The 230370-nt window shown below is 44.5% G+C and overlaps 5 protein-coding genes across 9 annotated transcripts; 3 read left to right on the top strand and 2 right to left on the bottom strand.

Moving 5' to 3' along the window:
* The first annotated feature begins 14368 nt into the window (after window positions 1-14368).
* Window positions 14369-113409, top strand: MBNL3 (muscleblind like splicing regulator 3). 3 transcript variants are annotated; one of them, XM_084294043.1, is made up of 9 exons: window positions 14369-14481; window positions 48239-49216; window positions 77135-77299; window positions 86496-86696; window positions 88280-88516; window positions 96601-96751; window positions 101335-101429; window positions 102929-103002; window positions 105132-113409. In XM_084294043.1, the coding sequence occupies exons 2-8, from the start codon at window positions 49043-49045 to the stop codon at window positions 102983-102985; spliced, it is 1080 nt and encodes a 359-aa protein (XP_084150169.1). In that variant the 5' UTR covers window positions 14369-14481; window positions 48239-49042; the 3' UTR covers window positions 102986-103002; window positions 105132-113409. The 3 variants fall into 3 exon arrangements, 2 of the variants coding, with proteins under 2 accessions (XP_084150169.1, XP_084150168.1); XM_084294042.1 differs by lacking the exon at window positions 14369-14481 and adding an exon at window positions 15733-15812; XR_014618796.1 differs by lacking the exons at window positions 14369-14481; window positions 101335-101429 and adding an exon at window positions 15733-15812.
* An 11761-nt stretch (window positions 113410-125170) lies between these two features.
* RAP2C (RAP2C, member of RAS oncogene family) lies at window positions 125171-127831 on the top strand. Its single transcript, XM_084294143.1, has 3 exons — window positions 125171-125257; window positions 125354-125753; window positions 127512-127831. Exons 2-3 carry the CDS (start codon window positions 125481-125483, stop codon window positions 127788-127790), a joined length of 552 nt encoding a protein of 183 aa, XP_084150269.1. The 5' UTR covers window positions 125171-125257; window positions 125354-125480; the 3' UTR covers window positions 127791-127831.
* A 16141-nt stretch (window positions 127832-143972) lies between these two features.
* Window positions 143973-154133, top strand: FRMD7 (FERM domain containing 7; the record flags this gene model as incomplete). Its single annotated transcript, XM_084293947.1, has 12 exons — window positions 143973-144029; window positions 147931-148035; window positions 148407-148449; window positions 149615-149693; window positions 150400-150497; window positions 150598-150712; window positions 150877-151024; window positions 152156-152251; window positions 152369-152532; window positions 152740-152808; window positions 152895-152970; window positions 153102-154133. 12 exons carry the CDS (start codon window positions 143973-143975, stop codon window positions 154131-154133), a joined length of 2082 nt encoding a protein of 693 aa, XP_084150073.1.
* A 4501-nt stretch (window positions 154134-158634) lies between these two features.
* On the bottom strand, window positions 158635-190200 carry STK26 (serine/threonine kinase 26; the record flags this gene model as incomplete). Of its 2 annotated transcripts, XM_084293998.1 has the most annotated exons (12): window positions 189932-190200; window positions 189674-189795; window positions 173861-174091; window positions 167537-167593; window positions 165691-165799; window positions 165445-165602; window positions 163216-163401; window positions 162447-162595; window positions 161776-161869; window positions 161257-161319; window positions 161031-161167; window positions 158635-160571 (listed from the first exon to the last, which is right to left on the bottom strand). In XM_084293998.1, the coding sequence occupies exons 2-12, from the start codon at window positions 189713-189715 to the stop codon at window positions 160547-160549; spliced, it is 1251 nt and encodes a 416-aa protein (XP_084150124.1). In that variant the 5' UTR covers window positions 189716-189795; window positions 189932-190200. The 2 variants fall into 2 exon arrangements, with proteins under 2 accessions (XP_084150124.1, XP_084150125.1); XM_084293999.1 differs by lacking the exon at window positions 158635-160571 and having other exon boundaries at window positions 161027-161167.
* A 20728-nt stretch (window positions 190201-210928) lies between these two features.
* IL13RA1 (interleukin 13 receptor subunit alpha 1) lies at window positions 210929-227264 on the bottom strand. 2 transcript variants are annotated; one of them, XM_084294242.1, is made up of 10 exons: window positions 227175-227264; window positions 223561-223718; window positions 221636-221771; window positions 220319-220439; window positions 217881-218065; window positions 217304-217455; window positions 215968-216100; window positions 215471-215567; window positions 214895-214979; window positions 210929-214088 (listed from the first exon to the last, which is right to left on the bottom strand). In XM_084294242.1, exons 1-10 carry the CDS (start codon window positions 227260-227262, stop codon window positions 213969-213971), a joined length of 1275 nt encoding a protein of 424 aa, XP_084150368.1. In that variant the 5' UTR covers window positions 227263-227264; the 3' UTR covers window positions 210929-213968. The 2 variants fall into 2 exon arrangements, with proteins under 2 accessions (XP_084150368.1, XP_084150369.1); XM_084294243.1 differs by having other exon boundaries at window positions 221636-221768.
* Between the last annotated feature and the right edge of the window lie 3106 nt (window positions 227265-230370).

Genomic DNA, 230370 nt, shown 5'->3' with positions numbered 1-230370 from the left:
CCTCCCATCCCGTGCCCTAGAGCTCGGTCATGGAGAGAGCACGAATTAAAATTAACTCTGGCTGGCTTCCTCGGTGCCCTTCAGAGTGCAGCGGCTGTGCTGGAGGCACGCGCTTGCAGGGCTGGCTCCATGCAGAGCCTGCATCTCGCCGGGCCCGCCGGCCGCTGCTGACTCACGCACCGTGGTGCACGCTTCCCTGCACCGCCCGGTCACGCCATTGCAATGCACTTTTTTTTTTTTTTTTCTTTTTTTTTTTGTGGATGACAGAATGCTGCATCGGCTGCTGTGCGTGCAAAGTGCTGCCTGCAGAATTTTAACTCCCTCCCAAGGCCTTTCAGGATGTCACTGCCCATCTGGAGGAGTTGTGCTGGCTCTTTATCAAGCATCACATTGATTTTAAAATTACTTTGATGGCTCTTTAAGGCAGTGCACTTTTGTGGCCCTCTGCATTTGTCAAAGATGATCTCTCTCTTTCCCCATTGCGGGCAGAGGGGTAGCATTATCTGCTTTTGCTGCATTGATTTTCTGTAAACAGGGGGGTCATATTTTGGATGGGGAGAGGAAAATCTGAAATGAAGCAGCTGACTCTCACATTTCCCCCAGAAACATTCAGCTGTTGAGCAGATGTCACTGCTAAACACACTCTTAGGGCAGTGTGTTCCTTCCCAAGCCATCTGAGAGGTGGAGGAGATGTTGCTACAGTCCTGGTACTGTGCAACCCACAAGCTGTAAAACAGGGGATCAGGGCCCCAAATCACTGCCTTCTCGTTCTTTGCTAAACCTGGCAAAACCGTGCCCTGCGTCCTAACCCCCGGAATGAGCCTGTTTGACCTGGCTGCTTCTCTGTCACTTCTGTACAAAGCTGAAATGCAAACCCAAAACTGCAGAGGCAACATTTGAAATTAAGATCTAAAGGTGACTCATTCTGTCACCTTCTGCAGACTGCAGAACAGCCTTTCCTTAAGGATAAATAAAATCTCTGTATCTGTACACTCAGCTGTTAATACTGTAAATGAAGTACAATGTTTTTCAGATTATTGAATCATTACTGTCAGTAGAACAAGCAGCTCAAGCAGGCTGCCAAGCAGGAAGATGAAAGAAATCATTAATTTCACGTTACTGGTTCATGCACAGATTCCTAAGTGGGGGTGATTAACTACTGGATCAAGCCACCGAGGAGAGCGGGGGCTTCTCACTTTCTTATTGTCTCCAGATGAAGCTTGGCTGCCTTTCTGCAAGAGCTGCTTCTGCCAGACAGAGTTGTTGGACTCAGTGTTAGTGCAACTGGATGAACCATAGCAGGAGCCCACGACGTGCAAGAGGCCAGTGGAAACAACCTAATTGTCTCATCCACCCAGAAGGTTTGTCACAGGCTCTTAAAAAAGGTCTGGATATTTATGCACATTCTGAATGTGCATAGGTCAGTGCATTCAGTTCCCTTTAAAGAAATACCCTTCAGCTGGCACCAGCTGAATGATGGTGATTCCATTCCCTGAAAATGTGGGTGCAGAACCTCTCCTTGGCGTCTGAAAGGCGGGAGGGGGGGCAGCAAGGTGAATCTCCTTTTCTTTAGGGTCAGCTGTTAAAATGAGCTTTCACCCTGCAGCAGTGGGTGGAGGACATGCTGGCACTGCTATTTGCATCCCCAGCACTGCTGATTCCTGCAGGCAGCTGAGAAGGAGCAGCGTTAGCACCTTTCCCATCTCTCTGGAGGGCTTTGTGGGCTGTGTGATGCCGTGGTGAGCCAGTTCACATGATGTCGTGCCATGTCATGCTCTGGGACCTGCTTCAGTGTTGTCAGGGAGGGCTCAGTGAGGTCATCAGCCCCTTTGAGGCTGCCCCTCAAAGGGTCCAGGCACCCACCAGTTACTCCAGTACACTGCTTGTGGCTAATGGGGTGGATTCTCCTTGCACTGGGCCTTTTCCATTCAAGCTGGCTTTCTAATGAGATGAGATATTTCTGCATCCATCACCCTGTGTTATTGTCTCTCCCTGGGAGTCAGCCCTGGGGCAATGGCTCTCACTGTCCTGGGGAGAAAAGCAAGGGTTTTCTCCCTGAACTATCCCTGTAGATGCTTGGCTACGAGTAGTTCCTAGCCAGGGTAGGGGATTGCAGTTGAATCTTCTCCATCACAGCCCTACAGAAAAAGGAATACACAATTCTTTAAAATTAGGTAGGCAGATGCTCTGCACCTCCTGTGGCTCCCATTGCCCCAGTAACAGTGTGTTTCACGCTCCCTTTGGCATGGCCACCCAGAGGGCAGCTAGCCCTGGCTGCCTTTCATCACCTTCTCTCACCCTGGGACGCTCATTTTCCTCGCAGACCTCACACAGGGGCTTGGCCATCCCCTGTGCTTGCATGCTGCTCCAGAGCTCAAAGCCTGGGAAATGTCTCTGATTAATTGATTAATTCTCAGGACTGCTAATTAAGCAGGATGTACCTCGGATTTGCTCAACAAAAGGATTTGGTTGCAAGCTTTTTTTTTTTTTTTTTTCCTTTTTCCTTTTCTGCAAGATTTTGATTTGCTCAGTGGGGGCCTCGCTCATCAGTTGGCAGCCAGCTATGAAACCCTCAAATACGCGGCGGCTGGAGACATGGATCATGCCAGTGGGGTGGCTCTTTCTCAGCTCGGATGCCCGCAGTAAGGTGCTGAGTGGCTCCCTCTGGGTGGGAGGAGGAAGCTGGAAGCAGGACGGAGCAGTCCTTGCCGCAGAGGACTCATGGCAGTCCTGCCTTTGAGAGGGGTGATGGACAAGGTGTTTTTTCCAGAACAAAATGCTGCTGGATGCATTTCTGGATCAAATCCCAGTGGGTTTGATATCATGACATTAAATATAGGTGTTGAGATTCTCCCCTCACATGCCAAGCAGCAGAGACATGCAGACATCTCATCATATCCCACATCGCTCACTGCCCTCAGGGGATGAAATCTGCTCCCCTGCCCCATCTGGTCCCCAGGGAAGCAGGCTGAGCTGGGACGTGCAGAGCACAGGACATGGGGTCCTCCAGCCAATTGCTGGCATGGAGTGCAGAGGGTGAGCTGTTCCTTGCACGTTATTTACCTGAAGCTGTAGTGGATCTGCTCTTTCCAGTATAGTCATGCCTTTGACCTCATAATAAATGCAAAGATTAAAAAAAAAATAGGGGGGGACGGACGGACACATTTATTGAAGGGATATATTGTATGTGCTGTCCAAGATCTGCTTGGTATTCAGAACTGGAGGAAAGTAGGAACCTTAGTGTTTACATTCGTACCAATTTAGGCTTTAATTTAGGCAATATAATGCAATCTATCTTTCTCTGGATTTTAATAGCTTTTCTATTATTTTGCTCCACGGATACTTGGAAATGGGAGCTCCTTTACTACGTGACTACTTAGAGCAATAGAAGAGCTATTTACTTAACACATTAGTTTGCAGGCACCCTTCTATGAGCCTGCTTGTGGAGGCTGCCTGCCGTCCGTGGCTGTGTGTATGAATATGCATAATTAATAAATGTTATGTGCTGGACGTATATCCCTGAGTGTCTCGGCTCTCCTTGACCGAGAAATGCTGTCTCTCTGAGATCTAATGGAAGGTTTAGACTTTTTAATTTATTTTCTTAGATTAGACTCAGAAAATAACCTTATTATTCTAATAGGTAGATTAGTCCCCGAGGAAGATATGAATAAATGAAAAAGTGGTAGGTGAAAAATAGGCCAGAGCTGCTATTACAGAAGAGTCTTTCTGACCTTTTAATTTTTGGTTCAAAACCATGGGAAATCAGACTCTGTGAGCATGCAAAATGCAGCCAGTCAGCCGTGCTGACCCAGTAGCTGTTTTGCAGTGCGAAATGGTAGAGTTTCTACCGGAGCAAACATTTTCTCTGAAAATATACGTTGTTTTAAATCTATTTCAGATTGCATCCAGTCCATCAGTTCGATGCGAGAGTCTCACCACGTTCCGGGCTGTACACGCTAGAGGGAGCCAAGGAAAAACCAATGCCCGGGCTGCCGCGAGTGCTGCCCTGCTCCCCAGCCGTTCCCACGCTCTTCCCTTGGAAAATTGGGGGTCTTTCAGCAGTTTTTCACCCCAGTGTGGCTGTTTGGGGCTGCTGCAGGAGCACTTTTGTTGGAAGCAAAGCGTGCCATTTGACTATGCTGATGTTTGTCAGAGTTTTAGCTGGGAAAAAGCCTTTTGTTTCCTCAGCATCAAAGTGTTGCATTTTGAGCGTGCCCAAGCTCCCCGCTCCTTTTTGTGGTTAGCTGTGCTCCTGCTCCACACCAGCGTGCTGTATGCACTCGGGAAATGCTTTGATACACCATACCACCCTCTGCAAGACAATCTGAAGGCACCCGGAACCCTATTAAAATGTTTGAGTCTGATGTTAAGATGCCGGGACTGATAGGTTCATCCTTCCAACCACCTCCCAGGCCCTGAGTTTCCTTGGCTGGATGGTGCTCGTGTGTAAAGGCCAAGGTATGATGGCAGAAATGCAGTCTCCTTTCCCTACTCACAGGGCAAATGCGAGGAAGTGGTGATAAAATCTCAACGCACTGATGGAGCCTTGGGGAGGTTAAACCCTCAGTGCTCTGTGCCATGTCATATGGCTGCTCCTAGGGCCCTATTTCTGTAATGACTGCTTTCACCAATGGCTTTGTCGGAAAAGAGTGGGGCTACTACTAGAGCAAGGCTGAAATCTGTGCAGAGGTATGAGAATTTAGCCCATTCTGTTATTAATGGTCATTGCAGTGCCGCATATGTGAGGCCTGAATGATAACGTTAGCAGGCTGTTTGCTTAGCTGTGTTACAGTACAACGGCAGCTTTGTTGCAGCTTTGATGAGCTGTCTGTACTGCAGCTCTGTTAAGGGCTGCTTTTTTGTCTGTAAGGAAGCATCACTTCTGTTAAGGCAGAAATATTTCCCTCTGCACGACAGGAAAAGAAAAGCCGAGCAGTGGTCTTGTCAAGTGCTGTTCCACTGATAAAACAAAAAATAGGACAAAAGTTTTCTCCCGTCAAACACAATTATTTTCAGAAAAGAGTAGACATCTCCAATTTATTTATTTCCACTTACCTCCATGCTTTTTTTCTTTTTTTTTTTTTTTGGGCCCCCAGCTGTGTTAATTTTCAGAGGGGCTCCAGGTCTGACAATGCGACCCCCCGGAAGACATGTCACTGGGGATAAGGAGCTCTAGCAACAATCTGTAAGAGCAAAGCTGACACCCTGTGTTTTATTAGTTAAATAGTGGGGAAGGGTTTCCAGCTTTTCAGCTGCAGACACAGCAGCTCATGCAGGGCTCACCTAGCTGGGTAAGCACGAGGCTACCTTTTGAGGCCAGAAGTCTGGAGCCCTGATGGTGTGAGCAGTGGCCCTGCTGGAATGTGTGGCATTTTGCAATCCTCCCCACCTCTCCTGTTCTCCCACAGGCATTTGTACACCTTTTGTTAATCAGAAAAAGAAAATAATAATAGCTGACTAATACTTAAACAAAGCATCTCTGTATTTTGATACGGAGGGGACTACACAGGCTGGACTGACCAGCCTGGCTCAGGATCACATTTAGAGCAGCCTTTAGCTTCTGAGGAAGCCTGATATGTGCTTGTGCTTGGACAGGTGATGCTGGAGGAAGAAACAGAGACCCGTTTGGAAAAAGATTTCCCCTCAGCATCAGCTACATCGTGAGTCCATCAGAGAGCCAGGGAGGTTTATTTAAGTCGGAGATGGAGACTTTATTCCAACAGGAATGGATATGCACACCAACCACAGTGCCTCTCGGTGCCCTGAGCTGCAGGGAGAGGTTTCCAGGGCAGACAGAGCCAGTTGTGTTCAGAGGCTATGCTGTGGTTTGGAGGGGCACACCAGGGCTGGTGTTTGTTAGAGATTCCCCGCACACTGGGCACCATTGGGAAACAATTTTTCTCCTCCTTGGATGTAATTCAGGCTCTCCCAAGCCCCAACTCAGTGCTGAGAGCCAGAGTTGTTTCCTGTGTTTTGTTCCCCACTACTACAGTGAATTTAGTTAGAAAAAAAGGCAGCAGGGCTGGCAGAAGCTGCTTTTTACAGGAAGACACAGCAACTAAAAGTAGAAACTCTGCTTTTTATGGCTCTCGTACCAACGTTTCCTGTTCAGCCTAGGAGTAGCAGCTGTTCTCCCAGTTTACAACACACAAACAGACCACATTGTTTTCTGATTTGCCTTTTTTATTACAGCAGATATTGGATGGGTAGCTATTGAAAAAAAAAAAAAAAAAAAAGGCAGGGAAAAACCAGCCCAGCTGGTTCACTTTCAGGAATCCGGGCACCGTCGGCACTCAGCACATGCTCTGGTAGGCAAACCCCCCGAGGTGCACCTGCGGCCAGCACCACTCTGCGGGTGCATGGGAAGGGGGCTGCACATGGCCGGGCTGGTGGCAGAGCCAGCCTTTGGGACAGGGTGTGCCCACGGGTGGTCCCTGGGGAGCCCAGAGATACCCCCTGAGCCAGGTTCAGGACCAGCTCGATGTGGCTTGATGGGAACACAGCAATCAAGAGGGACTTTTTTTTTTTGCAGTTGTCAGATATGATGGCATTAATGCGAGGGAGCAGACAGCTGAGTAGGCAGGGGCCATTTTAACAAAGTGGTAATGCCTTTGTCTTATTTTTTTATTTTTTTTTTAAGCCAAGATCACACCTGCAAATGGCTGAACTGATTTCTTCTCCTCTGTATCAGGTGCTTAGAGGGCAATTGCTTCTTCAGCTGATCCTCCTGCAGTAAACAGAGGATTTTTTAAGAGCTTTCTCGAGCTCATCTATCCTCTCATCTGCTCTCATGGCATAGCAAAGCAAAGGGGCTTCTGCCACAGCTTGCCAGGTAGGCTGCTCTCCAGGGCTCTCCTCTGCCTTCTGGTGACTTGAGCGCTTGTGAATTCAAGGCAGGTTATTAGTCCTTGCTGGAGGCAGAGGCTGTGTCAACATGCTGGTTCATTCAGCACATAGCTCTGGTGATTACAGCTCAATCCAGCCTTGCAACACTGCTGCTGTTCCCATCCAAACCTCCCCTGGGACCAGGAGGTCACAGCAGGTGCTTCTCAGCTGGAAATTAGCGTCACTTGGGGAGCAGGGATTCAGTCACCACAACTGTCTTGTGTGCACCCAAACTGGCTGCAGACTGTGGCCATGGGGGGAGAGCAGAGAGTGCCAGCAGGCAGTGAGTCATCTCGCTCCCTTGGTATTTGCCAGGCCTGGGTGGGGTTCTTTAGAAATGCCAGTTCACTTCCAGAGGCTCGTAAATCACTGCGTTTATACGAGCTTCAGCTCTGCAGATCCGTGTTTCACAGCCATGATGGGGTTCACAGTTAATTAAAGAAAGAAAGTTTTTTTTAAAAAAAAAAAAAAAAAAAAAAGAAAAAAATAAAAAGAGGGCATGTGAAAGCAAAACCCAAATGTCTGTAGTAATTATCCAAAGAGCAAAAACTTTCACTCGTCCTTCAGACAACAAGGAGCAGAGCAGAGCAGCCGCCCCCGGAAGCTCCTGCCCCTCCTGCCTCCCTCCCTTCAGAGCCTGGTTTCCTTCCCCTCGGCAGCGTGGCGACGTGACTCGGGACAGCATGTTCCTCACGTGCTGGCACTCTCGCTCGGCTGCTTTCACAGCCCATGCCCTCCCTGCAGAGCAGCTCCTCCAGGGCTGGGTAGGAGAGGAGGGAAGATTCAAGGCGGCCTGTATGAAAGCTGAAATATGTGATGCTTGGAGTCCTGTCTGCTGCGTGTGCCTGGTGCTCCCAGACACCCATTGCCTCTCCTGTGAGCCCTCGTTCCCCTCCAGTGTTTCTGCCTTCACCGTTATGTTCCTTCTCTTGCAAGTCCAAAGAAGAAAGCTGTCCTCCCCACGCACTCAGGCATTTCTTCTTTTCCTGAGCTCTGCAGTGCAGAGTTATTAATAAAAAATCACAACGTCATGTACAGCCCGCACCATCACATCTGTCAATGTCACCACAATGCAAGATTGTGTGTTTTTTCCACCTTTTAGTGTCTCTTTGCTGCAGCAGTTGTTTAAAAGGAGGAGGAAGCTCGGAAGTCTGGCCCCACCTGCCAGAAGCGATTTTCGGTTCAGGGTGTGGCACTTTGACATCATTAGTGGTTATTAAAAACTGTTAATTGCCAAAATGCAGCTGCTAAAAATAAAATATTTCCAATACTTTAACAATATGTATCTTAATGAGATGTCAAACTGATCCTGATGTGCAGAGCTTTTAAATAAAATGTCATTTTCTGAGCTGCTCAGAAAACTGGCCTTACCACTTGTATGACCAGGAATATTCAGCAGTGACCACTTAAAACAACACCTGTCTGAGTGGAATTAGGTTTTAAAGAGCTTTGCAATATTGCTCTCGGTCAGTATTGTCACAGAGCGATACAGGAATTCGATGCAGGAACCTCTCACAAGAAAGATGGATTTCATCACCTATGAGTGCTGGGCAGGGTAATGGTGGACGTGGAGCCTCTCTGCCCTGGACAAAACCTTTCCTCAAGAACATTTTCCAGCAAGAAAATGCAACACAAGAGCATGTTAAAGACCAGGGGATAGGGAAGGAGACCGAGCAGGACTTTATGGTGATGTAAGGGTGAATCCTTACACACACTTTCTTTCCCTGTTTTCCTTAGGGCTTATCACGGTAGTGACGGGAGCTGCAATGAATTTCCTCCCAGATGCTTCCCATAGCAGTGTTTGACTCGCACTGTTGTTAGTCTTGCAGCCTTTAACAGCAAGAACAAGAATTGGTTGTAGCTCTCTAGCACCTCAGAGGATTCCCTCTGCCATGAGAATGGTGTCAGGGGAGAGGTTGCAGCATTGTCCCGAAGCACCAGGCGCCTCAGCAGGGGATGCAGAGGAGTCCTGGGTGTGCAAGTGGTGTAAAGGTGAGGCTGGCCCAGAGAATGACTGCAGTGTTAATTATCCCTCTTGGTCCTGGCACTAGAGGCTCAAATGCTTTTGAAATACACTCTCCTTCTGTGCATATATCTCTTGTCACCGGGGCACAGCTCTACAGCCTTGTTTCTGCTCAGCACACAGATTTGCTCCTGCTGCAAAGCTGCGGGCAGTCGCGTGCACGCTGGCAGTGCTTCTACAGGAGGCAGGCAGGGCTGTTGCCATGGCTGGTCCCCAAGGGGATGTTAGGGACCGGCGGGAGCCAGCAGCAGCCTGCATTTCGGGGAGCCCAGCCACCCGCACGAGTGATGTTGCGGGTGCCCTTCTGCGCAGCCGCTGCCGGTGGCAGCTGTGCTGTGGGCACAGGCTCGCGGCACTCCCCAAATGGGACCCAAATGGATTTGCTGGGAGCGAGCCAATGTTGAAATTAGAGCGTGACTGTTGTGTCAATGGTGAGGGTAATGACAGCCCTGGACCAGCTAACTGTTCAGGCAAACAGCTGCTGGGGAAGGTTTGGTGGAGTCGGTGCTGCTGGCGGTAGAGAAGGGGCTGTGGTGGGACTGGAGGCTCCTTTCAGTCCTCGTTCACTGGTACATCAGGCTACCTGGGAAACTCATGGCTTAGAGGGGTTTAAAACCTGATGCTGTTTAGATGGACCCTGGGAAAGAAAGGGAAAATTGGTCTGGACAGGAGGCAGGATTGAAAGGGGCTGAAAGGTCTCTTCTGATTGAGAAAATCTCTGATTTCCTCGTGCTGGCCTCTGTGAGCGGTCATTTACCTCACAGCTGGAGGGCTGCACAATAAGTGCAGCAGCATGAACTCGTGCTCCGTGCTGGATTTGCTCCTGGTCACAGTGTTTGCAGATGCTTTTTTCTCCTGTGGTGGGACAGGTACATCCCCCTGGAGCCACTGGTCCTGCCCTCCTGCACATGTATGGTGGGCAGCCCTGTGCAGCGTGGGCTAGCAGAGATATTTCTTCCTCCATCTTACAACCACCTTGTTCCATGTGGTATTTTCTACTGTTTTATTTAGTTGTAAAGAGCAAAAGGACTCTTACTGTCCCGAGCCTGATGGGATGAGTGTGCTGTGGTGCAGAGTGAGTTTAATAGGAAAGACAACAAATCTACCTGCTCCCTCACAAAAACATATTGATGTCCCTTCCCTCCAGATTTATGCCAAAGACACGAACCTCTCCTGCTCTGTAATTGCTGCCCAGGAGGTTTTGGGACACAGATGAGAAGCTGTAGACTGGGTGGGTGCTGTCTGGTCCTCTCTGCTCCCCTCCCCTTCCCTGGGGCAGCCAGAAGCACGGAGGCCCATTATATTCCTTTCTCTCCTCCCTGCAGCAGGATTTAAGGTGCCCCCAGATGGTCCCCTGCTTGTCCCCAGGATACACAACCCAGTTGCATATCCAGTCTCCAGTACAGGCTCTCCACAACCACCAGCAAAGCAACCTGCTGGAGTGCTGCAGTTTTGTGCAAATCCCAGACCAAGTTACCCAAGAACGGGCACTGCCAGGCTGCCTCAAACGGATGCTCGGAGCAGCTCACACATTTCTAAGGCATGCAAGAAGCTGGGATGTAAAGCAACTACACAGCCACCCACAGAGAGAAGCCTGCCTCTCAGCCTGCTCCGCTCCAAATACGGGCTCCAGCGTGAGTCAAAATGAGGGACACCAGAAAATAATAGACTTCACATGAAGAAGAACAATAATTTGCAGCTGTAAATCACCTTTCATCTACAGATCACAGAGGCGTCTCAGGCACTCATTAAAGCCGCCTTGCAGCATCCCTGCCCCATAACTAGCGCGGGGCGATGGTTATTCCATCCACTGGCATGCAGCCACATGTCCTTGCAGGCACCTGCAAGAGGGAACTGGCTTGCAAGGTTGGTCCTGTTCCACCTCTCACAGCCACACCGGAGGTGCCCGGCATGGGCGTCACCAACCTGTGCCAAGGTGCAGGTGTGTGTCCCCGGCATGCGGAGGGGGCTTAATGTCTGCTTGCACAGCAGGGAGGTGAAGGTGAGCCAGGGTTTTGCACCAGGGAATGGACAACAGGAACAGAGCTCACTCAGGATCTAATCCACCACTGCCTTGTTTGTTTGTTTTTTTTTTTTCTTTGTGGCAATCAATATTTAGCTGGAAGAAAATTTGAGAGAGAAAGGTGAGACCCTCCAGAAACAAGGAGCCGCAGCAGGGTTGCAATAAAGTGTGGCAGAAAAGTTTCAAACCTAAAGTTTTCAGAAACTTATGTGTGTCTACGTATACATAGATATATAATGTATATATATATATAAAAACATATACATATATATTTAGTTATTTTTAAAAAATATTTATTTATTTATTTACAAAATATTTTCAAAAGTGCTAGAGTTCTTTAACCTTACTAGTTATCTACATAAAGGTGGAGAGACACCCGAAGTGCTTGTTAACCAGGGCGTGCATTGGAGTACAGAAGGTTCCCAAAAACCTGTGCGTGGGGCTGTTCACATTCTTTGGGCAGTGCGTGGAGGGCTGAACACAGTCCCAGCCACATTCCCCCACTTCCCTGAGTTGATACATCTTTCCCAGTGAAAATGAAATGTGTTTTTCTGTGAAGAATGTAAGTTCTTGAGAGAGTGATAAGAAGTGGTATCATCAGGAAATCTTGCAGTCAGCTGCAGGTGTACCAGCCTTCCCTCCCCCTGGGCTTGGTATCTACAACAAACACCCTACAGCACTCGGGTGCCTGAAGGATGTAACATGAGACTCTGGGCTACAAAACTTGTATATTTTGAGTTTTCAGGGAGGAAAATGAAGCACAAATCACTGGGCTCCATGTGGGAAATGAAACAGAAGAGCCTGTGAAATATGGGAGGGGGGAATCAGACTGAGCAGTCTCTCTCTGCATTCAAAACGTCTATGAACATTGTTGAAACACCATGTGACTGTGTGATTGTTTTGCATTTCTGGAAATTGCTCTGCAAGGTGCTGGGCGATAGCGAAAGCCAGCCCCTGGCGTTGCATGGCTCCCAGCACCGCTGCACTGTCACACCAGGAGCTTTGTTGTACAAAGAAAGCACAACTGGAGTCTGCTGCTTTGTCCCTTTTATAAGCAGGTAAATTAAAGGTTAGTGGGACTGTAATTTGCTTCAGGATATGGGGAGTATCGGGGCAGGACTGGGACCTGCGAGCCCTAGCTGGCAGTCCCTTGCTCCGACTTCTGCATGCCAGCTTCATTTGCTTTGTTAAAAATAACCTTGTTTATAACCTCTGTTTCATGATTCAGCTTTTCTGCAATCAACAACCGATCACCATCAGAGCAGGGTAGCATCAGATTTCGGGAGGAAGATGCAATGGGATGGTGCAGCTCAGGGATGCTCCTTGCAAAAGGGCAGTTCAGTTAAGGAAATGAGGGATACCTTGTCAAAGGACTGCTCTTTTTGGGGAGGAGTTCCCCTCTCCGAGATCCCTACGCCAAATCTAAAACTGCCTGGAGCTTCTGTTGTGCAAATCCCCACCCATCCTTCTGCCCAGCCAGAAACACCGGTGCCTCATCAATGTGCATGTGGCCCTGTGCAGGCCCAAAGGTACAGGCAAGCTTGGTTTTCCTGGTTTTCCTCACCTCCTTCTTGCCTGTAGGTCAGAACATCAGACATGCATTGCTCTACAGACTGCAACCTGGAGCCCTACCAGCAGCACAGCTACTGGTTTTACATCTAAGGCAAGACTCATTGCCAAGAAAAATCTCCTAGAAAGTCCTGCGTGCCCGCTTTTATTCCTCACACTGCTGGGTGATGTGTCCCGTGAGCAGCTCAGCCCTCCCTGCTTTTAATGACCGTGCTCTCAGGGCTTGCTCCCCACTGTAGTCTCTTGCTGGCAAAAATCTGGCAGGGATTTGTTTTACTACCGCTTGGATGGTGTTGAGGTGAATAAAAGTGTAGCTGCTGGTGCTACCGTGCTCCTCTGGGCACAGAGGTCGGAGCAGTTGCTGTGTGGGGGGAGTCGGGAGGGGATGGCACTGGCTGCCCATGGGGTTGTCCCTGCATCCTGGACTTGGGAATGGCCCGGCTCTGGGCTGAGCAGGCCATGGTAATTTTCACCCCATTTGTCAGGCAGGGAAACTGAAGCACAAAAATGCTCAGGATGGGCTTTTTCCAAAAGCATCTGGTGATTTTGGGCTAGCTATGGATTAACCTGCCATTTTCTCTCAGGTGGGTCACCTCACCGGCTGCTTCAGAAAAAGCTGGCTCCATCAATTTGCCTGCAGCTGCCCAGATAACCGGCAGCAGACATAAACACAAGCCAGACCCCAGAAGCACAGTCCTGTGATGCAAACCTGAAATTGTCCTTCCTTTTTTAGGACCTAATCCTTTGTCCTTGCAGCAAGAGGCATAAATGCAATTTTTTTTTTTTTTACACATCACTGTGTGTTTAATGTTTAACAGTGGGATCATTACGGTTTTATTAGCAGTATGTAATGCTTTTTCATCTTCAACTGACTTTGCAAACATTAACTAATTGATTTCAACTATGAGTTGGCATGGTGGTAACTAAGAGAAGTGATCTGCTCCTGGCCGCAGAGGAAGTCGTCGTGAGAACAGGGTGCAGAAAGCAGGGCTCCCGGTGTGCTGCTCGGACCGCCAACGCCGGCTTTTTTCTTACAGCCATTTCCAGCGGTGCTGTTTTCAGGGAGGGCCGTTCCGCAGGCGATAAGCAAGCCTCGTCTGCCTCTTTCAGCTCCTGGTTGAGCTGGACAAAACGTTGTATGTGTTGCTGAACCCCGTAAAATGCTGATTTAAAAAATAAATAAATAAAAAAATAAAATAAAATAAAATAAAATAAAATAAAATAAAATAAAATAAATAAAAAAGAAAAAAAAAGAAAAAAAAAGAAAAAAAAGAAAGAAAAAAAAAAGAAAAAATTAAAAATAGGCGATTGACTCAGTTTTCTTATGTGATCCATTGGCTGCTGGTTGTTTCCAGCTCGCCCTGACCAAACGCATAATTAAAACGTAAGTATTCGTGGGAATTAGACGCTAAAGTCAGAAATTGCTTGCAATCAGACAGCGCTATCTTAAAGACAGGTCTGCCTTGAAGCATCCTGAAGACGTCCACCCGGACGCGAGCCGCAGGTCTGCAGCACGCAGCGCATGCAGGGCGCCCGCACGCTTTGCCCCCTCCTCTCCCTCACGCTGCGCCCCTTCCCCCTCGCGACGGCGGCTTGGGGGACAGCGGGGGCGCAGCGGGGTGACACAGCCCGCGGCTTCGGGGTCTGCGGGGACAGAGGGGACGGCTCCCGCGGACGGGGAGGAAGGCGACCGGGATGGGGGGGGGGGGGACCCGAGGGGCTGCGCTGCCCCGGTGCGCGGGGCCGCGCGGGGCCGGGGCGGCCGTCGGGTTGCCATGGCAGCAGCCAGGCGGCGCGGCGGCGCGCACGGCCGGCGGGGCGCGGCGCGGCGCGGCCCCGGAGCGTACCATGTGCGCCCGGCGGCGGAGGGGCCGCGACGACGACGACGACGACGGCGGCTGCTGCTGCTGCAGCTGCTGCTGCTGCTGCCCTGCTAGCTCCGCCGCGGCGGGCAACGGCGACCGGGAGCCGCTGCGTCAATGTAACCGCGGTGGTGGTAGTGGTGGTGGTGGTGATGGAGGAGGGAGGGGAGCGCGGGGAGGGGGCGCCGCTGAGTGACATTTCCACGCCGCGCGTGGCCGCTCCGCCGCGGGGAGGGAGGGAAGGAGGGCGGGCGGGGAGGGAGGGAGGGAGGGAGGCGTTAAAATGGCGGCGCGCAGCCGGCCCCCGTGCTAAACCGGCCCCCGTGGCTCGCCCCGCGCCGCCGCCACCCAGCGTGGCACGGAGCGGCCGCCCGCTGCCTGCCCGCTGCCTGCCCGCTTAGCGCCGCCGCTCCCCCCCCCCCCCCTCCCCCCCCGAGGTAAGGCCCCGCAGCGGTGCTCGGGAGCCCCCCGCGGAACGGGGAGGGGGGCGCGGAGGCGGCGCCGGGGGGGGGGGGGGGAGCGGCGGGGCCGGGGGTGCGGGCTCGGTTCGAGGGGGGGGGGGGGGGGGGTTGGGGCGCTCCGGGTCTTTGTCTGAGCCGCGACTCGGCGCTGCCCCCCCCCCCTCACCTCACCCCCCACGAAAGGTCGCCTTGCTGCCGTTCGGGTGTGTGCTTTTATTAAAAAAAATCCAAAAAAATACAGAAATAACACCAAAACGGCCCGGCCAGCAAACTCACGGACTGGGTTCTGCAGTCGTCGTGGCTGCCCAAAGCGTGCCAGGCGGTTTGTCCGTGCTCGCGGCGTAGCGAAATGCCTCCTCGGCCCGAGGCTGGAGCGGAGTTTTAGTCCCGAAAAAGCAGCACAAAGTATTTGCTGGGCTCCCCTCCTGCTGCAGAAACGAGCGGGGGCTTTGGAGGGGGAATTTCTTTTTTTTTTTTTTTTTTCTTTTTTTTTTTTTTTTTTTGGACTCTTATTAAGGCATGCGCATTTGTTCATTCTTGCCACTGCACTGGAGTCTGCCTAGAAACAAAGAACACAGCCTGGCGAAGTTGATGCTGGCTCTGAAAGTGTCTGGCTTTTTTTTATTGTTATTATTATTGTTTTCTTCGTCATTTACTTGTGCCGTGGTTAAAAGGCTCTAGATATTTCCGTGAGTTATCTCCATGTGTCTGCATAGATTTTCTCCCCCCCCCCACCCCTCCCGCCCCTGCCCCCCTCGACCCTGCCAGGCCAGGTCTCTACGCATTTCGGAAAGTGCAGCCATGATAGAGAGAGCAACTTCTCCCATTTTCACCCAGCCCCGTGGTATGACAGTTCGTGGTAGGTGTGCCTTCCGACCGGGAGCCACCCCCTTGCTGAATCATTGTGGAGCGATGGCCGGACAGCTCGTCTGCTCGGGGAGCAAAATATTCCCCCGTGGAGCATGAGGTGATGGCGAGGCGAGAAGAAAGTAAGAGACCTGTGAGCGTTCGGTTCGGGCTCGGCCGCGCGGTTGCAGGGAGCGAAACCGTCCCCTCCCGCGGCAGCAGGAGCAGTGGGTGCAGGTTTGGGCTGAAAGGCGAAACGTGCGGCGCTGCCTTGGAGGTAGTGAAACTCCGAGGGCCTGATCCTGCTGCGGAGGCTCCGGGTGTATCGAGACTCCGTGTGTACCACGTTTTGGGAGCAGCGCGTGAATCGGTGGTACTGTGCAGCGATGGTTGTGAGCGGTAATCCGGGGATGTGTTTGTATAGATAAGCGGTTGAGCGGTGCCGTGTCCGTGCTGTTTGCCTAAAACTGGGTGCTTGTTTATTCTGCGCTGGTGAAAGTCGTCAGCTTCGTTACTGAGAAGAAATAATGACTTTGGGGGGCTTGGGGCGTGTGCGTGTCAATTACTAAAGTGCTGCTTGGTGCTTCTGCCTTTATTCAAAGGATGCCAGAAAGTATGGAAGTGAGAGGTGGGATGAGCAATTTTGAGCTGGGGTGTATCAAGCAAGACTAAATTGCAGTGGTTGTTGGACATGTAATGTGATCCTGTAATTAGAGCGAGGTAATAGTCTATATACCATGTTGAAACTTTTGAGTGTCTGAGTTGGAGCAGTCTGAATTAAGCAAGTTCTGCTGGGATTATGCAGTAGCAGAAGTAATGCAGTTAAAGTTTCCATAAGCAGCTTCAGTGGGGTTGCGGAGATGTTTTCCCCCTATGGGTCCTCCTTGCGGGTATTTTGCTTTTAAGGTAGCGCGCAGAGGCTGCAGCGGTGCTGCTCTCCAGGTTGGAGAAATACCTTATGTGGCACAGTCCTGCTCCTTGGAGCTTTACTTACAAACGAGGGCCTGAATTTCACATCTCAGCCCTAGGGAGAAGAAATAAACTCCCGAAGGAAAGGGCTCGTGGGTTCGGCTTTGTGCGGTTCGCACAACTGAGGGGGATTTAAAGGGCTCTGTAATTTGGTCTTAAAACTTCCCTGCCCCCACCACTCTATACCCTGAAAAGATTTGTGTTACCAAGAGGTCTGGTCTGGAGCCTGCGGGGCCGTGGGCTTTCCAGCGCTCCCTGCCAGCGGGTGGGAGCTCGGGGGGCTGTCAGACAGGGCCTGCCTTGCTCTTGGGCTGTGCGGCTCCCGGGCACGAACCAAGTGTGAGTGCAGAGCTCCCATGTGTGGGCACCAGCCCTCCTGCAAATGCTAATTTCCCTCGGTGTGTGTGTGTGAGCGTATAGACATGGTACATATTTAAATTAAGTCATTTCCAAGTAGCGATGGCCCAGAAAAGTTTGAGAGCTATTTTGGCGTTTGAGTGTTTCTATTTGAAAGACAATGGGCTGTACAGAAGCTTCTAGGTATTATGGGATGCACCTACAGCAAGAGAAGGTGCAGTCTGTTCTCAGACGCAGCCAGTCTTCCCAGAGCAGCTGTGTTTTACACATGTGCCTGTTCAGTCTGGATGCATCTATATATATAATGGGTCTGGTACTATCTTCCAGGAGGTTTGTGATAGACCCACTGGGATCCAGAGCAGCTGTGATGGTTAGGGAGGAAACCAACCCCTCGGTGCTGTGATGCTCAGCCTCCCGCAATGTCTGGCCAAGTCGGGAGGAGCTGGGGTGCTACATCCTCTTCCCCACTAAGGGGGAGTGAGGGCTCTCCAAGGAGGATGAGGAAGTGCATCTGGTGACTGGCCTCTTCCCTTAGCTGCCATGGGGAGGTTACTGAAAAGCAGGGTTGCTGGGGTGTTGATGCTCCAGTTTGGCATCCACATAGATGATTTTCTAATGGTTTTCATGCACAATTCTGCTTCATAAGCAACAGTGGCCTGCTCTGCCTCCTTCTTTGATGAATAATGTCTGGCAAGAGGCTTAAGTGTGTTTCTTACATTTTACAGGTCTAGAAGTTTTGTTCTGTGTGTTTAAGGGAACACCGAAGTGGGACTTAAACTTGTGACCCCAAACTGGGGGGCTCTGGCTTTCGTACCTCTTGCAGTATAGTTTGGAAATTAGTTTTGAAGCTGGTGCTGCAGTGGAAAAAGTGGTTCTGCTTCCAGCTGTTTGCTCTCCTGCCTTTACCATCCTTACTGATTAAAAATAATCTTTCTGAGTAACAACAAAGAAACTGACGCTCTCTAACGGTAACAGTCACTGCTTCCCTGGTTTGTTTTTCCCCGTGGCCACACAAACAGTTGTGCTGGCACAAGGACCTGGGGTGTACAAGCGGGACAGGATGAGGCCAGATTGCCGCTTTTGTTAGTGGCACTGACTTGTGCCTTAGCATAAAAGTTAGTGATGGCAAAACTGCATGGCTGGTGTCTTGCAAAAGGCTCTTTCTTCATGAACAAGTCAAACCACGGCTTTCCTAGGCACCGGTGACTGCAGCTTAGTCAGGAGCCTGAAAGCAAATTAAGATTTTTTTTTTTTTTGGTGTGGATAATGCGGGTACAGGTGATGATTATGAATCTGCAGTCAGAATTTGGTTACTGATGCCTGCAGCAGGCCACCCTTGCCATACCAGTGGTAAGAGCTTGGCTTTGGCAGTGGAGCAAACCATTGTGTGACTCAGACATGTTGGGAAAGAATCTGCAGCCTTTATAGGAGCAGGCTTTTCTGACCATGAGTGTACTCGAAGTCACGTGTGGAAACCGAGTACTAGAAACACGATGCTGCTCATTCAGAGGGAGGCTGTGTGCTGAAAAGCAGAGTTTGCGTAGGTCTCACCTTCCAGATGTAGTTATAGGAGCTGTGGCACTTTCACTGTGCTCTGAAAACCAAGTCCAAATGTCCAACCAAAGATCTGCCATCTCAGACACAGCGTTGCACATCTGGGTTACTCAGGTCTGGCCTCCTGGCTGGACCCAAAGCACAAAATGTGAGAAAAATCTTTTGAGACGTGATAGAAACGTTTGGCTGGAGGATGATCATGGCCTGGAAGGGAGAGGATGTCTTTCTTTACTGAACAGTTTGTATTTGCTCTTAAAATCCCTTAAAAGCTCTGAAGCTCAAACTTGCTTGATTTGCTGTGTTTGCCACATATAATATTTCAGTGAGAAGTTTCAGTTCTGTGTGGGTGAGTTAGTGCAGGAACTGTTCCCTTTTAGGTGACAGGGAACTGTTTTACTCACGTAATGCACTGCTTTGCTTGTTAGATTATTTTCCAACTGTCTTTTCAATCAGTATATTTCAGACCTCTGGGCAGCGTGTGTCCTTCTCTAGGGCACTGCTCAGGTCCCACTTTGGCATATGCTCTAAGCACAGACGCATCTCTTTGCTGAAGTGCAGTCTTTGAGCCAGAGCCTTTATAATACCAAACCATTTTGTAATTCTCTGCTCACCTTTAATGCAGCATCACGGGTACTCCAGACTTTGTACGTGTGTCTTCTCCTGGAACAGACTTCCTCATTGTGTCCACGAAATGTAGAAATGGTATAAACTGTTCCTTTTAGTTTGCTTTCTCTAGGCTCATGTAGGCATGCAAATTGCTGCTCCTGGGTAGATTGTTTGCCTGAATCTGTGCTTGTGACATTTCTGCAGCTGCGTGCCTTTTGCCTGCTAAGCTGTGGTAGTGCGTGCTCTCTTAAAAGGTGTGTATCCTCCCATTTTTCCATGCCATCTTCCAGGAAGGATCGTCTACCCAGAGCGATGTTATCTTCCCCCATTTTAAGTGGTGTCAGCAGATATTTATTTTTTTCCTTTCTCCCGTCCTGATGCTAAGTACCCACCGCTGGGATGAGTCGTCTTGTATTACTCACTTGGAGCAAATCTGTGGCTTGGCCTCCAAATTACATGGCCCTGCTCAGTAAGGGTGAGGTCCTCGGGAGCCCAAGTCAGGGTGCCAGGATCTGCTCATGTGCCGTTTGTAAAAGCACGTATGGTGATAGCAAGCCAGAAAACCAGTGGCCTTCAGAGCTCAGTATTTTATGTCTGAGGGCTTCTGAATGCATAAAATCAGAGAGAATGTGTCTGTGTAATCCGATCTGTTCTTGAAAGCCTTGCAGAGGGCTGCATGCTGCAGACATAAGCTGTGTCAATAAGAACTCTATTCACTCTCTGAAAACAGCCTCGTGATCGGGTTTGACTGGCAGGCTTCCTAAGGGAGGGCCTTTTTTGAGAAAGAGCTTGGATTTTGGCGGCAGTTCTGACTGCCTTTTCGGACTCCCACTTATTGTTCTTTCCTTGGCGTGATAAACTTGGATTTTGCTGGGAGGTTTCTTGGGTACAGTGAGAATTTCATGCAGCGTGATAACAGGAGTGCGGCGAGAGTTTCCTTCCTCATAATGCAACCCCTCTGCCGAAGCAGCATTTAGGAACACGAAAGTGACAGATTTAAAAGAATATGAGGTAGGACTGGAAATTGCTGTGTGGGGGAGATCGTTTTTGCGTGCATGCTCAGGGTACTTTATTGCAAAACAAAGGCACAAAATGCACATCCACGTCAAACTTGTGGATTGTAATGGACAAAATGTGTTTGTGCACATTTACGTGCCTTTTTTCTTCATTTCTGCAGATGCCTGTATTGCCCAGAAGTGTTATAGGGTGAAATTCTGCTTTCACTTACACTGGCATAAATCTGCTGCAAAGCCAGTGTAGTATTAATGACCGTAATTTGGCCGGTTGTGATTATTTAAAAATAAAAAACAAGCAAATACAAAACAATATTCTTATTCTACTTTATGAAGTATTCTAGACCTGTCGTGTAGTCTTCTAAAATCTTGTAGTAAAAATCTGCTTGATAAAAACAATGTATAAAGATTGTATATACAGTGTGTAAACATTGCTTTTATCAAGCAGATTTTTTCGGAAAGCTGAATTTTAATCAAAATACTAGACTGAGCTGCAGTTTAGTATATAATGTATGTCTAAATGGCTTTTTTATTGCATTGCATGAGTGCTATTCAACATTTCTTCTGCTACAGTCTTCAAGTCAATGTCTCTGGCATTTAGTTACCATTTTTAATAAAAGAGGTGCTGGACAATCAGTTTTGTATGTTTTCATTTGTCTTTTTTTTTTTTTTTTGCTGTTGTTTTTTTTTTTTTTTTCTTGATGATCCCTTGGTATATCTGGCATTTCTTTAGAGCTTCAGCTCCTTGACTCAAGTTATGATTTTAAAATTAGCTCATCTGTATGTCTTTCTGGGTTATTCTTGTACCTGCAGAGAAAAACTTGAAAACATAATTAGGATGTAATATACATAAGCTCAAAAAAAAAAAAAAAAAAAAAAGGTAACAGAACTATTGTTTAAAAGAAATGCAATTATCCTTTAAGCCATTTGAGGCCTGACTTAATTTCTCGGGGTTTGCTGGTGACAATGCAGTAAAACTGAAGTTGACTCCTGATAAATGCCTGTACTGAGTCAGGAGTTTCGCTGCCGAAAATTGAGACGGAGCCGAGGAACAGCAGGAGCCCCTCGATGCCTGGAACCAGGCGCTGGCCCTGTGAGGTTCACACCCCCAAATGCTGTTCGATAAAGGCCTGATCTTCTCTGTGAGAGCTGTAGAACAAACTGGTAGAGTGGTTCAGGTGGGATTAGGACCAGGCCCCAGGAAAACAGCGCGCAGACGCGGGCAGTGCTGGGTTGTGACAGGCATTGAGAGGAAACGCTGGGTTTGCTGCTGCTGCTCATGACTCGGGGAGGCCGCAGCTGGGTAATTTGTTTTTACTTCCTGTTCCCAATCTGTTTGGGTCAAAAGTAGCGGTGTTTTTCCACATTACGATGTTTGGCTTCGTTCTGCAAGGCAGCAATAAATTTCACACCGGGCACAACGTGTTTCTTATATTTCGGAGGCTCTTTATTGCTGCCCTGCCTTTTAATTTGGATGGTGAAATCTTTATTAGTACCTCTCTTATTGCATGGACCTGCTTTCTGGGAAAACAGAAAGCTTTTTTTTTTTTTTCTTGCTGCGTTTTGGAAAGCCTTTGCAGGGCCGAGGTGCTTAGTGGGGTGCGTGCGCCTCGCAAAGGGCAGACGGATCTCATTCTTGGGGTGACAGAGGCTGGGGTGCCGAGTTGCTACGTGTGCGTGGCTCCCCGGTGGGGAAACCTGTCCCCAAAAGACAAGCCCTGAGGACCCCTGAGAGCATGAGTGTGGCACGTGCTGTGGCTCTGCTGCTGGGCATTGCGCTCCAGAGCGCTGGGTCCAGGATCACCCCGCAGGGTGCGGGGCGCTGTCACGGGCCTCCGAGCACAAAACTGGTGGAGAAGGGAAGGGAAGGGAAGGGGCATCCTCCTGCACACAAACAAATGAAAATAAGCAGCTCCTGTTGCATCCTTAACAAAGTGTATCTAAAGTTATTTTTGAACAGAAAAGAAACAGTAGCATGGGGCTGTTAGCAGGGTTACATGGTAGCAGTAAGAGGTAACTGTCTGTCCTCTTGCCTCCAAAGCATGCAGATGCTCGCACCATACCCACTGAGGAACCCAGGGCATTCAGGTGCCTTTGTGCCCTCGGACAGGCTTCCTGGGTTATGCCGCTGCCTCCCTGCCTTGTAGTTGCTGCATTTGATTCTGGTGTCTGGAACTGAACACCTCAGTCCTAGGTCCTCGCTTGACCTGGGTTTGTTCCCCAGACCAAGCCCTCCACCTGCAAATTCGGCGTGGCTAATTGCTGAGTAAAGTGCTTTGTGCAAGAGCCCCTGTGCCCTTCCTTGTGCGTGGCCGTGCTAACAGCTCCCATGGGCCCTGATGTGCTCCAGCTGATGCAGCAGCACCTTTCATGTGGGGCTGGAGGAAGCAACGCTGCAGGCCATGTAAATGAAGCTGACCAGCTGGGGACTTTCCAGCTCTGGTGGCTGTGTCATAATATGACATGTTTGATAGCTGACGCTTGGATATCAAGGTTGGAATGCTGCTGCTGAAAGTCAAACTCAATTTGTGTCCTACATTAGGTGGAAGGTTATATTTCTGAAAAAGACCCTGAAATCAATTAATAACATACAGGGAAGTTTCTGGTGTATCTGACAATAGATTTACTTGTTTACTGTATGGTGCCACCATCTTATCCCTATTGTGATAGCAGATTTGTAAATTCAGCACAGCTGTGGAGTCTGTCTCAGATTCCCTTAGGAGGGTGACTACACTATTTTGCATACCAGCTCACATTAGAAGCAGTTTCTCCCCCAGGTCTTGGAGCATCTCCACCTGCTCAGCCAACCTGGGGGATGCAATATCTGACAACAGAGTATTTGGTTGCAAAATGCTATGGGATTTATCCTTATCATAGAGTCTACACCCAGTTTCTCTTGTGTCTCTGATATAGATGACTTCCAGGTGCAGGTAAAGAGAGAATCAAACTTCTGTGGAACTTGTGTATGTGGGGGAATTGTGGAAGCTGCTTGACAGAAGCACTGCCAAGGTAGAGCCTTTGGCTGCTCGAGTACCTGTGGGCTCCACACAGAATGGAACCTGCTGTCTGCTGCCCTTCACAGGGGTTTTGGCACTGAAAGGTACAGACTATTTCCTCTGTTGCTGTCCTCATTCCTCTGCCTTGTGCTTGGTCTCATAAATGTTTGTCCTGGCCAGGAGAGAGGGCAGAAATGAGCCCTGGGCCCTGTGGGAGGGCAGAACTGCCCAGGCTGATGGCAGCCTGTGCTTGGGTCAGCTGGAAGTGGTGGTGAAATCAGAGCTGGAGGCTGCCCAGGCCTGCAGGAGAGCGTCTGCACAGGTGGGGCCGAGCTGCTCAGTGACAGCCTTTTGCAAGGTGCTGTTTTTTTCTTTAATTCAGTAAATTGCTAACTGTTGTAGTTACATACCAGTTATTAAGGGCAGTGCTTAATACAGCTGTTGCACGAGCCTGTGAGCAAAGGCAGGTGCCTTTTACCAGTGGTAACTCCCTTTTTGAAACAAAAGGACTGGACAGTTGAGTTGGACTGCTCGTGGGCTACTGGAATTCACCACAGAAAATAACTGCACGCAGGTCCCTGCACTATAGGCTTGGAAATGTGTTGCCACTGTGGGGACCAGGTGAGCAAATGTGGGGGCTGAATCACTGAGACTGGCCCCACCGAGTGCTCCTGCTTTGGGGCTGGCAGGCAGGGACTGGCAGTGTGGCTGCCATGGGGTTGCCTTTCCTACAGTGAAACAGAGATGTAAGCACATGGGGGAAGCCTTTCATTTAGAGGGGTAGCACAGAGCAGTGTCCTCAGGTTGAATGTGAACATTCATTGAAGCCACCCAAGTTCAGAAAGAAAGGAAAGAAAAGTTCAGAAAGAAAGAGGAAAGGAAGCCGTTAGAACTGCAGAACTTATTTACAGAGTTATGTAGCAATTACCAAAATAAAAAAAAAAGGGGGGGGGAATATAGGATGCTTGTTGAACTAACACTACAATATTTTTTTTTTAAGACTTCTAGTACAGCAAAACTGCTGAGGGGGAGAGGTCCATTGCAGTGATTGTAGTCCAAATATAGTGTCTTTGTGATAGGCAGAAAGCAAAGCTGACTACAGGTAAGAGCAAGACTGGGAGGAAGGTTTTAAAACAAACAAACAAACAAAAACAAAAAACACCACTAATATTCTGAATGGTAGAAGAATGCATTTCAATTCATTTGATGTCAGTAATCTTTGTTATTAGCTGTAATATGCTGGTGAGAAGCACACAGTCTTGACTATCCCCACCCTGCTGCTTCCCCAGAACTGTGTTAATAAGAACAGAGTTTCTCCTGACCTCTGCTTTTAGACTATGAGCTCCCAAGAGCACAAATTACTCTTCTATGTTTTTGGACAGTATCTGCAGGTAGTGAAAGCTGCCACAAAAAAAAAAAAAAAAAGGTAGCAGTGCAGCTAGGAATGTGCTCCTGCAGTCCCAGGTCACTTAGCAAGGGCCTGATTCTGCATGATGCTTACAGGAGGATGGATCTGGGGCTGTGACTGGGTCTCAGGTATGTGGCTGCTTTTAGTATCATCTTAAACCTGTACGTATCCAAAGTGGTTCTCAGCAGGGTGATCTTGGGAGGAGGCTTGCTGAGTTTGGAGAGCAAGAGGGGATACAATCTGCTCTATTTGCTGATGTACACCTTCCTGGGAGATGTACTGAAAGAGAAATATAAATGCAATGCTACTGATGTACTTGATGCAGTAATGCTAGGTAGATTGTGGTGACAAAGAGGTGAGATTAGCTTTAAGATTTTTGTTTGCAAAGATTGAGCTTTTAGTGCTGGGAGAGCAGAGCAGCAACATGTAATACCTTTGGGTGGGAGGTTATCATGCTTGTCTTCATGTGTCTCCCTTTTCTGAGGGAGAGACTGGCAGTCGTCCCTGTGCATGCAAGTTTGCTTAGATTTCTGCAGTAACGTGATGTTGCTCATCTTGGAGATTCAGGCAAGTGAGAGAATTAAAGTGTGAGATCTGCTTGCTCATGACCTGAATCCCCTAATCACAGCCTCATGTAAGTGAAGGTCTTAGGCTGGGTTGAGTAGAGGGCATCTCCATATGAGAAAATGCACATCTGTTCTCAGCCTTCCAGAATTAGAGCTTATTCGTGATGAAATGGAGTTGTCTCCTTGCCTTAAACCAGACCTGCTGTGTGGGCATTGCTTCCCCTGTGGGTAGTGCTCCACAGGAGCCTTGGTGAAGGTGGGTATGTGCCACCGGAGCTTCCTGTAGTGGGAGAGCCTCACCCGGGTGCCAGAAATGCCTCTGGGGTGAGTCTGTGCCTTTTGGAGCTGTGCCTTAATAGGATGGACTCAGATTAGAGCCTTAATTTTGTTTAATTTGAGCTTTGTGCTGCTGGTTTTTGTTCTTTAGCCTGGGAAGGAACATTAGCGTGGTTCATACAATAGTGTGGCCACTTTCACTGACCCTGTAATTTGCTTTTGACTGTCTCTGCTTTCTGTGGATGTTTTTCATAGGGTGCTTCACTAATGCCAAGCCGGTGGTAATCCCACACTTTGAACTTTGTGTTCAGCTAATTCCAGGTTGTAAGACTGCAGCCAGAAGTGTAAGACTAGCTGTTTTTTTTTCAAGTAGATGGCTAAACTGAAAATTCAATTAAAAAAGAAAAGGATTTTATTCCACTTTAGGTAAACTGGTAAAAGAGTCTTTGGCTTCAGTGATGTGCTGAAAAAACAATCCCATTTTCTGGCATAGAGGCATAGGGAAGAGCATTTTTGTTGAGAAATATAGAGTTTGTTTATTTATTAGATGAAAGGTAGAGATACTTGGCCTTGAAGCATAGTTTCAGCTGAGAGGTAGAGGAGAAAAGTAAAACAAGTGAGAGAAAAACCTAATGCTGCTTGCCTTTTGTGAAGAAATGCTCCGGTTTTTCTTTTGAAACGATCTGAAAATTCAGGTTAGTCACGAAAGCTGAATAAATAATTTCTCTGAAAAAAAACACTACCTAGCTTGCAGTCATTGCAGACATAAAGGCAGGGCAAAATATTTTGTGAAAGGACTTAAAAAGCACATTTGGCTCGAATCTGTTGTTGTGTAAACTAGGAGAGCATCTCTGATTCTTGTTTTCTGAGGATCTGGCCTGCATCTTGTTTTTAATCTATTTTTCTCTCCCTCCCCCACCTACTCCCATGATATGAAAGGTGAGTCTGTGTGGAGGCTTTCTTGCAGCACACGTTTGAGGAATGCTGTAGAGCTCAGAATTTGATCGGGAGGCTCCTCCTAGCCTCAGTGGGGTTTTGTTTACAGCTCCTGTGCACCTAGTGCAAGGCTGTGCTCCCATGCACCAAATATTAGCTCAGTATCAGGTCAGACACAAGTACTTGGGGTTTTGATCATCCTCCCACAAACTTTTGTAGAAAACACAGTGCAAATGTCTTTGAGAACGATGAAAAACACCTTTGGTGTTGCATGAAGGTTGGTGTGAGTGGTTTTTTTTTTTTTTTTTTTTTTTTTTTTTTTTTTTTTTTTTAGCTAGCTGCCTTCTCAAATAAGGTGATAACAGATTAGTTGCTAATATCTCATTCACAGGTTGACATTTCCACTGCTGCTGTTGATATGCTGCTGGGGCCGAGGTTTTCTGGTCACGAGGTGGCCGAAGCACAAACCCAGACCAGGCTCAGTGTGGGATAAGAAGGCAGAAGGCTCCTGGGAGCCAGTGCCCAAGGGCTGGGTGTCCAGGCAGAGGCATGGGGGTCCCAGCAGGCTGGGGACTCAGAGCCACGCAGGCTGTCAAGTTTTTGTGGTAATGGAAATTTTGCAGGTCTCTGCAGGTGAAGGCTCGTATTTGATGGCAAACTGAACAAGTAGGGAGATGAGGTCGGTGGGGGTCAGGATTTGGGGGGGGGGATATTTAGCTCTGAGAGTGAAGATGGGGAGCTTGTGTGAAGGAATAGATAGAGGAGAGGGGTAGGAAGGAGAGGCAGGGCTGGGGCCTGAACCAGAAGAAAGGTGTTTGGATGGATGGCAGCATGGCAGAGAGGAGCGTCAGGGGTGTCAGCAGGAGCCTCTGTGTTCTGGGGTTGGAGCATGACTTTGTGCTGTGCAGCTGGGACCGTGCCCGTGTTCCCATTGTTCCCCACAGGATCCGAGGCAAATACCCTGCTTATATGATGTGTCTGGGCAAGACAGGACAAGCTATTGTCCATCTGCCTCTGGCCTGGCCTGCAACTCCTGCGTGTTGGCTGCATGGTGTGGGGACAGAAAGGAACATGCTGAATGTGAGATGGTGTAAGAGCCACGAGCTAGCTCTTAATTTTTAAGTACTATTGCAGCAAGTAGCTGGGCTGGGCTTGGTGAGGTACTGTTACAGGGTGACATGGTAGCTGTCTGAAGTCCTTTGTGCTAAATGAATGCACTGTACTGATGTCTCTTTGCTGAAGGATGAAAACCTTTAGGTGAAGCTGGATGTAGCAGATCCTTCTGTGTGCAGCCAGGGCTGTATTTGAGATAACTTCTGGGACTGTTAATTGAAGGTTCATGTCCTGTCGTGCAAGTGCTAGGATGGGGATTTACCTTGCAGAAGGTAAAGCCAGTGTTTCCCATTTGCTTTCTCTTTCTTGAATGCGTGTGTGCTTTTAAGCAACGTGAGGTTCTAAGGGAGCCTTTTGTCAATAAACATTAGCATTTGTGCAGCATGATCAAAAGAGTCTCATGGCTCTGCAGGCTGAAGGGGAGACTGAGCATAGGCAGGCCCGTGTTGGAGTCCCTGTGTGTTCGCTGTGCCCTTAAGGTAAAGGATTAGGCTTGCAGAAAAGGAACGAGGTCAGGTCTAGACCAAGAAGTAGGCTCTGGAATCCAGCCAAAAGCGTAAGTAAGGTTTTTCCTGTAACAGCATCCTAGATGTGGCAGTTGTGTTGACTTAGCCGAAATGAGGCTGACATCTGTAGGTCAGGCCTGATTAAAAGCAAAGGAGGGTGGAGAATAGCTCCGCAGCGTAAAGAGGATTTGAAGATAATGGCGGGGGGAGATGTGGAGCCCATACTTGCAGAATTTGGCTTGGCCTTGGGACTCTTGCCCTGTCTGAAAGCTCCTGGTCGCCTGGTTTCTCTGTGAGCCTCCGGAGTGCTGTGGCTGCTGCTCCCTTCTTCCTTGGTTCACAAATGTTTTCTGATTCATCCATTCCCTCCAAGTCTGTGACTCTGTGGATAGAAGTCTGACTTGAGCGTTTTCCTTCTCCTGTTCAAGGAAAGCCTTCCTTGCAAGCCTTTGGCTTGCTCTAAAACCCCATGGCAAAGACAGCACCCACCCCTTGCTTTGTTCTGCTAAAGGGTTAAATGTCTGGGCCTTTTGCTGGGTGCAGATGAAAAGTGCTGTATTGCTGAGCATTATGTGCCAGAGGCTGCTTCAGAAAACATTTCTGTGTTCCTTTTGACCTCTGTTGAATCTTCCTGCCCACCCTCAGTTGTGCTGGCTGCTGAGGGTGCTGGAGACTGTTTCTTTGCTCAGAGAGGAGGAAAGAAGGCAATAGCACTTCTGAAGCAATAACCCTTGTGCTTTAATAGGGCATCATCTTGTTTCCAAACTGAGGTTCGCTATCACTAGCTGCTACTGAACTTATATTTTGAACGTGCTGCTTTCCAAAGGGTTTAACGCAGAGGATCGCCATCATTTGGGATAGGTGAACTGAAGCATGGAGAGGTGAAATGACATACTGCAAACTCAATGAAGGAGCTTGGTGCTGCCACCACAGTCAGGAATGCAATTAGTTGGTCTTTTCAGTGCTTTCCTAGGAGGGGACAGTGAGCCAGGAGGGAGCTGGGGCTCAAGCAGGCTTGGAGTGTGTTCAGGGAGGTCTGCAGTCTGCTGCCAGCCTTATGAAAGAGGTGTCCAGCTGCCGTCAGCTTCCCAACTCGAGTGGCTGTGTCTGAGCTGCCTGGGCTGGCCTGTAGCCTGGCTCCATGGAAGGGCTTGGATTTTCTCCCTGGGGACACTGGTACAGTCTGACTGCAGCTCCCCAGGTATTCATGTTTATTTGATTGGAAGTATTCAGGGACTGGTCCACTGTTCTGACTCTTCCACTGAAAGAAATCATCATGGAAAAATGGCTTATTTGATTAGGTGAAAATTCATGTAGTAAGAATCTGAGAGGAAAAGGGTTCTTGGTTTCTCCCTGAAGCGGGAGTCTCTAAAGTTTCTAAATGAAAACCTTTCTTAGCAAGATAAAAATAGAGAATTACTTGATGGGGAAAGTACTGACTTCCCTACCAACTCTGAGTGGCCTTCGGCTGGGAGGAAGTGGGGAAATTAGATCAGACCTGGTGGTTTTCCAGTGAAGTAGCTAGAGTTACACCAGGGCTGTGTTTTGCCCCTCTAAATTTAAGGGGTATATGAATTGGTATGAAAATTTAATTTAAAATCCTGCCAAATGATACTTTCTATAGGATTTGCCATCTGCACAGCACTGTACCATGAAGTGCCCCCAATGTTACGTGGCAATGCTCTTCACATTCAGGTGCTCGGTCCAGCTGAATGGCACTGATAGTTGTGGTAACTGTTCACATCGGTCCGTTAATAACTTTTATACTTGGGGAAATCACAGCACAAGCACTAATACCCTTGCATAGAGTTCTGGGCCTCTCTGTCAGGAGAGTGGCAATTGTTTGATGATTTTGTGGAAAATAAATGATCTCAGCTCTCATTGTAGTCCCTAAATTCATTTTCAGCTGTGACAAGAGCCAGGATTTAAGCCTGGGTCCCCAAAAGTAAAATGCAGTTAATTAGTCCACTCTATCATGTAGCTGTTCTCAGTTTAACAAAGGCAGTACATTCAGCCAGACAGTTCTTGCTCGTAAGCGATGCTAACCTTTTGAGCTGCACGTATGGCAGTGTGCTTGCTCAGAGCCTAAAGTCCATATGTTTGCATCCCTTTTCAGCAGTGCTTCTTAACCCCTCTGTACAGCCTCATTATAATGCTGCTGATCTCCGATTGAGAAACTTCTGGCACCAGTGTGTGTGTGTGTGTGTGTGTGTGTGTTAAGCTTGAGTGATGATTTGTGTTACGGCGGTGGCTGTGGGTTCGTACCAAGATCAGTCTGCTGCAGAATAAAAGGGGAGAGGGTTTCTGCCCTGAGGAGCACGTAGCCCTTGGTGTGAGTATACAGCGCGTGGTTTCTGGGCTGGAGGAAGGATGTGTGAGCACTCATCCTGAGCCCTGGCTTCCTGTTCTTACTGGACCAGATCTCCTCTTGGACTGGAAACCTGTTTGCATCAGGTGCTGATAAGCAAGAGCTCCACACTGAATGCTGCCGTGGGAGATCAGGTGTGGTGAGGTGCAACCTGCAATAAGCCAGCAGAGTGAAGAAGTGCTGTCACTAGGTGCTGTGCTGCACTTCTCCTGGAAGGTCAGGGATGTAGGGGACACTTTTGCTTGCCATCTCCCCATTTTTACGGGTCTAGCCCATAGAGAGGATGGGGCAGGGCAGCATGCTTCCCAACAGCCTGTCTTTTTCGGGAAGTTTTCCTACCCAACCACTGACCTCAGGCAGGGCACTTATCTCTCTTCTGCAAAGGGACTAAAGCTTGGATTAAAGTTTCTTGATGTTCGAGTCCTTCATAATACCACAAGGGTATACAAGCTCAAAATATTATTTTTCTTTGTTGTGTAAATATGAAAGTTTGACTGTTGCCCCTGCAGTGTTACAGCATTTAGTAAACTGGGGCAGGGGGAAGGGTCCTTAGTCTGGGTATAGCTGCTGGTAATTTTCCAGGAAAAAAAAAAAATAGTGCCTGCACTTTAAAAAGTGTAGGGCCTTATTTTCAGACCCTGGCATCTTTTTTGTAGAATCATCATAGGATGGCTTGGCTTGGAAGGGACCTTAAAGTCCACTCAGTTCTGACCCCTCTGCCATGGGCTGGGATGCCACCCACTAGATCAGGTTGCCCAGGACCTCGTCCAACCTTGAACACATCTGAGGATGGAGCATCCACAGCTTCTCTGGGCAGCCTGTGCCAGGGCCTTGCCACCCTCTGAATATTTAGATTCAAGCTGCACAGTAAGTGCACATACTTGGCTGCTTACAAAAATGTACACTCACTGGTATTGTAATCCAGAGCTTGTGTTTGCAGGCAGTGCCTCTTGGTTGAATGCAACCCCTGCACAAAAAATCGTCTGTATGTAGATACTAGAATGCGAACAGTGATGGCTGTGTGACTGGATAACGGGTCAAGACCCCCTGAAAATAGAAGCATATTGATGTTGTTAGCAAAAGCTGTGGAGCATGTTTTCCTTGAAAATTGTTATTCAATATTGTCCTTGGTGTCTTTGAATTAAACATACCGTACAAAATGGCTTGCTGGAATTTTGACTGTACTGGAGGATTGGATATTGGGTAGTCATTAGCAGCAGCCAGAGATGGTAGCATGACCTACTGAACAGACAGCAAGATGCATAGGCACTAGCAGCAGGGAAATCTAAGATGAGAAGGCATGGAAATATATGTACAAGGTAAAACTTGCGCAGCAAGCCCTTATGCAGCAAATAAAGCAAGGTCTTACTGACCTTGGCAGCTGTACAGGGCAGCCTTTGCATAAGAATTACTTGTGCTTAATATGCTGGAGAAATTATTCACGGACAAATATTGTTTCCTGCAGCACTGGGGATGTGATCTTCTTACTCCACCTCCATTTGCAACGTAGAAACACAAATGCATCATGGACAGGGTAAAAGGAGCACCTGACTCTTCGCAAACTCGTTGAGTTCTTTTTTCTGTGATGTGGAGAAGAAATCTGGTACTGTCCTGCCTGAGCTGAACTTTTCCAGTGCCTTGTAGCAGCCACCTTCTCTTGGAGACCTGGCAGTGGCTGGATATAAAGGCAGCATGGTGGGTGTCTTCCTTAATTAGTCCACGCAGTTTGTGTCTTCTAACAAGAGCTCTGCTCTATTGTAGGCACGGGAAGTAGTAACAAGGAAGATTGATAGGAAAACACTAGTGTGGAGGAGGGTGGCATTATTGCTCTGTGAAAATGCGTGTTTTGTTTTTTGTTGGTTTGTTTTTTGTTTTCTTTTACTCACAAACCTAGGCATCTGCTTCTGTGGAGCTGGGTCTGAGCTTGGACTGTCCAGCCCCCTGGTAAACCCCTGCAGAAAGGTTGTGTTCCTGGATCCCCAGGGGCAGAGCTGTGGGGCAGGACGGCACAGCATCTCAGAGTGCCTTGCACTCCACGTTGTGCTGTGGTGAGGCAAGCAGAGGGACCTCGACCTGCAGGCTGGCACGGTGCACGTTACATGCCGGGAGATTCTGAGCTGGCAAAGCTTTGTTTTCCCCGACTTTGCTGTCAGCATCTCCCGTGCTCCAGTTCCTGCGTGCAGCTCTGAACCCAGCCAAGTACAGCTCACCTGCTCTTCCGAGTGGGCAGGAGTTACTACAGAGCCTATAAATGGTGGCTCCCCACATCAGAGCCTGGTCCCTCTCCAGTTGAGACGGGGGTGGGACAGATGGACCTTGAGCTGGCCGGAGCCTCCGCTCGGCATGTCCTGGGGCCTGGCCAGTCCCTGTGCTGCCGCCGGTGTGGGGTCTGTGCCTGCCCAGCTCTGCGTGGGCTGGCAGTTGCTTCCCCTGCTGAAATCAAGTCAGTGTTTCGCCCAGCTCTGCAGCTATCTGCTAGTGCAGGCTCTCACTACTTACTCGGTACCATGGGTTTTTCTTTCTCGCCCTCACCCACTGAAGAGATCAGTGCCATAAATGCCCACGTTCCAGAATCCCTCTTGCAAGTTTTGTCGGGGCAAGGTCTCCCAGGGCTTTTTTGGAGGGATACTGGGAGAGGGTCAGAGATGGTGTTTGTTAATATTGATCATGGGGAGTGTAATTAATGTGGGTATAAAGTGTTAAATGTTAAATTAAAATGGGAGATTTGAAAGCAGTCAATAGATCAATTCTGAGGCTGGGATGAAATGCTCAGACTTTCAAACAATAATCAGATTTCCAATAAAATCTCCATTGTGTATAATTAAAGGGGTTGCAATATTAAATCAGGTGTTAAGGGAATGATATTTAGAGGATGCTGACAGAACAAAGATCCAGACAAAAAGAGGCCTCCTGTCTGCAAGCAGAGCCCCTGACTGGGCAGAAATTGTGCAGAGAGTGGGGAATGCACGAAACTAGCAACTAAAATCACAAAAAGAGGAGAGCGGTGAGAAAGCTGCAAACTCCTGGCTGCAGTGCTCAACATCAGGCTGGCTTTGTCCTGGTAGGTCCCTTGTACTTGATCCATCCATGTGCATGTACATCTATGCCTGAGGTCCTCGTGTTGGCCGGCCAGCCCTCAGAGAAGTGAGGGCAGCATGTCAAAGCCCACCCCAGCAGCGAGTATCCCATGCAAAAGCCTCCCCAGGAGAGAGGGGGGAAAAAATATTACTTACCAACCACCACCATGTTTCAGTGATATCCCAGCTAGTCAATAAGAGCAAAGGCTTTGGGATCAATGCTCAATGGGATCAAAGATCAATGCTTTGGGAGCTCACAGAGTAGCAATTAAGGAGAGGTGAAGTTAGGCTCGGCTCTATATCCAGTGGGATGTATGGGGTGTCCGAGGGCACATAGGATTTCCAGGATGTGTCTTTGAAATTTGTGTATTTTTTTTTCCCTCGCCCTACAATCTGTAAATATGTAGAAAAGGGTGTGGAGTAGCAACTTCATAGTTTAACTGGCCTGTGAGTAATGGTACCAAACAAGTCCTGCTTTGTGGGGCAGCGTCAGGCTTTGCTCTTCCAGTCAGCTTAATTTTCTGATGCCGCAAGCCACGTGGGAGGCTATAGGAAGCACCACAGTACCCATTCCCCAAATATGTATCTTTGCTCTAATCCCTAAAGGGATAATTCAGAACATAGGACAGACGTAGAATTTGCTCTGGGCTCTGTACCTGTCAAGGTAACATTACCATGAGATGGAGGGGGGAAACACTACTGTGCTGGATAAGATGAATGAACTTGCTCATTAGCCCTGGGCATTTATTTCCTAACCTTGTCCTGTACCTGTGATGTGATTATCTGTGAAGACGTAGCTGTAAGGCTCTCCAAAGCCTTGAAAGACGCATGTTTCAAGAGTAGGTTCTCACTTTGTTTTATAATCCTGGTGGCAGCCTGTGCTGTGTAGTTCTTGAGGTTTAAATGCTGATTAGGTTAATGGATTGTAATGTAACCCCACCCAGCCGGTCATCAGTCCCTTGGAAATGCCTTGTGATTGGGATCATTATTGCTTAATTGCAAGCCCTGCCTTACTCGTGGACTTGGCAAGGCTGGAGCTTACCCTGCTCCTTGAAGAGTGGAGGGTGAAGAGTGGGCAGGGAGGTGTCTGCAGGGCAACGCTCTCCTGGTGCCTTTGTGTAAAGGTCCCTAAAATTTCCACTGGCATAACTGGGCAGAGGCGGATCTTTGGAAAAAGTGCCCTTGTGCTGTAGCCCACAGAAGAGCTTCTATATTAACAAATCCTGAAGGAGGGTTAGTTATATTGTAGCCCTTGTTTTCAAGGTCACTCTTAATATTTTTTTTTTAATTGCAAGTTTGCTCCCAGATCTGACATTGCAAATGAGACTTGCTGCAGTGAGCGTCCCCAAATGGTTGGAAATTATGACATTTCATCTCGAGATTGCTCTGTGTCACCCTGACACTCCTCTTTATCTAAGAGAAAAGCAAGCTTTACAGACTGCCGTACATAAACTTTAACTGGGAGTCCCTAAAAAGAGATCTCTCTGAGAAGAGACTGGTGCTCAGCCTGCAGCATATCATAAAAGTCCAGGGGGCAGGGAGATCAAAGCGTGACTGTGGGCGAAGGCTCCAGAGGAGCTTCATCATCCTCCTTCACAGAGGAGCTGTTGAGATCCTTGCTGAGAGAGGCTAGCGATGCACAAAGCTTGCACAAGTGATGGGGAGACCGGACAAGCACTCAGTGGGGAGCTGGTTGGGGAATACCGAGCAGGCCAACCACGGCAGGCTCAGGAAATCCTCCGAGTTAAAAATAGTGGGTGGCTGGGTGAGTGTCACGCTGGGAGATCGCATGTGGCTGCCTCATAACTTTTGGGTGGCTGCTGGGCTCCAGGGGGAAGGAGGGCCAGTCCTCCACCCCTATCTGCCCCCTTCCTCAGGGGTGCTCTGAGCTGCACTGTCCTGTGCTGGCACTGCCATGGTGAGGATTGGAGTTTGGGGGCAAAGGTTCTGCTACAAGGAAAAGAGCAACCCGCTCTGTGGGAGGCTGGCAAGGTGCTGTGCTCCTTGTTGGGGCAGGAAGGTGTGAACCTGGGGTGTTTTTCTGACAGTCTGACCCGTTGCTGTGCCCTGTGCTGCACATACAACGCTGCTGCTCCTATACCTGTCCTGCCCTCAACCTCACCTTTGTAATCTGTAATGCTGGAGAGGCTCCCCAGATTCAGCTGAGCACAGTGTGCTGCTCAGGGGGATGTTCCCTCTCTGCCTGCACCTGCTTGCAGACAGGAGCAGAAGAGACTTGCAGACAACGTACTGCTCAGAAGCATCATGTTGGAGGCCTTGTGTGCTGGGAGGCAAGTGCAGCCTTCCGTGACTGCCCATCAAAGAGCAGTGTCTTGTCTTCCCCGGGTTGTTTCTGTGATTCTGGTTCCAGTCTGCTGGGTTCTTCCACCTACATCTTTCTTCGGTATGAGTAGGAGACCAGCAGCTCTGGGCAGCACAGGAGGGCTGAGGGGGTGCTTTGCCCTTCATCCCGCACACTTTGCCACCCTTTATTCCTTCCGTAGAGAGAATGACAAGGAGCAGAGCACAGATGCCGGCCTCTGGCTGCTTGGAGTCTATTCCTGAAAGCCCCGATTCTCCCAAAACTGTACCCCTACCAGACAACCCCCTGGGCTAGCCCTGGCTGTGCTTACTTGAAGGTGAGGACCCTCAGAGTGCTCCTGCGCTTGGGCTCTGGTGATCCTGGCAGGGCAGCAGCAATTCGTGTGCTGTGCCTGTGTCAAGCCCCAGTCCTGTTTTTCCTGACCTGAACGCATGGAACAGCTTGTTCTCTATTGTCTGTTAACCCTTACAAAGGCGCTTAATCTTGTTCTCCTTTGTTCTGCATTGGTTGTGCTCGGCAGGGTCAGGTCCCTGCTTTTGGTTTAGGGGCAGAGCCTCGCTGAATAACTCTGTGCTCCGTGGGGCAGAGCCTGTGACGGAGTTAATTGCTGAGTGATGACGGCCCTCCCCTGCTGAAGATCTGCTCCCATGAGCTATTTAAGCCTCTGTTTCTTGTATCTCCATGCCAATCAGATTAGCCAGTGCCAGGAAACAGACCGTGGCCTGCTTGCTCTTGAATGCACCCTTTTTCCTCCTTACCTGTTTATCCCAGTCAAGCCACTTCCCGCTCCACCTTGGTTCTTTTATTGAGTTTTGTTTCTTCCTTTTCATTTTCGGTCTCATTCTGGCTGTCTCTCCCTGAGGCTGTCTCGCTGCATTTTGACACCCAGCCTTAACGCTTAACAATAGACCAAATTCCGTTCCCTGCCGTGGTGCGGGATGCTCTGTTTGCAGCGTGTTGGTGAGCTGTGCCCCCCTGCTCTGCCATGTCGTGCTTTCCTTGCTTTTCTCTACAATGCTCGTCCTGCTGTAACCTGGATTCCCCTTACCGTGCAGAAGTAGAGATCTCAGGTTCGCTGGAGCTACTGAAGGTACTCATCTTTGCAGCAAAGCAAAAGGAAACGAGTCCAGGAGGGGAGAGCGTTCTCTGCTCGTGTGGCTAAGAGCTGCTCAGCTGCAATCAATCCCTGTGGCTGTTGCTGCCCAAGCATCTGGGCATCACAGTGCTCTTCTCCACGTTGGACTCTCCTGCTCTCTTGCTGCAGATTTCAGGAAGAGCTTTGCTGTTGCAAAAACAAACAAACTCAACACCCCCCCAGTCTCACAGGACCAAGCGTTCCAGCCTGGCCATGTGCGCTAAAGCAGGCCCATCCCCTGTCTCTTGCAAAGCCCCACCTTTATCCTTATTCTAAAAATAAAATGCAAGGACATTCCTTCCTAGTTACTCTGTTCTGTTGTTGTGACCTCATTAGACTTTCCCAATAGAAAATTTCATTGAACTCCTCCATTAGTGGTGAAAACAAACAAGACCATTAGACTTCCTCTGGAAAAAATGCATCTATATCACAGGGAATTGCAGGGAGCCAAATTTCCACAGCTGAGTTTGTGCTGTATGCATATGTTCCCTTGTATGCCTTTTGTAAACAAAGTTATCTTCACACTTAGAAGAATTTAAAACAATTTTTATCCTTTAGATCGGATTTGCCTCCCCAATTTGAAATAGCTTCTGTAATGTTAAAAGGAGCAAAGTGGCTGCTACCTGGGGTTGCAAGAAAAGAGGCTTTTGTTTCTCCAGACCCCCAAGCTAAATATGTTTTTGAGGCTTATGTATGTGCATGTACGTAGGAATGATAGCCAGGTGATGGATTGCTAAGCCACATCATAAATTCAGTTTGTCGGACACCTTTGATTACCTCCTCTGCACTCTGCCCGTAATCATTCTCCTTCAAACATCCTTCTAATGTTCTTAACAGCAGCCAATTAAAACAAAGACTCCTCTTGCCATCTATCCCCTCTTCCCTCTGCCATCACCCAAGCTCCTTCTCTTAGGGGAAGGAAATAAAAGCACTGATGGAGGTTCTGAGTGTGTGCTCAGGGTCTGGGGGAAAATATCCCTATTTAGTTTTCATCTGCTGCTTTTAAAGTCAGCTGGCAGGCACCAAACAAAGCAGGGGTGGGTGCCTGTGTGTCTACCTTGCTGCTGACCCAAAGTAGCTGGGGGCTGCAGGGTGCTGGCAGGAAGGACAGGGCAGGTAGAAGGCACCACTCATCTGGACATGGACCCTGGCTAGCTGGAGCCCACCTTCTGGTTCTGATTCAGTGGTTTCACATTAAGTCAGATGTTTTCTGGAAGAAAAGAATGCCACAGGTGTTACGTGGGAACTTGGAAGTAATTCAGGTCACCAAGACTTCCATGGGGGAGAAGTTGGAGGCCATCACGGTGTGGATACAGGAAGGTGAGATAATTGAAGATCTGAGGACTCCAGCTGAAGTCCGTGACTCAGGCATCTTAGAGACAACGGAGGATGTTCAGTCATTGGAAAGTTGATTCATCTACCTGGCAGTGAGATGAAGAGCAATGAATAATAGATTTTGGGGTGTGTGGAAGGCAAGAGAGGCCAACACGCTAATTCTAAACAGCTTGGAAAGTGCCTCAAGGGTGACTTTGGCTTCTCCTTGCCTTTTTTCAGGGCTTAGCTCTGTTGGCTCCTCTCTGTGCAGCTCCCCAGCCATTCCCTGTCCCACGAGAACACCAGGCGGGCAGCCCCTGGGCCCAAGCCAAGCAGGTGGCACTGGATGCCAGAAGTACACTTCCAAAACTGGCACCTAAACCTTCCACATGCCTCTCTGCTTGGCTCTTCCCCCACGTGTACTGCAGCAGTGCTTCCCTGCCATGCCAGCAGGGTGTTTATTGCTGTGCAAGCAAGACTGGAGCTGTTGGACATGCCTTTCATCCTGTTGCAGCCTGCTGGATTAATGGGGCAGGTGTGTGTGCATGCTTCCCCTCCTCCCTTTCTATATCCTGTTTCACGCTGTAATGGCCATGGGGTCCGAGCGATCCCTTCATCTAGTGCTTATACAGCCTTTACCATAGGCATTTCTTAATGCCCAGTTGCTGTTCCTGGGTTTCACGGGCCAAACGTAGTGGAGGGGATAAGGAAGTAACAGCCTCCATTTGCAGAGAGGTTGAGCAACTTATCCCACGTCACTTCTGGCACCCATGGCTGAGGTGGGGTTTGAGGCTCTGTCTCCAGAGTCTGGCACTTGCAGGCTAGAGCACCTATCCTGTGGCAACAGCAGGTGTGAAAATAATGCCTCTGGGGCTTGGGATGAGGCTGCTCTGGATTTTCACTAGCACATGGAAGTGGAAAGTAAGCTCTGAGCTGTTTGCTTTTCCTGGTTTCCTATCAGTTGTGTGTATTTTTTTTTTTTTTTAATCCTGAAAGAAATTATCCTAATTATCTTGGATGCTCTTGTTACCTCTCTTTCCATTTCCTTCTGTCATTGCTTATTTGATTTGCTACCTGAAGACGCTGCTACAGGTTTGAGCTGAGGAATAATTCAAGGCTTTCCTTTTCCTGAGTCCTGAATTGTTTCACAAATGGTTCTTCAGTACCTTTGTATGCTCTGTGCCCTTCTGGGTAGCTCAGAAGTGACAGGTACGTTCGTTATTGCGCATGACTCCTCATTTTATAACACATCATGTAATTCAGATGGACTTGAATGTAGTAGCATAAAGACTTTGGAGGCCTGCCCTGTGCAAAGGGGAAAATTACTGTCTGGCCCAGAGCAATGGCTTTGTGATGACTGCATTGTGTTCTGGTGCTCTGTGTTTGTACCAAACTGGTTCACTGCCAGGTTACTTATGGCTTATCCAAGCGCTCAGTACAAAGAATGTTAAAAGAAAAACTATTTTTGTTTTCCACGAATTCCTCCAGCTGCGAGAATTCAAACCGCTGCCCAAGTGGCTGTATCCTCCCTCTGCAGACCTGTTTTCACCAGGTAGGGCAGAACTAACGTGTTACTGTGTGAACCGACGGGGGGGTGTGCGTGTAAGAGCACATTTACTTTGAGGAGATGTGGCATGAGACCTGAAAGGGAAATGCCTCCCTGTTACTCCCCTGGAGGTGATGGCTTGCTTCTTGGAGAAAATCCATCTCCTGGAGCACCAGGCTTTGCATAATTGGCAAGTCCAGAGTGGGCTGGTCATAGCCATAACTGTGCTGACCCTGCAGCGTTTTTCCTTAGCTCTTTCTTGTGAGGAGGCTTCACCTCACTCCTGCAAGACCCGCTGCCCCCTCGGTGCTGCAGGTGTGCAAGTTGTTGTTCCCCGTGGCTGTCCTCTCAGCCTGGGGAGGAGATTTGGTGGCTGTGCTGGGGAGCACAGTGCTGGCGCTCAGCAGGCCATCCCCTAGATTAGAGGGGAGCAGTGAGGATGTTTGAGGTGCAAGGACGTGCACGTGGGCAGAGGCACCCATGGAGCACCAGACCTGCTGAGCCTGCCCCGTGCAGTAAGGCTGCTACCTTCCTGAAGCTCAAGGCCTTCTGTGCAGCGCTGTGAATGACCGAACAGGCCTCAGATTTCAGTACTTCTGCTGTTTGGTGGCATATATCGTCTGTCTCAAGGGCTACGGCCACGCTCGAAGCTTAGGAAAGGCTCGTAGGTCACTGTTGTGCCAGCAGAATCCCACAAAGGGCAATTCAGTGAAGGGATTCCTATTCTTTCCCCTCAGCCATGTCCCTGTCGGCCTGCCCAAACACGCGCGGACACTTAGCTGATTGGCAAGGACCTTGGGGGTTTCTTGAGCACTGAGCAGGATAATCAGATAGATTGTGGGATACATCTGCTTGATCCTATTTCTTATGATTACGTGGTGGGGAACAAGCCTTAATGAGCCTTGGCCTTTCCTGTCTCCTCTGTAAATCTGTTTGACTCAATTGGGCTCTCTTTGTGTGAGACATCTCTCTTTGTGCTTGGAGATGGAAGCATCTACCTCTGAAGCTGGCTGTGCTTTGAGCTGGGGTGTGGATTAGCTGACCTCCAGAGATCCCTGCCAACTTTTTTTTTTCCCTTTCTTTTTTTGTGTTTGCAGATGGTGTAATTGTGGTCCTAACCCCTTCCTAGCAGTGCTGGCAGCGAAGGGGATTTTAGCACCAGTTCACAGCAGCATCACAGCTGTTTCTGTGCAACAGAGGAAATGCTGCTTTTGGGTTAACCACCTTGCTCTAACATACTCCCTGGTCCCGGGAAGCTGCCTCCCATGTGCTGGAACAATGCTTGAGCAATGCTCCTGCTTCACTGCCTGCTCAGCAGAGCATCCCTCGGGAACACCCATACCTCACCTTGGGGTGCAGGCCGTTTCCATCACTCATAGCAGAGAGCACCACAGTCCTGTCCTCCGACTGGTCCCAAATAAGCTGATAGTAGGAAATCAAAAGCCCAAAAGAACAGAGATGACTGTGGCGGTGGGGTTGTTAATTCTAACAATAAATCTGTTCAGCAAGGCAGGGAGAAGTTTCCTTTGAACCACTGTACCACACACTGCCCTGAAACACCCTATGGAAAGGCATTTGTTCTGCTAGGCACACGTGCGGGTCCAGTATAGTAGCTTCTCTCGCTTTGTTCAGAGGTAAACAAATAAAATGGATCCTTAAACCGTAATACGTTTGTAATACCTTTTTGTCTTAGAATTTCCCAGAAGATAGTGGCAAGTAGCTGTAAGCCTTTTGCCCGTGGAAGCATTTAGGAGAAGAGCTAGTCCTGCAGGTGCGAAGGGGAGAGGTGTTCTTTGAACTTGAACTGGACAGGAGGTGGTGGAGGTTGGTGATGAAGAAAAACAGAGTATGAGGATTTCAGGTGGCTGAGGGAGTAGGAGCTCCACAGGGAAGAATGATAGATTTCAGAAACAATTTTTTTCCCAAATGTTTCATTAGATCTGGCAATTATTTTTCCTGTGATTGTTTGCTGCAGGTTTTAAATGTGAAGAATTGCATGTGTGTAATGGGGGATAAAGTTCCCAAAGTTTATTTATATTTTCTCTCTGCACTGAAGCACTTCCCTCCCTCACAGTGCTTTATTTTATCTCGTGGGATTTTTTTTTTTTCCTTCTCCCAGTAAGAGAAGAGCCTAGGTCATGCCAGAGCCATTATGAGCAGCGTGTAGCATCCAGAGGCGAGTGATGGATGATCCATTTTCCGGAGGACACCAGCACAAAGCACTGTTGTCCCTGCAGAGCATCACGTCTGTCTTCTGGGGTGCCATAAATCCTTTAGCAAGGTGCTTCTTGGCAAGCTTTCCAAGACATGGGATGCAATATGTGCAACTGCAGCTGCTGAGGAGTGGAAGGATTTTCCTCATGCTGCTCTTTCCACAGAGGTCATGACTTGGGAACCCACACTTCGTAAAGTTACTCCAAGCCATAGACATGAGTGAGTGTGGGGCAACAGGGCTGAGTCGTTAGTGGCTCTTTGAGTGTGGTATTTACATGCCCAAGCATCCGGCTTTTGTGCACAGCCACTTCTGTCCTTGGTTTGTATCCTGTCAGTGAGGCTTTTGTGTTGCAGCAGCGTTGGGGGTGTTTTATTTGAGTGTGTGGTTTCTGGGTTTGTCTGTCCTTTTCTGAACAGACAGCAATGAGGGCTGAAGCTGACTCTTGGGCACACAGTGTGATCCTTGGTGATTCATGGCCCCCTACATCTGCAATTAGGCCTTGAACAGAAACTTTCCATGCGTGGCCACAGTAGAGAATCTGCTCTTTCTGTTTAACTCGTAGAAGGAAAAATGTCTTTTTTTGTCTTTTTTACTAGCTATGAAGGTCTACCTTAAATTAAGTAAACTGTTCCCTGAGGGAGAAAGTGTCCAGGTACAGACTGTTCACAAAGGAAATATTCAAAGTGTCTACTGAGCTCCTAAAGTGTTTGCTTTAAAGTATAAGAGCCAGAGTGATAATTAGAGTATTTTCTTATTTGAAAGTAAAAAAATACCTCTTGCAGGTGGCAGCAAATACACGGACTTTCTTCAGGCTGTATCCTGCAGCCCGTTAGGTGCAGAGGCAAGGAGCAGAGCTGTCGGGAAGCCGGCCGCTTGCACAGATCCCTCTGTTCCTAGCACATGGAGTGTGCGGGCCCGGGGGTGGCACCCGGCCCACTGCCTACACGCTGCTGGCACTGGCACAGGAATTTGAGTCTACAGCAACTTGAATGCTGCTGATTTTTATGTGATGTAGGGTAAGAGCCCTGCTAATCTGGACTTGAGTAGTGGAGGATCTGTGATCCTTGATCTTACGGGGGTTATTTCTGTGGTACAACCTTGCCAGTTCCACTTGTGAACCACTCCCAAGAGAAGCAGAGCTGCTCTGTGATCTAGTCATGACAGTGCCTCACTTGCCATGGGCTCTTGTGAGGCTCAAACTGAATTTCTCTGATGTCAGAGAACTGAACTAATATCATCGTATTCCTGGCTTGGTAGGTCCTGAATGAAGATACGTGATTTTTTGTTTTTTCCCTCACTGACTATGAAAGCTCCCTACAAATGTGGCTTACCTTTTGTCACGCATGACTGCCAATAAATGTACCAGTGCAGCACTCCCCAGCAAAATCTTGTCTTTGGCTGTGCCTTCTTGGTTCCTCTGAAGATCAAGATGCAGCTTCCCATGTCCTTCTTTATTACTGCTGGCAAAGTGGAGGAGAAAGAAAGAACTGGGGAAGATGCTCAGGCTTGGTTTTCTGTGGGTATGCAAAAAATGCTGGTGGATGATAGCAGTGTTCTGAAGGCCTTTGTTTCTCTTTCAGAACAAAATAGTTCAATGTGCTATTTTTATTGTTCCTGTTTCTCTTTGCCACGCAGTATTTCCAGGAACACAGCGTTTATTTGGAAGATATTTTTTGTCACTGAAATTGTGTCACTTCAGTCTGTGAAGGAGGGGTTTCACCATCCCGGCTTATCCAAGGAGGGAGGAGTGGGTGCACGAAGCTTTTCTGCACCCATCAGAGCGCAGTGAAACGCCGAGGTTACAGAACCATCTATAGGTGCAAGGAATGAAGAGTGATGCTGTCATTTGTGCTGTCAGATGAATTTCGTTCTTTGAGGAAAAAGCCATAGGAAAAAAAAAAGTTTTGCTGGCTGAAGAGCAGAGTTTATTGCTGCAGTGAAACAAGGTATTTACCCATCCAGGCTGGCTTGTCACTGAAAGCTCAAACCAACGACTTGCAAAACTGCATGAAGTGTGCTGCTGTCTGGCAGTACAGAGCTGAGCTCAGACTCATGGGAACGTGTCCTTCATTCCTCTGGGAAGTGCTGGAGGCTCATGTTGGGGAAAGGAGCATGGAGAGTGCTGGCTGCAGCAAAGAAAGAGCATCGCTGGAGCTTGGTTTTGAGAAAGCTCCAGTGCCCCCTCACTGTCTGCCCTGGCTCCCTTCAGCTGAAGGGAGATAGCTGCCGTTCTCCCTCACCAGGACTGTCAGCTTGGATGAAAGCACTTCTGCTTCTCAGCTGAGCAGTCATGACCTGGAAATTGTTGAGGAACCATTAACATGCAACCCCACCTTGCTGCTTTTACTGAGTCATTTTTGTATTTCTGGAGGAGAAGAACAAACAAAAAAAACAAACAAAAAAAAAACACACAGAAAAAAGGGGGGGGACATGACCGACCCAGCTCCTTAAATAGCATCATTTATACATGGAAGCTGCTTGAATCCACCCTGTCACATAAATTACCATCTCCGAACTTGGCTGTCGGGAAGCATGCTCATGAGCTGACATCCATGGGGGGTGGCAGTGGAAGGGGATCGGTTTCATGGAAAGCGGGAGGAATTCAACGGTTCAGTGAATACACTTGTCCTCATGTTACCTCAAGCAGCGAGGGCATCTCGGTCCTGCCACAGGCAAGCTCTGCCGTGACCTTCGCTCATGACACTGCCCTTGTCCTGGTCCCTTTGGTAGCTGCAGGACTGGGTCTGATGTCTGGAGCAAGCCCCTGTCCTGCTTCATTTCAGACAATTAGCGCCTGGCCCAGCAAGAGGCCCTGGAGCAGAGGCTTTAGGGTTATTTTTTCCTTAAAGGGATTAAAAAAACACTGGACTTTCTCTCTTTTGCTGCCTTTTTTTTTTTTTTTTTTTTTTTTTTCAGTTTTGCTGCTGCTGCAGTTGCAACTAGATCAGTCCATCTGGTAGTGGAGGAGCTGAGCCCTGCCAGACAAATCTGGCTTGCTGAGCAGCAGCGCTGGGAAGGGTTCAAAAGGCAGCACCTACCCTTTGTTGTATTTCCTGCAAGCTAACGAAACCAGTGTTTTGTGGAGCTACTTTGTAACCTTGTTATGTTGGTTTTGGCATGGATGCTTTTATTCCTCCTGTTTGAAGTAAGTGGGAGAACAAAGTGACTAAAATGCCAATTCCAAAAACAGGGTAATGCGGAGTTGTAAAGATGTATCGTGGTGAGAATGGTTGCAATTGTTTGCTGCCAGGAGTTGAAACGCAGAGAAGTGAAACTTTAGAGCATCAGGGGTGGGTTTCTGTCAGATGTTTTTATCTTCTGGCAGTCTGCATGGAGTCTCACTGCGGTGTTACGAAGCCTCTGTGTGATGTCAGCCTAGAAAGCACACGTTTTAGGCTTTCCCCGTGGCCACATGGAGAGGGAATTTGCAATAATCCAAACATTGACAGAACTGTATTTGTTGACTTGCAGAAAATCCTAGCTCGTACTCCTCTGGGCTGCAGTCACATAAGCCTGAACACGATGACTTCTGTCTGCGCTTGCTCCTCTCCCGGCCTCAATAAACCTGGGGACCAGATTCATTTATTTAGGCCCCAATTCAGCAAAGCACTTAAGTACAGGCTTCAGCTCTCTCCTTTCCCGTCAGCCTGTCGGTGTGCTCGGAGTGAAGCGTGTGCGCTCTCCTGAGCCCATAACAAGTGAGCGAGCTGGGGCAGCGTGCGCCTCGCCTGTGCTTTGCCCTTTGTCAAGCAGGCAGCAAAACTGATGCCCTGGTATTAACATAATTTATTTAGCTCCCCCAGTACAGGAGCCTTTGTGCTAGGGTCTGAGATGGTAGCCTGCCCGCCTGCAGAGAGGTGGGTGGTTCCCGTGGCACCGAGTATTCCTTGTGTCCTGCTCTGGCCTGTTGAGCACACCACTGTGCTCTTCTGCAGGGCGTGGGGCAGGGGTCCCCTTTCTGTTTCTATCAGTAGAACATCAACAAATGTTTCTTCATAGTTGTTTTTTTTTCATAATGGTTTTAAGAGAAAACATCAGTCGTGTCACGTGTATCTGAGTGTTTTGGTCTCTGTAGCTCAGCGTTTCCTGGGATTCACGTGACTTACCTTCCATTAACGTGCTTCTCTTCGTCGGGAGGATTCTCAGAACAGCTTACTGCATGCGAGTGCCTGTGAAGCCCGTGGGTGCACACGTGTGTTCCTGAGCTACATGGGCAGGCGACAGCAAGACGAACATTTCCTTTGTTGTGGTCTTAGGGATTTCTCAAGGTGAAAGGCTGGGAAGTGGCAGTTGCTCTGCTGCCTGTACACCTGGCTGTGGCTGTGTGAAGTTCAGACCCTCGCTTCCCCAGGAGTGTGAAGGTGCAGAATAGGCAGCTCATCCACAAGATTTCAGTCTGCTCAGAACAGCTCCTGAGAGCATTCCTTCTAATCCCCACCCATATTTGACCTGTTCTAGCTCGTTTTGAAGAGCTGCACCCAGCCTGTCCCTAGCTCTCTGCAGAAAGGTTTCTGCACAGCTTTTCCTGCATACTGAGCTCATTTGAACTGGGAGCCCAGAAATCAGCAAGTGGGATTCATGTATAGATTTGCCCCACTCGCAAAATCAGAATTGATTGAGAGCATCTCTGTTTCTTACGAAACCCAGAAGACATGAGCATGGCTAGATATGTTTTTTTTTTCTTTTGCTTTGAAGTTTAAAACATGCCTAGCAAATCTGGTCTTTGCAGTCTGTTCCCCACCTGATGTGCAAAAATGCAGAGGTCTTTCCAGAAGCATGGGTTCACTGAATCTTTGTGCTGAAGGTGCCATCCTGAACGCAGAAATCTGGGCAGTTTCTGTTATGAACTTGGCTTCAATTAGCCTAGAAAATACTTGTAATGTAGGTTTAGCAAATGTTGTTTTTAATGTGAAATAATTCAATCCATGAATCAAACAGCCTCCCTGCCCCACCCCCTGCAGCTGATGACAGCATCTTCCCACACTCCTTCCTTGGTAGCATTGTTTGACTGTTCCAGCTCCAGTAGGTTTCAGTTACCAATCAGCGTAATTGCAATAACACACCAATAATAAGAGGAATTTAAGCTTCCTTTTCTTGTAGTTGAAGGCTCTTGTGCAGAAGTTTGAAGTCTTAATAGCAGTCACACGAGCAACATGCTGCACCCATTAAGTGTCTGCAAGAGGGAATGGCAGCACTTTAGAATGATAAAGGGCTGGATTTGGGGGACTCAGAAACAGCCCAGTCCTATCAGATGGCGCCGGTACATGAAATATGAGAATGGAAAACTCTAAAGATGGCTTAACATTTTAGTGGATGCCAAGGACACCCTGAACAGGGATGTTCTGGGAATTGCTTGCAAGTTGCTGGGACTGGAGTAATTAGAGTTGTCTTTAGTCTCACAGAAAAGCACGGCTGTGAGCAACGAGTTAATATTTTCCCTTTGCGTGTGGCTCAGGTTTCCCCGTCAGGTTTGCTATGTGTTTTTGCAGGTTCCAAATTTGTGAATCGGTAGTTTGTGCTCAGGTGACATCCCAGACCGCTGCTGCAGCCAGCAACGGGTTAAGCACAACACCTTAGAGCAGTTGGAGGGCTGAGCTGTGGCAGCTCCTTCTGCTTTGTATACAAGAGAGCCACCGGCTGCTCTTCCTGCCAGCACGCTTCCTACAGAAGGGGGAAGGAGGGGGGAAGATTAATGGAAAAAATACACATATCAAGAAAGACCCAACAGCGAAATACCCCTCCTTTGTCTGGAAGGGCTGCCCGCTGGTGCCGCTCCCGGCCGGCTGCCTGCTGGCGGAGGCTCGCAGGCAGTTGTGGGGTCGCAGCCACGGGTGTCGGGGTGTGGGGTGCCCAGTGGGGTCTCTGGGTGGGTGTGTGGGTGTGCGGGTGGTGGCACAGCGGGGCTGGCAGCAGCCGGCGGTGCCCAATGCCCGACGCCGAGCTGCGTCCCCGGTAGTGCCGGAGGCCGGCGGCGTCAGAGCGAGGCATTTTCTGTGCAGTGGGCACAAAAATGAACGTCTGCCAGAAGAGATCGATGTGAAACATTCTCTTTTATTGGGTGGCTGCCCAGCCCTTCTGCTGCAACAGTAAATCCAATTGGTTGCTTCCTCCTACCATGCGCAGCTTCATGTGGGAAATGCCCTTTTTATCTACAATGGCTGACTGCACTGTGCCGCACTGTCAGTGTCTGGGGAGCCCCTCTCCAGCGAGTACGGCTGCTGCTCACAGCTCGAGTTCGGAAAGGGGGCGATTGTCTTGTTGTAGCTGATTCTATTTCTCTTTTTCCTGCAGGTTGCTGAAAAGTGCCTTTCCTGAAGCCACCGCTGCTTGGATTTCTGTCTAGGGCTGCCTCTCTCTTCCCCCTTTGCCCCCCTTTCTTTTTAATTTGGCGTTGCTTGCAGTTCATACCCTGACGGCAACTCATCCATCCTCTTCCTTTTTTTTTTTTTTTTTTTTTTTGCTCCCCATTTACACACAGTTTGCTCAGCCATTTTTCTTCCCCGAGTATGTAGCAAATATTTTAAAAAAGGAAAAAAAAAATCTTAACATCCTTCTGCTTGTTTTGATGCTCGTGAACCGTAATTTTTAGAAGCAAGAAAAAGAAGGAAAAAAAAAAAGTTTTCCCCCTAAGGACCGAGACCATTCCACAAACTGAAGTGCTGCCAGCAGCATATGCTTTTTGCAAGAATAATTGAAACCATTAACTGGAGAGCACAGAATTCTTTTGAAAGTCTGCCAGTTATTTTCAAGTAACTTAGGCAGTGGCACAAAATATAACACTTATATTTTAACTTCTACAATTGCACTTTTAGGAGCTGGCCTCTAATTTGATTTTCAGTTATTCTGATAAGATTTCTATTTTATGATTGGCTTTATGTTTAATTCTTGTTTAAACAAACACGATTTGACTTAAATGAAAACCTAAGTGCTGATGAATAGGAGTTCTACCAAAGCAACAAGTTAGTTATTTCTTCACATTTAACTTGAATTCACTTTTTTACCCTTTTTTTAAAAAAAAAAAGAAAAAAAAGATCAGCAGTAAATATTGCCCTAAAGAAGGGTGTGATTGCTTGCATTTTAATTTTTGTTTTTAATATGGCTGTAAACGTTTCCCTGGTTCGTGATACAAAATGGCTGACATTAGAAGTGTGTCGAGAGTTTCAGAGAGGTACTTGTTCTCGGTCTGATGCAGAGTGCAAGTTCGCCCACCCGTCACGGAGTTGCCATGTGGAAAATGGTCGAGTTATTGCCTGCTTTGACTCCCTAAAGGTGAGGACTGTCTAACACATGCATTACCTAAGCTCACTTGCTTTCCTTCTCTTCTGAATCACTCGGCGTGCTGGGGTATGAGATACACAGAATAACTGGTTTTTGTTCCGTTTCTGCGGAGAGGTTGCTGTTGGTGTGGGATGTAACTCCCAAAATCTAGGTTAGGCAGGAGTCTGCTTTTCCTTTGTTCAGTCTCATTCAAAAATTGAAAGTTTCAGACAGCTTTTTGTTTAGAAATCATAGTGATAGTAGAAATAAGTGATGGGGGGGAGACTCTGCAGCAGTTCTGTTTTGATTGAGTCTGACATCAGGTGCAATTGCATGAAGTGTCAGAGATCACAGGGGGAGAGAGAAAGAAAAAGAGGATTTTATCCAGAGCATTTTCTGATTTCTACCTCAGGTCTGATACAGCTCTCACTAAAATGGAGAATTCATGTGGGCAGCAAATGCAACTGAAATGAGAAAAGTAGAGAACTGAAACCCAGTGCTTTAATTTGTGTCCAGAGCACATTGGCTATGTATTCAGTGCAGGGATCTGAAATGTGCTTTTAATGAGCAGAAATAAAAGCAGCATTTTAAGATAATGAATCAGCTTTATGTGTATTTCCTGGAGACGGAGTTGCAGTTGCACTCTACCACTGTCCTGTAGATGAGGAACAGGCAAAATATTTGGAGAGTGGTGTTCACAGGGAAAAAATGGTTGTTGGGAAAATGCATTCTGCAAGGGATATAAAAACACAATTGTTCCGCTAGTATTGTCTAAGTTAGAGCTGAACCTTTTTGCTAGTGATCATCTTTGTAAAGTAAATTTTGCAGGGAGTAAATGGTTCTTGGTTGCTTGTCGCTGTCAGAGTTCCAGGGGTAACTTTCAAAACTTCTGAAATACTCAGATTCTGAGTTAGGGTGGGTTGACAGGGGACGTGAGCATCTCTGGGTCACTTCACTGGAGGTCTCTGGAAAGGAACTTTTTTTTTTTTCCCTCTCTCCTGAAAGTGGGGCCCCTCAAAGGTGTTTTAACTAGGATGATAAAAACCTTGAGATGTCATGGATAAGTGATTGCTTTTGAGAACTCTTGACGTTGTGTTTAATGTTTTGATTTGAGTAATTAACCTGTTTGAATATCTAAAAGGAATCTGGTAAATTTTATAAGCTGAAAAGTTTTCACTTGAACTTCAACTGTTGCTTGAAAAGCTTTGGGTTTATTTTTATGAGCACAATGACTAACAGAACTGGTGGAATTATGTATGTGCAGGTTCAGACCAGGACTGGATCTGGTCTAACATGGGCTTACCCATTTTATTACTGTTTGTGGCTTCTTCATATTTTCACTTCTGTTCCCTTTTACCAAGAAGTTCAAGCTTCCTATTTGCATTTGGTTTTGCTCTTTTTAATCTGAGCGTATACAATGACTTAGTTGTACAGTGACTTTCAAATGTTCATTTACATTGCTGGCCTGCTGACAGTAAGAGACAGAAATATTCTTTATCAGAGGGGGGGGGAAGTAATGTTCTTTATGCCCTTGAAACTTCTTGAATTGTAGCCAGTGGCAGTGCAGATATTTTGAATGAAGAGATTAATATGTTTATGTTTTATAGCATTCATTTGTGAACTGAAAGGAGTGCTGTAATGCCATGTAAGATTACCATGTCTTTTGCAGCACCTGCCCAATGCTTGCAGCTTTCTGAGGGGGGCATCCACTGCGCAGCCACCCCTCTTGGCACTGAGCTACTCTGACAGCAGTGCCCAGTGCGTGACGATTCCCCGCGTGCCCTGGTTGCAGCACAGTGTTTGTAACGTGCCCAGGCTCTCTGTGCTGGGCCTTCTACTTCCTCTGCACAGCTCAGGCCGTGGGATGTGCAGGACACGTGTATTCACAGCACAGGTTCAAATCCCTGCTGCTGGCAAGAGCATGCACTTCTCCCGCATCAGCACTGAGGAATGTGATGGGGAACACCATGTTGAAAAAGGGGAAAAAGAAAAAAAAAAAAAAAAAAAAAAAGTGTTGGCTCTATTGGTATGGTCTTGGTATGTCTCTACAGCTCAGCTTGTTTCCTCTGTAACTGGCTGTTAATAATGTTCTCATTGCAGTTTTCTCCTGACACAGTAGCAGATGCCCAATATGTGCTAGTTATGTGGCCTGAATTTTCATGGGAACAGGTTTTCCAGATTTTTCAGGCTTCCGATAGCCCTGCGGAGGGCCAGCAGCTCTGCCTCCCAGGAATTACAGCTGGCAGAGAGCAGGCTGTTCAGCACGTGGCCAGGGGTTGGGGGGGGCTAGTTCTGCACCCCTCTCCTCACCTAAGGAGTGAGCCACAGCCCTTCCTTCCCCAGCCCCACAGCTCCTCTGTGTAACCCCGTGGGTCCAGGTGCTCCTGTTGGGCAGATCCTGGTTCTTCCATCCCCTGAAGGGTGCAGCTCCCAACCCTGCTTTCCCAGCCGTTGTGGCAGGCTAACAAGGGTGGGTAGGTGGATGTGTGAGCGCACACCGCACATTTCCCAGCGGAGATAACCGCCCTGGTGACTAACCACCCGAACAATAGCCTTTCTGTTCTTGGGCCTTGCGAGCCCAGCTCCAGCCCTGTTTGCAATGGTATCGAGGGGCTTGTGGTCATAACAGTGGCCTCCCTTACCGGTGGCAAGGGCAGCGTTACGCACGCATCCAGAGCTGTAACCACCTTTGCTGTCTGGGTGCATAACTATTCTCTGTCAGTGGCTGCGATGTGTGAAAGTTCATTTTTGTCTTTCACCATGCTGCTGCTTGCTGGGGAGGAGGTTTTCAGTCCTCCAGCCCACCCTAGGCTTGGCCCAGCGTTGTACTGAGGTCCCCCTGTTAATGCTGTTGCATTCTCAGACCTGTTACAGGGAGGTTTTCCCTGCCTGTCCTGTGCACATCTTTGTGTGCTCAATTGCTCTTCCCCTCTGACAGCTGTTAAACACCAACCCTCTCCTCTCTGGCGGAGGGCTTTATGACTGCTTAGTGCTCTTTTCATCTTTTCACGCCCTGCATTAGCTGAACATCTGTGTTGCTTTATTGGAGACAGGATATAAGATGCTTGCTGCTAATAAGTTTTCCCGTTGTCTTGCAGTCGCCCAGGGCTTTGTTCAGAGGTTGCTTATCTGCATCCATTGTGTAGTGCTGTTGCTTGTTTTTTCTCACAGACCTCTTAAGCCTGAACAATGCGTTCATACAGGAACTTCTGATAACCCAGCATACAATGGTTTCACCTCACTGGTCAGGTCACGCACAGCATCTATGCGCTTGCTGCACCTTTTTTATTTTTTCCTTCCCCAGCCTCGCACAGCAGTTCTGCTTCTGTCACAGTGGTAAGAGCAGCAGTGCTTCCAGAAGTAGTCAGAATGCTTTGGTGTCTGTTGGCTCACATGTGAGGGTGTGCTACCTGTAAGCACGTAAAAAAAAAAAAAAAAAAAAAGGACTCTTGGTGAGGTAATGCAGGGGCTTCATCGATGCTGTGGTGGGATTCACCAGCATACACTCCGTAGGAGTGATGTGTAGTTGTGAAAAGCTTTGGTCACGAAATATTTGGGTCTTGATTAGGTTGTAAGTGCAGGGCTGGATCTTGTCCTGGAACTGTGGTTCTTCGAAGGGGGAGTTTGCACATTTGTAGGCAACAGAAGGAACCTTTCTCAAGCAGATTGATACGAAATTTAAAAATAGTTCCTGTGAGAAAGCTGTTCACAGATTTGAATGAGATGCCAAGAGATCTCTCACTCTCTACTCATGCTTCCCCCCCTCATTAGTCTTTAGGAACAGTGTTATTAATTTGCCTGAATGGAAGGACAAGTCTGCCCTGCTTGGTGAGGGGCAGCTGAGGGGTACCCAGTCCAGCTGCAGCCATGCCACCCCTGTTCCAGAGGGGACCACAGAGGCGGGTGGGCAGTGGCCAAAGCCCTGCAGTACCCCCTGGGCAGGTCTCACGAGGACACTCAGACATCACTTAACAGTGTCACTGAAGAAGAAAGATGTGGTCTTTGTGAGGTGCCCTTCACGTGCAGGGATGTCAGTACAGACAACAGCAGGCTTATTTCAGAACAACGCCATCAGCTCATCCTTTTCCAGAGGGAAGACCTTGCCACCACCTCACCACCCAGCTGCTAGTTGGTGGGGTGGTGTGAAGTCCGTTATGTTTCACTAAGGAACGTTTGTTTAAGAAGCTATAAAGTAGAAAATAACATTTGAGCAAAGGAGAAGACTGTACTGTCATCGCTGTAAACTGAGATGCCCTTTGTGTTCATTCATCAGCTTTTCTCCCAGGCTCAGTATGCCCTGGCCCATGCATAGCTGGTGTTTTTTATAAGGGTCAGGACATGGTTTGCTGGCTCATGGCAATTCCTACAAAGGCTTGTCGTGGCACTGTGGTGGGCTGTCTGCGAGTGCTCATAGAGTCATTAACCTTCCTATTCAGATGGGATCAGGCAGCCGCAGTATGAGTCTGTCTGATTCTTAATTCACTGGCCAGCAAATTGTTAGTTGTATTCTTCAGTTTCTAAGGATGTCAGGAAGAAAAAGAAAAAAAAAAGTTCACTTGAAACACAAATTGATAAGCAGTAAGCTGATAGAGAGAGCATTAGTAGACAGCGAGGAGGTATTTAAAGAATATGTGGGTAATACACGCCAGGTGTTCAAAGAAGCTTTAATTTATATTGCTCATAGTTTGGGTATCTGCATCGTGACCTCATGGTTTAAAAAAATACAAGCCTAACTTTGTGTTGTTTTTCTTTTTTTAATTTTGTTTGAATTTGCTTTATAAATAGGTGTTTCCATATGCAAATTAAAGTTTTGAAGAGCACTTCAAAAGACAAAAGATTGTGAGGTGAAAATTTTAGGGTTATGAATTTTGACTTTAGGAGATCAGATTTAAAAATACTCATAAAGCTACTGGGTGTTTCAATGAAATTCTAAAGAAAAGTTATCTGTGAACATGCATAAAATCAGTAATGTAGTTTTATTTAAATCCTCTGTTCTCTAAAAGAGGTCACTGTCTGGTAATCGTATTCAAAGTCCCACAGCAACCTGAAAAGCTGACTGTGTTTAGGCCTGACACTGGAGTACCTGAGGTTGTTCCTTACAGGTTTCATGCTGATTGGTACTTGTTTTTTGCCGACTTCATCAGAACTATTTCTGATTGTTACTGATTTGCAGTCAAATCTTTTCAACTTAAATAAACTACAAACTGGCAAACAACTGAAAACACCCACTAAACTTAGCATATGGTTGCACTCTTACAGAGGAAGAAAGAAAACAAAGCCATAGAGATATTTTTGGAGAGACCCTGACTATATCTGAGCTCAACATAATGAAGGTGCAAATAAGTCAGGTGAAGAACTTTAAGCCAAGTTACCTGTGTGAGAAACCTTTCCTTCCCATCAGTTAAGTCACTTACCTGTGTAGTGGCAGCTTTTGATGATAAGACATATTTGCAGCAGCACGCTGTTGACAGTCAGTGTCTCGTCTGGATGATTGCAAGTCTTATGGCACGCTTTAAGTTTATTTTTTTTTCTAGTGAATCAAATATCTGGAAAAGGGAGAAATGTATTTAGACTAAGTTTTTATTTATAGGAACTGTTGTTAATGCATTTCTCTCAAAATAGTCACTTCTGTGTGAAGTACCACTCTGGTTTTGACAGCAGAACCTGACAGGTGTATGCTGGTGAATCTGGCTTTGGTGGTTTAAAAGGATGCTGTCTTGAGCTGTCCTCTTGCTGCTCTGTCATAGGTTGAACATCTGAGATGAAATCCCCTTGGTACCAGCTTTTTGTTAAGGTGCTGGATGGGGAACTTAAAGCAACTGGAAACAGACCTGTGTTACCTGCTGACTCTGCAGAACAGTAACAGACAGCAAGGGGCAGGAAGATATTATTCATTGCAGCTATTTGCAAAGATGTAAGGCAGAGCCTTTGGCAGGAATCTCTTTTCTGTGCTTTATAGCAAGCAGGTGATTTTGAGGCATACTGTAGAGGGAGAAGGGGTTAGCCCTGTCCTTATCTCCACTGGGTCCTTCTGCAGCTGAGCAGCCTCAGCAGGGAATGCTTTATCTTGGCCTTTATGTTTCCAAGGATATGTGGCTTGTAAAAACCTGGTGTTGTTCAAGGATAACATGACAAAGACAAGATGTCCATAGATTTCCTTGTGCGTAGTCTAGTTTTGGTGCTACGCTGGAGCAGTGCTCCCTTCTTAGCTCATTGCTAGAAGAGCCAAGAAAATATTGGGAGTACCAAGTAGCTCTGGTGGAAACTGAGAAGTGAGACCCCATCCCAGTGTAGAAGGCTTCTTGGGGATTCCTGGAGATTCATGCTTTCTTAACTGATAAGGTTTGGGTGACTTCTTCCTGAAAGAGTTGGTCCTGGTATGCCAAATTGGCCTGAATGGCCTCAGACTCTTATACCTGTGGAGGGTAGATTTTGGGTGCTTGCTTTCCGAGGAATTCATGTGCTTTGTAGTGGGTGCTTGGCAAGCTTGGTGTTACCCTGGGATTTAACTCGTCAGGGAGATGCTGAGCAGATCTGTGTATGGCAGTGTACAGTTGCCTGAATTTGGGGTGCTGCTCTCACGTGTGGTGTCCTTGGGTCAGGGTCAGAGAGTCTGGCAGAGGTGCGAGTGCAGACTTGCACTTGAGGGCTGGGCCCCTGAGGTGGTCTTGGTGCAAGGAGCCACACAAGACCTCTGTAGTTTTCTTTTAGGTATGTGATTTTATTTTTTTTTCTAACTTTTCCTTGGGAGAGTTTCTCAGATGTGTTTGCATTTTCCCTAGAACGCGTTGGATAGCAGAGCTGTGGCCACAAACTTGTTCTGAGACCACACTTTGGAGGCCAGCCTCTTAGGGGAGACAGGCCAAGCAAATTCAACAGCAGGATTTTCCTGCCAACCTCTCCTCTCCTCATCAGCCAGCCCTGGCAATGCAGGGCCTCTGCTGCTGTCTGCAGTTCAAAATGTCCCGATCTTGTCCCCGTGGCGTGAGCAAACCACTATCCCAAAAGGATAAAGCCAGCAGCATTTACATTATTAATATCAGCCAAGAGTAACCTTGGTTTTCTGGTTGGGAAGATGATGGTAAAGTGCTGACTGCTGCTCACAGTTGCCTAAAAAAGCAGGAGAGAAATTCTTTTGGGATGTGACTCTAAACCCTTCTGAGTTACGGCGTCCGCTTAAGCACATACATTTTGAAACCTTTTATGGGCATATTGCAGTGTTGCATGGGCCATGGCATGCCATCTCCTGCTCCTGAGTCTTACTTCCCTTTTTTAAGGGCAAAGCCCTCCAGACTGACGTTCCAGTTATGTGAAATACTTAAGTCTGACTTTAAGCAGTTTAGAATTACTGTGGAAAGTGAAGAACTCCTTGTGCTGAAGTGAGCTGTTGAATCAGGTTTTGAGAGAGGGAAAGCCCTTATCAGCCCTTATCCAAGGGGAAGAACTGCCTGTAGTTTCCTCTCTTACCTTTGGTTTTCCAGTTCAGGAGAGCTTTCTTCACACATGCTCACAGTCCTGCCAGCTCTGCTCGGATGTGCAAGCACAAGCTCAGTGCCTGTGACCCAGTGCAAATGCAATGCCGTGCTTGGCAAGCCCCAGGGGTTGTCTCTGCATTGAAAGGAGTGAGATGGGGCTCTAAAACCTAGCTGGCAAGTTCTAGCAGCTTTTACATTTACCCTTGTGTGTCTGTGAGTCAGAGCCAGGAGCTGGCCAAGGGAGTGCAGAGGGGTTGGTTGTGCCTAAAGTGAGCTCTGGCATCTCGGTGTCCACTGTAATGTAACCTGCAGCATCGCTGGATCCACATGGGGAAAGAAGTTCAAGCCTTCCTTCGTCTAGCCCTGATCTGTAACAGTAGCTGATGCTGGGATTCACATAGATGTCCCAAACCTGCAAGTCCCTACCCTAGTGGGGGTTGGGGCAAATGGGATCCTTGTAAATGTGGAGCCACGCCTGGGCATGGTGTCCCGCCTTGCTGCTTCGTCAGCAAATCTACCCAGCTATTTCTCTTGATTGCATTAGCCTGATAAAGCTGGCTGCAGGGAAGAGGGTGGAAGATTCCTTCAAGGAGAATGGCACTGAACAAGCACATGGAGTTGGTGGATTTCTTCAGTAGTGTAGCATCAGTTTGATGTAATCCCTTTGCTGACAATTGCATTCTGCTGCTTGGTTCACTCATCTGAAAGAGGGTGCAGTAATGTGCATTTATGTAATTGAGATGTTTGGAAGCTTTCAAACAAATACAAACAAGATGTGCCAGGTTTTCTGGAGAGCCCATAGTCTGACATCTCCCACAGAACATTTAAATAAGTGGTTAGATTTCCAAGCGAGGAGCTGAGCTCTTTGAAAACCTGCCCCTATAAATATTGTTAAGCTGGTATTAAAATAAATGAATTTGAGGCACTTGGGTGAATGTTGCCCCCATACAAGCACAGTTTTCTTTATGGCTTATTAATGTTATTCTTAAAACTGCAGAGAACCATGCAGTGACCACTTGTCCCATTTAGTCTCTCCTACTGTGTCAAACGATGGCCTTTTGATTAAAGGAAAAAACAAGGATTTGGAAAAACAGCCTTCGAAGTCTTGCTATGATGCAGCCTGCCTTAAAAGTGTTGCAATGCCAGTCTCCGTGCCTAATTGCACTTCTTGACCTCTCAGAAGCAGTACAAAGAAAATGCCTTAGACTGAGTGGAGTTGAGCTACTGTAGTAACGAGACCCTGGGTGTCTTAGATGTCCTGACTGAGTAAGCATTTCAAAACCTGACTCTGTCTAAATGAATAGCTATCAAATGTGGTTAGTTCTGCAAACAAGACTGCCTGTTACTGAAAGCCCTCTCTCCTGGAACAGAAGGGGAAACATTCTGCTTAACTCTATCTAACGTGTTAAGGTGGTAAAATATTTTTACTGTCCATGCGACATAAAGTACATGGCACAAAAGGAGTGGTGATCTGTGCTCACGGGAGCCTTGGCACTTCTGACATCTGACTCTCTGAACATCTGCTCAGTGTCTGGCCTTGGTGTTGGCTTTCAGTGACTTGGTTACTCTGTCCCCGCCATCAGAAGAGTTGGAGGCTGTGATTCTGGACTGCTGGATTTTAACCTCTAGGTGTATTTTCGCTTCTGTCTGAAGCCAGCACCTTGGTGTGGCTCTGTGCTGTTTCCTGTGTTATGCTTGAGCTCCAAGCTGGAAAGCTGGGATCCAGAAGTGCCTTTCTATAGCACTAGTTTAAAACTGTGGGGAAGGTACATACTCCTGAAGGAGAAAATGGGCCTGCTGAGAAATGAGCGTACTCAAACCGAGCACACTTGCAATTCCCAAAGTTTGTAGCGAAATGTTATAGCAGATGGCCCGCTTACAACGTGGGATATTATTAGAACCATGATCAGTGCTAATAAGGTCATTGACAGTGGGGGAGGAGGTCGGTGTCTGACCTTGTTTGCAAGGTGGCAGCCTGCGCTCTAGGGGACAAGTTTTTCTCTTGCGGGAGTAGAAAGTGAATGCACGAAACAGGCTACTTCTGCATGCTTTAATGTGGCTGCAGAGGAGACAGAAACACCCACTGCCCAGCCCTGCACAACTGCTGTGGGGACACTGCCTGCTGTGACCCTTGGCTGAGGTGAGCTCGCAAAGAAAGCAACCTTAAAAAGTGGAGACAAATTCTGCTTACAGTAACAGTCCCAAGAATGGGAGCCCAGGATCAGTTTAGCTAGCTGGTCCTAGAGAATTAGTATATCAGAGGCATTGCCTGGTTCCCTGCTAACTGGTTGGTGGTGTGCACTGAGTTTTGTCATGCCTCTGCCCCCAGCACTCCCTCTGGGTGGGCCTGCATGGATCAAGTCTTCCTTTTCTAGGCACAGCCTCTCCATGTCAGCGAGTGCTGCTCCTCAGTGCATGGGGGAATTGGATCATCTCATAGCAGAGAGAAGGGAAAAGTAGCTCAGGTTTAGAAACATTATGACTTGAGCCTCCTGAACCTTCTTTGAGCCCAGCTGGAGAGTTGAATCCCCATTTGGGGTTAGCAAGGCTTAGCTGCCACTGCAATGGCTGGAGAGGGCTGGTGTGCATCACTGCTAGGCAGGAAGGTTTGAGGGAAAAGGCAGCTCTCATCCTCCCGGCTCCTCAGCAAAGCAGTGTCTTTTAAACGGATCAACTTGAGGCAGGCTTACCTGGGCACTACATTAACACAGCGTTTGCTTCTAGCTGGTCTCTTCTAAACTAGGTGTCAAAGTAAACCATGACAGACAGGAGTTTGGGGATCAGCTGGGTTGTGGTAGTGGTGCCCTTGTCCCTGCCCAGCAGTACATACACCAGGCTCTGATGAGGGTTTAAGCCCTTAGCCCAGATGGTGATGCTTTAACTCTGTCTCCTTGCTTCTGCTTTGAATGAGCAGGTAGCTGCTGTGGTCAGATCTGTGTGCTTATGGAGAGAAAACAGCTCTGCCCTGCCTGCATGGCCCCACTGCATCGAGGGGCTGCAGGGAGAGCACGTGAAGTACCCGTCTGCTTTTGCTGGGGTCAGGATTCGGCCAGGGCAGTGCAGCCACAGGAGAGTTGCAGTTAGCCTGCCTGAGAGCGCAGCCTCTATGTGACGGGGGTTCCTAAGTCCTTATTATCCGCAGGGGCACGGCTGGCGCTGGGAACAATCACATGGAGATTAGGTCCTTAAAGAGCCCCTGCCACAACTGAGCAAAGTTTGAAAACAAAACCTCAGCGTGTAATCTCAACTGCACCGGCTGATCCTGCTGACCGGCGTGTCCTCCCATTGCTGGTAGTTACCGCAGGATCAGAGCGTGAGTTGAGCTTGCTTTCTGACCATTAAGTTCAGCCTGATCGTGCATGCTCCGTTTGTGCAGCACCGTGCCACGTGTGGTACTGGGGCTCTGCTCCTGGGGGTCCCTTTTTGTGGCACTGCGGGTACGGAGTGCTGGCTGGGCTCTGAGCTTGGCAGGAGGAAGCAAGAGCCTTGCTGGGGGAGGCATTTCAGCCTATGCAGAAATGCTTGAGTAGCCCAGACAGTAGGGAAGTGAAAGCAGGAAATGGAGATGAACCTTCAAGGAGGGCTTGGAAAGTCACGCAGATATGGCAGAGGTGACTCCCAGAGGTTTGAGGTCAACTGTAGGAAGTAAAGTGCTTTACTCCCTGTGAGGGAATCTTGTTGCATAAAACTGGATTTCTGAGGCACAGGCTTGTCTTCTGATGCAGTGTTGCTTCTTCCCAAACTCTGGAGTGGCAGATGTTAAAAATGCATCTGGCGCTTTTTGCAGGAGTCCTCCCAAATCTCACTCCCATGTCACAAGACTTGCAGCCTTATTCCAATGCCCACTTTCTCCTCCTTTCTGCTCTGTATCCTCCTCCCCACTGGGTTTATTTGTCCCTGAGCCCTCCTGCAGCTCTGCTTCCCTCTGCACCCCTGTTATTAGATGGTGGTGTCAGTGGGGACTGAACGAGGCAACCAGGGCAGTCTCCTCAGCCTCTCCCTCCTCCTGTTGCTTCTGTGGTCACTTTTTAGTTCAGTGCATCTGGTACACTTGCAGATAAGCAGTAATCATCACGGTTACCTCCCTGCAGACTTCGGCTCCCTGCTGTGTCAATCGTGTTGCCTGTAAAGCCCCCGTTGCATTCTGAGGTGTAGGAGCTGGAACAAGGCGAGCAGGCTGAGTGACTCAGAGGTGCTCAGAGCTGGGGAGCTGTCAGCTTGATGAAAGTAGGCCAGAGATGTCTGAAACGTTCATGGGGCCGGGAGAGGTGGATGGCAGGGGAAGGCGGTGGGGGCTGCTGCAGGCAGGGGGGAAATAGCTCCTGGGAGCTCCTGGGGCTGGCACATGGGGTGGAGAGGCTGGGCACAGGCATGCCAGCCTGAGTGGCACGGGCTGGCTGCCCACCGTGCTGTAGCAGGGGGTGGATTATCCAGCACTGCCTCCCCACCAGCTCTGTGTCACGCTTCTGTCACCGGAGCCCACTCGAATGGTTTGTGAGCCACGGTTTGGAGCCTTTAGGAAAAAAAAAGTGCCTTGGGGGCTGAGAGGCAAATGGATGGGGTTGCTTTCAGCTGGCGATGCGGAGGTGGGGAGAGCACCGTGTCTATTGCTGGGAGGTAGGAGCTCAGCACCCAGGGCCACGTGGCTGCAGCTCTGCAGCTGCAGCGAGGAGAGGCTCATCTGGAGGCTCGCTTCCAAGTGAATTGTCTGCCTGAGTTAGCAAGTCTTTGAGGAGGGAGCGCAAAAGTGGTCTCCTGCAGAGCCTGTGCGCACAACTTGCAGGCTGAATTCAATTGCCTGGATGTGAAATGCAACGGAGTCAGTCCTCCTGCGAGTCTCAGCAGAATCGTAACTGGATGCTTTCCCCCCTTGCTGTCACACAGCCTCATGGTTATGGAGGATCAGTAATTTGGAGATGATTCATAAAGAATGGTAGCAAGCAGTTCTATATTGTAGCTTCCTACAGTGCAGAGAGACATGGCAGAGAAGGGGGCTCTTCATGTGGCAGATCTGTGGTGTGACTGAGGCTGCTCCCAGCAATAGTGTTGTTTTTTCCACCAAGTCTTGTGTATTGAGACTGTGAAAACTCTTCAGGCAAAGACCGTCTTGTTCTATGTTTGGGTAGTATTCAGAGCAGGACCCAGAGCTGTCTCATCGATGAGTGTTTGTATTCCTACAGACAAAAATCCCCTGTTGTGGCCTTGTGTGATGTAGCGCAGAGTGGATTAAAAGGATTTTGATTGCTGTTGTTTTTGTGTTTTTCTGTGTGGGTTTTTTGGAGAGCCCAAGGTAATGTAAAATCTTTAGAAGCATTTACACAGAACGGAGCTAACATTAGCTAGGATAAAAACACCAATGTAAATGATTTTTGGTGTCTTGTTTTCTTAGAGTTGGCACAAATCGACTTAAAGCGTCCTCTGAGTGTAACCCTGTCAGGAATAGCCCAGCAAGATAAAAAGTTTTAGTGCTATTCTTTAAATACTCCTCCTTTGTGTCAGAGGTACTTACAGAAAAGTTTGCATGGGATTTCTGCCCAGGCTCTATCATAAGTCCATCTATCAGTTTAAACGAGTGAGAGCGTTTTTTCCAGCCGGGTGTTCACTGACGTAGGCACCGGTTGTGCTGCATTCCAGACTCGCTAATGACACTGGAGCTTCTTTGCAGCAGCTACTCCTCTCACGTGGCCAGCGAGGCTGCAGATGTCCTCAGGAAAGGTCACGCTGCCTTGCAGAAAAATCTTTCCTCACCCCATACGCTATGGGCCCGTCTTGCTTAAACACAAATTAATGTTTGCATCACAGCTGACTCTCATCCTGGCTCTACGTGATCAGGGCAGTGAAAGGTCTTTTTCTTGCTGTCCTTTTAAGAGAGGATTGTGCTGTGTCTGAAGGTCTCTCTTGTCGGTGGCAGCAGCAGAATACATGAGGTCGGGTGTCTGCCAGCTTATGTAAGGAAGTCATATTGTCAAGATAGCTTTTAAAGGCTGTTTTCTATTAGAAAGCGAATCTTTGCATTCCTTTGTGTCTGCAAAAGGCTGAATGGCAGGCAGGCTGTATTGTATGGGTGACTGGGACGAGGATAAGCAGCTCAGAGTGGAAGTTGAGGGCAGGAGTTTGGAAATTAGAGTGGTAATATGGAAAGGACAGAAAAAAGAAAAAAAAAAAAAGTAATTTGATCAGTTTGCTTTTTTCGACTGAAGCCTGAATAAACAAGTGGGTGCACATGGATGTGCTTTAATTCCTTCCACCTCCCTTAGCTTTTATGCTGTTGAACCCAAATACCTGAATCTGGCAGTTACTAAAAACAAACTCCAAAAAACAAAGGGAATGAAATGAAAGCTCTGGTCAGTTCCATTTCTGTTGGTCTGCTGAGACGGACAGACAGACACACATGTCACGTTCCCCTCTTTACTGTTCTGTTACTGAGCAGTGTTATTCTGGGCTTGTACTGGTGCCACTCAGAAGAGAATTTAGGTCAGGATTTCTGGCAGGGCAGAAGTTGCATCCTGCAGGAGAAAGTGGATACATCCCCAGAATAAGGCTGTACAACCTTTTCAGCGTCCTGTCCTACAGCTCTTGTTACATGAGAGGGAACAGATCTAATCAGCAGCTACATGAAATTAACCTTTCAGCGTCTGAAATTGTTTTCTATAAAATGCCTTATGAGTTAATCCCCGTTTCTGGCATTGTTTAGAGAAAAGAGACGTTACTAGGTTTTGGGGGTCTTTGGCTGTATATTGCCATTGCTGCTCTGATTTCCGGGTCGGTAGGTCAGCATTGCAGCCTCCATTTGGCTTCTGTCCTGGGAAGGGTTTATTATTTGACTGTGCTCAGTTAGGAGCAAGGCTGTGGATCTGCTTTGGCTCAGCAGGGTAGGGAGCCTGAATTTGCACAGACCCCCAGGAGACTCTGGATGACAGACTGGGAGGAACAAGGTTCCACAAGGAGCTTTGTAATGAGGACAGATCATTAGAAGTTTTTTCTGTGGCTGAGGCTGCTCTAATAAATCTATCATAAATTAACAGGTTTTTAGATGCTGGAACAGAATTAGGCGTGCTGTCCCTTCAGACTAGCTGCCTGTGTGGTACTTGTGACGGGCACACATGACGTGCAGTTAAAGCTGTCCCATAGTTTGCAGTGTGTTATTGACCAAATTCTCTTTGCCCACAGAGATGGTATTGCATTATCTTAATGTCTGCGGACAAATTACTGTCTGTAAAAGACTCCTCCTGTTGTTGCTGCAGCCCATGTGCTCCACTGCTGCTGTGGGCTGTGCCCTGGACTCTTAACAAATATTTACACTGCCTTTACCTTCCTTTCACTTGAGATTGTGGCTAAGATTGGTGACATATCTGCTTTCTAGTGCTAGACATTTCTTAAAGAACACATCTGAAGGAATTTTCTTAAATGAAAAATCCTCTGTGACTTAAATGTGCATACGTTACTGGCTGTAATAAAGTATAAAGAACACAAATCAATCTCCAAAAGCTAACCAAGGTGAAATATTTGCCTGCGGCAAGGCAGGTTTTATTTTTCTTTTCCTTTATTATTATGTTTTTCCTCACTTCATTTCTTTTCAAGCCTTGCTGCCTCTTAGATAGAGGAGGCCTGTGATTCAATGGCACTTGGCCTGGATGCCCCCCTTGGAAGCTCAGACCTGTTTAAGGTGTGCGATCTTTCCCATTGCGCTTAGCAGGCTGGAGGAGCTCTCTTGAAGGTGCTTTCTTTGCACCAGTCTCAAAGGCCTGTGGGAGGTGGTGGATGGTCTCCAGCTGTAGCTGACACCCGGGAGCGTAGCTGCCAGCAAACCTGAGCTCATCAGCTACGAGGTGAATGCTAAGTGAATATTTAGGAGCAGATCTTACAGTGGCAGCTGAGGACGTCATCCTCTGCTCTGTCTGCCTGTAGTCACCTTCTTCAGTGGGTTAAGGTAATGGACAGAGGGGCCATCCTGTGCTGTTCGGACGTCTGTTGGTGTCACCAGCAGAAGGATGGAAAGCTGGGGTTGGCACTTCTGTGGTGTGCCCCCCTCTGATAGCTGGAGCTATGAGACCCCAGCCAGCATCTTTCCCTGCCCAGAGAGCTGCTGGCACAACGGTGCAGCTGTGTTACTCCATGGCAGCCCCTTCGTAGCTGAGGCTGAAAAACATCCTGCCAAGTTATTTTTCCAGACTGAGGATTCTCCCTGTGAATTGTCAGCCCAGATGGAAATAATTTTTTTTTTTAACTTTTTCATTATTTTTTGAAAAACAGGAATCTGTTTATGCCCATTAAGCTGTTGCTTTCAGAGTGAAGCAACAACACGAACAAAAATTGGGCTAATTCTCAGATGGTAAGATGTTATTTCCTGCCAAGTTCTAAAAATTGGGGGGGAGAAGTTTTTATTTGCAGGTTCATTTTCTGTGTTTTTTGTTTTGTTTTTAATTATCTCCAAAGCACAGGGAGAATGAGGCTTTCTGAGCATCACTTTGCCCTCCATAGGACAGGAGAGAGGGTTTGGGGTTTGGCCTCTTAGTTAACAGTCTGTGCTTCCTTGTTTGTCTTTTCCCTTGTGTAAACTCAAGGAGTGAGGCAGCCAGAGGTGGTCACACGTCTGATATTTGTATTCATGAACACAGTGCTTTAACGTTTATTCTCCTGGGCTTTAATGTACTTTGCTTGGGTCTGTCTACGTGTGGTTTGCCTGCTTCAATTGTAATATTCAACAGACTGTAGGTAGAGGAAGGTCAGAAGCATCAACTTTCCATATGACCTTGACAGATTCAATCAGCCAGTGAAAGTTGTAGAATTGGATTATGGGATTTGCAATGAAAAAGTGGTTTAAGGAGCAAGACAAACTACACCTCGTATTGTCAAAAGCTGGCCTGGTGTAATAGCAATCTGGAGCAACACCGACAAAAGGTGTAAAACATATTAAAGAATTTTTTTTGTGGTTTTTTTTTTTTTTTTTTTTTTGTTATTGTTGATTTTAATACTGTATTTGTGCAATATTGTTTGAGACTGGCATAGTTTTTTTTTTTTAAAATTATTACAGAAAAAAATCAATGACATGCCAGTGTTTCTATCTTCCAGGTAGAATCAATTTCTTTACTTAAGAATATCTCCACACAGAAACATTCACCCCTAGGAATATTAACACTGGAGGATGTCACCTGCTTTATGTCCTACTCTAAATACATGCAGTGATCCTAGGGCTAAACAAGCTTTTAAGCTTGCTCTCTTTACAGGGCACTAAATGCATTCTTTCATAATTGTTATTGATCCGTTGCTTGAACAGTTCTAAGGCTAGGGATGTCTATAAAAGCTTGTTGCACTTGGAGAAAACTTGTATTTGATACTGTATTAAAGAAATATTTCACTATGCTTTTAACATTCCTGAACCTGGGAGCATAGCAGAATACTTTGAAGACATTAGATATGATCAAATGATAAGTTCAGAACTCCAAACTTGATGACACTTCCGTTCTGTTTTAACCTCATTTCAAGTATGTGCTGTTAACGGATTGTGAACAAAACATAACTTGATCAAAATGTATTGCTGGATAAGTGTTTAAAAAAAAAAAAAAAACCCACAACTTTTTTCCTCTTTTGTGAAATGAGATTGCTGTTCAACACAAGTAGTAATCTCTCACATAAATATGTTTTCCTGCTCTTTGGCTCTGCAGTTCATAAAAAAATATGCTTTGACAGTGCTGTACTCTTTCAATATATATGTCTTGGACTTGGTAAACACTGTCCATTGCTTGGAGCAAGCAAAAACGTTCCACAAAACAAAAAACGTAAAATCAATACACGTTTTTCATTGAGCATAGCAGAGCATGCCATTGGCCTGAATGAAGAGAGCTTGGCAGGAGAACAGAGCTGGAAAGAGTTGTCAAGTTGTAAAAATATAATGAAGGAGCTACAGGGCTTTTCCCCAACAAAATAACTGTTCTGAGTTTGTAAGAACTTCAAGTATAACAAACAGCTTGGAATGAAAATCCTACATGAAAGCAGGACAGCCATGACCTCTTTGTGCTGTCCTGGGGAAATTCAGCAGAACATTGCTGTATTCAGCAACGTGCAAAAGTAAATTTCACTCACAGCAGCTCTCGGCTTTCCTAATTGCCAGGTGAATGAGGAGTGGGGAGACTAAGCTGGTGCCTGTGGCTACTTGGAGTCCACCAGAATACAACAGAGACATGTCACCCTTGTTTCTAATTAAAATTTTTAAAAAATTGCCAGGGTGATGGTACTTGTTTAAATACACAAGCTCCATGCTAACAAGCCATCCTGTCTGTGTGGAGCAGGATTTGCCTGCAGAGTTGGTAGCAGTTATGGTTGTCACTGGTTAAGGTGATACCAAAAAGGGTACGCTGATGTAGAAATGTTGCAGTGTTGGCTTTGTTTTTCTCTTGTGTTCTGTTATGAGCTATGTGACAAAATTGGCTTCACAAATGTTTTTAGGCTGCAGACTTTTTAAGAGAGTCCTAGATAAGCATGTTTGTATCCCAGCAGAAAGCCTCTGATGTTGAGAAACCCCTGGCCCAAGTGCTTTATAGCTTTGTGCATTCCATTTGAAAGGACCAGTGTCTGCAATAGTATTTGTCCACACTGTGCATCTGTTTCCAGCATTTTGCTTCTGATGTCTACTTCAACACTATTTCACTCACAAAAAAAAAAAAAAGTTGTGCTTAGCTTCAAAAGTACTGGTGAAATTGTTTAGTAGCTGAGCTGTTCCTGTCCCATGATGGGAAGCATGTCCCCTGTATGAGCAAAGTGCTGCTGTTTGTCACACAAAGCCTGCTGATGAGGGCCTGTCAAGCTGTAGGACAGGTGCACGACCGAAGGCCCATCAGCTTGGGTTTGTGGCAGGTTGGAAGGGCAACTTGCTTCCCTGTCTTGGGATGGAGAAGCGGTCGCGGTATCAGGTCCCCTGAGCTTGCCTGGGGTGCTGTGTGGCCTGAAAAAGCCACAAAGGGGGAAATAATGAGTTTGTTTAGATGAAAACTCCTTCCTAGGTAATCAGTGCAGCTGTTGGTTAGTACCTTGTCTCAGCTTCTGAATACCCTGCTCCTCTGTCTTCAACCCAAGGGCTCCAGCACAGTATCTTCCCCCAAGGCAGGGGTGTGCAGGAACATGGTCTCTTCAGCTTTGGTTTGGGCTTTCATGGGCAAAGGCCTGAATGACAGAGAGATGGAGGTACAGGTCTCCAGCACCGTTAGATGAGCAGTCCCCCTCAGCAGGCTGTTGATGGCTTTTGTCTGGACTCAAATGTACTTGCAAAAATGATGCTGACGTTTTGCTTCCTCCTGGCCTTCCTTCCACCTCCCTGCAAAGCAAAAATATTCTAGCAAAGCAGTCACAAGGGTCAGACAGGGAGACTGATGAATGGTGCCAATGTGCTGGAGCCAGGGATTTTTGTCTCAGCTTCCCATTCCTTCTGCATTTTTCTAATTTACTGGATGTAAAAAGCCTCACTGGACTGAAGTGACTATATTTGCCCCATCTGCCTTTTTAAAGGCTGCAGAGGAACAGAATTTTTTTGAAGCCCAAGTCCTTGCTTACCTCCTGGTTGGCCTCCCAGAGCTCTGCCCACAGCTGTAAGGAGAGAACAAGGTAGAGCAGGACTGGAGAATGTACCAGCATCTCTTCCCTGGGGTGAGCACGATGTGGCTGGCTCCTTGGTTCACTCTGAGAGCTTGCTAGCTGCCCTGTGCTTGCACATACCACTGGGCTTTGCTTTGAGCTTTCAGTTCAAAAAGGCCCAAACTCTTTGGAGCTGCCAGATGTCACCTGCTTTCATTTGAAATCATGCAAAACATCAGAGTTCACTTGCTTCAGTCAAAATCACATCTAGGCTTGCTCAGAGAGGGCTTGACCTGGCGCTCATTGAAGCCAATGGAAATTCCTTTGCTATTTCAGTGACAAGCCTTGGTAGCGCTGGGAGCTTGTGACAGAGGCAGTTTTTCCCCTGAAGTTTATGGATGTCTGAGGCAACTTGAGAGTTTTTACTCCTCTGTAGGAAGCACCTCTTCAAACAGTATGTAGGAAATGGCAGCATGTCTCTTTCTGCCAGGAAATAAGATTGGGGGGAGGGTGAAAGATACGTCTGACTTGCCCTCTGTTCCCTGACAGAAGACCTGACCTTCTTTGTTTGAGCAGCCTGCGTCTGAACTGACAAGCTGCTGCTGCAGCAGAGAGCATCATTTCATCGGAGCAGAAGCTGCAGCGTGGTTAGACGCCTTGGCACCAGCCCTGAGAGGGGGGGATTGCTTCTGTCCCTGACGTGAGGCCAATTAAGTGAATTACATGGTGATGCGTGGAATCATTTTTCTTGTTTGTAGCACTCTTCTGAGCAATATGATAGTAGGAACTTGAAAAGCATTTGGCTTTGCTCTGTTTGCTCCCAACAAAATCTGAAGAGGTTTGTCTAGCTACTGCAGGGGGAGCTGACTTAGGATGAAAGAGCATTTGGGGTATTTTCAGCACTTTTCTTCTCATCTGTCTGCTCAGGCTCAGGGAGGTGGCTCTTTGGATACAGAAGGTGAGAAGTTCAAAGAAGTGAGGCAAAGCTCATCCTACAGACATTGCAAAGCTGTGGTTTTGTGATTTTTATGGGTTGTTTGAAATGTATCTCCAGCAAATCACATATTCATGAACTGTACTCGTTCTTAGCTAGACCATGCATTTCACAAGAGCTGTATTATCTGTGACTGGAAGTTACCAGATCAGCTGTAACTAGCATTTTTATGCGTATACTTTGATACTTCTGAACAGTAGGAAATGTGTGTTGCTCCCCCTCTGTTCAAGGCTGATCAGCCATCTGGTAATTCTCACTAGAAGATAAAGTTATACTTTTTCAGCTATGAACTGTTCTCAGCAGGGATCTACATCTTAACAGTAGTCTGTGGGCTACTGAGAGGTAAGTGGGTCTTACACCTGCATTTGAAAAATGTCAGGTTAAACCAGCACCTGAAGAAAAAAAAAAAAAAGACAACCAAAAAAAAAAAACAACCCACAGATTTGCTGTAGTTTTTTTATTAGACTGTTGCAAGTAACTTCAGACCAACAGTTCCATTGTATGAAACATTATGTACAAATGCATGCTTGATTGCAAATTGTCCTGTCCCAGGACGGGTGCAGACCACTAGCTCTCTAGCATCCTTACAAGGATGGCAAGAGAGGAGTGGAGGAAGCAGTAGAATTTGAAATCCTTTGGGACGGGTTATTTTAGAGACATGGAGATGGAGCACTGGCATTTGATTTGGGAGTCTTTGTGATATGGCACAAATCAGTTTTCAGGCAAGACAGGGAATAAAGCATAGGAGAAACTTCCGTGTGACAACCTGTAACTGTTTGGAAGAATGCTAAGAGTTCAGTAGCAGCCTAGAAGAATGCTTGGCAAGACTGTTCAGTTTATTTGATTTTTTTTTTCTTGATGATTTGAATGATGGAATAGAGATTGTGTTGTTAAAGTTGTAGGGTGTTCTGAGCTGGGAGGAACTACAGGCACTTCAGAGAACCAGGTCTAGAGTTGCAGATAATCTTGACAAGTTGGAAAAATCATCTAGAAAAAACGTATAAGTTCAATAAAAGCAGTATGAAATGAGAAGTAAATAATCTGCTGCTTGATGGAGGCTTTTTGAGAGTCAACCAAAAATGCTATACTGCTACAAGCAAAGAAAATGTCATATTAGGATGTATAAACAGCAACATCATCTGCAGGGCAGGTAGGGGGAAAAAAAAAGTCCAATCTCCACAGCAATGGTAAGGGGTTTTCTGGAGCTCTGTACCCTGTGAATGCACACACATCAGCAGGGGTGCAGGGTGACTGGAGAAAGCTGCTCCTAATGAAAGGTTTAGAGACCATGTTCAGAGTTGAAAGAGTGTGGTTTGCATAGTCTAGAGAAGAGAGGTTTGAGGATGGAGATAGATGTGGCTGCAGTCTTTAAGTATGGCACTTTCTCAAACAGGAAAGGAATAATTGCTGTTCTGGCCCTCTGGGGTGAAACAAGGAGTTTGGGACTTCAGTTACAGGAGGTGCAAAACTGCATTTGGGAATCAGGAGTAGCTTTGTAGCTGCAGGGAGAGTGATGTGTTGGAGTTCCTTGCCTGGGAAATACTAAAAATGGGGAGAATAGGTGGAGTTGATCTGTGTTGGCCTAAGGATGGTCTCTCACTTATCCAGGTCCTTCTAGACCTGCTTGTTAAAATCCTTGTAAGTGGGCCAACAGCCACTGAGAACAATGAGAACACGTTTGTGAGGAGCAGGGCTTTGTACATAATCATATTCTAAAACCTCTTTCTGAAAGTCAGCTGCTCTAACACTACAAGGAAAAAAGCATTGCAATTAAGGAGAAGCTATCTGATGTACTGTGCTTTGGTCAATGTTCAAGGGAGGCTACAAGATTGTACTTCCCACTGACTCAGTCAGCAGCGTAACTTCAACATTTCATTAGTCCATAGAAAGGAATTGCAGATAAGGTATGTAGAGAACTAGTCTTTGAACTGCAGCAAGTGACAGCTTGGCTGCATGAACACCAATCCGTGAGACATAGCACTTGCTAATGATCAGGCTGACTTGTCTGCCCCAGCTTCCTTTGTTTTCCAGTTGCCATTTCCATGCTATTTGATGTTTGCTAGGCATTTTGCTCCAGCGGGGAGATGGACAGCCTTCTTCCTCCAGCACAACCCTGTACTTGTGTGGGAAGAGGAATGTGGCACAGCATCGGAGACAGCAACACGAGCCACACGGTGCAGTAGGCATGCTAGTTGTTCATCCGTGGAACAAACTGCTTAGGGACAAACTGTAGGGAACATGAAACACTTGAGTTAGGGGAGTGGGTGGACAGTGTTCCCAACTCCCTGAACATTTGCATTCCTGGGAAGGCAACTTTGAAGCTGTGAGTCCTTACAGGGTTACCAAAAGACTTGGAGCTTGGACCAGGTGCCAAGTCTGCCGGCCAGTGTCTCTGTCATCTTCAAGAGCAGATAGCAATAGGGTTAGACCTAGGGCAGCACATGCAGCTCCTCACATGCTCATAGCATGGGCATAGGAGACGAAGTCCAGAGCTCCCCTGTTGCTGGCTCCCCCTATCACACGCTAATTCATGCGTTGTGGCTACGTCTGCTGCCTGGTCTGTGTCTGCCCTCCAGATGCAGTTACAAAAACCACGGTGGCCAAGGATGTGGTGCACATCCAGCACGTGAATGCTGTGCTGGGCTCTGGCAGGAGCGAGGATCCCCCCAGCTAGGAGAAGGCCTCTGCATGTGCTGAGTGGGTGAAAGCAGAGCGCTTCGTGCCGCAGAGCTGGAGCAAGAGGCACTGAGTAAGCAGGGCCAACGCATCTATGACTGTGCCTCCCCACAGAGTTCCTCTGAGGGGGGGAAAATCTGCTGTTTCATGCAAGGAAGAGTTATGTAGACAAGCTGTGTTTTGGTGCCTGGTTTTGTGCAAAACATGGAAATCCTTTCCTGCCCGGTCTCTTTTCATTCCTTTTCCTGTCAGTCATTGCACGTGTCACCAGTGTCTGTGGAGAAGACAGCACAGTCAGGGCCCAAGACCACTGCAGCCTCTAGTGTGTGAAAAAGCAACATTAGCTTAAAGATTTTCACATGAGAACTGCTGGTGATTGACAGGACGTACAGCACAGTCATTAAAACCAGAAATGCGTCTGCTCTGGAACCTCTCACTGGCATCCTGAATTAAAGTGTGTAACAAACTTCCTAGCAGTGTGGTGCAAATGTGAGCACAGCCTTTGGTTTATACTGAAAGTTTTGTTTTTGTAGCATGGTTTGGCTCACTTCAGCAGCCCGTAAGGGGAGAATTTGTGCAGCATGCTTGGGGTTGGCTCACCCAGCTAGGATGCAGATGACCAGATGCAGCCCAGCAGAGTCCAATGAGGCAGGTGTAATACAGGTATTCTGACTGGATTTAAGTGTGTTGCCATCAGTGCTACACTCAAAACAGCTGGCTTTGTTACCTACACTGCAAGCTGCTGTCGCGTTAGCTCGTGTCAGATGCCAGCCATTTACAGTATGCACCATCACAGCGTGACTTCAGTTGGCAACACAGAGTCAGTCACATGCCAGCAGCCTACTGTAAGGGTGGGGGAGTATGTGGGAAGAAGGGGGAGAAGATACTCTCATAAAATGCTTTAATGATTTATTTTTAATATCCATTTTTTAAGCCTGGGGAATTGCAGTCCATATGCTTTTCCCTCCTGGCTCTAGTTGGCAAAGAAGCTGATGAATATGGTCCTTCATACTCCTTCCATTTTGTGAGGAGCCAGAAAATATGGCTATATTTAGCACGTTTCCAAGGCCAGCAGCAGAGTCTGTTGCTGGGTGGTGATTCCCTGGCTGGAGGCTTGTGTGCCACCCTGGGAAAGGGTGGGAATGTGTGTTGCCTGGAATCGGTACTCGTGCTGAAATAACAGCACCAAAACAAACTCCACCAATTCTAGCGCAATGGATGCAGTGGTTACAGCAGGCTCAGCACGCTGCTTAGTGGCGTGGGTCAGTCTCTCACCGTGCCTTTCCAAATGCACACAGCCATCTAGTTCAGGTGCTTTCCTGTGTGATGCTCTGTGCTACTGTGTAGGGCTCTGAGACCATCTTGTGCCCTTGTGCTGAACGTCGATACGCTGGAGCCACAGCTGCTCACTGCATCAAAACAATTGGTGCCTTTTAGAGGTAAAAATATTCATCTGAAGCTTAGGAGCCTGACTCCTGTTATATTTTCTCTTCCCATTTTCCTAGGCAAACCCAGGTATAAAATGGAGTTGTCCTTATTTGTCCCCATCTCACTATCCACACAGCAGATTTGCTACCTGTTCCCTGTTGTTTTCCCTGCTGTGTTTCAGCTGGTACTGAGAAGTGAATAATGTCAGTTCCTTCTTCCTTCTGGCTGCTTTCGTAGAGCTCAAATCAGTCTTGAAAAGCTTTTGTGTTGCTGAGAAGCACTGAGAACTGTAGACTTCATGATAGAAGTGTAGAAGAAATTAGCCCTACCAGTATGGATGTTCAGTAGTGCCCATTGCTTTAGAGCAATTTTGAAAGTTTTTTTTTCATAGCTGGATGTCTGAACTGGGGTTGCCAAGAACAGAAATGTTTTGTCTCTCTGTCACACCATCAGTTCCTAACATTCATCGTCAGATGAAGAATCGACAGCAGAGTTGGAGAGTGAAACTCTTCTCAATTGTGGCTTTTAAGCAGTCGTGGTGAAATGCAGCAGTTAATGATGCTTGGGACTAAAATGATGACAAGTGGGAGCTAGGTTGAAGGTGCGATTTTGAATTTGCATGCCATGGTGATTCATTTAGCCTTCCTGGAGCCATAGAAGGCCTGAACGACAGCAGTGCTTGCACTTCACAGCCTCTGCTCTGCAGTAGCATCTCTGCAGCTCTTAATTCCTTGCAAATATGTATCACAAATCCTCACTGAAACCAGTAGCCCTCCTTTTGGGCACTGATTTCTGCTCACAGCTCTGTCTGCAGACAAGACCTCATGCTGTATGTTGTTTTTCTGATAACAGAAACATTTTATTTTCAGAACCCCCCAAATCAAATAAACTCTGTTTTGAAGAGGGGGGGGGGGGGGGAAAGCACAAAGCTTCACACCAAGCAGGGGCTCCTGCTATCAGTGACATGCAAAGTTTCAGTTAGAATAGCAAAGTCCTTTTCCAGCTGAAGTAGGTCCTGTAAGTATTATTTATAAAAATGGAAGCTGTTTTATCTTCTCCATTCCTGCAGTGAGGAAGCAACTTCCCAGATTTATTCCAAATTTGGTAGAAATTTAGTGTTTTCCCAACACGAGGTACTTATGCCAAGTTTCAACCAGGAAGAATTTGTAGGATTAATATGTAAGCCCTTGAAGGCTGTAGCTTAGAATAGAGCAGCTGCCTGGCCGTTGACAGCACGCAGCTCTGAGTGGGTCTGCATCCCTGCAGTAGCTGTGGAGGTGGGATGCTGCAGGCGTGCTCTGAGCCTGAACACTGGGCTCTGGTTCCAGGTGATGGGAAGGGCTGCGGAGGGACCTGATCCTATGGAGCTGGACAGATGCCACCTTCTTTGTGAGCTCTTCAATGCACATGGGTTAGGGAGGGGAAGACCGTGAACAGATCACAGAAACAGCTTGGTTTGGAAAAATAGATTCAAGATGGTGTCTAACGTCACCTTGAAGCAACGTGGTTGCTTTTGCTGTTCCTCCTGTCTGCAGGCAAGGTGAGCAGGATCAGTCTGGGAAGCAGGAAGGACAACCCAGACCACCCTAATTCCAAACGAGTCTCCTCCTCCTGGTTTAATGCAGTTATTTACCTTTTAGTAGTGCTGACTTATCTGGGCACCAAGCTGCGTGGTGCCTTTTTACCCTCACTTCAAGCAGATGTAAGAAAGTGTCTGGCGATGAAGATTCATGTACTCAGGGCCTGTGAGCAATTAACTCACTGCTAGGGATCTGGTGCTGTTGGATTGCAGAGATGCCAAAACAATAGCATTATAAAGCCTCCTCTTTTTTGGTTTGGTTGTCAGGAGACACTTAGCACCTCCTCTAGGAGCAAGGCACACTCAGAAGCCCGCCTTTGCAGAGCGAGAAATTTGCGAGTGTTTTTTTCCTGTCCCAGCAGGTTTAGCCCATCACTTCTTGCATTTAATTATTTGCCTCTAAATAAGAGTGGTGAGCCGGGAGTTGTGTTTAACTGCTTGGTCCCCTCAGAGCAGATAAGAGGAGTCTGTCTCCAGTCTGACACTGCATTGTACAGCCCCTTCCACGCTGCAGACCAACTCTGCAGCCCTCTTCTCCGTGAAGTCCATGTCCCTACCAGGAAAGGGGCAGCAGAAAGCACACCTAGATCTTGCAGCTCCAGCAGCCTGCTTCTCCTGGTGTGCTGAGAGGGTTAAAACCCATAAACCCATCCTCTCCAGGGTGTCAGAGCACTGGCTTTGTGCAGTGATTCCACCTGTACTTTTCTACTGGCAGAGACAGGCCTTAAAAATCCCCGGGGGGGGAGCATCCTCAGTTCAGGCAAGGGACATCACAGGGAGGTTTCCACAAGCCTGAGCCCTGTGTCTGGTGGTGTATAGCAGGGTACACATGTGGATCTGGTTATGGGGTTATGGTTATGCTGTGTGTGATCCTGCCAACAGGCAGGGACAGGAGATCACCTCGTTTGCCCTTTTGTTTTTTTTTTGAAAGCACACTTAATTATATTGAGGCTGAGAACTCAGTGTCCAGCCCTTGGAGAGAATGCCTGGGACACAGGCTGGGTAATGGATGCTCCTATTCCTTTGCTGTCTGCAGCAGCAATTATTAGTTATCTGTCATGTAACAGCTCTGTGTCCCTCAGGTCTGGCCCTGTTCTATTGGGCTCTGAATAGCCACAAGAATTACTGTCCCCTTCCCCCTCCTCAAAAAAAAAAAAAAAAAAAAAAAAGGCACAAAACCCAAAAACACACAAACATTTTTGCATAAAAGTTATTTATAAAACTTGTGCATAAGTTGTGCAAAATGTCTGTATTATTCTGTATGCCTCTTTTGAGGAGGAAAAACATAGAGAAAGGAAAAAAAAAATAAGAATAATTATTTATTCTTAATGTTAAAATTTGTCACTAGTTTTGTGTGGTTAGTGGACTATTGGCATTTATTATTTGTTATTTTATTTAAAAAAATGTTTATTTGAAGATTCATATGACTACTTGCAAACACTATTAAAGCAAGGTACTGTTTACAGATAGTTTTTGAAAGTGATTCTTTCAGTTTATTTCAGGTAATTTGTATTGTTAGTGATACTCTGCTTTTTTGGGAGCCACAGGTTTCACTTGTACTTTTATTGATTTAGGGGAGGAAAGTAATCAGTGACACAAAGTACTGTGGCTTTTAATGAATGAAAGCACAAAGGGGAAATTGTTTTAATTATTACTCCTGTTACTGCTAGTCTCCAGAATCTCAGACTACATGTGTGCTGAAGACCAGAGGTACTTTTTAGGGAGAAGTTGTCTGACGTTTTACCCAAAGCAGCTGGGGAAGCGGTAGAGACAGTTTTGTTTCTCGCTGTCTGGTTGTCAGGGCCAATTAAGTGGCCTGGTGTTGGAAGGGAGGGGAAAAACAAGAATCACAAGAAAATGGGGAATTTTTGATACTGCTTCTATAACTGTTGTTGCTAGCTTCTCAGAATAATGGTGTTTGTGTTTTATTTTTATTTTTTACAACAATCGTGTTAATGTCAGGAAGCTTCATTTTTGGATTTAGCTTGACAGTGTTCAGTAAGTGTTACAGCAGCAGAAGTCATGTTGCTCTTTTCTTCACCTAAGTATTGCATTGCTACAGGAAAATCACAAAAGTAGCACAGTAGGTACCAAAATGCCTCTGCCTGGATGATTGTGTTGTTACAGTAACCCAAACAATCCTTAATTAAATTTCTCTGGCTGCCATGAGTGTTACATGCACTGAGATGCTGTTTCATTGTGTTTTCCAGGGCCGGTGTACCCGAGAGAACTGCAAATATCTCCACCCTCCCCCACACTTAAAAACGCAACTCGAAATAAATGGACGCAACAACCTGATCCAGCAAAAGACAGCCGCAGCCATGTTTGCTCAGCAAATGCAGTTCATGCTACCGGGCGCGCAGCTACAGCCAATTGTAAGTTACAGCAGTGGATTGGGTTCACGTTGGTCCAGATTTGTTGCCTGTTTACTTCTGGAGGCCTCAGCCCTATGCCTGAGCTCAAATAGGCAGATCTTCCTTCTGCTCTGACTCAGGCAGCATCTGGGTGGGTGTTGAGTACTGCCTGAGGGCATCCAAGTGCAGGACTGAAGAGCTACAGCAAGCCTGGCCTTTGGGTTGGTCTCATCCAGTCTCTGTTGTCACATACTGTAAGCACAGGGCTCTGTGATGCTGCCTCTGCATATTCTTGCAAGGTGTGGCTCTCCTTTCCTCTGATAACTAAGTACCTGTGCATCAACTGGAAGCATCTTAGCGCTAGCTGGATTTTTGACCAGTTAATTCATGTACATCACAGAAATTGAGTGTCTTGATTCCAGTGGGTCATGTTTTGGATATCTGATCTGCACAGGGGTGAGGATGCTGGAATTCTTCTTTTCTGTGGCAAGAAGCCAGCTGAGTTCCTTGGACCAGGTACATTGCACTCAAGGGCTAAAAACACGGAAGGCGAATCCCACCCAGACTGTAAGGTATTTATGTCTGGGGGTGAGGTGAATTTCATTGCAGCTGCCCCAGCAGAGAACTGTGTTCATGTCACAGACCTGTCACGGTTTTTCACAGTAATGCTGCTTTATACCTACAGCAGGAAAGTTTTACTTCTCTTCAGGTAGGGAGGGAAGCCTGTGGGAGGTAGGTGTTTGCAGAGCAGGTGGTTTGATGAAGCTTTCGTTAGCTGTCCCTGCTGTGGACTATCAGTTAAAGCAGGTTTTCAGGCTGGAGAACCGTGTTAATGCCAGGGAGAGGATGGCTTGTGCCTGCTGGCTGGTGTATCTGGGAAGAGGCAACAATCGTCTGGTGAGTTTGAGTCTGTCACTGTGTTTATCTTTAAGAAAATGTCAAAGGTCTTGAAGAAGCTCTTCAGTGCTGACATAAATAAGCTGCACATTTTTAACTGTGAGCCTAATTAGGAATTTTCCATTTAAAGTCATGGCTGAATGTCTTTCCTGGGGCAGTGTGCACTTGATGTGCAGTTGCTGGGTGAGGCTCCTTGGGCTGTGCCACCCAGGAGGTCTGACTAGATCCCCAAGACAAACTCTTCTAGCCTGAAGACATATGAGTCTGTAAATCAGCCTGCACTTGGCCTTGTGGTGTCCCATCTACAGTGCCTGGCTTCTCTGCACAGATGGGGCTTCAGACTCAGCATCCATCACCCACTTTTGACAAGTTTGGGCATCACTGGTTTATCTTTATAAGACATTGAGGGAGTGTTTTTCCTTCTTGGAGGCTGTTGTGCTGTTTGCTATAGGAGTTTGATATGATGCTGTGCTTCACTCTGCCTCTGGACTGAGGCGTTTCTGCAACATGGCACATTCCTTCTTTCTTGTGAAAGCTATTCCATGATCATCCTGCATGTGCTAGCAGCTTTATCTTCACCCTGCTATGTAAGATAGGGAAATGCTGTTAATTCTTCCAATTTCAAAGGTGGAAAAGTAAAGCAGAAAAGAAAATGGGCCACAAGAAGAATCATTAGTTTCTCTGGATCTTAAACTCAAATCTGCTGCAGATTTTTGCACCTATTTTTGTGGAGTTCACTTTTCACCAAAGTGCATGTACATGAGGAGGAAATGCTGAATTCCCACAAAATGGTAGCACTGGTTTCCTAGCCCTGTATCGAAAGCAAACCTTTCCTGTTTGGGGTTTTCCTCTGTGGGGAATTCACAGTGGATGCTCTTTGGCTGGCTATTCAAAATATCTTTCGGATTTCCTCTTTGGAAAGTTCCCATCTTCCCACTTTGCAATCTTGCAGGTCCAGTTCACTTCTACCACAATTTCTCTGCTGCCTTTTAAATTGCCTCTGAGACTGAATCTGTTGCTTTGTCTAGTTAGTGCTCTCATTTCAGAGGTAACCTTATTTGATGAGAAAGGTCCCTGCTTTCTAAATTGTGCCATGAGGGAGACATGGGCAAAGAAGAAAAATAAAAATTTGTCCTGCGACGACTGTTCATTTCCTGCTTTCCCACACTTTGCTCAGAGTAAACGAGCTCTTGTTGTAATTCCTGCTGCCCAACTTGTTCCACACCAGTTTCAGGACAAACAAGAGACTGCTCTTTCACCTGCCTTTGATTTCCCAAAGATGCTGCCGGTGGAAGCAGGCTTTGAGATTTTTTTTTCCTCTCTCTCTAAATGAGAAGGGTGGGGCCTCCTTCTGGCTACACATGAAATTCTTCAAAGCAAAAAGCATTATATCAGATGCAGCAGCAGAACAAATCCCATGTGATCAGAAAGCTGATCAACAGTATGCCTGCTTAATTGGGATGCTTGCCAGAGACAAGATTTGAAGCCGTATATTTAATAGCTCCAAACAATAGCTGAATGCCTAGACATTTTAAAGTGCATTTTCCCCCAGAAAAGCTACTATGTAAAAACAGTACTTAATTTAGCAGCTTTGCATCACAGTTCCTGAAATGGCATCAGATGTGTCTGTGTATGAGCTTGCATCTAAACATTCACCATCAGATCTTCTTGCACCACTGCTGATATCCAGCGAGTGCTAATCTTCCTGTTGAACCAACAGTCAGGACCCTCATGATGCCTGTTTAATGAAGGCACTGCTTGGAGAACTGTGTCCCAGGTGGGTTGCCTGCTGCACACTGCTCACAGAAGCCTACTAGGTGTGAATTGATGGTTGCTAGCGTGAGCCTATTTCTCTGAAGTCTCTGGTTGCTCTCTGATGTTGCTGTTAACCATCCATGCAAAGCTGAGAATCACATGAATGTTTGATGCCCATGATGCAGTTTTAAACAGAGTGCTTCATGCAGCACTTAAAAACAAGTCAGGCAAGGACACAGAGGAGAGTGTTTACTCTGTACGTTATACTCCTCTTAGAGGAACCTTGGGGAGATCACATAGGTGGCAAGTAGGAAGGCACCTGTGTTAGCAAGTAGTAAAATTTCAACTTTTAAAAGTCCAAATTCACCTTAAATGTTGGCTTTGGCTGAACGGTGTTGGAAGCTCTCTGGGATGGTTTTGCCTGTGTCTCTGTTGAAGACCAAGTAGAAGTCAGCTTGGAGGTGGATAGAGCTGGGTTCTGGCATTGATGCAAAGAGCCATTTCAGTCAATGCTCAGATTCAGTTACTTTGAGACGTGTGTGCAGAAGTAAGGACATGAAAAGGTGATGCACCCTGGGCCTGATCCACACCCTTTTCATTCTGTTTCAACCCTTTGCAGCAGTATGAAGCAGACTTCTGGAGCTGGCCATGGAGGTGCTTCATCACTGATTGTGTGACTGACCCAGTGGTGCCTGGTTGTGACTTTCAAAGTGCTGTCCTGTTAGTGCTGTCAGAACAGATGGCTGAATAGAGCACTGCAGTGTTGGTACAGCTGCCTCTGCTGCCTTGCAGCTGCTTCTACTGCTGCCCTGGGAAGTTGTTTCCCCTCTCTGCACTCTTTGCTTTCAAGCCCTACATTTTTTCTTCCTGTCACGCTCTTTGTAGACTGAACTGTGACATCAGTCAGTCATGTGCACCCCCAGTGACAACCTGATCCAGGCTTTAACCCAGCCCTCTGTCCCTCTCCTGGTGCAGCAGGTCTCTGCCACTGCCCTGTGGTACTGATCGAGGGGATAAAGCACAGGGTGACCAACTTTCTTGGCAACTAACATGGATAAAGTGCAGCAGATCAGAACTGATATTTTAGGAACATGCTTGCTCCATGCAGCAAAAATCTGGTCCTGTGGACCTGTAGTCAAAGGCATACTACGAATGGATAAGCACAAATACCTTTGCCTGCCTGGGAGCTGGTATCTGCCAGCAGTCGGTGCCATGGGGCATTTACACCAGACTTTTATGCAACTGCAGCCCAGTCTTTGAGCTATGAGTGTGTCTTTGTGGTCTGACTGGGGAAAGAAACATCTGTGGTAACAGGCAGCTGGACACTTTGTCCAGTTGGGTTCACTCCAGCATGCTCAGCCTTCATGCTGAAGCGATTGTCTTGCAGCAAGTCTCATGCAGTTGCATTGCATGGGAACACAAGTTTTCGCTTTTTCTGAACAGTACCACTTGTGTCTTCAATATCAGGGTCTTCAGCCTTGTCAGTACAAGATTCTTATCTTCTATATTTCTATCATCAGACTGTAATAAAAGCTGCCTATTTATTTATTTATTTATTTATTTTTACTGGGTCTCTCATTTTCAGGCTTTCCCTTTTTAGGGGCTGAGGTAACTCAGAATCAACACTTCCCGCCTGAGGCAGCACTTGTGCTGTGCTCAACAAAACACCAACCGCTCCACTGCCTTCCTCTTCACACCCACTCTGTGTTTCTGCTGTAGCTTTAGCACAATTTCTGTTAGGCAAATTGAATGCAACTTCTAGTTTGTTAACAAAATCAGCTGTTCCAGGTCATATGTCATTCTGGTGACACACTCCTCCCTTGGACAGTCCCTTTGTGCTCACGCCTTCAACCAAACACCTCCTGTGCTCTGGATCTGGGAAGAGCTCAGAGCTGGGCAGTCAAACAACGGTTGCTGTGGACAGAGCAGCCTGAGTCTTTGGCAGGTGTTCCTCTGCGAGATAGTCTCTCAACACCCATTTCAGCTCTTTTCTTTCTTGCGAGCATTTTAATGAGTAAACGAGTCTTGTGAGCTGCTACTGGTTTGAGCCCCTCTGCTACTACACTGTAACCTGTTTCCCTCTGCTCAGGAGTTACTGGTAGTGTTTGCATATGCTAAGCTTAATAAAAGGCAGTCTGCAAGGAAACCTGTCCCTGTATTTGCTGAACTTGCGAGAGCTCTAAGGGGGACAACAAGGGAAAGTGGTGATGTTTTCCATTAGGCTTTTTTACCCCAGAGCATACTGGTACTTGTGCAGATAGCAGGCTCCTAAGTCTGACATACATGAAGTTTTCAGGGAAAAGCCAGTTCAGTTTCTTCAGATGACCTGGTAGAGTTGATCCTTAATTCTACTGCAGCTGGGCTGCCTGCTTTCAGCAGCATCCCTCTGTCCTCAGTCGGCATGGGGACCTGCAGGCTGCATGCCCTAGTGTCCTGCAGCTCTGAAGGTGATCATCTTTGCTCCCAGTCATTAAAAGGAGCCTATTATGCAGGTCTGTCATTGAACCTTCTTAATGCTATCCAAGCTGGCTGTTGCCTGTGTCGTAGCAACCTGTGTCAGACCTCACACTGCTCAGGGAGTAGGCAGAGCTGATGGCCGTGCTGATGCCTGGCAGCTCGAGGAGGTGTTGGGACTGTCCCATGGTGTCTCCAGCATCAGCGACTTCACCCAGCACACCAGGCTCTTCCCTTGCACATGTGTTTGTCGCAGTCTGTACTGCCACAGGTGCTCCAGGTGCTCGACTCAATTTATAGTGGCAGTCGTTTGGATTTTTTTTTTATAATCTTTAAGGCAAGCTGAAGCATTTCACCATTCCCACAGAGATGGTGCTTTCAGCCTGCTATTCAAAAGCTTTGTCATGAGATGCTTCATTAGTGTTGTTCCCTCACCAGTGATTTGGAGTTGTATTGTTGGATTTTGCACCGAAATTACCTTAGCAGCCCTCTATCAGGGGCTCACAGCATGTGTGCCTGTCCACTGATTATAAGACATTTTTTTTCTAGTGTGCAGTCAAAATATTGATCTGTCAGGCAAGTCTTTTGCCCAGCTGCAATCACAAGAGATGAATGGGAGGTATGTTAAGGAGAAGACTGCTGTTTGGAGTAGAAATTACAGTCGGGTTCTGGCTGCAAGGAAGAAATTTGCTTCTATTCCCTCGGGACAGGCCTGGCACAGGGGACCTGCACAGACGTAAAGGGAAGAAAGATTTGGCTGGCAGCATCTTTATTACTGGTACTGATGCATAAGCCAGACTGGATTTCCCAATCCAAGACAGGCAGCCGGGGCTGGCAGTGAGCATAGCCCATCTTTTCCCCTCATCAGCCACAATAAATACAGAGCTCCCTGATGCCAGCTTACAAAGGAGCAGTTTTCAGTGCATTTAGCACGCATCAGACTTAGACACCCTGTGTTTTTAGGTTTAATGCATTGAGTGAGGTCTGTTCGTTCTCCAGCTGTGCATCTGGATTTTAATACATCCTTCCCCTAGCTAGGCTTTGCCTCTGCTCTCCTGGGTTTCCTAGAAGGAGGAGCCCTGGGTTGGGTTCAGGCTCTTATTTAAATATGGGATTTTCTGGGAAGATCTGCTGACAGGTGTGGCCTGAGGAGGGCTGGGGAGCTGCATCAGGGCAGGAGGGGAATGTGTGGGTCTCCCAGTGGCAGTGCCTGCATGGCTCCTGAGTTTTAGACCCCTGTCCTCGGGCAGGGTGCGGAGCAGAGCTGTAACTTTCAGTCAGCAGCATCAGGTGCATGGTTCAGGCAGGCAGAATAAACAGCCATGAAACCTTGGGAATGCTGGAGCAGATGCCAGGCAGGGCATGGAAACGGGTAGCAGGAATAAAATAAAAACCATCCTGATCCTTCGTGTACCACTCTGTAGGCCCCAGAACCAGGAATAAATAGCACTCCTTAATTGCTCTTCACGGACGTTTCTTTCACTTGATTCACATCAGGTTCAGGTCTGTTAGCTTGTGTTTTGTGTTGCTTGCTCCCAGTGAAGAAAGGAGATGCCCATGAGAGTACGGCTTCGTAGATTGGGACTGTGTTTCAGGGAGCAGGACCTGCCTCCCAGTTGTAGTGTTTTTTGTGGAGAAGCTGGTATATATAATCTCTTTGGGAACACTTCAAATATCCTGCTACATATTTCTGGTGAATTCATGCACTGTGAGGCATTGCAAGCCCCCAGCCTTACTCCCTGGCTCCACAAATGCCCCAGCATCTTCCCCTTGAGCAGTGGGAGAAGTGCCTCTCCCTCCATCCACACTGCTCTCTCAGGATACCTGGGATTCCTGCTGTATTAGGTGCTGGAAAAACATGGAGTAGATTTGCCCACATGTCTGTGAAAGCCACACGTACTGCAAGGTTCAAGCTACTATGGATGCCTAAAATAAGTGCTGACAATGTGTGTCAGGCCCTAGCATAATCCTGTGCGGACTGGCCAGGCTGAAGAAGCGCCTTAAAATAGAATTAACAACGTGCATTGTGACAGAAGTAGAGCAAATGCCGTTGTAATTACTAGTGCTCATAGGAAAGAAAATAGCCGAATGGATACTGCTTTCTCACGAAAGTGTTCAGGGAGTCACAGTGTTTGAAGATCCTTAAAGAGCTTTTCTAGCAGCAAAAGGTGTAATATGTCTGGGAGCCACTGAGAAGTGAAAGAGAGAAGAAAATGATTTATTAAAGGACTGTGGACTGGAGGATCTCTGGGTTTAATAGTTAGTCTCCCATCAGCTGAAGCAGGGCTTGGATCAGGCTCAAAAGAAGGAACATTGGAAATCCCTCTTAGAACATTATTTGGTTCGCTACATTTAAAACACCAAGGCCCACTGATTCAGGAGGCTGTGTCTTGGCATTGTGGAGAAGAAAGTGGGATGTATGCTGGAGGTGACCTTTCCTATCAGCACAGGGGCTGCTGCTATCACTCTGACCCTAAGAAGAGGGCATCATTAGGCAAAAGATAGGTTAGGTCAGCTTAGCTGGTGTTACTGTGGGTTAATTTATTCCAGACCACAACGAGCAATGTGTTTTCTAGTATGTCAAAGTACTGGGATGAGTGTGCTTTCAGGAAACAAACTGTTCACATACACTTTCTTTTAGAAACCCACAGGACTGGACATACAAATGCAAAGGCAAGGAAGGGGTGATGCGAGTGGCCAAAGCTATGCCTAAGGCTATGTTGTAAGCACACTTGTGTTTATCACTAAGCAGAGGCTCTAGCTACTGAGGACAGTGTCATGTATGCCAGCAAATGTGATCAGGCTTTAACTGTAAGCCAGAGTTTCCAGTGGAACAGGTGACAGAAGGAAAAATAAAAACAGTTGCAAGTCACGGGCTGTTTCCCCTGGGCTTTGTGGAAAATGCTTCCTTGCAGGCATTTGTAGAAATGCTTCCTTGCAGGCTCTTGCCATCTGGGTGGTCGGGGGTTACTTTACATCATCTGGGATTGGTTCCATTCCCAAACACACCTCAGATCTGGTGCTTGAAAGTTTCACAAACTCCCTGACTATAGGGGCTATTCACAGACTTAAACTCCTAAGCAGGTATTGAATTTTAGTATGATCATGCCTACCTAGGAGAATGGAAATTCTTCTAACAGACTGGAATTGCTGGAGAAGTTCAGGCAAGGGAAGCTGGTCTCTGGCCAGCTGCACTCTCCTCTGCTCTTCTTGCAGGACCTGCCTAGGGCAATTAAGGATTCAGGAACAGTCAAGGTCTTTATGACCTGATGTTCTGTCTCCTCATGGGAACATCGCTTCTCGCAGCACAGGTGGGGTCCTGAACCTGCTACTGGCCCACCTGAACGAGCCATCTCACCTGGCATGCTCTGGCCTTGTCGCTTCCAAGCCAGCTACCCATCTGCTCTTGCAAATCTCTGAGGTCTGGCATATTGTGTCGCTAATGATGTTGGTGTCCTCTTGTAGCCATTCCCATGGAGCGTAGGCACGGGATGTTCCTGTAAAATGGCTTTTGCCTGGAGGATGTTGTCAGTCTGAAACCTATCAATGTGCAGAATGGTAGACCTTGAAGGGTATCAGGGCAGAGATGCCTCATGACTCTGAATGATCCAATTTGTCTACCTGAGCCAGACTATCCATGGTAACCTGAAACTCAGTGCGGGTTTATAGTAAATTCAACCATCGAACTAACTGGGTTACCTGCTTCTAGGTCCTGAAGCTTCAGTTTACCTTGAGGTCCCTGTACAGCATTGTGGTGTAGACATACAGAAGCTGAGATATTTATTTGGAAATGAGAAGTCTGTTTTATTTGGGTCTGCCTTAATTGCTGGCATGAAATCCTTAATTGTGTCATTAGACTATAAAGATCATCAATATGCTTTGATCTGACAAATAAAGATGCCTTGTGTTCAGGATGAGTCACAAATTTGTGAGTCAGGAGAAAGGAATAGATCACAAGTAAATGGCGATAAATGAATAGATTGAAGAGCACAGCATTTTGATGTTGTTAATCGAATTGTTTAAAAGGATTGAAGTGCTTCAAGGCTTTGTCTGGATAATCCAAGGGAGAGCTCTTTAACTAACATTTTGTTTTTCCTTTTTCTATACACAGACAACGTTTCCTGTGACTCCATCGCTTGCAACAAGCCCCACGATGGCTTTTAGTCCCTACTTGAGTCATGTCTCTCCTGGGATGGGCTTAGTTCCTGCAGAGCTTTTACCAAATACTCCTGTCCTGGTTTCTGGAAATCCTACTGTTACAGTACCAGGAGGCTCTGCTGGGCAGAAACTGATGCGTACGGATAAACTGGAGGTATTTGGACGTCTGATTTAATACTGCTAAAGGAAATGAACAGGGCATGTGGGTCCAACTGTTGCACTCTGCTAGCATGATCTCATGCAGCGCAGTGCAAAGTTAAACTTAGACCTCTCCTAAAACCGGGCTGCTGCCCTCCGCTTGGGCAGACTTATTTGCAGACCAATCCCAAAATCTTATGAAGTTACTGGAAAACTGGGAGCACTCACTCTTCTGATTTCAGTAGGCATTAGAGCAGGCATGGAAATGTTGTTTACTGTGTGTGATTTGCCACGGTTACAAAAAAAAAATAGGCAAGTAGATAGTCTGCCCTTTAACTGAGTTGAGTGGGAGATGTTTTGGAATGACAACAAGAGGGTGGAAGTAACAGACACTTCCCTTGTCTTGAGACAAGCTTACTAAGTTTTTACAGAAAATATCAAGCATTATGCTGTTGGGATTGCTGAGTACGGGGCATTGGAAAGACATTTCCCCGGCAGGCTTGCCCTGACAGTTGGCTGGGCATGCTGGGACTTAGTGTTGGAGGAGTTGTATATGTCTTTCAGACCCTGAGCAGAGGCTCTGTAGGAAATAAGGGCTGAGGACTTGAATGCAGAGGCTCCCACAGGTGTAAATTATAACACAGGAAGGTAGTGGAAAAGGGTGTCATTTCAAAACATATTGTTTTGTGTTATGTGCTTTGTATTGCATTGCTGATTGCCTCCTTTCTCACGTGACATCTCACTTTTCCCTGCACACAGTCTGATAGCATACTGGTATGTGATTTACACCACTGGCTGTAGGCCTTAGCAGTGTTTCTTAGTTCTTTCATACCTTCAGACAAGGAAGCCTTGAAGATCCATTTTGTGAAACCTTTTTCTCTACCTTTGCTGCTTCAGTGCTCATAACTTAGGAGGAGCTGCACGATCTTTTTAAGGCTAGCACTTTTGGCAACTCCTTATGAACACATTGCAGTGGAATCAAATGCGCTGTCATGTAACCCCAAGGTCAGAGTTTTATTATTGAGGGTAGTGAGACTATATACATGGAAGAGGTTATTCGTATTTAAGAATAAGAACCTGTTGCAAATACCACAGTTTGCAACATTTAGAATTAAAAGTCCTACCCATGAGTATGCTCCATAAAAAGAATATATATATATATATATATATATATATATATATATATATATGTATATGTATATGTATATATGTATAAAATTCACCTGGAACACGAATGGCAGAGTTACTAAAATCTTTTTTTAAAAACTTTAGAGGCTGGGGAGGAATACTGAGCTCCTCAAGTTTTGGCAAAACACCATTGACTTTCCAGGTTCAGGATTCAGGTCACTTTCCGTTTTGTACAAATTCTGTACTTCACTTACATTTGGTAATTGGCATTGGTAACAATGAGTTTTCCGCATCTTGTGAACCAGTTATGAGTAGCACCAGTCGTCCCTGTGACTGTCTAAGTGGTACCCAAGAGCATGGATTTAGAATATACCCATAATTTAATTCAGCCAAAGAACTGATATTCTGTGTTGAAAATACTAAATGAAGAGTAGCGTGATGTCTTTCTCAACAATGTGACTTTCTTTTAAGGTTTGTCGAGAGTTTCAGCGTGGAAATTGCACACGTGGTGAGAATGATTGCCGTTATGCTCACCCTATAGATATTGCAATGATAGACACAAATGAAAATACTGTTACAGTTTGCATGGATTACATCAAAGGTCGATGCTCTAGGGAGAAATGCAAGTACTTTCATCCCCCTGCACACCTGCAAGCCAAAATCAAGGCAGCTCAACACCAGGTGAACCAGACAGCTGCAGCTGCAATGGTAAGTAGAGCTCTTATCAAGCTATATTTCTATTGCTGAGAGATTTCATTTGTGTTATATGTGTCATTTGCGGAAGAGAAGAGTATTTTGTAAATTGCTGAATAGAGAGCTGAGAGCATGTGCAGTGTGAATCCCATCTTTCCATCCTTTGTGTGTGCTTGCTGTAGCATGAAGCACTGAGTGAGGCAGTGCCATCTCACCAGTTAGGGATGCAGTGTTGAACCCTGTGATTTTCTGACAAGACATCATGAGGTGAAGTGCATCAGGCCTGAAAGCAAGTTCAGCAGTACATGGAGCAAACACCTTCCTGCTAAGACGCAGGTGTCAGGTTAGCTTCCTCAGTACACAATGAAAGGAAAAAATATTCATATTATAATATATCCTTTGCAGGGGAATCTTGGCCTGTTGAAGTCAGTAGCAAAATTTCCACTTACTTCAAAGCAGACAAGGTATCAATTGTTCCAGCCTAGCAAACAGGAGGCTTGTGCCTATTACTTTAGCCAAGGCTTAGTGAAATGACAAGTCTCAAATCAAGGATCACTTCCTGATCTGTTTGATACTTAGAGCCTGGTAAGGATGGTCTCACTTGCATTTTAACTTGAATTGTGATTCTAATACCTAGAATTATAAGAAGTCAAAGAAAACTTACCAGCATGGATCAAATTCCTAGGTGGAGTGAATGTTTGCCATTCTGTTGACTTCCCTTTAATGACACCTTCATTCTAGTTGGAAACTTGTCTTCCAACAGTGCATTAGAAAAATCTAGTTGTACTGTTGAAATTGTCCAGAGTGGGGACGACATTGCTGTTATGATTTTTTCTTGTGCCCTCATGGCAAAAAGAGCCAACAGCATCCTGGGCTGCACTAGGAAGAATAATGTCTGCAGATCAAGGGGGGTGATCCTTCTCTTCTCATTCCTGGTGAGGCCATAACTGGAAGGCTGTAGCCAGTGCTGGGCTCCCCAGTGCAAGAGAGACATGGACATACTGGAGTGAGTCCAGCAAAGGATTCACTCAGATGAGTAGATGAGTAGTTCAGATGATGAAGAACTTGGAGCATCTGACACACTGGGAAAGGCTGAGAGGGCTACAACTGCTGGAGAGAGGGATGGGAGAGGGTAAAGAAGACAGAGGCTTACTCTTCTCTGCAATGCTCAGCAAAAGGACAAGAGGCAATGGGCACAAATTGAAATACAGGAAATTCCATGTGAATGTAAGAAAAAAGATTCTTTACTGTGAGGGTTGCCAAACACCAGAACAGGTTGTTCCATCCTTGGAGATACTCAAAACCTGCCTGGTACAGTCCTTAGCAAGGTACTTTAGTTGACGTTGCTTTGAGCAGTAGGTTGGGCCTTTCCAGTCTCATCAGTTTTGTGATTATGTGAATAAGCAACATTAAAAAGGTCCTTGCCTCCTTTTTGATTTAGAAGTAAAGATACTAAAATTTTTCTAAATACCTTTTTTAAAGACAGTTAAGAAGGTTGCTTATCATTCATGGTGAAACATAGTACAAAAAAGGGGAGGATTCACAAATGTTTTTCTGGTAACATCAACATTACCTGGAATGTAATTTGAAGAACCAATTTATAATGGAGTATTTATCTCTCCTGAACAGTTTATTTGTTATGTTTCTTATTGTTTTTATTATTATTGAAACAGCAGCCAAGGTCTGTTGAAAAAGACCCTTCTGAAATTAAACTCTTGTGTTTTTTTACAATTGACACTTTACTTTTTCACTAATAATCTAGGACACTGCTATTTAACTAAAGCCAATGCATGTTTTATTCATGCTGCCGGCTTCTCTTAAAAATGTAATTAACCTTATTTGTATGCTGTTAACTAGAACCTTTAAAATATTTATTGATGGCTTGTTGCATCACCCTTGCCACCAAAACAGCTTACATTATTCATTGACTTTTTAAGTTTTGATGCACTTACTGTACCTGTTGAGGAATAAGACTTTATATTAAAGCGAAGACTGGTGCCCAGTCTTCTTGGATCAAAAATCACGTGCCAGAAAAATGGGTGTAATAAGGCCTTCTAAAATAGATTTGGAATGATTCCAAATATAAATTCAGAAGACATTCTGAGGGACACAATCCTGCAGTTACTTTTCACACACGAGTAGTAGCTCTACTCTCTGCAACTTGGCTCAGGACTGTGCAGCACAGCCAGGTGAATTGGGTCAGGCTCACTCCCTGGTTCAGGATCACACTTAAGCTGTGCTTGAACCTTCCTTCTTTACCAGTGGTCCTTTTCCTGCCATGAGCCCTCCTGCTGACCTCCGCATGTAGCTGCAGAATTAGGGCTGGAGCCCAGTGCGAGTCCACGTGCAGGTGCTAATCCCCAAGCACTCCTCACCCGCTGTGCCAGCTGCAGTGAAAATGCTCTAGGGCACACGCCCATGATGTTATTTCTTTATTTCTGAAATTTACTGAGGCAAAATAGCTGACTAGCCACTGGGCCAGGTAATTACTCAGACATCCCATGTTGTGCATGCCTCGTCTTTTTAATATATTGTATAATGCATTCATTTTTATTTTTTTCTCTTCACCTCCCCAAAATATGGCTCTCTTGACACACCTCTGCTTGCTGTTTTTGTTACTGTGCTTGACCCCCCTCCCTGGCCCATTGCCATCATGTGCTCGCTGCCTGCTAATTAAGACTCAGCCAGCTGTCAGATCACTGAAGCGACCGCTCGAGGCAACCTTTGACCTGGTACTTGGACCTTTCACCTTCTCGCTTTGCACGTAACCATCTGCATGAAAGCCTTCCTCGCTTGGTCTGTTGTGTTAGTGCCTGGGGAGACTGCCCATCCGGGTCAGAAATGTTAGTGTCCTTTCAGACATGCCGATCCTGCACCCACACGCCACCCATTAACCACGTGAGCTTTTCCTTCTAAAGCCCAGATGTGTTTTGGAGGCACAGAATAATCCTGGGGGCCTTTGTGGTGGCAGGCAGTTCAGGATTTTGAGCGACTTTTTCCAAACTACAGCAGCAGAGTTGTGAAACGCAGCGTTTTGGTGAGGATTTAACTCCATTAGGTCTGCACTGTGCTGGATATGCCACAGGATTGGGTGGTGCAGGATAGATCCTGTTCGTGCCACTGAAGGCAGAGAGGCTTTTTGTGGTATGCCCAACAACATGGCCTTGCCCGGCAGTGTCGTGCTGGTACTGCCCTTGGCAGGGTGTTCTGTTTGATGGGCACAGACCAAATTTAGGACTTCTCCAATCCTGGCTGTTTCCACTGTTGAGAGAAGCAGAGAGAGCTAAGCAGCATCACAGAGATTTGTGCTGGGAGCTGAAGCAGGTGTAAGGCAGGACTTTGATCGTGTACTGGGTAAGCTGGGAAGGCCATGGCTACTGCAGCTGGCTCTGGCTCTGGTTCCTCCCCCTATATCAGCAAAAGCACCTGGCTCTGGGTGCCTGTTTGCTTCTGCCTCAGGCATGGGATCTGCTTTGCAGCCTTCTGCTTGCAAATTGCCTTCATGTAAGCTAATTTTGATTATTTTCTGAGCCCCAGATATATTTACCCATCTTTGTGATCCTCACAGTAAGGCAAAAGTCATCCTCCCAGCCTGCTGTCAGTCCTGGCTCTGTAGAAGACAATTCCTTCTCAAATCACCCCAATGTGAGGGATTTAATACACCCTAAAAAAAATCTAGTCCCAGAGCTGTAGGTGGAAAGGGAAGAGTGGACACAGAGGAGTCCTGAAACCTTCGAGCCACTGTTGCTCACCGTTCCCAGCATTGGGAAGCACAGCTGATCTGCTCCCCTTCCCCTCCTTGTATGAGCAAGGGCTCCCCCACCTTTCTCACTCCCTGTGTCTGGTTGTTCCTCACCCCCAGGCTCAGCAGGTCGCCTTCCCAGGGGTCTCAGTGGGATGAATATTCCCTCCAATGCCAGTGAATATTAGCTCAGGCAGGGAGGCTGTTTTTCCCAGAATGGGAATGTTAGCGTGTTTCTTTAAGCTCTGTTTGGGGAAAATTTAAATGAAAAGAGGTTGTGTTGAGTTTGGCCAGAGGCAAAGCCCCTTTGGCAACTTCGCAAGACTTGTGCTGTTTTTGTTGGTGGTTGTGGTGGTTTTTGTGTGTGTGTGGTGTGTTTTTGTGTGTGTGTTTTTATTTTTTTTTAATAATCAGCAGGCTTCCCTGTTGCAGCTTTAGACAGCAGCATGAGGAAATCTTGTTAGGGGCCAGCTTCCGCCAGCAGGCTGGAATTACACTGTGACTGACACAACAGCCTCTCAGTGCTCACTGCTGGCACAGGCACAGCCCCAAAGCCAGCTTAGACAGTGACCTACGCAGTGCCTCGCTGCCCTTGCCGAGAGCCACCTCGCTTAGGAGACAGTCTGGCTGAGAATGGGAAAGCCCAGTAACTCCCCTACCCTTCCGACCTTCCCCGCTGAACAAAACCTGATCAGATAAGGGACTTTTAATAGTCTTCCTGCCTTGGAATATCTGAACATTTTCAGCTATAATGTTGGAATATGTCACCTCCTCTGAACCCTTTGTGAAGGCTGCACCAGAGAATGATTTACGGTGCTGATAAGAACACACATCATCTTCAGAGGAAACTGCTCAGATTGGTTCCCCTGCTTGCCAGGGAATGGGTGCAACCTCTGCCCTCTTTCAAATCATTCTATCTGTTGTGACTTGGACTGAAGCAGCAAGTCAGATACGGAGCCAACCCCTCTAAGCTAAGTGCAAAGGAGTGAAAGTGCGATCTGCTCCCAGGAGATACGGATCTGAGGGGAACTTTGAGGCGCAATTAAATTGTTTGTTGCAAAGATTTAATCCAGTTCCTGTCTTGCAAAAAAATAACAAGAGAGAGTTGTTAACCTGCACATGGGAAATCTTGACTTAGGCATGCATTGCATTTTTGCCTGTCATTCAGGCTGATTTATTTCTATGCCATGCAGAGAAGTGACAAATCTTTTTGTTCAGATACTCATATTCCAGCAGGAATGTGGCTTTCCCAGCCCCAAAATGGGAGACTGCCTGGCATTTTTGTAGTGGGAATTGTTCACTAGGATCAGTTCGGGCTATCAAATAGATACTGAACAGAAAAAAAAATAAAATTAACCCCTTCATGAGTGCAAATGGCCTGATCATGTTACAGAAGTTGCATATCTGTGTGCATGTGGAGACAATAAGAATCAGAAAAGGTTACTGTCAGCTATCAAAGGTTACTGCTACATCTGTTTTGACTGAAGTTTGTCCAGAGGGCAATGACAAGCAGCACTGTGTACCAAACAGCAGGGCAAACTGTCCACTTGCCCCACTCTCAGTAGCTGCAGTGGTGATTAACTCAAGAGTTAGATAGGTTGGCAAAAATAGGAGTTCTGCAGGACATGCTCCAGTACGGATGCTTCCCCAAGAGCTGGCGTGGGAGCAGGACACCCAGAAGGCTGTCAGAACAGGAGCAGACCAAGATGGGCTCCGACTCTTGTGCCCAGGGTGCTCAAGTGGCAGAGCTGGCCTCTGGGCTGCACAGCAGCCACTGCAGTGTGCTTCCTTCTTTAGGAGACTGTAGAAATGTTACGTTTATTTGGGCTTCTTCACCCCAGCTGCTGTGTAGGCATTTCCCAAAGGTGCTGTTCAGGCAACAGAAATGGAATTGCTGTAGCTGCATTCTCTCCCATGCCCCCAAGGGGATGAAGCTGGGTAGGTGGAAGCACAATGTTAGAGAGACAGTAGGGCAGACTGTTGTGCCTTGACATCCCTGTGGCTTGTTCGTGTTTATATGCCACCTCTGACTGCAGTGCTGGGCTCAGGAATTGTCCCATGTGTAAAGAGACAGCACTTCACAGTGAGATCTCAAAGCTTTTGGCACTGACAGTAGGGATAATGAACTTTTTGGGATGGTGACAGCCTTTGGCCAAGAAGCAAGGAGTCAAAAGTCCATTACGTGCCTGGCACAGTTGCTTTGCTATAATTAGTAATTTCTTTTTTCTCAGGCAGATTTTGGAAAAAGCATGTTTTGCAATCAGGCGCAGTAAGGAATATGGATTTAAGCAGCAAGTTCTTCAGTTACTGTAAATCTGTAAAGCACCTCTGATGTCAGTGGAGTTACTACAGTCTCTTACAAGCTGCAAATCTGTTTTGTGCCTGAAGGAACATTCATGGAACCATCATTAAATAGACATGATGTATATAAAGACAGATTTAGTGTAGATATCAGTGGGGGCTCCCCTAAAAATGGAAACGCTTAGATCTTTACGTGGAAAACCTCATCCTAAAATATAGATCTTAAGCAAGAGACTTTGGTTTCTGTCTGAGAATGTTTGCTCATATTTGACTGCTCTCTCTTGATACTAGCCAGAAGAAATCTAGAAAGATATCATTAAGTCGTAATGCTGGCACTGGATGTCTGCTAGCATTAGCAGAGGATGTGTGCATGTCTGAGGACAGTTTTGCAAATGCAATTTCTTCTACTTATTTATTTTTTTAACATTAAAGGTACCCCAAACCACCACGTGAATAGCAATAGGTTGGAGTAATGTTTTGCCTGGAAGTGTCTTACTTAACGTTTCTGAGATGAGCAGTCTCCTATAGCAAATTAACTTTAAAGTGAAACCTGTTTCTAGATGGTGACAAACTGTTGCAAGCTTTTGGTTATATTCTGTTGCGTGTTGAACTTCATGATATTTTAAAATACCTCTTCCCTTGTTGTGTGTTAGTCTTCATGACATTTTAAAACCTCTCTTTCCTTGTGTCCTTTCTTACAAGTACTATGTGTTTGTAGCCTTAGCTCTTCATTAGCTAAACCTCCCCTAATACCCACCCTTCACTGTCATTTATTCAAAAAAAAAAAAAAAAAAAAAGGGGAGCGATAACCCTATGGTTCAGCCATCGCTTTGCTACATGATATAAAACACAACTAGGCAGAAATGACCTGATTCTGCATGACTTCCACGTGCGTAAATCTCATTGACGTCAATGGGAGTGTTATGTGCAAAAGGACTGCAGGGCATAATTAAAAAGGACCCTTTTCTATCACAATGTGGAAAAAATTGTGTTTTTTGCTTGGGTACAATGAGAAGCTGTAAATCATTAGACACGTTTCTGTCTCCTAAGAACCTGACATACTACTTCGCTGTTGAGACATGCTTTTTGAATGATGAGTACCTTACTGAGAGAAGTTCCTGAGTTGGGTTAATGCTTTTTACCAAGTCTGATCATGAAACAGGTTTGACGGGCTGGAAGAAGCACTGTGGTGTGATAGAACAAAAAGAAAGGATTTGCCTGATAGCAAGACCCACCCAAATCTTGTTCGAACAGCAGATTTGTCAATGGCTTTTTCCACTGTTAATAATGAGCAAGCGGTATTTAACTGTTGGAGGCCTTCTTCTAGTGCTGTGCTACTAGAAATTGGGAGCAAGTCCAAATCTACTGTTTGTGAGCTTTGCAGCTGTTGCAGGCAGCAGAGAATCAGGCCTTTTCTTGGCTGTGTTGCTCAGCCTCACTAATAACAAGTGGAAATGCATTTTACTATGAATGTGACATTATATGTGTAATTGGCAACAGCTTTCACTTGACCACCTGAACACATGGGTCAGCTGCATACAAGAGTGCACACTCCCACAAATGTACACATCCATGTAGGCAGGTATTGGAATAAGCAGAGGCAAGCATCCCTAATTTTTCCATGGCACTTATTACTTACGCTGATCTTTTTGCTTTTAAATAGTCATCTACTGTGTTTCTCTTAGCTGGTATGTTTTTTAAATGCTTGTTGCCTGCAATTGTGCTTTGTGGTATCCTGTCCAGATGATCACCTCTTCCCTTCTTCCCCCTCATGCTTTTTTTTCCAAGTCAGTCCTGCTGAAAATCTTCCTTAGTGTTTCCTCATTCTGGACTTTGCCCCTGTCTCCTGGTGCATTTACTAACTGCTTACCTAGTGAAGCTGTGGTTACACCTCCAACTTTTACTGTGATTTAGCTGCTCTTCTATTTCCTGTCTGCTAAGTTGATACAGTTGCAGGTGATTTGCAGCCGAGACCCCCTATTATTTATTGCATGCTCTGTCTGCTTTTGGGTCTCTTTTATATTCCACTTGTCTTTAATGACTCCCTTATCCACAGGCCCTGCCGCCTGGTGCACTTCAACCTTTACCAAAGAGGCCAGCACTTGAAAAAAACAATGGTGCCACCACAGTCTTTAACCCAAGCGTTTTCCACTACCAACAGGCTCTAGCCAACATGCAGTTGCAACAGCCTACGTTCATCCCTACAGGTAAGTGTTTCCTTGCTTTCCCCATCATCATTGCTTTCTTTTTATGGCCTAGACATTGAGCTAATAAGCAGATTTATAAGAGTCCTTCACAAAAGAGTATTAGTTTATAAAGTTTCATGTTAAAAAATCAGTGGAAAGTTAATGTATGTTTGACTTTTTTCCTTCACCTAATACAATTTAGAGCTTTTCACTTGTAAAGATCCCTTCTTAGCCTTCTCTTTTTTTCTTTTTTTTTTTTTTAAAGCAAACTAAGAAAAATGTCTGCATGTTTCTGAATTCACACTTCCTGTTTCTCCTCCTTATGGTTCAACTAGTTAATCCCAAATTAATTCTTTGACTCTTGTGTAGCTATATTATGGACTCATGTTAAAATGTTTGGTGGACCTCTGTGTAGAGCTGTCCACTCACTTCAAGCTGCAGGTATCTTTCTAACATTCTGTCTCAGTGACCTACATATTCCAGCAGCTGTGATGTTTATGGAGGGAATGGCTCATCTTTAGTAAATACAAATTATATAATCCTCTTTAAAGTCATATATTTTCCTCTTGCGTGTCTTTTGACCAGTATGATAACCTAAGATTTTTAAAAGCAATTTAACTCCCAGCTTTTATTGTACCTTTAAGGTCTCAGAGTAAAATTGAAAGATGCAGTTCAGTAATTCATATAGAAACTGAAATATTGGCATGGCAGATGTGATAGCTGACTAGCCAATTAACCTCTTCGCTGCAGCCAAATTAAAACCAAAACCTGCTTAGTACTTAGTAAGTACTGAAAGTGGCTGAAAAAGGAAATATTCCAGAGTTGATAGCTCATTTTTAGTATCATTATTTTCATTGCAGAGCATCATATGAAAATGAATGCCTGAAGTTTTTAATGTCTAATGCTGTATTCATATGCCAAATTTTATATTTACAAAAACATACAAAGTCTTTCTCTGGGCTGTCCATGCAGTGAACATGCAGTGGCCCTGGACCTTGGCCTTGCCATTCCCTGAGGTCAGGGGAAAAGCTTTGAGATATCCCAATATTGACACCAAACTGCATTTCAGGTGTGAGCATGGATCCAGAAAGCTGAGACCTAAACACTGGGTTCATGTGGCCTGTATGTTATGAGAGTACTTGGAAATATTCAGAATTCAGTAGATGCCGGAATGTTTTTCCTGGGGAATTGGGTCTTGTATGAAGAGATGGATGGAGGGACTAAGCTGGCGCCTTGTGCTCTGCAAAGTGCTCTTGGAGTGGATCAGCTATACCAACCTTACCACAACTTTTTCAGATTCCAACTAAAATACAACCTCAGAAAACAGACACTTTCTAGAAAGTGAAATCTGTGAGCTGGCTACATGCTTCCCTCCCTTGAGGTCGGAGTCTTCAAAGCTGATATAAAGACCTACATTTCTGATGCAAGCACTATAAATTAGCTTTTACCCAGAACTCTTGTAGTGCTGTTGTGCCCTGTCTCATGGGAACAGAATTACACACAGGCAGATGTGTAACAGGTCTATTTACTGGCATCTGCTCTCATCTGACGATATTAACACTGGTCAGAGGAGTAAATTTCCAGTCACAGAGTGAATCTCTGATGAATTTACACATCCACATTTTCCCTTCCTGATGCATCAGGCTGAAAATCTGGTCTAAGCCTTTGCAGCACTCTTGAAAGCAAAGCAGAGAGGTGGCATGTAACAACTCACATGGCTGGGAGTGGAAGTGAGTGGTTGTTTTTGTTAATTTCACCTTTTCAGTTATTGAGAGATCAACATCATGGTTTCCCATCGAGCCAGGGGGAGTCAGAGTGAATATTCAAAGTGGTGTCAGAACTGCAACTGTTTCAAATCTAAAAGCAACTGCCTCTTTCAGTTTAAACTAGAGACTTTGAATCCCAATCCTTGCTTTCAGGAGTAAATTGTTTTTAGAAAATTGGTTTTAACATGAGTGTGTTTTTCCTATAAAGCAAACTTGTCTGTTGACATCATCAGAAAAAAATCAACACACTTGATACCAAAAAAACAAAAACCACCAAACAGCCCTGATTTGTCGGATAGATCACATCACCTAATACCAGGGTTGGAGAAGAAATACTTTTTCTACTACCCAAGAATTCAAGAATTAATTTGGTTTGCTATGTTCTCTTAAAACTGAGTTTAAACTATCTATGTATCAACATGCAGAATCTGTTTTGCATGTGCTTAAATATTGAATGCTGCAAAGAGAATACCTGCTTTTTAGTTAAAGTGATTTCTAACACTGAAGCTTCACTAATGAAATATCCCTTTTGTTCATCTTTCCACGCTTCAATGCATGGTGTGCAGGGTCAGTTCTGTGCATGACACCCACTGCAAGCGTTGGTAGGTTTTTCTACACAAACTTCTCAACTTTTCCTAATCTGAAAGAGACAGCAAATTAGTATGCATCAGTGAGAACCTGGGTGGCTGAGTGGTGTGACTGTCTATCCGCTGTCTTCTTTGAGGCTTAAATGGTTGTATCCCTTTTAATTTCTGTGCAGTGCAGTGTTTTGTGTGACTAATATGAGAATCCAAGGCAATGCATTCCCACCCCTATTTAGTTCTGCTGCAGAGACAAAAATCTGTCAACCTAAATGTCTTTATAACCCATTTAAGTCATCCAACAAAAGAAATATCAATGGGAGGTTACTCTTGGTTTATTATTTTTGTATCAGGTGTATTAGCATTCAGATTTTTGGTCGTCCTTCTGAGGACATTTTAAGAGACTGTTTTAATAAAGGCTTTAAGAAGGAATGTATTCAAGGTCAGCCCCTTTACCAGAGCAGGGTGCTGCTTGTACAGTGAGTAAAGAAGAGCTTAAACTGTGGACCAGCTGAAGATTCATCTCTTTTTAGTAAATTGTCAGTTGTGCAGGTACAAGTTGCTGTGAGGAGCTACCAGGGATGCAGTGAGGCTGAGAACATGCTCTCTGCTGCTAACATACAGTCTCAGGATCCGGCATATGCTAGGAACCTGTGTGGGTCTTTGAGGGACCCTCCCCTCTCTCTACGGCTGCTGGGTACAGCAGGATGGGTGAAAGCTGAGGTTTCATCCTCCAGTCAAGGTTATGCAAGACTGCAACCATCCAGGAGCGTAGCTGCTTCAGCCAGAGTGAGAAAGAGGGGAGCAGGAGCTTTGGGAAGAGAATAGAGCAGGGCCTCCAGGGAACCATTTGGGGTAGCCTGAAAGCCAGCAGCTTTGGCAGCAATGGCTGAGCACTCTGCTCTTGAACCTCCCCATCCTTCCAGGCTGCTTTATCCACCTGAGGGTGATCCTGCGGGGCAGGAGGCCCTGTGGGCACAGGGTTATCCCGCTGCTGAACCCTGCGATCGCTCCTGCAGGCCCCAGCTCACAGTCCCGATGAACTTTGCTGAATCCTATGTCTGTGCTGAGATGGGCTGGGTGGGAGCACACACAGACAAGCTATGGCTGTGGATATACCTGGGTGACCGCAGTAGCCTCTGAACTGTCCCCGTGGAAGGCCAGGTGTGTCTCCAGGGTTTTGGTGCCAAAAAGTTCACTGCTATCTGCTGCTCTGCGCCCAGCTCTTTCCTGGCCAGGAGGAGAAATCAGTGGCTGCAGGTTGGAGTGATCCAGGGCAGCATCCTCCCCATCCTCCCGTGGGTTTGGGGGGTGGCTCTGTGCACCCCAAGAGCATCCCCTCCAGCTCCGCGCTCCATGGGAAGTGCAGCTTCGAAAGGCTGCCGAGCTCCCTGCTGCTGCGTTGTCCTTTCAGATGCTCTTCCTGCGAGTTGTGACCGTTTGAATGCATTCGTGAATTTCTCCCACTCGGCCTCCTCCCCTTTCTATTCCCTCCTACCTCGCAAGGAGGGAATTTTGCCAAATCCTCTAGAATTAGAGCGGAAAGGAAGCACGCTGGATTTGTGCGGAGAGAGCTCGGGCTGCTAGCCGCTCGTCTGCAGTGCCTTCACCCCTGTACTGTGCCGAAACGTCCCCGCTAGAGAGAGGCGAGAAAACCCGGTTGAAGAGCCGCTCTGCGGCTGCTGGCCCGGCGAGATCGTAGCCGTGAAATGGGCCCTGCCAGCGGCTCGCTGCAAAGTGCATCATGTACCTCTGGTTCCTGGCGGGGACGGGGAGGGGAGGGAAGGGGATGAGCTTTCCAAGGCGGGTGGGAGGGTGCGCTTGCCAAAATGTCCCCACCCAAAGGAACGTGCACTGGCTGTGTCTAACTCCCCACGGGTGCGAGCTGACGTGGGCTTTTGCTAGCACACCCGCCCTCCCCCCCTTTGGAAATTTGGCCCTCGGAGTCTAATACATCATTGTTCTGCTTATAAATGTACTAAGTGTTGAGAATGTTTTGGTTTTTTCCTTAATTATAATTGTAATTGGCTTTTCCCCTTCTCTCTTGTTTATTTTTTTTCCCAACGCTGTCTTGCTTTGCACTGTGATTGCATGCTGCGCCCCGATGTGTCCTTCATGACGATGTCACATGGCTTGTTGCTGTGATTCCTGCCACGCCCCCAAATCCACCACATGTTGCCATGGTTACATATAAAAAAAAAAAAAAAAAAAACGCTCCACCCTCCCGTATGTCGCTTCCATGGTTCCCTTCCGAAAGTGCCCATGATGCACGGTGCTACGCCCACCACTGTGTCTGCAGCAACAACTCCTGCCACCAGCGTCCCCTTCGCTGCAACAGCTACCGCCAATCAGGTTTGGCCCTTTCAATGGCTTTCTTTCACGTGTTCAGATCTCGAGGACCGGGCGAGGGCCGGATCCTGCGCGGTGCCGAGCGCCTCCGGGTCCCGCTCGGCTCGGCGCAGGCTCGGGCGCGCAGAGGCAGCGTGTGCGTGTGTGTGTGTGCGTGTGTGTGTGTCTGGGGATTGGTGAGGGGGCACCGGTGCTGGTCCTGCTGCGGTGTCTAGCCCAGCCGGAGAGTAGGGATGGGCGATCCTCAGGGGTGTGTGGGCTCCCGGAGGTCTGGGCGCTTCTCTGGCAGCGTGTCCGGCTTCTCCAAAACCCCCGGGTCCTGAAAAAAAAACAGGCTGTAAAACTCCCGACAATGCTGTCGCACTAGACCTGCAGCACTTCTGCTTTCAGTCTCAAGCAGAAATACCACCCCAAGCATCCTTCCCTGTGGTATTTTGGCATGTCCTCTCCTGGCTGGAAAGTGGAAGTGGGAACACAAGGAGGTCTGCCCCAGTGCAAGATTGGGCTCTGAAAACAATCTCCCCACTCCCCCCAAAAAAATGAAAAATGGGAGTGAGGCAATGAAGTCTGAAGCTTATTTCCATCAGTAACATGTCACCCATCCCTACAGAAATTACTCTGGATGTGCAGTACGTGCCATTGTAGCACTGCCATAAGTGTACAGGACTTCATGCATGTCTGCCAAGCCATAATTCTCTCCAAAACTTTCCTCTGAAGATACTGAGTTGTGATGGCTGCTTCCGCACCAGTCCTGAACTGTATATGCACAATCTGTCCTAGTGATGCTTCCTGATAATTTGGTGTGCCACAACTTTTCCCAGTTAGACCAGAGAAATTTCAAGTGCTTTCCCCACCACTCCCCAATACCACTTGTAGCATTTTTTTAGTTCTTTGTCCTGCTCTCAGGTTTAGAGCTGTAGCAAAGAAAATGGGGTATCACTTTATTCAATAGGATGCTATTGGGCATGCTGAACGCCAGCGTTATCTCAGGGGGTATCCTGTAGTCTTTTGCTAGTGCAAGGTCATAAAGCTTTCAGAAGAAGTTTTGCCTGCATAAGTCCTCAGCAGTTTTTTACTGCTTGCAGTAGGTATTGCTATTCTTTTTGTGTGCTTTGTTGTAATTTTCAGGCAGAGAAGGTCTTACTCATACTTGTATCAGTCATGAGAAGAAAGCAGAGATTTCTGTGCAGTGTTGCTCTGTGGCTATATGAGTCTGGACAAAGTTACGCTCCTTATGTTTCAGCCAGCTAGCTTCAGGGCATTTTGTCTTACTTGTAGTCCATGGAGTTAAAATCCCAGTACAATTACCTCCACTCCACGAGGCATCCATAGTGATGCAACTGTGTTGTACTTAATGTGTGGCAAAATAAAGACAGCTTGGGAATGGATCATGTTTTATAAGACACTGATGTACTTACTAATGTGAAACTGAAGACAGAATGAAGAGACTTTTCTCAAGGCAATGTTTTAATGTGTTGTGTTCTTTGTTTGTTTTGCTGTAGATATCCCAGTTATCAGTAGATGAACTGAGTAGCAGCATGTTTGTTTCACAGATGTAGAAGTTCCTGATAGAACAGTAAGTTGCTTTTTGGTATTTCTCTTTACAGTGGAGTACTTTGTGCAAGGGCACTGCATCCCCCAAAAGGGGCTTGTTTGGGCAGAGGGACTGAGCCTGCAGGACCCCGCTGGCTTTGCTCTCTGCCAAGTCGACAAGAAATTCAGCAGCTGAAGCACAGATATGGACCAGCCTTGTAGTTTACAACAAGCCATGTTTTGTTGTGTCTAAAATACCTGTTTCATGGTATTCATAGCCTCCTGTCTTGCATCCCCCTGAGCCTGGCAGTTGTGTTTACACGTTACTCTTGCTCTGCACAGCTCCCAGCTGCCTGTAGGTGCCTCAGGGGGTTGTGCTATGGATGGTAAAGACTGCTCTGGTAATGAGTCAGCTGAAAAGGGGAAACTTCTGTTTTGCTGTTAGTGGCATATTCCTTTTCCTGGGGTAAGCAGGACTGGGTCATCAGCAGCTGCTGTGCCTCAGCAGGACTGGCTTGGTATGGGCACAGATCTGCTGTTAACTGCAGTAGGGGCCTGGCCCATGACAATTTGCTTTAGAGGTTCTCATGCATCTTTAAGATGAATGCCACAAGCAGTATCCTTCACACTACATGGAAATCCTGGGCTTCCCTAGGCTGCTGGGTTTCTCTGAATGTGAATAACAAAGTTGTTTGTCCTTTTCTTTGACTTTGAGTGATTTAAGGCCTTAGCAGCAGTCATTTTTCCATTGCTTTTATTTGTAAACATTAGCTAATGTTCGTAAGAGAAAATCCCTTGGGGCTTTTAGTTCATCGCTGTGTTTTTCACCCCAAGACGCAAAAGAGTAGTTCAGCCACTTCAACAGGAAATCACCAGATTTTCCCAATGCAGGCCATTTAGTGTGCACAGATCGGCAACCTATTTCTTCCATAGGTCACATTTACAGGCAAGTACTTAAATGCTGGAAATTAATTTGGCAAGCAATTCTCTAATTATATCTTTAGCAAATGACAGAAGTTACTCATGTTGGTGGTGGCCCTTATCTCTGGTGACCTAAATAAGCTGTTGTGTGTATAAATGGCCAGCTAACTGTGGCCATCAACCCCTGTTAGTCTAGGGGTGAACACTGAGGTATTCCTGTCAGTTGAAAATGTTCTGCATTATGCAATGTACTGCTCTCCTAAATGACAGACAGATGTGTATGACCATGTGTATGACCCACCAGTTTGCCAGAAGCTCTTGGCCTCTCAACACCTCACAGCTGCAGGGTGTAAACCCCCTTCATAGACTGGTAGAAAAGGGCTATTTCTCCCACTGTCAGGAGCCCTTGTATTTTGATCCCATATCTGTGTTGTTTCCTACCATATCCATGTGTAAACTAAAGGCCAGCAAATCTCCCAAGCACACGTCGTTTCATGCTGCCACCCAAGCATGTGAAGTTGTGCATGTGCTCAAGTTTTTTTTTGCCAGATAAGGATCTTCACTGACATTTCTCAGTGCCAAGGGGTGAATTCCCAAAGCTGCTGTGAGTAGGAGTTTTGTTATAGAAATACTTGCTGCTCTGGCAGATGTTGTTCTTTTTCTTCATGGTTGACAAGGTCCTGGTAGCCAGGCTGACTAGCCTAGCTCTTTACAGGGAGGATTTTCACAAGTGTATCCAAGGAGAGAAGATTTGCTCACAGAAGAGGGTAACCTGGGCACAGGGTGTGTATGTTCATATTTTGTCTCTGAGCCTGATTCATATTTGGCTCCCTAGGATTAGATTTTCATGTGAATATATGTGGCTGCCTTCAAAGGACATAGGAGCCAACAGTGGTCAGGGATTCCTCCGGTCCTCTCATTAGTCACTCTCCACCTGCCTTCTTGTCTCACAAATGGAGCTGTTATTCTCCCACCTCCCTATTTCATAAATTGTTTTTTCAGCATGTGTGAAGCACACTGGAAATGGAAAGCCTTAAGTGCAGACTAAAGAGGATGGCAAGTGTGTTATTAGTGGTTTCATCCTACATCAAAATTGAGAGAAGAAAACATTGTCTCTCCACAACATACAAATAGCAACCTGTTGGGCAATGCAGTGGGGGTGTAGATGTATCTTAGTAGAATGACTTTATTGATGAAAATATATAGCTAGCTTCACATTCTTTCTTTGTTCTTTTTTTCTTTCTCCTGCAGCAGACCATGTTGAAATTCTGAACCGTAAAATTATGGAGCACCAGGACTTCTTGGTGGGAAGCTGCGCATGGCCTTTCTGTATATATTCCCTCTTCCCTTCTATCGTTCTCTACCACCTCTACAGTAAGCCTGTTGCAGCCTACATGTTAACCAAAAACTGATCAATGGGAATGTCAAAAAAAAAAAAAAGGAAAAAAAGAAAAAAAAAGAAAAAAAAAGCACTATAGAAACAATTAACAAACAGCGCTCTGTTATATGAGATATACAAGTAGAAAATTATAATAGACTTTTATAACACATTACTTTAACACACTTAATCATTTTATGACTACCATCCTGATAAGTGCATCTGCACAGCGGACTGTTGGTTTACTGTATACTATCGATGGATAAATGTTTGTCTTGTTTTTAAAGTGTTATCTTACTGTTTTGTTTACATCATAGTCTATTGATTTGTTTTAAAGTGTACATCATTATCAAGTATACTCAATACCATTTTTTCATTATTGTTATGTCTTAAGTTTTCATATACTGTAGGTTTTATGGGGTTTTGTTTGTTTTTTACTAAAAATGTTATTGTGGGAAACAGGAATTATGTGCTTGAAAAACACGACGCAGGAATGTTCTGCCCTTTTCTGGATTTTGCAGTTAATGTCAGCTAGTTGCTTGTGTTAAATGCTCCTTTTATCATGGAAAATTTGCCTTCAAGCAGAGTCTCCAAATTTTTAGTACAAACAATATAAAAGGACAGCTGTCATTTTAGTCCAGTTCAGGGTATTTCTTTAAATACAGTGAGCTCATTTTGGAAACTGAAGAAAAAAGAAAAACACAAAAACCCAATCTCAGTAAGGGGATAAGAAAGATTTGCTCAGATTATGGTAAGCATCAAGGAATTTCTGCAGTTCTGTTGTACGTTGAAGTGCATTCTCAGCTGCAAACGGCGCACAATCTTTCTTGCTGTTTTCATGGTGCAGTGAAAAAGAAACATGTGGATAGGTAAGATGGCTTCAGTTGGGCAAAGATGCATTTGCATTAGAGAGAAACAAATGCCAACTGTTACCTATAAAACATGTAGCTGGAGCAGGCCCATAATCATGACATAGCCCAAGCTGGGTAATACCATGAAGACTGGGCTTGTTTTCTCTAGGCATGCTGAAACATTTCCACCTGAAATCCTCTGTGGCTCTTTGAAATTTTGTCAGCATGCACCAATTCTTTAATCACCATTGTTCATGATTCGGTGACTTTTCCCAAGATTTCTGGCCCTTTAAAGCAAACACAGCAGTAACAAACCAGAAGAAAAAATCAAAGCATAAACATTCTTTTTAATGAGGTTCTTGCAGGTCAGTGGATGTATTTTGGCACCTTCAACTTGATCAAGACCAACGTTTGTCACAACCAAGGGCTAGTTTTCAATACCTCCTCATCAAGCGCATGAATAAAACAGCTTCCAGCTGAGCATGCTGGGCAGCACAGCCTGGTGTCCTGCTGCCTTGCTGAACAATCTGGCTACACAGAATGCATTTTAGTTCAACAATGCAGCTAAATTCATCCCTGTCATAGCTGTGTAGTATCACTGGCATTATGGAAGAAATGGATTTGCTCCTGTAAATCCACGAACTCCATAAACGTATCAAGTGCTAGGAGAAAGACAGTCATTATTAAATACAAGCAAGAGACAAGTTCCTAGTGTCCTGCCTCCCTGGATTCACCGTGGTCTTGTAGAGTGCCAAACTCTGACAAACAGGTTATATTTTCTTTTCCAAGTTCCTTTGCCTTGGTTAGAGAATTTCCTTGCCCCCCTCTCCTCCAGCAGGGGCACAGATACATTGGTAGACACGTACCTACATGGACCACAAGTGATAAAGGGCCGTGTGGAGCACAACAGGTTTGTCCCTGATGAGGCTCTGATCAGCTGCTTGTGGCAATTTATTCATGGCAAGAATCTTTGAAGAGTCCAGCTCAAAAAGGCCTTGAGCCAGAAGGGATCTTTCTATTCATTTCAGCAGGCTTTGAACCAAACCCTGAAAGAGGGGAAAAAAACATACACCCCTAACCCTTAATCATGAACCTCGTGTTTTGACAGTCACTTGTGTCTGTAGATGTTTCCCAGTCATCACCATTCAAAAGCAAGATGGTGTTGCCTGAAATTAGTGACTCTCATTTATATTGGCTACCACATACCTGTTCTTTTAACCACTGAGTTTCTGTTTCCCAAAACCATAACATTGTTAGTGGAAAAAGTGGATTTGAGTACTTCCTGTTTGAAATTATTTGTGTATCAAAATGGGTTTTGCACAACCTGTGCCAGTGCCTCAACAAAGAACAGAGCTGATCTTCTTAAGCCAGAAAGGATGCATTCAAGCTTGTATGGCTTTATGAGTTAAAGGAGGTTGGAACTTTTTCAGTGCTAAATGGATTTTTGTATATCTTGACACTTTGATGTAACCTCCTATTTTATTTATCTACTTAAACATCTGGCATAGATGTGCATAGAATGTAAACCTAGAATACAGCTGTTTTCACGTCACATTTAAAGCACTGAAAAAAAAACGTTTAAGGATTATTTTTTATTAAAGAGGTCCAATGAGGGATGTTCAGGGTAGTTATATTAGGTGCCACAACAGTTTTTATATTGCTGGCAAATTTAGAGTTAATTTGTAAATGAGTTTAAGGAAAGAAAAGCTTGAAGCACTAAACTTCACCAAATTCAAAACAATCTCGGCAAAAAATGCCATTTTGAGGTAGCACTATTTAAACTAGTTGTGCAATGACTTGCTCTAATTTTCTTTGTTCAAGAAAGAAAAAAAAAACAGTCGACAGACTATAAATTTCCTAAATAGACTATTACAAAGTCACCAAGCTAGTTAGTGACTCTAAACAAATGTCATAAAAGCATGAATATCATCCTTTATTTGACAAGAGATGTATGTAAGTTTGTTTAAATCAATATAATTTTAGTGACATTTTTATAAGCTTCCCACTTTCCATGAACCTATATTTTTTATTTATCCAAAGTTATTTCTCTTTGTCCATTTCTCTCAGCCTTATGCAAACAATATGCAAGAAATGCTGAAACTTGGATAAAACGGGTCATGCAGAGGGAAAATGAAAGCTGAGATTGATCATTTTCACGAAAAGGTTGTTAGTAGTTTCAATAATAAGTACTACTACTAAACTGTAACATAAGGAGACAATAAAAGAGGGATTTAAAATAAAATGGATTCATAAAACTATTAAGATTATTTTTGTTAAATACAGTGTTTTTAGTAGTTTGGAACATGATTTCACAATCAGCCGTGTTTTTTAGTTGGAAGTTTCTAGCTGATGATTTTTGACTTTGTATTTTTGCATCGTGATGTTCTAGAAACCATTACCTCCCTGGCCAGCCCGCGCCGGCCCCGTTCCTGAACACTCTGAAGCACTTTTCCTCTCTGCCATACGTGTCATTTCGCACTGCACTCGGAGTGTTCATGAACAGTGGCGCGGGCGGGCTGGCCGCGCGCTCTGCAAACCACAAGCGCCGTGCTCCTGCCACGGCTCCAGCAGCGGCTGCGGAGCTCCAGATTCCTGCGGCGGGGTCCTCCCAGCGTGCAGTCGGCTGCAGACCACGGCGAAAGTCCCGCCCGAGCGGCTGGAGCTGTGCAAACCGTACAGGCAGCGATGGAGATGGGTATGTGTCTCTTGTAAGGTGCATCGGGTCGGATAAGGAGACGTGTGTGTCTGATGAGATGTCTTCTCCACCTTGCAGACTCCTTGCTAACGCAGTAGAGTAGCTCTAGGACATGCTAGTACACAATGATTGAGAAACTGGAGTCCTCATTTTTTTTTTATCCCTTGTACATTTCACATACATGAAAATTGAAAAAGGTGAAATTTATGAGGAAAATCTAATTTCCCATTCCTGTTGAATGGATTTAGTTTGATATTGACCTGATTTTACCATGTGCCTGTTGAAGGCCTTAGAGTATATACTGTATGTTAAAGACTGTAATAACATTAAAAAAAAAAAATAGTTGATAGCCTAATCCAAATGTAAATATAGCTACAACACATTGTTACTAGGCTACAACGCATTAATTCATGTCATATATTTTCATTTCTTTACCATTAGTTTTTAAGGTTTTCATTATTGCTTTTTTGATATCTTTAGTAACTAATGAATTTAATTTTGAAGGAGAGTTAGAGAAAGTTTAAAATTTTTACTACATGTATTCAACCCATTTAGTTATATTCTAAACCAACACTGAAGCATGGTAAGGTATAGAATACAGTCCATAACTAGTTTGTATAGTTTACAGTTTAAGAACAAAATTAACTTTGTATGTAACTCCTACAATGATAGATTCATTGTTAACTAATTATATTAAGTTGTTGTTGCTATGGCAACAAAACTACAACATGGCTACCTTTGTATACATTATTTGTGAAATTTTCACATGTAAATTAAAAGTGATGTGTAACAGTATGAGCTTGTTAAAGGTACAGTTCGATACTGTCAGATAAAGATATGATTGAATATTTTTAAAATCCCAAAGTCCCATGTGAACGCTGAATTTGTGTCTTTATGTCACTTTTTCAGTCAAGAAGTTTACAACACATGGATTTAGAGTCAGGTTTTATAGCTTGTAGAAATTGTTGTGTGGCAAGGGTTATTCCACAGTATTTTAACTTTGAAAACACGACAGCCTGTATTTACGACATAGTGACTGGTCTTTCTTTCATTTCACGTTCACCTGCATTGTGGGAATTCAGAATTAATCCGTTTCAGTACTGTAGCTCTGCTTGCAATTTTGGTTTGTTTTGTTTTCCTGAAATTGAACACTCACATGATTATGTTATGATCAGGGCTAAATAATTAAACGTGTAACTATTTTAATACTAATTTATATTAGCAAAAACTGTACATAAGAAAAAATATTGTGGAATGACCCTGTAACAGTGTTGAAGATACAAATATGCTGCAGTTAAACTGATTCAGTTAGTGTACGAATGTGTGAGACACACCTTTTTTGCACTTATGTACATAGTCCACGAAAGAAATCCTTGGAACTTATTTTGAATATAAAAAGTCTGTAATAATACAGGAAAAGTTTGTAAAAGAGATAGGTATTACTAAGGCTTTGAAAAGGAGGAGTTTTTTGCTATAAAACTTATCTGAAAGCATGATGTTGCTTTGCTGTTGTAAAAGCTTTGTAGTTTGCCATAGCTTATTATACAGCAGACTGATAACAGGTCAGCTCCAACCTGCAGCACAGAGAAATGGGAAACAGTGCTTAATTAATTAGTAAGGTCACTAGCAAAGATTTTTTTAATCAGCCTACATTTTCAAACACACCCTAGGTCATGTTTCTGATGCTTTGTATTCTTGGTGAATCCTATTAGGACTGATAAGTCAGTGACAGCATACACACGTTTTTCCTAGCACCTAATCCTATTTCTAGCTGGAAGTGTTTATCTCTTATAGGTGGCTGTCATTGCAGCAAGTGTTTTAAATCCCAGAGGGAGTTTGAACTGGTGCAACATGCTGGTTTGTTGTTTGTTTTGGTTGTTTTGTTTTTGCTGATTTTTTTTTTCCTTTTTCTAAACCTTTTGGGGCAAGCTAACCAAATTGAAGTGACCAGTGAGCAGTGGAGGAGCTGTTTTGTATTGTCCTGGGATAGTTTTCTCCTGCTGTGCCCCTTCCTTAGTGTTCATCTGAGAGAGCCAAAGGTCCTGGTCAGACAGCAGTGCTGCACAGTGCTGCCTGCCATGAGGAAGCTGTTAGATGGATGCTGGGCAGGGAAGTGAATGCTAATCGTGACAGTGTGGCCAGCTTGGTTCTTCTGGCTGGGGTTAACAGGCCCTATTGTCTTGCCATCAAAAGGGAGTGCAACCATCCCGCCCAGCCTGCTGAGCAGCAGCACAGTGCTCCTCAAGCATCTTCTGGGTAGAAAGGGGCTGCCCGGTGGCTGAGGGCTGCATGGCTCTGGTTCTTATCTCCCTGTAGTCGGTCACAGTTTAACAGAGAGAACTGGCACTTCCAGGAGGACCTGGCTGTGCATTCCCTGTCCAGCCAAGGCTGCCCCTGGTTCTTTGGAGCTGTCAGGCTGCCCTCTGTACAGCACGAAGCAGCCCACAGCCAAGTGTCAGGAATCCCAAGCAAAGACCTGTGCCTTTACTAGCCAGGAGATGCTCTCATATGCGGAGCTGGTTGTCCTTTTGTTCACTGCTAAGCATGTTGCTTTGCCTAATGAAACGTTAGTCGTAACAGAGAAAACAGAAGATGAATGGTGTAAAATATCCTTCCCCTCCAGCAGATTCCTAATTCCCAGCAGCCCTGGGTCCCTGGGCTCTCTTGATTCCCTTCCCACTCCAGCTCTATTGGTTGTACTGGCAACTCTCTGCAGTACTGAGTGTTTTTTGGAAAAGCTAGAGGGCCTGTACTGACCCACTTAGTTTTTGGTTGGAAACAGTTGTGGGTTTTGTTTGTTTGATTGATTTTCAAAATGCAAACCTCAGATTCGCTTTGGTAAGGTTGCTGGTTTTGCCACAAGGCTGGTCCCAGCTCAGCCTGCTGAGCTGAACACCCAGAACAGTGCCAGTGGGTGGTGGCACCCGGTGTCTCTGGCTGCCTTTCCTGCCCATCCCAGGGCTGGGGGCTGTTGTGTTGCTGCCAGGTAACTGCTCTTCAGCCACTGCTGCTGGTGGCTGTCTTAGAGATTGCTCTCTTGACATCGTTGACAAAATGTCCCCTACCCAGACTGTATTTCACCACGTGGTTTGTTTAAACAGGTGGTTTGATGAATCAGAACCTGAGCATCATGTGGTCCCAGTGTCTTTAAAACAGCGGGAAAAAAAAATCAGATGTCTCTGTGGGCGTTACAATAACCTAGATTTTAGTATGAAATAATCAGCAAATTCTAGTCACTGTGCTATTAAGGCTTCCCTTTGCTGTAATCAATTTTATAATCAAGCTCTTACTCATTTCTAAGATTGAGAGAAACATATTTTGCACTATGCGAAATGAATCGTAGCTGGTAAAACTTCCTTGGGATATGAGTATGATCATGACAACACTGCTAAAATCTTTGCTAGTGATCTTTACTGACATCTCTATCATCAAAAATAACTCTATATGCCTCTCAAATGGGATATTTAAACATGCAAAATAACACAACTATTAAATAAAATGAAGTTATTCTTTCCAAACACACAACAGAGAGAATTACCTGACACCGAATTACAAGGTTCCAGTTCTTTATTACTGTACACAGATGCTATTTGATAGTGGTGGAAGCCAAATGATTTTGTTGCCATGGCTTTTGTATCCTAGCAGATGAGGGGATGATAAGACCATTCTTAGATTGGATTATGGGATTTTTTTTCTTTACAATTAGCTTTCTTTCAATTATATTTATATTTTAAATCATGAAAATGAAACTAAACTCCCCATGCTCCTTATTATATCACCTGACAACAGATCACTTTTTTTTTTTTTTAATAGAGAATTGTATTTTAGGCAATCAAATCAAACAGAGAATGTTCTAAATTGTCAATTTTTTAATTTAAATATATAAAAACACTTATACTGTACTGTGTAAAGTAGATATTTGAAGCACATTCTTCTTTTCATAGGCATTTCTGGTAAAACAAAGTAAGGGAAACATTAGGAATCAATTTAATGGTATGGTTTAGAATATATACAAACAATTACAGTTAGCCCTGTGGAATTGTAAGAAATTAAAACATCATCAGATTCAGACAGGCATAGGCTAATGCAATATTTCAGTTCCATAACACAATAGTTCATTCCCTCAACTGCTACCAACAGGGTGTACGCTTTGAATTTATTTTTCTTTTTGCCACGTTATATTGCTGTAGTGCTTGTACGTGCTTTAGAAATGTGCATAATGCTACTCATTTTAGTATGTTACTTCTATATTGTTATTGTTTATTTTTTGATCTTTTAATAAAGTGTATAAAATTCTTGGTTATGTTTTTTATGGATCCATATCTACACATTAATAGGAGTTTACTTTAAGAACTTTTCAAGTTCCAGTTTATTAGTCCCAATCTTTAAAGGTTCTGATGTAAAAATAATAACTAATGAATTTGATTCAATGTTATATCTAAAGTGTAGAAGAACAGAATAAATTTCTTTCCAGAAAATACTTTCAGTATTTTGAATTCTGTAGCCAGTGCCTCCGCTTTATTGGATGCATTAGGCCTATCATATTAAAGTTACTAACACAAGAAAGAAATTTGTATTTTAGAAAAATAAAAGTAAAACTTTCCAGATGCTGCCTTTTGGTTTCTCTTGTGCCTTAGACCTTCTGAGACACATGTGATGTGTTATGTTTGTTTTGTATTTTTCCATGCTTCCTTTCTGACCCTATCTATGATGTGATTAGAGAGGAGATCAGAGCTGTGCATTTGAAGATAACCATGAAGAATAAATTGAATATAATTCAAAGGCCTACAGCTTTTGTAGCACAGTGATGTGTGTATTAATTTTTCTCTTTCAGCATTTGTGTCAGATACTGTTTTGAATGTCCCAGTGCAGTAATACAACAGTAATCTCCCTTTGGCAGAGTCCTGGATTCCCAAACTCTCCTCCAAGTGCCCGACTCTTCCCCTGGGCTGCCTGGCCAAGCTCCACACCCCCGGCTGCACGCAGCCAGCGGGGCTGAGGTGCCTCTCGCTGCACCTGGGGCGACTGCAGCGACGCTTGGTCTGATCTTCCTCATGGGAAACATGCTTCTTGCTGAGACACAGAGGTTTTGTTCCTTCTGTAGCACTGAGTAGATGTAGAGATAAGAACATCGTTCAGCAGCGTCTTCCCTCCTTGGTTGCCACCCGTGTGCCAGCAGCATTGCTGTAAGGGGACTTTTGCCCCTAAACTCTCTTGAGGTCACCACTTACTCCCTAAAAGCATTAGCCTCCATTTTCCTGAGCCCCAGGGGATTCAGGTCTGAAAGTGAAGCAGAAATCATCTTTCCTTGTGATGCTGATCCTGATGTGCCTGGGGTCCCCGCTGTGAGCTTGATGACAGCATCAGGGCCACATCCTCCTACAGCGATCAGAGGGAGCTGCATGGGAATCACTGGAGGTGCCTCTTCCTCAACCACACCGCAATGCAGAATCTGCCTTGGCCAAGGAACGGCCAGGGTTGTCTGTGATGGCACAAGGGAGGGGATGGGGCATGCAGGGGCTCCTGATGTTCACTGCAAGCTCTTCTCTGGTACCAGTTGCTTTCACACTCACGTGTTGGGTCCAGCTGGAGGCACCAAGCCCTGCGGCATGGCTTTGGCAGGAAAGGCTCTCAGCAGCAGGAAAGGACACCTGGAAGCCCCTGAAGATGTGGAAGGCTCTCATCTTTAAGTCTTGAGTCGCATTTTGGCCTTGGCACCCAGGCTGCTGCAACACAGATGATGCAAGATGACAAGCGGGTCAAGACCTGTGCAACAGAAGGTGTTTAATGCCAACACGAGGAAAGGGACTGCAGTATGGGCATTGTTGGCCATTTTCACTACAGGTTCCTTGGTTGATTTAACTAGATCCGAGGCAGGTTCTTTGCAGCTCCTGGGCAGCCTATATGTGTGCATGCCTAGCCAGCATCTGACCTGGAGTCCTGCCTCATAGCCCAGAAAAACAGGGTGGGAGACCAGGTGAACTGTTCTGCATTTCACAGCCAAGGTGCAAGCCACATGGATAGTAAGGATCTTGTTTCCTAAATGTATTCAAGAATCTGATACCAGGGAAAAATAGGAGTTTTAAAATAAATATGTCAGGCTCCTGGTCTACTAGAGCTGCCTGGTGGTGTGCAGAGCAGAAGCAGGAGCAATGCTCCCAGGCACGCACTGTTGTTCCCCATCAGCTTTAGTAGGACACGCTGTTGACTTTGAGAAAAGACAGACCAAGTCTAGGACAAAATTATATAACTGTTTCTTTTTCATCAGCCTGTTTCCCTGTCTTCTCTTTGCAGGTTAATTGACTCTATTTATGTGTCAAGGCCACTTAGATTTTTTTTTCTATAAATGACTCCTGCCTAGTCTGATGGCGTAATTAAGTGTCTGTATTGTTTCTGAAACCAAAAAAGAACAGGGAAAACTGAAACTTTTCTAAGCAATGGATGCTTTGGTGTTCTACTAATGGTGTGGGACCATTCCCGAATGGTTACTCAGTTTTCATTACCTGCTTTCCTCTGCTTCACTTTTACTGCTGCAAACACCATGCCGTGGGTCAGTTGGAGAAACCCAAAGCTTTGGAGCTGAGAAACGTTGATGGGTTTAATTTTATGGCCCTGTGTATCAGAGAGGGTGATGCAGCCATGGCTCTTAATTGAGTTTGTACCAAGCTCATCTTTTGACCAGCAGTAGCAGGAAGGGTTTTACTGGGCTGGCAGCAGGCAGTGCTGGGCTGCAGGCAGGCTCCCAGCCCCGCAGGATGGAGCCACACTGCTGCAAAGCTGAAGCCTGCTCAGGAAAGGCAGAATCCACCTCTCAGCTGACACGAGCCCAAGGCAGCCAGTCCACCGCTGCCAGCTCAGGTATGACCATGCTGAGATTGAGGTTGGGCGTGAGGGAAAATGAGGCCAGAAGAAGAGCTGCCAGTGTTTTTTGCCAGCAAGCCAAGTGCTCCTGATTGCTCGGGTGCAATTACTTGTCTTGAGCCAGGACTAGTGCTTTATAGATGAAGTTGGATTAAAGAACCCGAGCACACCATACATGATGCTGTATTTATGGCAAGTGTCATCTGGAAATATTGCAGCACCCGGCCTATCTATCTTCCTCTCTGCTGGGGCATGTTTGTGCAGGAAAGCCAAGTTTAATAAAAATCTCCATTTAGCTCTTTGGCTATTGAAACTTCAGTGGGAAACCCAGGGAAGACATCTATTTTTCAAGGCTTGCTCCTTATTAAGATGGGCCTCTGTGGTCCAAAGCCAGACAGTTTTTACCCAATCTGGACTCAGTACTGGATAAATAGATCACTTTGATCTATTTATTATAAGGAAAAGGAGGATGGAGAAAGAAATGTTTGGCTAATCCCCTATGAGTTGTGGATTTAAAATATTTTCACCAACAAAAGCAGCCAGTTAACCCTTCCTGGTGGAGGGAGCATGCTCAGAGCAAGCTGCAGCCCATCTACCCAAAAAGCAACACCTGTGAAGGGCCCAGAAAGGTCTTGTGGTGTCTGTGGGTAGAGGGACCTGCCTGGAGGGGGAAAACCACAGCTTAAAGGCCATGCAGAGGCGCTTGGAGGAGCAGACACTCCTCCGGGTTTGGTTTGGCTGGGCTACAAGACCTTTGCTGCAAATGCCTTTGCCCTTTCCTCCCCATTTTGCCTTTTTCAGGGTGTTTCTGCCAGTCAGTGCAGCAGCAGTGTGTTATCCTGTTCCTGCTGTCCTTGCCTTGGATCTGGAGGTGTAAATCCAGCCCAGGGCGACAGGATGTGTGCAGCAGCTGCCACAGCAAGGAGCAACACAGCCAGGCAGGAGGCTGCGGTATGATGCTGCACCATGGATTTCTTTGGAGCTGCACCTGGGTCACACAGAGGTATTTCTGCTTCCCTCCGCAGTGCATGCAAATTATTTGCTTGTAAATGTTATCTGCACCATCCCAAAGGAGCTGCTTCTGCCTTCTTTCCCTCTGTGGCCATCACGTTCCCAAAGCCTGTGTTTATAATCGATGCAGCTTCTGCTTTAACAGGCTGCCACCATAATTCAGCTGATCTCGGTGTGGTTTCTGCTGCAGCTTCTGTGCACAAGCAGCGGCTCCAGACGGTGTGGGCTCTCCAGCATGCACTGTGTCCCTGCTGACAGCCCCATTTCTGCCCCCCCCACCTGCAGTGTGGCTGCTGTCTGGAAGGGCCCTGGCTTGTGAGCAGCTCCTGGCAGAAGCTCCACGGTGCCTGGGATGCAGAGAGGTGTTTTGGGGTGCATGCGTGTGTGTGTGCCACAGTAACAGTGCTCACAGCTACTCTGCGAGGCTTCTGGAAAATGCCTGTCAAAGAAAAAACTGTTTGACTTCCACTGCAGAAACCCAGGCCTGAACAACAGCCGCCGTCCTTCTGTCCCTGCAGTGTGACCCTGCCCGAGGGACGTGGTGGTGAGGAGATGTGTGAGGAGATGTGGGACGTACCACCGGCGCTCGAGGGCACTGCTGAACTGTCAGGCAGGTTACAGCACGAGAGGCCCAGACCGTGCCCCAGTGAGCCCCACGCTGGGCTCGGTGTTTGTCCCCCACTGGGGCAGGGGAAGCAGCAATGGGAATTTAGTGACCTCAGGCTAAAACAATCCCCTGCCCTCTGTGCCAAATGCCAAAGGGACACAGCTCCCTTCAGCTCTCAGTGGGGCAGTCTGGGGGACTTGGAGGGGCGAAGGGATGACAGACTTGGGACCTGGGGCTCATGCCCAGGAGCCTTGGGGCAGGATGGGCCAGCTCTGCCCAGGCTATGTTAGCACATCCCGGCTGCAAAGGGCACTCCCACTCCATGCAGCTACAGAGGCTGCTGTATTTAATTGATTGCATCGTTCAAACGGGGTTGTCTGGCTTATGCTAAAGCCTGGAGCGAGGAATTTAAGAGCCCAGCGCTGCCTAGAGCAGGGCAGCTAATTGCAGGGGGTGACCCCTCGTAAAGTAGTTGTCCTCACTGGCCCTGGGCACATTACTCTGTGTCCCTCACTGCAGTGCTGCTGAGCAGAACAAGAGGAGGCAGCACCCACCTGGCCATGCCCTGGGCTGTCCCTCCCCGTGGGGACACTGCCCTGGAGACACCGCTGGGCTTCATGGAGCCCTGGGGGTGAAATGCTGTGCTAGGGCAGGCATGGGGCAGGTCTTGGGGAGCCCAGCCAGAGTTTTAGAGCAGATGTGGCCCCTCAGTTCAGGGAGCCAGAGGGAGAGCTGGGATGTACCAGGCACTGCCCCTGATGCAGGGTGACGGTGGGAGCCTGAGGTTTAGGACTGGGCAGGATGAGGCCTTGGAAGTCTTCTTAATTCCTAGTCTGAGGGTGGGGCTGTGGCTGGATTTGGACCAGCAGGGACAGGCAGAGCATGGCCCATGCCGGGTGGGGAGGTGGGCTGCAGTTCCCCCTCCCAGGCTCTCACCCCTCTGCCAGCTTTGCTCAATTATGGGAAATCCTTTAAGCTTTTGCATTAGTGCTGTATTTAGGTCTGCGCTGTATTAGGACTTGGCACGGGAAGCGGAGTCAGATTTCTCACTTAATAAAGAACATTTTAAAGGCATTTGTTGCCATGGCCCCGGCACTGCCAGCCTGCTGGCTGGGGCATGACGGGTGCTGCAGGAGGGGAGGGTGCTGGCGGTGCTGGAGGGCTCCTCATCAGCCACGCCTGGCCCTGGCAGAGCCAGCCCTCTTCCCTGCCTCGCTCCCGTGAGGCTGCTGGGCTGGCAGGAGGCCGGTCCTGCTGGCAATAAATGTGTCATCAGGATGCGAGCAGGGATAATGAGTCACAGATGCCCACCGCCAGCCAGCCTGGTCCTGGCACAGGGCTGCAGGGCAGGAGCAGAGAGCAGGGATGCTCCAGCCCACACCGCTGCTCTCCTCCCCTGCCTTTGTGCTGGGGCTATCAGGCAGGGGTTGTCCTGTTTGTGACATTATTGACCTGTATCTTTCACAGGACACAATGAGGGAGCATCTTTCCTGCCCAGTCCTGCTGTAAGGTTTCTGGCAGTGCTGACCTGGGGCTGAGATGGCAGCATGGGGATGCAGCGGTACCCTCGTGTCCCTTCCCGCAGGTGCCTGGAACCTCCACAGCTTTGCCTGCTGCTGATGAACAGCTGGGCAAGGACGGGACCATGTGTGTCCTCCAGCCTGCAAGGGGCTGGGGTGTGCTGGCAGGAGCGGGAGAATCCTCCCAACTCCCATTTTGGGTATGCACACGGCTGTGGTTTTCACAAAGAAGATAGGAGACAAATTGTGGCTGTCGTTTGAGCAATGTCCCCTGGGTGAGCTTGGCACAAGTGTGTGCTTCCCATCCAGCCCTGCAGCACCAAGCCAGCAAATCCAAGGTGAGACGGATCCTCGCAGATCCAGTGCTTGTGGCACCTGTGTCTGGGCCAGCCCCAGCAGCAAAAGCAGCCTCAGCACATATTCCCTCCCCAAACTTCCCCAAACTCCAAGGGGGTGGAACTAACCTAGGGCAGGCATCTGCCTGGTGGAGGAAGCTTCTGTTTTCCATCCACCTATGGGGCATGCAGGGACAAATTCCCTTCACCCCATCCCAGAGACTGTCAGTTTCAGCTGGGCTGCACAAGCCGGGCCACAAGGCGTCAGCAGATACTGGAACAGAACTTAAAAGGCTGCTAATTGCCTTTTATCCACCTCTAATCCTTAACTGAGCTGCTGCGGCTCTTCTTGGTGTGATGTCCGTTCCTATTCATTGTAAAGCACTGGATAATGGAGGATAATTTTCTTTCTAGGGAACATGCAAGAATTTGTGTCAAGCAGGCATAATATGCAAAGAGCTCATGTTTAAATGATCAGAACATAGTGGTGGTGTAAGGTATGAAGTCTAAATGCAGACGGATTCGAAACACTTCACAGTGGGGGGAAAAAAAAAAAAAGAAGTAAGAGACTTGCAGAATTTTAAGAGGATGAGGAAGAATTTGGCATGGGATTACTTATTGGGGAAAATATTAGAAAAGTGAGAATGAGGAGATGAGAAAAGCCCTGGGGATGAGGCAGTGACACCAGATCAAGGAGAGCTGCCAGCCCATGGATGAGGGTGAGACCACAGATGAGCCTCAGCACTCTCCCCCCAGCATCCCAAATCCGCATCCCCCAACTCCCTGGGACACTGAGCCAGGCTGGCAGATGCGTCCCCTGTCCTCCACCACTGGGACAAAGGAATTGCAAGTGGGCTGGGGTGGGAGCGGGGCTCAGCCCAGGCAGGGACAGGGACAGAGTTTTAATATTTACACCAGCCTCTGGGTCTGCTGTGGTACAAGGCAGAGGTGAGAGCATCCTCCCCCTGCTGCTGGGGCAGCTGGGCTTACCCAGAGGCTGCTGATACTGAGGTGCCCGTGGGCCCCTGGCTGCAGCATTTTTTGTGCAGGGCTCTGTCTGTTTGTCCATCTGCAGGGCCGGTGAGGCAGCTGGAGGCCGGGAGGGAGTGCTGGCCCTGCCAGAGCCACCCTCACTTTCATCAGCCCACGGTTTGATCCTCTCCAGACTGAGCGAATTAGGAAATTCTTTGAAACGCCGAAGTGCTGCTCTGCAAAACTGGAAGAGTCAGCAGCCCCTCACTGCTGAGGGCAGGGAGACAGCTGGGGTTTGGATTGCTAGCTTTTGTCCACAAAATGAACTCAAGCAAGTTCATAAACTGCAGAACAAAACACTAACGACTGCGGGCAACTACTGCAGACACCTGGTGAGTCCTCAGCAGCACGGAAAGCCCCGTTGAGCCTGTTGATGGCCCCTGCTGCTCCTGCTCCTGCCTGGCAAATATTATCTCTGTTTTTTGAGTCAAGAAAGAAACCGTTTTGCAACCCTGTCCAATCTGAATGCTCCAATGAGGCCTCGAGGAGTTTCTCCATCCAAGTGCTTCAAGTCCTCTGCTCCTGTGCCGGGCTCCCAGAGTGGTGGGGCTCTGAGCTCTGCTGCTCCAGCTCCCCTGGCGCTGGATGCCACGTGTTCTCCAGGCCGTAGCTTTTGGGGGTGCCATGGAGCTTCTCGCTGTCACCTGGATTGCCTCCAAGCAGCCAGGTGCTGTTTCCAGGGGAGCTGACAGGTTCTGGCAAGGAGGAGGCACAGCTCGGCGCCATCGTCCTCCCTTGCCAGGAAAGCTGATAAAGTGTCTCCTAATGAGATTGCTGTGTTCTCGCTTCGCAGACAGCTTTGTTAGCTTTCACAAATGCAGTCTGGGGAGAATCTCTGGCTGTCTGGACACTACTCACAGCTCTGCCAATACACTTGTCTGGGAAGTCTTTTCCTCTGGCTTCAGGTTGATCCTCTCCAGAAGCATCTCAGCCTGTTACCTGCCTCCTTCCTCCAGCAACAGCTGCATGCAGCGCCATGACCTGGGGACATGCACACGAGTTCTCCACTGGCTTTGCCGTGTATGTGCACCCTCAGCTGCCACAGGAAAAAAGTGATGGACATGAAGGAGAGTGCACAGGGATGGGGCACAGTGCACAGCTTTCCTCAGACCTAGAGCCAGCCCTGGCCACATCTCCCACCCAGGGCTGCACAGAGATCTTAACAGCCTTGGTCAGCGTGCGCTGCACAGGAGCACAGCCTTGCACCCAGCACGTGTTAACGGAGTCCGAATGGAGGAATCAGCATCTAGGAGAAGCACTTGTCACTGTGCTACAAGGAAACTGTCAAGTGAAAAGTAACTTATTATAAAGAATATAGAAATGGTTTTGCCAATTAAGATCAACATAATATTAACGTGTTTTCACAAAACCCCATTTGGGTTGAATTTTACATTTTATCTCTCCCTTCAATGGGAATAAAGCAGAGCATTTCACTTTAATTAATTGTTAGCTGCTTGAGTCTTTTATTCCATTTCATGCACAAGTTTGCACATTTCTTTAGCATTTGAATTGTAAGTGCTGCAGGAATATGATTAAAAAAAAAAATGAAAATCCATGGAATTTAAAAAGAACTCTTCTGTTTGGTGTTAGTTTAAAATTGCTTTATTTCCACAAATCCTAAATACATCCTGATGGTATGTTAAGCTTTCCCCACTTTTCCTTTCAGTTCAGGTTTAAAGCAACAGGTTTGGTTTATTTGTTCACTGCTGCCTTCTGGCTTTTGAGCCTTATGGAGACATTTTCAGCTTCACTCCAGGACAGCATTGTCTGGAAACCTTTCTGTGTATTTGTATGGAGGGAGGCTGTCACACACATTGGTAACCTGCCAAGGTAAAGTTTGAGGCCATCCCTGTGAGGGCATCGCATGGTGTGTGGGATGTAGGAAGGCGAGCGGTGTGGATTATTTCAGCGTGGACCATGAAGGGCTATAAAGAGACAGCAGATCTCTGTGGCTGGGCGCAGGGCTGAGGATGAGCACGTGTTGAAAACCATTGCTGGGGACAGCCCTGCAGAGCTGGGGAGCTGGGAGCAGGCTGGGGTGTCCCTTGGGCTCCCCTAGACCTGGCCAGGGCAGCAGCAGGAAGAGTGGGGGTGTGTCTGTGGCTGCCCCCAGGAGCCAGCTTCAACATCAAGTCAGCAATAACCAGTGCCTGGGCCAAGCTTTTCTAAATTGCTTGTGGTCTGGTACCATGCCTGGGGAACAGAGAGCAATGCTTCTCCTGCCCTGAAATCATGGTCACCTCTTTGTATCAACCGTAATTCAGTGCATCCCCCAAATCACTAATTGCTTTGGAAAAAATCCATAACTTTTTTTTTTACTTGCCAGCATGCCTTTTGGTGCTACTAAAATAATGGCTGAAAGCTGCATGGCAGAAATATGAAATTTCAGAGAAAAGTCCTCAGAATTTGCCTCTGAGTCATCTCTACGTTGGCAGGAGAAGCTGGCAAAGAAGAAAGTATCTCTGCAGGTAATACTGACTGCAGTGGCCCTGGATTAGGAGGCTCGGCCAGATGAATACATCCAGCCCCCAAGACATATCTCACTGTACTCCAAAGGAGCTGGAATAGAAAACCGTCCTTATGGTTTTGTGATCGGTACAAAGGGAACACCTTGAAAAAGCCTTATATGAAATCAAACCCAACACCCCAGCAGCCCTCTGGCCCTGAGGATCCAGTCCCTGCACTGCATGACCACCATAAGGCACAAGTGGATTAGCAAAACCACTGAAAAGAGGTGGAAAAAAAATATGACACAGGGTCTTAAGCTGTTTTTTTGTGTGTATTCATGCAAATTATGTGCTCAGCTAGAGGGTAACAGGTGAAATCCTGGTGTCTGCCCTGCTGCCTTCACTCAGCCGCCTGCTGTATGCCTGCTGGCAGAGCTTGGTGCAGAGCTCGGGCAGCGGCGGTGAGTCACAGCAGCCGGCTGGGCAGTAATTACCGCCTGCAACAGGCTCCAGCAGCAGCCAGGCAGCATTCACGCTTTGTCTGGTGAGGAGGATGCTGCAGTACCCCCGCGAGAAAAAGGCTCCACACCCTCTCCCTCCTTCCAGAGGCCGGGATGCTGCTCTCTGGACTTCAGGGCAGGGCAGGATGCTGCCCTCCGTCCATACCTGCCTCGCTGCAGGACACAGCACTGTGCAGGAGCTGTCTCTCACGTTCGTGAGATGGGGATTGCAATTATTTCTGGCCCTTGCTTGTGCCATCTGTCCATTCCCCGAACATCCCTGCAGGATCTGTGTCTTAGCAGGTTAATTTAATAAGAGCCTGCTTTATTGTTGCTGGCTGTGGGCATGGCACAGAGCAGCTGAGTCCATCAACAGCGCAGAGCAGCTCGGGCAGGAATCAAATCCTGCCCAGATGCTCATTTGGGAGGTTTGTTTTGCTGAGGGAGCACAAGCCCTCCCAAGAACTGAGCTCTGCATTTTTCTCCTTGGCAGGAGCTGGGGAAAGTACAGCAGCAGAGATTAAATCAGGTCTTTGACCCAGGGAGTGCTGCACCTCCACAGGTGTGGCGAGACAGTGCCAGTGAGGGAGCAGCAGAAAGGCATCACTGGCTGGAGGTGGCCGTGTGGCTCACGCAGGGCTTGGCCATTTACAGGAACAGCAGCTATTCCCATCTGGAGTTTCAAAGCCTTTACATCACCAGCAATTTTCATGGCTCCAGTGCGTGGTAGCATACAGCCCGGTGAGATAACCCAGCGAACTGATGAAGGAATTACTTGCTTTAAGGATGATGAGCAATAGTGTGCACTTTGCGCTCTGCCTTTTTTTTTTTTCAGATGTAAGATATGTAGGGGAAAGTATCGAGTGCTGTACGCTGGAAAATAAATGCCAGGAACTCCAAACTGATATTGATTATACACCAAGGACCTGGAGGAAAAATCCAAGCTCCCAATCCCACACCACCCCCTCAGGCTGTCCGCTCTGCCCACAAGCAAGGCGCTGCTGGTTAAGTCAAATTATCTTAAGACAAAAGGGTTTTTTCTTTGGCTTGCCCCACCTTTGTGCTCTGTGCCCCAGTCCCTTTCCCTTAGTCACTCCTCCACCCGTCCCACACATAAAGGACCAGCAGCACCACAAAGACGTGCACACAATGAACCTAAGTGACCGTGTAATCTTATTATTGCAACCCTCATCCTCCCTTTCCCCTTTTCTCCCTCTCTCCCCCCTCTCCCCGTTTGTCACCGTGACTGACTGTGTGATGGTTGACACCAGACAGCAGCACCTCAGGGTGTCGGTGCCTTTCTCCTCTTTACCCCGCGCACCTTGAGCGCAGCAGGTGGTTTGCAACGACTCGCGATTTATGACAGAGCTGAGGCAGGAGGCTTTTAATGTTCACCTTTATACAGTTTCGAGCTGATTCACCAGCCACACGAGGATCTCCCATCCTCGCACATCTACCTCACAGTTCACCTGACAAAACGACGTTGGGGCAGGGCCATGAGAGGAGGAATTCCTTGGGTGTAACAAACAGCGCCTCAAATCATGTCCCCTACCGACACCTACCGGCCCGGCACCCAGCGGCCTGCCCGGCTCCCCCCCCCCCGGGGCTGTGCCCTGAGGAAGGACTCGGATAACGCATAAATAAACAGGACAGGCGTTCTTTTCTCACAGGTTTTATTTTATTAGTGAAATTATTATTTCGGCCCAAGCCGAAAAGCGCACGGCGCTGCCTCCCCCGCTTGCTTTTCTCTGCGGGGGGGTGCAGCTTCACGACGGAACCCCCCAGCCCGGCAGCGATCACCCACAGCCCCGGAGAGGCGTGAGCCCAGCTCAGGGCTCGCCATCACCCCCCGTGAGGGAGCCGGAACCGGCTCCATGCTCCGGACCGGGCCGGGCCGGGCGGCGGCCGCCATCTTGGGGCGGGCCCCGCGGGCAGGGCGGGGCTGGAGGGGAGGGGAGGGGAGGGGAGGGGGGGGCGGTGCCGTCCCCTTGCGCGGCGGTGCCACACGCAACCCCTTCCCCCGCGGCGGAAGCCAGGCGGGGCGGGGCTGCGCCGCGGGTGTCGCAGCGAAAGCCTTCCGGGCGGGGCGGCCGCTGCCGGGCGGGTCCCGCGGCGCGATGGAGTGAGGCGAGGCGAGGCGGTAAGGAGCGGAGCGGGGCCGCGCGGCCCCTCACGGCCCCTAACGGCTCTTAACGGCCCTTTAACGGCTCCCTTAACGGCTGTGTCTCCCCTGCAGGCCGTCGCGGGAGCCAGCGGGGCCTCGCCCTTCTCCGCTAGGCGGGCCGGGGCTATGCGAGGGCCGCGCTGCCGCCTGCCCTAGGCCCGGGCCCGGCTTGGGGAGCGGCGAGAGGCTGCGGGGCCCGATGCGGGAGTACAAGGTGGTGGTGCTGGGCAGCGGGGGGGTGGGGAAGTCCGCCCTGACGGTGCAGTTCGTCACCGGGACCTTCATCGAGAAGTACGACCCCACCATCGAGGACTTCTACCGCAAGGAGATCGAGGTGGACTCGTCGCCCTCGGTGCTGGAGATCCTGGACACGGCGGGCACCGAGCAGTTCGCCTCCATGCGCGACCTCTACATCAAGAACGGGCAGGGCTTCATCCTGGTCTACAGCCTGGTCAATCAGCAGTCCTTCCAGGTAACCCCGCGGGGGGACGGGACGGCAAGGGGAGAGGAGGCGGCTGAAGGCCGAGGAGGAAGTTTTAGGGCTGGCCGGCCGTGCCCGCAGCCTTCCTCCGAAAGGGAGCAAGTTAAAATGTACCCCCCCTCCCCCCCCCCGAAAGTGCCTTTAGGAGCCCGGCTTCCCGCTGGAAAACTGCTTGCCTTGCAGGTACTTATCGGGGTGCCACCATTGTTAAATCCCACGCAGTGCTGGAGAACAATGACCCGCTCCCACTTCCCTAATAGAAATGTTTTGGCAATCCCCTTCTATGAAGAAATCACTCAGTATTAAAATCGAGGCTTCCGCCTTTTTTTTTTTTTCCTCTTCTTGAAAGGCATCTGTCTTCAGTTGCTTTTGAAGAGAGAATTATTGTTCTTCAGTTATGACTTGTTAAATAAGCTGTTATTTTCCGCCCCCTCCCCCCCAAACATATTCCTGTCCAGCATAAGCTCGATGCTTTCACAGCGTAGGTGGTGTACTGAAGAAGAGAAGCAAGCCATATGTGATAATTCGTGGGTCTGGATTTCATGTCTACTGGTAAAACTCTAGAAAAAATTGAAATGTTTTGGCCGGTAACTGGTCTAAGCTGCCTCTAGAAATGAGGCTTTATTTGAGGGGAACACATGGATTTAGCAGCACTGCATACAGCACAGGGATTTGCAACTACTGCGTTGGCTTTGGTTTCTGAGTTGGGTGTATTCCAGCTGCTTGGCACAACCTTGCACACCCCCACTGAAGCAGAATGTTTGCTTCTGCTGAAGGCTAAACTTTATCTTAGCAGAGACCTCGATGTAGCTCAAGTACAAGCTGCAGACATGCTGTCTTTAGAAAGGAACAGCAATGACATTAGGATGCTTCTCCTCTTGTTTTCACACATTTTTGGGACCAATGAGACCTCCTTATTTAAGGAACAGGCATACAGTTAGTAATTCACTCTGTTAATATTTAGTTGTGCTTGTCTGTCTGTCGCATGTTTACTCCAAACCTGTAGGCGTAAACCACTCTCTATGGTTCTTTTCCACAGTAGTAACTTCAAAGCTTAATTGCTTTGTCTCAGGACTATGCCAGAATTTGTAGAACTTAGTGACACTGATAGTAACATAAAACATGCAGGGGGCAGAGGAGGCTGACTCAGAGTTTCAAATGTAAACTCCTAATGTTAGCTTGGGCTTGAATAAATGCGTCTCTAGGTAGTACAGTATTCTTACAGCATCTAATTTGGTTACTTACATGTGATTAAATGTGTTCACAATGAATTATTTTAAGCATTCCAGAAGTGAGAAGTCTCTAGATCACAAACTTTCTCAAGTTGTAAACTAAATACAGGTTTTCTAAATGATCATGTAAGGGTATCATGTTGCTAATGTTACAGGTTTGCTGTCATTAGACTTGAGACAAATTTTTCAGAAAACTGAAATCGATTTTTTCAAAACAGAGGTACCGTGTCTTCCTCTGGCTGAACCAAAAATCTGAGTGCTTTCTGTTTATGTATAATATGTGTACGTTTTATACAAGTTAGTTCTTATTTCATATAAATGTATATAGCTTACTAGAAGTGGGTAATGAACGTGCTCTGATTTCTAGATCTACATGGATATGAATTTAAGAAACCTCCTGGAATATTTTCAATTTTTAGTAGCATGTGAGGGTTGATTAAAATGTGCTTTTGTAGTGTTTGTATGGCAATTTCATGTGATTGCTTGCACATACTAACCGCTTGGATTGTTTGATCAGGACATCAAGCCAATGAGGGACCAGATTGTCCGGGTGAAGAGATACGAGAAAGTTCCTCTGATCCTAGTGGGAAATAAAGTGGATCTGGAGCCGGAGAGGGAGGTCTTGTCTGCAGAAGGCCGAGCTCTGGCTCAGGAGTGGGGCTGTCCCTTCATGGAGACGTCAGCCAAGAGCAAAACAATGGTGGATGAACTGTTTGCTGAGATCGTCAGGCAAATGAACTATGCCTCCCTGCCTGAAAAACAAGATCAGTGTTGTACAACTTGCATCGTCCAGTGAGAGAAATTAAGAAAAACCTCAGTCATGGCCATACAGAGCAGGTTGGTTGAACAGTCATAACTAATTGAGGTGCATAAGCATGCTGTTGAAGTAAGCAGATAAAGTGTGACAAGGAGTCTGAAGTTAAGTAGCCTAACTTGGAGGTAGCTTTCCTCTGGAAGAGCTGGAAGCTTGTGGATTCAGTGGCATATAAGTACTTGAGTCAATGGACTTCTTGCATTACTGCATATGGGTTAGTCAGGGAACACTGCCTTTACTTGTAGCAATTTTGCAGTGAGACAAGTGTATGATCTCATCCTCACCTATTTTGACTGTCACTGCTGTATTTGACATTGCTGTATCCTTAATAATGTTTTGTGATGTTGCAGTGTGATTCTTCGTTGGTTCCACTTGCTATCTGAATTATTTGCAAGTTAATGTGAATTATTTTGGACCTATACAGGAGTATTGTGATCAAGTTTTCCACTAATTATTCTGAGAAACTTTGTGTGTGTTTTTTTGAAAGAGGGTGGGTTTAAAAACAAAGCAAAAAGAACTGTGGTACAGAAACTGAGTGTACTTAGAGCACATTTCTGCCTTATCAGGAGAATAAGTTTAAAAGAAAACTACCCTGAGCTGTAAGGAGTGGCTTGAAGCCCACACATACTAGTCAAGGACATGTGCAAAGTGCTCTTCATCTGAAAACTCCTGAGCAGAGAACACATGATAATGGCTTCCCGATGCGGGACTCTTTCCTTTTCCAGTGACTCATAGAAGATGTTGCAAGAGTGCAGTGTTCAGAGGGGACCCTGAAGTAAAGCTTCACTAGTCTTGGGTATTGCTTTGATTCTTCTGCAAGGATAGCTACTCTTGGCTCTTCACATGCGCGGTCATCTTTCTGTACCATTCCTTGCCTCTCACGTGACTGTGTAAATGGATCAGGTCCTCTCGTGCAAGCAGCAGTGCTGTCATTCCTGTGCGAGATGGTACTGTTACCCCTGCTCTGTTTTCCTTGTAGCCGTTGTGGGTGCAGTTTCACCATCAGCTTGAACCCATGCTGCTGTAAGGGGCTCTTCTGTGTCATTGGCACACTTCTTGCATGGGCTCCCAGTGCAGCCAGGTGGTCCTGTAGACCTGCAGTTGTCTGTTGGATCTGTCTCTGCAAACAACTTGATGTAATCTGTAAGGGCAAGTGCAGGGATGAGGGAGGACATGAAAATTCTGGGGAAAGAACTGCTTGTCTTGACAGCTACACTGATTAAAGCTTAGGCACTGACTGCCCTGTTAGTAACTCGAGTCAAAGGAGCTTTTTGTGTCTGAGTGACAAGAGCGAAAATAGGTTATTACTGGAAGCTTTGGACTATGTATCCTCTTTAATCTTGAGTGTAAGGTCAGAGAGTGAAGTCTCAGAGCTTGTCTCTGAGATTGTTATCAAGTGCTTTGTGAATACAAAATTTTAGGTACTCATGACCCTGGTACTGTCATGCTCAAGATAATAGACAATATTTTTATCTCTAATTCTGTGAAATAAGGAAAGACTGCTGTCAGCATGTAAGAGGTGTGTACAGGTTCAAGTGTTTCTTGCTGAAAGGCAAGCAAACTGCTTGTCTTGGAGGAGAGTAAAGTACAAATAAAGTGGTACAGGGTTAATATCTTGGACCACCTCCAGTAATGCAGTTTCAGTGAATTCTAAGGTAGACTTACAAATAAGAGCATCTGTACTTACGGTATCATGCTAGAAGTTACGGCAATTTTTGGCGTTGCTAGTGGTTCATCTTGTGCAGGTTCCAGTCTTCAACTCTGACAAAATCGGGTCATTTATGCATGAAAATTATACTTCCAAAGTTGATTACTGCTAAGGGAAGCTTCTGTGTAATCAGACCAGTTCTGAACTTAACATTAAATACCAAGTTTAATTCTCAAGTTGAAATTGAGGAGGAATGGGGCTATGTGTTACTCCTTTGAGTCCTTCTAATTTATGATGATTTGATGAGCTTCCAAAGCAGTGCATGCTCTTGCTTCACAAGAAACATTTGTATTGTTATGTCTGTGATCTCTTGAGATAGAGGATATTAAGCTTCTGGTATATGGATTTCTTCTTCATTCTGCTTTGCTCATGTCACATAAAACCTCTAGAAGCGAAATACTTCCATAGTTCCAGGAAGTGCTGCTTCTGCCCAATACCACACTTCAGCTTCACACTTCTGGGATATTTTCTTCTTCCTGGCTCCCACTATGTCCTTGTTCTTTGAGAAGGTGTAGGATCTCATTAACTTTATGATAAGCCTTTGCTACTTGGTAATATCTGTCTCGTGCTCTAGTGTAGGAGAGCTGCTGATGGTGTCTTCTGATAGCTGTAATCTTCTCTGCAGGGATAAGTGTTCTTCTTATCTGTGATCCAAGGGACAATTGCTGCTTCTCAAACATCTGCCGTAGCAGTGACCCCACCTAGGTATAGTGAAAACAGCTGTCTAAAAACCTGTGTGTAAGGAATGGGTTTAAACGATTGCTCTGTCCTAACATCATCACATCTGTCTGTCTAAGGGCAGTCTTTGGTCTGAACCAGTAAGTCACCTCAGGATAAGGTTTATAGAAACAGTTTTTCTACAGTTCTGGTGGAGAAACTAGTGCGTGTGGGAGAGGAGGGGTGTGTGCTGGGCCTAGACTCATCTAAGACTGTTTCAGTATCAGTTTTATCTAGCCGTTATCACTTCTTTTGAGTATGGGTACCTCAATCTGTATGTGAAGTAGGATGTTGTGTAGGTTCTTTTTTGAGTAGGTATTTTCGAGCTTAGATTGCTGTTTCAGTCCTTCCGGTGAAATGGAGGATGGAACGTAACTACATAATCAGAATAACCCATAGTTCCTTTTAAAATGTGTGTTGTTCTTGCATCCTGTTTCCCCCTCCTTCCCTTTCCTGCTTCTGCAGTGGTCTTCTGTCATCTCGTTGTTGCATTCAGAGATGTGAGATTCCCAGTAGCTGCATTCTGTTGCTTGCTCAGCATTTCTCCCAAATTTTTGGTATGATAGTGGTTTTTATTTTGCATCATAGTTGAAATACCGTACCTGTTCCAGTGTTGATGTTAAAGGTGTTCTGTAAGAGGTACGGAGCAGATGGAGAACATTTGATATTGGGGTGAAAGATTGATCCTGATTAATGATTTCTGCCCCTTCCATTCATGAGTAACTGAAATTAGCAAGTGCTGAAGGAATAGTTCTCTCTAGGGAGAAAACCAAAAGTATACTGGCTTCTGGTTTGTGTGGCTATGCAACGCAGGCAAATTTATCCTACTAGTCTACCATCTCCCACCCCTGCCTGCCTGCTTGCGGGAGAATAGAGAATAGTATAGGAATGTCATGGGTAAGTAAAGCCAGACAGGTACAAGTCAAATTGAAAAGAAACAGTTGTGTAGGAAAAGTAGAGTCCTGACTCCTGTATACTTTAAGTAATTTCTCAGTAGACTCATCAAAATTCCCTCAAAAGTCAAGCATCAAACTTGAATGAAATGTATGCATGTGAATATGGAGGACTGGTTTCAACAGACTTTGAGCTTCCACCGAGCGGTTTAGGATATCTGCCAATAAATCTTGTGAAATGTAAGCAAATTATCAGAAATACAAAGATTTATTGGTCATTGCTGGTAGAACTGTGTGCTTGGTTAAGAAAAGTAGCGTACAATTCTCCCTAAGTCTGGTAAATGCTAAGGTTTTTTTGATAGTAATTTAGGGCATCTGAATGCTGAGGACTCAGATGTCAAAACCGGATTAGTTGGATCACTGTCTGTTCCCAGAAATTGTGTAAAATACCATTGGTTCATGTTGCTGAGTGATGTAGTGCCTCCTTACCACCAATGCAAAGCCCAGTCATACATATACATCACTGTACAGGAGAACTTAAATTTCCTAGCGGTTTCAGATCTTTAGAAGCAGTTTAGTATCCCTTAGGGCAGCTGTTATGAGCTGTTGTTGTTACCTGCTTGCCTCTTACATTACCAGAATTATATGAACAGAAGTTCAAGAATGCCACTGTAAAGCAGTGCTTTGAAGCCCAGTGTGGACAACGAGTTGTTCCGATCTATGGGAGAAGCTGAGTTCACTTTGAATATGTATTGAATGTGGCTTTCATTGGTTATTTTGTTTAAATTTCAGATAAAACTCAGAGGAAACTTGCACAGATGCTGCTTTGGAGAACTTTCAGCCCAGGTTGCAGAGCTGAGCCTTGGTAAACCTGTCTCTATTACAGCACATTGCCATACATCTAAGTGCATAAGGTTGGTGGCCTCCAGGATCCACACACCTTAATCAGAATGCTTAGCATGTTTACCATAAGTTTAAAATCTGTTCTTTATCTATCAGTCCTTTTATAGCTTTCTAAGTTCATATAATGGCTAATATGCAAGAGTTCATTTTTAATAGTTTAATTGATTTCTTTAATCAATTTCTGAACTTGTATTTATTAAATACTTAAACTCAGTATTACCTACTCAATGCCTTTTAAAAGAGAGTTTTAATGGAGAATAAATTGAGCCTTAAACAAATGGTTACTTCTGTATATTACCTCGCATCAGTGCTTATTTCTATTTGCAAAGTTTTCTCCTACAATGTAGTTGGTCATTCTTCGAGACTTTTTGTTTACGTGTGACAGTGTCGTGAAAAGATACTGAGGGCACCTCTGTTGTATGGATGTAGTATCCCTTTTCTTGGCAAATGCAGCTGTGATATTGTTTGTTAACTGCTCTGATTTAACAATAGGGATCACTTGGAACGGGATGTGAAGTCTCTGGCTGATGTTTCTTTTCTTGCAATCATGAGTTTCTTAAACTCATTTAATCAAAAAATGACAATTGTAGCATTGCAAAATGGCAGCACACTTTTCCTCCTACTGAGTTTCTAAACTTGCTTGTTTACAAGTAGCTTCTTCATGCCTTTGAAAAGGGATAATGTATCCTTCAAAATGGGCTGTATGCCTAGTCAGAGTCAGCTCAGCTTTGCCTGGCACATTGAGACATCTTGTAGACCTCTGCACATGTAAATCTAATGCAAATAAGATCACTTTACATTTTATAGTTCCTAATATTGTCTTTCTGAATAATATTTTAAAGCAATATTTGTTAAAGTTTTTCTTGCACTGTCACAAATTGCTTTTTAGTTTTTTTTTCCCAGTAAGCAAGTTTAATGTTAGAGACAAGTTGGTGTAACACGGGGAAAAGCACCAGGTTTCAGTGATACTAACTGTAAGCGTGCTTTAAACAGCCATTGCCTTCCGTATTGTTTACCTGATCAACATTTTCTCTGAATACTTGAAAATTTTAACAATAACACAGGTATAAAGAGCAGAATGAAAATGTACAAAGAACAGATGAAATCTTTTTGTTCTGTTTTATTAACATGTTGCATACATGAGAGCTTTTTCTAGCAGTGGTTTAAAATGTGTAATTTTTTTTGCAGAAGTTTAATAACTGCAGCTCACCTACTGCACCAAAGTTCTAGGTTTTTAGGAGCCCAGCTTTAGTCATTTGAACATGCTTCTAGAAATGTACATTCTTTTCCTGTAATAGCTAAATAACTTTGAGAAAAGCTCCAGTAAAAGCAGTGATGGATATATGAGGTTAAGCAGTTTAAAACTCACAAAATGTATTGTGGATGATGGCATTTGAAACAATAAAAGATCACCGGTACAGTATCTCAACATTAATGTGTTTTATTGGTAATAATGCAGGCTGACTTTACAGTGTTTAGCAGAAATAAAGGTTCTGAGTCTACATTCAGTGTTGAATTTGAATCCTGAAAAGAAGAGAACATCAGGTTTTCTGCTTGGGTATTAAAACACCTGTTTTTTTTTCCTGTGGGGTTACTTGAATTTTTTTTCCCCCCTGTTTGTACAAACTTTATAAACAGGCTGAGGCTAATGTTTAGGTTTGCACTTTAATATCAGAATTAAACCAAACCTTGTATTCAAAGTAGACTTTTAAGTGGTGGTTGTTGCTCTTTTTTTGTAGGTTGTAAGGAAGTAATAGGAAATAAAAGTAATTCATAAAAATCTTAGTTTTCCTTTATCTAAGGGGGGAAAAGTTGATTAATATTAATCAGTGGTTCATTCCTATGGGTAGTTATCAAGCCAGTGTTCATTTTCATCGACCTCAGCAAAAAAAAAAAAAAAAAAAAAAGAGGAAAAAAAAAAAACTTGAACTAGCTTAGAGTGACAGGACTGGGAAAACGAGAGATGGTTTCTTCAGCACACTTTGGGGGGGAAAAAGGGACCAAAAGTTATTTTAGGCTTCCTCAATAGATTGCATGTGAAGTTGCTTATTAGAGTAAGAGGCTAATAATAAATGAAATATGTATTGTCTTTACTATGGCATCTGTTTAGGAGTTGTTCAAATCACTGCAGTAGGGCTCTACAAATAAAAATGTAACCTAACATCATGTATCTAATGTACTGTATCTTTATCAGTGATAGGTGAAATCTGGAATAACAAGTGCAAAAATGGAACAATTACCTATAATGCTTTGTAAAAAGTTTTTTCCAGTAGAAATCATTCTTGTCATTTTGTAAGACAACCCTACAGTCCACCTGTTTGTAACTTTTTTAATAAAATAGATACCTGTATTACCAAACTGGGGTGACTAGTCTGTGTTTAATTTCTTCTGAAGTGGGCTGAATAAACAAGCCTCTTATTTAGTAACTTTTTTTTTTTTTTTGAGGTACTGGTTATTCTGAACATAGTAGCTACACCTGAATTGTCATGGATTACAACTTCTAGCTCAGGGAAACCATGCCTGCACCCCTGCTGGGATGGCATAAAGCACTATTTCATGCCTTGAATAGAGAAGATGGGGTCCAAGGGCTGCCTGTTCAGAGCTGCAGTGGTGCTTCTGCTCGCAGGCTGGTATGATGAGGCTTTGTTTGAAAGCATCCATGTTTGTCTTGTCCAAATCTGTAATGTCCTTATTTTTCATACAGGCTTTTGTGTTCACAAAGGTGACAATGGGTAGGGGTCCTGACATCAGGTTATGATGTTCCTGTAGCTACTCTCCCTCATAGTAACCCTGAACTGGCATCTTTCCACCACACCATCCAATAAGCACACTCGGAGCTCTGCCTCAAGAGAGGTGGAATATTTGTCTACAAAACCTTTCAGCTGAGAGTGCTATTTGATAACCATTATCTTAAATGCTCAGTAAAAGCCTTGAATTTGCTAAGTCAGTGATTGAATCATCTAGACTCTATAACAAAAAGTGCATCTTCCTCGGAACTTAATGTCTTGGTACTGACCTTTTATACGGCTTTTGTAACTAAAGCCACGTATTAATGTGAAATGTGCTTTAAACTTTAAAAAACAACAACAAAAAAGTTGCTACTTTAGCAGCACCTTTGGTTGTCTGCATTGTGTCGGCGGGCAAAATCACCTAGCACGCTCAATGCTTCTCTTCCTGGTAAAAAGTGTTAGCCTTATCTTGTTGGTAGGCATCCATACTGTTCCTTCCTCCTCCTCAAACAGGGAAATAATTTCCATCTCAAGGGAAAATGACAGAGAAGAAAGGTAGGCTCCCGTTCTAAATGATCTTGGAGTAAATGTATGCTTCCCCAACCTCCTCCTCTCAAGGAGTGTTGCTCTGAGTAGCACTGATGTGTCAGTGAGTGTGTTAGCTGACAAAGGCTGATGTGCATTCAGATGTAACTAGTTGATTGGCTGTTGTCTGTGTCTGTTTTCTCATGCAGTTTAAAAAAGTCATAGTTGGGTGATAATATTCCTGGTTCTCGCGGCACTCCAGTGTAACTAAGCTGCTTCCTCTTCTCGCTCAGGCCAGGAACTGACGACAAGTGCAGCCAGGAAGTCCCCGGGACTTCACAGCACTGGTTTGTTTCAAGGTGACAGTAGAGTCATTGGGGATGGGGTTTTAAGGAAGTGTGGAAGATTTATGTTTAAGGCCATTATATTTCAATTTATGATATTTCATTTATATTTCAAAAGTCTTGGTGCTGAGAGTCAACTCGGTTACTGCTGTACAATTGTTAAGTAGTGTCCTTCATAAAACAGGTGTGACAGCTTCGTGTTGTTTTAAACCTGGGCTAGCTGGTTTAGAGGGCTGTAGAGATGGGACTTCATAAGCAAAGCTTTACTTTTGGTGGAACAGTTCCTGCTGTAAAAGTGCCCATACCATGCAGAAAGCCACCCAGTGTCCCACTTCTCCCGAGTGGTCAGGACAGGTATGGCCCCCAGTGTATTTGGAAGGCACTAGCTAACCACGGCACAGGCGAGAGGACTCTCCCACCCCGCTCCCATGTAGCAGGGTGCCAGGTAAATGAATTGCTAACGAGGGCAGAGCTGGCCTTGCAGCCTGGCTGGCTGCACTGGGCTATGAACCAACAACCGCACGAACCCTGCAGTGGAGACGGCTCTAGGAGGAAGTACACAGGGTACCCGGAGTGGGTGGGGTGCGAGCCGACCGCCACACCTCATGTCGGGTAGCAAGCTGTTATCTGCCCTAATAGGCTTTGCTGTAATTACAGTTTTGAGCTAGGTGGAAGTGTCTAGCCTTAATTAAAATGAGATACGGGTTCTCAAACAATGTCTATTGACCTGTTTGAGTTATCTCTGCTGGAAAGTCAGCAGTCCTGCTAGCTTGGCTTGCTGGTAGGCGCTTCAGTCGTTTGTTGGTTGAGTCACTGCTCGCTTAGCAGCTGGAGGAAGCGTGTGCACAGCTACTGCGGCTGCGGGCAAGTTCAGTCAAGAGATGAGGTGGCTGTGGTCCTGTGCTCTGCACAGTGTGAAAGTGAAATAATAAAGGGTGCTTCACTTTTAGCTCTGGCTGGTCAGTACAGCTGTGAGGAGCAGAGAAGATGGACTTTCAGCTGTAAATCAGCAACTGTGTTTTTCAATTCAAAGGTCAAATCCTACCTGTAATTATTTCTTGGCTCTGTTGAGGGCAGCATTGAGCTTACAATAGCTTTGCTTGCAGCAATGATACAGTTCAACTACAAGACTGAGGGGGATAATTTTTTTTTTTTTTTTTTTATGGAACCAATATATTTAGCCTGGAATCAATCTTAAAAGATCACCCCTCGAAGCTGTGGTTCTCCTCATGGCCCTTTCAAAAGTCCAGAGTTAACTGCAGCAGTTGATGGGGAAGGGTCTCTTGCGTTGCAGGAACCTGAAAAACACTCAATGAAGGGAAGCATTTGCTGTTTATATTTGTTTTCTGATGTGTCTGTGCTCTTCGGTGTTCTGCAGGGTCTGTTTGAATGTGCTTTCTACCAGTGACTTACTTCCTCCAAATCATATTTTCAGTGATGAAGCTTACATGGCATTTGAGGCTCTGAGACATTGCTGGCTACTGAGGGTAACCTCAGTTCTTAATTAGAAGAAAAATGTTAATTTGGGGGGGGTGGGGCATAAAGTGAAGGTTGCATTAAGGCTATAAGTTGCTTAGGCTTACCTGGAGTCAGATGCACTGACACAGTAGAATAATTTTCATATTGCATAGTAGAATAATTTTGACATTTCATTTCTTGAATGTAAATAAATAAGTGGGCTAGATCTAAAAATCAAAATTTTTTTTTTTTCAGATTTATGAGAAGTCTTTTATACTTTTGTAATACCACGATAGAAGTGATTTAGACTTCTTATGCTTATACAAAATATAGGAATAACAGTTGATCAATTAATAAGTGAACACAGTAATTCAGGTAGATTCTTGGGAAATTTCAGGCTCTTAAGTTCCTTGCTTTTTTTTTTTTTTTTTTCCCTGCCTCTAGGCTGACTTTTTTCTCCATTTTTATGTCCTTAGAAGATCTGCCTTGACATTAGATTTAAATTATGTGGTCAGCACAGAAAAGAGAAAATATATTTGCTGTTTGTAACATTCCTTAAGGGCTACTTGTCCATTTGGGAACTAGCAGATAGGATCGTTAATTGTCAGCCTGGGATTCATCCTACCACTGTAAAAGAACTTAGACAATTAAAAGCAAATTAGGAATGTAATCACCCATAGCATGACTACTCTGGGAAAGCAAGAAGGAATAAACAGAATTTTCAGCAAAGCTGATTTATGTTGGAAATCAGAGAAAACATCTCACTGGACGGCTGACGTGCTGGAGCAAGCTGCATTTGGAGGTGATGGAGAATTTTTGAAGTCAACACTGGGTAACCATTTGCTGAAGGAAGGAGCATGTGTGGTGTGTATAGCTCCTGCCTCCGTATGCTGGGTTGTCATGTGGGATCTCCTGAAGTCCCTTGCAGCCCTGTATTTCTATGACCTCAGTCACATTACTGATCCTGGCACTGTTTTCCATTTGATGTTCCAGGAATTAGCACAGACTTGCCAAATGCCTTATGTTTAATCTCAGTAATGCAAATGTATTTTCTAATAGGTTTGAATAAAGATTTTAGCTTCAGGGCCTGTCCTAGGGTCAAGCTGTGGTTGGAAGTACTTTGCAGTCTGGCTGTGAGTGGTTTCTTTTGGGGAAAATCTGTTAGTTACCTCTCTGAACAAACATTTTAACTATGTAGGCTGTTTCTCTATGAACTGTCAGCACGCTATCTCGGGCCATCTGAATTGTTTTATCTTGTGGCCAAAATTAATGATTGAGAAAGATTTTATGAATATACCCCTGAAACTTTTTGCCAGTCACGGTATGGGAATGTTTCCTGTTCTTTGAAACAAGTCTGTCTTTCAGCTTCCACCCTCTGCCAGAAGGTCCTGGAAGAGGAACTGCAAAACAGGGGTTGCCTTTGATCACTACAAAGTTACCAAGTTCCCAACTTCAGATGGATGCTGCTCTATTGTCCTCTGCTTCCTGCTGTGAAGAATGGCTTTGACTCAACTTCAGCTCTGCTTTGAGCTATATACTTGGAATTTGGTGGGCCTTAATAGGACTGAAGTGTGATAAGGGTTTTTAAATGAAGAATAAAAGCAAAGGAAGTGAGTGGGAGAAGAGAGACTACCTGGGAGGGAAACATGTTAACAAAATGCAGGATCAAGATCTATATGGTGAGATGGGTCTGATCCGTTAGCCTGGAGGCACCTTGTGAACACGTGCATTTCTTCACCTAGATGTAATCAAGGCTTACTCAACCAGAGCTACTTGTCTCCAGCCAAGAGGGAAACCACATCTGTCATGAAAACAAGCAATATAGTTCCTTAGAAGTCTGTCCTTTTCTCTAGGATTCAGTTTCTTCATCTGGTATTGCAGACTTAATTTGGCTGCTTCCTCAGAGTCAGCCTTTGGCCATAGGATCCTTCCTGACGACAATCAGCAAAGGAAACTGCCTTTATTACCTTATCAATTTCATTCCCTTCTGAAGAGTTGCTGCTGTTTATCGTCTCCAAACTCTCGATTGCCAGAGCTGCGTGAGCAGAAGAGCAGACACTACCCACCCGTCAGTCAGGTTTCTGCAGTGTAGTGCGTGTATGTTGAAATCAATATTCATTCCTAGCTGGGGTCTGATGTTTTCTCCCTTCGGGGCATAAGTTGGGAAAGATCTGCATGCTACTCTTGGAGAGCCTGAGGGTGAGGATTGATTGGTTTGTCTTCCTGACAACACTCACAAGGACAGAGAGCCCAGGCATCCTGAGACCTTGTCACAGGACTGCTGCATTACAGGTAAATTTACGCTACCTTTACCCTGTTGACATGGACACGTGCAAGTGGACTGTGAAGTGTTCATGCTTGAAACAAATTAAGGATGGTATATCCTAGTCTGACTTTTTGTACTACTACATGGATGTAGCGAGATGCATCTCCCTAGCCAGAAATGACTGAAAGCTGAAACATGCCTGAGCCTCTGGAGGAATCAGTGCTCCTTTGACTTGATGTGTTCACAAGGCTTTCTTTTTCTGTATAAATTGCTTTGTGTCTTGGAAGTGATCTGTTAGAATTAAACATCACTGAGTGCTTTTTACATAGCTGTGCCAACAATGGAGCACAACTGACGCATTAAAAATGAGAGAACATCATATTCTGGATAATACCAGAGTTGTACTACTATTTTTCTTACAAAGGTTATTTTTCTTATATAGGTTTCTTATATAGCATTAGCATAAAGCAAGCTGCCTTCTTCACTGCCTGATAATAGTTTTTACATAGCATCTGAAAAACGAAGAAAAGTTAGCAATATACATCAACGCATGGTAGGTAGTGTTACTGCTGTACCGAATCGCTCGTCTGTGCACACCGAGTTGTCACCCGTACTGTCTGGTTGTTGGGCACAACAACCACGAGAGGGAGCTTGGAAGCAAGGATCTGTTTCCTCCTGGCAATGGTCTTTGTATTGCGGGGCTGTGCTCTGTCCCTGGAGAGCAAACGCGGTTGTGTACAGGTTGAGAACAAAAGAATAACTGAGATAAATTTATATTTCAGGACTTTGGTAGCATGGTCAGAGTATATCTTAGTAAGACTTCCAAGGAAGTTTTGCACTTACAGTTAATTTATCTATTGGGCGTCTGGAATTGCAGATCTCACTCGGAGACTTTTTGTGCATAATGAAGGGTTATTTTTCTTTTCCTACTCTATTATTACATCTTGGTAAATATTGTTATTTACCTCAGCTGCCGAGACAGAAGCAAAAATGTCATCACAAGAATAAGATCTGATACGACTCTGCTTCCTTGGATATCAGAAATTATCACTGGAAAAAAAGAAAAAAAAAAAAGAAAAAAACAGGAGGAGCAGGGTGATTGACTCTTAATTTGACTTAGTGCTTAAATAAAGCTGAACCTACTTTTTCTGGTTTTGTTTGTTTGTTTGTTTGTTTTTTAAATTGCAACCTGGTCCAACAGCTGAAACGTCAACATGCTTCTTACCACGTCAGGGTCACCCTCTGCTCCCACACAGACAGATGCCTGCAGGTTGTAATGAACACGGGTCTGCTGGTTTGGCTGGGATGCCTGCCTGCAGGAGAGCTGCCTCCACAGAAGCTGGACCACTCCAAAAAAGTCCCGTCCCTTGTTTATCTTGCAATACTTCCCAGCTGAACACTGATGCAAATAATTCATACAGCTAGTGTGTAATTGTGTCATCACCTGCCCTGGCACCACCTGGTGAGAGACTGGCAGACGGCACAATTCTTCCTTATACTTGTCTTCATTTCCAGCCTAACACCGGGGGTGTTGCCCATCAGTCCTCTTGTCAGAGTTCAGGCATCAAGGCTGGTCCCCTCCTGCCAGCCTCATCAAGTTTTGCAGACGGAATATATTAACGCTGATGAACACCGGGGTGTCTGTGGAGCTTCTTTCAGTGAGTAATTTGTGATGTTGCATTGCCATAAGTACAGCTCTCAGTGGGAATTCCAGCAAGAAGAGCAGCCACCAAGCATCTGAAATACCACACAACCTTTCCTTGGGTAGGACTGGGGCAAACTGGGGGCAAATTATGCTGCTGCATAATGTCACCTTCTGGTGTCAAAGCAAAGCGTGGCCTGATCCTGCTGTTGGAAGCTAATGGGCAAAACCCACCTAAAACACAAAATTAAAAATGCAACCGTTTCTACTTTCCCAGCAATTACTTATGAGTAATAAGTTACAGCAGAGTGATGTCAGACTGTTTAACTGATGTTTGGCAAGAAAATTTGATGGAAATGCAAATGTGTCATTGTTGATTATATTCAATCCATAGAATGGTTCTGGTGCAGAAGTTTCTGGAAGGGCAGGACTTGGCTGGTCAATTGTATCTGTTGAGATACGCTCCAAATATAATGACTTGTGAAATCAATGAAAAATAATAGTCATTGTTAAAGCTTTAGGGAACTTTTTTGTTTTGTACCAATCACTGATGTATTTCTGAGAATAGGCCCATTTGAGAACTGTCAGTGAATACCACTTTGGCAGATGTCTTTATGATCTTTTCTCAACAACAAATTAATGAATTATTTATATGCAACCTTCTTAATCCAGGGATGGGCCTGGACTTTGACAGTGTGACGTCACGGAGTGGCGGCACGCTTGCTGGCAGCCTCCCACTGAATTAGCAGCATAAACGCTTTCCTTTTCCTTCCAGTTGCTTCCCCTGCCCACACAGGTCTCCAGTTGTCATCGCCAGCAACAGGCATTCCAGGAATGATTGCATCAATTGGGAAGTCTCCTTACTAATGCAAGACTGCAAGCAGGAGGCATCTGTGCTCATACCTGGAGTCAGAGAAGAGGCTGGCTGAAAGGACGCAGCTCATCCTTTCCTCGGCCCCGTAGCAGGACCCAATTTTCTTGGACTGTCTGCTCGAGTGTTTCCCTTGCCTCACAGTTCACATGTCTTGCTTAGCACCTAACTCAGATCTTTTCTGCAGTTTCTAATTATTTCTTTGTTTCCCTCATAGCTCAGGAGCCCAGCCGGATGGTCATCCTGGCATGGTCCCACAAAGAAATAGATCATTGCTGTTTCCTCTCTCTCTCTCTCTTTTTTTTTTTTTTTTTTTTTTTTTTAAACAAATTTAGTTATTTCAGACTTTAGTTTTTGAAGTTACATTTTGGGGGAGGGGGTGAGGTAAGGCATTAAAATAAATAAAGCAACTAGTACCTAAGCCAAGACCCCAGCATAGAGTGAAACAATTCCTTTTGCTGTGTGGCAGCAGAAACATTGCAGGAATCGTGTTGCAGAAAGAAACTTACCTGTTTTGCAGTATCAGTGCCCTACCTCAGGCTTCTTAACCAGCTGGTTAATGAACTGTGCTCCTTGTGCCTCACACTGTTCAGCCAGGACTTCAGCTTCACCTGAGCCTGTGGCCAGAGACAGCAGCCAAGCCATGGTGCTGCTTCCTTGAGGAGCTCCCTGCCTGGGTGGAAGTCCTCCAGCAGCTCCGTCTGGCATGGTCATACCGAGGAAGAGGAGATCAGTCCTCTTTGGGAGGGCTGCATGTGACACTGCCACCTTCCAGAGACACAACAAGCATGACTTCTGGGCCAAGGAAAGCACTAGAAATTCAGTCCCACAGTGCAGTGACCAGACACTTAGCACAGCCAGCCCCTTTCCCTCGCCACTGGCAGAAGATCAATTCACCTGCTTTGCAGAGCACATTCACATGGAAAAGCACATTAGCTTCAATTTATATATATATAAAATTATCTTTTTTTTTGCCCCAGTAAGTAGAATACTAATAGGAAGGTGGTTCTGTAGGTTTTCACTCTCTGCAGCCCAGAGAGCAAGCGCCCTGAGAGGCTCTGTCCTGCCATTGCCAGGAATAACTGGGAAGTGTAAGAGGGACCACAGCAAATGGCTCAGCTGCCTGGAGTCGCTGACTGTGGATATTTCAGTGGAAACTGAGAAGAAAGCAACGAGCAAAATTTCAGCAGCGCTTAATGTGGCTTTTTAGCTTTGCTTTGAGTCCCCCAGGACTGCGAGTGGTTGGGGCTTTTTCCGGGAGCAGCAGTAGTGATCCCCTGTGACAATCCAGCGGCTGCCTTTTGGTGCGTTCATGTACTCACTGCCTCTTTGCTCTGTGAGCAGGGGCTCTCATGCTGCTGTTATCCAAGCACTCAGAGAGGGGGACAAGGGGCAGTCAAAGGAACAGGGCAGAGAACAGGGTGAGGGGGCACACCCCAGGCCCTCCTCTGCCTCCCCAAGAAGGGCTCCCATGGCATTTTGGTTCAGCAGGAAACATTACGGGGTCTCTGGTGAAGTCCATCAGCCCTCCTGCCAGGTTCACGTGCATCTGCTGGGCTGATAGGACCTGACCTACCAAGAGGCTCACCTCGCTGCACCAGCCAAATGCAAGACTGCTAGCGAGCAAATGTTTCAATGCAACTTAACTGGAGCAAAGCGCAGGTGATGCTCACTGCTCAGTGACTTCCGCAGGAGAGCTGCTCACCTCTTTTTTTTCCCCAACCCTGCTGTGTAAAACCTGGGCTCACTTTGCCCTCACATTTCTCAGCAGGAGCTGCAAAACTGCATGTTTATCAGACACTGTCCCTTCCCCATCAGTGTGACTCTTGCACAGCCTTCTCCCCTAGCGACAGAAGCATCATTCACAGGGGGAAGTATCCTGCAGTGTAGTGGTGATCTTCAGACCAGGGGAGGCATCAGTATTTTTTTTTTTGACTTGGTTTTAGGCATTCCACTCCTTTGCTGCAACCTCCACTCCACATCTGTGACTGCAGCCTTCTGCACCCAGCTGAGAAGGAAATTATGTGTGAGCGAGGAGTCGGGGCTCCCTGCTCACAGCACTAGGACTCCGCGCCTGCTGCACTGCACGCTCAGCCGCATGCTCGAGGATGCTGCATCTGAAAGTCCAGTTCCTGGATGACTCCCAGAAGATCTTTGTAGTTGATGTAAGTGGGTATGATATTATTGGGTTTTGTGCTAATTAATGAAGTAATTTCTACTCTGCAGGATTGCATGGTTCTCTAATGTTCTCTGCTAACTTCTGGCGTTCAGCTTTGCAAAGCAAAAGGACAAAACAAGCAAAACAAACAAACAAACAAAAAGCTTAAAAAAAAAGAGCTCACAGTGCTGATTACTAAGTGTCTTTCAGCACCAACACACTCCCACTCTCTCCTCTTGTTGGGATTACTTATAAAGAAGGAGGAATGGCTTTTATTTATCTGGTGTTACCTTTTGGAAATCAGCTAATATGAAGTGATGTTCTTGACAAGCATGGAGTTCTCTTATTTGTCTGACTGCTAGCATGAGCATTCAACAAGGAAGAAAAATCTGAGAACAGAATAAAAATACCATATTTAACTACACTACCCATGGTGAGAAACATCTGTATACATCTCTTCTTGGGCATTCTGTTGAAAAAGAAAGCTGTGGTTTTGGGGATAAGTGAGGAAAAAAACTTATTGTGTCTTGTTTTCTGTATGACGGTGTCCCAAAACACACTGTCATTAATAATTCATATTTAATAAATACTAGCTTTGAGTATTGACTGCTGGAATATATTTTAAATGTTGGGAATCAATATCTATGATATTAGATATATATATATATGTATGTGTGTATAGATAACTGGAACTAAATGTAATGGATATCCTGCCTGTGTGTTAGAATTACAAGTGTCATTGAGCAATTGCTGTTGGTTAGGATTTGACAATCACAGTAGCTAAACGAATTAGGTAATTCAGGTAGATCCGTTCTAGTCCTCACCTACATATCTTATGGGACCAGTGTGTTTTATAGATAACCATTTTTTTTCAAGTTCTTTTACATTTCTTAAACATTCCTGTACTTTTTTATAGCATAGCCTAAGAACTACGTGGTCTCAACGTACTGGTCAGTTTCTTTGCAGTGGCAATTTTGCACAAAAGAGGATTGCAAAGGAATTTAATCTCTTGGACTGATGTGGAAGTTTTCTGATTTAGTTTAATTAATATATCATAGACCTGGAGTCTGCTTAAAAATGAGATTAGTGTTAATTTTATTTATTTATTTATTTTTGTATCAATTAGATCAGGGCACAGTAAAAGACAATTTAGAAACTGCTGCTGTTACAATATTGCTGCACTTTATCCATCTCTGCTTTCTTATTTCCCAAAACACTTCCAGTCCTGCAGCAACATGTTATTGCAGCAAATGGCTTCCATTAAGGGACTCGGAGCTGATTCCTTTTTTAGCATGGAAGGGTCGTGGAAACCCCTTTTAGCCATTTCATGTGTTTCATGCTGCGTGGTTGCGATAAATGAGTAGCTGAATTAGTGAGTTCTCCATTATATCAGGACCGCTTTGGGCTAAGTCTTGAGCATACATTTCAAGCAACTCTTCCTAAACCTGACTTTGGAAAGCTCTTTTCAATGGCTAGTACGTCAGTATAATGGCTGGGAGAAAGACAGCAGAAAGCAAACCCAATGGACTTGATGCCTTGTGCTCAGCGTGTGCGTTTGTACCTACCTTGCATGGGTATGGCAGCTGCTAGCACATGGGGCCAGACTTTTGCAGGTGGCCAGGACTGATGCCCTCCCTGCAGCCACACACCAGGGCCAGCTCTGCAAGAGGGCACTGCAGCTGCAATCCCCAGCCGGCAAGTTAAAAGCTGCTGGGGGTGTAACGAGGTGATCCCATGGCAGGGGAAGGCATTAGCCTGGTGCTGGCACATCCCTGCGTGCTCCAGTGGGCCCAGCACCTTGCACTTGGGAGGACACTGGGATACCCTGCCCCAGTGCCCTGGCACCCAGACAGCCCCACGTCGGCATTCACTGGCCTCTGGCACTGAGAGGAGACCTCACAAAGCTGCCTCCCTACTTCTCCCCCCTGCCCCAGATATCTAAAGCTGTGAACTGGCGCGTGCTCTTGCCTATAAAGCCACCCTCCTCTCTGGAAAGGGTTTAAACAAAGCAGCCCTGAGCCCCTGGAGCCTTGAGAGAAGCACAGAAAGAGCATGATCCACTTCGCAGCTTCACAAAAGCTGGGTGTTTGCAGGGTTCGCATCTTCGCAAGTAGACTTTGCTACAGGGCAAGATTCATTGGGAAGGAAAAAAAAAAAAAAAGAAAGAAAAGGAAAACCATACAAGCCAGGAAAACTAATTGCTGGAACTGAGTGAAGGACAAAGTCTCCCTTGGTCTTGTGTTCCTTCTAATGAGAAAAGACTGGAATTTTTGAAAGGAGGTGCATAGAGCTGGCTGCACGCAAGCTGGTCCAGCAAGGGGGTGGGGAGCACTAGGGCTGGTGGCTTTTTGGGGTATGGTCACAGCAATTCGCCCCCCAAAACACGTTTATGGGTGCAGTGACAGGAAAAGCCACTGAAATGTGGCTTTGCCCTTGGAGCACGGGCACTGCCAGGAGGTCCTTTGGGGAAGGCTGTGCACGTCCCTGTGCATCACACATGCTGCTGTCTGCTTCTGGACATGCCACTCCATTTCATACCCTGCTTATGGCCCCATCTGTGCCCAACATGTAGAGGAAGGGTGCGTGCAGCCCCTCCTTTCTATCGGCCTCGCCACTGAGGTTTCTGCCTGTGGATGCTGCCCTGGCCCTGCAGCATCACTGTACACACCACCAGTGGCACATTTGGGCTGGGATGTAGGTTCCAGTCCCGCACATCGCACGCCTGCTTTGCAGTGCAGCACAGCCCCATCTACAAGCACCAAGGAGAGTGGCTCGCTGCCCACAGATGTGGAGGCTAATAACCTGGTAGGAAATGCTTGTCTTCCCTGGATGCCTGACAAAGGCCAAGGCCTTTCATGCTGGAAAATTCTAGCTTGGAAATCAACAATTATAATTGTTTTAATTACCTCTGCGATCCAGTAATTTTGAGGAGAACCGGGAGTGCTGCAGAGCGAATGCTGTTATTACGCTATCACTTTTCAGCAGCCTTACAGAGCGGAGCTAGCAATTTCACCCAGGGAGAAGCTGTGAAAGGCGGTCATTAGCATGCAGCCCCGCCAGCACCCCATCCCCTCCCACCCCTGCGCAGGCTGTGCAGCACGACTCCCCTGCCCTACTCCTGGCCCCAGCTGGCCTTTGCAATGACCACTGCTCATTTCTGGACCGCTTTTCCTGGGTTAATGATTTAGGAACATGAATTTTTGCTGGGTTTGGTCATTTCCGTGGTCACCTTTGGTGTTTTCTGGCCTGCCAGGTCATTCCCCAGCAGTGTGGTTACAAAGCCGAATGCCCTCCTAGTGTTTCTGTTTCCTGGGTGTATATAAACTTGGCCTCCCTTATCAGTGTGCAGTGCCACTTAATTAACGTCGCTGAAGTTCACAGATGACCCAGGGCCCAAGGCACAGGATCTCTGCAAGGTCCAGTTGCTGTTAATTGCCATTAACGACAGCTCATCCTGGCCATCTGCCTGCAGGCTGGCCGCACTGGTGGGGTGCCCTGGTTTGCAGTGATCTGTGCACCTTTGCCTGCAATGTGCCTGTCCACAGGCTCCAGCCAGGGACAGACCTGTCCCAAAGGCTGTAACAGGCAAGGTGAGACTGAGATTTCTTTCTTCTTCCTTCCCCTCCTGATTTATTAAGTTCCTTAATAAAGGCGAGCAGTGATGAGGAGGAATCTGACTTCCAAGAGCTGAGGTAAACGTCATACAGCTGCCATCATCCCGCCCCACATACCAAAGCCATCAGCATTCACTGAGTAAGGTTTTGCTGTGGCACAGTTTGGAAAAATCTCGCAGCCTATCTCAGCTGAAGGGAGGGGGTTAGATCGTCTTCCCAATCCCCCTGAAATCCTCGCACCACTGCTGTCAGCATTGCCTAACCTGCTGCTTCCCTGCTGTGTTTGCTCACTAGCAAAAATCCTGTGGAAGAGGGCTGTTTAACCTCACCTGCAGCCACCTCAACCTGGTGGAGAAGGAGTACTTCGGGCTGGAGTTTCGCAGCCAGGCCGGGAACCACGTGAGTGCAGTTGCAGCACAGCCCCATCGCAGTGCCCACAGCCAGGCAGAAGCAGCCCGCGCTGCTGCAGGTGCTGGAACCTCCACGAAATACTGGGTGGAAAATCAAAATGGAAAGGCTTGCCATAATGCTAAAAAAACTTGAAAATAGGAGTCAGAAGCCATGACCTGGTCGGCAAAGCCCTGCTGACAGCCACAGCCCATAGGGTTTATCCGTAACCATCTGTGGCAAGCAGCGCAGCCCCAGCAGGATGGTTTGTGGTGGTCCCCAAGCTAGCCAGTGTTCCTTTATGGTGTTCCAGCACGATGCTCCTGCTTCTATTCCCACTGCTCTTGTGCTGTTTATTCACCCAGTTCATTGCCTTATTTCAGGTCTGGCTGGAGCCACTAAAGCCCATAACAAAGCAAGTCAAAAGTAAGTATTTCAAACATAAAACTCATCTCAGTCGCTACCAGTGGGGGCACATTTGTGTAGTTTCTTGCGCTGGAGGATGGGATCTCAGGTTTTTGGCACTTACCTGAGCAACTCATGTGGTGTGAAGCTGGGCAGAATTGTTTGCAAAAACAGCATTGTCCACCTAAAATCCTGCAGAAATGCCTTTTCAATCTGCTTTGTGCAGCATTTTGAGCCTGAACTGTTAATATCCTGACAGCTTGGCGGAGGGGCAGGCGCGGCTGCGTGCATGTGCGCCTGTGTGTTTGTGCGTGCTGCTGTGCTGGCAGAGCAGTAGGAACGGCTCTCTGAGTGTCCTCCTTTCCCCTTTGCAGCTCTTAGCAGCCCAGATGCCCACACAGCGCGAGCCCTGTGTAGAGCAGGGTTAACCCTGTGCCTCGCAGGCGTGCGGTGACCCCATTCAGCCCCCAGACCCCCACGCTGCTGCACAGTGATGCAGTGCAGCCTGACCTGAATCCATGGCCCATGTTAACACAGCACCTCTTTCAGCCTATTTCCACCCCCATGATGAACCAAACATTATTGTCCCCAAATACATGATGACTAGCAAGTGGTTGAGAGCACGAGGCCATGACCCGTGTGTTTGCAAGGGGGAGTCCCGGAGCCATCCCGTGGTGGCCTGGGATGGTTGGTGCCTACACAATCGCCTCCCTGCACTTTGCCTGGGGTTTGGCTGCTTGCTCTCGCCTAGCCCACAAATCAGCTTTGCCCAAATGGCCTCCCCTGGAGCTGCTGCATCCCAAGTGCTTGCAGGGCTGGGTAAAGCCCGGGGCTTTTGCTGAGGGTTTAATGTACAGTTTCTGATGGCAGCTATGGTGGGGCTCTGGCCACACTTCAGAACAGCACCCATAGCACTGCTCCAGTGGGGACCAATGTGGCAACCCCACTCCTGGCGGGGGCAATTTTGAGATGTCCAACTCCCTGTTTGCTTCCATCCTGGATGCCAGGGGTTGGGGCAGGCTCGTCCTTCCAGGCAGAATGGAGATCTTGATGCTCAGGGCTTCCAGCCCTGGTTTGTAAGTGACCAGGGTGATTTGCTCTGTAAGGAGACAGCATGTGTGAGAAGAGTTGTAAATGTTCTCAATAGGCACATAAAAGAAAACTTATGAAGATGTTGTGTTTTAAGATCCTAAGGAGGTTCTTTTCAAATTTATGGTGAAATTTTTCCCAGTGGACCCTGGACATCTGAGAGAAGAGCTGACCAGGTACTGTGTTTGTTCTGCTCCTTCCTTATTGCACAGTCCTATGTTTTCACAGTTGCATTGCATGTGTATAAAAGTCCTTATCTTCATCCAACCAAACCAATCTGTTAGCAATGCTAATACTAAGTATTGACTGAGCTCTGTGCTTTACAAAACAAAACTGCAAATAGTATCTTGGTGCTCTATTTTTATATAAAAACCACTTGAAAATCAGCCATCTTAAGAGGCTGCAGTGTGTTTACTGCCAAACGTTTTAGCAGTTGAGCACCAAGTCTGACTTTGCTCAGTCTAGCTCCTGCCTCAAGCTGTGTTCTGAAAGAAAAACCTTAATTTTATTTTTAAAAATGACATTGCTAGCTCTTACATTTCAGAGGACGTGTTGCAAACAGGAGCTAAGAATAAAACCAATACAGTGCTTCTGCACAACATTAGCCCTGAGAGGAGACACAAATGCCCTCTGAAGCATAAAGGAATGTTAGCTCTGAAACCTATTAATGGCCATTTAAATGGCAGGGGCATGCTGCTCATGGTGGTGCCCAGCTGTAGGCTCAGGGAGGGGCTGCACACTCCTCCTGTGACCCCCCCAGACCTGCATCCCTTGTGCTAGGGCACAGGCGAGCGCTGGGAGGGGCACGGGGACAGCCTGGCTGTGCTGAGCTGGGGCCCAAGAAGAGTCCCCCTCTTAGGGCATCTCCTGTCCCCTCCGCAGGTATCTCTTCACACTCCAGATCAAGAAGGACCTGGCTCTGGGGCGGCTGCCCTGCAGTGACAAGAGCGCGGCGCTGCTCGTCTCCCACCTGCTGCAGTGTAAGGGCAGGCACATGCCTGCAGCAGGGGGCACCAGGGCTTTGCTTTGACTGCATGGCAAAGGGTGCCTCTAACCCCACTCTCCCTGCGCCCCCCACAGCTGAGCTGGGTGACTTCCACGAGGAGACAGACCAGCAGCACCTGGCCACCCACAGGTACCTGCCCAACCAGGAGTACCTGGACAACAAGATCATGCACTACCACCGAAGGCACGGGTAAGGGCTGCTGTGCACGGGTTCCTTTCCATCAGCACACAGGGCCAGCAGTGGCATGGGTGCTCAGCACCCCGGCATGCACACCTCCAAAAGGGGGTCTTTTCAGCCCATTTCAGCAGTTGCTTTTTCATTCTTGTCACTTCCCAGTGTGTTTGTGTCTCCAGGGGGAAGACGCCAGCTGAGTCGGATGTTCAGCTGCTGGACGTGGCCAGGAAACTGGAGATGTATGGGATTCGCCCGCACCCCGCCAGCGACGGCGAGGGGATGCAGATCAACCTGGCCGTGACACACATGGGGGTGCTGGTCCTGCGGGTAAGCTGGGGGCTCAGGGTGGGCTCTGTGAGGACATAACCTCCTGCTCTCAGCCTTCTCCCTTCACCTGCTCTAAACCCTCCCAAATCCCGTGGAGCAATCTCACCCTAGCAAACCTCAGTCAGGGAGGTGATGCTCTGGGATATCACCCTGGGCTCAGCCCCAGCACCTCTGCCAGCACAGGCTGCACACAGCTGTGCCTGCCTGGGCTCTGGCAGAGCCCTGCTGGCCCTTGTCATTGCAGGCACAGCCGTGTAAGCACCACAGGTTACACGGCTGCGTCACATGCATTCACCGTATAATCTTCCAGCAAAAATAGCCACCTAATGTCTGTGCAATTACATAACGTTATAATCACAGCATAGCTGAGGAATAAATACAGACTTCCTCGCAGCCGGCGTGAAACAGTGCTTGCCTCCCACACTGACTAATTTCAACCTGGGAACATCTTGCCAGAGCAGAAAAAAATCCTAACTGCGGGTCTGCTGTTCATAATTAGTGCTGCCAGACCCAGTTATTTATTCAGAGATGTAAACACCCCTCGTGTGCATGCATGATTAGAGCATCTGTGAGCCCATGCGAGTCTGGGCTCTCCCAGAGAGCTGAGAGGGTCTCAGTGCCATAGCACAAGGTAGCACAGTTTTATCTGTTCCTGCTGGGATACGTGTTGTATGGCTGCATCCAAACTGATACACGGCAGTAATGAAGGTAAGGTGTGCTTGCAGTCTGCTTAAGCTGGCATTAAAGGTGTGGAAGTGAGCTGAGCTCTGCTGTGCTTCCCATCTCACTTCTTTTGGGAGACAGATTCTGCATTAACACCTCACCTGCCCTGTGAGCTGGGAAGGATGGGACACTCTGCCTTGACCTCTGTGAGGTTTCTCTTGGACTACTGCCGTTTTACAGTTAGCTTCATTAGGCAGAGTTCAGCCCTGAGCCTTAATTCCTGCTCTTGGGATCAGCTGGTAGAGAACTGAGGGTCAAATGCTAAATCCCCATTGCCTCTTCCCCAGGCCCAGAGGCAGTGAGAGCTGTAGAAATGGCTCATGTGGTGTCCTGGGAGCTCAGGTCTTGGCCAGTCATATTTCTGCATCTTGCCCCATCCCGGTATAACTGCTGTGTCCGTCCTTGCAGGGCAATACAAAGATCAACACATTCAACTGGTCCAAAATTCGCAAACTGAGTTTCAAGAGGAAGCATTTTCTCATCAAGCTCCATGCAAACATTTCTGTAAGTAGGTCTCTGTAAGCTGCTAAGGCAGCTGCCCAGCTCAGGACTGCGAGGGCAAGCAGCAGAGTCTGGCCCAGCGTGCCCCTGACACCCCCGTGCTTGTCCCTGGCCACACAGGCACTGTGCAAGGACACGCTGGAGTTCACCATGGCGAGCAGGGATGCCTGCAAGGCTTTCTGGAAGACGTGTGTGGAGTACCATGCATTTTTCCGGTTGTCTGAAGAGCCCAAGTCAAAGCCCAAAGCCCTTCTGTGCAGCAAGGGCTCGAGTTTCCGCTACAGGTAAAGTCCCAGAGCAAAAACCCTGGTGTGCAGAGGCTCTAACCCTCCCCTTTACATCTGTCCTGGCTGGGTGCAAGAGGCTGATGCCTGACAGCTGCTTCCCGGGTCCTGCTGTTGCCACCCAGTCCTGCTGTGTCCCCTCACCTCCCCCAGGTGAGGGGCTGGGCTGATAGTGCTGCTCACACCTTTCCCTCCTTACCGCTGCAGTGGGAGGACACAGAGACAGCTGCTGGAGCACGGGAGGAAGGCGAAGATGAAGAGCCTGCCCTTTGAGAGGTACCGAGGGCAGGGAGGGGGGTGGTACTGAGGTGTGTATGGGGGGCATCCTGGCCCTGCATCCACTAATGCACTCGGCCTTGCAGGAAGCACCATGCATCCCGCTACGATGAGAGGCAGTGCCGCTCTTCCCCGGACCTCCTGACAGATGTGTCCAAGCAGGTATGTCCCCGCAGTGTGCACAAGAGGCAGCCAGAATCCTGGCTCTTCATCCTGCTGCTGGCCCTGCTCTGCTCCCCCTGCCCACCTTGGGGCTGAGCAGGATGCCCACACACCCTTTTTTTTTCCGCCAGGTGGAAGAGCTGCGCCTGGCCTACGGCAGCCGGGGCTCCTTCCGCACTGCCAACGGGGTGCACACCTCAGAGCCCACGCTGGACAGCCGCTGCTGCAGCTCCACCACGGAGGTGACATTCACTGCCGAGCTGGAGCGCTCCAAGCCTGAAGCAGCCCCCGTCTTCCTGCCCCACTCCAAGAGCAGCTCTGCCTTCCCCCTGCTCTACGCCGAGCTGGAGCTGGAGCGGGCGTGGGAGCCCGCCGACCTCTTCGGCTCCAGGAACCCCTTGACGTCCTTTCGGCCCCACCACAAGTTTGCTGGGAACAGTAAGAGCACCTCGGTGGGCAACATGCGGGAGGTCAGCACGAGGCCGCTGGTGTACATGGACGTGCCGTGCCCCCAGCCACTGGTCCCCCCGGCCCCGCAGGTCCTTTTTTACGTAGACAGGCCACCACAGCCCCTGTGCCACATGCAAACACCCAGCCAGGATGTGGCAGGAGCAGCTGGTGGATCTGTCCCCACGGCCACAAAAACACCCAAGTGGAGCCCAAGCACTGCCTGGACAGGGGAATTCCAGCACGAGGCTTTGCACAGGGCTGCGGGCAGCAGTGCAGCCCCAGAAGGGGGGAGCAGGCCGCTGGCTCGCTCCTTTGATTACGGCCTTCAAGAGCAGCCTCCCAAACGTTCCTGGAGCCAGTCGGACATGAAAACCATCCGCTTCCCCTATGGCTCGGAGTTCAGGCCCCTGGGCCCACGGCCTGCCCTGAGCAGCCGCAAGGCAGGAATCCTACGGCACGCTCTGGCCCAGCAAGGGCTCGCCCCACGGCTGCGGCACCCTGCTGAGCGCTACGTGGGCAGCAGCACTGAGTCCAGCGACTCCGACTCCGACCTCCTGGCAGCTGAATACTGCTCCCTGTACGGCCGGGTGCTGCGCTCTCCCATGGCTCGGGTGCGGCTGTCCTCTGGCAGTCTCCAGCTGGAAGAGGAGGATGAAGAGGTGTCCTTTGCGACCGGTGCTGCTGAAGAGAGGACTTCCAGGTATTTCACTTAGGTGCCTCACACCGGCTGAAAGGAGCCACAGGTGGCCAGGACTGATCCAGACCCAGAGAATGGTCCCTGTCCTGCTTACAGGGCTGCTTACTGCTTGTGAAACGTTGTGATGGGCTCATGTTGTGTGAGTGCTTTTAGCTGTAGAGGAAGTGTTAAGGGACAGCTGGGGAATGTTCTGAGGTACCCATCTCCTGCATCATAACCTGAAACTGGTGCATCTCTGCCGCCAGGCTTTTCACATGCAGGGGTCCAGCTTTAGCCAGATGGGCAGGGGCTCTCGCTTAAGTCCTGCATAGACACTGCGTGCAGTCCAAGCAGGCCACAGTCAGAGCTCAGACACTTAAGTCTTCATCAGTGAGGTGGAAGAAAAGAAAAGGGAAAAAAAAAAAGACATTTTATGGGAGATCTTAAACATTAGTTTATCACAACTCCAGGGAAGCCTGCTGGTGGGAGGAATGTTTGAGGCCAAGTGGGAGAGGAGCAGGATGGCCAGGGGAAGCTGAGCAGAGATGTCTGCTCTTGGAGCTGTGCCAACGCTGCAGGAACACCCAGTGCTCAGGACAGGATGCCACGCATGGGGTGCTCCTTGTGATGCTTGGAGCCATGTATGAAGCGAGCAGCCCCGTCTTGTCCCTGGCCACGTTAGGGCATTATCCTGCCCAGGAAATATCATAGCAGCTCTCGTAAATCATTAAACAGCATCCCACTCTGAGCTGTAGTAAGTGGGTTAATGAATGATGATGTATAGCTCCACTCTTCTTAGGCCTAGTAGCTGTTATTTTCTGTCAGCAGCTCCACAGCCCAGGCACCTCAGTGTCCTGCTTAAATCAGGGGGGAGTGAGGCACGCAGAGGATGGTCTTGCTCCCCCAAATCAGGCCTCCACCAAGCAGCATGGGGAAAAAGCTCTCAGGAGGAGGGCAGGAAAGAGAGGCAGCTGGTGCTTACCCTTTTGGCATTAGGAAGGCTGCTGTAACCATGGTGCTTCTAAACGTTCCTGTTTGCTACATGAATGCAATGTTATTTTTACGAGGGCCATTTCTAGTTATAGAAGAGCGGGAGAGGGAGCTTCTCACTATCCATAGGGCAGGAGGAGGGAGATTAGTTTTTTGTGCATTGAAAAAGGTACAGATACTTCCTAGACATGTTTTCATAACAAAGAACTTATTACCCTAAAAACACAGGAAATCTACTCTGAAAACAGGAGAATGATGTTACTTCTGTAAGATGTTAAGAGAAGTTATTATTTTTCTTTAAGAACAACTCTGTAAAACTGCAGGACATGACTATAAGGAGAGGAACAGCCCCATAATACATATGCTTGAGAAAACAGGGGAAAGCAGTTGAAGGGATTTCAGGAACAAGGAAGCTGGGGCAGAGATGGAAAATAAGTGTGAAAAGAACTAGGTTCGTGGTTACTGCCTCACTGTGCATTGCTGTCTTTTGTTTTAGAAGCTGGACAATAAAATAATAAAATAATAAAATAATAAAAAAAAACAGTTGTTCACATTAGAGTTTTCGTTTCCTCCTTTTGGATGGGGCCCAAGCTGCTGCAGCTAAGGCAATCTGCACTTCAGCCCACCTTCCCCTACAGCTCACAGCCCCCAGGCAGCCCTCATTGCTCCATAGAGCTGCCAGGCTGCTTTCCCTGTGTGTGTTCATTGTCTTAGAGGCAGCTGAGACTCACTGAATGCTGCTGAAAACAACCACATTCTTGGTCAGCTGCCCAAAGAAATGTGTTAGATCAACAAGAGAGCACACTGTTTGCTTTTGCTCCAGGTTATTCTGGGATGAAGAAGCTATGAACTACCTGGACCCCACATGCTGCTCTGGGACTGGCACACATTCTGGTGAAGGAAAAAAAAAAAAAAAAGAAAAAAAAAAAGAAAAACAAACTCTGCATAAATAGAAAGTTTACTTTCTCCATGCTCTGCATCTTGGAAACAGCAAAAACTGCCACTCAATGCAGCATTTAAGTATGGCAATCTACATGCATGGTGTGGTAAGGGGAAAAAAATAGCTGTAGTGATTCAACTACAAAATTTACATGTAGTCCCCAGAGAACATCCCTTAAAGGGTTATTATACCTTAAGCACGCAGGCAAACCTACAATCAGTTAGGTCCTGAAATCATGTAGAGACATGGAAGGCTGGCCCAGGTCAGCTTTACCTTGAGCATAGCCCAGAACAGAAAAACAGCCTTACTGGGGGGGATCAACGTGAAAACTACACTGCACAAAACTCCAGGAGGTCCTAGCTCTGGCATTTGAGACTGCTGGGGACACTGCAATAAGATGGAGAAACAAGGACTTGGGAACTATTTTTGGATTTTTCCATTGACTAGGGAGTACTGGGGCACAGCATGTACACTGTGACTTAGCACATCATACATAATGGTCAACAATAGCAGAGGAACAAAGCAGTCCTGAGTAAGTGACAGAAATTAAGCTAAAATCATTACATAAGCCAGCTTTGCTGGGACTGACTAAAATAAAGGAACAATCTCAGTAAGCAGTGGCACACATGCAAAGGAACAACCAAAATAACCTTTGCATCAGTCCTTCCCTGTGGTACCTGTATAGTCCCTTCTCAGCCCTGTTCACCAAGAAGAGGAAAGAATATTGAGTGTGTTTCACTAGTAAAACAAATGAACAAAAAATACCGAGGATAGAGAGATGACAGGGACTGCTGCTGATAAAAGACATATCAGTACCTGGGAAAATGCAAACATATCCCTTAAGCAAGCAAGCAGTATTAATTGGGTGGGGGCACAGAAGCATTATAGCATCAAAATATTAAGCTACTCAATGCATTTGGACTGATGTAGCTGGGGGTCATAAAATACATCACTTACAGATAAAGCTAATCTTGAGATTTACATGCAAGATATTCAGGGTTTTTTTTTTTTTTTTTTTTTTTTTTTAACATATAGGTGTATGCATTAAGTTAAAAAAGCATCAAAATGTACACAGTATATGAAGAACATTAGTTTGGAGGAGGTCTAAGATTCCAGCAAATTTAACTAATTTCTATACTAAAGTGTAACTTCATTTATTGGAAAGATGTGAAATAAGGCAAGCCAACATACATACCATTAAAACTTTGTAAAGAATAAAATAATTTTATTCCAGTGTTAAGTCATAAAACAGTGTTATAAAAATGAGACCTTTAACAATTGCTAAGCCTTGTGCAAACACATCAAGAATCTATGTACTTTCCTATTCAACTATAGACATTCAATTGAATGCAAGAACAGGTTTTTACAATACTACAAAGCTTACTGTACAGAAGTGTGCTAGAGGAATTAAGAGACCAGGGGTTTTAAGAATGATTACATTGATAAAGGACTCATCTACCCATGAACAAACATATTTCTCTACTCTGTGATTCAGACTACTTTGATAAGACTACTTCAGTATCAATTCTTCTCCATCTACTGTGGGAAACCTAACAAACCAAACACACAAGAAGATGATTCCTAAATGAATATCTTGATATCTCTTCCCATTATCTATCTGCCAGCAACAGAATACTGCTGATTAAGTTACACAGTTCATCAATATCTAACAAGTCATGGGGAAAAAGACACTGTTCTCTGGAAACCAGTAATACAGACGTCCATTTTTAAGAGTTACAGTCGTACAATGCACAGAGACCTTAGGTGCAAGAATTCCATGTGCAGTACAATAAAGTAGTCTTTAAATGGACTGTTCTTACAAGAGAATGAAGCTGTTTTATGCATATATGGATGACTTTTTCCCAATACTGTCCAGTGAGGTAGGCATATGACCCACCCATTTCACAGGAAGAGATACCATAGTTCAGTAACATGCTACAGTCTTACCACATAAATAGGACAGATTAATTAATTCACTAACCCTTGCTACCCAGAACAGGATATGGAGTTGCATAGATTAAAGACTGTGTCAACAGGGTATTACCACTAATTACAAAATTCAGGAGAAATTCTTATCACCTCTCCCCTTGGTCTCATAAAAAAAAACAACACACCTTAAGGGAAGTGACATACAGGAGAAAACATGATTTTAATTCTGAGAAATGAATATGGAGGTCTTTGCAATGAGATTTAGGATGAGACTGGTGAAGTAAAAGCTGAGGTAACTGTGGCCCTGGCCTTTTTGTACCTTCATTTTACAATGCCAAATTCACAATTAAGCCCACAGAGATATTAGGTCACACTACGTTGTCACAGGCCATGAACATTCATTTGAGCACACAGATCCTGAACACTCCTCTATGGGACTGAAACCAAAACTGAATCCTGGAGTTGCTCTGTCTCTCTAGCACTCCCTGTTGCATAGCAGCTGGTAGGTATCTTCCAGACAAGAACAGCATGGGGGGTGGGGGAGAGTGACCCAAAACCTTTTCAAAACAACTGTGTAAGGAACACCTTTGCTAAACCATAAGACAAGATAGGAGGTATATCCACGCCTCTGCACATTTATTAAAATCCAGAATAAAATGCACAACAGAAAGAGCTCATGAAAGTTTACAGAACTTAAATATTTATTTTTAAACCATTTAAAACCCCCCAAAACATTGAAATAAGCTTCATCTATAAACAGATTTACAAGACTAACAACTACAGAAGCTAGAGAAGCACTACAATTTGTTTCTGTGATGCAGTTATTTTGTAAAGCTTCAGATCAACTGTATTTACAACTTTTGCTGCTTTTACATTTATAAAAATATTTATTTAATCCATAACATTATTGTTTTCAAAAACTATTTCCAGACTTTTTCTCAGATATAAATTCTAATTGAATTTCAGTTATATAGCAGATGAAAGTTTTAAACAGAAACACTTCTTTAAAATTAAAACAAAGTTATTCTTTTTTTTTCCTTTTTTAAATTTTTTACAGTGTAGGCACCATTGAAAATAATTGTCCTTGGCATATCTAACCACCATCTCTCACAAGTGTCCTTTATATAAAAACGATGTAATGGCAACATTTGACTAAAAATGCAGTATTTACTTGCACACCATTACTTTTTTAATATTTGGCAGATATATTTCAGATTTTTTAAAATGACTTTTGTGCAAAAACAAAATGTGCAGGTCTGAACCATAAAATAAACACACCCAACCTTTATCAAAAATAAATTTACACCAACAGTTCCACAGCTAAGTACTGAAAAAAAATCCCAGTTCAAAATTTCAGCATAATATACATACTGGGTTGAAAAAGAAAGAAAAACAATAACAAAAAAAATAATAAAAAACCAGAAGAGATTACCCAGTTAGCAGTACCATAAATATATAACTGAAAGCAACTTTATAATCTTACCTACTTTTTATGAAAAAAATCACTCCATACTGCACAGTACTACCTTTTTGTGAAAGAATATCTATAACTCAGTTATTTGCATATTAACTGGTAAATACATATTTAAAATACACTTTCAGAAAATTATAAACAAATTATGTTGATGTACTGTATTTAATGTATTTAAGAACAAAAATGTGTATAAATATCTTACAGGAGAAACAACACCACCACAAAGAACGCTGGTGTTACACTTATACCTGCTTGTGAGGTATGTATCATGCGACGCTCGGCTTCTCTGGCTCCCTTCCACCCAGGTATGTATACTCAGAGGAAAAAAATTAAATTAAATAAAATTGGACTTCAGTTTTTGTCCATTATTGCCAAAAGCCCCACCCCCTCAACTGTATTGCTTTAATTTTCCTACCATGATGATATAAGATTGAATTACTACTTGTTCTAAAAGGTAATACATATACTGTACATCAGGATATACCTGTTGCTACATATCACCTGCAAACTATTGACATATTGCTCTCAAATATATTTAATCATAGAGCTGCCTAAAATACTGTACCAATTTAGAATTATAATAGATACTGTTGCAGGTTTATTCTTCAGGGCACGATAACTATATGCTGGTTGAAGCAGGTGCTACAGCAATACCCTTGCCACTACAATACATGTTTTGAATATGCTTGTGAAAAAGCTATTTTCTCTGAAGCTTGTTAGTGATTTACAAAAGTTTAACTCATGAATACAAAAGACCTGTACATCCCTGTGTACAGGAACAAAATAGCATCAAAACATACTGTACTTGCACTTTCTATCAACTAAAGTAATGGTTATTTCTAAAAGCAAAACTGCACCTCAACATTTATCAGATTAAACTGGTGAAACTACAATATTAAAAGTTGTTCTTTACAAAATAATTTCCTGAAAATATAAAACCATGTGCACTGCCACAAAATAGTTGAGTAGGTTCTTTCAAATCCTCAAATCACCATCAATATGTTGCAAAGATCCAAAAGGCACAAGGAGCTCATGAGCTAAGCACTGCCAAGCTTGAAGTAGTTTTGGTGGGTTTCACTGGGTCCATATGAAACAGCAGTCACTTATGTGAAGTTTCTTAGGATGAGTCATTAACAGAAAATCTACAGATAAAAAAAAAATAAGTTTTTTGTTAATTACTGTGTCTCATCTTGGCAGACAGCAAGTAACTATCTATGCATCATTAAACTAGTAAGGATTCTCCTGCTCCCCTTCCTTGCTATAAATATGGTTAAGATAAAACTGCAGGTTAAATTAAAGGAAGCAAAATGTAACAACTACAGTAAAATTCCAGAGTGTAAAGACCAAGCAGAAAAAAAGTTATTGTTAGCATTAGTTTTTCTTTCAATAACCAGACATGTTACATGTAACTACTGAAGCTAAGAATGTAGAGCCCTAAATATAACAGATCTAACGGATCAAAATACTGTATTCAAACTTCCCTAGCATATGAAATGCTTGAATATCAACTAGCTTTTCCTTAATGGAAGTATTTCTCCCCCGCCCATAAAAACACACACACACATATTTTTTTAAATGCATGCAAAACTTTCTTCACTTACTTCTGAAATTTCTCCATAAGTTTCTTCACCATCTTATCTGTGATCCCTGGACATGTTGCTTCTGCCATATTGATGCTTTTCTCAAGTTCCTCAATTGCTTTCTTTCTGCTAGCATTATTTGTGTCCTGCTGTTTGAGCTGAGTAGCAAACCAAAGCAGATAAAGCTTACAGAATTCATCAGGTGCTTGGGCAATAACTTAAAAATTTCTTTGAAGGTAAAACTTACCTCAGCAAACACAGGGGTGATTATCATAGTTAAACAACTCAGGGTTTTAACAAGATCTTGATCCTAAAAATTAACAAATCAGGATATCAGTATATTCCTATACCATACGTATGCTGTGTTAAATGCAGCTTACATGATTTTGAAAGTTCAGCTGAATTCAACACAGTCCTTGTAACATATCACAAAACAATGAAGGTACAGTACGTCAACAAACGTTAGGAAATACAGAAATAGATGCCTGATGACATATGCCACATTGTCACGCTCCAATTTCTCTTCTCTAATATTATATAACAGTTTAAAATTCACATATCTTTGAACAGATACTGTTCTATTAGAATGTGGTATCTTTTGCAATTAAGGCTGACACAGGCATAGGAAATGTCATTAACAAGCATTATCTGTTGGACTACAAAAAAGTAGTCAATTCTTAAGAAAACCGAATAATTACAAGTTTAAACACTACCTTACAATGGCTTCAAAACTATCACTTAAAGAAGAACTCGTTAGACTACATACCGTCCCATTCTGCAGCTTTTTTGCATCTGGTTTCTTTCGAACTGTAGTAAAGCTCCACTCAGGATGAGAGTTGTTTTCTTTGTTACTTGACTCCCTAAGAAAAAGGATATGATGTACATAATACTAGCCGCAGCATAATGCTAAGCAACCACAGGTAACCCAAATACATAGCAAATCTATATGGATTATTTCTGTATGCCTTAAAACAAGGGAAAAAAGCATGTGTTGAAATGTTAACTGAACTTCAGAAAAACAACTTCAGAGACCAACTTGAAATACAAAGCAAACAGAGGATGCCTACTTGTAAAGCTTACCTTCTCCTATGACATCCCATTTAAAACAGTTATCTGATGTCCAGAAAGGCAAGACACTTACAGAAGGTATGTTGTTCCACCCACATTGTGCAAACCTCTTTGTACACCTCAGCCTTGCTCTGTGGTATTTCTGATTATAATTCATTGTTTTTGGTATAACCACTAGCCCCAAACTAGGAAATACACAGCACTTAAACAGCACTGAAACTGAGTTTAGATTTAAAAAAATTGAAAGCGAATGAGTGCATAGCTTGACTTATACATTAGTCTTCAGTTTCAAACAGAGGATTTCCTTGAAAGAAGCCAATGCAAAACAGAAAAAGTCAGATAGAGACTAAATTGTGAAAATTAACTTACGAATCAGAACCATCGGAATCAGTTTCATCGCTACTATGTCCCTCTGCTTTCCATCTCTTAAACCTATCAATTAGTTCTGTCAGGTATGAAGTCTTCTTGGCATTTTTCATAATGAATTTGTGCTTCAGAAGTTCTTTTGCTGTAGGGCGCTATAAGAAACACTTAAGTATTTAATGTTATGCTAACATTTTGTGACTTTAAATGTTAGTAGGGGAGATTTAGTATGACAACTGACTTAGCTCATACAGCATCAGGAAATTAGTAGAAACAGGAAGTTGAGAGAAGCCAGTAATCCACATTTACAAGCACTCTAAAAATACGATCAAGTCACACACAGACTATTGCTTACCCTTCTATGCTAGAAAGTACACACCCAGGAAAATGACTAATCAAATTTCTCCACTGCAACATTTCCTTGTAAGCAGAATTCAAGCAGACAGCAAAAGTTCTGCTAGGGAAGAGATTTAGGATTCTCTCCTCTTTCAAAGCTTCTCTTCTGACCTTATCCTATGTTCACATGCATTGTAGGAAGTTGCCTCTGCCATCATCATTTCTTCTGTACCCCCTCCTCCCCCCTTCATTATTTTAAACACAACAGGCTGGGGTGAAGAGATAGTTGTTAAGAAGTACCATTAATATTTACAGTCAAAAGTATAGTCTCCAAAATTATTTCAATTAACTACGATGTACCGTACCAGCAGAATACTTCACAAACATGTATTACAAAATATAATTATAGATCTCTACACACAAACACTTATCTACTCACAAATGTTGGATCCTTATTCAGACACGCATCGATGAATTCTTTAAAAGGTTTACTGAATTCTCCTAACAAAGTTGGAGGATTGTTTTTTGGAATGAGAAACAGAACTCTCATTGGATGCATATCGGAGTTGGGTGGCTCCCCTTTGGCTAGTTCAATAGCAGTGATTCCCAATGACCAGATGTCAGCCTGAGAAGGGAAAAAGTTACTTATAATATAAAGTTAAATGATATCACAACAAAGTATTTAGTAACTGAAATCTGCATTTATATAATAAAGTTAACTTTGGTCTCAGTACAAAATGCATAAAGATTCTTTTTTAATACTCAAAGGCTATAATTTCCAAAGACCTAAGTGATTTCATCAGTCTTGAATAACTTTGACCAATGTATACAAAATCAGTATTGTTGCACTGTCTATTTCTTTCCTAACAGCTTTATGAAGTTAGCTGGAAAATGATCAACAACTCTGGTTAGATCTGAGACACCAAGTTGGGAGCAAAAGTTTCTAAATAATTGATACTATTTTTACCTAGAAATAAGCATTATTGATACAGAGACAAATTTTATTTTTGTCTTATGAACTATGCAATCTTCCAACCTGGAGATTCTCCGAAGTGAAATATACATCATTTGCATCTTTTTAGATTAGTTGCAAGAGCCATTCAAGTCACTATAGGTGTTTCTCATTAAAAATGGGAATGATGGACTACACTTGGCAAATAGTCATAATCTAAAGCTGCCCATATAGTAAAGAAGGGTTACAAGTTGCATCTCTCCAATACTCCTTTCCTATTCATAAGAAGAACTAAAATATCTGTAATTTAACATTGAAAAAATAAGCTAGCTCATAACTGGAACAAAACATTTTGAAAGAGATGGGGCTTTTAAGTCTCTATTGCTATAAAAGTGTACTAATTTATTTCATTTTCTACTATTTTGAAGAGGGGAACAGAGAAGTTAAAAATCAGTCCAGATGCCAAAATACTTTTCAGTATTAGACTAGAAATCAGTGTATCCTGTCCAAAACCTTTTCATCTGTCCTACCCAAAGGCTTGCCTCTTTCATACTTCTAGACTTCTGGCTAAGAAAGAAAGGAGAAAGGGCATTGCTCTCGCAACAATAGTGAGGAGATACAGAACACAGGAGATTAGGTTGCTGGCAGAATGTAAATGAAGGGGTGGTACAGCTGATTTACCCACAGGGCAAACCGAAGAGGAATTATTTTCACTTGGACAGGGTAACATGCATTTTAAAAACAAGCTAGAGTACTTTCCCAAAAAGCCATGGAAAGAGTATTACAGCTGTACCACTGGAACTCTACACATGAAAATTACAAGTGAATGTATATGCTCCTTATTATCAGCAAGAAGCCCTTCCATGTACAAAATTTCTTCAAACTTCACTTTCCTTCCTTATAGTGATTTTTAGCAGCAGCTCCAAACCCGCAGAAAACATGGCGGGGGTATAGTGTCTGCTTTCCTACTGTTTGTTCACACCGAGAAACTCTCCCTTCCAATTTGTCTACAATTAGCTGAAATCTTCGGAAGTACACAGGTCATCGGAAATACCTGACAGCAAGTTGTAGAAATGCAATCACGGATTAAAAGTCCAACGTATACTGACAAAACACAGATGAATAGTAAAGCTAAACTTTGTCTCACACAAGTCACCCTTCTGTAGATAATGGAAGGGCAGGCAACCCATCCAATTCCTTCTCCTTTGACAGTAAGAGGAAGCCTAGAGACCAACTTAAATACCTGCATCTTAAGAAATTAAGTTCAAATGGTAAGATTCATGTCATATAAAAGAGTGAGAATAGAGTAAAATTTCAGCCCTGATCTTAGGTTTAAAATAAGGTGATAAATTCTGGTAGTATTCTGATATGAAAGCTTTATTACTACTTGAATAAAGTGGGAAACACTGAATTTAAATTAAACAAAAATAAACCCACAACACAAAGTATCCAGGGAGTTTCTCTAACAGAATGTTAACAGGAAAGCATCAAGTTTACTTGCTGAGTTTTCATGGATCTTGTATGGCAGTACAGTGACATCCAGTTTATTTATACAGTTTATAAACTGTAATAACAATTTAATTGTTCTTTTGTTACTTAAAATCATGTAATCTGAAATAAACTTTTTTCAGTATTGATAAAGCTAGAAAAAGACAAAAAAATGCTTTCTGTTAGATCTGCAGACACAAAGAAAATATATTCTACTCTCATACTTACTTTTGAATCATACGCTGACTGCTGAATAACTTCAGGGGCCATCCAAAATGGAGTTCCAACAAAGGTATTCCTCTTAATTTGCGTGTCTGTCAGCTGCCCAGCAACTCCAAAATCAGCAAGCTTAACATCACCTTGCTCTGATAACAAGACATTGGCAGCTGCCAAATGGAAATAATATAACATCTAATTTAGAATGCTGCTCCCATGATTTTTAAGGGCTTTAACAAAGTTACATTTTAAATGCACCTTTTATATCCCTGTGAATTTTTTTCTCTGAATGTAGGTAGTCAAGACCTTTCAAGATTTCCTTTAGCATGGTAGCGATCTGGAACTCATCAAATGGGCCAGCACGCAGCTTTAGAGAAAAGACACAGTAAAATAGTTTTATTCTTACATCTAATTTCTGCCTTCTTATTGATTTAATTAAATATTAACTTGAAACATTTTTAATGTAAAGAGCTAAAAGAATTCATAAAATGAAGATTCAATTAAGTAACTCAATATTCTATCACAAATAGGTGCCATTAGAACAATCATCTTCACAGCTCCTCTACTGATAATACATGCAAAGCACTGCTACTTTTTTTTTTTTTTTAATATACAGTATAGTCCCCTAAGCATGCAACACACATGAAAAGCTAGAACTTACTAAGAAGTTTGAGTTTTCCATCAAACACAGTGGACTGAATTTTGCATTTTAAAATGTGTATGAAGAAAAACAGTTTATTTCAAAATAAATGTCTATTGAATGCTGTTTTTAAAGTTAACAATACTTCTTTTTTCCTTGTTCCAATATTTTTGATTCCATGCTTGCCTTTGCAAGGAGAACATAATGCACTACTATAAAGCTGCTTGTAAGTTCTGCACATGGGAAAGCTATGTAAATAAAACAGAAGTATTAAGGTGTGTGATTCTACTATAAAACCAAGAATCAAAAACCCACAAAAAACTATAGTGAAATAGAAAACTATAACATCATGAAAAATTGAAGCAAAGTGAAAGAAGCTAAAAATTAAGGTTTTATCCTCCAAAAGAACAAGTGAAACCACTGAACAATACTAAAAAAAAACAACTTTATTATTTCCTGACAATCCACGAAAGACTATAAATTATGTGAAAATGTTAAAGAATTATCTCACAGTCTTGCTCTCAAAAAGACTAAGTTCCAAAGCTACAAAGTACTATACACTATACATAATTACTATGTTTTTGCATTCCTAGACTTGAGCTGATGTGATGTAATTTCATGAAGTTTAAATAGATCTGTGAAGTTAAGCATAGACTTAAACCTTTGCAGAAAGGAGAACCGGTAGCAACTATATAATTAACACCATGTTGTAATACTGAAGACATGATATTTTTCCTTCAGAATCACACAAAGACTGAGTTATATTATCTTGCAGGAAAGGGTGGGTCTTGAAGTTTTACAGTTGAGGCGGAGCAATACCGAAAGTATGGGGAAACCACATCCACGTGAAGTGGACTGTGCGCTTGTTCTATCTAAGTTACATCCTTTGTGAATGCTACACAATCTTAAATAAAAGGTACTTTCATGTTTAACAGAAAATGGAAAAATTAATTTTAATTGGTTAGGTGTTAATTATACTCTGTAGGCACACACAACATTAATTCCTGAGACCTGATCCTAATGGAAACATTTTGTATGCAACTGTAATGAATACACTCTGATCTGGAGGGGGGGGGGGGGGGGGCGGGACTGGACACCGCCAAAACAAAACAAACACAAAAACTCCTCACTCAAGACAAGTCACCCACCCTCCTACACCCTGTATGGGGCAAACAGTACTTCTCATACTAAAAAGAAAAACACCACAATTTGTCTTCCATTTGACTACGAACAAGAGTTTCCTAATGCTTAGAGACAAACAGTAAAACAAACAAACAAAAATAACACCAACTCAATGTACCAACATGTAACAGAACTACCATGCAAATCAACAATTTTTGGAGCACTATAACGTAGCAGTGATGCAACATTAACAGCCTCCAGGGACTTGATTGAATTAAGTGATACGAAAACACAATTACGTAGGTTTTATTCATACTTATAATGCAAATATTATATACTTACAAGATCCAAAGCTGACCCTCCACCCAAGTATTCCATTATTATCCATAGTTTTGTGCCCTGTAAAAGAATGCATGAGCTGTTAGAAGTCCAAGGGTGCCATAAAAAAAGTCCTTCAATGGACTACCAGTATACTGTTAGGAGAATACAAATACAGAAACCCATTAATGATTAAGATGCATCTAATTACTTCCTGCAGAATGATCACATAGCTCCCGTGCAAGATGCCTACATATCAATTAAAGTTTGACTTCCATATAAGAGCAAAAACAACAACAAAAGAGATATACGTCACCACCTTCCTCCTCCCCCCAAATCGCTTTCCTCTAAGCTGATCCATTCCACCTAAAGAAACGGAATTAAAGAGAAAAAAAAGATTCTGGTGGGGGGTTTAAGTTTAAAGCCAGCGTTTTAATCTAAGTCTTCTGCAAGAACTACAATCTATCTTTGCACTGAAATTATTACTTCCAGCTATTTGCTGTACAGAATCAATAACATTTTAACAAAAAACTTGTAACATCACTACAATTCTCATCTGAGGAAAATACTCAGAACTTAGAACTGCTTTTAGGCAAGTGAGAGAACATAAACCTCTCTTCAGACAACAGAAATTTAAAGACTAAATGGACATAGATGCTAGCTGTCCCTCCATCCACATTAGTTGTGCAAGTGCAGATCTATCACGTCTACAAGTTCCAACTTAAGTTGTGGGAAAAAATAAATACATGAAAATTCACAGCTCTTCTATCTATCATGAAACATGCCTGCTATCAGATAGGCAGCTCCAATTTTGAGATAATAAGCAGCACCGTGAGCACCAACCAGGGGAAACTTCACTGTTAGACCTGGAAGCCTACAAAAACATTCATATTTCCTAGGTTATTAGACCAGACATTCTAAATCAACCACTAAAAAAGGTTGATAAGAACAATACAATTAGATAAAGGGTATGACTTAAGTAACCTAACTTATAGTTTGTTTTTAAATTGCTAGTAACACTGCAGAGTTCACATATTCCTTCACTATGTACTATTTGAATCTTCACTCCTGTGAGTTGCTGTGCTTTCTTTGTTGAGCTGTCTCAGCTACAGTACTAGATTTGACATTCTTCTAACGATTTTATAGGTACTGAGTTCATCCTTAGTCTGCAATTGCAAGAAGCAGTTAATTCATGTAAGTAAAAAACCAGAAAGACTTGTTATGAGATCTACAGAGTGTATGTTTCAAAACTGGGATCTGCTACTTGCCACAGTTCCCTCAGAAGCAGAAATGCAGATATTAACCTATGGGCTACTACTTTAAAACGTAAAAACGTTTTGTTGAAATCAATACCACAGGTATTTAAAAAAAAATGACTAAAATAGAGCAGAAACAAAGTACCATGCACACTGTTTAAGCAGCAAATATTTACTAGCACTAGTTCCTTATAGCAGAACATAAGCTTATAGCAGAAGTACTTTTTAAAGCCTCTTGATAGATTGTACTCTGTCCTACCCTATTTCCTGACTAGTGATAGAAATCTAGAGGATACAACAAGCAAATAAAGGTGCAGTTTCTGAAAGTAACACATCCAATTATGCTAACAAAGTGTACTCTGTTAGATTTATACTGAATTTAAGAAACACGCCATTTATGAGAGTCTATTCCAATATTATGAGATCAGCAGGGAAGGGCTGGCTAATTTTAGCAGTTTTTATAAAGCCCTACTTTGTCAGTTGAGAAGACCTGCAAGGAACTCCAGATTAAGGCAAACATTGTGGTTACCAGACATGTTTGGAGGATTTGACTATTAGTTGAAAACACCATAAGGTGAAAATGAATAAGTACTGTGTTTCTGAAATAATGTCTCAAAGAAACTGCAACTATCCAGCCTAACCGGGTGTGGATATTTTCTAGCCAAGCATGTACAACCTTTTTCCTAGCTATTTTAGGTTGACCAAGTATAAATAGACAATGTAGAACAAACAATATCTTTAGATGGACTCAAAACTTTGCTGCACTAACTTCTGTACAGTTTTGATGGAAGTCTCTGGATGCTAGTATGAGTTTTCCATTCTGAAATCCAAAGAACTAAGGAACTTCAGTTTAATTGCAAAAGGAAAGAACAATTCTAGGCAGCTATGCTAGTTACAAGGACGGATACTCAATTCCCTACTCCAAAGGCTACACAGCACAAATACGGAAAACAATCATGGTATTTCAGTCATCAAGACAAGATTGCTCTCTATGGGATCAAGCAAAAAATAAAGCACAAGCTTTTTTTATTAAGCTTCACAATTTGGCATAACCAAAACACACAAGAAGTGCAGTAACCTTTAATACCTTTAATCTTTTTTTTTTTCCATGATAAGATAGCAATACCAACATTTTGGCAAGCCATGGAGTTGAAGAAGGTACTCACTTTAGCAGTCTCGCTTATCTTACACTGCTACATTGCTGTATTATCACTTTGAAGGGTACTTAACACAACCTCTGTTTCATTTACTGAGGTATGATGTTAAATGCAATCAAAATGCAATACCGGATGACAAGTGGAATTTAGACCTTTACCTAACACAGACATGAACATCTACAAACAGATAAATCAGGATTTCAGTTATCTTACTAAAAAAAGTTCCATTAGCACAGCTGTAAGCTCGCACAATGCTACACACATTTGTGAAAGGCATTAAGCAAAAGTTGAAACCTTTTTCTACCTACAGAAGTGTTTACTTCACCTGCCAATGTTTAGAAAATACTAATGATCTTGCCAAACACCCAAAGAAAAACTAAGAAAAAAATAGGAACGATAGCAGAACTCTAAAATTAAATCAGTGGGAAACTCCCACTTGAGCTCCAAAATTCAAGATACACAGATGTCCCAAATTACAAAGACATGTTTTTTGTGGGGTGTTTTTTTGCACCTTTTTTGCATCACAATAATGGAAAACTGGCATCAGATTCATCTCAAGAAGCTCTACAGAAAGTAAACCTTACTATCTTTATTCAATGATAAGTTTTTTGAAGTATCTAATAACAGATATATAACTTCACATTGTTAGGTAAAAATATTCAGGGACTGTCCATATTTTTAAAACCACATTTAGAAGTCAGATGAAAACACTGTAGCTAAAGAGCAGCTAGGCTGCAGAGCATTAGAGTATCTTAATGGCATCTGCTTAGCTGACTAAGTTACAAATGAGTTAAGTCAAGCAATCAAGATAAAGACACTCTTTCCTCCCCACTTCCAGTTTCTGCTTAGCTGGAGGAGCATCTGGAAGAGCCTGCATGTTGCTGGCAAGTCCCAAGGCCCAAGACTGGGTCAAGTCCATTCCTGTCAGTCACAAAGCTGCTTCTGCATCAGGAACCATAGGAGACTGAACAAACTGTAAAGCTACAAAATACTTAAAATAGACCATACAAAGCAAAAATCACTCATCTGAAAAGCTTGCCATTAGAAAACCCTCACAGTTAACATCCCTAATTTCAAGTTTTAATCATAAATAACATTCAATTATCAGCTACGGTATCTTACAGAAGAAAAGTTGAGACTGACTAAACCTTGATGGCACTAATCTGCTTGTTCAAAGTTTACCTAAAATTGGTCAACGAACAAGAATAAGTTACAACAGAAGATTTTCAGTTACAGTTCAATTGGATGAACAGACAAGAAAAATCTGAAGTCAAGACATGGTTTCAAGAGTAGTTTCTTCAAAGTAAAACCCATCAAATCTCGTAGGTTTCATTAACAGCAATTTGCAAACAGTATTTAGGAAGTGATTGGGATTATTCAACTAAAATATATTAAGAAGCACTAAAAGCAATTTGACCACGTGCACTGATGGTTTGCTTTGGTACAGACAAGAAAAGTCTGTTTAAGCAGTGCAAAACTGCAAAAGCATTTCTAACACCATTCCTAAAGCTTCAGAGAAAGCTACATATATAATTATTATATTTCAGTGAACTATTTCTATTCCATAAGCATTATCTAGAAGAGGTCAATTGAGCTCAACCCGTTTGGTTTCTGGCAAATAAAAGATGCAAACAGAAAAAGAGTACTATCTTTTAAATTTTGAAAATGTCTCCTATTTAGTGTATACTAATGCTCTTTTAGCCACTACTTTTAAGTATTTTAGGAGTTATTTTCACTGATTTATATATTTTTATATATATATATATATATATATATATATATATATATAAATAAATATAAATACAAGTATTCACCAACAAACCTATTTGACTGCTTTGAATGTGATCATGGTACCAGTCATATCCATAGCAAACCGCTATTACTCTCAACAGCCTAGGACTTTGCTTTCTAAGAAATAAGATGTCTTCATTTTCAGAATTTAGCCTCAATGTTCTTTAACCTTTAATTATAAAGTCATTTGGAACAAAATTGCACATACTTCTGTTTCCAGAAGAAGTCTGCAGTGTATGTAGAAATTAAATCCAGAATTAAATACTACAGAGTTGAATACTTAAGCTGACAGCCATTCTCAGAATAATAGTTAACAGAAAGTTAAAAGGTATAGCAATTAAATTCTGAAAATTGGACAGATACTACCCTCAAAATACCTGTTATTACCAAAATTCAAGTCAGCATAAAGGATTCTTTGCACATTTATAGCAAAGCTAATACACTCTTTCCACTGAGGAATCTCAAGTTGAAAGCTCTAGTATTAGCAACCAAGAATAAATCTAACCTAAGAAAAATTTGGAGCCAAGATACAACTTAAGCAGGGAACAGCAAGCAATAGAATTACCTACCATGCTAGTCTGGGATGAAAAACATTCCTGTGGACTTTTTAAAATGAATTTCTTAAAGGAATGGAAGAGTAACCAAAATTCCACAAACACCTCCCTAAACTTCACACTCAAGTTTTCCTTCCCCAAAAATATTAGAAGTGTGAAAAGTAAGCAGGAGATCAGCATTAATCTTTCAGAATTTATCCATCTAGAACAGAAATGGAAAGAACTCAAACAGTGGTGAGGAAAGTAATGAAGCATTAATATACGCCTGTATTTGCCAGGAATTTTTTAAAAGTAAAAAGCCCTAACCAAGAGTTGAAAGTTTTATAGCACTGACAAAATAGCTACATATATGTATTTGAGAAAAAGGAAAAAAATGGAAGACTTGCATAAAAACAGCAAAGACACCACTGTTAAGCACAGGTACTTATTTAGATCTGGAATACCCCTTTAGCACCTGTTACTGTAATAATAAAACAACGATTTTCTGTCCCTGTTCAACTCATGGCTTACCAAGCTTCCTCCATCCACTACCCCTCAAACAATGTCTCCTTCCCCCCACTAACCAAGTCAAGGTTTCATTTCCCCATTTACAACTGTTGAAATCCCTGTTTAATTCTGAAGAAAAACTGATTCCAAGCAAAAACACTTCCAAGACATGTTTGTACTTCAGGGCAAACATTTGGGTTTTATAACTCAAAGTAAAAGTGATTAACAACCAGGAGGATAACATTTAGGATCTAACTCAGAGAACACTATTATATAGATTCTGCAAATAATTCTATCGTATCACTCAAGTGTGACACAGCTTATCAGAAGTATCTTTGGAATAAGATCAATAAACATTATACACTAAGCCTCAAAAAACAACCCCCACACCAAACAATTTAAATACCAACTACGGTTAATGCTTTTAGCTTTTTTTGAATGGTTTTAGTTTTAAAGTCACATAAAGCATATGCACTGCAGATACTTTAAGGGACATTTTAGATGATTACACCTGGACAGTTTCAGAAGTTGAAAAGACTTTCTCAACATTTTGGATTTCTGTAGGGTTGTGGTGGGTGTTTTGTTTTTTTTTTGTGTGTTTTTTTTTTTTTTTTTTTTTTTAGTATTTTTACAAATATACCATTTTACAAAGTAGTTACATAACGCTGATGTTAGTTCTACTGTCTCAGGCCTACTACATTTCATAATCACAAAGGCATCTCCACAAGGTGCATGATTTCTTTCCATATCAGAGAAAGGTTTTTGTTAGTATAGCTATGAATGTATTTTTCCTTCCCCAGAAAGGCCACAGAGTTGTGCTAGAGATTGTAGAGGAAGAAAGAAAACTATGGTCCAAAAGCAACAGCAATGGCAATCCCCTAACCGCAGGACATGTAGCCATTTTATGCACATTCTAGCCTCAAAGACTATGTAGCAAAAGAAACAAAACAAAGTGAAAAGAACTGTTAAACAAACAAACAAAAACACTAAAAAAAGTAAAGTTGGCATGACAACATATCTTCAAATTCAGATTTTTTTTTCCTAGCAGCATTTGAAACTGGGTGACATGTTGCCAGCAAATATCTGTGCAATACTATACACTACCTTTAAATATGATCCATAGTATTTTGTTACGTAAGGACTATCACACTGACTTAAAACAGTTATCTCTTGCTGTATATCTTCTATTTCATCTTCTGCTTCCTCAAGGTCTATGATTTTTATAGCAACCACTTGCTGCGTCCGATTATCAATTCCTTTAAAGACTTCACCAAAGGAGCCTTTCCCAATACGTTCCAGTTTTGTGAATAGCTCTTCTGGGTCTGCTCTATGGTTCTGTAAAAAGAAAAGTGGAAAAAAAAAAGAGATGAGTTATCTTAATTTACTTCCAGTTTATTAGCATTTATTACTTCCCAAAAAGCACATCATCCAGATTTCTTATTAGAAGGATCATATCAGACAAATTTGTCTCCCATGCACTAACTTCTAATTCAGCTGTTAGTTACAGAACATACATTACACAATTATATTAAAGGTACATGATTCTCACCAAGGAGAGAGTCAGGTACAAATCTCATTTCACTTCCCCACATAACACTTTAAAAGGAAAGAACAGAGCCATCCTTAATATTAATCCTACCCGTGCATAACTCAGAAGACTGGGGAACGCAATTACTGGCACAGAAGCACTAACATCATTACTCAGGCAAAAAAGGCTGGGCTTCCTACCTGGCCAACAGCCTGGGACAGACAAAGCATTACATCAAATAGCACAGTACAGAGTTCGTTGTGAGAGGACCGCAATACCAGTGTTCACCAGCAGCCTCCAACAAACACGCTGAGCTTCTGATAAGGCTGTGTACATGTTCAGGTTTGCTGAAAGTGCTGACAGGTAGTTGAGCAAAAGGGACTGAGAGATGTTTGAAGGAATAAGAATGCTGAAGTGAAACTGAAGCACTGATCAGAGCTTGCTGATAGCGCCCAAGCATGCCTTAGAAGGGGGAGCAGAGCATCAGACAGCAAAGCACCACTGAGGACATCTGATCTAGTCCCTGGAGGTTAACTGCTCAAAGATCAGCAAACAGTGATATCATACAAAGATTTTTTAAAAACTTCTCAGCTTTGTTCAAGTAGGCAGGAGGGAAATCAAACAAACACCCAAGAAATTCTCATTTTTCTTTCAAGACAAAGCATAACACAGCTGATTAGAGAATCTTGCTTACCCAAAAGCCGCAGCAGTGACTTAGGAAGGATATGGACAATTTGACCCACAGTTTAAGTACGTAAAACTTCAGAACACCGTTAGAAAGTTTTCAGAAAGGTGTCTGTTTTACCTCTTCAAAACATGCCCATGCTTTGCAGAGTAAGCAAGTTAAATATATTACCACTACTGAAAAATACAACAGGATTTTGAGAAAGATGACCCCTAACACTTCACCACAACTTTGCTACTGTTCATTTACTCATGCTGTCAGAACTGAGCAATTCATTGCACAGATCAAGCCTCAAACAAGAAGCCTTTGCCCAAAAGCCCTCTGACTCAAAAATCAGCTTTTGAAAACATAAAACCAAGATAATTTGAGATCTTTCTCATACCCCTAAAATTCTTGCTCATTGGTCAGAACAAGTGAGCTGTCATGAAAGAATACATCTAGCAAAAGCAGACACAAGCACAGATTACCTTGCACAACTTCAATACCGACATGAAACTCCAGAAAACATCCTTACATCAGTCCTTTTACAAACAGATGCAAAACCTTTACCGGGAAAACAAAACCATTGCTATTTTGATCCTTTTGGACTGAACTAATCTCATTTCCTTACTAGCCCCTTATTATTGTTCTGTTCCTCCTATCAAGACCAGAATTTATTCCACAATATGGTGAGATGAATCCAAACAGATTACCAAGGATTTAACCATATGATTTGTCAGGTTTATTTTCAGCAGAATCAATTCACTGCTCATATATACCAAGCTGTCACTTGTGCTATCACAAGAGGAGGGAACACGAAGTAGTATGGCAGGTTCATGCTGATCTGTGTAGCTAGATGTTAGATTTTGCATATGTACAGGACACGTTGTTCCTGGGTAGCACATTACAGCAAAAAGAATAAGAATTTCTTCCTTTGTCTACAAAGAGCCCTTTACGACTTTGCTCCATTAAAACACCACAAAACAACAACAGCAAACACACAAAACACACCTTCAGAGAAATAAATAAGCAAAAAAAAGTGTATTTTTATCTGTTGAAAAATCTGAAGTACTTGAAAGATAAGCAAATACACAATCAAAGCAAGTGAAAAAAGATAAGTACTATTGTGACCTGAAATCTGAGATAATTAATATTATTAGAAAAGGAAAGAAAGTGACTGTAGGCCTCAGATGCTTGAAAAGTTTTTAGTTAGATGAAAGAATGGTAAATCTTCAAATTATCCAAAGACAGACACATTGATGGCAGGAGTTGATGCAGTAGTGTATGGCATTTTATTATTAAGACCATAAAAATAATTTGAATTCAAAGTTCATTTTTAGAGCTGTTTCAAAAAATATTTTGGGAACAAGTATGGCAAAAGCAGCAGCAACTGCTACCCAACCTTCTCCTGCTGCTAGTTAAACTGCAGAACTGTTACTTAGCTAGCAAACTGATGTGTTTCTGAACTACGACCCCAGTTCCAATAAGAATGATTAACCAATAGTTCTCCACTGACATAAACAGAAATCCCCCAGAAAGAGTGAAGAGAGAGGATTGGCAAAACTTTCCATTAACCCCTAAGCAGTCATCTTCAGAAATGCCAGCTTCACTTTGAGATGCTTAAGAGCCTCGGATGCCCATTCAAGTTAATTAGTAGTTGGATTTGATAGGAAACCTGCTGAACTCTTCCATGTAGGTAAAACAAAAGGGACCCAATCCCAGACACAGTCAGCTGATCTAACCTTTACAAGCATTTGATGAACTCAAAGAGCTGCTCTTGGATTTTGCTTGGGGAGAAACCTTAAGTAGAAAATTCCTCTGGGATTCTCATTGGAAATGCACGCCACTCAACCTTATACAACCAATTAACGGTTGGTCATCAACAAAACAAGACAGGCCTCACAATTCCCCCAAGCTACTTCAGGTGAATCACAGCTTTAAAAGCTATTTTAACTTCCAGCAATTCCTAATGCCATCACGTGGGAGTGCTGGAGTATAGGGAAAAGATGGCACCAAAGAACTGTGTACACCCAGGGGAGAGAGAGGTGGAACAAAGGCAGCTCAGAGATGAACAAGTACTGTGGAATTACTAAAGGGAAACGAATCTTTATTCTGAGCAAACCCCTTTACCGCAATCAAAGTCAGCTTTACTGCTTCTGTTACAGCTTCCGAGGCTGACAAGCATATGTAGGATGCTCCAGGACGAAAACAAGTATTTCTGAACAACTTGGGCTAATGTTGAGATAATTTCTTTTGGAAAGGCTTCAGACTAAGAACCCTTACATTATTTAAAACACAGGCTTAGAACAAAGACTGCATCTTGAAATGTATTTGCTTTTACCTTTCTTTAATTACCTTGTCTTTAAGGTTGTTCTACAAGAGTACTTCTTTACATCTGATAAAAACAAACAAAAACTGAAGACTACTTTTAATCAAAGGCAAATTTAGAATATGCAGCAATACCTATTCTCTTCCTCCTAGTACAAAGAAGGGTGGAGATTTATGTAAATAAAAGCGTGTGTATATACACCCCCAATGTAGATCACTGAAATTTTGCAGTAGAGATGCCAGCTAAACTTCTAATATGGTAGAAATTAGAAAGTAACACTATTAATACTCCTCACCAAAACTGTTACTCTATATTCTTTCACAGATATTTCATTGAATAGCAAAAAGGATTAGAAGCTTTGCAAGTTGCCAGCATGAATAACAGCACTTTTTTTTTTTTTTAATTGGTTCATATGGAAAGCCATGTCTGTTAGAGAGCAGATGGTGTCAATAGGCAGTGCGTGAACTCCATCATTGCCTCTGGTAAGGTAACACCTGTAAGTGGACAGGTCAGGAAGAGAATTTATGGCTCTTCTACTCCCTAAATCTGCTACCACAGACAAAAGCAGCAACAAATATGACAAGCGCAGGCATATATACATGCCAACTTCAATCTATCCAGCATGAGTAACAATAGTACCAGCACAAGCATGACGATACAAGCCCTCTGCATAGCTTCAGAAGTCCACCATTTCACCAGTGCAGCACAACTACACTGCTTGCACTAGCATTTAGCAAGATCTCTGCCATCCTACCATCCAGATATGTGCCATTAGTTCATAGTTCTGAGTTCATACACACATGCATATATACATCTGGAGTCACAGGATTATACCATATTTTGTCTTGGAAGTTACCTCAAGAGATCACCTAGTCCAGCCTGTGAGACCTGAATTGGGTCTTCCTATAAGAAGGTTCATTAATGTATTTCATTAATGGGTACTGAGTACAACTGGATGAAAAAAAGTGAAGCTTCCAAGTATCTCAGACAGAGACTGAGTTAATGCCTTGCATCTAACTAAATCAAAACCAGCATCCTCCAGGTCTCCCAAGGCAAATAATTTAACATAGTCACATTAGATTCCTATATGGTCCATCAATACGAGAACATAAAAAGACTGTTGTCTTAACAGTATTTCTAAAACCTGACCCATAAATGGTGTTACATTAACTGGATTTTTCAAGCATCTCCCAGGCTTTATTTGGAACAGAAATTCTCTTAAAATTATAGGAGTAATACAGAATAGTTCATCTACATTGTGAAACATTGCTGAAATACACGGTTAGAAGACCATTTATAAAAATATAATTAGCTCAGATTTTCTAAGAGGCTAGTAGAGAAGATCTGAGTATCTACTGTCATATTTTTCATATATCCACTTCAATGACACCCTACCATATAGCGGTATTTTTGGAAGTCATCAGAATTAGCCATGTGTTTAAAAGACATTTCAAGCAATTGCTACAATAAAGGCCTGATCTTTAGTCAGGTACTGAAGGCAAACTTTAAGGAAAAGAGTCATCTTAAAGAAAGTTATCTTAAAGAAAGCTTCCAGAAAAGAAGATTACGTTACGGCAAAACATTATAAGCAAACCAAAACAAACAAAAAACATCCCTTTAATTAATTTGCTGGGCAGCCCCACAGCCGTGTTAGCATTAAAATGCCAGATCAAGAACATGTGCCAACTTTGGTGCTGAAGCCCGCATGTACTGCACTAGGATTTCTCTGAATTCCCAATATCTGAATTACTGCTGACGATAAAATTAAGCTAGGGTTAATAATTACTGTTATCCGTACAATCTCCAAAATACCACTTACTGTCTTAAGAATTCATACCTGAAATACACTGAATAAAAGATACTTGAAAGTCAGTAAAAAGAAAACCAGATTAAAAATTAAGTCACTTAATCTAGTCCCAGCATTTATCAGGCTCTTATAAAACACTGGATCAGGGTCAAGCACATTGAAATCATAGGCTATCAGTCCACTCATAGATATTTATTTTCAGAGAATAAGTTACTTCTACATTTTTATTCTGTTCAAATTCCAAATAAAATTTAAATTAAGAGAGGAATAGAAATGGTGAAACTAACGGGGCACAGGATAATTTTAGAATAATGTTTTACTCAGATATGGTACAAATATCTTGATTGAATTTCTTTCCATACATTATCAGATATGAAATTAACTATATGCTACACATATTCTAACACATCTCTCTATATTCACGTATATAAGTTTCTGTATTTTATCTGCATACGGAATATTCTACTTCTTTACAATAAAGCCACCCCTGGTAGAGAGAGGTTTTTTTAATTCCTAGAGTTTCTCCCCACTCCACCCCTTCCATTTTCCTTTAAAATCCTATTACAATTAAAGTTACTCATACACACAGTGCCATATGCTTGTATATGTATCTATTTATATATTATTAAAATACCTTGAAGTCAGTAAAAGCACAGGTGCAAATCCATTATCACTTACAAAGAGTCAGAAAAAAATTAACCTGCAGATATTCAATAAAAGGGCGGAACCTGTAGACACGTTTTTTCCTCCATCTTGTACATACTCTGGCTTCTCACTGACTTTTGCATGGACCTGAACTCTGACGTTCAGTCCTTTCTAAGACTCAATCATCAAGGTAATAGATACTTTATTACATTTACCATAACTACTGATAACTGCTGAAGGGAAAAGTGTTTTTGACAACAGAATAATTTCATTTGTATGAAGTATCAAACCTTTACACTAAACTTTCTGTACCACAGGTAATAAAAACTGGATCTGAGCTCTACTCCCCTTAAATGGGACCTGACCTGTTACACCCTTTACAAAGCATCTCCCTTATCTGACAAGGCCAAGACTCACTGCCATTTTTAGTAAAAACCTGAGAACATTATTATAAAACAATATTCTTTAAAAAGCAAGGAAAGAAAAACCCATATGGCTTTGTTTTCATCATGTTAGCTATAAGGCCAGCTGCTTAAAAATTCTGATGACTATCAAACTTTAAAATTTGCTTTCATTCTTGCCCATTCTCCAATTTTTAAGGAAGGAATCACCTTCATCCTCCAACCATCTCTGACCCATGGCAGATGCATGCTGTCAATTGCACACTGCACTGAAAATGGAAACAAACAAACTCACTTCCTCTATTCTTAGCTATTCTTCCACTTTGGTAACACAGCACAAGAAGCTTATAAGGAATAGGATAAATAAGCCAAAAGCAAGAATTACAACACGGTTTTCCAAAGATTAGCTCTTTGACATTAAAAAATTACACCAATTGTTTATGCTGAGTATTCTGCATAGTGGAAAAACACAAAAAGAAAGTCCTCATGCCAGTGAGCTTCTCTCTGACTGAAAATCCTTACAGACACATTTTAACTATCCAGTATTGTAAAATATTTAAATAAAAAAACCCTCAAACCTCCGCATACTGCTTCATATCCTTCAGTTTGCTTTCATCGGTGAGCGTGGCCTAGTAAGTCAGAGGAATGCAAAGGGGAGGAAAGCCACAGATTACGTGACTAGATCCTTACTGTGATTTGGAAAAGAAAAAAACCTCAAGTGACAGCACTCCGTAGCTAAGATGGATGGGTGTGCTGTGATGGAGACAGAAGTCAGTCAGAATTCAACAGATTCCTGTACACCAAAATGTTCAAATTCCATTCTGCATTTATTATGGAGTTCAACAAGCTGACCTTTCAAAACAAATTTAATCTCCTTTGTTGAGCAGTGCAGGCCAAATGACTGTTGAATGGGTAATTAACCCACCTCAATGAGCTGCCTGCACATCTGAATTACAAGTCAGAGGACTACTACAGTTCCACATTGCTGAAGAATATTTGTGTTCTCCTAATGTTACAAACTGCTTTGAAAAACCTAATATGCAGAGAGATTACAAAAGCCATGTCTAACAGGAACACGGAAAAATAGCCATTTATGGGCTGCAGTCTGCTTTTAGCACTCTGCCTTTCCTTTCAGCTAGCAGCCTGCTTATCAGTACATAAACAATTTTTTTCAATTTTTGCCACACCCATTTAAAGGAACAACTACGTCAGCACTCTACCAGCAATAAATTATATCGTTTTGGCATTTGGGCTATCTTTCCAGTATTTAGAGGTTTAGTACCTGCAACAAGATGGCACCTGATACACAAATTTCAAAGGCCTCTTACTGCTCTATCTTAGAAGCCATTTTAGGACTCCTGTGCAAGTTGGAACCTGGTAACACTGATTTCCCTCCTGTAAATAAGGCTAAACTCATACAATAATCCAGATAGAACAAGAAGAACGATTTCCACCTTTTAAACATGCTAGTTCCTAAAAAAAGCAGCAACAAGACCAAGTTTAATGCACATACAAGTATCCTTGTTAAATCTCTCTCTCTCTCTAGTGAAGCTGTCACTACTTACTTTTGGGCTAAACAACATTAAAATATTGCAGAAAAACATTGTCTGAAAAAAAAAAAATTAGATGGCTTCAAAACATGATACGGTGGAAAGAGCAGGCCACAACTTTATTTACCACTGATAGCTCTCTAGGAATAACCACTGCCTGCAATAAGCCGAAATGGGAACCCACAGTTCAAGGAGATCATATTATTCCTTTAGTTTTGGAGGGGACCGTTTTGAGAAAGGACAAATAATACACCAGTCTACTGGATTCCTACATTCCTGTCCTCTCTGCAAGGCTCTATGACCACTGGCCCAAAAGCTGTGGTCTGCTCTTGGACACTGGCCCTTGATGGTATCAATCACACTGGACCTGAAGCTACCAGACACAGAATCATGGAATATCCCAAACTGGAAGGGACCCACAAGGATCATCGAGTCCAAGTCCTGGCACCACACAGGTGCCCATTTACCACAACCCTTTGAGCCCTGCCCATCAGCCAATTGCTCACCCACTGTAGGATGTTTTTGTTTAGCTGTATGCTGGACATTTTGTGCAGTCGAATCCTATGGCAAACTGTGTCAAAAGCTACACTGAAATCCAAAAAGGAAGGGAGGAAGAGAAACACCCTCTCCCCACCCCACCCCCCCAAAAAAAAAGGAGATTCTTCTTGCCAGCTAGGCTGGAATAAAGCTGAGCAGGAAGGTAAAAATGTTCTTGTTGTGACTGGTTGCCAGATAACACCTTCCTAGGTGAGAGATCATTGCCAATGATCTCCCTGCCAGTCTGCCCCACCACACCCAGCCTCTGCTGGGGGCAGGTCCAGCCAGTAGAAGTCTCTGCCAACAAGGGCAACGCACTTACATCCATCATCTTGTCCTCCTCTCCTCCCAGTTCCTCTAAATGCTTTTAAGTCAATTTACATCAGTGGAAATTCAACCTTTTTCACTCAGCACTTTACATTCAGGCACTTCACAATAATAATAGTCATTCTGAGGTATGCAGTGTTTTTGATTTTTTATTTATTCTGTGTTCAGCTGCCAAAGCTGAAGCCTGCACTGAAATACAACTTCACATTTAGCAAGCATGTAGCCTCTGACAGCCCCCCAGTAAACATTATTCCAGTATTCAGGACCTAACAGTATCCAGCTGAATGAAAAGCCTGCAGAAGATGAGGAGGGAGGGAATACTAACATTGAACTGAATAGATCATTCTTGACTTCTGGTCCATGAAAATGGGAAAGCCACCCCGGGCTCTCAGATTCCTATAGCTCAAGAGTGAAACCTGCAGATAACATTTCTCATTCAGGAGAGCACATAGAATTCATGCAGATCTGAGCTACAACACACCATGAAGCTTCTCCAGATACACTGCCTCAACCAAGACCATTCAAATCCAGACTTTAGTAAGACAAACTTTGCTTCATACTTCTACCACTCAAGTATGAATAAAGCTTTAAAGAACTGCAATCAAGAAAGATCTAAGCTGAAACTCCTTCCTGAGTTATGGACCTAATCACATGCACTGTATATAGCATCTCTCTGCAAAACCACATGCACAACATATGATGAAGAACAAGACCAGCAAGCTACTGTTACCTTGTCAGACCCTTTATTAATAGCTTAGCTTCTCTGATGCAGGTTCTTTCGCCCTATTTATTTAGGTAGCAATCCCTCAGGGAGAATAGTTTTCAGTGACTATCACTAGATGGGCACCCTTCTCATGAGATTTAAGTCTCCTTCAGAACTGAGTGTGCTCAGTGATCCTCACCTAATCAGCAGAGCAGACTTATTCCAAAAGAGCTGCTGAAAGTTTAAAGAACAAATGACAGTTCTCTAAATAGAGTTTAAAAACATCAAGAAACCTGGTGAGACAGTATTAGGAAGGAATTTGATTTTCAGCAATTTCAAGTTAGAAAGAAACAGTAGGACTTGCAACTGTAGCTCCTGACATGATAAGATACCTCGTCAACTGTTTATTTCTGCAAAGAGAGCATACATGTAGCCACTAATTACAGCGTGCAATAAAATTATTTGTTTCACAACCAATCTTGTACTGTTTAACCCCCAACCCCATCCTCCCCCAAAACCCACCCCTAAACTCTGAGGGCCTGGCAATTATTGAACTCAGTTCCTAAGGCTGGAAAAAAGAAAAACAAATTATAACCTCTTATCACTTTTCACAGTTGGTGACCCTTTCTTAAATCTGAAGTTAATCACCAAAGAGTAAATGAGTGATGCAACCACTAACAGGTTTAAAATTCATCCTTTCACTTTTGGAGAAGATTGAAAACCGTATTTTCAGGGCACTGAAACCAATGAAAACTGAGCATAATATGCTTGCCCATCTTTACTAAGATGTTTCACAGGTCTCACATTACAAACATTACTGCAGTGGCACAAGTAGCCATGTACTCTCAATGCCATGAAGTAACCATGCATCTTCACAGCGAGGGTGGTCAGGCATTCCCTGGGGAAGTGGGCATGGCCCCAAGCCTGCCAAAGTTCAAGGAGCATTTGGACAACACTCTCAGACACCAGGTTTGGTTTTGCAGTGGTCCCGTGTGGAGCCAGGAGATGGACTCGATCTTTATTGGTCCCTTCCAACTCGGGACATTTTGTGATATAAAGAAAGAATCCTCCCCTCAAAATAAACATCTAAATGAGACTTATTTTTTTAAACAAAATGCAATACAGCACTGAGCTACTAATATATTTTCTCCTTCTTGAGAAAAGGAAGAAAAAACAACCTTTCATCAGGACTTGTAAAACTGTAACAGTAAGATGTTGGAGTTTAAAAAAACAGCCCATGTGACTTTTTTTAATGTTAAATTCAATAGAATAAAATAATAATTATATATATATTTTTAAGTTAAATTATCCTCTGCTCAAAACTGATAGCATCAGATGGTGCAGAAGAGCAAAGCAATTAAGGTGAGAAGAGTTGAGTTTGTTTTATGCATTCTCTGCAGCTTCAGCAGATTTGCTGAATTCCAGGTCAGTGCACTTAACAAGTGTATAAAACTGTAAAATCTGCACAAAAAAAAAAAAAAAAAAAAAAAAAAAAAAAAAAAAGGAAAAGACTGCTGTGGATTTTTTTCTCCTGACTGATAAAAGCATCTGCTGAATTCCAGTTGGTTATACTTAATATAACTTCCATGCAGCAAACACTTTCTAAAGCTCACTCTATCCTCCTTTGGTAACACTACAACAGTACAAGTATGACTGAGCCCTACTTTTCTTTGTCGTCAGAATAACTTATCACAGTGCACGAGACAGAAGGACCAAGCCCAGCTAATGAAGCCTGACTGGAGTTAGCAGACTGTTACATTCAGTGCAGCTTGTACACGAAGTACAACCAGGAAAAGAACAACTGCAGTGCTGAATTCCACAAATACTTTTATGTGAATCTACTACAAGTAGCAAAGAGGCACGCTCTGCACAAGTCATAAATACTATCTTCCTGCAGTCTGAATGCACTGTGGGTCAAAGCACAAATCAAGAAACTGAAATAGGACCAGGGTATTTATCAGAGTCCATTCTAGATCAATCACAAGGAATGCCAGCTTTCTAGGCACTGTGTAAGTTTTCTGGTGACCTGCAAGCGCTAGACTTCCCACTTCTCTCTAGGTGGGTCACATTTCTAAGTGTAAATAAAGCCTTTTCAAACTCACTGTGGAATTATCTGGGAGCCAACTCAGATCTGTGGACAGCAATATATTAACAGATCCTTGAATAGACCCTTTCTCAAAGGTTTAAGTTCCTCTAATGCATACCCTCTAAACATGTAAGTTCCTGACAGTAACAAATTGCTTGCTCTAAGCATGTCTCACCCTTATAACCATAATAAATAAGGTTTGCTAGCAATCTGACACACCTCCAGTGCTCATCTTTAGGCACTGCGCATAAAGAGCCTGTTTCTACAAATGCACCGATTTAAGAAAAAATGTGTTTTTTTTTTTTTTCTCCCCTCTCAGTCTGTGAAGTCTACCACTTCCAAATCTGAACACCACTACTCCTGTCATCTTTCTATATCCATCCAACAACTAGATGTTAACTGATCTGCCTCTGAGCATCCCGTAGGGATAGAATCTCCAGCTGCCAAGCTCGGGTTGTTGAGCGAGCAGCACCTTATAGACAGTCTGTTCACTGGCAGCACAGAGAGCAAAGCTCACCTGTACATCTGAGTTTGCATTTAATCAAGCAATCCTTCAACTATGAATCAGAGTACACTGGCTGACAGGTCACACGTTTCTAGCTGCTCTGCTTTTAGAGGAAGGTAGGTTCCTTATTGCAAGATAATCTGGATGCCAAGGAAAGCAGATCAGGTCTAAATAGTCTTGCTGGCTACCCTGAAGGCTACTGCCATGCAGCATCAGGAGATAAAGCCATTAGAAAAAAAGGAAAAAAAAGCATTTAGAAGAATAGCATAGTATAGATACAGAGATAAAGCCCCAGTACAAGTTCCAGAGACATGCATATTGACAGGAAGAAGAGAGCAAAGAATCAACAATTCCATGAGTTAATGAATGAGTATTTCAGACTTATTTTGCAGAACAAGTTAGAATAGGAAACATTTATACATTAAAAAACAAAACAAACAAAAAAAAAAACTGTAACAACAAGAATGTATTACTTGAGTGAAGTTCCATTGTTTAAGTCTACAAACTAGTTTGGAAATTCAGGATGCTAATAGCAAAGTTTCCTCACTGTCCACCTTAGAAAGATTAACTGTCACTTATTTGTAAGCTTACAGGAGAGGCTGGAAGTTTTCAAGTAATGTATAAGATGCTGTTAATAACATAAGCCCGTCAGAAGATGCATCAATCTGAAGTGACTGACTTTAAACTTTCTGATCACTTGAAACAAATATAATCCTTTGAACTATGCATCTTGCCAGCTGGTAAAGAGAAATGCTGAAGTGTATGGGTACCAATAAGGGGTCCAACACCCTCACTCCAGCAACACCGTCATTTTCAGTATAATCCCCAGGTTGGTAGAAATACACAGGTAGGCTCAGCTCTAATATCTCGTCTGTCTTACATTCCATGTCCAAAAATGCTCTGTATCAGTTTTATTGGATTCCTCCAAGATACTGCCAGTCAACAAGATGCTCACTTCACTGTGAGATTTCAAAGTATTTCAGCCTAAAAACCGTTTTGAGTATTTTATCTCTTTCTAATGAGGAACCAACTTACAATGGCATCACTGAATAAAAACTGCAACCTGACTTTCATAACAAAGCGTACCTCATGTAATCAGGGCACATTACTTGTGCTCACATAGATCCATCAACCTTCTATTTTTCCTTTTAATCTTGCATTCTGTATAAAATGCTATAACCTGGAGTATCACACTAAGTACTTTGACTATATTAAACAGTCTTAGAAGTTTGGTATGATGTTAACTTAACCCAGCTATAAGTGGTCCAAATGGAGCCTTTCCAAAAAAAACTGAGGGGGGGGAGAAAAACATCTTTAGGAAGTTGTTTGCACAGGCATGAATTGTTAGGTATAATATTTGGTTTTGTTAGGGACACAAGACAGGATAAACGGAATGCCACCACTATATAAACAAATGATTCTGCAACTACTCATAAGGGCAACAGATAATACTACCTCTGGGTCTTCCACTGTTGTCATGGCACTCCAAGTCAGACTCCACCAGAATAACCCTACGTGACCTTCAGTAATTTTCTATGTTTGGATTTATTTTTATTTTTTAAATGGAGTCTGACACTTTATTAGATGAAAGATCTTAAAACAGTCAAAAGAGTTTCTGTAAAACTCCAAAAAGAAGAGTCTGACAGTTTATCATCAGTCTGAGTTTTGTTTTTTAAATAACAAAACAGGATGTAAATATAGGATTACCATAAAATCGAGGAGTTCACACCTGTAACACATTCTCTGGCAAATTCAGATTCCATCTGTTATATTCAATAAATTATCTCCCTCAACACAGACTACAAAATAAGGGGTTTGACATCACATGCACTTTCACACAGTGCTAGTTTTAAGGCAACTATTAGATCTTCTTCTATCACAGATGAACCTGTTTATTCCTTCTTCAGTCACCATGCATTTATTTTAATGTTGAGCAGAAGCAGGGATGCTTTTATAATCCCTCAGATGATCCTGACCAAATGGTTCAAATAAGTTAAAAAGGAAAAAAAAAAAAAACAACAGTCCTTGTACTCCAGACTACCACCTTCTTCCTGAGCTGCTTTTTTCCCCTCAATAAACTCTTCTTAAAGAGCAGCACACAGAATAATTTTGCACCAAAGCCTATCCCTTTTTTACATTAAGACTATCAGAATATGTGTAATAGTTTTCACTTTAAAAAGTCACCTTGATGAAGATTTCTTAGTTCTATGCAGCTGTATATACCTAACTGTTAAAAAAAGGTTTTGCTTTAAACCTACAGATACAGGTTAAGAAACTTGGGTTAAGCTAAAAACACTCGTGGAACTAAGTACAGTATTACATAAAGTTTATTTGTTTAACAGTGGAAGACAGGACCTTAAATAATTTCAAGGTCCTTTTGTGATGACAGAGCAGCTATGGGAAATTGGACAGCAATACATTAAGCAAATATGAAAATAAAGAATTGACAAACTTGGATTTTGAAATACAAGTCTACCAAATATGAAAACACTAACAATGGCAGAGGATATAAATAAAGAAGCTCAGGCTAAAGCTCGTAAATCTTTATCACAAAGTTTCTTTAGCTTTCCATTGTTGAGGATGTACCAACCCAACAGTAACCTTGACATATCAATAGAACAGGGAGGCTGAACGCAGTTTATGTTCTTTTATATAAACAAAAGTCAGTGGATGACCAAAGTTTAACTGCTTTTAAAAGGCCTGCAAGCTATTTGAAATAAAAAAATTAAAGCAAACCTTGGTATTGTAACCGACATAAATTAATACATAAATACTCTTTATACCTCAATTCTACACTTTCTAAAAACACAGAAGATACTTGACCAAGAGAAGTTTTAAATACCTGTTCTGAAACCTCCTAAATTATTAACTCTACGTCTCACATATATAGAGATGTATTATAAAGGCTTCTGTGTTACTGGAACAACAAATTAAAAAAAATAAAAAACAAACTTGGCTATTATACAGGCACGACTATCCTAACAAGTTGAGAGAAAGCTGAAAATGCTGACAGGGCTGCCAGCCTTTGACAAGCAAAAGCTAATGCTGAAATGAGCTTAGCTTCTCTTTGCTTGATAAAGATCTCTGACCGAACTTGTATTAGATCGTCCAGTAGAGTAAGAATGAAGGGTCAGAGGTATTCCTACCTTCCTAGGAAAAAAATCAGTTACATGCTAGCTCATTTAGTTTTTAAGCAAGTGCCACAAACGTGTAAACGACACAAAGTCTCATTCCCAGCCACAGAGAGAGGTGCAAGCTCCTGACAGACGATGGCTCCCGACAGCAAGGTGGCTGCTGCACTGCGCGAACCCCGGCCCTCACTTTTCCACTGCGCGCAAGGTCCTCTGAGACCGCACTACAGGCCCAGCGCCAAGTGCACGTCGGTGGGGAAGTCCTGCAGGAGGGACGCCCGCCAGCGAGGCCGGTGTGCCACTTACCGCGCACCCACACACCCTGCGAGCAGCTTCGTTTCGTCCTTAATCACTTTTAAAAGCCCTTACGTGCTCCTGGATGCCTGAACAAAGCAGGGGGGGGAGAGAAACCCTTCCCCGCCAGGGCCCCCCCCCCCTCCACCACCCGGCCTCCCGTTACCTCGCGGCACCCCCTCCCAGGAGCCAGGGCTGCGGCCCAGCCTTCCCCCCCCCCCGCTCCTCCCCGGGCCGAGCGCGGCCTCCCCGCGGCCTCCCCGCTCCGCTTCGCCCACCCGCGGTCCCCCCGCACCCGGCGCCCCAGCGGCGGCCTCCGCCCGGCGGGGCCGCGAGCGCCGCTTCCGGAGCCGGGGCCGAGCCCAGAGCCCGGCGCCTCCATTTTGGGGCCGGCTGGGCGCGGAGCTCACCTGCATGCCGGGCACTTGCACCGCCACGGGCGAGTGGGCCATGGCGGGCTGCGGCGGCCGGGCGCCGCCGGCTGCTCCCTTCTCTCGGCCTCCCTGCTCCTGGGCGGCGACGGCGGCGGGGCCTGGAAGGACAAAGCGGCGGGGAGCGGCTTCAGCGCGGGCCGTGCTCCCTCCTCTCCTCTCCTCTCCTTTCCGTTCCTTTCCTTCCCTCCCCGCGCGGCCCGCCCTGCCCGGCGCCCCCGCCCGCTGCCGACTCACCTCGCGGCCGCGGGGCTGGGGCCGAGCTGCGAGGCGGGCGGGCGGGACGCGGACCCTAGCGCCGCTCTCCTGCCATGCCTGCCGGGCTCCTCGCAGCGGCCCTGCCCATGCCCCGCTTCCCGCTGCCGGCGCGGGGGGCGGCTGCTCGGAGCCCCCCCGGGGTGGCGGCTCTCGGGGCTGGGCTCAGAGCGCCATGTCGGGCTCCGGCGGCAGGAGGAGGAGGAGGAGGTGGCGGCTGCTGTGCGGCGGCGGCGGCTTCTTCCGTCTCAGCTCCGGCCTCGCGGGGCGGAGCCGCCGCCGCACAGGGCCCCGGCGTCAGCTGCCCCCGCCCCGGGCCGGGCGGGCAGGGAGTGGCGGCCGGGCTGCGGCGGGGCCCCTCAGCCCCGCTGTCACACCGACGAGGCCGCCCGCGACGCCACGCCGAGATCTGGGCCCCTCGGGCTCTGTCACGGTGTCCTGTTCCCCTCAGGCACGCTGTCGCAGTGCCCCCTCAAGCACGCTGTCACAGTGCCCTGTCCCCCTCAAGCACTCTGTCACACGGCCATGTCCCCCTCCAGCACACTGTCACAGGGCCGTGTCCCCTGCAGGCACGGTGTCGCCGGGCCCTGTCCTACCAAACAGCGTCTGTACCTCTGGGCAAACAGTCGCTGCAACCCGTACCCACAAACACAGCCACAGCACCCGTACCTCGGGCTGCCGTGCCCCAGAGACACGCTGGTGTTAAGTAACCCAGTGGACATTTTATGGGGTTTTGGCTTTTGTGACACACAGAGGTGGCATCTTCTTGTCTCGGGGGCACTCCTGGCAGCCAGCCTCTCTAAAAGTAGTGTGGACAAGCCCAATATGCTGTGGAGGTGCAGCGTACAGTTTGGGGCGGGTTTGGTGTCAGCAGAAGGATTTCCCACCAAGGCCAGCCCTCTGCCAGCCTGGCCCAAGCTGCTACAGGACCATCCCAATGACCACTTCTACCTCTCATCACCATCTTCCACTGTGGGGTCGGCTACCCCGGATTCTGCAAGGTCCTGGAGAGGAAAATTACAGTGTTTTAAGGCGACATTTTTCTCATTCATGTGTGAGTCACCTATTTGTGTTGCATGATTCACATTCCTATACATTAAAGTTTTGCCAGTTACTCAAGTGAAGCTAAAAATGACATCCTTTATGCCATCCTTACCCTCTGAGCAAGAATATAGAAATCACATGGGGGCGGTCACACTCATGTTCAACTACAAATATCCTCAGGGGTTCTTGAGGACTTTCCTCAAATTCACAGATCTATGGGTCTGAAAACTGAGAAAGTGTAAAGTAAACTGGAGACTTAGGATTGTTGCCCATGCTGGACCTACCCTGTTCAAAGGGTGGTTCTCTTCAGAAAGGATGTGACTGGAGGCAGTCTCTCTCCGTTACGACACGGAGAAATGTTGCACTGTGGCAAGGAGCACAAAACACCTCTGTTTAAGGTGAGGTTTTGCTAAAGAAGGCTAAAGCCAAGAATTTCAACGTTAGGCAGTCTTTCCATCCTTAACTCACTGTGGTTTGAATCAGAAAACAGCTCACACTGATGTTAGTTAAGGACAGACTTGTGGCTCATGCTGGAATTACTTTATTTTCTGACTTGCCATTTTGTTAAGTCTTTACTGTTATTAAAATATTTAGATTATTCTGCACCTTTTAAAAATATATAGCAGTAAAAGGTTTCTAAGTGACAGTTATACATCTAAGTTACCTAAGAGCCTGTAAAGAAGTCAGTTTAATGGGTGGAATAACTAAGGTATGTATTTTCTGAAAGTTTGTGTTGTAAACTTAAAGGCAAAAATATTTTTATTTAATAAAATTGGGGAAGAAAAAGGGCTTTCTATTAATAAAAAGCTTTCTTAATTGTATACAGTGGCTCAGTGAATAAATGAATGAATATCCACTCATGGAACCTCTGAATCCTGCCTGGTTCATTCTACTCAGACATACTTAAATCACTTCTCATCTTACATTTTAATGACCTGTAGAACAGAATTCCTGAAAAAATCCTGACAAAGGACGTTGGAGGGTTTTTGTTTCAGCTGCTAATGCATTACCATTTTGGTTCCCTCTGTTCCTCCTCTGACTCTGAGGCTCAGCTTTTCTTTTTCAATCCATTAGTTACCTTGATTTTTCTCCCTAGAATCCTGCTGACTAGTTATCTCAGCCTTGCCTGATTTTATATTCTCTCTCTTGATGGTACCTGTTTACTTTATATCAGAGAGAGTTCTGGTTCCGATCTATGCTTCCCTTTTTGGGACCATACACTGAGACTTTTGGCCTTTTATGCATTTTTGGCTTGCACACAACTGAATATAAAATGACCAGGACTAAAAAAAATATTTAATAGAGTAAGAAGAGGACAATTGATATGCATGGTACAATGTTTTCTCCCCAATAACTGTATTTGTAGTTAAAACCCACCCGTGGCAGACTGGCTGGGAGGACTGCAGTGACAAGAACATAAGCAAAACGTTCTGCAAAAAGGCAGCACTTGTTTATGCCACACTTGCTCAAAAAGCCCTGGGATGATACAGTTAGCAAAGCCAGGAAAGAAAATCTGTCAGGGAATCTTAAGTAATCAGTCAGTCACGTAATGACTGAATCATCAAGCCAGGCTGTGAAGTAAGGTAGGCTGGCACCATAACATCTAAGAAAAGGGTTGTAATATTGTATGCCACTCTGTAATTAGCAAGATCTAATTTGTTCATTAAGAAAGTCAGATGGTCAGTTGCTGATACTGCTGTATGAAAGGACTTCCCTGCTCCTTCCCAGCCTGCTCTGTAAATACCTGTTGCTGCTGTTTTCAAAGACTTAAAATATGTCTATAATTCACATAGGACATCTCTCAGGGCCTCACAGTAGCAATGTGACCCAATTCAGACCTTCTACTGTTTTGTGCATTTAGGTACTATTTTGATGTTGCTGGTGTGAAAATACAGTTATTTTTACACCAGAAGACTGCAGGGAGATAGTAAAAACACTAGGCTCTTTGCAAGTGCCTGTACCATGTTAGCTAGTTTAGACTCACCACAAACAGTTGGGATTTCTCTCAAGCTTCCAAACATAAAGTGTCATTACACTGGTAAGTAGAAAAATACTGTGTTTTAGAGCTGTGGACTCCAGGGACTCCTCCCAGTGATTTTCTGGGATGAGGAAGGGAGTGAATGTCTGATCTCATTCCAGTAGAGCTGATGCAAACTCACTATTAGCAAAGACCCCATCAGACTCGCATGTCTGTCTAGGAAATGGAATGCCTGGTTTCTACACATAAGCAGTGGATCTGGGTATTTAAAACTCCTTAGTACCTTTGCAAAGTTCAGCTGGCCAGTGCAGTACTGTCCTGGGCTCATGAGCGTCATCCCATGTGATGAACTTAGAGGCCACTCCACAGTTTTCTCCCATACACTGTTCTCATAATACAAGCAGTATATCTAAAGGGTCGTCAAGTAGAAGTGGAAGACTGCATCAAAAACTTGTAAAGTCCAATGCCTTTCATGTTTTTACATTTGAAACACCTGCCAAAGATGTTTCGGAGCTTAAAAGTTGACTAAGATGGTAAAAATGGGCTGCATATTTATTTTATTAATGAGAACACCAGAGATGTTAAAGGAAGAATGAAAATGTTTTTGGAAGGGTATAATTTCTCCATTCTTCGACATATATCATTTTCTGATTCATGGGCACTAGGAGTCACTTTGTCTTAGAGGCAAGTTATTCAGCAGCTGCAGAATTTCCAGCACTGCTGCTGGAAATTGCAGGTACTCACTTGTGTAAAAGACAGATGTAGCTCTCATCAATCCCATATTACAACTGTGATATTTCTACAACTAGTTAATCATTTAAAATGACAAAACCTTGCTGCTGGTCTAGAAACAGTACCATAGTACATCCACTTTTGCCCAGAACTCTCCTTTCCATGCCCTGTATCCAACCTCCCTGACTCCCCTCATTCTTCAGCTCCTGCAGCCTCTTCCCTTGTTTCCTCTCTGACATGGCATGGTAGCTTCTAGCCTCCTGCTGTCTGCATGGGCATAGGTGAGTGCCAGGACATAAAGTACAGGTTCCCCTTGTTCCCAGCATGGTGATAGCAGCTCAATGCCACCAGGAGAATCGGCTGTCAGAAGCCTTCTCCAGCTCTGGGTTCCCCTGATCAGCAGGTGCACAGAGCTTCTTCATCACAAATGAATTATTTAGAGAATTCAGCTGCCAAAGTCTGCCGGTGTCAACTAAGTGTTCAGAAATGGAATTTTTCATGTAATATGGCCAAATTGTGTGCTTTATCCTGGAGACAACAATGGCACATCCTCAACACTAAGGTGATTGCTATACCGCATTCCACATCCTCCCTCAAAAGCAATGGGGCACATTTATTCTTTTTCTTAACAGGGCAAAATGATACATCTGCCTGCAATCTTCTTAGAAATGTCTGAACTATTTGTTAATTGTCACTTCCTGCTGTTTTAAGGAAAATAATCAGGCTGAGGTAAATGATTAGGATGGATAAGGTGGGTGAGGGATGCTTGTTCACCATCTCCTTCAATGCAAAGACTAACGATCATTAAATCAAACAAGCAGGTGCCAAGTTTAAAACAAACAAAAGTAGATACTTTTTTGCAGAGGTAATAGTTAAACTGGGGAACTCATCGCTACGGGCCAAAAGTGACTGGACAATTTAATGGAAGAAAAAAGCATTGGGAAATACTATTTATAAAACTAGCACCTCTGGTTGAGGAAGTATGTGAGCTGCAAATCCCTGCAGGCATGTGCAAGCATTACCCATCCTTACGCTGTTCTCACGCGCTTCCCTAAATCACTGCTACTGGCTCCAGTCAGAGATGAGCTACCCTGGTAGACAGACTCCCATTCTGGCATAATCTGCCTGTTCCTGTGTTGAACTTTCAACCTGGAGGGTTAGCATTGGGCCATAGAGTACACAGCTGAAATGAAAGGAACGATCTTGCAATCAAGGCAAAGCTACTTGCTAACAGCACAAATAGACGTGGTACCCATGGTACTAAATGAGCCTGTAGCACAGTTTTGCTGTTCCTTTCCTGGGAGTTTTTCCCTGACATTATAAAAAGATCAGCCAGTTCTCTTTACACAGGTACTAAGCTAACAGTGAATGTGTATTGTACCTATGTGGTGAATGGTGAGTCACTACGTGATTAAGGATTATGATAAATTGAATGGCCTGTTTGCGGGTTCAAGGACAAGCTTTACACCTTTGTCATAAAAGATCCTTGTCCTGGTGAACTTCATATTTCAATATAGTATTTGGCTTAAACAAGCCGGTCTTCTGTAGGATAGTCCTGTTCTTCCACGGTTGCAACAGAAGTGAGATAGTGTTAATATTGTGTTTCTGACCTCTTCATTACAAATACACTCTACTTATACTTCCATTTGTAAAACAAACAATATGTTCATACATATATATGTAATTATAACCAGGTCAGTAGTTTAACATCACAGAACATTGATCTTCTCAAAAGAATGTTCTCATATATTATCCTCCCTACCTGAAAACATATTTTATTCTTTTAAATAACTCTTCCCTGCTCTAACTTCACCTTAGCACGAAAACAAAATTTCAGCAAAGCTTGCACTCTTGGAATACCAAAAATAGTTTGGCCACAACAGTGGAAGGGGTGAAAGAAGTGAGAGGCCCTGCCAGTGGGCAAACAAAATGCTGGCCCAATCAGCACAGAGTCTTTGCATAGCTGGTCCAGCCGTATATATAGATATTTACTAAAATACATACAATATTTATAGAATTAGAAACATTTCTATATAAGGAAATGGCAACAGGAAGCTGGGTCTGGTAGAATTCCTATACTAAAAAAGCAGCTGCTCCACAAGGGCTGATAGCCCTGGGCAGGGAGCTCAGGCGTGAGATGGAGAAAAAAAGAGAAAGACAGGATGGTTCAAATGAGAAAGACAAAAGAGAAATTAAGAATTTTTTTAGGGAAGGGAAGGAAAGGGAAGAGAACGGAGGGGAAGAGAAGGGGAGTGAAGGGAAGAACTGGTACCTGTACTCAGTAATTCTCACCTGGCATTGTCCTAAAAAAATCGATCTGCTCACCTTTTCTACCACATCTTTGGTCTTTTTCGGTGTTTGGTTTCTCTTGCTCTCCAGAAGAGGATGGTCTCATCAGCTCAGGCCCCAGGTATGCTGGTCCAGGCCTACAGCAAGGCTGCAATGATTTGATGATGGCAACTGGGGTGAAAAAAATAGAAAACTTTAGTTCTAGGAGCAGTAGCTGGGAGTGGGAGGCAGCTTTTCCCTAGCCTTGCCAGACTGTTAGCATCAACACAAGGACATGCAAGCACATGTACATGCACACACACGTGCGTGTAAGCAGACACAAACACAGAAGCACACCCATTTTCAAACAGTCTCCCTGTCTCTCCTGAGAGGCTTAATGATCTGCCAGGGCCATGAGTTAGCTTTGTACCACTCCACCACATGCCTTGCGAGCCCGTTTCCCTCCGTGCTGGCTGCAGCAACAGTGCCTGCCTGTTGGGCCCTGACAGTGCTTGGCTCCTGGGAAGAAGTATTCACACACGATGGCAGCTCAAAAGAAAAGTTGAAAAGGAATCAAAGCCATCTCTGTTGAAATAAACATCTGCTCTGCGTTCAGTATCGTGGCAACAGGGCTCACAAAATGCACAGGCAGCCCTCCAAGGGCTCCTGGCACATCACAGCTATCAGTACCTGCTGAAAACAGGCTGGCGGAGTGGTCACAGCCCGGTGGGGAGCGCAGATGGGGATGCTCAGAAGAAAAAACTTGGGTCAAAGCTAGAAATAACTTCACAGTTCCCTTGGAGGAATACAGCTTAGAAATTCACCACCCCTGCAGCGACGCTGGCAGATAGGAAGAGACTGTGGCAACATGATTTCTTCGACAGGGCTGGGGCATGTGCTCATTACCCTGATCTGTGACCAGTTTCTTCTCCACTGCCCCAAAGTAGCAAGAGGAAAAAAGCAGTGGGATGCGGCTGTGGAAGAGCACTTATCCCTGGAGCCCACACAATAAGCATTTGGTGGCTCTCAGTTAACAGGACCGTGCAGTTCCCCAGGGAGCAGTCAGGGTGGGAGAGACCCATTGCTTTTGTCTCTGCCTACAGCTTCTGCAAGGCCAAAGCAGGACATTAAATGCAAAACCCCTATTCTCCTTGTTGCTGTCTTTGGATTCCTGTACCCCTGCAGAGGCAGGGCTGTGACACAACAGCAAGCTGAGCCCAAGTGGCACAGTGAGCTTGAACAGTTGGGACTCTATTACTGTCACAGCCAGTGGACCCAAGTGCTGTATTTGTCTTCAGTACCTTTTGTTATTAATGATGATGGCCTAGTAGGGGTAAGACCACACCTTGGCTCATGGAGACCCACCTGAGCCTCTAGATGGAAGTTAGTAATGTTGGCAACAAGTCTTTTTAGTAAGTGAATTGGATGTGTTTGAGCCAGGAATCAATCTGAAGAAACAACCTGATAATACCCTTGTTACTGAGCTCCTTCCCAGAGCAGAAATGCACATTAAGCAAAGGAACCCGATACCTTCCTGGGAGAGGGAACAGAGAGATTTTTGTCTGTGGTCTGATTTAGCCAAATTCCTCACAGAGCACTGAAGTGACAAACATGGCCTTCACTGAGAGCTTCAAAAGGAAATTGCTGTTTGCATAAAAGACATGCTAAGTTGAGTTGGTTCTTAAAAGGGGACTTGAGCAAGAGGAGAGAGTGGAACAAATCTCTTGGAAAAATGTCCAAAAGCCACTGGATTGTGGGAAATGAAGCTCAACATCTGTGTCCCAGTTGGGCTGTCACTTGATGAGAACAGCAAGTGCCCAGCTCTGGGCATGCTGTTAGACACCACAGATGGTGGTGACTCCTGTGTAGGGAAAATCAGGAGATGTTCAAGACTTCAGCAAGGTCAGAAGGGGGGGGGAAGAGGGCACTACGAAGCTGAGAGGGTGAGGACAGTTCAGGGTTTTGCTACTTTTACGGCAAAAGAGAGTGAAAAGATAACAGAACTAAAAAGGAAACATGGCTACCAGAAAATCCTGCTAGCTTTTCATCCTAATTTGAATATGTAAGTAGGGTGAGCTGGAAACTTTCCTGCCTTCACAATTCTTGTTTCCAGGAAGTGAAGCCTCAAGCAATGCTGCAAACCAGCCCAGCTGCCCGTACAGCAGCAACTGGTTGAGGGTGAAAACAGGCTGACAATGGTGTGAAGAACTCTCAGTTCTGCAATCAGACTTTTACAGGTAGTCTTGTAGGTAAAACAACCCCATGCAAGGGTCTCTCTGTGTGAATGGATGAGGCCAAGGCACCAACATTGTCATATGGTCTTTGTGGGTTCAAAGGTAGACTGACTGCTGCGAGGAAAGGAAACTTCCAGTACAGCCCTGTTCGTAGGGAGTTATTTTTCTGCCAACTAGGAGCAACCAAGAGCAGATGACTCATAAGTACGCTTCTTTCCCGGCTGCTTTGGAAGCTCTCCTCTATCTGGTCCAACTGCTACGTACATTTATCCCTTGTGCTGACGAGGAAGTCAGACGTAAATACGTGGATCAAGGCCAACAAGGCTACTGGTAAGACTGTAAATGGCATGAGAATGACAGTGTGACTTATGTGGTAGAAGACTGCATCCATAAAGAGCACGGTGGTTGATGTATCCTCTGTGTGTGCTAGTGTTTGACCAGCGTTGCATCCATGAAAGGGGGCACACTTTTAAATAAAATGTAAATAATAGTGAGACTTAGATAAGTACCTTCTTCTACAAGCAGATGTTGAACAGCACATTCAGTCCAGGAAACTGCCACTACAAAGGTTAAAGTACATGGAGGATATGAGTGAGAAAGGGAAGAGGAAGCCTTGCAGACCCTATTACCATTCACTGCTAACAAGCTGCTGAATACATGGGGCATTGGTTCTCTCTTTCTCAATGTGTGAATGAGGAACAACAGCAGAATAACCTACCAGCAAGTACGAAAGGATCCCCAGGAGACGTGTCAAGAGTGCACTCCAGAGCCTGATCTTCCTGCTATGTTTGGAGAGGCTGCCACAGGGCGAAATGTTTACTAGACTGACTCAGATACTAATGGGAGTCAGGGGATAAGTGGAAGAAGAGAGAAACAAAGGAGTCAGTGCAGCAGAGGAGAGCTGAACTTTCATAAGAGGGAAGTGAGGAAAGCTTGTTTATGAGCTGCTTTGTCAGGAAGTCCTGTGACTAACCTTATTTCACTTACTGATTTTATGTACCAAAATTGTATTTATTGCACGCAGGAAAAAATGTACAACGCCACAGTGAAAAGGTGTGCTCACCTTCCCTTTGCAAGATAGAGCCAAATCCCTGGCAGCTCTCTTGCTGTGAGCATGGCCCACCAGAGTACAGCTTTACCTTTGCAGCTGTGACTGTTGTGGAGGGGCCTGGAAGCAGATTTTGTAATCCCAGGGAGGAAACAAACACGGTTAAGAGCCACGTCCTCTTGCAGAACTGTGGGTTGGTTTTTGTTTTCTTTTCTTTTTCTTTTTTTTTTTTTTAATTTAAAATAAGAAAATATGATGTGCTGCAGCTTTGTGTTGTGTCAGTTTGACTGCTCTCATACAGCATAACGTGGCGTCTCTTCTTTTTCCATTCACCCTCTCCTGCATCTGTTCTCTATTCTCTGAACTCAAAGGAAAGGAAAACTATGTCATTCTGTGGTTTCAATGGCAACTTATGATCACATAGGAAATGTACAGAACTGCATAGGAGCCGTCTCTCGCAGAGCTTTTCACTTTCTGTTCATACCACAGAGTGAGCAGAAGGCCCAGCAACAATCTGGGAATTTGTGCAAGCCAGACAGGATGAACACGAAGCACAGCATCACCTTGAAAAGCGTGTGTTAATGGCATGGCAAGTCAAGGAAGATGCTGACAGACTGAAAAATTCGAGGGAGGAGAATAGGGAAGGCTCAAGGGCAACAGTGCTAACACAGAAAGATTATAGCAAAATACACTTAACTTGGTTAAACATCAACTCACAGATAAGAGGAACAAGCCAGCCTCCTGAAAGCGTTTGCACAAGCCAAAACAATGAACAGTAGGGCCAAGACCCTATATGCATGTACAACAAAAACAAACAAACAAACAAACAAAGCAATTTTTGGAAACAGGATAAGTAACAAGAAAAATGTTATGGTGGCAGGAGGTACTGGCCCAGATGGCAGCACCCAGTGAGCAGCATCTCAGGTCTGTCACTGCTGTTTTATGCTCATGCTGCACGCTTCCATGGCTCTGACTTGGGCTGCCTGGGAACGAAGGACTGGTACAGGTACTGGTAGGCAAGGTGAGCAGACGCCCTCAAATGGCCTTTCTGCCCCACATCCTGCTGCCACGGAGGGGAAACCCTACAAGGCTCTCTCCTCCCCTGCCAGCTCCCCAGGGGACGATGGGTCACTGATCCGCAATTGTAAGGTCAGAAAGCGTAAGTCACGTACCCAGCCTGGCCCAACATGGTGTCCTTGCTCAGAGGTTTATGCTTCAGCTGCTTGCCACAGCCCTCCCGCAGCCTGCGAGCTGCCTGGTGGCAGCACTGAGACCTAAGAGACAGGCCCTGCAGTGAGACACTTAGTCTAATGCTCCCATGGATTAGGTAGGTCCAACCTGGCCACCTTACCTGCCTAGATGTCTTCTCTGACACATCTTCCCATGCTGTAGTTCAGTGGTTTATGGCTGCTCTGATGGGCGCATTGCGGCTGCTGGCTGGCTTATCCCTTGGAAAACACCAACCTAACTAGCAGGTTTTGAATGGCATGCTGGTGGTGTGACAGCATGGGAGGGAAGACCATGCTGTCTTAATGGGCCCATTTCTTAATTTGTAGTGCTTTGCTTTCACTTCTTGCAGGGATGGGCCAAGTTGGTGAAAACCTCTGCAGTGGAGGGGTACAGAGAGAGATGAGACGTGGCTAGCAGCAGCAGGTGACATCAGAGAGAGATACGCTCACTGGGATGCCACGACTCCTCATGCTTGGTCCTGGTGGTCCCCCTGCCTGCACCCCTCCTGCCTCTTTTTCATGGTTGATGCCAGGGCAAGAGCTCAGCATCCCCTACCTCCCTCCAAATTTCTGCTGTGCTTCCAGCCTGGGAAAGGAAAACACAGCATGTCTGGCCCTGCGCTCTGCAGGGTGGAGGAGGACAAGGGTTAGAGTCAGGCAGCAAAAAACAGGAACCCACCCACCTCTGTACCAGCTCCCAACCAGTGGACCATTCCCATGGGTAGCTGCCCATTAAAAAAGCTGCTCTGAGGAATGGTTCTGTGTCCCTGCAAAGGTCCTATTTCCCAGGCCACTCCACACCAGCCTATTCCACTCAAAAGTCCCTACCTGCCTCTGCTTTGGGGAATAAAGGCAGGGAGAGAAGGCAAGCAGCAATCAAAATCCTGCCAGGTGTCAATCCTCCCTGTGGTTAGCTGGGAGAGGCAGCAAAACTACAAACAGGCCTCTCAAAGAGGCAGTGAGCACCTGGTGAAGCTAGACCTCTCACCCAGTTATTTCAGAGATATTTATCACATAGCACTGACACCTGCACAGCACTGCCTTTGAAGCTGATTTGTTTAGGAAACAAAATTGAGAGAAAATAGCCAAGTCACCTGAGGTGTCTGAGCACGAAAAGGAAGCTCAATAGTCAATTAGCTCTACTCTGATGCCTGAAGTGGATGAGATTTGGGGGTGGAGGAGAGATAAGACAGCAGATTACACTGACTTTCATTCATTTGCAGGTTCAGCCGGTTTAGCAGGATTTCTGTCTGCTGACATCAGAGTGCTCCATGAGCAGAAGGCAAGGCAAAGCCAACATATTAAATTTTAAGGAAACGCCAAAGAGACTGTCATTAGTGGCTTATTAATAAAATATCACTGTTCTCTGTCATCTCAGGCTTTCGAACAGGGCCTGGGCACCCCATTCTGCCTTTTGCCCTTAAGGTATTTCCCAAGTGTACTTTACTAATTTGGGCTTTTCTGGCTGAGCAACCGCAGGTGCTTTCCCATTAAGGCCAGAACAGGGGCAGTTTGTACAACTGCACCAATTGCTGGGGAGAAGGAAATCATGTTTGAGCTCAGTCCCCTGGGACACCTGTGGTGTTGGGGCACCCGCTGAGGGCAGAGAGAGGTGCAGTGGCAGGGGAGGCTGGGTCGGTGCTGAGTGGTGTGTGACCGCAGCACCCATATTCTGGTACTGGAAGCCCTGAAACAGGATGCAGCACATCACCAAACCACAACCTCCCAGAGTGGCTGGCCAAAGGTTACAGGTTGCTTAGTCCCACTTGTTAGAAAGCATGGATTCACTTAAAGCAAGGAAAACGGGTTTTTTAAAGTATCAGACACTGGCTGGTGCCAGGGTATAAGGGTGGAAGGCGGCTGCAGGAACCCTCTCTGCAAAAGGAAATGTGAGCCCTGCTGCCGACACCGGGTAACTCTTGGGTAGTGCAGTCAAATTTCTTAAAAAAAAAAAAAAAAAAAAATTTGGGAGGTGGATTTGTAAACAGCTCCCGGCAGCTGCACACCGTGAGCACCCCATCGATCCCTCTGCCCCCCTCTCACCCTTATCCCGTGCTTTGCACCTTCACCAAAGCCATTTCCTGTCTCACCAGGTGCTGCACAAAGCTGGGACAAGGGCAGAAAAGAGGAAGGAGCAGGATGAGCTCACACCCGAGGTGTAGACCAGGTGCATTCTCATGCAGAAGTTCCCTGCGCTCTGGGAAGTTATCAGAGCTGTTAATTACTCACAGCCGCATGTCCCTGGTCTACCCAAACAGCAGGAGGGATATGCACCCTCCATTTACCTTCACCTAGCCCCAGCCTAGTCCATGCCCTGGAGCACACGGGCACACCTTGGAGCACACCTGCATGCCCCTGAGCACGCCCGCACACCCAGCCCTGGCAGCGTGGCCAGCTGCGAGGTGTGCGGGCTGCCAGGGCATGTTTGGGGGGTGGGGGGGCCAAGGCAGGTCAGGGGGGTGCCAGGGCATGTTAGGGTGGTGGGGATATAAACATGCAAGGGGGGGTGCCAGGGCTTGGGGCAGCTAGGCGTGCACTGGGGCTCCTGGACGTGCACAGGGGGGGGCTTGGGCATGCACCGGGTGCGCCGGGAGCACAGCACAGCCCGTGCTGGAGGCGACAGGCTGGGAAGGGACAGGGCAGCACTTGGGGACCCGTTCGTGGGAGGCTCCTGCCCCCCAGCGCCGGCTGCGGGCAGTGCCGCGCTGCCACGGCCGGCCGCCGTGCTGGGCTGCTGCTGCTGGGTTTGCAGCAGCAGGGATGCACATCGGTTCGACAAGCAAACAAACACAAAGAAGCATCCCAGAACTGGGCACGAAAGGGACGAACTCCGTGTGGGTGATGCCAGCTCTGTTCCCCCTAAGCTGGCCGTGCCGCTCTCTGCTCGTTAGTCATCTTGCAATGAAATGTTGGACTGCACTCCAATTTTACATTCCCATTTCTTGCGAAAACCTGACTTTTCAGAGGTGCAGAGGGGGCGGAACGGTTCCATCTTCTCCATCATCACTTTTGGGTTTTGTTCCACTTTCACCTGACTTCATTAAAGGGCCAGGAGGGTTCCTCCACCTATGAATTTACTCCTACAAGCTTGTGAAGACAGGAGATAGATGAAGCCCACGAATGCATCCCAGGATAGGAGAGATAGCATGTACCCCACTACCTGCCAAGTGGCTGTCAGGAGGCACAAGGCACAAGTCTGCAGGAATCAAGGCTTCATTTGGTTCAGTGCTCACAGCCTCTCTCTTCAGCATGAAAAGCATGACACCTTTCTCCCTGACCCCCCTTCAAGCTAAGAAAAGAAAATGTAACAGGAGCCCAGGCTCTCACTAGGAGCTAGTTATCCTGTAGCATTAATAACTACAGACGTATTCAAGCTGCAGCTGGCAAGAGCATTGCCTCAGAATATTTGTAAACGAGGTGCAAAGTAACACCAGGACCTGACATGAATCTTGCAGTGTTTGACATTTTCCCAGAGCTCTGTGTCCCAGAGATAAATGGCTACAGCTTCCACTAGAAAGCTTTTACCTTCCTTATTGTTAAGGGAGAGCCAAGAACTGACTTGATTACACCAAAAAGGCAAAGAATCCTAAGGAGGGGAAAAAAATTGTATGGTGTGACCCATCTGTATCTGTTTTATATCAATCCTAACCAGTCAGCTTGGTTTCTGAGAAGTTTAGCGTAGTGCATCTCCAGAAGCACCATGTTATTTGGATTTAGCCTTTAAAACAGAGGCTTTTTTTTTTTTTTTTTTTTTTTTTTTCTCTCTCTCTCTCTCTCTTGATAAAGTGGGAGTTTTTACTCATGCTACTCAGGAGTCAGAACATACTCTGAAAAGTGTATAGTTGTAGCTTAAACACAACGGCAACCTTCCTTCTTAATTCTTTCTGTATCACTCACTCAGAGGCTTCATGTAACAGTTAAGCAGCATAAAAACATCAATTGTGTGCCAGTTCCTGTAGAGGCCGCACACAACTCATCTATAAGGGTGGCAGGAACCTCTGTATGAGAATCTGCTAACAAGACTATCCTTGGTACGATGAGCTCTGTGTGCTGAAGGAAATGCTGCTTTTGCAAGCTTATTTTGCTTATCTGACTGTCATGGTTTTGGCTGGGATAGAGTTAACTTTCTTTGTAGAGGTTTTTATGATGCCATGTTTAGATGAAAAGAATGGTGATAGGACATCAATATCTTAGCTGTTGCAGAGCAGTGCTCACACAGAGCCAAGAACTTTTCAGCTTCTTGTGCTGCTCTGCCAGCAGGGAGGCTCAGGGTGCACCAGGAGCTGTGAGGGGACACATCCAGGACAGGTGACCCAGGCTGACTAAAGGGATGTCCCACACCATGTGGAGTAACACTCAACAATAACAGAGGAAGGTGGAGGGTGAGGGGTGAGAGGAACATCTGGAGTAATGGCATTTGCCTTCCCAAGAAACCATGCAATGAGCCCTGCTTTCCTGGAAGTGGCTGAACACCTGCCTGCTGACAGGAAGTGGCAAATGAATTCCTTGGTTTGCTTTGCTTGCACATGCAGCTTTTGCTTTATCTAGCAATCTGCCTTTATCTCAACACATGAGTTCTCACACTTTTACCTTTCCAATTTTCTCCCCCATCCCACCTATGGAAAGTGAGTGAGCACTGCGTGTGTGGTACTGAGCTGCCTGCCGGGATTAGACCAAAACAATCACCTAGAGAGGAAGAAAAGCAGAAAAACATTTAACAAGTCAGGAGATAAAGGTAGTAGAAGGACAGTATAAGCAGCAGCACACTTACAAAACCATTAGAAAACACCCTTGCTTTATCATGTCTATTAATTAAATATGAAGAATCATGGTCCTAGTCCAGATGATTCAGGAAGACACTTCGTGCTCAGGAGGAAAAATCCAAAGGCTGGGAACAGCCATGCCCCAGGGCAGAGCACTCTGGGTGCTGGCAGGAGATGCTCAGAAGAATCACAAGCAGAGACCGGCTGCCTCCAGCACCCCTGCCCTGGCTGGGTGCTCTGCTGTGGGACACATGGAGCACAGCCTCTGCTGGCTCCTTGGCCACTTCTCAGCTGCCATGGCTGGGGACACTTTGGATGCTTCTGCTCTGAACCAGACGGCGTTGTGTCCCCTTGGGGCTGTGGGAGGGAAAATAGCTCAGAGGACTGCTCTGCACTAGGGACAAAGTTCTCAGATACTTCCTCTTCCTAGTTGCTTAAAAAAAAATAAAGAAAATTGCATTTCCCAACCCCTGACAGGGTGTTACATTTCCTCAAGAGGAAGAAAAGCTGTACACCAGCTGAGTCAGCTCTGGGTTGCATAAGATATACCTCAGTCACTCTGGGACAGTGACATTCACTCTAATCCCACTATTATTGGCATCCATAAATCTGCATGTGTCACACACTTATTGTAAGAAATTAGCAACTCTGGGTGACTTTGCTTAAAGGGAACAAAAAAACTACCAAGCCCATGTGCATTAAGAAGATGCTATACGATATCCCAACATACAGATAAAATAAAAGATGGCAGCTATAAATAAGAACATTTAAAGATCAGCATCACAAAGTTGGGCATTGGCAAGTCAAAAATCTCCTGTTATTTACATAGTTACTTGATAGGAAAGTAACAGAGCCCTAAGCTCTCTGGCTGCTGTTTTTTTTTTTTTTTTTTTTTTTTTTTTACAGTATGCTTCCCATTTTTGTTCTACTTCTAGAACACAACAGAGCAAAAATCCACATTGCATCCACTTCCACATATTTTTTAAATCTACAATTGACAAACATGCAAAAATACATGGCATGTTAAGAAGACAAGCTAGTGAGTGATTCAGGAGAGGTATTGAAACACCTTTGGGAGCACCAGGAGCAGGGGAGAGCTGTATGAGACCTGGTTTAAGTCTCAGGGCCACTGCGTGCTGCTGCCAGACCTTGTCCTCCTACCATATTTGGTAGAGCAACGAGGATGCAAGGCAAGAACGAAAAGCCTGGCTTGGCAGGCAGTTGGCAATAGAGCCTGTTTTGTGTATGCTGTAATTTGCGGTCACTATCTCATGGAGATCTGATGCACTTTGCTCCCTCTGAGCATTCCCTGCCTCTGCCCTCCAGCCTTCACCTCACCACACTCTGTACTGCAGCAGCCAGCATGAGAGCCCAGGGCTAAAAGGCATTCTGGCAGACAAGGAAAGAACTTGTGCATACCCCAAAAGCTAAAGGAAGATGAAATACAGGCTTATGGCCCAATGAGAAGGATCAGAATGAGCTGGCTGCAGTGAGTCTTGGTGCATTTGATTTTCCTTTTGTTTTAGTCCTCGCAAAAACTGTTATCTATAATCAAAGTGCATTAACTTTAACAAGCAAATAAACATACATCCAGATGAACAGGCTGGAGAACACTGAGATAAAGTGGGTGTCTTCAGATGGGCAGGGCCATATTAGTCCCTGAGTGCAGAATGACCTAAATACTGAGGCCACCTGAAATGCTGGCAAAGCCTGCAGCAAACAGGAGAAGTCTCTAAAAACTGAAGAACAACCATTATATTTGTTTTCAGAAAGGAAGCCTCCAAGAAATTATTCATCCAGTTATCCAACTCTTATCCCGAGAGAAATCCTGGAACAAAGTAAACAATTTTGTATTCCTTCTTTGCCTTGTTTATGAGCCATTAACAACAGTTTGTGCCAAAACACGCACATATATATATATTTGATAGCCCAAATATGTGGGGCAACATCCTTATAATCAACTTGAAGAAATACAACAGTTAATCACTGAGATAGGCAAGCAGCTAGCTAAAAACAAAACAAAAAACTCTTAAAGAGCACTTGACCACCCAGCAGGATAGCAAATGCTGCTATTTCACAGGAATCTGCCAGGTTAGCAGCTTTTTTCAGCATTTTAAACAATTTAATCATGTGAAAGATGGCACTCCATGGATTATATTGAATGAGAAATGGTTAGAAAGATGTCCAGGGACACGCTTAGAGTATAAAAGATTGCAACAGTTTCCAAATGGCACAGAAAGACAAGTGACAAAAATGCAATTCAATAAAATTGTTAAAAGTATTCCTCTTAGGCAGGAGAAATCAATTTTGCAGTAAAAAGTGACTAACAGGCTAGTAGCATTGCTAAAAAGATCAAAAATTGTAGAAAGCCACAAACTGACTGTATAACAATCCATTGCCACAAAAAGAAAGAAAAACTACTCATTCTGGACATACTTGGGGAAAGGACTGATGGACAAATAAGGTAAGTGTTCTGCTGTTCTCGGGATGATGCAGTTTTGCTTAGAAAGCAACACACACAGCTATAGAGAAGACCAGTAAGAACGACAAAATGTTTAGAAACATAATTTAGGAGATGAGTTTGAAAGATTTGGGCTGTTTTCAAAGAAAACAGAAAATAGAGACTGAAGTCAAGGCAGTATATCAGAGTGCAAAAACAGCTGCTGAACAGTCATGGTCCCTGGCAATGGCAGGAAGAACAAGAAATCAACTTAGTTTGCAGCAAATTTAATTTAGGTCAGTTACTAAGGGAGTTTTCTAATTAAGGCAAATACAGCAGTAGAACAGAATATTTGGGAGCTTCCTTCATGAGATTTTTATTTTTTAATTTTTTTATATATATATATATATATATATATATAAAACAACCAACAGCAACAACAACAACAACAAAAAAAACAAGCTTGGCAAACAGACACCATTAGTGCTCAGTTCTGGCACAGAAGAATACAGCAGGTGTTGTCCTGAGACCTCCTCTAGCCCTACCTAAGCTTTAATGAATGGTTTATCGATATAATTTTACATAGCTCCTGTAAACAAAAAATACCCCACACATATTACACACCTAATAAAAATGAGCCAGTTTTTCCAAGGATACAGGTTTTTTGCTCTAAGCTAAGCTTAAACACAGCCCCTCAAGTCCAGCATGCAGATAGATGTGTTACCAGCTTTTCTGCCTTTTATTCCCCCTAGGAAAACAAGTCAGAGTCTTGTGCACACTGGAATAGCTGTATGAAAATCAGCTCTTGAAAAATGTCAGCTAATGGTTCTGCCTTAGTAGTTGCCAATGTAGTCAGGGTTATCTACATTTGAATATTCTCCCGGAAAACGGTAGGATGTAAATTAAGAACTAAATAGCCATACCACGAATAACGTTCCCTGTAGCTGACACCTTGACATTTGAAGGGCTGAACAGTTTCATACCTTTTCAAAAAAGTACCTAGCTGGCATTTTCAAAGTTTCTACGCTGACATTTTGTGTAAAGGAAGGAAACTAGTGAGGCTAAGAGGTTTGACGTGTAGGAGTAAGAAAGGTTCCAACAGGCAAAATAGATAAATAAGAATTAATTTCAGTGCTTCCACTGCCATTGCCAAAAATCAATGGTATTTGTTTGAACTTGCTTCATTAAAACAGGTCAAAGAGAGGTGGTAATGACATACTTAAGTGCTTTAAGGAAGCACTGGCTTTTTGTAATTCATACATTACAGAATTGCTCTGTATACAGGCAATGAGCTCTAAGACAGCTATAGCCGATAGCATGTGATCTAATTGGTCTTTGATTAGATCAATAGGAAAAGATGCCCATTGCACACATCAGTTAGTTGTTTTTTTAGAATGAAGTACATGTTCACGTGTTTGTTTTGTTGTTTTCATATCACAGAAGATGTAGGGCCAGCACTACTTTTAATACAAGACATTAGTTTAACTCTGGGTTCAAGTTGCCCCTAACTTTCAATTTAGCTTATTACACTCTGTCTGTGTTCCAAAAAGTGATACTGTCTGAGTTTAATGAGCTTCTTTGTGTCTACTTTCTATCTCATGCTTTTAGCCAAGACCAGTTTAGAATGTAATGCAAGTTAAGCAAAACATCAATGTAATAAGCTAAGCGTATGATTACTTGAAATACTGTTTGGCTGGAAAGTGTCTTTTTGTAGATGCTTTGTGCAAGAGTCATCAAAATAATTCCAGTACTTTGGCAAAAGCAAAACAAGGAGCAGGGAGTATTACTAGAATACACTGGCTGGTTTACAGCTCTGCAGTGACAGCAGTGATCAGCTTTCACTGCTGACTTACTACCTTAAGAGCACTATTTAGAAATAACTACATCAGAGCTGTTGTTGGGATACTTTAATGATAAATATGCAAGGTTTATAAACAAAGAGAAATTATTTCATTAGCCTAACAACATAAGTGGAGGAAAGAGAAAAGACCTAGAAGTAATCAACAGGCTTTCAAGCTCTCACACACTGCAAACCTGAGGCACCGTTTCCGGACCCAAAAGAAAGTTTTTCTCTCCCCTTTCCCTCCCACCCAAACTGATATTGCTTTGCTGTGGTGAGAGTGTGGATTTATTTACATCAAAGTGATCTTCAGTCACTTACTTTTCACCATGATTCAACGTAGCTGGTAGGAAACTCATCCAAATAGAATGATCTTAATCTGGTTTTGCATTTGGATTTTAATTTTAATTTTTGTCTAGAAGCTACATTTCTACAGCTGACAGCACAACCGATTGGGGTTGTTCCAATAGAATAGTTTCAGCATAAAGCAAGTGAGCAAAACCAAAGTATTTGGAAATCACCATGATGAGTTTTCAATGACCCTGACAGACCTCTTGTTCTTACAAGCCTCACTGTGTCTGTTCCTGGAGCTCAGGCACTCAGCAGCTGCCAAACATAGTGCTGGGGGGAGCAGGAGGGAGGTTTATGCTGCACCCTGACCGTACCTGGGCTTCAAGTCACCTACCTCCTCCTCTTTCTTGGGGCAAGGGGAAAATCCCTCTAACACTGGAAGGTTTTTTTTTTTTTTTTAAATGAAAAGTAAATCGACATTTCCCTTCCAATGGAAATTCTGAACATTTCAAGTGCCAATTCAGAACTAAATTTATTGAAGATTTTTCAGAGAATGGAAATACCCAAACTGTGAATAGTTCTTTCTACCTATTGAACACCACAACACCTTGGTGTACAACTCAGTGTCCATCTACTCATTACTTTAAAGTTATTCAATGATGTCATACCTTAATTGAAATTAATTTAAAATATCGCAAAGTGTTTAATCTTTATAGACATTCCAAATACAGAAAACATCATTTGTTTTGTATTTAACATAATGTATTAAAATAGGGAAAGGTTATCGGAGGGGAATGTTTAAAATTAGTGGCCATTACTGCCATAAACATTGTAGAAATAAAAAACAGATTGTTCAAAATTAAAGAATAAGCTGTGAAGTTAAATAGCAGAAGTATCTGCTCACTGAACTGAAGGGAACAAAATGTACTTTCACTGAATCTTTCAAATAATCCATCACTAATGTGTTTATTTGGCACTTGAACACATTTTGGTGTAAGCAACTAAGCAATGGCTATCATCAGGTTAGCAACCTGACATTTTCAATTACTTCAACAGCACATTAAATATTTGAACTACACTGGAGGTTACAGAACACTCAGTCAAATTTCAGTTTGAGAATTTTATTACTTCTCTACACCATTATGAAAAAAACATGCCAATATAAGAAAGTAGTGTTGCAATGAGCATGCACAGGGCAAGACCACCCCCCTGGTGCACAGCCCTATCTCCGTTTCATTACTCAAGCCAAAAAACGGCAGCCCCAACATTCCCCACTGATTGTGCAGGCTGAGTTCACAGAAAGAAGACAAAGCAACACTTTTTTTCTCCCTCTGTTTCGCATGCCTTAAACACTTTCTTATTAAACCATTGGCATCTTTTCTGTCTCAATTTATCTTCTCAACCAAGGAAGAGTATGCCATGTATCCATATTGAAAAACATTCAAACATATTTATTCATTCCTTAAACAAACTTACAAATCAAGTAACTGCAACAAAGAGCAAACATATGATAGCAAAACTTAGAAAAAAATAACCATAAACAAGACAAGATTAAAATAAACTTGAACAGTTACTTTGTATGTCAAAACACAGGCTCAAGAAGTCCATCCTTAGGAAGTGTGTCAATTACTATTATTCAAAAAACAAAGTATTACCCAAACATTTCTATTCTGATTAGACCATCCTTTGCATTTAAGCTTTCCTCTTGGCCTAGTACTTCATCTGTTTTTCCCTCTTTTTGCTTTATGAAGTTTTTTTTTGTTTGTTTGTTTACACAAACAAAAGAGCTTTGGCTTTACTTTAAACATCAAAACAAAGTCAAATGAACTTAGGGTAAAGTACCAAGGATCATCTTCTTAGACTACTGTACTGAAAGCCACAAAACTTAAAGCTGTTATGCTTACTGATATTGAAATTATATGTTTCTGTTTGTCTAGTGATCTACAATGAGCAACATTCGAGATGAGGTAGATTTGAGAAATAGTTATCTCTCCATAGTGATGTGAATGTTGCGGTGGAGTGGGAGTGAAGTTGATGAAGGAAATGAATAACCCTTTCCCCCACACTGTTCCTTTACCTCTGGAATATCAAATAGCGCTGCTAGCTGACTTTATATAACCTGAGTTTCATTATATCTCACTGAAATCCCTGAGACTTCTTGTTTTGTCTCATTAACCAATTTTTATAGTGTCTTTTCTTTTAGCCTGCTTGTAAGTAAAAGATTTAAGCTCTTACGTGGTCTGCCAGTTCTGCTACATTTCTCCTCCCCTTTCTACCACTAGAAACCAGAGGAAGATAAGAAATGTGGAAGAAACTGCATATTTGAGAGGTTCAGTGGGGACTGAGGAAAGAACTGCATTTATTGAGGAAAGAAATATATAGGAGGATAAAGGATAAACATTTGTAGCTTAAAAATACAAACTCTATTAGTTCTACTTCCCACAGAACAACATGTTCTAAAAATTAGTATTTCATTTCAGGATTTTGATTGAATTGAGTTTGAGGAGAGGGCTGAATTTTACAACATTCAGTGGCTACAGAATTTGTTTCCAAATGAAGCTCCGAGGAGATCTTTTCCCAGTCTACTAAGAATCTGTGTCTCAATGACTAATGCTTTTGCACTTAGCTATTGAAGGAACTGGGAGGAACAAGTTCCTCAACAGTAACCAGCTGTATGGATCCCTTTCTCCCCATTACTTTCTGCCTCCAGTACAATCAAAGTACTTCTGCTAACATCCTTGCAGCATGTTAGAAACCAATGCTCAGAACTCAGAGCAGAGAAGTGTCACAGTTGTATCAAAAAAGTTTCTGTTGGACTCTGTTGGGTAAAGAAACCTCAAAACAAAACCGTTACATGAAAACAAAACAATTCATGATTTAAAAACCAAAAGAGTCATCAAGGTACAGCAGCAAATATCCAAGAAAATTTTTTAGAAGTCAAATAAGAACTTTTTTTTAATTGCTAAGTCCTTAGAGAAGATGCTAAAATTAAAGCATTGTCACTATAGAAACAATAAAATTCGTCCCCAAGAAAGCAGGCCAAGGTTGTCACATTTTCTTTCCACAAATCCATCAGCGTAGCAGTAAGGATGAATTTTAAAGTCATTGAATTCATCAGTTTCTGTGGTTTAGCATCTTTCTCAGTAATTTGTACACAGCTCCTTGGACATATGCATCCATCCTGGTAATTTTGCTAGACAGACTCAAGATGACTCAGCTTCTAAAAATCAGATACTTTCAGGCCAATATGGCCAAAGCGGAATCACAGTCCGGTGACAGTCAATACAGAGGTATCAGCCACTGCACAACAGAGGTAAAGAGTTCTTCTTACAATTTTAAAGTGTGATTAACCCAAGAAGCTCATGAAGGCCTCAGATCTGAAAACAGGCGCTTGAAAGAATAAAAAAATAAAAGCCTTTTATATGAATAGTCTGAATACCAGCTGTAAGGTGATGAGGCTTTTCACACACATTTTTAAAGAAAAAGCAATCCTCTTATTGGGTTTGATCAGCCCACAGCTGAAACACATCAACTAAAAGCTTATGAATGTCAGTCTATTAATGTCCTCTGGAAAAAAAAAAAAAAAAAAAAAAGCCCTGTAGCACTCAAAATAAGCCATTCACAAATGGTCCATTGCTCTGGCATCCTATCTGGCAACAGTTCCGTGTATGAGTAGAGACAGCTCACCTACTGCAAGCAAGCTGTCTCACCTGCCGCAAAACAGAGCCAAATACTTTAAAGTCACAGTGCTTGCTCCAAAAACATAACAAAGCAAAGCAAAACCCTAAAAACAATGAAACCAAGAAAAGCCAACATTTACAGTCTAATGTGAGGCTCAAACACAAGTGCAAATAACAAGTAATACGGCAGAGCTGGTTGGAGCTAGAACAAGAGATGCTGCAATGCAGTTAGATGAAATTTATGTACATATTCATCTCAAATGATCCAAGATGAATTTTCTAGCAGAGATGGAGGAACGGCCAACATTAGCAACTCATCTTCTGAGCATCAAAGAAATAAGGCTCAGAAAAGACTCCATAAGGTAGAAGTTGGTGGTGAATGTCTCACAGGCCTCTTCACATCTACATTGTCACCTGAGGTAAAGTAGCAAGTATGAAAGTCTTTCCTTATCTATCATTGGGGAGGCAGAGTTTATCGGTTTTCTTTTTCAGAATTAGAGGATTCTGTAGTTTCTGTTAAAATTAAAGAATGAATTTCTTCTTCCTTGATTAACTTGTCATAAGCATTCATAGAATCATCCTTTGCACAGCTCTGAAAGAGAGGAACAACATTTTAAACAGAATTCCTTCATAGTAAGTATTTTTTTCAACCCCCCAAAAGTAAGAGCAGTTTCACAACATACAGTGTGTATTATGGTGAAGAGGCAAAGATAACTGGGCAAGAAATCATTTTTCTCAGGGGCATAACTTAGTCCCAGCTGACAGAAGGGTTATGCTTTCTGGTGACAAGGAAGAACTGAAGGTTGGCCTCTACCTTAACAGAGTAATCCCAACTACAGCTAATGTGTGAAGGCCAGACAGGAAGGCAGATGAGTGACAATGTATGCACTTAGCCCAGTTTTCAGAGACCCTGAACAGACAGAGAAGATCAAGATAATACTCTGAGGCAAGAACAGTGTTACTTGTGACAAAGCACTTGTAAGACAAAGTGCACCAACTACAGCAGTTATGATCCTGATGGCCAAGTGGAAGTTTCTGGAAGTCAAATATGAGTAGCTTTATTCAGCATCAGAAATATGAGGCATGAGCAAAGACCTTAATGTTCATGAAAAGTTTAGTGCAGTTGCAAAAGACCCAACCTAAATTTGAGGGCCTATCAGGCTGTGAAGTAGCAGAATAATGAAATTCTATTAATGTATCTAGAAAAAATATAAGCAATTTAAGGAAAAAAACCTCTGTTTTGGGAAATTGTTTCAGTACAACCCTTTCCATTGTAAATACTTAGTCTGCATGATATACTTACATATATTAAGTTGTTATTTTTAGTATGAAAAAGAAAACTGGAAACTTATAGATTCCAGCTCGATAGACAAGGTGTCCAAACAACTTTTTACTAACCTGGGGATTCTCATTCTGCTCTCCAAACATGCGCTTAAGTATTTCTCTAGGGTCCGGGATTGGTGGAAGAATTAATATCTTAAGCCTTCAGAAAATTAAAAAGAAAAGCTTTAGAAGAAAGACATATTAATTTAAAAATCACTATTTCAAAGTAATACCCGGGTGCAGTCAAGAAAATGTGTGGAATCAGCTTTGATACCACTGGCTAGCCTTTATCCTCTGTGCAATTGTAGCCCATTTTTTTAATCCCATAAAATATATGTATTAGCTTAATTTTGTATTTGGATTTCATTGCTTAAAGAGAGGGGATGTAATGTCCACGCTACAAGAATCTAACTGTAAGCAAATATAAGCAATGTTACCAAAGTGGAAACAGAGCATGTATTTGGTCTATAACCCTAATGACTGAGGTATGATTGCATTGCCATTTTTCTTATTCATGCATGTTACTCAGAAAACAGCTACTGTTGAAACATGTAACAACATGGGCAGTTATCTAGAAGAGATGCATTATAATGGAAGTCAAAAAATTAATCAGAAATAATGTATTGACAATAAAATAATATAATTACCTACCTCTTAAGATAAACTAGTAGGACTATTGTAGATACTGCTACTACTAATGGAATGGTGACTATTAAAACAAAATAGAATGTAGAGTCTGGATTCTCACCTGGAATATAAAAATTGTTGAAGTTTAGGGATGTGTTGGGAAGCTTTCTGGGAATAGTGACAATAAATCAAGCTTCTAATTCAGAGACAATGTTTTTCAAATACACTAACTTGTAGGCAAGAACTCATTTCTCAAAATATGATGTTATAATGTAAAGACAGTTGATAAGACAATGAAAAATAGAGTTGGGTCTGAAAAATCAACAGCTCTAGAAAGAACTTATTGCACAGCTAAATGGATAGCAACCCCATCAATATATATCCTAGTGCATGTAGTAACAGAAGTCCCTTGCTAGTACATAGGAAGATAATCTTGGACTCCCATTTACTTAGCAGACAAAAGTATGAGATTACTAACAGATGAAAAATGAAGTTCAAACTCAAGGAACAACTGTTCTCACCAATACTCTTTTCTTCACTCCATTCACTGCAGAGCTTACTGCTGTAACACTCAGGCTTTGGTTGTGCTCTTACTTGGAAGGTATACTTGCTATTAAAATCAACACTAGGAATTGACGTACGATTAGATGTAACCTAGGATACAAATAAAAGGTTATTGAGGTTGTTCGATTACTAACATATTCTCAGTCATTTACAAGCCCATTTTCATCATGCAGTTAATGTATTCTTGATGTTTAGATGGAAGATCTACTTGTGAATACCAAACTTCTTAAAAAAATGATGTAATAGCATTTAACCTGCAAAGACTGCCTAAATAGAGATTCCAAAGCTAAGATTTGAACTGACTCAGTGCTATACCTATTATACACCATTTGGCATAAATGATTAAAGTAAGACTATGTCTGGAGCAGAGCCTCTTGTTTTGTTTTTGAGAAACACCTGATTTACACTGCCTTCCCCTCTCTGTCAGGGTAACAATGTTGATCTAATTCTGACCATACAAAAGTCTTCTGTGATGCCTCTACAGATGGCTGAGATGGAACTTCACTTATTTTTGATCCAAGAGGCCTGTTTTCTGAATGTTGATGTAATTCAGGTTTGCTAGATTTTAGGTTGTACACACAACCAGAAGCTCTGCAGGAGAAGACTGACACTTTTCATTTAAATTTACCATATTGTTTACCATTCTGATCAGACAGCAGTCAGGCTGATTACGCATATTCAGGCATGAGTACATCCAGACACCAAAGACAATATTTTTTATGTCAAAATTGGCATATCTAAGAGTACACACTTTTTCCCACCCCTGCCTCCTACCCTCAGTCTTTTCATCCCCTTGACTTTCTGTATCACTTTCTGTGCTCTTTTGTGCATCAGCAATTAATTTTGCTTTATGGTATGAGTCATATCATCTAAGGCAGAGAGCAGACCAATAGCATGCAAATACAACAAGAACAGACCAAAGTTCCATACCAAAGAGAAGTAAACAGGTTATACACACTGCAGTATATTCCCAGCTACGTGCTATTTGGTTTAATAAATACTTCTTTATCAGAGAATCTTTACATGTTATTGCTTTGCAATAATAGATGGTAAAGATTTGGAAGACAAACACAGATTATGTTGGATAGATATTACTACCAGAAAACTATCATATGGAAGAAAAACATATTCAATCTACACAAGTTTCAGCTAGTACAACAGACAGACACATTCACATGCAGCATATGCAATCATTCATTTTCAAACAGAAAATTCACTATGAACATCAATACAAATTATAGAAGATGCACAGGAAAAAAAACACACTGTTAACTGTAAGTAATGAAAACTTACTCGAATTGTCTGAGCAACAGTCAGATCACCATTGTGATATCTCAGTTCATAATAGAGACAGTTTGCTGGAAAGGCATCTGATTCACTCCACTGTAGATATATTCCACCATTAACATATGATAGTTCAACTATTTTTGGTGTAGCAGGTTTTACTGAAATATAAAATAGAAATAATTAAAAATTATATTTCACTGGTTACAAATGTGGTTAAAGTCCTGTACGGCATATTATGCATACACTTATTATTACACTTATTACACATATTATGCATACAATTTAGCGACAGAAAGAGGAAAAAAGCTAGCACCAAAAAAATAAAGGAATAAAAACAATGGAACAGCAGGAGTAGAAGAGAGCAAAAAACAAATGACAAAAAAAAACCACCCACCTCCCAATAAAAAACTATAGATTATCTACTTAATTTCTAAATCAGAAGATCAGTAGAAGAGAATGTACCATGTTGTCTGATCCACAGCTTACAAGTGGCAAGCTTCTCAAGCACACTGATATACCAGCAAGATTTATTCCCCACCCCACTCTTCCCCCCCCGCCCCCCACTATGTGGCATTAAACTTACCAAGGGTGGTAGGATTTTTACTTGCACACACAGGCCTAATTTCTTCTGAATCATCTCTAATCAAAATACTGATAACTGGGTAAGTATTAGTAAACCTTGGGAAGGTAAGACTGAATGTGCATTCAAAGCTTCCTTGGCTTATTGAATAGTTTTTGCACTTCTTGGGATTTTTCAAACCATCAAACCTATAGGAATAAAAATAATATATATATTTTTAAAAATTTCAAAAGAATAGGACAGCAGGGAGTAAGCTTACTTTTTAAACCTGTTATGAATTCTAAAGACTGATCTTGTATTGTACTATAACATATATAAAACTAAAGCTAAACAAAGTAAGATGCTTCTCATTTATATCAAGCTTTAGGAAGAATATTATTTTCATAAAGTGTGCAAAATCAGAATGAGAGACAGGTCACAGTGTTTATATATCCAAGCAAAGATAATGGTTGTTTTCAGCTTGAGTTCACATTTTCCCCGGTGCAAAACAACATCAGGAGAAAAAAAAAAATTAAATCAAACCAATCTGGATCACTTCCCATCAACAGAATTTCACTTGTAACAGGATGAAATCACCAACATCCTTCAGCAATGCCTTAGGCATTGCTGCTCTTGCTTCAGATGGTCAAGTTTCACCTACTGCATGCATTTGCTTTTCAAAATGTCAGTATTCACTTCCTATAACTGAGAAGCAATGTCTACCTTCTTCCTTGTTTCTGTCTTCCCTAGATTCCACTGAAAATATTCCAGTAGCTTTTCCTCCATAGAAAATTAGGGAATCAGTCTCTCAAACCAGTAACCAGGGATCAATTTAGGAGCACAATAGGAGTAAAATTCCCCTATTTCGCACCGCTCTATACAGGGGATGCCAAAGCCAGAACTGCCTGTCCTGTTTTCAGGCCCCCTTTTTTTATCTGTCCTTCTCATCTCTCTACTCCAGGTCTGACGAAGACGAGAGGCATTCAGAGCAGACAGAGCTATGTAAGGACATCAACCTGCTCTAGTAAGCCTCTGTTTCAGCAATTATTCCTCTGTACTGTCAGGATTTGTTTGTTCTATGCAATTGTTATAATTATATTCACTTTGGATGAAAAGATACATTTTAGAAGAAAACATTAAAGAAAAATAACATAAAATAAAATGAAGCAGTATTTTTTCAGGTCATTTTTCAGTCATTTCTTAGTAAAAAAAAAAAAAATAAATAAAAAAATATGACCTCTCCTGCATTATAGAAAAAGCATCTTTCAGTCAAAAAATCAACTGTTTCCTTAGTTTTCAGCCTTAAAATTTTAGAGTATCTTTTTTTTGTTAAGCAAAATGTTGGACTGAAATGGAGAAAAGGTGTTTGACTTTCAATTATTTTTGTCATAAATTCAGTTAAGCAACAGATCGAATCACTCTGACATTGCTGCAGCTACATATCTTATATTAAGGGATAAGATCAAAGCATTTAGCTCTTATCTAAAGCATTAGTCCAGTAAGTATCCATATACCTACAAATTCAGATCTTCAACTTCTCATTGTTACTGTTGGTGTAATAAACAAAAAAGCCTCCTGTGAGTATCAGTTTAGACTGTTAGAAAACAGTCCTACAAGCATTTAACTAATGCAGGAAGTTTTCCGCTATTTGCTGTCAAATTGCATTAAATAGAACAGTTAGCCTGTGAGACTGACACTGAGGAGGGAAAATTTTATTTAGTCCATTCAGATAAGACACAAAGCTGATTTAAGAACTACAACAAGGGACTTACAAAAATAAAACCTCAATATTTCTACAGAAACTAATACAACCTGGCATTTCACAAGCCCCATCAACATGCAGAAGTATGCATAGATTAGTGTGCACAGATCTTGCTGCCAAGCTTTTGCTCACACCACAACTCTGTTCCTTTGGAACAAGAGTCTATTTATGGCAGTCAGCTTGCAAGCATGGATGATGATAAAAAGATGTTCATTACTTTCATTGCAAATCAGTGATTTATGACATAGAAGATACAAACAGAACTACTAGATGTTAATGCTTCCATACCATTTTCCAATGATTTAAGAGCTGATATATGAATTAGTGAGTGATTCTGACCTAAACGGCCCATGCTTATTGGGCTTTAAAGAAAGGAATGAATATACTGTTTTAGTGCAGTTCTTTCTCCTTGTTTAAATCCACAATTAGAAAAAAAATAGAAAATAAATAGCAGTTATTTTTAAAAAGAGCTACAGAAGCAGTAAATCGTTCACATAATAAACATATCAGCTTCCCAAACAGACTCAGTAGCGGCAACTTCTTCAGTTGCTAAATTTTCTGTTGGACAGGACCCAACATTAACTTGTATGCAGTGCTTTTGGGATCTTTCAAAACAACAGGAAATAAAGTAGTAAAACTTAAGTAATGTAAAACTACAGATTAACACTAACAGGGTTGGCAACAAAAAGTTAATACGAACCAGTAGAATAAAGTGTAATTGGTATCGCTACTTGCATTCTCTCCAGGATGCCACTTACAAACCATGTACTCCAAATTGTGCCAAACACAGTTCAAACCAACAGCAGCAGTCCCTGGAATACCTACAAAAGAAAATTGAAAGATGTCAACATTTATTTTGCCAGCAAATTCTTATCTCAGTTTCCAAAAGTAAAGCATCCCTTTTTACATAACTAAACATGTTTGAAAGGCAAAGATGGGTTACCTCTCAGCCTGCAGTCTCAGCGCAATAAATCCAGTTGTTTATTGAAATCTCACCAGGACAACTTCTAAATGTCAGCTTACTGTAACACTGAATCTCAAAGTTTCCACGATGCCTGAATTACTACTCTTATCTGACACTAAGCACAAGGTGGTGAGTCAGAAAAAATATTTTGTTTCTATTAAACTACTGATACTTTAAAAAAGAATTAAAGTAATTACCACTTATAGGGACAGTGCTAAGCTTTGTTACAGTTATTACAGACATCTCCATAAAAATAGTATTTATAGTTATCTTCTCCAGACAAAGTATTAGTTTCTCAATATTCTAAATACGGAAATTACCTGTAGCTCTTAACCCCAGTGTTGCTTCTGTCCATATTTAAGTTGAATTTTTAATTGACACCCATACACCACTAGACATTTGACTTCTTCAACATATTGAAATTAAACAAGTTACAGAACATAAAAATGAAACAATTTTGCTTAGTGCCTGCTTCATAACTTTTGCAATGTAGCCCTCATTTCTGGAGGACAAGAAACAGAAAATATTTTTCTCTACTCATTCTGCTATTCACTCATCTACCTTTCAAAAAAGAGAACCTTACTGTAATTAAGTCCCTTTTTTATTCACAGACTTGTTAAATTTGCTAGATTCATCCCTCCAACGTTTACAAATGTAGTTTAAGTAGTCTTGCTTGTATAGAGAAATCATAGAAAATATATTTAGATTTTAATGATAAGTCAGCAAACTTAATCAACATAAGTTCTCTCATCTCACAACCACAGGATGGCAGAAACAAGATTAGTGATGGGAATCAGGATGTCTTGGAAGTGCACTGAAATTTTAAAAGCTTGCCTGTAACATTTTAAGTGTCAGAAAAGTACTTTGGTTTAAACATATCAAAGTCATTTTACTAAGCTTTGTCAACTGACCTTTCCATTGCTTCTAGTATCTCTCAGACATTTTACTCTGATATAGTTCTAAGATATTTTGTTAAAATAGCACAGATAAAACTACATCTCCTCAGTCCAAAAGAGGCATGTCTGTCTCAAGTCTTGCCTTTTTACATGTTACCTTTTGGTAGAACAGAAGTCTCCACCCATCGGCTTGGTTCACTGGCATTATCATGCTTGCATTCACTTCTCACTTTGAAACGCATTTCCTCATTCAAGAACGTATCCGTCACGCGAAAGAGACTCTTACTCCACTGCTAGGTTTAGATGGGGAAAAAGAAAACCATAGCATTTGGTATATCGTATCAAATACATGGAAATTACTGTTAAAATGAAAATACATTAGAGTCCATCAAAAAAGCTGCAATTCAAAGACAAATGAAATGAACATCTGATAACATGGAAGTCTCAGTGTCACTTAACTTTTCTTTTTCCTTATCAGGCACACTCAGAAGTCACCAAAGGAAAACCTCTCTTTGTGGCTAATGTTCATATTTATTACTAACTGGAGCGAGAGACCAAGGAACTAGTATAAGGTGGAGGAAAATGGTCCTAGAGTAAGTCTGCATGGGTAATGCAAAATACACCTGGTTATACTACACTTATACAGAAAGTAGCTTACAGATGTAACCTTCACATTGCACATTCACATGTACACACATACAGAAAGAACATCTAAAATGATAAAAAGAGTCTACAAGGACATAAGAAGCAAAGAAAAAAATCCACAAACAGCTATTAATTACAGTGACATCACAGCAGGACCAAGAAGTCCATGAGCTTCTATTTTTGGAAGAAAGAATGTGTCTGTGCAAGCAAAAGGATAAACCTTTTCTCGTGCGCTTTCTTAATCATTTTTGGCTAGGGTGATGCCTCTTACTTGACTAGAAACAAGATAAAAAGAATTGTTATAATAGAAGAATGGTATAACCACTCATGCATTGTGTGTATAGAAATAATATTTGCACTAATGAAAGTGCAAGGAAATCTAACAGCTATTAACAAACTACATTCTACCAACTGTAATGCAAGACAACAAGACAAAACACTCTCATTTATCCTGTTTCATGAAACTGTCCAACGGCTCTTTTACTGCTGCTGACCTTAACATTTGGTAAACCTTTTGACAAATTTGTTCCACTTGTAAACCAAGCAGACTTTCAACTTGTTAATGAACCTATTAAAGAGGTAATCTCTTTAGGTTTCTGCTGAGTTGGCAAGTTCAACTGGCTCATATAAAGGTCTGGCAAAGATCATTAGAGGAGGGGATGTCAAAAATGAAATATCATCCTTTTAGCAGTGTCCAGCCATTAAATCCGCTCAACTGTTTATGAAACTGCAGTCTTACTTCAAGTCCAGGATATCCCATAGCTATCAGAAAGAATACAGCAGTCACAGTAAGGAGGCCATTATATCAGGCCATAAACCTACAAGAAGGGCTCAACAACAAAGGACTATTTCAGGAGGCATCCTTAAAGGAATAGTTTCTTTTCCGGGAAAAAAAAAAAAATAATTGTTCCATATTGTATTCCTAACACAACACCAAGTGCTGGGACAGAGCAAACGTGAGAATAGGTTAATACTTGGCATTACTTCCAAAAGCCTCTAAACGGTCAAATTACAATTGCACCAAGATTAATGTGCAAACCTCTTTCTTGAATTGAGCTCATAATGAAGCAGATTGACCTTTGCAAATTCACATTTACATCTTATACATGTAGACTGCTCTGTGTGTATATTGTATATTTTCCTGAAAGGCTGTAAAAAAAAAAGATGGAAACAAGTCTTTTTACATTATTATTATTGTACTTGTGTTATCAGTCATAGCTCGATTATCAGAGAGCGGCAGAGAGATTTTTCTAGTCTCCATATACCATGCTGGTATGACTCATTTTTGAGGTTTTGATCCCATGATGAGAATTAAAGGTTATATTAAAACTACATTTTATATATGTATATTATATATATAAACATATACACACATAGTTTTATCACAATAATATATTCACTGGAGCACAGCACAGCTTTAAGACATAAAGAACTTACTCTTTGGTTCTGAGGGACCTCGTCAATCACTATGTCACTGGAATATTCCAGGTCACAGCTACTGCTGATGTTCTCTGGGGGATTCCATGTCCAATTTAACGTACAGATTTGGATAAATGAATAATTTAAGTTGGATGGAGGTGGAAGAACTTTTGCTCCTAAAAGAAAGGAGAAATTATCAGTATAACAATCCTGTTGGTGTACATTTCATCACTGATAGATTTTTTTATTTAACTCTCCGAAAAGGAAGAACACAAATGAATTCTCAACTCTGTCTGTTCCTGCTTGCTATCAGATAAGTTACTGTCCAAAGTGTTTGTACTCTTCCAACTAACAGAGTCAATTAATTATTTAAATAATTATAAGAAACACACACACACACACAAATGTTTTTTTTTTTTTTTTTTAAAGGAAATTACCACGTGCATTATGTTGTTACATGCTGCAATGAAATTTATGTTTGAAGAGGGAAGATGAATCTAAGTGCCCTTGTTTTTCAGTTCTTTCTTGCTGTGAGTTTGCATCATTCATGCCAATTTTTAGTAAATACATTTAAATTATGAGAAACAGTTAATGCTTTATTCTACTACTAATCATCCTTCAATACAGTTTTTGAAGGAGAACTTTGCAAAAAGACAAACAACAAAACTCACAAGTAGCAGTTGTAAGTTAGAATCATGATTTAGCCCAATATAAGCAAAAACGAGGATATTAGAAAAACAACCAAAAAACCACACCACTTTTTCAATTACTCACCTATTAAACTTTTAATGCTATACTCATGCACAGTGAGCAAAATCAGTGTGAGAAAAAACAGTAATTTACTGCTGGTGCACTTCACCGGTAAATTTTTTCACCTCCCCAAAAACAAGACAGAAGCTGAGGAAGAGCCATGACTCAGAAATACTTGCCAGGATAAATCCATTTGTGCCTTGAACCTTCCTCACATTTGTGCACTGAGTCACAGTCTACTCAATATCCAGTCACACGGCTCGAAGGTCAGATTAGAAAAGGAAGAACACAAATGAGAGAGAAAGTAGAAAATTGCCATGAAAGATTAAAGTATGAGTCTAAGTCAAATTCTAGAGAAAGTTCGCAACTGGTAATTCCCTAAGAAATTGAAAGTGATTAAGCTTCCCCGCCTCCCTCCCCTCTGTGTACTATTAAAAGATATTTAATAAGAGGCCAAATGAGACTGCTTCTTGATTGCATTTACAAGTATCACCACTGAAGCACCACCACCCACTTGTCTGTGGAAAGAGAGCATCCCTGTTATGCAGCAGTTTCATAAACACTTCCAATTGATATCAACAGCTCTGCAGGTCTTGCTCATCCCAGGAAACCTGTCTCAAAACCCCTCCAACTTTTGGGGAAATATGTATGAAAACAGCAAATAGTTACGCTGAGATGCAATCTCCCATCCAGTTTGCTGCTAGCATAAGGAAGAGGGTGGATGAAAAGGCAAAAAAGGTTCTTTCAGCAAGATTTTTTCCTTAAATGTCTGTGACACCATTATCTTCCATTCCCTGGAGTCAGATCTGCTGAAACTTGAGAATTATGAAACACTTGGAGGTTTCACAGACATAGCTAAGGAACAGGCAATAGCAGAGATCAGACGCTATCACCATTTGTGTGTCCATGTATGCATGTGACTATGCTCACAAAGAAACAAGAATAGTTACTAGGATTTGCTCATTTATTCTGACTATTCCTAGCTTTTCTGAATGCTTAAAATTTACAAGATTTTTTTTTTTTTTAAATGGTGAACACAGAAGCAGAGAAGAGAACACATAGCTTTTCAGAGCCAATGAACTTAGAAAAAAACCCTCCTCTTTGAAAACTAAACCTAGTCAGCTAGACAGAATATCTTTACCTATTACCTGTTCCACTAGCAAACTCTCTAGTGAACAGCATCAGGGCCTGACTTCGCAAATACTGAGTGTTTCTTGCCCAAGTCCTTTAAAACATCTAAGCAATCAAACAAAAAACAAACAAACAAACAAAAAACCAGCACATATTTGTTCAAAATAACTACACAGCTCCAAACATTCTCTTCTCATGATTAACTTTTTTGTTATTACCTACAAAAGCCACAAATCATTAAAAAAAATATATAGTTTTCTTTCTGACTGACGTCCTGAAGTTCTGCACATTTCCTTTTAACGCGTCTGGTGAGAAGTAATGGAGCTTGCAGATTTCTAACTGCCCAGAGTAAGAACTGTGAATATTCAAAATTTATAAATAAATAAGTCATATTTACATAAAAAGTATAAATCTGAAAAGTTTTAGGTTAAAGCACAAGTTTAAGAATTGTGTAGATTAATGTTATATTCAGATGAATGTTTACTTTTATTTATAGGCTTGGCCAGTCCCATTTTTAAAAAATATGGGATATACAGTCTAAATACTTTTGCTATTAAAATCTCATTGGCACAGCACTTTAAGAAAACACCTCAAAGACAAATTACAAGACATATGAAAGACATTATAATTTCACTCTTAAAAAAAAACAACAACACGGTAATGGTTTCTAAAAAAGTGTGGAAATAACTGTAGCAGAGATCAGTGGAAGCAATCCCGCATTTAAAACAACAACAAAAAAACAACAGAAATTGAACGTTTTATTTTAAAGATGGAAACATCGATGAATGGTTCAAGTACTGTAAGATATCATAAAATACTTTCTACTTGCATTTTGTCCTCCTACATTTTCTTAAGATTGATTTCATCCTATAAAATTGAATTACAGCCAGTTAAAAAAAATAGCAATTCTTTAACGCCTGTTACTGTGCTGGTGCATTAAAATCGGCAAAGACAGATCAAGGCTTCACCCATTTCCTATTAAACCTCTCACGCATTCACTCTTCTTTCCTACTACTAAATCGTTGTGCTTCCAAAAGCAAGGAAAGCAAAACTAATGGCAAACCCAAGGTACAAGAAGTACAGTAAGGAAAACCGTGCACAGAGCTCCAGTAAACAACAAACCCAGCTTCTCCAGTGCTGTCAGCAACAGCCTTCCTGATTTCCAGGAATTTGCCTCAAGACGTACGCACAGAGAAGGCAGTGGGCTTCTGCTTGGATTTTCAAGACAGAAACAGCCCCGGGAACCGAAGACAGAGTTTAAAGGTATTCGCCACCCCTATCAAACGCTGCCTTAGAGAGAAAGAAGAGGCGAGTTGTACGCATCCCCTTTCCCCTGTCTTGTAAGACGCCGAGGACGCTCCGAGTCCAAAGCTTAGGCAATTTCCACCACGAAACGAAAGCGCTGGACTTCAGGACGCGGACACCAAGGTCCCCGCGCCGGCCATACGGCCCGCACCAGCCCCGCAGCCGCTCGGCAGCGGCAGATCCCCAGATCCCCGCACGGCGTTGCCGGCACCGCAGCTTCGCCGCCGGGCGCTTCGCCCCGAGGGGCCCCCGAGCCGGTTACGGGCTGGGGCGGGCAGCGAGGCCACCTCGGCCCCGGCCCTGCGGGCGAAGCGCTCGGCGGTGAGGCAGCGGTGCCGGCAGCAGAGCCGGCAGCGGAGCGGAGCGAGCCCGGCGCGCTGCTCGCAACCGGCCGGGGGGTCCCATCACCGCCCCCCGCCCCAGCCCCAGCCCGGCCAGCTCCTCACCTGCCGCCGCTACCGCTGCCACCGCCCAGCAGACGGCGAGGAGCAGCCGGCCCCGCAGCACAGCTCCGAAGGGACCGGAGGGATCCATGGCTCCGCCGTCCCGGCCGTCCGAGCGCGCCCCTGACTCCCACTTCCCGTAGCGGGGGCCGGGCCAGACGGGAAGAGCCGCGGCGCGGCCCGCCCAGGTAACCCGAGCCGAGCGGGGAGCGGCCTCGGCAGGGCGGTGGCAGCCGCCCCGCCCCTGCTACCTGGGCCGCCCCCGGCCCGGCTCTGCTGCCCCGCACCTGAGGGTGCGGGCTGTGGCTGCCCCGCCGGGAGGACTTCCCCTCTGGGGCCGGGTCCTAGCCCTTCCACTGCCCCCCACCTCCCTCTGTTGCCGTCCCCTGACTCCCCCCCGCGCACCCCCTGCCCGTGCTGGGTGTCTTTGCTGCCCATCGATTCCTCGAGCAGCCCTGCCACCGAGCCGCTTTTCCTGTCCCCGGCGCCTTCTGTGCTTCCCAGGGGTCTTCCCCAAGCCCCGCTACAGCCTTGCCACCAAACCAGAACTTCGTCGGTGCTCCAGGCTCCACAACGCTGTCTGTGCATCACTATCCGGGGACCACAGGCACCCTGAGGCTCCAGGCTGTTTCCCCTGCTCCAGTGGCACCCCAACGTATGTCGACTGCAGTCTCCCCCAACACCTTGCTACTTGCCCTCATGCCATGCTCAAGGACAAGTTCCCTGGAGCAGTACTCTGCAAGATCTTGTTTTGAGGGTCAAAGTAATTTTCCTTTTACAACCAGACCTATACTTGTCACCTACTACTATTGAAATGTGCCCAAGACATTAATATCTTCTCACCAGGAAAATATGTTAGCAAGTCCCCTAGTAGTTCTCTTGATGTTACACCTAGTTATTCAATCCCCCTCCCAGCAGAACTCCCTTCTTCCCAATCCCTCATGCAAATTCATGCCATTGCTAGAGTTCTCATCTGTACTAAACGTACATATAGTACATATACTTCATTTTCTGATCTACTACTACTGATGTTTGGGGATGTTAGTCTTCTACAAACATCCCCAAACTTCCTCTTCTTCAGCTCTTTTGCAAGCATGATATGGGCGCTTGCACTATTGCCCTCATTTCTACTAGTGTAATATGGCAGCAGTTCTCCCAGATCTCCACAGAGGTGGAATATCACACAAGTGATCTTTTGATATTTCCAGGATAAGAAAAAAATTGGGATAAGGAGTTTTTTTCAGAACCTAGATTTTTGTGGTAGCTAGCAAGTTTGCTCCTAGTTGTCACCCTAATACAGGTATAAAAAAGCACAGAAGAAGCAGAAAGGAAACTTTGGCTAAATTTCAGGGCAAACTGAAATTAATTAGTGAAAATTATTATTCCTAAGTCAACTGCACTGTTTGGTATTTACTCAGCTCTTCAAGGAGTTTTGCAAGAGTTCATCTGCTTTTTAGAGACCCTTTTTAGAAAAAGGGAAGCAGATCTTTTTATAATAGGGTGGGGAATATCCTGTGTTAATGCTGTAAATTTTCTTTTCTGCCTGTTTGTTATCGTACTCCTGGGAAAACAAGAGGATTTAGCAAATTTCCTAGTTGCTGCTAGAAAGCACCCAAAGACCTGGAATTATAAACAAATGGAAAGTGTGACTTAAAGTTCCAGGACATGAATTTACATGTCAGGCTGTATAACCGTGCGTAGCTGGTGAGGACTATGGTTGCTACAGATGACCTTCGTAGACTAAAACTGATCAGAGACCCAGTGACCTCTCCCTTGCTTTCAGTTTCCTTGTGAATGTTTTCTTTCCTTCCTTATTTCTGTTTTGTCCACTCCTGCTCTTGGGGGACACAGTGCCAAGCCCACATCCAATGCTTAGCATGCTTTTGGCTGCCTGCCCATAGTTGGAGGCAGTTGAAATGTTTTTCACCGGCAGCCTTCTTCCCCCTCACTCAGCCTGTCGTCACTTTCCCCTCCCATATCCCATTGCACGGCAATCAGAGCTCTTGCCAAACCCTTTGATCCTTACCACCTCCCCAAGACTTCATTTCTCAATCTCAGTGAGTCCTGTCCTGCATCTTTCTGTTGTGAATCTCATGCTTCCTGATGCTCTTAGATAATACATCCATGACACAGTGACAAACTCATGACAGACACACCTGAGGTATTTCTAAAAGACTACTAAATAGCTACTTGGCACATGGCATCATATTTGGTGTAAACGGGTTTAAGATTATACTGCTGATCTGCCCATGGCTGTGTGTTCTTGCCATTTCCACCCATGTTAAGATAGAGATCATAGGCTGTGTATCAAGTCTGCTGATGCATTAAACAAACAAACAAACAAAAAACATATATATATATATATTTCTCTACGTGTTCTATAAATCAGATTAATAAATGAGTCTAATGCGTGTGACTGCATGATTACTAGGTGCAAGAAGAGGCAGCAGTAATTAGCGGGGGGGGAGGGGGGGGAAGGGGAGGGAGTATGGGACTGTCCCATCTGGGAGCAGAAGTCTTCGGTTGCCCCACACTGACCATGAAATTCCTCCTTTATAATTTCTGATTTTGCAGCAACTTCTGTGAATACCTTAGATCTTACCTGTCACAATTACAAGCTCTTCAAAAGATGGCTGGGGTCAATTAAAAAAGGAGCTCAGTCAACTAGAATACAGTTGGATCAGAACCATAAAAGTCCAAAAATGTGAGCTGAAAAAAATATGGTCTGACTCACTGGGCCTCTCCCTTTTTGACCTCAATATTCTTTGGGGGATGTCAAGAGTTTTGGAGTACATGTGCTCAAAACAGACGTAAACTCTGCAAGTTCTCTCTGAGCTGCTACCCAAGCATCACTGGAATCCAGAAATCATGTTGAATAAAAACCAATTCCCTTGAAGAGCCCTTTGGGATAGATGTAGAACCAACTATGCTCATGCAAAAATTGTGTCCCTCTCCAAGAATTAGCTCCTGTAAATGCATGCATCAACTTTTCTGCTCATTTCCCCGAATGCCAAGGTCTGCTTAACTTGTCTATTTATTTAGCAAGAGAGTAAATGCTTTGCCTCTTATAACTCACAAACGGAGGCCAGGAATATTCTGCAGCTGTTTTGACAAGACTTGCAAGAACCCTGTACAGAAAGCCTTGAAAGTAGAAGAGAGCAGTAGAAAAAGCAATTTGTCCTTTATCAGATGGTGTGAG

The sequence above is a fragment of the Netta rufina genome (genome assembly GCF_964035555.1).
Source record: "Netta rufina genome assembly, chromosome: 12".
NCBI lineage: Eukaryota > Metazoa > Chordata > Aves > Anseriformes > Anatidae > Netta > Netta rufina.
This window is presented reverse-complemented; position numbering and strand designations above follow the sequence as displayed.

Coding starts and splice junctions, on each gene's coding strand:
- RAP2C (XM_084294143.1), top strand. CDS start 125,481: ATGCGGGAGTACAAGGTGGTGGTGCTGGGCAGCGGGGGGGTGGGGAAG. Junction 125,754..127,511: donor TCAATCAGCAGTCCTTCCAG/GTAACCCCGCGG, acceptor TTGTTTGATCAG/GACATCAAGCCAATGAGGGA.
- IL13RA1 (XM_084294242.1), bottom strand. CDS start 227,262: ATGGATCCCTCCGGTCCCTTCGGAGCTGTGCTGCGGGGCCGGCTGCTC. Junction 223,719..227,174: donor GGCAGCGGTAGCGGCGGCAG/GTGAGGAGCTGG, acceptor CCTTTCTTTTAG/GAGCAAAAGTTCTTCCACCT. Junction 216,101..217,303: donor CTGTTGCTCAGACAATTCGA/GTAAGTTTTCAT, acceptor TTTGTATCCTAG/GTTACATCTAATCGTACGTC.
- MBNL3 (XM_084294043.1), top strand. CDS start 49,043: ATGGCTGTAAACGTTTCCCTGGTTCGTGATACAAAATGGCTGACATTA. Junction 49,217..77,134: donor CCTGCTTTGACTCCCTAAAG/GTGAGGACTGTC, acceptor TGTGTTTTCCAG/GGCCGGTGTACCCGAGAGAA. Junction 96,752..101,334: donor GCCTACGTTCATCCCTACAG/GTAAGTGTTTCC, acceptor CCCTTCCGAAAG/TGCCCATGATGCACGGTGCT.